The sequence below is a fragment of the Notamacropus eugenii genome, chromosome 4 (genome assembly GCF_028372415.1).
Source record: "Notamacropus eugenii isolate mMacEug1 chromosome 4, mMacEug1.pri_v2, whole genome shotgun sequence".
NCBI lineage: Eukaryota > Metazoa > Chordata > Mammalia > Diprotodontia > Macropodidae > Notamacropus > Notamacropus eugenii.
The window spans coordinates 304,352,597-304,640,954 of NC_092875.1; the positions used below are offsets into that span (position 1 = coordinate 304,352,597).

Genomic DNA, 288,358 nt, shown 5'->3' on the forward strand with positions numbered 1-288,358 from the left:
AAAATGAGCAGCTTCCTGAAGAGCATTGAACATTGGGATGGCAAACACATTAGCCATAGTTCCCCATCATCCAAACAGGTCTATGCTGGAGTAAAAATCCTGAACATTAGGGGAGAAAATCCTTGGAGTGAGTTGTTCAGTTTGAAGGTGAGAAGAAAAACAGCCACACATTTAAAATTTTTCAGCAGGTAGCAAAAACAGCGAACAACTGGCTCTTCTGAAAGGCAGTATTTTAGGCAAGTGATGTACATCATAGTGAAGATGGTTCATTTAAAAATATTGGACATCCTTGGAAACCACCAACATTTTTATCTTCACTGTGAGAGGAAATGAATCACTTTAGGAAGGGGGATGAAATGTTTGTCTATTTTTATTATATATGTGTGAGTGCATATCTGTGTGTACCTTATTGCTTGGGAAGGTTGGAAAATGGTCACTGCCCCTCCATTGTTTTCAGTTCTCTAAAGCAACGCACAATTTGTAATTTATTATGATCTTTTGTTTTTCTTCAAATAGAGAAACATTTCCAAACTGCTGATAGTAATGTTTTAAAAAATATTGTCTCAGCATTAAAGTCTGGTGATATCTTTGCTGTGTTGCAAATCCCCAATACTCTCATAGTCATTTTCTTTTGGAAAAGTGATGTGGTTACCATTGGCCATTGACACGATCTTTTCTTCGTCTTTGATCAATGACTGGATGGCTTCATAATCAGGCTCCGGCTCTGCGTTTGAATTGACTCCTGGAGGAGGCATGATGATGTTTGGGTTTTTCTCAAAGTCCCGTACTGTAGCATAGAGATCATTACCGGAAGATGGTGACCTCTTTGGAGCTACATCTTGAATACAGGAGTAAGTGGATTCTGGCACTTTAAGAGACTGTCCTGGCTTACTTACAGATGAGTACATTGCAGAAATCTAGAAAAGAAATCATTAGTTGAATCATTAACTGTTTCTTTACGTCTCTTCCTCCAGCCTCCCCACAACCTTGTGGTCCCTTTTAGTGAAATGTGAGATACCTGACATGTACAGTGAATAGAACTCTGGGCCTGGAGTCAGGATAGACTTGAGTTCAAATCTGGCCTCAGAAACTTACTGACTGTGTGATCATGTGCAAGTCACTTAACTTCTGTTTGCCTCAGTTTCCTTAACTGTAAAATGGGGATAATGACGGCATCTATCTCACAGGGAGGTTGTGAGAATCGAATGAGATGATAACTGTAAAGTGCTGGGCACATTGCGAGTGCTATATAAATGTTAGGTTTGATTAGCATTATTATTCACATAATTTGAAGATGCTTCTTCTAGAGGGTCTATTTTTTTTTTCATTTTGGTTTGTCCTTAATTTTGCTAACAAAGGAAATTCCTGAGGAGAGAGAGAATAAGCAATTATTAAACACTTACTATGAGGCAGGCCCTGTGCTAAGTGCTTTACAAATATCTCATTTGATCTTCACAGCAAACCATTGATAACAGGATAAAATTAAAACTCTTAGCCTGGCATTTAAGTAACCTATCTTTCAATGACCTTCTAGTATTATTTCCAATTCTTCTTCTTCTCAGACTTTCTGTTCCAGTAAAACTAGCCTGCTAACTGTTCCCACAGAAAACACTCCATTTCCTATCTTTGTGCCTTTTCAAAGATGGTCTTGACAAGTCTAGAATTCTCTCCCACTCACTCCAATCTTGTAGAATCTTTAAATGCCTTCAAGTCTCAATTCAGGTGCCACCTTTCCTGATCCCAGATGCTACTGTTTGATTCCTGTTATACTGACTTTGTAATACCTTGTGTTAATAAGCTATATTCATCCATTCTTTCCAGTAAGAATGTAAGCCCCTTGGATTTTTGTATTGGTGTCCTCAGCTCCTAGCACATAATAGAAAGCCATAGATAGAATATTTCTGACTGTATTGTTACCTTCAGTGCACTCCTATTGAACTATTCAACTATTTTAAAGGCCTTAGGGGAGTGTTTCCGGGGTTGGGGCTTCACAGAAAATTAGAGAATCAGACCAATATCTGACACCCTACTGTAAAATGAATGTCAGAATGACTGTGAATGTATAGGTATGCATACATCCATGATGTAGAAAAAGAGAACACTGAACTGATATCAAGAAAGCTGGATTATATCCCCAGCTCTGCCACTAACTAGCTAAGTGACCTTAAGTTCTCCTGGCCACAGTTTTCAAATCCGTGAAGTGAGTGGGCTACTCTAGTGTATAACTGAAGGTTCCTATGATCCTACTACACATTCACATGTACCTTTGATATTTCTATGACTATCTGTCTATGAAACAGCAGTTAATCTTTCGATGAGTTGTAATGCCATTTTCAAAACATTTACCAAATTAACTTGAAGATTGGTCCATCTCAACTGAGAATCTAAAATACAGAAGTTGACATAGTGATGATAGCTGTCCTTAATAAAGCACTTTAATGCTTGCAACTCTTTTAGAGAATATTAAGTCATTTTATATTTCAGACTTGTGAAGTGTTTCAATAGGTGAAACAATGGGTGTTTCTATCTTCATTTTTCAAATGCAGAAACTGAAACTCAGAGTGATTTGCCTGTGGTCATATGGCTAGTAAGTGAATAGAAAACATTTGAACCCAGGGCTTTTTAACTCCAAGTCCAGTGCTCTAACCAGTATTCTGTTGCCTTTCATGTATCATATATTTGGTATAATGTGATATATAATTGTTTCTACTATAAGCAATGATAGAAAAGCATTTTCTTGGAAAGATAATTGTTGGAATAAATGGAAAATATATTTTGGGCAATTAAAGCCGGACAACCCTACCTCTGAAAGAGGGTATGTCCCAAAACTTCATTTTTAAGTCAGCTGTTTGAAATTCAGAATGCATTTTCTCATAGAATGAATGTCATAAATGGCGAATATTGGCTTCCTGGCTCAACCCACAAGACTCTATTTAACCCATAATGAATGGAAAATACCCGAAAAAGCACTGTATCAAATGTTAAGTGTTTTGACTTTATTATGAATAGAATTTGGTGGGCTAATCTGGGGATCTAATATGTTTTTTTAAATTAAATTTATTTATTTAACTTTTAACATTCATTTTCACAAAATTTTGGGTTACAAATTTTCTCCCCTTTTATCCCCTCCCCCCCCCCCAAACACCAAGCATTCTAATTGCCTCTATGACCAATCTGCTCTCTCTTCTATCATCCCTCTCTGCCCTTGTCTCCGTCTTCTCTTTTGTCCTGTAGGGCCAGATAACTTTCGATACCCCTTTACCTGTGTTTCTTATTTCCTAGTGGCAAGAACATTACTCGACAGTTGATCCTAACACTTTGAGTTTCAACTTCTTTACCTCCCTCCCTCTCCACCCCTTCCCTTTGGAAGGCAAGCAATTCAATATAGGCCAAATCTGTGTAGTTTTGCAAATGACTTCCATAATAGTTGTGTTGTATAGGACTAACTATATTTCCCTCCATCCTATCCTGTCCCCCATTACTTCTATTCTCTTTTGATCCTATCCCTCCCCATGAGTGTCGACCTCGAATTGCACTCTCCTCCCCATGCCCTCCCTTCTATCATCCCCCCCACCCTGCTTGTGTCCTTATCCCCCACTTTCCTGTATTGTGAGATAGGTTTTCCTACCAAAATGAGTGTGCATTTTATTCTTTCCTTTAGTGGAATGTGATGAGAGTAGACTTCATGTTTTTCTCTCACCGCCCCTCTTTATCCCTCCACTAATGAGTCTTTTGCTTGCCTCTTTTATGAGAGATAATTTGCCCCATTCAATTTCTCCCTTTCTCCTCCCAATATATTTCTCTCTCACTGCTTGATTTCATTCATTTTTTTTTAAGATATGATCCCATCCTCTTCAATTCACTCTGTGCACTCTGTCTCTATGTATGTGTGCATGTGTGCATGTGTGTGTGTGTAATCCCACCCAGTACCCAGATACTGAAATGTTTCAAGAGTTCCAAATATTGTCTTTCCATGTAGGAATGTAAACAGTTCAGCTTTAGTAAGTCCCTTATGACTTCTCTTTGCTGTTCACCTTTTCATGGTTCTCTTCATTCTTGTGTTTGAAAGTCAAATTTTCTTTTCAGCTCTGGTCTTTTCATCAAGAATACTTGAAAATCCTCTATTTCATTGAAAGACCAATTTTCCCCCTGAAGTGTTATACTCAGTTTTGCTGGGTAGGTGATTCTTGGTTTTAGTCCTAGTTCCTTTGACTTCTGGAATATCCTATTCCATGCCCTTCGATTCCTTAATGTAGAGGCTGCTAGATCTTGTGTTATCCTGATTGTATTTCCACAATACTTGAATTGTTTCTTTCTAGCTGCTTGCAATATTTTCTCCTTGACCTGGGAACTCTAGAATTTGGCCACAATGTTCCTAGGAGTTTCTCTTTTTGGATCTCTTTCAGGTAGTGTTCTGTGGATTGCTTGAATATTTATTTTGCCCTCTGGTTCTAGAATCTCAGGGCAGTTTTCCTTGATAATTTCATGAAAGATGATGTCTAGGCTCTTCTTTTGATCATGGCTTTCAGGTAGTCTCATAATTTTTAAATTGTCTCTCCTGGATCTATTTTCCAGGTCTGTTGTTTTTCCAATGAGATATTTCACATTATCTTCCATTTTTCCATTCTTCTCTCTTTGTTCTGTGATTTCTTGGTTTTGCATAAAGTTATTAGCCTCCATCTGTGCCATTCTAATTTTGAAAGAACTATTTTCTTCAGTGAGCTTTTGAATCTCCTTTTCCATTTGGCTAATTTTGCTTTTGAAAGCATTCTTCTCCTCATTGGCTTTTTGAACCTCTTTTGCCAATTTGAGTTAGGCTAGTTTTCAAGGTGTTAATTTCTTCAACATTTTTTTGGGTCTCCTTTAGCAGGGAGCTGATCTGCTTTTCATGCTTTTCTTTCATCTCTCTCATTTCTCTTCCCAGTTTTTCCTCCACTTCTCTAACTTGATTTTCAAAATTCTTTTTGAGCTCTTCCATGGCCTGAGCCCATTGGGTGGGCTGGGACACAGAAGCCTTGATTTCTGTGTCTTTGCCTGATGGTAAGCATTGTTCTTCCTCATCAGAAAGGAAGGGAGGAAATGCATGTTCACCAAGAAAGTAACCTTCTATAGTCTTATTTCTTTTCCCTTTTCTGGGCATTTTCCCAGCCAGTGACTTGACCTCTGAATATTCTCCTCACACCCACCTCGCCTCCTGATCCTCCCAGGCAGCGTTTGGGGTCTGAGATTCAAGTGCTGCTTCCAGCCTTAGGGCTTTTGGCGGGGGCAGGGCTGCTATTCAGTGTGAGATTAAGTTCAGGTGCTGAGGTTGGGGCAGGACCACCTCTCAGGCTCAGTTCCCTCAGGGGGTTTATGCACAGACCTTCCACAATGGATCCAGGCTCCCGCCCGCTTGGGGAGCCCCAGTCTGCAGCCGCCTCTCAGCTTCTACCTCCCGGGGTGGGGGCCTGAGTTATGGGGGCACCCCACTCCCCTCTCAACCCTCCAAAGAGACTCTCTCACCGACCCCCGTCACCTGTGGGTGGAGGGACTTGTGCGGCCGCTGGAGATCCTGTCCCTGAAGCCTGCTCGGATCTGTATCTCTCGGTGCCACGGCCGCGGCAGGTCTGGGCTGGGCTCCGCGTCTGCAGCGCGAACGGACCTTTTGTGAGAGGTTTGCAGGTCCCTTTGTGGGTGGAGGGACCCACGTGGCCGCTGGAGATCCCATCCCTGAAGCCCGCTTGGATCTTTTCCTCTTGGTGCCATGGCCGCGGCAGAGCTGCACTCAGCTGCCAGTCCCGGCGCCCAGTCCGCAGCGCGAAGGACCCCCTGCGAGAGGTTTGCAGGTCTCTCCGGAACAGAAATCTCCCTCGCTCCAATGTTCCATGGCCTCTGGGTGCAGAATTCACCATGAGTTACTTCCCTGTAGCCGTTCTATGGGTTGTGGGTTCGGAGCTATGTGTATGTGCGTCTTTCTACTCCGCCATCTTGGCTCCGCCCCTTGATCTAATATGTTTTTATGACTTTGTTAAGAAAAGAATGTAAAATTGACAAGAATACTTTTCCTGTCCCCACCATTATGGGTGTAGCAAGAAGGGAAGGAAGAGGCACTGGAAATATGACTCGTCTCCCATTCACATTCCCCCCATTGCTGCTCATCTGTCTAAGCCAGGTGTGGGGAAACTGCGGCCTCGAGGCCACATGTGGCCTTCTAGGTGCTTAGATGTGGCCTTTTGACTGAGTCCAAGTTTTACAGAACAAATCCTTTTATTAAGGGGATTTGTTTGTTTTGTGAAGTTTGGAATCGATGACAGGGCCGCATTTGAGGACGTAGAGGGTCACATGGGGCCTCGAGGCTGCAGGTTCTCCAATCCTGTCCAGGACATGGCAATAAGGGCACAGAATGGTTCGTACAATACCTCTTGTCCTCTGTGGCTTTTGACGAAAACTAAGTTTGTGAGATTTTTTTAAATTTTCTTTTGGGGGGGTAGTGGTGGTGATGTTAGGACCTGTAATTATATTGATGTGGTACACATGGGGCACATGCATGCATGTGCGTATGGGAAGTTAGTAAGTCAAGTGTTTACAGAATGATAAACTGCAGAATGTTAGAGCTGGAGGGGCTGTTAGAAGTCATTCAGTCCAATCCCAGGCCCACTAGTTCACACTAGTTCACACAACAAAAACATACCAGAGCTGAGCCTGAAATCCAGATTTCTTGTTCATTTTCTCATGTCTATTTTACTATAGTGAGAATGCCTATAACTAGAATAATCTCTTGTTTAGACATCTTTCCATTAAAAAAGAGTACGGTTCTCACATGTGGGTAGATAGCTATTTTCACAAGAGAAAAATATCTAAAAATTTATGGACACTATAGTTTGCCAGTTACTCCTAACAAGAAAACTATTAACTAAGTTGCAGGTTTCCTCAGGTTAAACAGGGGGATTTAAATCATGGGGATACTGTAACATTAGGTAACTGATCATACATTTGGGATTGGAAGGGATCTTAGAAGTTATCTAGTTCAGTCTCCTAATCTTGCAGATGAGCAAACTGAGGCCCAAATTGATTAAGCGAATTAGGATCAGATAGGCAAAAAATAGCAGAGTTGGGATTTAAACCCAATTTCTTTTTTTTTGTATTTAAATTTATTTATTTAAGTTTTCAACATTCATTTCCACAAAATTTTGAGTTTCAAATTTTCTCCCCATTTCTCCCCTCCTCCCACCCCAAAACCCGAGCATTCTAATTACCCCTATCACCAATCTGCCCTTCCTTCTAACATCCCTCCCTTCCCTTATCCCCATCTTCTCTTTTGTCCTGTAGGGGAAGATAACTTTCTATACCCCATTATCTGTATTTCTTATTTCCTAGTTGTATGCAAGAACAATACTTGACAGCTGTTCCTAAAATTTTGAGTTCCAACTTCTCTTCCTCCCTCCCTCCCCACCCATCCCCTTTGGGAAGGCAAGCAATTCAATTTGGCCATATCTGTGTAGTTTTGCAAATGACTTCCATAATAGTCATGTTCTGTAAGACTAACTATTTCCCTCCATCCTGTCCTGCCCCCCATTGCTTCTATTCTCTTTTGATCCTGTCCCTCCCCAAGAGTGTTGACTTCTAATTGCTCCCTCCTCCCACTGCCCTCCCTTCCAACATCCCCCCCACCCTGTTTATCCCCTTCTCCCCCACTTTCCTGTATGGTAAGATAGGTTTTCATACCAAAATGAGTTGAACCCAATTTCTTTGTCTTCAAATCAATCGCCCTTTCCACTGCAATAAACTTTCTCCCACAACTGTTTGTAAGAGGTATAAAAATCATAATAATATCTGCTTACCAACGTATAGTGATTTATGATTACTAAATGTTTTAAATCTTATTACAGCCTCATGATACTGTGAGGCAGGCACTGAGTTAATGCTGCTTTATATAGAAGATGAAATTAAGGCTTAAGGAGATTAAATGACATCGAAGGCCACAGAGTGGGTAAATGGCAGAACCCAGTGTTCTTTACGCTCCTTTATTCTTTATGATAATAGACTTCCAATGTCCGGAATGATAAAATGCTTCTAAAACCAATTACTTCAGGTCGGGACCTAACTAAAAAAAGTCCATCTTTAAACAAGGAAACTTATTTAACAAATACAATTTCTTCTTTTGGTACATTTAAAAAAGATAACATGGTATGGAAACTTTCTACTTATCTATATGGAGATACATGCATGTTACATATACATCTATGTACATACGCATAGGTGTACGTGTGTGTGTGTGTGTGTGTGTGTGTGTGTGTGTGTGTGTGTGTGTGTAGGTTGTGGCTATTCAATCATTCTTTTATATCTTTTATATCTGACTCTTTGTAACCCTGTGGACCATACTGTCCATGGCACTTTCTTAGCATAGATACTAAAGTGGTTTTCCATTTGCTTCTCTAGGGAACTAAGGCAAACAGAGGTTAAGTGACTTACCCAGGTGACAAAGCTAGTAAGTTGCCTGAGACTACATTTGAACTCAGGTCTTCCTCACTCCAGGACCAATGCTCTATCCACTGAATCACCTTTTTGCCTCCATCTATATATGTATATATATATACAAAAGTTGTATATCATATATATGCATATATCATATTATACATAATGTGATAGATTATTTTATATCTGTAGATATGTGTATATAGAATATATATGTACAATACATATATGTGTATGTATATGGTGTATGTGTGTAAATATCTGTATCTGTATATGTATTCTCTGACTGACTTGGAGAGATGCAGAAATCTATGCTCCTGAGTACACTAAGGGAACTTCTCTGAGATCCATTTATATGTAAATGAATCTTGATTATTTCACTATATATGGCTCTATGCCTTCAGAAACCTGACCATATCTGATTGCCCCTATCTCTTTTCCTGTCTTGTGTTTGATGTAGAGGATCTGTGATAAAGAGTAAATAAGAAAGCATTAGAAAAACCAAGAGATATCCATCACCAATAATAAAATGCTTATTTGACAACTGCCCAAGAAATCATAATCTTTATAGAGAATCATTATAGGTAAATTATATGTATCCTCTAACTATACTTGGATTTTAATGGTAGTTATGATGCTATATGATTGGGCAAGACATTTCACTTCTCTGCACTCAGTTTGCTGATTTGTAAATTATGGCATTGTTCTAAACGACCCCTATGACAGCTAGGTGGTGCAGTGAATAGAGGGTCAGGTCTAGAGTCTGGAAGACCCAAGTTCAAATTTGACTTTAGACACTTACTAGTTGTATGACCTTGACAAACTACTTAACCCTGTTTGCCTCCATTTCCACATCTGTAAAATGGCCTGGGGAAGGAAATGGCAAACTACTCCAGCACCTTTGCTAAGAAAATCCCCAATGGGATCAGACACAATCAATATGAGTGAACAACCTTTAAATCACCTCTACAGTCTCAATTCTAAGATCCTATGATTCTAAGAAAATCTAACATGACAGCATTATTGAGTTATAGACAAGAAAGAGCAAACAATATCCACTATTGTGTATCTTACGCCATTTTGGAAGGCAACTAGGTGGTGCAGTAGATAGAGTTCTGGGTCAGGAAGACTTGAGTTCAAATTCAGTCTCAGACACTTACTCAGCTTTGTGATTATAGGCAAGTCACTTAACCTCTAGTTGTCCCAACTGTGAAATGGGTTGTTTGGAGAATCAAATGTGATTATGATTGTAAAACAATTATCATCATGCCTGGCGCATCATAAGCACTATATAAATGAGAGCTGCTATTATTTTGTGTTGGTTTCAAAAGTCTTATGCTATGCAGTTTAAAGAATTATCTGTCTGTCTCTGGCACTCTTAGAAAGATATACGTATCCAGGAAATTCCCTATGGTAATAGCAGGCTGCCATCCAAAAAAATATACTCAATCACATCCTTAGCATTGTCTACCATGAATATCAACAGTAACTTAATTCCCTTTGGTAACAAGGGAATGGATGCTCTGTACTGATTAAGAATTGCTTCAGGTATTATGAGTCACGGTTGGACAGAAGTCAAAATATCCTTGATTACCTGGCATTCTTTTTTGACATAGTAATTCATCCATTTCAAAAAATCTAGGAAAGAAATGAGCATGTTTTTCTGACAGATGCTCAGCTTCCCAATTGCCAAGGGATATTTTCTCCCCCTGCACATATCTTACACACTTGTGGGTAAAATTTCCAGCTGGTCTAAGAGTTTTCTTAATGTGGTCTTGCTATTTGTTTATTAGTGATTGGCATAAGCACAGTTCATTTTCAAAGAGAGTGCTGCCTTTATACTCCTGGTCAACCCAGTATACAAGTGACATAGAAATCTGGGAATGCATCTATAAAATCCATAACTATACGTGTGATCTGGCAATTCTTTTTACCTCTCTAGGATCTGCTGCTTCATCTGTAAAATGCAGGGACTAGATTAGATGAACTCCAATGTCCCTTATATTCCCCAAATCTTATGACATGACTTTCTCAACCTCTCATCACCACTCCCCCCCAAAAATTAACATGGCAAATCTGTAGAATATTTTGCTCTCAGAATAACAACTGATATTTATATATCACTTAAAATTGGCAAATGCTTTATATTTACTATGTTTTTCTGAAGAGTAAGAATTATAATGTAATGATATCTTTGGGAATCTTGGAAGAAAGTGCTACTACTTACAAGGCACTTTCCTTATAACAACCCTGTGATTTGGGTAGTGCAAGTAGTATCATTCTCATTTAACAGGTGAGAATAGAGAGTTCACGTGGATTGCTACATAGCAGTTCATCTGAAAAATGCATGGAGGTTTTATTGGTCTTCAAGTTCTGTATGACTCAGGATTGTGACAGGTTGGCAAAAAGAAGAAAAAAGAGGCAACATATACAGGAATGTGGAGGCAAAAAAGGAATGTGTCCAGTTCTGGGTACCACATGTAAGAAGGGTGTTGTTAATGAGGAAGCAGCTAGAAGAGAAGGAAGACGATTCAACACCTATGAAGATCAACTGAAGAAACGTCAATTTCACTTGGAGAGAGAAAACTGGGATGGGGCATGAGAACTGTCCTTATGTATCTGAGTAACTGTTATATGTTCTGTTTGGCCCCAAAGGACAAAATGAGCAAGAATGGGAAAGAAGTTACAAAGAAACAAAATTAGGCTTAATGTAAAGAAAAAATCTTTTAACATTTAGAATGATTAAAACATGCAACAGGCAACCTTGAGAGGGAGTAGATTTCTCCTCACTGGAGATTTTGGTGTAAAGTTTGGAGGACCACTTTTGGGGAATACTGTCAGGTACAGGTTAAACTGGGTATATGAGATTCTGTAATAATGTTATACATAAAAAAAATTTTTTAGATGAATTCATGGGTTAGATCCATCATGGGTTATTGAGGGAAATTGAGGAAGCCATTGGAATATTCTAAACAAGGGAGAAATATGGTTAGAACTTTGCTTTAGGAAAATCATTTTGACAGCTAGATCATTGGATCTCTATGGATTCTCCTTTAGAGCATTTGTTGGTCCTTCCACCTTTCTTGGAGAAAAGGATCTAGATCAGGTAAGTGTTTGATTTTCTAGTGTGTCAAACTTCCACTGGCATAGGCTTAGCCAAGCCAGAAGGAAAGCATTTTGCTTGCCTGTTAGAATACATGCTATAGGGAGAAATCTCCAATATATTTTCTTCTTCTCCCCTACCCCTTCTCTTTCATTTGTTGTCTCAGTTCATTTTGATCACATCTCCAATAATTATACTCCTTGTTATATTATGAGTTACTACTTAGCTTTATAACTTTATTTTTTCTCTAAAGTCAACTTTCCTAATGCTTTGTCATAATGACAATTTTGATGTCTAAATGAGATTGTTCCTGTTTTAATCTAAATTCATTTTTTCTTGTTTTCTTGTTTTCTTTGTTTCCCATTTTCCAAGAGAAAAATGCTTCTCTGTTCTCATTAGAAAACAAAATATACAGAAAGATCATTACATTGTTAACTTCTGACCTCTCCTTTTTTCGTATGTAATTTTGAAATTTCAGTGACAATAACTGGACATAATCCAATAAGCATCCCAAAATGCTATAATTATTTCTTGGCTTAACATCTGCCTCCTAATAACACCTAAGGACATACAGTGTGGCAATGGAAAACAGGAGAAAACTGTGCTCATATTTACAATGGGGGGAATTATTTTGGATTTTTGTAAAAATGATATTTTATTTTTTTTAGTGTTTTAAGGTTTGTATAGCACTTTATATTTTACAAATCTAATTTGATCTTCATAACAACAATCCCCCAAGAAAACTGAGGTTTTGAGATATTAAGCGATTTTGTTATGGTTCTTTAAGCCAGGGTCAAATCTAGGTCTTCCTGACTCTAAGTCCAAGACTCTTTCTCGTTACACCTTCACCTAAAAGGCTTCTGACCTACCTTGCTTGGTCAGAGTTATGGCAACATTCTGGGGAATTGATTATTGGTGGATGAGGAGAAAGAAGTCTTGGAAAAAATAACAAAAGCAATGATAAAATGTTAATAGTGACTGCTGAGTGACAGAAGGTGATAAAAGCAGCAGCAGCAGCAAAATCGAAGAGGCTCTGGAGAGTGAGGGAGCCAGCTCCTTTACTTTTTTGGTTCTTTCCAGTGGAGACCTCTCTCCCTGACCTCAATGACTGCTACCCTATACCTTTTCCAGTGTAGACAATTCCATCACCAGTTCTCTTCTCCTCTAGGTTCAGCTGGTGCTGTGCCACTGAGCACCAAGTGGGGAGAGGGAAGCAGCAGCTCCTACTGTCCTACCACCTCCCCTCCAAACTCTACACTGCTAAGTCTGTTCTCTTTCTCCAGGAGCTATGCCAATGACTAATTTGCAAGTGGAACTCAATGAATGGGAGAAGGTCAAGGGCATATGTGAATAAAGGTTGTCAAATATGTGTATAAAGTCAAGAGGAAAGATGGGTTACAGTTTAAGGCAAGACCTTACTGTGATGAAGGCTCCTTTCTAGCCCTCTTGTTCTGTAATTCTATCAATGGAGGGGACATTCATTTATTCCTTTTCTTTACTCTGTCTGCATTCTCTCATGCTGACTTCATCCAGTCCCATGATTCAATTATCACTTACACATGCTGTCATTTACAAGAGGATTATACTTGTTTTTTGGACCCAAAGGGGGCAGAATGAACAATAATCAGAAGTTGCAAGGAAAGAAATTTAGCTTTGTTATAAAGAAAAATTTCCTAACAATTAGAGCTACCTCTGGAGGTCATGAAGACACTTTCCTTGGACATCTGCAAGGAAAAATTTGGTGACTACTTTTTGGACATGTTATAGAAGGAATGCTTGTTCTGGATTATCTCTGTGGTCCCTTCCAACTCTGAGATTCAATGATCCTGAGTCTGAGGACCAGAGTTTAAACCCTGGCTCTGCTAGTACTTAACATGCAATTAATGTTTTGAGGTCTAAGTTTCATTGTCATAAAAATGAGAAGGTTAAATCTTGCTGGCCACCTAGTCTTCCCTGAAACAAGAATGCTCCATATAACATTACAATATGTGGTCATGCAATCAATGATGACCTCTAGTTTTCTCCAGCCCATGCTTTAGAGCAGCAGTCTCAAACTCAGACAGAAACAGTCACTAAACTGTACATAAGAATCCTTGCAGGGCACATATTGACCGAGAAAACAACATATTAACATAATCTATATTCTATTGCATTTTATTTATTTTATTAAATATTTCCCAATTATATTGACACCTTGGCTACATTTGATTCTACTGATCCTGTCCAATGTCTGCCTTCAAGGCTGATTCTTTGACATCACTAAGCCTTTTCCTGCCAGGAATCTGATCCCTATTTCTTTGATTCTTTCTTGTCTTATAACTTGTCAGTCACTCCTGGTCATGATAAAATGTTCAACACCAAAGTTATATTCCTATTAACATCCTTAAGATGACAGTTTGCCTGTAGTAGATGAAAAAAAATTACAAGGCATATACTTGGAGAGAGTAGGTACTTGTCTATCACAGGAATCTATAATTAGTGAGTTTATATTATGCTAATCTCCTGTGAGGGTGTACGGGAATGTCTAGAGTTTTTTGTTGTTTAAAGCTTCAGACAGTGCCTGGCTCCTATTAGGCATCTAACACGTTTGTGGAATGAATGGTTGTAGAAACCTACCTCTTCATCAGTAAGAGTTGGGTCTTCCTCTCGAGACTTGTAAGACAGCGAACTAAGTCTCTGTTAGAGAGAACAAATACATATCAAGATGAAATACTGTGAAACCTACAGTTCAGTCTTCCCTTTGCATAAGCAGTAGGATACTTTGCTCATAAAAATTCTTTTCACATTATTACAACAGCTTTTCAGATAAGCTACCATAAGGCTTTGGGATTTGGTTTGATAACTTGATCCTGAACAATAACTTCCAATATAAAGGGATGTAAAGAAATCGAACACTTCAGTAACTATCTGGCCTATTAATTAATCTGCTCAGGTGACAGCTAGTAAAATCTTGTTCATGCTTTTATATGATAATGAGCTAAAATAAACCAATAAATTAAAGAGGATATTATTTCAATTACATTGTAGTAAGTGTAGCTTAAGGGGATAATCTTTTAAAAATATAGTATTTCTTTAATAATCTTACAGAATGTGTATATGAGCTTCTTCAATTCAGGAAACTTGCCATTTGGAATCTTTTCCTAAGCCTAGGAATACATAAATCATCTTATTTGTGTTTGAAATATGACCATACTTAAGGAGCCACATGTTGACATATTAGGAGTCCTTGGCTCATGAGTAGCGTTGGACTGTTCCAGAAGACAACCAGATATCACATGTCTCACTGGGGTGGATTGGGTAGAAATTTCATTCTTTTATAGTGAGGACCAGGATGCAGATGAAACCTGGAGCAGTTAGGTAGCACAGTGGATAGAGTGCCAGGCTTGGAGTCAGGAAGATTCATATTCCTGAGTTCAAATCTGGCCTCAGACACTTATTATCTGTGTGACCCTGGGCAAGTCATTTAACCCTGTCCGCCTCAGTTTCTCATCTGTAAAATGACCTGTAGAAAAAAATGGCAAACCATCTCAGTATATTTGCCAAGAAGACCCCAAATGGCATCACAAGGAGTTGGATATGACTGAAAAGACTGAACAACAACGAGGTAAGAGGAATTGGCCAGTTGTTAAACAGAAGCTTGGAGTACAACAGACATTAAAGGGGTAATAGCACCAAAAATGTAGCAGTTGTAACTAAAAGGAGAACAATTTTCTGTTTACAGGGTAGAAAACACTATTGGATTTTCCAGACTAATGTGTATCAGACTGTTTTTGTCTGATCCTTATCCATGTGTCTTACTGTGGAAGAGAAGACCTCTACGTGACAGTTTTATTTTAATAATAGTTGACATTTATATTGCGCATCTCAGTTTACAAAGTACTCTATAAACATTGTATCAATTCATTCTCACAACAATCCCATTTTATGTAGTGCAACTATTACGATCCTCATTTGACTGATAAGGATATCAAGGCAGAGAGAGTCAAAGACCATGAATATCAGATTAGTCATATGGGGGAAGATGAGACGTGAGAGGATTAAGGGTTAAAGGGTAAGGTCATAGGACAATGTCATTTTGGACAAAGCTCTTGAAACTGAGTCTCAATTTCCTCATCTATAAATGGGATTAATAGTTTTCAACACTACCTACCTCAGTAGGTTGTCTTGTGGCTAAATGAGAATATATTAAAAGACATTGTTTGGTGCAATATTATGCAGCATATGTCTGCATCTGGATATACCATGTTAATGTGAGTGAGGATGAAAGCAAAGCAAATATGGAATTTTTGTCAAACAAAGGACACCATCTAATGAATTTCATGAGGTGGGGTGAAAATATCAAGGTGAACAGATGAAAGAAAACGATTTTTATGTTATTTCAAGAAGTGACTAAAAAGCCACATACTTTTAACAAAATTAGGGCCTGTCACAACAGAGGACTTTTTGATTTGAACAGTTAAAAATCAAAGTTACTTAATGAACTGCAGTTTGTATTGTCTGGAAAAAGAAAATTTATCAGATAATGGCTGACAATGTATAGTCTAAAAAGCAATTACCATTTTTGGCTACAATGCAGGTACAGGGCTTCAGAACAGGTCAAGCCTGTGTTTCAATGCATTATGCATGTACTTAGAGGTGAACATTGGGAAGATAGGATAAAGCTGTAGCTTAGAAAGACTTTGATTCTGAAGACATTTTAATTAGATGAACACCTTTTTGTGGCACTTGGGGGACTGCATCTGTCATCATCTGATTAATTCTTCAGAGTCTTAACTGTTTCAGTTAATTCACAGTCCCTGAAGACAGAGTTTCATATAATGTGTGACTATTAGATGGATATGTGGAGAGTTAAACACAAAGGAATACATTTCTTGGTACTGATGATTAGGAAGGATTTTTTTTAAGCTTTCTTATAACAAGCAAGAAGGCAGTGAACCTGAGTTTGTGTTGACACTTATGAATATACTCACTCTCCCTTCTTCCCTCTCTCCTGGAAAAGGCCAATTATGATTACATGATTTTTTTTCACTTCCTTGGCTTTGGGCTGTTCAACATTTTTATCAATGACTTGAACAAAGAGATAGTGTACTTGTAATATCTTCAAATGACATCAAATAGAGAAGGACAGGTAATGCACTGGATGCCTAGGTCAGAAGCCAAAAAGATCTTAACAGGAAGAATGATGAGGCGAAATTAATACAATGAAATTTAAAAGGGGAAAATATAAAGTTATACATGGGTTCAAAAAAATCTACTTTCACAAGTACTACATGAGGAATAGCGATTCATCGGGAAAATAGAACAGGAGGCTTTAGCACCTGGCCCAGAAAAGGTGCTTAACAAATACTGATTTCTATTTGATTTTAGGCGATTGCAAAGCTTAATATGAATCAAAGTAGGAGTATGAAAGTCAAAAAAGGGAATGCTATCCTATGCAAAACAAAAAGAAGAACAATGAATCTCTTTTCTTGTCAGATTGAATCTGGAATCCTGTGTCCATTTCTCAGCACCATGTTTAAGACAGACATAGACCAGCTAAGGCATGTTCAGAAGACAGCAATAAAGATAGGATAATGAGAGAGCTGGAGATTGTGCAAGAAATGGCTTTGAAGGAACTTGGGGAGGGTTAGAGTTATGGGAGAGAAGAGAGCTGTCTTTAAGTAAGTAAAGAGTTGTCATATTGAAGGGGGATTAGCCTTAATTTGTTTGTCCCTATTTTGCTGATCCAAGAGCAATGAGTACAAATTGCAAAGAAGCCTAGAAGTGAGTTCTCTCTCACTGGAGGTTTTTTTGAGAGACTGAATTGTTACTTGGTTGGTATGTTGCAGAAAGGATTCTTGTTCGGGTACATCTTTCTTTTGAGTTCTTTTCAAACTCTTAAGATTCTGTGTATCATGGGAAAAGTTCTTTATTTTAATAACATTTTTTCCCAATTTCATGTAAAAACAATTTTAAAAAAATTATTGAGTTTCAAATTCTCTCTCCCCACTCCCTGAGATGGTAAGCAATCTGATATAGATTATACATGTGCAATCGTGCAAAGCACATTTGCCCACTAGGCAGGTTGTGAAAAGGAAACACAGACCACCCCGCCCCCAAATGAAAAAGAATAAAGTAAAAAATAGTCTGCTTCTATCTGTATTCTGTCTCCATCAGTTCTTTCTCTGGATGTCAAGAGCATTTTTCATTATGAGTCTTTTGGAGCTGTCTTGGATCATTGTATTGGTGAGAAGAGCTAAGTCATTCATAGCTGATCATCATACAATATTGCTGTTACTGTGTGCACTGTTCTGGTTGTGCTCACTTCACTTTGCATAAGTTTATGTCTTTCCAAGTTTTCATGAAAAAAGTTCTCAATCCATATTTTGGGAAAATGTCTAAGGCCCCAAAATTTGTATGTCAATACATATGAATATTAAAATTTAAAATCCCAGTCCTATTTTGTTGCCTTATCTCAGCTTGGTCACCATCACTCTGGGTTCTCAATAACCATGCCCTCTGACTGTAGCTGTTCCTTAGGGTTCTTTCCTGGGCCTTTTCTTATCCCTCTATACTACTTCACTTGGTGATCTCATCAGCTCCCATGGATGGATCATCTCCATGCTGATGATACTCACATCTACCATGCTTGAGCCAATATCTTTGCTGACCACCAATCTCACATCTCCAGCGGCCTTTCAGACATCTTGAACTAGACGTCCAGTAGACATCTTAAACTCAACATGTCCAAAACAGAACTTGTTATCTTTTCCCCAAAATCCTCCTCCCTCTTCCTGCCTTCTCACCCTGCCACCACCTTCCTTATTACTGTAGAGGGTAACATCCTCTTCCCATGCTCTCAAGTTCACAATCTAGGAGTCCTCCTGGATTCCTAACTATCTCTCAAACCCACCCCCACCTGCCATATCCAATTTATGGCCAAGACCTGTCAATTTCACCTTTGCAATATCTCTCCAACATAAGCTGTTTCTCCTCTGACACTGCCATGACTCTAGGGCAGGTCCTCATCACTTCATTTCTGGACTACTGCAATGGCCTGCTAGTGAATTCCACCTGCCTTGTATTTCCGCACTTTAATCTGTTCTCCATTCAGCCACCAAAGTGATTTCACTAAAATGTAAGTCCAATTATATCACCTGTCCCCCACTCAATAAACTCTAGCTTCTTCCTAGAGCCTCCAGAAGCAAATACAAAATGTTCTATTTGGCATTCAAAGACTTTCATAACCTTGACCCCTCCTTTTCATCTTACTCCCCAACCTGTATTCTTCATTCCAATGACAGCAGCCTCTTTGTTGTTCCATGAACAAGACACTCCATCTCTTGGCTCTGGGCATTATCTTTGGCTGTTTCCCATGCCTGGAATGATCATCTGATCTGACTACTGACTTTCCTGGCTTTCTTTATATTCCAACTAAAATCCCACCTTCTGCAGGAAGATTTCCCTTAACACTCTTAATTCTAGTGCTTTCCCTCTTTCCTATTTATTCTGTATATATTTATTTCCATGTTGTCTTCCTAATTAGAGTATAAGCTTCATGAGGGCAGGGATGGCCTTTTGCTTCTTTTTGTATCCCCAGTGCTTAGCATGGTGCCTGACATATAGCAGGCACCTAATAGATGTGCTTTGATTATTGATGAAGTCAGTGGAGCATAAGCCTTGTCAAGTTCTATCACAGTAGAAAGGCTTTGAGTATGACTTCAGCAATAGACCAAGTCTTTTTTCTGGGACCAGCCTCCCTAAGTAGGGAGAGGAGCTGCAATAGTAGGCAGGCTGCTGGGTAGTGATTTTTGTGGTCATAGCAATCCCTGAAACAAAGAAAAAGAATGTCTTGGTCTTGTGTGTTCTGTGACGACTTCTGCAGTTAACACAGGCAAAGTTATAGGAAAGAGTGTAGCAGGTGCTAAGAATCACACATTGATAGAATTTAATTTGACGGTTGGTACTCTAAATGTGAGATCCTTGTCCAATGACCAAGAAGTGGACATATTGCTAAAGCAGCTGTCATATCAATCTTGACACTCTTGCCGTAAACAAAGCCAGAAGAAAGGATGAAGTTGTAGGTAAATGGAAGTCTGGCTCACAGGTACTCCTTGGAGAAGCAAAGAAATGAATTGGCTAAATGGGATTTACTGTATGCCAACAGGCAACAAAAAACATTATTTCATGGGATATTTAGCCATCAGGCATTGCCAGAGTGGAAAAATTCCACTGCGCCTACCCCTTCCCCACAAAAAACAAGGCAACTGAGAAAACAAGAATAATTACTCAGCTATCTGTCTACTCTCCAATAAATACCGAATCTTTCTGAAACACAAATCAAGAGCATCCTTGAGAACGTATTAGTAAGGAACAAAGTCTTTTGCAGATGATATTCAATAATGAACCATATTGTTACCATTTCAAAATTAACCAGAAAATGTAGAGGATTTAAGAGTACTTAAATTCTAAGCACCCAAGAATTCTAGGACTCTTACTGCTTTGAAAAAGATACTTCATTTGGTAGAAAAAAACAATGTCTTACAGTCAGCTTTACAACAAAATGTCTTCCACCTATACATCAAAATTATAATAAGATTCTCTGGAAGTTATAACAACAGAAATAACCCTGTTCAAAGATACTTTTATATTAAACATCAGGCAAGGCATGGAATATGAAGATGCTTGCTAAAGTTATTCATCACCGTGATGAAGGAGATCTGGCACAGAGTTCAGGTTGAGGAAGTATTTCCAGTGGGTGATTCCAAACAAATAAACAAAACAGTTTTCCAGAGGGTCAAGCAAAGTGAAAGATAAAGAGCTTTGCTGGAATCTCATGTCCCCCTTTGAATGCAGCCTGACTTCACCTGCCACCAATTCTTACCCAGTTAACTGCTGATGACTGTGTCTTACATTAAAATAGGAAAGATGGTGATGCTTTCATGTTTTCATCCTGTTTTCTGCCTAAATGCAAAGTACTACACTTGGTTTTTAAAAAAAAATCCGTTACAGAAGTAAAAGATGAGGATAAGTGGCTAGGAAGCAACTGATTTGGAAAAGACTTGGAATAGGAGTTGATACACGCTTATGACTGAGTCTTTAGTGAACTACAAGCTTTATACAGGTAAAAGCCACGGCAAGACATTTAAATTATATAGGTTGAAGGAAGTGAGACAATTTATCTTGGGGAAGAAGAGTCTCTGAGGGACCAGTATGTGAATAGCTGTAAATCAGTCAATCAACTAGCATTTACTAAATGCCTCAAAAACATACTAGTTGTAACTTTGGCCAAGTCACTTAACCTTGTTTGCCTCAGTTTACTCATCTGTAAAATGAACTGGACAAGGAAATGGTAAATCACTCCAGTGTCTTTGCCAAGAAAACCCTGAACAGGATCATGAAGAATTGGACATGACTGAGAAACAACTAAAATGTACTAGGCAATGTGCTACGTTCTTGGGATACAAAGAAAGATAAAGGTAAGAAAGGTAAAAAAATAATCCTTGCTGTCGAGGATCTCATAGTCTAAAGGAGGAGAAAACATGCAAAAACTATGTGCAAACTATATAGAGAGAAATATATCCATAGCTATACATACACACATATATCTGTGTACACACATGTATCTATACACACACATGATGAATTGGGGTTAGTCTCAGAGGGAAGTCAGTAAGATTAAGGATGACTGTGGAAATCTTCTAGAAGATGAGACTAGCTGAGATGTGAAGGAAGCCAGGGATGCTAGGAGGTGGTAATGAAGAGAGATAATGGGGGACAAGCTGTGAAACGGCTCTGAATTGGAAGGTGGGTGTGTCATGCGCAAGGAACAGCAAGGAGGGCAGAGGACACGGAGGGGAATAAGGCGTCACATGGTAGAGGAAAAAGAACTGGTTTCCTTGGCTTTTAGAATAAAGGATGGAAGCTGCAGAGGAGTAAATTTTGACTGATTATAAGGGAAAACTCCCTCAGTATTAGAGGTGCACAAAAGCGGAGTGGGCGGCCTTATAAGATAGTGAGTTCCCCATCACTGGAGATCTTCAAGGGAAGGCTGAATGGCTACTTCTCATGGACAGCAAGGTCATCAGGGATCCCAAGTGCTACATCTGGTGGCTCTTCTCAGGGTCATTATCACTGACCCCTCTAAGCTTCTGATACAATTTACCATGCTTCCTTCTTCCTGGATGCTCTAGCCTTTCTTGGCTTCTGTGACACAGTTCTCCTTTGGTTCTGTTCCTAACTGTGTCACCTCTTTATTCTTCTACGATGGAACACTGTCAACCTCCTACTACTGGGGGTCTCCTTAGGACATTGTCCTTTGTGGCCCACCTCTACACCCCACTTTTTCAATCTTTCTCAACACTCACTGTCTTGGACATCTCATCAGCTACCAGGTTAGGTCATCTCTCTAGAGATGACACCAAGACCTATACTTTGTTATTGTCCAGTTGTATACAACTCTTCATGACCCTACTTGGGGTTTTCTTGGAGAAGACACTGGAGTGGTATGCCATTTACTTCTCCAGCACATTTTATAGATGAGGCAAACAGGGTTAAGTGACTTGCCCAGCTAAGTGTCCGAGGCCAGATTTGAATTCAGGAAGAAAAGTTTTCCTGACTTTAGACTTGGCACTCTATATATTATGGCACCACTCAGTTGCTTCCTGCTCACTGAGGGTGTTCCCCGGGCTTTGTCCTTGGTTTTCCCTTTATTAATTTCTCTCAACAGTCAATTTCTTGGGCATCTCAGCATCTCCTAGAACAGGTTATCTCTTTACAGATGACATTCAGATCTCCATATCTAACCTTTTATCTTTAAACTTGAGTCAATTATCCTCCTAAATAAATCACATTAGGAATTTTAAACTCATGATATGCAAACGACAACTCATGAATTTTCCCCTTAAATTTGCTACTAGTTCCAACTTACCTGTTTCTGTTAAGGGCAGTTGTCCTGGTTTGTAACCTTAAGAATCATCCTTGACCCATCTTTCTCTCATACTTAATATCTAATCAGTTACCAAGTCTTATCAATTCCAGCTCCATAGCATCTCTCAAGTCTGTCTCTTTCTCATCCAGCCAACATTTTGGTTCAGGCTTTCATCCACCTAGACTAGCCTCTAAATTGGTCTCCTTTCACATACTGGGAGGAGAAAGGGAGAAATGGCAAATTATCTCTCATAAAAGAGGCAAGAAAAAGCTTTTTCAATGGAGGGGAAAGGGGAAAGGTGAGAGGGAAAAAGTGAAGCTTACTCTCACCACATTTAGCTTAAGGAGGGAATAACATGCTCACTCAATTTGGTATGAAAATCTATCTTACACTACAGGAAAGTTGGAGAGAAGGGGATTAGTGGGGTATGGGAGGATGATAGAAGGGAGGACAAATGAGAGGAGGGAGTGATCAGAAGTAAAACTTTTGGGGAGAGACAAGGTCAAAAGAAAGAACAGAATAAATGGGGGGCAGGATAGGATGGAGGGAAATATAGTTAGTCTTACACAACATGACTATTATGGAAGTGTTTTGCATAACTACACATATATAGCCTATATTGAATTGCTTGCCTTCTCAGTGGGGATGAGTAGGGAAGGAGAAAAGGAGAGAAGTTGAAACTCAAAGTTTTAGGAACAAATGTTGAGAATTGTTTTTGCACACAATTGAGAAATAAGAAATACAGGTAATGAGATATAGAAATCTATCTTGCCCTACAAGAAAAGAGAGAAGATGGGGATAAGGGAAGGGAGAGGTGTGAGAGAAGGGAGAGCAGATTGGGGCAGATTGGGGGAAGGGACAATCAGAACGCATAGTGTCTTGGGGTGGGGGAAGGGGAGAGATGGGGAAAATTTGGAACTCAAAATTTTGTGAAAGTGAATGTTGAAAACTAAAAATAAATTAATTTAAAAAAATAAATAAAATAAACTGTTCTCCTTTCTTTCAGTCTGTCTCCAATCTGCCTAAATCATAGGTCTGAACATGTCACCTCCCGTGCTAACTGACTTCCTTAGCCTGTGATTTAAATACTTCCATAATATTGCTCCTGTCCTACCTCTCTGGCCTTATCTCATACTATACCCCTTCACGAACTCTGGGTTCAAGTCAAATTGGACTAGTAGATGCTGCCTGAACCTTATATTCCATTTCTAACCTTCATGCATTTATACAAGCCATTCCCCATGCCAGAATCCATCCTCTTTTCATCTTTTCTTTTCAGCATCCTTATCTTCTTTCAAAGTTTCAAGTCATGTACCACCTTACTGGTGTCCTCCATGAAGCCTTACTTAATTTTCCCAGTTGTTAGGGCTCTCCCTCTTCAGTTTTCCTTGTACTACATTTAATTGTGTATGCTGCGTCTCCTTTATGAAATATAGGTTCTGGGAGCACATGGACTGTTTTATTTCAGTCAGTCATTTAGGCCTCTATATTCCATAGTACCTAGCCTAATGCCTTATGTATTACAAATGATGAATAAATGAATGCAAATTTGATATCATAGTGAGCCAGACTATTTTTATTCAGGTATGTATTATATTGGATAACTTCTGAAATCCTTCTTACCTCCATAATTTTATGACTAATCCTTCCATAAATCTGAATTTTTAACAGGGAAACTAAAATGATTTCTCTTAAATTCTGGTCCTTCTGTTAACAAACCTTTATTGTTCATGAAGCAGAGAATCAAGTTTATTTTTTATTTGTAGTAAAAGAATAATTGCCATACCCACAAATAACATTTTACAAAGTAGTTTTATTTATTTTTTACTTATGACAACCCTGTGAGATAGGTAGTGTAATTATGATGATCACTCTCTTTACAAATGAGGAAATAGGGTCTCAGAGACATAAAATGATTTGATTTGGCTAAGGTCACTCAGCCAGTAAGTGCTAGAGCTGAGGATTTTTCATCCCAAGTCCAGTACTCTCTTCATTAAATCACAATGTTACCAATCCAGACTAAGACTTTTATGTCCTGGTGATAGTCTCTACTAGAATTTGTTTTATTTGGTTACTTGAAATAGGAATATATGTGTTGACAAAAATTTCTGAGCTCTTCTGTGGCACCATGCCTTCTCAGGGGAGTTTGATTATGTCTATATTTTGGGACTGACATTTTTGGATTTTTCTATTTTTATTTCTTGTGATGCTAGTTATAACTGACTTAATATCTCATCCAGCAGAGCTAGATAACTACTTGTTGAAGGGAATGTACAAGCGATTCTTGCTTTAGGCTTGAATTGAACTTTTGAGCTTCCCTCCTGCTATGTCACTTTATGATTCTGTGCTTTGTAAAGTTGCATGTTTTATAATAATTTAAACTGTTATTATTGTTAACATATTTTCATAGGCATATATAGTTTTTACATATATAAATAATTTGCCTCATGAGGTTGTCTTACTTGCATATATCAGACTGCTAAGTTTGAGGTATAAAGTGTGATACGCATACAGCTCAGGGGTGAATGAGTGATGTTCTGTGGTCTTTTAACCTTGGACAAATAAACTAACTTCTTTATTTCTGTTTCTTCATTTCTATAATGGGAAAAATCATGTTTGCCCGTAACCAGACATGTTGTGAAAATTGTTCAAGAATAAAAAAAAAAGTTGAGAGAGATTATAAATTGTCACTCTGGTAAGGAGAGAAGAAAAAAATCCCAACTCTAACATTCAGTAAAAAGTCTTCATCATTCAAGTAGCATGAACATTTATGGAACAATTTCCTAGAGGAACATGCAGGTTGGAAGCCCCCATGGGTGTTACGTAGTACGTACTTGGTGTAAAATTTTTAAAAGGCTCACACCAAAGTTGGGGGTCAACTTTGCACACAAATAATTTTTGTGCATTTTAAAAAGCTATAGGAATATGAGGAAAGAGTCAGCTTACCTTGTTGATTGGACTAGTACCCTCTGTGGCCCCTTTATTTGCTGCCTCTCCATCTGCTTTATCCTGCACATTTTCATTCTCATCAAGGAGTTTTACAGGGACAGGTGGCGGGGCTTCTTCCTCCACATCCAAGGAATTTCCAAGTATACTCTCAACATTAACACTGTGTCGACTTTTTTTATTTCGGTTCACAGAGGCATATTCTGCAGACTCAACTTTGTTCCCGGGGTGAGGGCCCTGAATCTCTTTAAAGGCAGTTACAGAATTTGGTCTTCCATTTTGGCTTTTTTCTAGGTTGACTGCTGTCCCCACTTCCTTTATTTCCTTTACAGTTTCATACAGACAATCTTCTACCATGTTTTCCTGCGAGGAGCTATCTTTGAGAACTTCATATGGTCCTTCCATCCCAAGAGCCTGGTCACTGTCCACATTTCTTGTGGTAAGAATAGTATCCAAGGAATCATTAGGAGGAATGCTAGGTAATTCCCGGCTTTGATGACATTTTGCTGACTTTCCTGTACTGTCCTGGGAATCCAGCAGGTCAGAAATAGAAGTCTGTACTTCTTCATAATGTTGCATGCACGTCATAGTACTGTCTTCTGAAAGAACTACAATAGCAGCCGGAGAAGAAAGGAAGAATTAAGGAGATTCAGTTACCCCTAAAGCATTACGCTGTGCGATTTACTGTATAGTCAAATGAGGAAAAATCATAATGCTTCATCTTCTTTGACTTTTAAGAAGAAAATTATAGAGACATGACTATGGACTAAGGATTCTTATTATTTTACTCATAATTTGGAAGGAAATGAACTAGCACATCTCTCAAATTTAAAATGTAGCACTTTAATAAATCTACTTAGTTACAATAACTTCACCCATGATGACTTTAGCTTTTAAATTAATTTCTTCAACAAAACTTAATTTTTATCTCCAATGCTACTCCACTGAATAAGGGACATAATTTGCCTCAGAAGAATATTCCTTTATTTTATTACAAATAGCCTTACATGCCTTTCATTCTAAATGGTACCTGTTGCCATACTTCATTCAATGTACATATAACACTCTTTTACCAGAGACCTTCCAAGAATTATCTTTTTGCATGCGGGAAAAATAAGGATACTTATTCTAACTCCTAGTGAACAATGACCTTTTTCCACATTCACTGATTCTATTAGTCCCTTCAGGTTATGTGGGATAGGACAACCAAGGACAGTTTTTAGATGAGAGGTCCTTTGGAGGGTAAATAAAGGTCACTTCCTCCATGTTACCTAGGCAGAATACTAGATTTTTTGGTCCAGAAATTATGGCACTATTTGTGATAATCTCTACATGTCTGGAGGCACATTTGTGATCAACTAGTCAACACAGCCAGCAATAAGCAAAGAGGCTGGGCATATTTTTCTCTTTTATTTTAGGTTCTTCCCCACCCCTGTATGTCAATCCTGATAAGAAAATCTGGAGTCTGAATTCTAAATTTCAGTTTGTCAATGAATTGTTAATGTTGCAAGGCCTTAATCCAATATTCTTCATTTTATTGGGAATGTCTTTACAAAGTATGATGCTATGGACCAGTAACTCTAGTTTAAAATATATATGTATGTATATATATAATACCACCTGAATTCTAAGAGCTTACACATTTAGATATTTCATATGTTTATCTTCTAACTCTGATGGAACTTCAGTGAGGATCATTTTACACCTAATTCAGTTCAACACACATTGCTTAAGGACCTTCCATATGATAAACACTGTGTGAGCTGCCAAGAGCTGTAAGATACAACTAATTCAGATTACATTGTCAGAGAAAGTCAATTATAACTTGGAGCCATAGAACCAGGAAATATCAGAGCCAGTAGAAGACTTAATAGCTTCAACTCATTGAGACTGATTTTGTAAAAACTGGTTCTAAAAGTGAGTAAACTGATAGAAGTTAAGTCTAAACAATATTACTTAAAGTTTCTGGATATCCATTAAGTTCAGAATATGATATAATTTTTACATATTGGAAAGCTCAACAGAACTTACTGTCTCCATTGGTAAGGCCCCCATTTTGTTCACTGCTGGCAGGAAGTTCAGTTCCCAGACTAGTAACTGAATGGCTAAACATCTCCTTATCTGAAGGCTGTAAAAAAAATGAACACAAAACATAGCTAAGAAATGTATTGTGTATTGTAACAAAGGAGTTAAAACAAAGTGACTTAAAAAAACCACCTCAACAATTTATATGAAATATGTAGCAATAGAAAAATTACATCCTGGACATAGCAAAGTACAGGCTGGGATCCAACTGAACTCTCCCAACACTACCCTCCAGACAACTTAAAAATAATGCCTCAAATATGTATAACCTATTATCAGATTGCTTGCTATCAACAGGAAGGGGAAAAGGGGAGGGACAGAAGGAGAAAATTTGGAACTCAAAATTTTATAAAAAATGAATGTTGAAAACTATCTGTACATGTAATTGCAAAAAATAAAATACTACTTTAAAAAAGGCCTCAAATCAAATTTTGGAGTATCAGGACCAACAAAAGGTCAGAGGGAAATATTTTTCTAGCCAAAGACTAGGAGGTCCAGAAGAAAGGTCTGTGACACTGAGGTGGACACAAACTTGGGGTGGGCCAGTAGCACCAGTGGTAGGTTTTGGAGGCAGCTGTGACAGCAGCTTTGAGAACTCTCAGCCCACAGACGGTAAAGGGGTCACAGTTGGTGAGAAAGAGATTACAGGGCACTCTTTGCTGGCACGGGGTGCAGCTGGTTCTGACGGGCAACTCTAGAAGCAGTTCTGGGTTACAGCACTAGGATGGAGAAGAGTACTTGTGATCAGTCACAAGGGAGTAGGGGGCCTGGTCACAATTGCAGAGCCAAGAGGAACACTAGTACTTGCAACTGCAGGGGAGCAGGGCCCTTACTGGGTAAAAACTATAGAACAGACCAAGACAGCAGTGACCACACCTCTCCTAAGATAATACAACCTTCAAAACACTGAAAAATTGCAGACCCCCAGAACTAGCTCTGAAAACAGTCACAGAAAAAAGCTTAAACCTTGGCACAGTGCCTCCTACATCCAACTGAGTAGAGTTCAATTTTAACATAAAGCTCAAAGTGAAGAAATAGGGTGAGAAAATAGGCAAACAACAACAACAAAAAGAGCTTGACCATAAAAAGCTACCACAGTAGCAGTGAAGACATAAACAACCAAGTGAAAACAATTACAAAAAAGTCCCTAAAGAAAAATAATCGTTGGACCCAAGGCTAGCAGGAATTCTTGGTAGAGTTAAAAACAAATGAGTAGCAGAGGAAAAATTGGGAAAGAAATGAAAGTGTTGCGAAAGAGAATTAACAGCTTGGTAAAACAGGCACAAAAAGTACTTTAGAAAATAATGCCCTAAAAATCAGAATTGGCCTAATGGAAAAAAAGGGGCACAAAAGCTCATTAAAGAAAACTAAAAAATTCACTAAGGAAAAGAGTGCCTTAAAAAGAAGAGTTGGTCAAATGGAAAAAGAGGTACAAATACTCACTGAAGAAAACAATTACTTAAACATTAGAATAGGGAAGCAAATGACTCCATGGGACATCAAGAAACAATAGAACAAGGTAAAAGTAATGAAAATGTAGAAGGAAATATGAAATATCCCATTACAATAACAACTGACCTGGAAAAGAGATCAAGGAGAGAAAACTTAATAATTATTGGATTACTTGAAAGCTATTATAAAAATAAAAGAGCTTAGACATCATATATCAAGAAGTTAACACAGTCATTTGGGAATGTAAATCTATCTTACTCAACAGAAAAAAAAAGGAGGGGAAGGGAATAATAGTTTAGGGGTGAGAGGGAGATGATAAAAGGAAGGGCAGATTAAGGGAGTCAATGGTCAGGAGTAAAACAGAATTTTGAGAAGGAACAGGACAAAAAGAGAGAGGATACCCAGAAGAAAATAAGATGGAGGAAAATACAAAGTTAGTTATCATAACTGTGAATGTGAATGGGATGAGCTCACCCATAAAACAGAAGCAGATAGCAGAATGGATTAGAAACCAGAATCCAACAAGAAGTTGTGTACACGAGACACACTTGAAACAGAAAGACAAACACAGAGTAAAATAAAGGACTGAAGAAGAATCTTTAGCTGCTATAAATTAGCTGATATAAAACAAAAGGCAGGGGTAGAAATCATGATCTCAGACACGGTAAAAGCAAAAATAGACTTAATTTAAAATAAAAAATAGGCAAATTTTGCTAAAAGGTACTATAGGCAATGAATATAAAATATAAAAAATATAATAAATATATTTTTATAAATATAATAAATATATTATACATAAATATATCAAATATATTTACACAAATATAATAAATATGTTATATAAATGTGATAAATAAAAATAAATATAATAAATGCAAAATATAAATATATACAATATAAAAAAGTTTTGTGAAAAGTGTAAAGGCCTCATTTCTCAAATATATGGGGAAACAAATCAAATTTATAGAAGAGCCATTCCCTAACTGATAAATACTCAAAGAATATGAACAGGCAGTTTTCAGAAGAAGGAATCACAACTACTAAAGTTGTACGGAAAATGCTCTAAATTACTTTTGATTAGAGAAAGGCAAATTAAAACACCTCTGAGGTCCCAGCTCACTTCTGTCAGAAATGACAAATGCTGGAGGGGATGAGGGAAAATAGGTATATTAATGAATTGCTAAGGGAGTAGTAAACTGGTCCAACCATTCTGGAGAACAATCTGGAACTTTGCCCAAATGGCTATAAAACTGTGCATACCCTTTGATTCAGCAATAACACTACTAGATTTACACCCCAAAAAGATCATAGAAAAAGGAAAAGAACTTATATGTCCAAAAATATTTATAACAGTTCTTTTTGTGGTGGCAAAGAATTGGAAATCAAGGAGATGCTCCTCAACTGGGGAATGACTGAATAAATTGTGGTGCGTGTGTGTGTTCATCCTTCGTTGCCGAAGAAGACCATGCTATCAGAGAAATAATGGCATGACTTGCACTTGACTTTGTTTTGAGTGAGGGAGGGCTGTGCAGGTCACCAGTCTCACTTCTCCAGAGCCAGTGACGAGATGTTCATCAGGATGACTGGAGATGACCCAGGATGAGACAATTGGGGTCAAGTGACTTGCCCAAGGTCACACAGCTAGTGAGTGTTGTGTCTGAGGTGAGATTTGAACTCAGGTCCTCCTGACTCCTGCACTGGTGCTCTATCCACTGCACCACCTAGCTGCCCAAATTGTGGTATATGATTGTGATGGTTTACTACTATGCTATAAGAAATGATGTGATTGCAGAAACACATGGCAAGACCAATATGAACTGATGCAAAGTGAAGTGAGAGGAACCAAGAGATCATTGTGCATAGTCACAGCAGTGTTGTAATGATGATTCACTGTGAAAGACTTGAGCAATCTGATCAATTCAATGATCCAAGACAATTCCAAAGGTTTCATGATGAAAAAATGCCATCTACCTCCAGGGAGAGAACTGATGAACTCTGAGTGCAAAGTGAAATATAATTCTCTTTCTCTCTCTCTCTCTCTCTGTCTCTCTCTCTCTCTCTCTCTCTCTCTGTCTCTCTCTGTCTCTGTCTCTGTCTCTGTCTCTCTCTCTCTCTCTCTCTCTCTCTGTCTCTCTCTCTCCCTCCCCTCCCCTCTCCCCATATGGCTAATATCTAATATGAAAATATCTTTTGCATGACTTTACATGTATAATTCAAATTATATTAGTTGCTTTCTCTATGAGGGGGAGGAGTGGGATGGAAGGAAAAAATCTGGAACTCAAAATTTAAAAAGAAAAGAATGTTAAAAGTAAATAAAAATTGTCGAGGGCAGTGGCAAAAAGGAAGGAAGGAAGGAAGGAAGAAAGGAAGGAAGGAAGGAAGGGAGGGAGGGAGGAAGGAAGGAAGGAAGGGAGGGAGGGAGGTAGGAAGGAAGGAAGGGAGGGAGGGAGGGAGGAAAGGAGGAAGAAACTTATGTCCTATACAAATTGTTCAATATTAACTGGGTCAACTATAGGATATCTTTCAAAGTATCTGATTAATTTCTCTTTGCCTCTTGATGGGAATATCCATACACTAGATCTATTATAGTCTAAAAGATTCTTATAGAAGAGTTCATGAACTCACCTAAACTAGTATTAAAATAAGCATAACAATATGTTAAATTTAGCTCACTGAATTGGTCAACAAGCATTTACTTATCACTTGGCTTTCATCCCTTTCCCAGAAGACTGCCCAGAACCTGTCTGAGCCTTCGAGAGGAAACAAGACCTAGAGGTTGAGTGACAGGGGTGTTGGGCTAAGAAGTTGGGAGAAGTGTGAGAGACGGATGAGAGGTGGACCATTTCCCCCTTTGCCCCCTCCCCTACTCCTGGGGTCTGGAACCCACTTAGGCTGCTCAGCTGTTTATACTCCTTATACAAGGTAGGAGTCATTTACTGTGTTCCATCCTAAGAGATGGAAGACCACTACGCTTTACCATTCATCCACTTTCTACAATTGTCTAACCTATCATGCAACTTAAGGATCCCTGAGCCTTGCCATCTGCTCACAATCACTATACCTTAGGACTTACAGGATTTTCTGTCTATTCTGCAACTGTATATTCTTTGATGTGTTGTCTTCCCCAATTAAGGTGTCAGTTTCTTGAGAGGAGGGTGTGTCTCAAATTTTCTCTTCAAATTCTTAGCCCCTACCACAGGGTTTGGCACATAGTAAGTGCTTAAAGAATGTTCATTTCTTTCATCCACTCATGTGCCAGACATTGTGATAAGCGCTTGGGACACAAATAAAAAGCAAAACCCTGATGTCAAAGAACTTGCATTCTAAATCTTACTTATTCTCAAGAACATATATAAATAAGGGTAAATGGGACATCTGGAAGTAAGAATGACCTTTCAGGATCACTTGGCTGTTTTACTCATGTTAGTTAGCTTCCTCATACAATAGAATATGTGGCAAATTTAAGTATAATATTATAATATGTGGCTACTGTGAGCAGATTTTGTTGAAAATTGTGGTCAAGAAAGAATCTAGCTATAATATATGATTATAATCAGGAAGGTAACTAATTGGCAGGAGTATATCTCTGTTTAAATTACCTCCATAGTAAAGTTAAGCAATTTACAAGTCAAAACAAAGCTGTCAACACTGAAAGCATTTCCTTAAAAAATCATGCTGTTTCCCTTCTGTTCCACATTCCAAATATCAGGATAAAACGATCAGAACTGAAAATCCCATATTCTAATTTGCCCACACGATAATTTATGTCACTACTGTGAATGACGTGAATTATTCAATCCTCCTCTTTCCCCATTCCCATTTTATAGTATATGATATATAAGATAAAAAAAAATCCTGGCATAATGCACTCTTTCCCAAATGGTCTACTGTAAAAGGCATGGAATTGCGGATGTATTTGGGTGTATGACTATCTCCACATGATAATCCCCATGGTCTAATGGGGAAGTCAGCATGCAAACAACTCTGTGCAAAGAAGATATGTACAAGATAAGTTGGAGATCATCAACAGAAGGAAGGCAAAATTCCAGTCATCCTGCTTTAATTATGGTTCTGGCCTAAGGAAGAGTGTGTGTGTGTGTGTGTGTGTGTGTGTATGTTGGGGGTGGGGGACATGACAACTGTCTTCTAGTTTTTAAAAGACTGTAATGTGGAACAAAGTTTGGAACAGTCTGCTTGACCTGAGAGGGCAGTCAGAGCTAATGACAATGGGGAGTAGTTTTTAGAAGGATGGCTTTATGTTGGATACAATGGGGAAAATGAGACAAAACAAAACAAAAACCAACCCTGAACTTCTTGATACTTAGAGTTATCCAAGAGTGGAATGGGTGGTGAAAAAATAGTAAATTTTTCCTTAGAAGGTGAGGTCTTTCAAGGAAATGTTGAATGATCACTTTGTCAGAGATGCTATTGAATAGCATTTGTATTAAAACTGAAATGGATCTCTGCTGGTCACATATTGGCTTAATCACAAATTAACATTATCTATGTTGTATTGTATTTTTATTTATTTTATTCAACCTTTGCCAATTACACTTAGTCTGATTTTGGCTCAGGCTGACATTTCCACTGCGGAAGTGACTCCTATTTAGCTACTGGTTAGACTAGATGTACTCTCTGGTTCTTCCAACACTAATAATCTATGTTTCTGTAAGTTGGGGACTGTCTCTATTTGGGAAAATGCATTCTACTATATGATCTTTTAGGTAAATTCTGAATGATTTAGGCATTCAGCTTGTCCTGTATAGATCTTGTTTGTATGCTGTCTCCCCCATTAGACTGTGAACTCCCTAAGGGTGCGTTCTGTTTTTGTTTTTCTTTATGTCTCCAGTACTTAGGAAAGTGCCAGGCACACAGCAGGCACCTACTAAATGCTTGCTGACTTGACTTCACAAAAACTTTTGCTAATAAACACAATATTTTTATTTACTTTTGTTTCCCAAATCCCCTTAGTCTCCTTCTCCACATGAGGTACCTACTTCTACCAGGGAGAATACTCTCAAAAGCAGTATCTTTAATCTTCTGACCTTTCATACAAGCCCTGTTCTGGGACAACTCTGGAGAAAGTGGATCCAATGCAGGAAGATGATGGGAGGTTATTTTCCGGCATAACAGTGTGAAAAGAAAATTATCCTTTACTACCACTAATGTGAGAGTTTAATTCGCTGGAGTCTTCCTTTGGTATATTTCCCTTAAGGGAAATTTCTGGAGGCAGGGATAACTTACAGCAAGATGTCAGACTTCCTGGAGCTACTACTAGACAAATGACATATGCCAGTCTCTTGAGGCCAATCAGAACAATGGGCCTCTAGGACTGAGGGTTTGGAAGGGCAGTCAAAGTTCATGCAAAAGAGCATAGTTCTACCAACTTTGTTAGAAGGCAAGTCCTTTGTGCTATTTGCTTTTCTAGTGATGAGAGTAGGCTTAGCAGAATCTCTAAAGCAGTTCTGCAGAACCTGGGGTCCCCCAAAGGACTTCTACATACAAAGGATGTTTTCCTCTACATTTTTCTCTGGCCACCAAAATCCTTGGGCGTGCTGCAAGTGGCCCAAGGACTGTAAACTGCCCGTAGGATGCAGGTTGTACAGGCCTGCCCTCAAGAATACAGCACTGCCATAAATTCAGGAATATTTAAAAGCTCCCTCGACTGGCCACTGACAATTAAATTCATGTGGTCATGGGAAATTCTACTACTGATTTCCACATTACTAGGCAAACAACAGACATTTAATTGTAGTTAACAGGTACTGAGATTTTTCAAAAACACAAACTCCCATAAAACCTTTCAGGACAAAGAACAGCTGAGGCAGAGCTGATTTTAGGCATCCTGCCTGGCTTCCTTCTGGCCCCAGGCATGTGGAGACATACTAAAATGTGCAACTGCTTTAAAAAACGAAAGAATCAGAACCTTACCACGTTCATTAGATTCTCATGGTCACCATTCTGTGGTTTTGGCTTCTTTTCTCTGAAATTTAAAATACGAACTTTTAGTGACATTCCATATTTATATAGACATAGATATATAGTACTTCCTACACTCGGTTCCCTAGGAGTTAGAAAATCTCACTTTAATTCTTGATTAAAAAAATGACTGCTTCATGAGGAAGAAGGGATAGCCAGATAATTATGCCATAAATCTTATCACCTCAGTTGTTGGAGGGAAGTTCAATGAGACAATAAGGGAGCATCATAAGCCCTGCAAAAAGTTTTTGCTAGCTTTTACGGAGGAAGTGAACAGTGGTTGTGGTGCCAACAGAAAACCTTAGTTCATGCCTCAAGAAGTTGCAGCCCGAAATACATAGGTAATTTAAGCCAAAGTGTAGGGGCATGAATGAATATACATTTATTTGCGTGTGTGTCTGTGTATATGCATATATACATGTGTGCATATAGAAATGTACACATATGCATATGTATATATGCACACATACACATGTACACATATACGCATGCACATACATATATGTATGTATGGAGATATGTATATGGCAATATATAGGCATGTAAGTATAGGTCATGTAGGTATAGGTCATATAGGGATAGGGTAAGGCATTAAGCCAATTAATTCTCTGTAACATATAAATAAATAATTCTCTGTAACATATCTTACATATACAGATATTTGGTCTGAAGTAAGCAGATGAATTCCTTTCCCCTCCAATTTGCCTTAACAGAGAAAGCCTTTGCTGGAAAAGTCAAGCACTATATGGGAATTTGGATAAGTAAACATAAACCAAATCTAAATCTCTGGGCTACTGGGGAATGCTTTATGCACTCAGGATGCTAGAGAGTTCTTTCAGTCTTTGGTGGCCACAGGTAAGGGACAATGGAATTCCCTTGCATTGGTTTGAATCAGGAGGTAGTCAGTCTTTGAGAAACAGGATTCCCACAGGCAATCTGTAAGAGAAGAGTGCCACCTAATGGGAGGTAATCTTATTACAAAAACCTGCTCTTCCAGGGCAAATACGCCCTCAAGGTTCTTCTGCTCCAGACTCATGCAGAAGACTGGTCTCAGCCTCTGCTCCTAAAGGGCTGGATACAGACGGGGAAGAAACTGGAATTCTTCTCTAGTCCAGATAAGTTCAGCTTTGCAGTTCTTATCAGCTATGTTCAGAGATAGAATGGTAGCTTTTGGATGCCATTTGTCAGACTCTGCCCAAGACTGAATGAGAAGATTTTTCCCCCCTCATTTTGAGTCAGTGAATCTTTCTAGAGGAGATGATGTATGCAGAATGGCTTTAATTTCCATATCAGTGACATTAAATTTCTCAGTAAAGTCATTGTGATGTCTACAGGGATGGCTTTCTTTTCATTAAACCTATTCTTTTCATTAACCTATTCACTAACTGAGGTTCTGGTGTTCCAAAATCTTATTGTCTTTGAGGTGATTATTCTACTAATATTAATGCTTTGTAAGAAGTAAAAGTTCAAAAGTAAAATAAAAAGTTATTAAACACAAAATTGTGCAAGGAACTATAGCATTATAGGTTGTCACCTTTATTCATATAATATCCAGATTTCAAAATATCCAAACCTACTTGAAGATAACAAGATATCTTCACAAGTGTTGGGTTAAATGAATAGCAAATAATTATATTCAGAAAGGCCTTAACTGCACAGGTGTGTGAACTGTTATCAGAAGAGTGTTAAAATAATGCTCAATCTTCATCGAAATGGAAAATGGGCTCATCATCATTATAGATGAGAATAAATGGGATTAATTTTAATACAGAGGAGCCTCTGCTGGCTGAGTCATGTAGCACTAGCTAAAACAAACAATGATATATTTAGATTTCAGTAAAAGTTTGCTCATCTTAAGTCTTACCTTTCACAACTGGAACACAGAAAGATGAGGAAGGTAATGAGTAGGAAAGTTGCAACAGCCGCCAAACTCCCCCAGATGATGATGTGCACCTGTCCACTATGCAGAAGGCTACCTTCAGGTCCCATGATGGTCTCAGGATCTGGTACCAGCAGAGTTGAGCAGTTAGTCCTCCAAGCATTCAGACATCAGCAGCAGAAATGATAGGTCCCTCTGGAATGAGAAGTTTTGGGGGAAACATGACATCAAATACAGCTCCAGAATCTAACAATTACAGTTCGTGCCTTGTTAAGACACCCTTGAGAATAATCTACTTTGGGGAATGGAAAGGTAGCAACTTCTGCGTTCACTACAGAATAAGATTTCGTTTGAAGGTGAATGTCATACTGCAAACTAATTCCTGAAGTCTACTATAAAAATTAATATTGGAAAATCAATAGTTTTACTCATAGTAAAATTTCAAATTTCCCTGGATTCAGAGAAGAAAACATTCAATATAGCTTTTCTAATATGTACAATTTACTGTCCCACAGTTTTTCCCTCAATGATCTTGACTTTCCTGCTCTACCAACCTCAAGAAGACTTATAGGGAGTAAAATAAATAAATTTCTTTTTTAATTTTCATTCACTTTCAAAAATCTTTTGTCTATATGAAGACAGTATATATCGTATCTATCAGAATAGAATGATTTGATAGTAGAAGGAATACTGGATAATAATTCCTATGTAAACTTTAAAAAAATAAAGAAAAAAGGACTCCCTGTTGATTATCAGATTCTCCAAAAGGTCCTACCCAGTCTTTTTGATATGTCATATTAAGTGCATTAAGCTCAGAAGAGTAGAAACCTTCCTCAATGAAATTCACAGCAACAAGGAGGTTTGTATTAACCTTTCACACTAACAAAACAGAATGGATAAAAAACAGGTGATGTTCAGCCTGCCGATTTAATCTACCAGTATTTACATCTTGAGCATGCACTGTAGACAATGCTGAATTAAGTAGCATGAGAAAAATGGATGAGATTAGATTTGAGGAATGGCATAGTGCTTATCATGACCCCATGGAAAACACTACTCCATGCTCACTGCTGCAAAGTTCCATCTCTCTAGCATCAGCATTCTCCTGCTGATATTACAAAGGTGTGAATCATAGAACACCATGATCTCAGAGGAATCAAACTGACAAATAATCCAAGGACAATGGAAAGGTGTGGTGGGCATAAGCTGGCTGCAGCAAGTTACCAATCACCAAAGAATGATGCCCGAGACCAAAATGGCATAAAAGAAAGCACTGAGGAGTAAACTGTGTGATAGGAACTGTAGCTGGGCAGATCTTGAAGGAGGGGCAATGTATCAGGAGTTGATGGCACATTGGAGTCCCGTTATATTAAAAGAACAAGAGCTTTACATGTGGATCATTGGTGAAGGGTTTAGAGAAAAAAAGACAAGAAGCAATGAGGATTAGAAAGATATGGAGGGGCTTTATGACCTCTATCAGTGGACTACACTGATGGAATCACTGTTACCTCCAAAATAAATCAAAGACAATCAGGACCTGAAATAGGTGATGCGATATGTTAGAAATAGCACTGGATTTGGAGTCTGAGGACCTGAATTCAAACAGTACTGGCTGTACTATTTAGCATCTGTGTGACTTTAGGCAATTCATGTAATACTGGTTGAAGACTAGGGATGTTTGGCTCAGAGGACAGAAGAATGAGGGCAATGAGAACATAAAAGCTGTCTTCAAGTATCTGAAGGGTGTTCATGGGTAAGAGGCATTATTTAATTTGTTTAGTTTGGTTTCACACAGCAGAACCAGGAGCAATGGGAGGAAACTATAACGGTAACTTCACTAGACATCAGGAAAAATTTTCTAAGATTAGAGCTATTCCAATGGAAGGATCTAAAACATTTTCAAAGGACTCGATGCAAAATGCCATGCACATCCAGAGGAAGAACTATAGAATCGGAATGCAGAATGAAGCAGACTATTTTCTCTTTTGTCATGTTTTGTTTTGTTTTTTTCTCATGGTTTCTCCCATTCATTTTAATTCTTCTATGCCACAGGAGTAATGTGAAAATGTGTTTAATAAGAATGTACGTATAGAACTCATATAAGATTGCATGTCCTCCTGGGAGGGAGGGTGGAGGGGGAAATTTAAAGCATATGGAAGTGATTGCTGAAAACTGAAAACAAATAAATTAATAAAAATTTATTAGAGTTATTAAAAATGGAATGGATTGTGTTTTGAGAGGTCATGGGTTCCCCCATTTTACGTATCTTCAAACAGGCTGGATGACCCCTTGTTAGGGATGTTGTAGTGAGGTTTCCTTTCATATGTCATTTGTACTTTATGGGTGTTGAAGTCCCACCTCCAACTCAGTGAAGTCACTTTACCTTTTTTGGCTTAATTTCCTCACCTGTAAAATATAGAGGTCAGACTAGATGCACAAAGAAGTTCTGTCCAACTCTAAACCCATGGTCTTAGGATTCTACACAGTATTTTATGCAAATAATAATTCTCGTAAAGAAATAGTTTTATTAAAGATAAAATTTCCTTTGTGTCAGAGAAGAAAAAGAATATAAGGCATTTTATGTACAGTAACTCATTTAATCCTCATAAAAATCTTATCTTAGGACAGAAATTATTTTCCCTACTTTACAGATGAAGAAACTGAGGCCAAAAAAAGCATACAGTCTAAACCAGGGGTGTAGAACCTGCATCCTCAAGTGCAGCCTTTTGACTGAATCCAAACAGGATCTTATATTTAATCTTGGAGGTAATAGGGAGTCACTAGAGTTTACTGCAAAGGAAGGTGACAAGGTAAGATCTGCCCTTTAGGATGATCACTTTGACAGCAAAGAGAAGGATGGAGTGGCTTGGGGAGAGGTACGAAGTGATGAGGGCCTTCACTAGATGAAGGCAGGGTCAGAAGACAGAAGGGGGTATGTATGAGAGAAGTCAGAAAGATAAAATTGACAGGACTTGGCAACAGATTGCATATGGGTTGGTGAGAGTGAGATGTAGAGGATATCACTTAGGTTGTGAGGTTGGGGGGCTGGGATGATGGTGGTATCCTCAACAATAACAGGGATGTTAAGAAGAGGATGGAGTTTGGGGAAAAATGAGTTCAATTTTGGACACGTTGAGTTTAAGATGTCTCTGGGACATCCAGTTTGAGATGTTAGAATGTCAGCTGGGGATATGAGACTGAGTCAGGAGGGAGGTTAGGGCTGAATAAATATATTTGAGAATCATCAATATAGAGATGATTAACTGAATCCATGTGAACTGATAAAGTCACCATGTGAAATAGAATTGAAGGACAGGGGAAGATGGGCAGAGATAGACTCCTGTAGGATACCTACACTTAATGAGTATGACTTGGATGAAGATCCAACAAGGAAGACTGAGAATGAAAAAACCAGGAAAATAGAAGGAGAACCAGAAGAGAGTAACGTCATGAAAACCTACAGAGAAGGGTGTATCAAGGAGTAAAAGGATGACCAACCAGTTCTGGAAAGTTTGACCAGGGAGACTGTGTCATCAGGAGGACATCCAGATTCAAAGCCAGAAGATGAAAGAAGTGGGAAAAGAAGAGATTAAGATGAAAGCAAGTTTGCTGTCCATGGAGCAAGCATTCCAGAGAGTCCAGCAGAAGAGGCAGGAAGCTTTGGAGTGGGACATTGGGAGTGAGAGGTTGTACTGAGGGGGACAGTAATGAGGGAGGGGAGACAGAGAATGGCATTTGATTAAGGATAGCCATGAATTCAGAATCACTAGAATTGGGAGGGCATGGCTGGGTGGGAGTTTGTTTATCATTGGGTCTCAGGGAGAATCTTGCCACAGTGTCGGGCATCTCAGAAGAGAGAACTGGTGGGTGGAGCTGATGCAATGGTCTTCTCTTTACCCACAGGCAGGCCAGCCCAGGAAACAGGGGGTGGAAGTAGGAGAGAAAAAAGTCTCTCTATCCACTTTAGCAAGGGTTGGGGGGGTCCTCTGCAAGTAGGAAGACGCCAGCCTAGGAGACAGGAATCAAAGGGAATGACATCTTTCTGATCCCCCGTGCTCATGAAGAGGGTTAGCCTAAGAGACTAGCACATGATGCAATGGCATCTTCTTAAAATATAAATATATAAGATATAATTTGATATAGTCACAAATTAAAGTGCAGTTTTAACTAACCAAAAGAAATAATTAAAAAGCAATATCTCTGCCATAAAGCGAAAAATTTTCATGTCTAAATATCTTAATTTGTTGTTCAGTTGCTTTTTTAGTAGTAACCAACTTTTTGTGATCCCATTTGTGTTTTTTTTTTTTTGAGCAAAGATACTGGAGTGATTCGTTATTTTCTTTTCCAACTCATTTTACAGATGAGGCAACTGAGGCAAAGAGGGTTCACTTGCCCAGGGTCACATGGCTAGTAAGTGTCTGAGGCCAGATTTGAACTAAGGAAGAGGAGTCCTCCCGACTTCAGGTAGGTGCTCTATTCACTGCGCCACCAATCTTCCCCAAGTATCTTAAATAGTTATGGATATTTTTAAAAGGCAAACTAAGCTGCCAACAATTAAAAAAAGTTGAAAATTTTTTGGTTATAATATTGTGTGAGGACTTGATTTAGAAAATATGGGTTGCTCATTTTATGACACAGTTTTTAGATTTTTAGGTTTTTAGACAGTATTAGAATTTAAGTATAACTGCTGAATAAAACAAAGAAGAGTGTATATATATATGTATATATATATATTTATATATGTATTCCTAGTTTTAAGATAAGGATCAAAAACCTCACTACTAAAATTTTGCTTCATAAAGGCAGCTATAGTTTGCAGGAATCACCTGGATGGTTGATAGAAAGTAAGTCCCACCTCCACCTAGTCATTCCTAACTGCTAACATTATATGGTCACCTGAAGTACATATAGCAGAACATTAAAATGGAAGAAGAAAAAGCATTTTTCTCCCAAGAGATTTTAACTTGGCCCAATTTTTCTAGGTGAAATATTATCACTTGTATTTGGATAGTTGGGGCTAAAGACTCAAAGAACAAAAAACAAAACAAAACAAAAAAACCACCCAAAGCTTGAGCTATTCGCTTTTTATTTGTAAAGAGTATTAGAGAGAGTAACAATAGATGAGGCCATTCAGTTTTTCCACACAGATCTTTGAGTCAACATGATTAGTTTCTTTTAAGGGCCTTTACATTATGTAATTGAACAACCTTCTATGCGAAACTGAGTTCAGTTCCCTATAATTATGTCTTGTGGTTGTTAACACTTGCCCTCTTGTTTCCTAGCAATGAAGGACAGGATCCTTCTCTTACTGGTTACACTGTACCAGTGTGTGTGTGTGTGTGTGTGTGTGTGTGTGTGTGTGTGTGTGTGTGTGTGTGTGTGTGTGTGAAAATACATATGTATATATGCATATAATTCTATAGATATATGCATACACATAACTTTAATTGTTTTGCTGGAGAGAGTAATTTCCTTTGACTTTGGAAACAGAATAAATAAGAATTCACAACAGTTCAGTGGAGTGAACAAGCTTGCTACTATGTGACTGGGGCAAGTTGCTGGTACATTCAAGTCTAGGTTTTCTTATCTGTAAAACTGATATAACACTTGAGCTAATTCCCTGACAGGGTTGTTGTGAGACAAGAGCTTTGTAAACCACAAAAAGTATGCAAATATGATTTAATGTTATGTGAGCTCTAATCAATAAAGATTAAGTGCTTATGGATATCTCCATCACCCACAGTAAAGTGTAGGAAGTCAAGTAAAAAATATAGCTCTCATGAGCTGTTGGAAGAACTAGAAAACAACATCCAGAGAGAAGGGACTACAAAATACCTAGGAAAGAACCCCTCAACTATTTGGCTTTACTGGAATAATCCCAGAGGAAAACTTTGAGCTTCTAACTGTTCTAGGATAAAGGTACTTGCTGACTGTTAGAATAAATGCTTGATCTGCATCACTACCAGTCATTAGGGGCTATTAGTATTTATCAAATTACCTAGCAACACAATAGTTTTGGAATCAAATTAAGCACCTCTTTAGAATCTAATATTGGAGTATTTCAGTAGAGTGCGGTGTGCCCAAGACAGGTTCTAAAGGTTAAAGCTCTACTTGAGAAGTTTCTCTTGTCAAGGTGATCCAAATTCAACTGATCCATCAACAAACATTTATTAAAGGTCTTCCACACACACACACACACACACACACACACACACACACACACACACACACAAGTTCTATGCTAACTTCTGGAGATGTAAACACAAAAAAACCCCATGCAATCCCTACTTTCAAGCAGATTCTTCTATTCTCATTAGCTTCTGGTGGTAATGTAACAAGTGGAAAGAAATGTATTTGGGAGAATGTAAGCTCCTTGGAGACAGGAACTGTTTTGTTTTTTTGATTTTGGCACGTAATGAGTGTTTAATTTAAAAAATTGGTTGGATTGAATTGAAAGGGACAAGAAAGGATAATTAATGAAAATTGAGACCATGTGCCTTCTGGGAGTATCGAGACACACTTATTACAGAACAGGTTTAATAGTATCTAAGGAGTCCAGTTTCCACTGAAACTGGTGAACTGGGCATTTTAACACATCTGCTTCTTTCAGATTATTCAAAATGCTTTTTTGAGCATCCTAGTCAGTCAAAAAGCATTTATTAAGTGACCACTGTGTGCCAGTTACTGTAGCATAGCCTACAAGAAGAAGTTTTAGGGATTTTAAAATCTGTATCTTCCAACTTAAGGTCTTGCCTTTAAAAAAAATGATGGATTCTAACAGAAAGAGGTATAGAATTTAAGTATTAACATACATCAATGTGAATTTAACATTTTTTTCTTGACACACCAGGATTAGAGACATTCCAGCAGTTGTTATTCTTGGCTCAAATAGGCAGCGGGACTCCCACTAATGAGAAGAAAAGTTGTAGAGTCTTACTATGTTTCTAATCTTTCAAGGTCACCTCTGATAAGGAGACTTCTACGCTTCACACTCCCAACCCTGGCAGAAATTGGTTTCTTCCTCCTCAAATTGTCCTAGAACACTTTGTCTTGATCTCCTTTGTCCTTGACCTCCAATACCTCCATTCTATCTGGAATCTTACCTGTTTGTGTACTTGCACTGCTCAATTAACAATGGCTATCATTTCTATAAGTTTAAGTCTGGTTTCATATACTTACTAGTGTGTGACCCTGAGCTGTCTGTCTACCTCATTTCCCTCAGTTGTAAAATGAGAATGATAACGACCCCTCTCTTCTAGGGTTGCTGTAAGGATCAAATGAGATATATTTGTAGAGTTTAGCATGATGACTGGCACACTGTAGGTGCTTTATTAATGATCATTCACTTTCCCCTCCTTAAGGTTTGCAAAGTACTTGACACATGTTATTCACAACTAATTTGTGAGATTGGTGGCATAATTATACCTATTTTACAGATGAGAAAACCGAGGCTGAGAGTTTAATGATTTACCCATGGCCACATAATGAGCATGATTTGATCTCAGATCTTCCTGCAAGTTGGCTACTCTACCCCCTGAGCCAACTAGATGCAATTAGATTTCAAATTCTTTAAGGCAGGAGATCTATTTTTAAATATTTGTATATCTAGCAATTCGTATGGTGACTGTAGAGGAGAAGGCAATTAATACATGTTTGCTGAATTGGAACCAGTCTATGATGATTGTGAAAGCAATGTAATATATCTGAAATATACTGCACTTGGAGAAAGGATGTGGATTTAATCCTGTCTGTTATTTCATTTCTCTGGGCCTCAGAATTTCTTCTTCTCTGCAATAAGGGGGTTGGACTAAATGACCCTAAGTTTCCCTCACGTTGTCAACTCTAAATCTAGATCCTGTGATGTAGTTTTATGATGTTCAACACAGCACTTTGAACCTCTCTTCTCGCACCTTCCTCTAAAGCGGAAGGTTTTAACCTTTGGGGTGGATTTTAGGAGGTCCATCAACTTGGATGGGGAAAAATGCTTCTTCCTGAAGTTGTCAGTGCCCATAAACCATTACTCTGAGAAGTGACCCCTGGGCTTCACCAGACTGTGGTGAAGGCATACATGACAAAAGGGCATCAGAACCCTTATGTCTAAATATGACTTGGCACCATAAGAGTGAGTAAGATGGGTTGTAAAGATGGCTAGTTTTTACAAACACATACAGAGAAATTCAGGAGAGTCATTAGCTTTGCCTAGTACTTACTTTGGTTCTTGAGTGTTCAATAAACACTATTTGATAAAAACAATATCACTTTAAAGTCCTAGTTTCCTCTTTTTTACTGTCATTTTTAAAAAACATAACCTTTGATTTTACTGGTATTGGAAGTTCTTGGAGAGGTACTTCTTCTAGCAATGCTGATCAACACCTTCTCTGTAAATTACACTCTGAGAGAGTGGCCAGGTGCACTGATGGTAAGTGATTTGCCTAGGACCACACAGCCCAGAATATGTCAGCGGCAGGATGTGAATCAGGTTTTCCTGACTCCCTGGATAGTTCTCTATCCATAACCCACCTTGGTTCCCTGCAGATTAAACTTATTTATGTACATGATTTGGAATTTATTTTTTAAAAATAATATTCTCACTTTCATAAATGTATATATGAACTGTGTGGCAATTATGAATACAAATAAAAGTTTGGTCTCTCTTGGTGGTAATGTCCATGAAAGAAAGAAAGAAAATATATATCTTTCTCATTCTTTATAAATGGATTAAAGAGCACTTATTAAATGCTTACTATTTGCAAAGATCTCTGCTGAACCACATTTCTATGTTTAAAGGTTTTTTACTGCATGTCAGATGGAAAGGTCCCATGCTTAGAGGGTAGAAGCAAAGCAGATAGCTATGCACCTTCTTTCATATTATTTCCCATAATAAAATCCTATTCATTTTTTACATTTGAACCATTTGACAGTGCTAAAAACTTCCTTTTTCAGGGTCTTCAGTGGCTTTGGCTGCTGAGGAGTTGGAGATAATACCTTGCAAAGACAGTGGGCAGGTCACATAGCCACAAGGGTGGCTTCCCTGAAACATGGCAAGTGAGGGGGAGCTGGGCTGGAAGCAAGGGCCAATGATCTGAAGAAGGAGGCATTGTTATTGCCAGAACCTGGGGGCTCAAGGTCCCTGGGTTGTCTCCATTGGGATTTGAGGGACATTTGGAAAAGACCATTTGATACGGAATCAGAGAACTTGAAGACTTCAAATCTCAGCTGTGATAACAATGGTCTCAGTTTTCTTATTTGTAAAATAATAGGCTTGGGTGAATTGGTTTCTAAGGCCTTTTAAAAAAATATACAGATCTGAATGCCTGTGGTCATAGCAATAGAATCTATATTAAATATTGAGATAGCACCTATTTGCCTGAAATGTACTCGCCTCCCTTTCTCACCTTTCTCTCACTTCCCTTAAGACTCAGATCAAGTAGCACCATATTGTTTAACAATTTAATTGCATTTTTTTCAATGAACAAAAATAATTTTTTCCCACTTCCCATTCCCCCATTAAAAAAAAAAAGAAAGAAAACAAAATCCTTGCACCAATAGTCAAGTGAAACAAATTCCTGCATTGCTATGTTCAAAACAGATATTTCACTCTATACCCTAAGTTCACCCTGATACCATGTTTAATCATCAGACCTCTGCAATCAGTACCAATCAGTTCTCAAATCTTTCAAAATTCAAGCTCTATCTTCCTTACAAAGCTGTTAGATCTCTGTTCTGCTTGACTCTTTCATTTAATTACCTTATATTTACTTCTTATTTATTCTGTACATATAGTGTATATTTTGCACGTGCATGTTGGCTCCCCTTATAGAATGTGAGCTCCCTGAAGGATTTTTGTTTTGTCTTTATATTCACAGATCTTAGCAGTGTAGGCCTTTAACAAATGTTCATTGATTGATTACTTCCCTAGAGAATTTTTCTGGCTAGAGTCAATATATATTTGAAATAATTTAGACAGAAAATTGGTTGGATGAAGATAGGGGACTGGGATACTAGATAGCCAGGAGGTTCCTTCCATCTATTTCATGATCCCACCCAATAAAGAATTCAAACGAGATTAAATGTGGGTATTCTAATCTAAAATGAGAATGTATATACTTTGACCACATGGTGTCAGCATAAGCCAACTTTCTGTGACTCCAAGTCAGCCAGCCAGGTAATAAGAGATGATCTATTCTCCTTATCCCTTACAGCTGGCATTTTAATTTCCTTCATTACTTTAAACTATCAGAAACCACACCACAAGAGAAGGGGGAAAAGAGAAAACAAGGGGAAAAAAAGAACAAAAAAACAGGTCAGTGGTTTCATTTTCCAGGGATGTACATTACAGATGTTATTGGGGTCACTTTTGCAAAGCACATAGTTAGAGGCATCAGAGATAGACACCAGCACTTTAACCATTCCGAATCAGTGTTAGGGTTGAGAATGACCATTCCTTCCTCACGACAGTTGTCTGATGCCTCTTCTAATTGAACAGGGCAGAAACCAAAACTATCCCAGGGTGACCTAGTTAGGCGAAGTCTAGCAGGTACAGTCACTGGCTTTGTGGACATAAAGGCTAACAGTAGATTTCTCCAAACACCCCAACATCATTTGCAAGGGGTGAGGAATTCTCATTAAAATCTCAACCCATTTACTACACAAAATTAGTGTAACAGCCCTGGAAGTACACCAACTTCTGACCAGTTCCCTAGTGCACTAGTCATTTTGCAGAGGGGGCTGCCTTTGGGGAGTTTCAGGATTCTGGAACAGCTGAAATGAAATGATCTCCACCTACTGAAGACCTTTAATTGATGTCTAGAACTTTAATTGATTTGCTGGTGGTTTTAGCACTAGAGAAAAAATCCTCACTCTTTTCATACTGAAGGCATTAGAGACAATTTTTGGTTTTGATTTTCCCTGCTGAATAATAACAGAAATGTATATAATCTTGCAAGGTTTATAAAGTACTTCACATACACTATCTCATTTGGTCCTCAGAAACTGATGGGACTACATGTATAGCATCTGGGGATCACACAGATTTTAGAGATGAGGAAACTGAGGCTCAGTGAAATTAAATGATTTACTCATAAGAGACAGAGGTAGGATTTAAACCCCAGTCCTGTCTGCTCCCTAATTTATGCCATGCTGCCACTCCTTATATTAAAAAGCATCATACAATTAATACTATTCAACTAACTTTTTGTGACTGCATAAAAGATAACCCATCACATTACCAAAACAGATAAGTCAGTGTTTATTGTTATAAAGTAGACATTGCCTCCTTAGAAATAATAGGTTATTACCAAGATGAACCCCAACTCTGAAACAGAAAGGGGTCCAAAAAAGTAATGGATAGACACTAAGATGAAATTCTCTTTTTAATAGCTATTGAAACAATGTATGCTATCACTCTAGGGAGTGTGCATGGTGAAGAGAGAGCAAACCTTAAAGTCAGGACAAGTCACTTATCCCTCATGTGCTAAGCACAAGACTGTAACTTGCATAGAAGGTGTCAAAATGCTTTGGAGGAGGGAGTTTCCTCACCTTGGAGTTCCCTATATTAATAAAATCACTGGTCCAGTCCTCCTTATCCCATATCACTGAAGACATATTTTGACACTATCTTTTGGAATAGTTTTACTCTAATGAATATAAGAAAAGGGATGTGGAAAGCACCAGGACTTTGAAGATAAAATGAGAGGGAATTCAGAAGGATGATTTGCTGTTAGGGGAGAAGGAAGGGGCCATGGAGTGAGGAGCAAGTCATAAATCCTAAGCTCAGTCTGTCAGTGTAACCTGATTACATTTTGTATACACCATCTCAAGCCTATTGATCTACTATAGGAAAATGGGAAAGTAGATTCTTTTTGTTGTCCTCTTAAAAAATATTTCTGAACCACATCAGAAAAAGGGATAAAATTATCTTTTTTTTATTGCTTATAAATAAGTTCATTACAAATACATTGTATCTATTTGCCATTTTGTTTTTTGTCTGTTTTTAAAAATTAAAAGCAAGCAGCCTAGATGTCTAAGGTTGCCTTATTTTAGTATTCTAATTTTCCTTTCATCCTTGAATTGACAGTGGCAAATACCTTTGGCAAGTATACAACAGCCTGGTTTATACCTGGCTTGATATTTATGATTGTGGGGTCACTGAAAAGGTTTTCTCCTTTTTTAAATCATTTAAGAGATCTTAAATAATTTTGTTGCATAGATGAGAGACACCTTATTAGAATAGTGCTTTTAAAGGCAGTGTTTTGCTATTCCAAATAAAATACTCTTAGAAAATAATCAACAAGCAAGCATAATGAGAGCCTCTCTCTCTCTGTATTGTAATGCTAAAGATGTGGTCTACTATAGCACCCTACTTGCGAAAATCTGCCTTACTAATATCTTTACTGAAAATGTGCCTGAAGCATATCAATTTTACATTGGTGGTCAGGCTGGATGTTCTCTTGGTCATCTTTTCTCACCATTGGTAAGGTCTGAGTCTTCTTTTTCTTTTTTTTTATGCTTTCCATGTCTTCCTTTCCTCAATAAGTCTAATGAATTGATCATTAGTGCCTTCAAAATTTTGTCACCTCCAGCATGATTCTCATTTCTGTATATGGCATGTATTTTCTAAAGGTGTCTGCCGTTGTCATGGAGATCCATATGAGAATCGAAGTTGAAGAAGGATTCCCCATACGTAGCCAATTGTTCCAGATGCTCCTGTGTTCCAGTGATTTTGTGGAGGTTGTATCAAGCCTTGGAACCCTACAGATCCTCATGAATGCACTCTGTAGCCATTCAAAAGAATGTGGATTAACCACACAGTGACAACCACATGGACAAAGAATGTTTACTGTCTTGATTATGGCATTCAGTTAGAGGGACAACCTGTAGAGCTCATGTATGTGTGTTTATGTGTGCATATGAGTATCTTTGACCAACTGTACAAAAGTCATAGACCCAGAATTAAAAAGAAGGAAGATAATGGACTAAATCACTATTGAGAAATTGCAAACTTCTTTAAATGGCCCCAGACTGCTCTGAAACAAAAGTCTTTCTTATCACCAACTTATCACTTCTAATAGTATTGTTTTATGAATTTAAATTGTGGCATATTACAGTATCCAAAGAACTGAAAATGAATATTACCCAGAGCTTAACACAGTGCCTGGGACACAATAGGTGTTTAATAACCATTTACTGACTGACTTACCCAGACAGCAATGAAGAGGTACATAATAAGTATAAGTTGGCAACAAGACATAATAATTAAGGACTTTCAAGGAAAAACCAGAGTAAAGAATGTCATTAATGAAATTTATGATTTAAAAAGAAGAATATGATCTGGCCAAATACAAAATGAAGGAATAGCAGGAATTTTAGGTGCTCCATTGATATCCTCAAGAAGACAGGAGAAGATGAGGAAGGTCCCTAGCACATAGGGTGGAACATCTTTGGCAAATCTGTGGGAGAACACAGACCAGAGTGATATAAAATGAGTGGATATGGATGGATTTGTGATCAGCATCACTAGAGGGAGCAGCCACATTAATGAGATACAGATTCCTTTGTGTATCTTTAACTTGAAAGGAAAAGACTCAATTCTTTTCTCCATCCTTCCTCCTCCAACCCCTAGCACTTTGTTTTGGATTCACATCACCAAAGGCATAGTAAGTTTTCATTGGAATTATACTATTAATGTTTTGGGGTTTGTTTGTTTTGGATGTGGGGATTTCAAGTGAGGAAATTCCCTCCATAAATACAATGGTTTGGCAAGTAAAGAGTCTTAGAGACAGTAACTGAGATGCTACAGAAGTTATCTCACGTCAAAAAGCCAGCATGTGTCAAAGATGGTCTTCCCAGGGTTGTTGTGAGGACTAAATCAGTTAACATGTGAAAAGTTCTTTGCAGACCTAAAGTGCTATAAAAATGGTAACTTTTATTTTTATTACTCAGACTATACTTATTATTTTTTGTAAAACAGGGATCTTAACATGTGTAGTACCTGCCTTAAGGGCAGTTAATGAGGCTTTGTAAAAGTGAAAATGCTCTAGAACATTGAGAATGTTTAAGGGTATAACATTTAAAAAAATGTTTCATTAGAAAAAGAACTGAAGGTCAAAGCTGATATCTCCACTTGCTTAGTAACTTTTTACATTTAAATTATTTCAATTCACAAAGGATCCATGTATTCATTTAGTTCCAGGGCAACTAGGTGGCATAGTGGTGGGCTTGAAGTCAGGAAGACCTGAGTTAAAATCTAGCCTCAAACACTAGCTGTGTGACCCTGGGCAAGTCACTTCACCTTCACTGCCTCAATTTCTCTGTCTGTAAAGTGAGCTGGAAAAGGATATGGCAAAACCACCCCAGTGTCTTTGCCAAGAAAACCCCAAATGGAATCATGAAGAGTAGTACATGACTAAAATGACCAAACAATATTACAACATTCACTCAATTCAGGTTGTCCTCAATTTATGAAAGCACGTCACCTGAAGCTTAATGATTTGCCCAAGTTCATACAAGTAATAAGTAGCAGGTGTGGGGTCCAAATCCAGGGCTTCTGACTTCAAATCCAATACAGTCTAATTTGCACATTTGGCATGCTGCCCTATATGGCACGCTACCAAATATGGCACAGTGGTAAAAGTGGCCAAACCCACAGTACTCATGGATATCATGGTGATGTTTAGTCTGGGTCAAAAGCAGAAAGGTGAGATCATATAATAGACACAGCTATCTTTTGGGGATTTTCAGCATCCATAATGCCATTATCCTAATATTAACTATCTGCCTTAGCATACAGATGACTTAAGACATCTTAGTGTCTTCTGGAATCAGAAAAGAACTTTGAAAGAAGAATGTTTAGTATCCCCTGGCTATCCACCCATAAATAACACTGCTATACATTTATAATAACAAATTAATAATGTATTACTACCACATGCTTTCCTTCAAACGAATTAAGAATGTTTTGCAGGCCTCATCACAGCCTCCATAGTTTTCCTGTGAAATAGGTGGGTGGTTAAGTTTAGGATATTTTATTTAAACCAAATTCCTTTTAAACTGTACTACATATAAAGCACTACCTTAAACTGCTTTGCTCTTGCAGGAAGAGAAACTGAGCCACAGGGGTTAAGCAGGTGTTGTTTTTTAAAATTGTCAATAAAACAATTAAATGCAGAGTGTAGGTTTTGTTTTCCTGACAGCTCCAGAGATTTACTATTGTATATTAGTACCTCCCAACTCCCATTCATTGCCTAGAGACAAATAAAAATCTTATTTTATTGCTTTATTGAACTATAGATGAACTACAAGCACTCTATTGCTTGTTGCATATCAGTTAGGCTTTGAAGAACACTTAAAATAACCTTAAAGAATCTTACTTTGCCAGTTTGGTTTTGGGGGAGAAAAAAGACACTTAAAATGAAGAGAAACAATATTTTAAAGAAAAGGTGATGACATGATGTAAATAATGGGGAAATATCAGCCAGAGATTTCCTAATATGTAGTAAGAGTCTTATGACAAGTATGCTCAGGGAGGGAGAGGCAGAAAGAGACATTAAATGGCATAAAAAGCTGTTTTGGTGGGGTAGGGCTACTAGAGTCCTTTTAAGCATATCTCTGTTCAGTGCCTTAAAAGAATGAAAAAATGCAATTTTGGAGGTATAATTTGGCATGGATGAATGACAGCTGGTTTTGGAGTCAGAAGACCTGGGTTCAAGTCTTGTCTCTGATATGTACTTAATTGAGCCTAGTCTCCCACTTTGGGGCTATCCCTCTAAGGAAATTTCAGTCTCATCTTCCCACCTGGAGCATAATAAAATGGCTTTCAGGTAGACTCATATAATTACAAAAGGAAATAACTCACAGCTTTCTACACAACAGATACTGATCAGGCAGAAGCCTTAAATTCATTGTGTGAGCAACAGATTTGTATTCCAAGAAAAGGATTTTCTTAATTCAATGGAAAATATGATGAGGGCACACCAGTGAGATGTCTGTCAAGAAGAACAGTGACTGACCCTTTAACATCAGAGTGCAGTAACAGTAATCAATTCTGATAACTAAAAAAAAAAATCAATTGCATTCCTGGCAGTTGCATATTGACTAGAAAGAAATTAAAGTTAGCCTTTTTATTTCTGTATTAAATTGTAGAATATAAAAAGTGGAAGGGAAATTATAGATCATCTAGTCCAATGAATGCCTGATCAAAAACAATATCCAAACCCTGCCTGAAGCCTTCTCATCACTTAGAATTCACCATCTCCCAAGGCAATCCATTCCATTTTCAGACAACTCTTATTGGCAGAGAATATTTTCTTGTACTGAACTGAAATCGGCCTCCTACTAACTTCCACCCACTGATTGTACCAGGCAGAACAAATTTAACCTTTCCCCACCAGACCCTGTGATGCCATGGAGAGAAAAGACGCAAGTGGATTCTGGGAGAAGATTTTCTTCAGTATCTCTTAAAAATGTACAGTGGTGTTATTTATGGGTGGGGAGCCGGATGATACTCAACATTCTTCTTTCAACCTTCTTTTCTGGTGCCAAAAGACACTAAGAGGTCTGACTTCTCTGTCTGCCAAGGCAGATAGTTAATATTTGGATAAAGGCATGATTGCTGCTTGAAAATTCCCCAAAGATAGTTGTACCTAGAATATGATCTCACTTTTCTGCTACTGACCCAGACGGACTAAATTAAATTGCATATACTCATGACAGAGGTCATGAGTATTGAGGGTCTGGCCACTTACACCACTGTACCATCCATGTAAAGCAGCGTGCCTAGTGTGTCAATTAAACTGTTGTGCATGGTGAAGAGCATTGGACTTGAAGTCAGAGGTCCTAGTGTTGAAGCCCAGACCTCTCTGAACTTGGCCAAATCACTTAACCTCAGGTTACAATACTTTCATAAGATGAGGACAACCTGAACTTAAATTCTTTATGCATTGAAGTCAACTTAAATGTAGGCAGTTACTAAACAAGTGTAGATGTTTATTTTGACACAATGGTTTTTCTAACGAAGCTTTTTTTTAAGTATTACAACTTTAAGCATTCTCAACTTTCTAAAGCACTTTCATTTTTACAAAGCAGTTTCCTCATTAACTATTTTCGGAGGAAGGCACTACAGGTCAGAAGAATGAGCAAACAAACAAAAAAAATCCCACCATAAAAAGCTATCCTGGTGATTGGGGAAGTTTAATGTACAAATCCAGAACAAAATACCCCTAAAGTACCTACAAGCAAAGTCTCAAGAGAAAACAGAGTATGAGTTCAACGAGGGATGAAGAAAGAGTTTTTTCTTTTAAAAATAGTAAAAATGTTCTTTATAAATTAAATGAAAGGAAAAATTGGAAAAGAAATGAAAGCTATAAAGAAAAGAATTGGAATGGGAATTAACAGCTTGGAACAAGAGGTACAAAACCTTGGTCGAACAACAAACTCTCTGAAAATTAGAATGTACTAAGTAGACTTTTTGAGACAATAAGAAATGTTAAATTAAAGTCAAAAGACTGGAAAATAGAACTTAACATACCTCCCAATACAAACAGATTAAGGAGAGATAATTTATAAATCACTAGATTACTGAAAGTCATGCCAAAATTAAAAAAAACCGGTTTAAACATCATATTTCACGAAATCACAAAAGAAAATTGCTGATATCTTTCAGAACCAGAAAGCAAAGTAGAAATAAAGAATCCACCTGAGAGAAATCTCCTGAAATAAATCCCCAAATGAAAATACCCAGAAACATCAGGCAAAGTCCAGAGTTTTGATATCAGAGAAAAATACTGAAAACATTCAGAAAGAAAGAACTCAAGTAATGAGGAGTCACAGTCAAGATCATGCATAATTTAGCAGTCACTGGTAATCAACAAGGCAAAGGCTTTCAGCTAAGAATAACTTACCCAGCAAAACTAGTATAAAGATAGTATAATCCTACAGGGGGAAAAATGAACCTTTAATAAAACAGAAGATTTCCAAGCATTCTTGATGAAAAGAGCAGAGTGACATGAAAACTTTGAAATGCAAACAAAAGGAGGCAAGGGAAACATAAAAAGGCAAATATGAATAATCAAAAGGGACTAAAAATATTAACTTTACATTCTAAGATGATACAAGAGTCCTCTCTGAATGCTATTATCATTAGGGGTCAGAGAGGGAGTCTAATTAATGAGAGGACCTGAGGGTAGCTCTGCTATGTCTTGATGAATAGAAGAAGTCAAGAGGAATATATTTTGGAGGGAAAGGGCGAAGAGAAAAGCAAGGTGGGGGAAATTATCCCACATAACTGATTATGTACAAGTAGAAGTTGTATGCAAACAAGAAGGAAGGGGTAGGGGTTATGAGTGATACCTCACTCTCATCTGAACTGTCCAAGTAGAAAAGAATATACATATATGCAATTGGGTACAGAAATACATTTCATTGAACATGGAAAGGGAAAGGGGAGAAGGTAGTAAGGGGAATAAGAGAGAGGAGAGACTAAGAAAGGGACTAGTCCTAAACAACACAAAAGCTAAGACTGTAGAAAAATATCCATAGATTTTTTTTATGGTGGTAAGTAATTAGATACTGGAGGCTTTGGGGATGGCAGTTATCAATAGGAGAATAGTTGACCAAATTTGTTATATAAATGTGATGGAATACTATTGTACTTTAAGAAAGGATGGAGGATATTTGTTTCAGAAAAGCCTGGAAAGAGTTGTATAAACTGATGCAGAGATAAATGACCAGAACCAAGAGAATGACTTTTACAACTTTCTCATTTAGTTCACTTGTCTTCCATTTTATAGATGAGAAAACTGAGACTCACAGAGGTTAAATGAGTTGCCCAAAAGTCACTAATGACAGATAACAGGGAGTCTGGTCAGTTTGATATTGTTTGCTAGGCAATTCCAGGTGAGACATTCCCTGTCTATTCATCCTCAAGTGTGAGAAAGATGAAGAAGGGGGACAGGGGGAGTCGCACGCAGAAGGATAAGGAACCTTATTTGGTGCTTTTATAGCATTCAGGCATATCTTTCCCATTTATATAAACTAACCCTTCCTTGTGGTGTTCTTAAACAAAAAATTGTTTTCACAGAACAAATGAATGCCTTGAGGCCAGTATGCCTCATTACATATTTATGTGCAAAGCTTATAATAATCATTTAATTATATTGCCATAATAATGTAGACTCAATATATGTAAATATCATGGACCATTCTTTTCTCTTGAGGAATTTCTGGAAATTTTAAATAAAACATAATTGAAAACTAGAAAAAAGATGATCTCATGCTGAATAAACAATAGATGGGATTTATGTTTTGGGTGAGGTTTAGATTATAAGGTCTTTAGGTCCCTTCGAGTTTACAAATTTATGAAACTAATTCTAGAAGACAATCATAAAGAAGAGTAATTACATTTTAAAACTCAAAACCTTCCAAACATATGAAACATGATTGATACTCTTTGATGATTTCATAATTTAAGGGAAGTTTGGTTAGAATCTCAATCTTTTATATTTGATTCTATACCACTCTCATCACCTATTTATATTAAGTCTCTTCTATTGCTTATCCAGCATGAGATCATATTTTTCCTAGTTTTCCATTATATTTAAATTTTTGGATTGTACTATTAAAATTAAACAAGTTTATAAATGACATGTAGAATGAGTTTCCCCATCCACATATTCTTTGAGCCACAAAAACACCATTTCTATTTGAATCCCAAATATCTAAAAATCAAAGTAAATTTTCACCTTTTGTTGGATACTACATTGCATAAAAAACAGTCATCGTTCAAAATATATTTCATAGGACTTAGACATGATGTATGGCTGGATGCCTAAGTTAAATAGGGTTGATGTAAGAGCAATATCCTTGGAGTGATACTGTTTCAAGCTGAGTACTGCCCTCAATATGTCTAATGAATTCAAAGAATCTTTTTCCATGTGCACGGTAGAAACCACTGTTGTTGCTTTTCTTTTCAGCCACATTCACACAGCCTTGGGGTCACTGTAGGGGCTCATCCACTGACATGATGTCAGGAATATCAGGATGGCCACTTCCTACCCCCAAATATATTTTCTACCTCATCGATGCCAAGAAATTCATAGAGATAATGAAAATCCCTCTCTTTTTGTGTGTGAGGACAGTAAGACAGAATTTAAGTGATTTGTCCAAGTAATTAATCCTTCAACAAGCATTAATTAATCACCTTAGCTCATAGGATCTAGAACTAGAAACGACTTTAGAAGCCCCTCATTTAGAAGTCAAACCCCTTTATTTTATAGATAAGGAAACTGAGGCCCAGGATGTTACTTGTCTATATGCACAAGGCACTATGGTAGGTGCTGGAGATCCAAAAAAGAAAACTGAAATAATCCTTATTCTCATAGAACTTACATTCTGTCATCCTGGGATCTGAACTCATTTCTTCTCTCTAAGTCCAGTGCTCTCTCCTCTAAAGAGCTGCCTCTCCTTGTGTCTGACATGTTTATCTTGCTTAAGAACTAATAATTGTTCTAAACTTAGAATTATAGACTCAGATTTTTGTAGCTGGAAGTCGCCTAGTCTGGCCTATTTATTTAGTCCCAGAGATAGATAGGTTGCTATTGATTGTTTTTTTTAAAGATTAACTGAATATTTACAAATTTTCCTATGGAAAAAAGAAAATCAGGCATATAACACATAACTGTCCCTTCCCCCTTCCAACTATTCCCTTTTTCTGAATCTGGCCCTTAAAATGCCACACAGCAGTACTAAAGAAAAAAAAAACACCCACACCATTGATAATAATTTGATTTTTAATCAATCAATAAGCATTTGTTAAGCACCTACAATGTGTCAGGTACTGTACTAGGCCCTAGGGAAATGATACAAAGATAAAAAACTAGGTGGGCTCTGCCCACAAGGAGCTCATAGTATGGGGTGGGGGTAGATTTAACAAGAATAAGTTAATGTACAGTCCATACAAAGTAATAGAGAGTAACACTGGAGGGGAGGGAGTACTAACAACTAGGAATGGGTAGGGAAGCAGGAAAGGTCTCCTATAAGAGATATCATTTAACTGTGTGCCTTGAAGGAAGTTAGGAATTCCATCAGCCAGTGGGGGAAAGATGTTTGGGAGTATTTATGCAAAGACAGGTGTTGGAATGTCATGCATTAGGGACTTTTTGGGCCAGTTAGAATGGAATAGAGATTTCATGAGGAGGATTAAGGTGAAAGGACTAGAAAAGTTGGAGATTTATATTTTGCCATAAAGGTAATAGGAAGTTATTAAAAACTTTTGAGGAGGAACTGTGTTTAAGTAATATCAACTTTTCAGAAACGTGGAGGATGGGAGTCTAGGCCAAGATGGCGGAGTGAGAGCAACCACTCACCTAAGCTCTTAAACACCTTCAGATACCTCTAAGGAGAGAATCTGATCAAACTTTGGAGGTGCAGGATCCAACAGGAGAGAGACTGGAGCAGATTAGACAGACCAGAAGGTCGACGGGAAGGATCTGTTCTGCAGGGGTGAGCCCACAGTACAGAGTGCAATGCGTTCAGCTCAGTAGAGAGGAAGGGCCCCAGAGAGACCTGAGACAGAAGCAGGTGGAACAGCAGAGTGGCAGCCCAAGGTGAGAGACCAACAGAGCTGAGTGTAGTCACTGAGCCCAAGATATCAGCCACAGCAGCTCCTGAGACTTTCAGACTGCAGATTAAATGTCTGTAAGTCACCTACTTCAACTTCTGGGAGCCAGGATGGCAGAGTGATCAGTAAATGCTCTCTCCTCCCCTCTTGATGACCTTGAAAGAACAATAAAATATTTGCCCAGAAAAATCCTGGATCAGGAACAGCAGAGGGGGCAAAGAGTCTCATAACACCTGAGGCTAGGAAAATAGCTAAAGGGGATTCCTCCTACTGTGGCAGATGAACCAGAAGGAGAGGGGCCCCAGGGCGGTGGACACTAGCACTAGGACCCAGGTGTGCCTCAGCTCTAAGACAGGAGCTCCAGGGGAGGTGGAAACTTGCACTAGGACCCAGGCGAGCCTCAGTGCTAGGAGAGGAGCCCCAGGAGGGGAAGAAACTCACATTAGGATTCAGGTGTGCCTCAGAACTCCAGGGCAAATGGGAAGACAATAGGGCAGCTGGCATCACCACCCCTGAGCTTGCCTTTGCCTCACCTCAGCTGAGGAGATCTCCCTTGACCAGATCACCCCTCCCCCATGCTTAATAAGCTAGTCCCAGGTCTGATTGGGGAAACACAAAACCAAAAGATAAAAAGACACTTGCCCTTAGTTTTTTCACACCAGTCAGCTCAACACCAAGTTCTGCAGCTTCTAACTGAAAGAACCAGAAGCCACCACACACAATCACCATCATGAGCAGGAAAAAGCAAAATAAGGGCGAAAAAACCATAGAATCTTTCTATGGGGACAAAGACCAAAACACAAACACCAAAGAGGTCAGTAGTGAGACTGTACTTCCATCTGAAACTTCAGAAGGGACTATGAACTGCTCGCATGCACAAAAAGCTCTCCTGGAACAGCTGAAGAAGGAAATAGAAGAGAAATTGGCCAATGATTTTAAAAGTATGAGAAAAGAAATCCAGGTTTAAAGAGAACATCTCTTTAAAAAGGAAAATTGAACAAATGGAAAAGAAAGTTCAAAAACTAACTGGAGAAAATAATTCCTTAAAAGGAAAAATTGGACAGATGGAAAAGGAGATGCAAAAGTCAACTGAAGAAAACAATTTGATGAAAATTAGAATTGGGCAAGGAGAAACTAATGACTCTATGAGACAGCAATAATCAGTCAAACAAAATCTAAAGAATGAAAAGATAGAAGAAAATGTAAAATATCTAATTGGAAAAACAACTGACCTGGAAAATAGATCCAGGAGAGAAAATTTAAGAATTATTGGCCTGCCAGAAAACCACAATGAATAAAAGAATCTGGACAATATCTTCCAGGAAATTATCAAGGAAAACTGCCCAGAAGGGCTAGATACAGAGGACAAAATGGAAAGAATCCACCATTCACCTCCCAAAAGGGATCCCAAACTCAAAACCCTAAGAAATATCATTGCCAAATTCCAGAACTACCAAGTGAAGGGGAAAATACTACAAGCAGCCAGAAAGAAACGATTGAAATATCGAGGAGCTACAGTCAGGATCACCCAGCACCTTGCAGCTTTTACATTAAAAGATCGAAGGAATTGAAATCCAATATTCCATAAGGCAAAGAAGCTGGGTCTACAACCAAGGATCAACCCAGCAAAGTTCAGCATAACATTTCAAGCAAGGAGATGGTCATTCAATGAAGTAAGGGATTTCCAGACCCTCCTGACAAAAATGCCAGAACTTAATAGAAAATTTGATCTTCAATTGCAGGTCTCAAGAGAGGCATAAAAATAAATAAAAATAAAACAGGGGGAAAAACAAAAACAAAAACTTGTTACTTAATTTGGGCAAACTATTTACCTCCCTATAAGGGAAGATGATACCTGTTAATCTTGAGAATTATACATCTATTATGAAATATAAAAGGGATATATGTAGAGGGAATGGGTATAAAGTAAATGACATGATGATAAAAATATGATTTAAGCATGCAAAGGGATTGTAACAGGAGGTGTGAAAAGGAGGAGGCAGAAAATGGTAAATTACATCACAAGAAGAAGTACAAAAGTATAGTAGAGGGAAAGAGGGGAGGGAGATGAGCATTGTTTGAGAGGTACTCTCATCTGATTTGGTTCAAGGAGGGAACGATAAGCTTAATTAAGTATATAATTCTAACTAGTTCTATAGGCAGTAGGAGGGGAAGGGGAAAGAAAGGAGAGGGGAAGCTAAAAGGGAGGGAAGAAGCAGTAAGGGTAAAGGGGAATACAAGGGAGGGGGGCTAAAAGAAAGGAGAGAAGGCTGCGGGAGGTAGAGGGGAAAAGTGAAAACTATTGAGAAGGGGAAGGGAGATGGGAGAACTAAAAGCACAAATAGTAGGAAAGAGGATGGAGGGAAATACACAGATTGTAATCATAACTGTGATGAATGGAATGAACTCTCCCATAAAATGAAGACAGATAGTAGAATGGATTAAAAGCCATAATCCAACAATATGTTGTTTACAAGAAATACATTTGAAACAGGGGGATACACAGAGGGTGAAGGTAAAAGGCTGGAACAGAATATATTGCACTTCAGCTGATGTAAGGAAAGCAGAGGTAGCAATCCTAATCACAGATAAAGCAAAAGCAGAAATAGATCTAATCAAAAGAGATAAGGAAGGAAACTATATCCTGCTAAAAGACACCATAGACAATGAAGCAATATCATTACTAAAGATGTATGCTCCAAGTGGTATAGCATCCAAATTTTTAGAGGAGAGGTTGGGAGAGGTGAAGGAAGAAACAGACAGCAAAACTATACTAGTGGGGGACTTCAAACTCCCCCTCTCAGAACTTGATAAATCTAACCTCAAAATAAACAAGAAAGAGGTTAAGGAGATAAATAAAACTCTGCATAAGGTAGATATGATAGATCTCTGGAGAAAACTGAATGGGAATAGAAAGGAATGCACCTTTTTCTCAGCAATACATGGCACATATACAAAAACTGACCACGTACTAGGACATAAAAACCTCACAATCCAGTGCAGAAAGGCAGAGATAGTCAATGCATCCTTCTCAGATCATAATGCAATAAAAATTATATGTAAGAAAAGGCCATGGAAAGATAAACCAAAAATCAACTGGAAACTAAATAATCTAATCCTAAAGAAAGAGTGAGTTAAACAACAAATCATAGAAACAATCAACAACTTCATTCAAGAGAATGACAATAATGAGACAACCTACCAAATCTTACGGGATGCTGCAAAAGCAGTTCTTAGGGGAAGTTTTATATCTTTGAATGCCTACCTATATAAAATAGAGAAAGAGGAGATCAATGACTTGGGCATGCATCTGAAAAAGCTAGAAAAAGAACAAACTGAAAATCCCCAAGTAAATACCAAATTAGAAATACTGAAAACCAAAGGAGAGGTTAAAAAAACTGAAATTAAGAAAGCTATTACATTAACAAATAAAACCAATAATTGGTTTTATGAAAAAAACTAATAAAACTGATAAACCTTTGGTCAATTTGATTAAAAAAAAGAAAGAAGAAAACCATATTACTAATATAAAAAATGAAAGGCATGAACTCACCTCCAATGAGGAGGAAATTAAAATAATAATTAGAAATTACTTTGCCCAACTTAATGCTTGTAAATTTGACAGTCTAAATGAGATGAATCAGTATTTTAAAAAATAAAAATTTCCCAGATTAACAGAAGAGGAAGTTGGATACTTAAACAACCCCATATCAGAAAAAGAAATTGAACAAGCCATCAATGAACTCCCTAGGAAAAAATCTCCAGGGCCAGATGGATTTACAAGTGAATTCTATCAAACATTTAAGGAACAGTTAATTCCAATACTATATAGACTATTTTTGAAAACTGGGGAAGAAGGAGTCCTATATGGTTTTGATACCTAAATCAGGAAGAGACAAAACATAGAAAGAAAATTATAGACCAATTTCTCTAATGAATATAGATGCAAAAATTTTAAATAAGATTTTAGCAAAACAAATACAGCATCTTATCATGAGAATAATGCATTATGATCAGGTAGGATTCATACCATGAATACAGGCCTGGTTCAACATTAGGAAAACTATTAGCATTATCGATCACATCAACAACAAAATTAACAGAAACCACATAGTTTTCTCAATAGATGCAGAAAAAGCTTTTGACAAAATACAACACCCATTCCTATTAAAAATGCTGGAGAACATATGAATAAAGGGATCTTTCCATAAAATAATAAGCAGTATCTACCTAAAACCTTCAGTTAGAATTATATGCAATGGAGATAAGCTGGATGCATTTCCAGTAAGATCAAGGGTGAAACAAGGATGTCCATTATCACCACTCTTATTCAATATGGTACTAGAAATATTAGCTGTAGCAATTAGACAAGATAAGGAAATTGAAGGAATAAGAACAGGCAAAGAAGAAACTAAGTTGTCACTCTTTGCAGATGATATGATGACATACTTAGAGAATCCCAGAGATTCATGTAAAAAACTACTTGAAATAATGAACAACTTTACCAAAGTTGCAGGTTACAAAATAAACCCACATAAATCTTCTGCATTCCTATATATTAGTAGCAAAAGTCCAACAGCAAGAGATAGAAAGGGAAATCCCATTTAAAACTAGGGTAGACACTATAAAATATCTGGGAGTCTACCTGCCAAAACAAACTCAGATATTATATGAAAACAATGACAAAACACTTTTCACACAAATAAAGTCAGATCTAAGTAAGTGGAAAAACATCAGTTGCTCATGGGTAGGCTGAGCCAATATAATAAAAATGACAATTCTACCTAAATTAATTTACTTATTTAGTGCCATACCAATTAAACTATCAGATAATTATTTTCTAGAGCTGGATAAAATAATATCAAAATTCATATGGAAGAACAAAAGGTCCAGAATATCAAAGAAACTAATGAAAAAAAATTCTAGGGAAGGTGGCCTAGCACTACCAGACCTCAAATTGTATTATAAAGCAGCAATTATCAAAACCACTTGGTACTGGCTAAGAAACAGAAGGGTAGACAGGTGGAATAGTTAGACACTCAAGACATAGAAGGCAATGAATATGCTAATCTCCTGTTTGATAAACCCGAGAACCCCAGCTTCTGGGATAAGAACTCACTGTTTGACAAAAATTTCTAGGAAAACTGGACAACAGTGTGGTGGAAAGCAGGCATAGACCAATGCCTGACACCATACACAAGAATAAAGTCAAATGGGTACACGATGTAGGTATAAAGACTGATACCATGGACAAACTGGAGGAGCAAGGAATAGTGTATATATCAAATTTATGGAAAAGGGAAGAATTTTTGACTAAAAAAGGGATAGAAAGCATTATGAAATGCAAGATGGATTATCTTGATTACATTAAACTGAAAAGTTTTTGCACAACCAAACCCAATGCACCCAAAATTTGGAGAGATGTTGTATATTGGGAAAAAATTTTATAGCTAATCTTGGGGATAAAGGCCTCATTTCTAGAACATATGGAGAACTGAGTCAAATGTACAACAATACAAGTCATTCCCCAACTGATAAATGGTCAAAGGACATGAACAGGTGATTTTCAGAGGAAGAAATTAAAGATATCTATAATCATATGAAAAATGCTCTAAATCACTTTTGATTAGAGAGATGAAAATTAACACCACTCTTAAGTACCACATTACACCTATCAGACTGACAAACATGACAGTACATGAAAATGACAAATGTTGGAGAGGATGTGGGAGAGTTGGAACACTAATTCATTGTTGGTGGAGCTGTGAGCTCATCCAACCATTCTGGAGAGCAGTTTGGAACTATGCCCAAAGGGCTACAAAAATGTGCATACCCTTTGACCCAATAATATCACTTCTAGGACTGTATCCCTCAGAGATCATAAAAATGGGATAGGGTCCCACGTGTACAAAAATATTTATAGCAGCACTCTTTGTGGTGGCCCATAACTGGAAATCAAGGGGATTCCCATCAATTTGGGAATGGCTGAATAAATTATAGTATATGAATGTAATGGAATACTATTGCGCTATAAAAAATGATGAACAAGAAGACTTCAGAGAGGACTGGAAAGACTTATATGATGCTGAGCATAAGGAGCAGAACCAGGAGAACTTTGTGCATACAAGACCACAATGTGCGAGAAATTTTTCTGGTAGATTTGGATCTTCATAGCAATGCAAGGACTTAAAAAAAAATTCCCAATGATCTTCTAAGGCAAAATGCCTTCCACATTCAGGGAAAGAACTATGGAATTCAATCTCAGAATGTAGCAGATCATTTTTTGTGTGTGTGTGTATATTTAATGTTTTGATTTGTTATATGATTTCTCCCATTTATTTTAGTTCTTCTACACAGCACGACTATAGTGAAAATGTATTCAATAGCAATGTATGCGTAGATCCTATATAGAATTGTATGCTGTCTTGAGGAGGGAAAGGGGTGGTGGTGCGTAGGTAGGGGGAAGAAAAAAATCTAAGTTTTATGGTAGTGATGGTAGAGCACTAAAAATACATAAAATTAATATAGAAAAAGAAATGTGAGGATGAAATGGAGAGGAAAGAGAATGAGGACAAATTAGGAGAACATTACAGTAGTCAGAGGCTCTGGGAGTAAAGAAAAGGGCATGGGTGGATGTGGGATATTGTGGAGGTAGGATCAATAAGGCTTGGCAACTGATAGATGTGAGGGTTGAAGGAAAAGGAAAAAATCAATGATGACTCACTATAAAGTCGTGAACCTGAATGACCAGAGCAATGGTGGCACTGTCAAAAAACAGAGAGTGTAGAGGAATGATGGGTATTGGAGAAAATGAGTTGAGTTTGAGACATCTAATGGATAGGCTGGTGTAGATGTCCAAAAGGCAACTAGTAACATCCGACTTGGGTTCAGGAGAGAAATTAAGATTGACATATAACTTTTGGGGTTGTCTACAAAGAGATGATAGGGTAGTTAGGTGGCATACTGGATGGGCCTAGAATCAGGAGGACCTGAATTCAAATCTGACGTCAGATATTTATTAGCTATGTGACTCTGGGCAAATTGTTTAACCCTGTTTTCTTCAGTTCCTCATCCATAAAATGAGCTGGAGAAGGAAATGGCAAACCACTGTAGTATCTTTGCCAAGAAAACCCCAAATGGGGTCACAGAGAGTCAGAAATGACTGAAATGCCTCAACAGCACCAACACCAATGTAGAGATGCTAAGCAAATCCAAATCCAAAGAAATGAGCATACAAAAAAGAGGGTTCAAGACAGAGACAGAATAGAATGCCTATGCTCATAGGAGTGCTGGAAGTAAGGAGACTGAAAAGTTATAGAAGGAAGTTAGGAACAAAAAAGCCAAGAGAAAGAAATGTCACCAATCAAGAAAGGGGAGGGGGTAATGGAAGTGTTAAAAACTGCAGAGCAGAGAAGTAGAATGAGGAATGAAAAAGGCCACTGGATTTAGCATTCAAGAGATCACAGAATAGTAGATTTAGAATGAGAAAGGATCTTAAAGATCCTCTACTCCAATTTCATTTTACATATCTACATTTTACATCTTACATTTACATACAGATAATCTGGCCTAGAGGGGCTAAATGACTTGTCCGAGGTCACACAGACTAGAAAGTGGCAGAGACAGAGTTTGAACCCAGATCCATTCTCTCCAAATCCCGTCTCCTTTGCACTGTACCTATTACTGTTTTTTGTTGGTAATCTTGGAGATGGTAGCTTTTCAGTAAAATCTTTCAGATTACATAGGACTGAGAAGTAAATGAGAGGTGAGGAAATAAAAGGTTATGGTAGAAATAAGTGTTTTAAGAAATTTTGCTGTGAAAGGAAGAAGAAATATTTATTTAGTGTCTGTGTTCTCTCTCTCTCTCTCTCTCTCTCTCTCTCTCTCTCTCTCTCTCTCTCTCTCCATAGACAGATAGATAGCTTGAGGAAATGACAGTGATGATATCCATATCAAATTTTTAAGGATGGGAGAGGCCCTGAGCCTCAAACAAGTCTTTAACACTTTAACACTTTTTTTAAAACCAGGTTGCAGAGTAAACATCTTCTAAGTTAATGGAAGGTAGTTTCCATACTTGAACAGCAATGAAATCAGATTGTTTTCAGAGTCAAACATCATCATTGTGATATAGTGGGAAAAAAGATGAGCTTGGCATTAGGAGAGTCCTAGGTGCAAATTCTGCTACTGATAATTACTGTGTGATGCTGAACACATGATAATGTCTGTGAGCCTCAGTTTTCTCATCTATAAAATGAGGATATATATATAGGACTAATCTCAGAGTATTGTTGGGAGGATCATGTAGTACTTTGTACACCTTAAAGAAATACTTGTCAGCTAATATTGATACACATTTAATTTAGAAAATGATTGGTTTTCTTTATAGAGTACATGATCGTTTACCACCTACATCCTTTTAGTGAAAACTTAATGGTCCTTTTGTGCATTACCATTGTGGTTTTTCCAATTTTTGGTAAATTTCACCTTTGTGTATATGTCTGAACTAGTTCATAACTTTCAAATTTCATCTACTTCATCACTCATATTCTGTGTTCTTCCATATTTCCACAGGAAAAATACAGTAATATTCCATCTATATGCAGAATTTAAGAGGTAATGTAGCAGAGTGAATAGTGATGGCCTTTGAAGGAGACCTGGGTTCAAGTCCTATCTTTGACACATATTGACTACATGATGCTGGGCAAGTTGTTAACCTCTCAGAGTCCAATACAAATCTTTTAAGACTCTAAGTTGAGGAAAAGCTGCTAATTTCCACTGGTAGAGGGAGTTTCCTCACCCTGGAGTTCCTTAGAATAGGGAACTTACTGGACTAACTCCTAACTCTATGTAAAACCTAGTTCACTGGAATACAAGCTCAAAGACTTTATATCCATTTATGTTCTTTCAACAGATAATTCAGGACAAACAGCAAACGAAATTCAACTTCAGCTTTTTCAACTTATAAAATTTCCTAAAGTCTTAGTAGCTACATTTCATTACCTTGATTCTATCCTGCAACAAAGAAATATAATTCTGTATTCTATTTCTGTGGCTAAGGGCAGTGAAAGTCAATCTATGGTCCTCAGGAAGGGATCTTCAAGAATTGTTATTTTTCTTAGGATGGCTAGGCAGTAAATCTGATAAGATGTTATAACCTGAATGCTAATGCGAAATTTGCAAATTTTCACAGTTTATGAAAATCAGGTGTTCTCCCTCAAGATTCCTGAGGCTAAAAAATGTTTCTGTTTTTTGTTTTTCCCATTTGTGAACTCTGAAAAAGAGAGGTTGGTTGTAGAGGAGGTGATGGTTCAAAATGACTGCCCTTTATGCCATTTCTTCTCAAAGGTAAGCTTTTCTGGTTCCTTCAATTAACCTTTGGACAAGTTTTCCCATTAGTTTAGTCAACTCTTTTGGACAGTCTCCAGTTTGTCACTGGCTCTACCTCAAAAGAAAAGAATTTCTAATAACTAATACTGAAGAGAAATAAAGCCTAATGCTTGATAAGTAATGAGCTCACTTCTCTGATGAGGTCCAAATAGAGACTACAGCTAGTGATTTGGATGGGATGTTGTAGAGAGAGAGGACACATGTTTCAGGTAGGGATTACAGTAGGTTTGTTCTCTAAGATCCCTTTTGACTCTTAAGAATTCAACATTCTAATATCAATATACAACTCATACAAATTCTGCATGGCACTGGGCAGAATGCTTTGGGTCATGGTGGTATAGTATTTCTTCTAACTGAAAGAAGTTTTAATGTCTTTCAGTAGGGGTCTTTGAGGAAAGACTTTGAAGATTACCGCTGTAGAGTTTCTTTTTAGAGTTTGGACTAGGTAGCCTATGTTTAGGTTTTTATTTTTAATTTTTTTTAATTTTTTATTTATTTTAATTTTCAAATTCTGTGATTCTTTACAAATACCCTTTACAAAAGGTATCAGCAACCAGAATTTACTGAGTATTATAGGCACCAGTACTTAATGCTTTAAAACTTTGTTACACAAGAAAAAAAATTAAAGGATACAGCAATCCAATGTTTAAAAAGCTCAACACTTTAGATCAAAATTATTATGCCCATTAGTGCATAAAATCTCTCCTTTCATGCTACTGTAATTGTGTTGAATAGTGCATGAGATGGCTGTTTTTGGAGAAAGGTAACATTTCTACCAGTTTCCAAAGAGGAAGACAACATATTCTAAATACTCCTAACAAAAACGAACATTTCTCACTTCATTTAGGAAACTAGACATTAATTTGCCTAAAATGTTATTAATACACTGTCTAGACATCCATTAAAACATCCCTAATGAATAATGTGGAAAATATAACAGCAGAGTTGAATCCTGTGAGGTTAACCATTTAATTATTTCTCATGTAACTATTAAGAGAGACCTCAAGGAAAAAAAAAATTGATGTGACACAACTACTTCTGCTAATTATTTGGGAGGAGATTTTTGCAGAAGAAAAGAAAATTATATTTTGAATATCAAGTCAGTCAGTGACAACCAGTAAATCCAGCTCTCTAATCTAATTGCCTCTGGGAAGAGAAAGATTAGTCTTTGTTCTCTGCTCGCTGGTTTAAATAATACATAGCAAATGGCTTCATTCCAGTTCTTTCTGTAAGCAATTATTTATGGTGGTTATGTAATTATTTCTTCTCAATGATAAAATTCTTAAACTTGGTAATAAAATATTTTTCAACTTTTTTTTACATGACTTTGAAAAAGATCTTTCTAAATAATCAGGTATATACTTCCAAGTTTTAAAAATTTTATAAATATGAAATCAGGTCATTAGCTTTGGCCTAAAGGTTAGGCAAAAAATGCTTAGAATAAAAGGGTTTTGAAGAAAGACTTCCTGAAAGATTATTTAAAACCCAAGATACGTTTGGTCACAGTAGTCAATATAATGGACAACAATTCAAAGTATAAAAGTATATTAATGCACTTGTTACTGTGTGGTCCCTTCTCACTCCTGAAACATTTTATGATATCTCCAAAGACTATGTCTTGTGATCTCAATACAAAGAAAAAGATGATGATAAAGAAAGATGATGAAAATTATATTTAAAAATATGGTTATTGATCAAAAAATAAAAGCAAAGGGACTGTGTATGATTCAGAAGTTCTGTGTCTGTACATCATGATTACTTGAAAAAGAAAGTCAAAATGGCATTGGATATAGTGAGAACCAAATGATTCCATTAAAAAACTGCATTGACTTAACAGAGAAGATCAAATGCAACTATATTTTCAGAGTAGGTTGTATGTGATCCAATGATCCTCAGGTCAGGGGAAAGGTCAGAGAAAATACTGTATACCAAATCAGAAGAAAGGATAAAGATGGTGGTGGTGGTGGGGAGACATTACGTTTGATTATTGCCCTGTTTAAATATGTTGTTTATTCTGAAAAATAGGAACTGGACACAAGGCTATCATAATTTCTTAGGGAAATTAAATTGATGTAAAACAGTTACCACAACAAGGAGGCAGAAAGAAAGAGTGGACAAAAATCAGCTAAATCAGTAAACAATCTCCTTGACTAGTGAAAGGACATGGTAGCCAATGTCAACACTGAGTACAAGCTTCTCTGTCAAAAATTAGAGGAAGACGACTTATGATTATGAGAATAATACTGACACCTCAAATACCAAATAACAGTTGACAAGAGAACAAGCTTAACCTGTGACCAAGATCAAGGGCATTTTAGGTGGAAATAGCTAAGGAGGAAAATAAAACATCTTCAGGTGTTTTTATAGTGACCCATTCTCATTGGTAGTGATAATATAACCACCACTTTAGCACATGATGCGCATATAAGGAAGGAGCAATGACACTGGAGAAAAATGAAGGCACTAACATAGGTGAATATGACCAAATAAGCAAACAAGAAATATCTGTGAGGAGTGACACAGTTTTAAAGGCACCTTGGTATCACTTTTCAAGGTCTCTCAAAGAAGGAGTAGATTCCAAAAGAATGGAAAACTTTACAAAAGGTATTTTTTTTAACCAAACAAAAAAAGTGACTGAGAAGTATAGCCCCCTCTGAAATATCCCTGACAAGTTGTTAAATATTTTTTTTGCTAGAAGGTTTCTAGTGAAAGCAAACCCACTACCTACTGAAGAAAACCATCCCATTTTACACAGCTCCAAGTGTTAGGAAGTTTTTCTTTACATCAAACTTGAATTTTCTTTTCTGAAACTTGATCCCAATGGTTGAAGTATTTGCCCTCTGACACCAATGGAATGTGTCTCCTTCACATGAGATTTCTTCAGATATTTGAAGACAATCATACTGTTCCTGTCTTCGCTTTAAGTTTTCTCTCCGTCAGGTTTACCTATTTCCAGTTCTTTCCTTTCAGGCTATTTTCATATAGCATGATCTGGAGGCCCTTTGCCATCCTAGCTGCCCTCCACGTTAAAGACATTTTTCCTAAAATGTGGCACCTTAAACTGAACATGTTGTTCTAGATATGGGCTGATGGGAGCAGAGGGCAGTGGGGTTATTACCTCTCTCATTTTGGAGAGTCCTAAGAACGCGTAAGGGCAACTAGATAGCACAGTGGATACAGTGTAGTCCCTGGAGTCAGGAAGACCTCAGGTCATACCTGGCCTCAGACACTTATCTTGGGTAAGTCACTTAACCCTGTCTGCCTTGGTTTCCTCATCTGTAAAAATGAGATAGAGAGGGAAATGGCAAACCACTCCTGTATCTTTGTCAAGAAAACCCCAAAAGTGGTTATGAAGAGTCAGATAAAATTGAAAACAAAAACAAACATAAACATTTTTCAGCTTCCATATTGCACTGATAATGTATTTTAAACTTAGAGCCTACTAAAATATTCCATTTTTTCCAGAAAAACTAATATCTAACTAAGCTTTCCATATCTTATACTTGTCAAGTTGATTTTTCTTGTGGGGGATGTAATAGTGGGAGTGTGTAAGAATAGATGGGGGTGAAGGAGAAGGGAATGAGCATTTGTATAACACTGACTATGTGCTAGGTACAGTGTTCTCATTTGATCCTCATGACCCTGAGAAGTAAGTGCTGCTATCCTCCCCATTTTGCAATTGAGAAAATCGAGGCAAACAGATGTTAAGTAACTTGCCCAGATTCACGCAACTACTGAGTGTCTGAGGCTGGACTTGAACTCAGGTCTTCCTGACTATCTACTGTGCCACCTAACTGTTTCTAAAGTTTAAAGGAGAGAAAAGGAAAAGATTTGTAAAAGGATGTGATATTTAGAAACATCCTGTGATTCTCTTTATCCAAACATTTCACATGTAGGAGTCACCCTACATTTACCTCTACCACATGCCAATGACTATTTGTACTATTCACTTTCTTGGTCACACACTTCCAGAACACTTTTCTCCTCTCTTCCTTTCAGAAACAGACATTTTACTTCATGGTATATACAGTTTCTTGCAAATATCAGTAATCTATTTTACTTTGTGCCAGTGGCCATGTTTTTGCTAGTATTCCTTCTCAAATATGATTTCTTTTCTGTCCTGACCTTCTCTTGAATTTTCCAGGTATGAGAAGGCATATAAAAAGGTGCTCTTTAGTAAAAATACTTTTCAAACATCAAAGAAATGTGTGAAGAGAAAATGTGGGCTGGTCATGCACCAAGAATTAGAAGTGACAGATGGCCAGACCAAGTGGTATATTTGAGTTATTAAAAGAATCAAAGGAAACACCCCACATGTTGGGTGGATCCTCTCTGGAAGATTTACAGAAGACATGAAGGAAAAGAAAGCAGGATAAGAAAATATCTACGTCAATGGAAAAAATACCCACACGGATGAAGTCAGAAATATGTCTAAATTCGTCTTAATTTCTGAATACCTCATAGAATTGTCTATAAAGATGACAACATCATTGCTAAGATGTCTTACTATAGAATATTTCAAGATGCCTTCAAATATAAATTGCTAAACAATTAATATATATTTTTATGACTAATCAAAACATACACATAGCTGTATAAAACAGTAAAATAATATGACACTTCATCGGTTACAGCCTCATAATTCCAATGTTTTTAGGGTGTATGTCAGTGTTAAAAGAAGGCATATTTTTCAACTACCAACTTGCCAAGTGCTCCAGAATTCTCAAGAGTAAAAAGACATAATAGAAATCAATACAACATTGTTATGGCAATAATAATTTACCTTTACCCTTCAAGCTCTTTTGTATTTCCTTTTTTTTTTTTTTTTTGGGGATATTTGGTACTTACAACAGAAATATTTGCCTTACTAAGAAAAATGTAACATGCAAAACAGTATATGTTGTTTCTTGTGGATGAGACCAAAGCTACTAAAGGTAAATTAATGTCTGTGGACAATAATTGTGGCAAAAATACTTGATGTTAACAGTTCTCTCTGCATTGTTAACATGTTGAAGTTTTTGGCCTGATTTACAATTGTGGCTGCCTCTCAGACTTGTAATTGGGCCCAGGGTCATTGCTTAGAAAGAACTCTTCTTTGTGTTTAAATTTATCTTGGGATGTTTCTTCTGCCTTCTTTATTTTCGGCAGCTTCTGGCTAGCTTGCCATATCACACAAAACTCTTTGGCCATTGTGTTGTTATCCATTTTGGACACATATTCAGCATCATGCTGCATGTGCAATGAATATCCATGTGTTTCAGGGGAACCATTTACATTCAAGGACCTAGGTGCTGCTAATCTTTACTTTCAACTGTAAGATTATTAGACTAGACCCAAAAGCAAATACGATAACCATTGTTGCCTATGACAGACACATTTAGGAAAATGTTCTGATATCTAATGGCATCAATGATGAGTTTACTCCATCACTTGTGAAACATTCATTCCCCTAAACATCTAAATCAGTTCCTTTACAAATATTTAATCTTTCCATGACAATTCTTTCATCTTTCAATAATAATGACAAATAATGGGTCTATAATTATGTACTTACAAGGTATTCACTGGACCAAATTACATAACCCAATACAATAATGAATTGGAAGTCAAGCAGTAGTTTTTTTGGAGTTTTGGTGTCACATGTGCCCATTTAATAAACATGCCATTAAATATAGGAGGCAATAAAGTTATATATTTATATGTCAATTAAACACATACATAAAGGTTTCAATGCTGTTAGATATATTCTGTCATAAACATACACATTTATGACCTGACATCTGTATCAGCCTTTTTTCTTCAACTAAATGACTAATTAGAGTTTTATTAAATTTAAGTGATAAATAGTGATCAGTACCAAGATTATAAAATCTCATTTGCTGAGAAAGGACAACTTTCACTGAAGCACAAATCTCTAAGGGCTGGAGGGTAGAAATGTATCTTGTTATAAACAAATTCAACATAGGAAATTATGTTTCTATAAAACAATTTAAGTGGGAGATGGTTATTACTAACTAGTTATTATTAACTAAAGCATTCATCATAAGGATCCTTTAATAAATGAATTTTTAAAAATTAAACTATTTTATTTGTTTTCAGTGTTTCGCAATCACTTCCATATATCTTAGACTTTTTTTCCCCTCCCACTCCTTTTTCCTCTCCTCCCTCTCCACTCCCTCTCTGAGATGGCATACACTCTTATGCAATCCTATTAAATATATGTTGCATAGAAGAATTAAAAAGAATGGAAGAAACCATAAAACAAAACAAAACATAATACAAAAGAAAATGGTCTGTTTCTATCTGTGATCAAATTCCATAGCTCTTTCTCTGGATGTGGAAGTTGTTTTGCCTCAAGCCCAGTGGAAATTTTTTAAGTCCGTGTATTTCAATGAAGTAGTAAGTCTACTAGAAAAATTCCTTACACACTGTGGTTGTTGCTGTGTACAAAGTTCTCCTGGTTCTGCTTCTTTCACTCAGCATCAGTTCATATAAGTCTTTCCAGGCCTCTCTGAAGTCTTCTTGTTCATTGTTTCTCATAGCACAATAGTATTCCACTACATTCATATACGATAACTTGTTCAGCCATTCCCCAATTGATGGACATCCTCTTGATTTCCAGTTTTTGGCCACCACAAAGAGTGCTGCTATAAATATTTTTGTACATGTGAGATTCTTTCCCATTTCTGTGATCTCTTTGGGATATAGTCCTAGAAGCATTGTTGGGTCAAATGGTATGCACATTTTTGTAGCCCTTTGGGCATAGTTCCAAATTGCTCTCCAGAATGGTTGGATCAGCTCATAGTTCCACCAATAATGAATCAGTGTTCCAACTTTCTCACATCTTCTCCAAAATTTATCATCTTCCTATTTTGTCATGTTAGCCAATCTGATGGGTGTGATGTGGTACCTCAGAGTTGTTTTGATTTGCACATCTCTAATCAATAGTGATTTAGAGCATTTTTTCATAAGATTATAAATAGCTTTAATTTCATCCTCTGAAAACTCCCAGTTCATATTCTTTGACCATTTACCAATTGGGGAATGACTTGTATTCAATAACTCAGTTCTCTATATATTTAGAAATGAGACCTTTATCATAGACACTAGCCTCAAAAATTCTTTCCCAGTTTTCTGTTTTCCTCCTAATCTTTGTAGCATTGGGTTTGTTTGGGTAAAAACTTTTCAATTTAATGTAATCAAAATTATCTATTTTGCACTTCATAATGTTCTCTATCTCTTTTGTGGTGATAAATTTCTCCATTCTCCATAATTCTGACAGATACACTATTCCTTGTTCCCCTAATTTGTTTATAGTATCAATCTTTATACCTAGATCATATATCCATTTGGACTTTATTCTTGTGTATGGTATCAGGCATTGGTCTATGCCCAGTTTCCACCACACTATTATCCAGTTTCCCAGCAATTTTTGTCAAACAGTAAGTTCTCATCCCAGAGGCTAGGATCCTTGGGTTTATCAAACAGTAGATTGCTATATTCATTGACTACTGTGTCTTGAGTACCTAAGCTATTACACTGGTCTCCTCCTCTGTTTCTTAGCCAGTACCAAGTGGTTTTGATGACTGCTGCTTTATAATACAATTTGGGATCTGGGAGGGCTAGGCTACCTTCCCTAGTATTTCTTCTCATTAGTTCCCTTGATATTCTGGACCTTTTGTTCTTCCAGATGAATTTGGATATTTCTTTTCTAGCTCTAGAAAATAATTATCTGGTAATTTGATTGGTATGGCACTGAATAAGTAAATTAATTTAGGTAGAATTGTCATTTTTATTATATTACCTTGGCCTACCCACCAGCAATTGATGTTTTCCCACTTACTTAGGTCTGACTTTATTTGTGTGAAAAGTGTTTTGTCATTGTGTTCATATAGTACCTGAGTTCATTTTGGCAGGTAGACGCCCAGATATTTTATGGCGTCCACCGTAGCTTTAAATGGGATTTCTCTTTCTTTCTCTTGCTGTTGGGCTTTGTTAATAATAAGTAGAAATGCAGATGATTTATGTGGGTTTATTTTGTAACCTGCAAAGTTATTTATCATTTCAAGTAGTTTTTCACTTGATTCTCTGGGATTCTCTAAGTATATCATCATATCATCTGCAAAGAGTGATAACTTAGTTTCTTCTTTGCTTATTCTAATTCCTTCAATTACTTTTTCTTCCCTTATTGCTATAGCTAGCATGTCTAATACCATATTGAATAGAAGTGGTGACAATGGACATTCTTGTTTCACTCCTGATCTTATTGGAAATTCCATATAAGATCAGATTTAATTTCAAAAATTAGATTTACTTAAAATTTTTTCAGGAACAAAAACATTTTTATATAGTATGGTATATGGGTAAAGCTCATAACACCTTTAAACCAGGAAATTTCGTAGTTGAAATGGAGGCAGAAAAAGAAATCTAGTCTTACAGCCTCACTTTATAGATAAGGAAGTAGAGACTCAAAAGGTCAAGTGACATCCTAGTTAGTGGTAAAGCCTACCTATTGTAACTCTGAGACCAATTCATCATGCTATTACTTAAACCTTCCCAAGAAAAAGAAGCTAATGATGCTAATACAGGGTGATATTTATGTCTTCTTAACATTTAAGTGGCACTGGATGCTAAGCATGGAATTTTGCCTATTTACGTAAGATGGAACAGATCCAGAATGAGAGTCTCTAAGACTCAGACAATAGGCAAGAACATAAATAAAGTGGAACACACACACACACACACACACACACACACACACAACTGATGATCCCATTATTAGAATATTTGGAAGTGAATAAAAATGGATAAAGCCTAGATAATGAAGCATGGGGGATCCTGAACCCCACTGTTTACATTGGCATATTTGATATCTGGTTCTTTGTGTCAAATATTTCTAATGGTATTTGGATACTTTTGACACTGCTGGTTACCAGGTTTGCCTGATAAAAGAATAAATGGTCTGGTTTTTAACAATTTTTGTCCTTTTTTTTAAAATTGTCCCTCTTTTCATGTTTCAAACATTGGAGCATTCTCTAAGAAGGTACCATTATATATAAACCTGTATTTTAAATCCCTGTTCTCCTGTTCTGTTGTGGAATACCTTTCTGTGATGCTGGGGGAAAGACCTACAACCCAGACTCTTAAAAAGATTTTTTCTGAGAATCCTGTTCAGGCACTAGAAAACCAAGGAAGGAGACAGTCTAAGATGAGGCAGCAGACAGGAAGGCAGATAAGACTGTTTGTTTGACCTTCACAGGGTGGAGCTGCAGGAAGATAGAGGTTACAAAGGACTCTTCAGATGGGAGAAGGTCAAAGACGGATTAAATGCTTGTCGAAGAGCCAGATCAGGTATTTGGAAGAATGAATACTTCACAGGTGAGGAAGTAACCCTATCATTAATTCCATCCCATCTGAGATCATTTTCCTAATGATGACATAGGTTGTCCAAAAAAAAATCATCCCCACTAGACTTTTAGTACTTACATTCATTGTGTGCCTATTTTTAAAAGTTAGTTTAAACAAGGGTAGAATAACTCTTGAAACAAAACAATTGTAGGACAATAATACATGTCTTTGCTAGTAGACTGGCATAATTTTCACTCCTTATATAAAAATGGAAAAAATATAGAAAAAATAACTTTGAAATCAAGACAAATATTTGATCAGTTCAGGCAATAATAATAAATTTTAAAAGTATTTGTTAAATGCATACTATATGCTAGGATGTATGCTAAGTGCTAGAGGTAAAAAAGAGAGGGAAAAATGCTCCTACCTTCAAGAAACTTATATTCCAACGGGGGAGACAAGACTTTACATATATATATATATATATATATATATATATATATATATATATATATATATATATATATATATATATATGTATATATATATATATGCATATCTATCTATCTATCTAGGAACATATAAGATACAGTCTGGAAGGGAACTTTAGTGGGGAAGCAAGGGATGGAAAGCTGTGGGTAGAAGATGGGAGAGACACTAGGAAAGGTCTCCATTAGTAGATTGATTGAGTTGAGGCTTGAAGGAAACCACAGAGTCTAAGGGGTCAGGAAGGAAAGCGTTCCCAGCATGGGGGGGGCAGCCAGTACAAGTGTGTAAGAAATATGATGAAGGAAAGACCATTTTAAATTGTAGGGGTAGGAAAGGCTTCATGGAGGAGGTAGCATCTGAGCTGAGCTGTGAAGTGTAGAGAGAAATAGACAAAAAAAGGGAGGCATCTATTCCAAGCTTGGGGGTGGGTGGTATGTATGAGCAAAAACTCAGAAAAGGGAGAGGGCTGAATGAGACTGATCCAGATTGACTGTAAGAGGGTGTGTGAAGGGAAATTATATGAGATAACACTAGAAAAGAGAGCCAGTTAAGGGTTTGAAGGCATATGTTACACGTTCAAAGCAGTATATTGTTAGAAAGATGACAATGCAGCACCATAGTATAGTGGATTAGAAAGGAGCAGATAAGCAACTGAAGTAATTATTAGAAGATATTATAATAATTACAGGCAGCTTTGAGTTAGGAACACTTGAGTTTGAATTCTGCCTCTGACATCAGTAGATTGACTTTGGGGAAGTCAGTTAACCTCTCCAGGCCTCAGTTTCCTCATCTGTAAAATGGGGAAAATACTGTCATCTACTTCTCAGGATTTTTGTGAAGATCAAATGAGATAACATATGCAAAGTACTTTGCAAAGCTTTTAAGTATTATATAAAAGCCAGCTATTATTATTGCCTATTTATTAGCATTAACTTATTATTAATCTATTAATATTCATTGTTATGAAATAAAGAACTTACCTATGGTGAAAATATGGTAGAAATAAAGAGGAGGGGCGGATGTAAGACAACATTTAAATATCGTCAATAAACCACAGTTGTTTTTCTCAGCGGTTATTAATGTTCCATTTGTTAATTTAGGGAATTACAAATCTTAGTCATACGTTTGAAAAGGCACAAAATGAAGCAATCACCAATATAAATTTGCATAAACTTTATAAATCATAAGATCCCATATAAATATAATTTATGGTTGCTACTATTACTAGAAAACAATTTAATTTCTCTTGATAACAGTGACATAAGCATGATCACAAAAAATCATAATAGTAACACATTTATAACACTTCATAATTTGTAAAACATTTTCCTCCCAACAATCCTGTTAAAAAGGGAGTATGAGTCTCATTGTCCCCATTTTACAGATTAACAAACTGAGTGTCCAAGAGATTAAATGACTCCTTGTTACCCAACTAATAGAGTATATGATAGAGCAAGGAGTTGAATTCAGGCATCTCTGATTTCAAGACCAGCCCTCTTTCCACTAAATCTTGCTGTCCCTCTAAATGATAGATGCCATTTATTTGCACTGATAAAACTTTTATTCCAAACAATGCCATAGTCTTTCAATTCAGTCATTTTTCAGTAATGTCCAACTTTTTGTTATCCCATTTGGAGTTTTCTTGGCAAAGATACTGGAGTGGTTTGCCATGTCTTTCCTCATCTCATTTTACAGAAATGAGGGAAACAGGGTTAAGTGACTGACCCAAGGTCACACAGCTAGTAAGTGTCTGAGGACAAATTTGAACTCAGGAAGACAAATCCAGGCATCATAGTCTGTTCACTGAGCTGCCTAGTTGCCCTACAACACTTTTTACGTATTTTAAAAACTAAAGGCTGGCAATTTTTTCCTCCAAAGGGCCAAATAGTAAATATTTTAGTCTTTGTGAGCAGAGGCACAAATGAAAATATTATGTATTTACATGACAAGAGGAACAAATTTCCACAATTTTAATTGAATCAATTAATAACATTATTAATAGTATCAAGTTTCTTCTGCTGCTTCAATCAAACATGACTGAATTAACTCATCATTGATAAGCAGCTTCCTTGCTTGGCTAACAAATGATCCACTTTGAAACTTTTAATTGGAGCCTCATTTTCTCTTTCTTTCTCTTTCTCTCTCTCTGTCTTTGTCTCTGTCTCTGTCTCTCTTTTTGTCAAATTCTTCTATGATGAGAGAATTCCATTTTAAATTTCCTAACTTTCTGATTGAAGCTTTCCTGTGAGTTAGGAATATTGTGATGAGTGCTTAGTCTGGCAATATTGATTTATATTGTATTCCTACACCACAGTTAAGGTGCTATTGCATAATAAACACAATACTTTGCTATCTAGCTGACAAAATAATCCATACTTCACTGGGCTTAAAGGTGAGATGTTCAAAGTATTATTACCAGTATTTGGTTATAATATTCCTGGGAGTTTTCCATTTGGAACAGTGACTTCTTTCAATTTCTATTGTACCCTTTGGATCTGAGATGATTGGGGCAGTTTTCTTTGATAATTTCTTTTTTTTTTTTGATCATGACTTTCAGGTAGTCCAAAAATCTTTGAAATTATCTCTTTGATCTATTTTTCAGGTCAGTTGTTTTTCTGATGAGTTATTTCATATTTTCTACTATATTTTCAGACTTTTGATGTCTCAGAATCATTAGTTTATATTTGCCCAGTTCTTTTCTTTTTTTGTACCTGTTTTTCCATATGGCAAATTCTGCTTCTTAGGGTGTATTTTTCTTCAGTGAATTTTTGTGCCTCTTTTACTATTAGGTCAATTCTATTTTTTAAGGTGTCATTTTCATCAGCATGTTTTTTGTTCCTCTTTTATCAAGCTGTTAATTATCCTTTCATAATTTTCTCTTATCACTTTCCTTTCTTTTCCCAGTTTTTACTCTATCAATAGTATCTCTTTCTTTAATGCTTCCAGGAATTCTTATTGAGCTTGAGTCCAAGTAGCATTTTTGTTTGAGGCTTTATTTGTATCTGTTTTCATGTAGTTGTGTTATTCCAAGCTTATGTCCTGGTCTTCCCTGACACCTGAGCAGCTTTTTATGTTCAAGTTCTTTTCTGTTATTGTTGTTTGCTCATTTTCCTGCCCTACTTCTCCACTTTGAACTTTCTGTTCAAGTTGGGCTCTGCTCCCCTAGGGGGAGAGGCACTATACTAAGGTTTAGACTTTTTTGTGCTACTCTTTTAAGAGCTAGTTCTTGGGTTCTGCAAGTTTTTGATGCTTCCAGGGTGATGTGATCTAAGCAGAGGTATGGTCAATGCTCTTTCCATCTGTTCTCTGGTTTTTACCCAGGAAGGATCCCTGATCTCTTAGAGCTTTAAGTGCTAACAGTCCTCAGGGTCATGGAACAGTGATCATGGTTCCTGATCCCTTATGACTGATCACAAGTCTTCCTCTAATACAGGGAACCGCATCTCAGGACTTCTTATGGACTGTGGAGTCACCAAATAGTACCAGCTATTCCCAGTTCCTAAAAAGAATCCCCTATAATCTCTTTCTGAACCAGCTGTCCAACCCCTTACTGTCCCTGAGCTGAGGGTTTTGTAGCTATTGCTGCTACCCTCCAAGCCCACAACCATGCTCCTGGCCCACTCCAGGCCCACTCCTACGCTAGTGTCACAGACCTCTCCAGCTGACCTCCTAAGGTACCCTAGGCTGGGAAAATATTTCACCCTGACCCTTCATTGGTTCTGCTAATCCAAAATTTGATTTAAGGAGTTATTCTAAAGTTGTTTGGAGGGGAATTCTGGGAAATCTCAGCTGGACTGTTGCCTGTTTTTCACCATTTCTGCTCTGCCTTGAGCAATGCCTATGTTCACTCTTTTAACTCATTTTTTCTTCATTTAGTAAAGTATTGGACTATATTCACACACATATGTCTCATGAATATCAAAGACTATTATGCATCTTTAAATAATTTTATGTAATCATTATACTATTTTATGAGTTGTGAGGGTACACTGTGTAAATCCTCTGGGTCTCAGTTTTATATAAAACAAAGAGTTAAAACTAAGGGACTTCTAAGTTCTCCTTGAACCTTAAATCCAGTGATATGCTTTGATACCTAGCAAAGGACCATGACAAGTATTTGAACAATATAAGCTTTCATGCAAGCTTTGAGATCATGGTGAGGGTGTGAAGTGGGATAAAATAAGATATACTCTAATATGGAAAACAGTTAGATGAGATGTTTCTGTGGTCCCTTATAGGCCTAAAATCTCATGATTGCAACAAGCATAATGCCACCCTAATTGGATTCTAAAGGAATTCTCTACTTATTTCAATCTTGTAAGTCTCTCTTTAAAATATCATTTAATGTTTTATAAACTCAAAGCAGTTTTTGCAAATTCCTTTGTAAAGAAATACTGATGAAATTTATTTACATGGTTCTAGATATTTTTCTTCCAGTTTCTTCCAGTTGACATTACTACTCAGATATATCTAGGTAGCCACACTTCCCAAAGAAAATGGTCTTTTTTTATGCAATCAAGGTTACCCTCAGAAATTTATATGACAATTTGTTACTCTATACAGTTAGTACTCAGTACAGTTTGGTTAATTCTCAGAGAATAGTGATGGCAGGGCATTGGATGAACTCAATAAGAATTAAAAAATATTTTCATTCCTCATATGGGTGTAAAAAACTTTAAAAGTAATTCTTGTTCACTAAAAGAACCCTTGACATTTAAATTGAAATTCATATACAGATATAGACACATTTTGGTTTTCTCTGTAGCAAAGAAAGTCATCATGGTAATGGCTGCCAAATTTAGTCAGCTCTAACAAATTACATACTTTGATCCTTTGCCAAAAAAAATGTCATGAAATGTAAGCTTCTCTATACTTTTTCCATCCTTACCTCTCTATTCAATAGCAGAAGAACATAAAACTATGAGAATAGATTTTGAACAGTAACACTACTTTTCAGAGAATTTGTAACTGAGAATTCTGGAGAAAATATCTTGTTTCCTACTTTGGATAATAAAATTAAGTAATTATTTTATGAGTTGTTGTGATGGTGGCAAATCTATGTGGAAATTTTTTTTAAGATGTGATATTTCTGTTTTTTCCCCTAATACTTGGTGTGCCCATTCCTATCAACGTTTAATGTTAGGCCAATTAAAATCTCCCACAAGAAGCTATTGTTACTAATGTAACCTCTAGAAACTTTGCAGTGTATTTATTTTAAATTACACTGTGGGATAAAACACTTTAATTATTTTTAAAATGTAAGTGGGTTTATCATTGTGGTTACTTCCAATACTGAGGAAGATCCCAATAGTAAAAGGTCCTCATGAAAAAGTATGGTCAAGTACCACATCACACATATCAAATTGGCTAACATGATAAAACAGGAAGATGATAAATGTTAGAGAAGATGTGGGAGAGTTAGAACACTGATTCATTGTTGGTGGAGCTGTGAGCTGATTCAACTATTTTGGAGAGCAATTTGGAACTATGCCCAAAGGGCTACAAAAATGTGCATACTCTTTGACCCAGCAATATCGCTTCTGGGACTATATCCCAAAGAAATCACAGAAATGGGAAAGGGTCCCACATGTACAAAAACATTTATAGCAGCACTTTTCTGTGGTGGCCAAAACCTGGAAATCAAGGGAATGCCCATCAATTGGGGAATGGCTGAACAAGTTATGGTATGTGAATGTCATAGAATACTATTGTGCTATAAGAAATGATGAACAGGAAGACTTCAGAGAGACCTGGAAGGACTTATATGAACTGATGCTGAGTGAAAGGAGCAAAACCAGAAGAATTTTGTACACAGCAACAACCACAGTGTGTGAGGAATTTTTCTGGTCGACTTAGTCCTTCACAGCAATATAAGGACCTAAAAAATTCCCAATGAACTCTTGAGGCAAAACGCCTTCCACATCCAGAGAAAGAACCATGGAATTGCATTGCAGAATGAAGTAGACCATTTTCTCTTCTGTTTTGTTTTGTTTTATGGTTTCTCCCATTCATTTTAATTCTTCTATACAATATGACTATGGTGAAAATGCATTTCATAGGAATGTATGTGTAGAACTTATATAAGATTGCACACCATCTCAGGGAGGGAGTGGGGACGGTGGAGGGGAAGAAGAGAGTGAGAGGGGAAAAATCTCAGATATGTGGAAGTGATTGTAGAAAACTGAAAACAAATAAAATAATTTAAAATTAAAAAAAAAAGTGTGGTCAAAGAAATCCGTCACTTGGTGGCTAAACATATTGTGATGGTTGTCTTCAAACTTGGCTGGGCTGGTCTTTGAATGACAGAAATATCATCTGTCACGAGACTCAGACCTGAAGTCATGACATCTTGAGAGATCTTGCCAGAGATCATGTTCTACTGTAAAGTAAGCGAGCATTTATTAAGTAGCTACTATGTGCCAGGCACTATTCTAAGTGCATAGGATACAATGAAAGGCTTTTGCACAAACAAAACCAATGCTGTCAAGATTAGAAGGAAAGCAGAAAGCAGGGAAACAATCTGTACAGCAAGTGTCTCTGATAAAGGTCTCATTCCTCAAATATATAGAGGACCGATTACAAGAATATAAGTTATTCCCCAGTTGATAAATGGTCAAAGGATATGAATAGGCAGTTTTCAGATGAAGAAATCAAAGCTATCTATAGACACATGAAGAAATGTTCTAAATTGCTTTTGATTAGAGAAATGCAAATTAAAACAACTCAGACATGCCACCTCACATGTATGAGATTGGCTAATGTGACAAAAACAAAAATGATAAATGTTGAAGAGTATGTGGGAAAATTGTAACATTAATGCACTATTGGTGGAGTTGTGAACTGATTCAACCATTCTGAAAGCAATTTGGAACTATGCCCAAAGGGTTACAAAACTGTGTATACCATTTGATCCAGTAATACCTCTACTGGGTCTGTATTTCAAAGAAATTATAAAAAAGGGAAAAGGACCTACACGTGCAAAAATATTTATAGCAGCACTTTTTGTGGTGGCAAAATATTGGAAACTGAGGGGACACCCATCAATTAGGGAATGGCTGAACAAATCGTGGTATATGAATGTAATGGAATACTATCGTGCAATAAGAAATAATGGACAGGAAAATTTCAGAAAGACCTGAAAAGACTTGTACAAACTGATACAAAATGAAATGAGCAGAACCAAGAACAGCAAAACTGTGTAATGGCCAACTATGAATGACTCAGCTTTTCTCAGCACACAATGATCCAAGACAAGTACAAGGGACTCATGAAGGAAAATGCTCTCGACATCCAGATAAAGAACTGATGGACTCTGAATGCAGAATGAAGCATCCTTTTTTTCATTTACTTTATTCTTTTTCATGTTTTTTTTCCCTTTTGATCTGTTTCTTCTTTCACAACTGTGACTAATATAGAAATGTATAACATGATAGTGCATGTATAACCTAAATAAAATTATTTTTAAGATATCATTTTAAGAAGAGAGGAAGGGAAGAGGGAGGGAGAAAAATTTGGAACTAACAATTTTTCAAAAATACTGATGCCATAAAGATATTAAAAGGACTACAGAAATGGCCTTCAAAATATTCAGTAGATTTTTTCAAAGGATTTACAGAAATATATGCATAAGAACTGCACAGGATTAGAAGCCTGGGAGGGATTGCCACCTGCATGGTGAAGGGAATACCAACACCACTGAACTCATGAATCCATCAAAGGATTTAAGTAGGTGTGAAACATTGCTTGTACCAAATTAAGGCAGAGCATTACTACACGGAGGATGATTTTTTCCTGAACTGCTTTTGGACTAACTACCTAATTCTAACTCAGCATTTGTGAGATGGAGATTTAGGGCAAAGAAAAACTTCTTTCTTCATATTCTTGACTTCATCATGTCTACAATCATTTTCCTTCTCATTGGACTTAGCTTCCTAATTACTAAGAATTTGACAGAAGTGGCTATAAATAGCTTATATTCTACAGAGGTGGGGAACCTGTCACCTAGAGACCACATGCGGCTCCCTAGGACCTCAAGTGCGGCCCTTTGACTGAATCCAAACTTCATAGAACAAATCTCCTTAATAAAAGGATTTGTTCTGTAAAACTTGAACTCAGTCAAAAGGATGCATCCAAGGACCTAGAAGGCCACATGTGGACTTGACATAAGCTCCCCACTCCTACCCTAAAACATCCCCATCCTCATCTCCCATCAACACACATCACTCTCCAGTTATTCTGCTTCAAAGCTCTCACTGTCAAGCTTATTTACATTATCCATACTTTCTTTTTTTGCTCTGCCTATAATCAAAACTCAGGGATGAAATAATCTATGTGGATTGTCTCTCCTACTGGAGAATGACAGGCTTAAAATCAATTGAGAAAATACAGTCAGTTGAATGATTCCTTACTTATATACGAACACAAAGTCAACATTCGGCTCCCCTAAATAGTATTTGGTGAGGCCTAATGATCATGTGGTATAATTAGGCATATAAACTTTTATTAGGGACAAAATTAAAATATCACTTAAAGTACTATGGATTTTATTCATTATTAATAAATGTACTACATTTTTTAGTACTATGTATCATATGATATAAAAAGCTTGTTAGCATGAAATACTGATTTTTAGAATCTAATTTACTAGAAATATTATTTTGTTAGATAGGTACACACAAATCAAGAAGCCTTACTCAGGCTTCTTTTGCCTTGTTCTTTCCCTCTGAAGTTATCTTCAGTTTATTCCATATATATTTTGTAATAATTGTTTGCATGTCATCTCGTTTATTGGACTATGAGCTCTCTGACAGAAAAGACTGTTCTGTTGCGGTGGGTGAAGGGGGTTGTGTTCCCAGAACTTAGAACAGCGCCTGGCATATAGCAGGTAGTTAATAAATGTTGGTTGACTTGACTTACCATACATACTAGAACATTATGATCATAGTTATCACAGATGACAGTGTAACAATTGCTATCAATTTATTGATATATATGTGACTCTTACCAATCAGCAGTGTTGTTTTGGGAAGCTGAATTCATGTAATCTTTCCTTTGATAGAATCCAATCATTCAAATGTGCTGAAAAAAATTGAATATTTTTTTAATGTTAAAAACTGCATCATACATACCATTAACTACAGCACCAAAACATTTCTATATATTCTCTTTCACTTCCTTTACAAACGATAGCATTTCATTGATCTGAAACCAGACTTTTTTCCTCCTTAAAGTACAAATTCTGACCAATAAGAAACTTGTTCCTAATTTATCTAGGATGTCTTTCTGGAAATGCTACTTTTCTGAAAAATAGATAAAATGGTTTTTAATAACTCCAACTAAGGAAAAGCTAGTTTGACACATTTCAGGTTAACAATTCCAACCAATTCTAGGACAGCTTGGGACGAATGGTGTCAGAAAATCTATATTTCTACCCCAGTTGCTATGAAGAATATTCCAGACCTTGGGATGCGTTCAACTGAAATATGACTTAATGGTACCTTTAATATGTCATAAATTCTGTGAGCATGTTGTTGAACAAGGAAGACAGGATAATATCTGAAAATTTAGAGTGAAAAAAAATGCTGGCCAATTAGCAAACTATACCAACCCAAATTTTCAGTTGATAATGGAAAGGTTTGGGGAATTTGTTTATTCATGTCTCTTACATCTTTTTTTTTTTTTTTAGTTATGCCAAGGAATGAATGCCTTTAACAATTTTTAAAAGATAATAATGTACTAGTCTTAATATGGTATGTTAATTATCTCTCTGATAATCATCTCCTATTTGGAAAGTCTGATCTTAGCTTAAAGATGATAGTCTTGACCATGTTGACTAAGTTACAAAGTGAAGGAGAAAAGCATAAAACAGTTTCTGCTTGTGTTGTTAATGGAAAATATATCCAGACAGAAGAATTCTTTCCATCTAGCTAACTGTATATAATAAGTTGCAAAATTTCCAAGTGAATTATTCCTGGCTTTCATATTAAATTTTGGAGAAAAACCCCAATCTTTTGTACTACAATGTGATCTACATAAGTGATAAAGAAATCAGTTACAGTCACAGTGGTGGTGTTGTATCATGGCACTTGGTAGCTGTCACCTATAGTAACTGCAGGTGTTAAGATGTATTAAACAATTCTACAAAGTCTTATATGCTTTATGTGTTCCTAAGAAGTTTCAGGAAGTGACAGGCAGGTTTACAGGCTCCAGGTGGTTTTGTTCTTAGTCAGACAAATGATGACATTTCTGAAAAGACTTTATAATGTAGCATTATTTTAACATCAATTTAGAGGAATAACCATCAATCCTTTAATGCTCTTACAGAATAGGAGTCAATTGTGTACATTTATTGCATCAAAAAAAGTACTGATTATGTTTACCACATAACTTTAGTGTTTGTGTTTTGTTCATCACTCTGCAAAGTGAAAAGTAAGACTGCTTAGGTACTAGTGGAGAGATTCCTTCCTCTAGTATTTAGACAGTGTAAGGAAAAAGCCTATAAATTCTTAAACAGTATAATTCTATGACTTCAATCATTAGTCAATAACCTAATGTAGAAATGCTGTTGATCAGTGAAATGTATGTCAGAAAGAGAATGCCAATGGAAGAAAAAGCAATCCATCAGCTATCTAATTTCAGGATGGACCAATAAGACGGAAGCAAGGAAGCTCAGCAGTGTGTGGGAAAGTGGAAGACAGAATCCAGAAGCCAGTTGCCTAGAGAAACTCAATAATGTTGAAAATTGTTTTATTATTTATTTTTACAAGTGCAAATATTGGCTTCCTGCCAATATTTGTATAAAATACATTTGTAATAAGGCTGACTCATTTTTACTCTGAATGAATGTTAGGTTAGAAAAGGGAATGTTAAGCAGTTGTATTTCTTCAAGAGGCACCAAATACTTTATCTTGCTTCATGCTCTATGATAAATAACAAAATCCAAACACTAGCAATGTTGTACAAGTTGTCAAACAGTTCTTTGGTATTGATATTCTAGTACAAAAGGTTTTTTTTCCCCTCAAATTTTAATGTCAAAGCCAGAAATAATTCACTTGGAAATTTCTTAGCTTTTTTTATACAAATCACTAGATGGAAAGAATTCTTCATCTATCTGGATATACATTCCCTTATAGCCGCAAGCAGAAATTACTTTACACTTTTCTTTTTCCCTGTGTAACTTAATCAGCATTGATGACTGATAGGCTTAAGGTAGTGAAAGGTGAAGAAAAGAAAAGTAGTATCACTAGGAAATGCCATGCTGATTTAAATAACCAAAAACAGATTAGGATTGTTAGGATTAAGTAAAATCAATGTGAGAAAAATTGAAATAAATGTTTGTTTGCTTCTAGGAATGGCAAAGAGTAAAGTCAGCAGTCATAACTTCACACACATATCAGTGAAGATGACAGGATTAATGCCCCAGTGTCTATGCATACAATGAATGGAAAGTTCAAGAAAATTGAATAGCATAAGAAAAATGGGTTGTCTTACATACAAGTCTTATTATCATTATAAAATAGCGCAATGCTTAGTCTATAAATGCTACTAGTTTATGTATAGGACCTTAAGAAAAAATTTTCTAATCATATCCTACATGACAGAAAGAGAATATAAGTAGCACCGAAATTCTTATGACAAACTGCAAGGTAGGCATGTTTGAGGAGAATCTGACACATCATCGTTTTTCACAGATTGCTCTCTAAGGACAGGAAACTATGTACAGTGGATGTTAGGATGATGTTGACTCAGAAAAGAAGAAGGGTGGTTTGCTGTTTTTTAATCTGTTCAAATGGTATATTATTGGTACTCAATATTATCTATTTTACAATATGCTAGGCCCTGCGTCATCTCTTTCCACTGCAGACCAAATAAATGGCTGCTTGTGACTGACTTCCTGGATTCTGTTTCTTACTCTGAACCAATGCTGAGTAGGGTAGCTTGTGAGTCTTTCATCTCTCCTGTAGCTAATCTGGTCCTCATCCTAGGGGTAACATTCTCAGTCCTTGTCCCTTCTAATAAACTTAGATAACATTAGGATTTCTATGTCTAACAGAGCTTCTAGTTCTCAGGGAGTCAAGAGATTATTTAGTCCAGGGTTGGGGAACCTATGGCCTTAAGGACACATGTGGCCCTCTAGGTCCTCAAGTGTAGCCCTTTGATTGAATCCAAACTTGTTGTGTGAAGTCTGGATTCAATCAAATGGCCACACTGAAGAATTAGAGGGTCACACGTGGCTTTGAGGCCACGGGTTTCCCAACCCTGACTGTAGTCCAACTCCTTCATTCCATATGAGGCCATTTAGCCATGATTTTTATTAGATTGTTGTTGATTCCAAATGTGACTACATTGGGAAGGGAATTTTCTCTAGCAATGCAGAACATCTAACTCTTCTGCAACTTGGGCCTCAAAGTACTGACTAACTGAGGGTTATATGACTTGCCTAGGGTCACATGTTGGTATATATGTATGGATCAGAAGTGGAACTTGATTTCAGTTTTCCTGACTCCAAGACCAGCTTTTTATTCACTGTATACACTGCCTCTCATTGCTTACCTATTACTTACAAAGTATGGAACAACCATATATCTATGGTTCTAAAACTAGTTTAATTACATTTGGAGAGGTCTATGTTGTCTGGTTGTGTTTTTTTGTTTGTGTATTTTGTTGTTTTTTGGGACAGTGACTTTTGAAGACCATCTATTAAGCTGTGCAAAAATGGTTGGGTCATTTCAGTTTTGTCCAAATCTTTAGAACCCCCTTTTTAGAGTTTTCTTGGCAAAGATTTTAGAGTGGTTTGCCATTTCCTTTTTCAACTCAGATAGGAAATAGAAATAGCAAATGGAGACAAACAGGGTTAAGTGTCTTGCCTAGGCTCACACAGTTATTAAGTGTTTGAGGCCAGATTTGAACTCAGGAAGATGAGTCTTCCTGATTCCAACCCCAGTGCTCGACCCTTCATACCATGTAGCTGCCTTCTACCACGTCACAGCATGGTTGTAACCTGCATCAGTAGAAGGATGTCTATGGCAATTCACTCTCAGGATGAAAACAATTCCATATTAGATGAACCCTTTATAAACAATGTTATATAAGGATTGAAGGCAAGGGAAAACAACTTTGTTCCTGTCATGCTCTCCATAATAACAAGGAACTCTAGAGAGATTTCATGGTCCTTTATGTTTCATTTATATTGATACTATAGGAAACAGAGATATTTTTGCAGATACTATCTGTAGATTGTAGAGAAAATGGGACAACCCAGTTTGCTGAAGTTCTGCCATCATCTGACTTGGCGCAATTGACATAATGCTATTGCAGCCATAATTAGCACAGACTTCTGTAGTTTCAGAAGTGCACACGTTCTTCCTGTCAATACTGAAATCATATATTCCTAAAATACTGAAGTATGTGCAAAACATTTGGCAAGGCAATGGATGAAGCTCCAGTGATAATGAAGCATTCTCTCTGCGGTCATGAAATTTACAATCTGATTGCAGTTTAGGTCACAAGAAGTACGTAAACATACAATGGCTATACAGTAGCTATAATAACTATAATAATGAAAAGAATTTTAATTTAACTTACCAAATAAAATGAGCATTTCAACATACAAAATAGAAGAGAAAAAAGATTGTATGTGAAAATACAAATCTCTATTATATACAACTAGCTTTTCTTTTAAAGTATGTAATAAATGATGAATAGAATGAATAGACTATTCAGAGAGAGTACAAAGATGTGAGATATATAGTGAGATGAAAGGTCTGAGGAAGAAAAAAACAATCATTCTTTACTGGGTAGAAAAGGATGGATTTCATGGAGATGGGGATATTAAGGTGGACTTGAAGGATGGGAAGAATTTTAAAGGGCCGAGACAAGTGGAAAGGGCAGTACAAGGGATGGAATGAACAAAGATACAAAAGCAAGACATCAGAACGATGACATTCCTGGTTTTGTTTGGTTATAGGGCACATGGAAGGGAGTCGCATCAAGCAGTTGTGGTCTAGGTCAATAATTGTGATCCAGCTCTTGTTAGTCTTGGAAATGGCTAAGAAAATAGCCGTTGAGGGTAGACATGGGACAATTGGAGATTGGGAAGGTTGCTGGAACCATGTAAAAAAGTTCCTCAAGTCATTTGGATCTTTTACTTACTCTGCTTTTGAACCGAGCACCGAATCCTTTCAGGTTTTGATGGATATATGTAAAGTGCTAGTCTTCCAGGCTGAGTCTGGACCTTTTTCAGTAAGAAACAGAAGACCACTGAAAGGTTTTGAGTACAAGAACAACATGATCAGATCCATACGTAAGGAAGGTTATTCTGCCAGTGGTGTGAAAGGCAGACAGGAACAGGGAGAGACTGGAGACAAAGAGGCTAGTTAGGAGGCTAATGCATCAATAATAAGGATCTGTACTAAGATGGTAGCAGTAAGAATAGAAATAAGGGGGTGGATCTGAAAGATAGTTGAAAGGACTTAATTGACAAGATGTGGGAGATCTGGGAGAGGGAAAAGTTAAAGGTTAACAGAGGTTGTTGAACTTGGGTATCTGAATGTATAGGTGTTCCATTGACAGAAATAATGAAGTCATCAAGAGCAGTTGACTTGGGGAGAAAGAGACAAAGTCACATAGTTAATTTATGGCAAAGACAGAGCTAGAATCTCTCCCATCCTCACCTTCCAAAAAAGAGGTCCATCCTGCTTTCTCAATATAAATTATGCACCCACATTTCTGTAACAAAAGGTGCAGGAAATCTAACTTTTAGTATGCCTCTGAAACATGGATGAATTTTATTCTCTGCATATTTAGAAATTCATCATCATTTGTGTATTTCTTTTTCTTTCCCTACAGGGTCTAAATGGGAAGGAAAAAAAAGGTGCAATTCTTCTCCTATAGGCTAAAGGGGAGAAACTCTAGTAAGAAGCAAAGAGCAAGGAGAAAAGAAAGTGGCCAAGGGGGAAGTTGGCCTATACTAAGGAGTGTCCCTGGGGTGGTTATGATGGCAGCAGGTATCGGCCCCTAGAGTTCTTCATATCAATCTCACCCCAGTTTTCTCTTTCCTCTTTCCAGGCCACATTCTTCCAGATGCCATGCCTGGAATCACAAATCAACAATGACTTGGAGTGAGGGGTTGACACTCCCTTGAGGAGGAAAGTGGAATGGAGAGAGGAGTTCCTAATGTTGTTTTCAGGATTGCATCAGGGTCAGATGTGTCCCTGGTACTCTGAGTTGGAGCTCTGAATGCATTTCTTCACTTTAAACATGTTACTGAAATAGTATTGGCATACAAAGCATGTCAAGGAGTTCTTGACCATTGTGTATCATTGATCCCTGTAGCACTGGAGTGGAGTTTAAGGATCCTATTTTTAAATGCATAAAATAAAACACATAGAATTACAAGGAAAACCAATAATAATGAAATTGAGATGTAATTCCCCCCCCCAATCTAAATTAACAGATTCCCAGAAATCTAACTGTAGATATAGATTAAGAATTTTTGTATCACAGTGGCATACTACCCCCTAAGTCAGGGGTTCTCTACTCTTTTGCTGAACCTTCTGAAACCAGTTCAGTTCTGCCCAAGGTATATCCACAAGATCTCTGAGACTGAGAACAGTAGCTGATCTGCCTTTTTGATAGAGAAGCTGGAGCTCAAGGTCACAAGACTACATTATTATGCTTCCAGTCTACTGTAAACATCATTATGCTTACAGTCCACTGGCATAGTCCCTGGGTGCCTTGGGTCACCTTTGCAGATGGAACATCAGAGAGTGAAGGAGCATGATTCTGTGGATAAAACACTGGATTTGGAGTCAAAATACTGGGTTTCAAATTTCAGCTCTGACACTTACTATGTTAGTGACTAGACAAGTCACTTAAACTCTCTTGGTCTCAGTTTTACTGGTAAAATGTGTGGGCTGGACTGAATGATCCCAAAGGTCCCTCTCTGATCCATGAGCCTACAAAATGCTAATCCCCCAATAAAATATACAGAAGTTCACATTACCCTATCCTGCCAGTAACAGCTCCATTCACGCACAAAAAACGAGGCATTAAGATACCTCCTCCCACTCAACAGCTTCTAAGCCCAAAGGAAAGGATAAGAAAAGAAAAATGAATACTATACTTGGTACATTTTGAGTGAGAGTCCCAGACTCTTGGCTCCTAGTTCTTTGGGTTTATATCAATTTCTATAAATTCAGCTTCTGACCTTTTGTTTATAGTAGCCCCTCCGGCATCTTGAAGAAGGAGGTAGATTGATTTAGAATAGATGTTATTGATATACGATCTATCACCCCTCTCTTTAGAAATTGTTCACTGGGGCACAGCACTCTCACATTCCTCTAGGTCTTTTGGAGCAGGGGTATCAAAAATTCAGCCTGTGGTTAGCACACAGCCCACAGTACTCCTGAGTGAGGCCTGAACCAGATTAAAATACAATTAGAAAATATTTAACAAAATAAATAAATTTTAAAAGGAACATATAAACATGTACGAGTTTCTAAGTTGATATGCAGCCTGTAGGGATCCTTAGTATGGTGCAGTGGCCCCACCATTCTTTTGAGGTTGACATTGTTGCTCTGAAGCAATAGGTTAGTTACACATTGCCCAGCTATAACCAATATATTTTCTTCTTGGAGAAACAATATCCAAATTCATGAGTTTTCATCTCTACCTCACTCTCAAGTTCTCTCTGAAGAACTATGGAATCGATTGCATGTCATGGGAGACACTGGCAAAGGACTGCTCAGCATGGCGTGCCCACATCAAAGAAGGAGGCACTGTGCTCTATGAGCAAAGCAGAATTGAAGTAGTTCAAAAGAAATGTAAGATGCACAAATGTAGAGACATCTCCGTTCCCAATGTCCCAATGTACCTGACTTTTGGCAGAGCCTTCCAAGCTTGTATTGGTCTGATCAGCCACAGTCAGATACAGCGTACCTAGACTCTAACACAATGATATCATTTTAGTGCTCTTCAAGAACAAAGGACAACAGCCAACTGACCAATGTCTAAAACTAGAGGTTATGAGATTCCTGATAAGGAATCTTCCCACTGCTCTTCTAAGATGCTTGTGAATTTTTTACATCTACCATTCATTTTTTAGAAGTGCTTCTCTTGGCCCCAGGGGAGGTCCCATCACATCTGCTTCTCTTCCCTGAGATGGCCAACTCTTGGTGGATCCCCTATATGCTCAATGGTGCCTTTTCTCCCTATCTTCTTCTTCTGGCCCTGACAACCAGAGGAAAAAAAATCCAATTTTTCAGTACTCAATCACCACAAAATTGTAGGGTCCCTTCTATTGGATAAAACAAACTACTCAAGTTTATATGTCACTCAATAAACTTGAAAGGATTTTGCTCATAATAACCCTGTATGATAGGTAGTACAAGTATTATGCATCTTAAATCTCCATACCTTAGATCTGTTACTGTGTCTAAGTAGACCAATTTCCTCTCATTATAGTTTTGGGTCTTTGTAAAGATTCATTTTCATTTCCTACAGTCCAGTTTTATAAGCTACACAGGAATATAGCTCCCAATTATAATTAATATCATGCTGCAGTTTCTCCTGAAATTGAGTTTTCATGGAGTCAATTAATGTGTAGCATGTGCAGTATGCCCCTATATACTTCTTCTCGCCAAGAAAAATCTCTCTACTTGGACAATGTTCTTGCTCCACCTTGTCTTCTCCAGTAGACTGCTCCCTTGTACTAATCTTCAATTGTTCCCTCTCTGCCTGTTTCCCTACTGCCTAAGACACATCCATATCTCTCTCCCATCCTCAAAAACCCTCACTTGGCATGTCCATCCCCAATACCTATTGTCCTGTATCTTTACTTCCTTCCCTTTGAGAAGGCTGTCTAAAAGTGGTACTGCTATTTTCCTTTTCTTCAATTCTTAACTCTGCAATCTGGCTTCTGACCTCACCATTCAACTGAAACTGCTCTCTCCAAAGTTGCTAATGATCTCTTAGTTATCAAATCTAATGGCTTTTTCTCAGTTCCCATCTTTGATTTCTCTACAGCCTGTGGCACTGTTGATGACTCTCTTCTCTTGGATGCTCTCTTTCCTCAAGGTTTTTGTTTTTGGCACTATTTTCTCCTGATTCCCCTCCTACTTATCTGACTGCTTCTTCTTGGTCTTTTTATGGGCTCTTCATTTGCTGAAGGTTAAGTGTCTGTAAAAGTCAGTGTTCTCAGCCATCTTCTCTTCTTCTTTTAGACTATTTTTGCTTGGTGATCACAACAGCTTCCATTTATCATTTCTATATAAATAATTTTCAGATTTATTTGTCCAGCTCTAACCTCTTTCCTGACTGCCAGTCTCACATCTCCAACTGCCTACTGGACATCTTGAACTGGGGTGTCCCATAGACAGGTTAAACTCAACATGTCCAAAACCAAACTCACAATCTTCCCCCAAACCCTTCCCTCTTCCTATCTTCCTTATTACTACCATGAGTATCATCATCCTTCCAACCAGCCAGCTCACAACCTAGGTGCTAGCTTTGACTCCTTATTCTCTCTCACATACCCCACACACACTCCATCTGTTGCCAAGGTCTATAATTTCTACCTCTGTAACATCTCTCATGTACACCTTCTCTCCTTTGACACTGCCACCACCTCAGTGCAGGTCTTTACCATATCAGGCCAGAACTCTGCTGGTTAGCCTCCTTGCCTCAAGTCTCTCCTTATTCCAGTCCATCCTCCACCCTTAGTAGCCAAATTGATCTCCTTCAAGTTCAAGCCTGACCATGTCATCTCTCTACTCAGTCAACTCCAGTGTTTCCTTACTGCCTCCAGGATCAAATATGAAACCCTCTGTTTGGGTTTTAAAAGCCCTTCAAAACCTAGCTCCTTTCTCCTTATCTAGAATTTTTATATCTTACATCTTAATATGTGGAGATAACCCCACATACTCTGTGATTCAACAACATTGGTTTCCTTGCTGTTCCTTGTACAAGAGACTCTATCACCAGGCTATAAGTATTTTCATTAGCTGTTCCCCATGCATGAAATTCTCTCACTATTCATCCCTGTTTTCTGGCTTCTTCAAGTTCTATCTAAAATCCTTACCTCTATAAGAAGCCTTTCTTAATTCCCCTTAATGTTAGTGCCTTTTCTCTGTTTATTATCTCAAATTTATCCTATACACATACATACATACACATACACACATATATACATATACATATCTATATCTGTCTATCTATCTATCTATCTATCTATCTATCTATCTATCTATCTATCTATCTATCTATCTAATCTAGATACTGGACCCTCACAACAACTCTATGAAATACATACCATTATATGGATAAGGAAACTACAGCCTAGATTAAGTAACTAGTCCAGGGACAAAGAGCTAGTAACTGTCTGAGATAGAAAATATGGGATGAGAGACTCACATGTCAAATTAAATAGACTAATTTTAGCAGCACCAGTATTATCAAGTCTTCATTACAAACTCTGAAACTTTGAATTTCTAGCGGCCATTTTTAGATAACTATATCACCATTGTAGCCATATTTTTTCATGTAAGACATACATAATGCAGTGTAGGGAAAAATATTACTTAAAAGGAAAAATGTTTCACCACCTAATTATGACTTCTCTCTACAGAAATAAGAAGCCATTAAAAACATATTTGAGAAATCTCAGCTTATTCACTGCTTAGAATCTGGAGATTCTTCTCTAGTCTAACAGTTTCTGATTCTGTATGCACAGCACAGATTCCTGCCAAGTCCATTACAGTGAGCAAACAATGTCTTCTCTGTCAGAATGGAGAATGAATAGGATCACAAAATGCTCCTCTAATGTACAGCCCTCCCCAAACAACCCCCCCGCCCAACAGTCTAACTAGAATGAAGAGTGATTGAAAAAGCACCACTTTGCTTTTGCTCAATTGAAACACCATTCTGGAAATCTAAAGAATAAGTAACAACAAATATACATTGAGTTCTAAACATAAAAAGTTGACAAGTATATTTTCTTTTAAATTGGCTCATAAATTTTTGTGTTCCAGTATGTGCGTGAGTATGTGAACAAACATCTACCACACAGAAGAAAGGAGGAGTTTCATCAGTTGCTATTTCAAGGCTTAAAAAAAACCAGCTTCCAGCAACAAACTGAACAGCAACCAACAGGGAAACTTCTGAGAAATGACACAGCAACCTGTTTTCAAATATTGGCAGCAAATTCATTATTTTTTGAGGTTGACTATAAATTCAGCTGCTTTTCCTAAGCTTCCTTTTACGCTGAAGCTTGTGATTCATGTACAGAAAATGCCTGAAGACACACATCTGAAATTCAGCAAACAAGACTGACAGCTTTGCCTGTGGTTTAACTTCTTTCCAGAATATATGTCCATGTTTACATATCCATATAATAAACACATATACGTAGATGCATACTACATCATGTATAAATTATTTTTCCTAGCAGGAAATCATGGTCATGATCTTTCAGGATAAATATTTCATGGAACATTTTCCAAAAGACAATGGAAGGCTTTCTTAACTGATCTTTTCATGGAAAAAGAAAACTGAATTTTTTTAAATGTCTCACATATTCATGAATCTTTTTGTGGTGTTGGATATCATTAACCAAGGCTCTTCTGTCCTTGATGACCAGGATACATTATGTACTTTTTCTTTATTTTAGCCACTAAACTTAGAAGGTTCTACTTCATTTTTAATAGAAACAATGTCTATGCTGACAATCTAATCATGGAAGAATGTGCATGACTTGTCCACATTTTTACAACAGTGTCTTTCTCAGAGTTCTGCCTTCTCAGGTTTCCCAAGTGTAACACTGTCCTCTCTCAGGCTAATGAGGACAATTCAAATGTTCTCAATCAAGCATGTAGGATTGTTTCTGAATTTCTGAAGGCTCTGCCCTGGGGAAGTCATTTCTTTTTCTTCCCAGATCCACAAGGAAGAGACATTGCCATTACGTATCAATTGACTCTTCATAGAAGAATGAAGACATAAATTACACTTATTATATAAATATGCCAAAAAAGATGTAAGGAAGTCTTAGTTTGGCTAATGAATAAATTGGAAAGGTTGCTAAGTGTAATTAAATTCATTATTGGACAGGATAAATTACAAAGAATGACTTTTTAAAGAGCAATAATCTTTCTCCAATAGAAAGTTCAGCTTGAAGTCAAGAAGCCCTGCGTCCTGCTTCTGACACATACTAGTCGTTTGACTATGGGTTTGTTATTTAAATCTTTCAGAGCTCCACACAACTAGCTCCATGAGTTAGAGGAATTGTTGATCTAAATTAGCAGGTGGAATTTCCATACCAGGAATTCTCTATGCCAATAAAAATCACACTTCTATACCACCCCCAATGCCCCTCAAATCCATTTTTTATTATTCTAGTGGTCATCACCAAGGTACTAGCATTATAAAATGTGGCCAACACACAGCAAACACAATAAATATAGACTGATTGATTATGAAAGGCTATAGTGGGGAGAGGGATGCCCTTTGAGTTTGAAAGTCTGAGTTTCAAGTCCCTCTTCTAACTTCAGAGTCAGAGCTCTCCTCCCCTATTCCATGATGCCTTCAGGGAGGTGTCATAGAGCAGAGAGGAAAGTGAATTTGGAATAAGAGGACACGAATTTAAATCTTATTTCTGCTACCTGTAACCTGTGTTTCTGGGCAAGATACTTAAACACTCTGGTCCTCAGTTTCTTCATCTATAAAATACAGTGTTGGCCTAGATTAGTAGCACTGAGTTCAAATAGAAATGAGATCCCAGCAGCTGCATATTGATTTAGAAAACCACATATTAACATGATCTATATTCTATTATATTTTCTATTATTTTGTTAAATATTTTCCAATTACATTTTAATCTGGTTCTGGCTGTATTCTGGTGTTGACCCCATGTTTGACACTTCTGGCCTAGATGACTTCTAAGTTCCCCTCTAACTTTAATCTTTCCTCTCTTCATCTGTAATCCTATGATAAACAGACTTACCTGCCCTAATTAGGTGGTCCAGAAACAACTTTCAAAACTAAAGAGTATTACTCTGCATTGCAATTCCACTTCTCAGACCTAATGTGATAAAGTTGTCAGAGCCACGTTTTAAGAGAGACATTGGGTAACAATTTGTATAGTGTTATGTAGCTACATAGTTAAATTCTGCAATGCACCTTACATACATTTTCTCATTTGAACCTCACACCAGACTGTGAGGTAAGTTCTAGGGGTATACTCATCTCTATCTACAGATGAGAAAACTGAGGCTTGGAAAAATAGGAGTGACTTACGTGTAGTCATAGAACTAGTGTCAGAGATGGAATCTGAACCTACATCCTTCCTGACTACAAATCTATTTTTGCCATTTTTACATTGCCAATCTACCTGGCACATTGTAGAGAGGAGGAGAACAGGGACAACGTCACACAGGGAAAAGTGGAATAAAGCAGCTACATTTTTCCTGGAGAAGACTCCAGATTAACAAAAAGGCATTCAACATGATTGAACTTTATTCCTGAAAAAATTATTATAGAAATCACTGTAGCATTAAACTGTGGGAACTCAAAAGGACAGAATTTTAAGGAACTGAAAGTAAACATTTCCATTATATCACAATTCCCCTGGTACATGTGAGAATATCTGACATTTGTACAGCCCCTTAAGGTTTACAAAACCCTTTTAAAAAGCACACATTATCTCATAACACGGAGCATGATTACAGCTGTCAAATATATGATGGGCTGTGGAAAAGGGAGAAGATTAATCTATGTGTCTTCAAAGGGCAGAATTAGATTTACTGGGTGAAAATTATAGGGAAACAGATTTCAGCTCAGTATAAGGAAGACCACCTCTAGAGCTACCTAAAATTAGAATAGGTTTGTAATTCCCTACCTGGAAGTGTTCAGAGGCCTACTGACCTCTTGTCAAGGATGTTGTAAAAGAACTGGGGATGGGGGAGGGCATGGTTGAAAAACTGGATGAGATAATCTTCGAAGCCCCTTCCAACTCCATGAAAGAATGGGAGCAAAATAAATGTTCAATTTGTATCTCATCTAAAAATGAATTATCAGAAAAATGGGAATTTCGGAAGGAAATTTAACAATTTTATTGATTATCATGTACATGTGACTTTCCATGCTCAGAAATGAAATAAGATGGTTTATTCCAACATGAGTGAAGAAAAAGAGGGAAGTAGGATGAATGCCATTTTTATGATTATACCAAACACTGACCTCCATTCAAAGAGCATCTCTAGAAGCCATGCAGTTGTAAGCAAGGAATCCTAACCAATTTCCCACTGTTCTCACTAATGCCCAGCTGGCTCCCAGGCACTCTCTGTGCTTCTCCTGGCAGCACTGCATGGAGAGGTTACAGCAACTGGTAAAGGCTCCAGTTTGGCATTATGCTAGCTTACATCAACAACACAATTATCACTTGCATTCCAGAGCCTCTGTTTTTAGCTTCCAATCATATCTATGATTGTAAAAAAAAAGTGGAGGAGAAGAGTGAGTATCTCTCCCTCCATCCATCTCATGTTGACCTGGCTAGACATAAAAATAATTGGGAATGGGAAACCTGGGCTCCTAATTCTTGTACTCTGGTTGATCAGCATGTTCTAATACAACATCAGCTCCTTCAATGGCAAAATGAAAATCATGTTTATCTTAAAGGAATATGATGAGAGCATTTAACACACTGGAAAACCAGTCTAAGATCCTCAAATGAAGACCTATAAAAATGTTACTGGAAGACAGATTCTCTTCCTTTTGAGATTACAAGAAAGCAAGGAACTTTAGAGGGACAAGTGAGGTCAGAGGAAGGAAGAAAAACTAGGGTAGGGTGCTTTTTCTCCCAAGGTAAGAAAAATTGCAATGTAGCACAGCAATCCAAAACTAAATGCATACTTGCAAATCCATATTTTCAGAAATCTGAACTAACCTAATACTTAAATGGGCAACTAAGTGGTACAATGGATAGAGTACTGGATCTGGATCAGGAAGACTTACCTTCCTGAGTTCGAATCAGGCTTCAAACATTTACTAGCCGTGTGACCCTGGACAAGTCACTTAACCCACTTTACCTCAGTTTCCTTATCTGTAAAATGACCTGAAGAAGGAAAAGGCAAACCACTCCAGTATCTCTGCCAAGAAAATTGCTTAATAGGGTCATGGAGAGTCAGAGATGATGGAACAACAACAAAAGTTTTAATTGCATTTCATTTAGATTTGATATTTACATCTGTGTGTCAAATATATGACATATGAGAGAGATAGCCCTAAAATAATTCTACAAATATGTGAAATTGGGTTCTGAGGTAGGTTTCTTTGTTGTTGTTTTCATGTTGTTTTGGAATTATTTAGAAATACAAGTTTGAAAATAGCATATAAGGCACTTAGTATAGGTAGCGATAGTCCTGTTTTACATATTCCTTTAAATATAAAAAAAAATAAGAACTGATAACAAAGAAAGTAGAACCAGAAAGATAGTATATCATGACTACAATAATGTGTAAAACAAAAGATGATAAAACTTAGATAAAAGGCAATGATCAATACTGGTTTCAGATGGCTCTCAGGAGAAGCCTGATAGTTGTAGAGTGTGGGTGCAGAAGGTGAATAAATCACAATCTCAGTCAATTTTTAAAAAATAAAAGACATTACGAAGGCCATTTTTAGGAAGTAGCTTCAGTGTGAAACAAAACAAAATGCATTAATAAAACATTAAACAACATATCCCTAACTAAAGAGAATACAGGCCCTCTCAGCTCTGTCTTCAGGAATAATGACATCATTTCCTAAGTTACTTCCCAATTGCCACTCAAGTCTGAAAAGTAGAGGAAGGCAGAAAAAGAAATTAGTTTCTCCTTTTACTTTCCATTTCAGCACAGCCATCAGTTGCTATACTAACTCTCCCCTCCTCCCCGTGGGAGAGGATTTCATACTGCATGTTGCCATTATCACCCTTGCTTGACATTTTTACCGCATTTATTGAGTGGATGATGTGTGTGTTGGCCTGGCTGTCATGGAGAAAATACAAAGATGTATGAGAAACTGTCCATGCTCTGAGGGATCTTACGTCCTAATTTGAAAATCTTGTGTATAAATTTGTTGTTCAGTCATTTCAGATGTGTCTGATTCTTCATGATTCCGTTTGAAGTTTTCTTGGAAAAGATTTTGGAGTGGTTTTCCATTTCCTTGTCTATCTCATTTTACAGATGAGGAAACTGAGGTAAATAGGGTTAAGTGATTTGCCCAGTGTCACACAGTTAGTAAGTATGTGAGGCAGATTTGAACTTGGAAAGATGAGTCTTGTTGACTCCAGGTCTTGTACTGTATCCACTGTGCCTGTGTATGAATACACTGCTCTGTGTATGAATGAATGTATATAGACATACATACACATAAATATATGCATGTACATATATGTAATGAAATTAATTTGTCATTCTAAAAACTATCATAGCTGGAGACAGTATGAGGTACAGAGACAAAAGGCTAAGGGAATTTCTTTCCCATGAAAGAGTTGAGGAGTTAACTCTTATCTTTGAGAAACATTGCTGTTTCATAAATGTAATTTAAAAGTTGCTTATGACAAGATAGAATTACAAAGCACATTTATTGATACTCACTTTTGTAAGTTTTAAATATGTAGATTGGGGGTGGGTGTTTGTGAACTTTTAAGATAGTTTGTTAATTGTATTTTAATACACTTGGTTCCCTCTGTAATCTTGTATATTTTATTTTATGCACTAAAGAACAAGATTCTGAAAAAAATTGAAGACCCCTAGACCTTAGAACTAGAGGAACCAGAAGAAATCTCCAGCATATTGAAAAGATAGTATAAAGAGAATATATAGAAGATGTAAAGAATTGTGTATATAAGCTGTGAATGGGCTGTAATCTGTACTAGGGTAGGGAAGACCCATATTTATGAAATTACGTATCCATTAAAGAAAAACTATTGAATATGGAGATACTTATTAAGCATCAATATGATCATTTATGAGTCTTTGTATATTTCACACAGTGGGGTGAACATATTACTCACATTATCTGAAGGCTCATCTACTATAGCTCCGACACTCCTCAAGTGGGAGTTGCTACCTTTGGTTTGCCACTGCATTTGGCTACGTTATTTTCATTTTTTAATAAATCAGAAAAATGATCTGAACAAGACATGTAATCACGGGCTATCCTCCACTCTCCACTCTCTTGATCCTTTAGCTGTCAGTTGTAGCAAACTGAGCAGAGTTTCATTTTCACTGGGTGAAGGGCTTGGCACACAACAGCCTTTTTCAAGCTATTTCCTGCCCTTTCATTAGATTTCAGGTCAAACCTTTTTTCTGGACCTTTGATATTCAAATGCATTTAGGTAAGAATTGTAGCCCCCACTACGATGCCATTTTCCCCATACCGTCATGACCAACTATGAGAAGCTCTTGTTAATTAGTTAGAGATATGAACAAGATTTGATTACCTAAATCAAATTGCTATAATAAAAAAGGATGAGGTAATTGAAAGTATACATATGTCTTTTGAAATGTCAGCGGTATTAAATGGTATTAAAAACAACTTTTTGTTGTGAATAGAGAGTGCATACTGTGCATACTGTCCATCTAGTGGTGATCCTGGTAAGAAAACCAAACACAAAACTTAGTAATTAGTTTCATGACATCAAAGAAGTATCCAGTCCAATTATTTCAAATTCCAGGAAAAACAGTTTTGTAAGTTTCTGAAATTTTGCAAATACCAGCAATGAAAACTGGAACATACATTTTAATGTACTTTTTAGAATAGGAGGGAATTTACTCCATAAATACATGTTTACTTTAGGCATCATGAGTCACTCAATAAAAACATTTATCAAATGCCTAATACCATGTACCAGGCACTGAATTGAGCACTGGGGATAGAAAGGCAAAAGATGAAAAAGTCCCTGTTCTCTGGGGGCTTACATTCTATTGGAGGAAACAACATATGCATATATAGGTATACTACTACTACCAGACTACTACAATTATTACAAATGCTACTACTGTTATTGTTCAGTTACTTGGCTGCATCCAATTCCTTGTGAGGTTTTCTAAGCAAAGATATAGGAGTGATTTGCCAGTTCCTTCTCCAGCTCATTTTACAGATGAAGAGCAGAGGCAAATAGGGTTGTGACTTGTTCAGGGTGACATGGCTAGCTAGTAAGTCTCTGAGGCTAAATTTGAACTCACAAAGATGCCTACTCTTACTCCTACTATTACTAATACTCCTACTAGCTAACATTTATATAGAGCCTACTATGTGCCAGGCATTGTGCTAAATGCTTTACAGATATCCCATTTGATCATCACAATAACCCTGGAAGATAGGTATTATTGTTATCCTGATTTTACAGATGAGGAAACTGATGCAAATGGAGATTAAGTGACTTGCTCAGGATCACACAAAGTGTCTGAGGTAGGATTTGAACTCAGGCCAGGCACTCTAACCACTGTGCCAGTTGGTTGCCCCCTAGTCAGTGGTTAGAGAAAACAATAGAAGTTGAAAAGATCAAAAAAGTCTTTCCTACAGAAGATGATGCTTGAGCTGAATGCTCAACCATCATTTGAGTGCTCACATTATAAATGGGACTACCTATCCCCTTAATACTTTTTGGAACGGTTCAACTATAGTCGTATTGAGAGTTAGGGGAATAACAAATAGCTCCTGTAGCCATAGTGTTTTCCTGCTTTTAGACTCTTACATCACTACCCAAGGAACGTAGGAATTGGGGGCAGGAGGATGGGGGTAAGGAGTCTGAATCTGGTGCAGAAAACCAGGTGAAACCTGGTGAAAAAACTTCTGCTATCAGGACAGATCAGAAATTGTTCTGCAACTTAAGAGTCTTATAGAGTGACCCAAGGCACTTGAGGTTAAATGACTTCCCCACATTCAAATAACACTGCCTATAAGTGTCAGAAGTGAAATGAGAGCAGTTCTTCTAAGCAGTTCTCTATTCACTGTCATGCTTCTACAAGCAGCTACGAAAAGTACTACCATGCCCATTCTACACATAAGGAAGCGTCAGTTCATCTAAGTTGTGTCTTGTTTCAATTCATACAGATTAATGATAGAGGCAGGGTTAAAACCTAGGTCCCTGACTTCATGTCCGATCCTGTTTAGACCTCATCGTGTTATACTGAATGGCCTAAGTCCCCCTTTCAGATCCGTGATTCTCTGTTGCTATGCCAGTCTAACAAATTGTTATCATAGTGGCTTATCAGCCAATTCTATTAGGCAGTGGTTGTAATATTTTCTCTGAAGCCTCTATTTCAGGGTCTTTCCTGAACATCAGCGACACCAAGCACTGGACATTTGCTCAAATACAAGACGTTTCTTATTCATTCATCACATAAGCACACTGTTAAATCCCCCCTGTTTTCTACAACCCACTACATTATCTTCAAAATCAATATTAATAAGGTCTTCATATTAATGGTGAGCTTCATAAAAATTCTCCAATAAGTGAATTCTGTGAATAATGGGAGATTTGTCCCCAGGGTGCACATTTACCAAAAGTTGGTAGCATTAGCTGAAACCATTTTTTTAATTCTGGAGAACAGAATGCTGAAATGGTTGAGTGTTTTTCTTTTTTTTTTTTTTTCTTTTGCTGCTGAATGCCAGTCAGTAGGCTCTAAAGTACAGATTTTATATTTAAATGATACTTTCCTATTTGGGAAGGAGTGTGGCATAGTGTATAAAGAATTGACCTTCAAGCCAGGAACAGTTGGGTTCAGATCCTGCCTCTGACACATTGGCTCTGTTCTAGCAATTCTCTAGTTTAATGATAATTGAAGAGAAGATGACAACCCGTGGGAGCAGATGAAGTTTTCTCATCAAGAGTGCCCTTTACTAATGAAATCATAGGTCCAGTCCCTGTTCTCTTTAAGGTTTATAAAGCATTTGCTTCATAACAAACTGATGAGACAGGAGAAGCAAAAATTATGTTAACCTCATCTTATATAACAAGAAACTGAGGTTTAAAAAATGCAGTAAGGTTAAGTGTAAAAGCCAGTATTCAAATTCAGGGATCCTGACTCCAAGCACAAACCCTTTCTGCTCTACAATCCCACCTCTGAAATCTCCCAGTCCTTGTTGGTGCAGTAGGTGGAGTGCTGTTGTTAGTACTTCATTGCTGAAGAGGACTGTGACACTCAAGCAATTAGATTTAAGTGAGGGAAGGCTGTGCAAAGTCACCAGCCTCATTTTCTCCTCTGGAGCCATCTGGAGTGTTAATCTATTTCTAGGTGGAGTGTAGGGACTGGTCAGGAATACCTGAATTCAAATCTGGCCTCAGACACTTACTAGCTGTGACATTGTCAATTTAACTTCTGCTGGCCTCAGCTTCCTTAACTGTAGAATGGGGATAAAAATAGCACCTCCTTGCATGGTGTTTGGGAGGATCAAATGAGATGACATTTGTAAAAAGTGCTTTTGTACAGTACCTGGCACACAGCAGGTTCTGAGGAAATGTTTCTTCCCTTTCCTTCCTCCCTTTCCTCAGAGGCTGCTGAGGATCACAGACTTGGAGAGCTGGAAGTCACCCAGGACACTGAGTCCAAATGCCTGGTTGTATACATGAAGGCTCCAGAGAGGCAGGGCAATTTGCCCAAGAAAAATCTTTTGTAAGGTATTACATAGATGCAATATTTTATTAGATTACTGAAATAGAATAATACATGATATTAAACTGATATTTTGTGATGAAAATGTGGTGAATACTTTATCATTGGAAATTACATATTTTAATTTCCCCCCATTCTTTAAACATATTAATAAGCTACCATACATGACAATAAACATTTAGGTAGCTTTTAAAACCTTATAAGATGCTTTACATACATCATGTCATTTGTTCCTCACATAAATCCTGAGTCAGGTACTAGACAGATGAGGACGCTGAAGTTTAAATGACTTGCCCACATGAGATGACACTCGAAGCTGGCTATCGTCTTACTCCAAGTCCAGTGCTCTTTCCACAATTCTGAGTCGGAACATGGACACACTGAAGCAGAGCTGGTAGGGTCCTTGGATGCCATCTGGTCCAGTGACCTCAGCTTGCAGATGAGGAAACCAAGGCCCAGAGAGGTTAAGTAACTCACCCACATGGAGTGGTGGGATTTGAATCTAGGTTTTTTGACTCCCTTTGAGCTCTAGAGCTATACTCATATTTTCCATTCTGTATTTAATTTTTAAAAATTTCATGTGGTAGAAATTAACCTCAAAATGTCAAAATTTTCCATGTAAAAAAGCTCCTTTACCACAGTCATGCAGGAAAACCATAATAAAATATTAATTGATGAATAATATTAATAATACAATTAATTATATTATTATAATCGTAATGTAATAATACAATATTTAATTACTCACACATTACTTTTGAGAAGTCAAACGAACACATGAGCATTCATTTAGAGTTTCCTGTGTACCAGGCACTGTGCTAAGTGGCTAAGAATACAAATTCAAGCAAAAAGGAAGATAGCATCTGCTTTCAAGAAGGTTACATTTAAATTGGAGAAGATTACACAAGAAAAGGAGCTGAAAAGGTTCAGGGGGAGATTTCCACAATGGGTCAGGGAAGAAAAATCTGGACAGTCATGAGCAGAGCCAGGAGAGGAGTGGAAACAGTTGCTTGGGCACTTCTTTAAAATAGAGGTTCTGGAAGAAACTGATTGATCAGAAGGGAATTGTCTCTCTGCTGGGGCAGATGGATCTTCCAGAGGGAGAAGGCTGCAGGGAAAGCAACATTTTCCAGGTGAAGAAGTGGATAAAAGATATCAGAGATCTATGGAAGAAAGAAGGTGAGGGAACTAGTGAGATGATAAGAGGGAAGGATAAATGATGAATTGTCTGTGTGATCCACTGGCCATGTCTATCCAGGCAATGTCAAAAGATCTACAGGGAGGCCCCCGACACACTGCATGAACTTCCTGTGATATTTACAGAACCAGATAATCACAGAATGAGAACCGGAAAGGACCTCTGTGGTTATCTAGTCCAAACCTGAAAAAGATGTCCACTAGGACATATCTGATACATGGTCCCCCTGACTTTGCCAGAAAAGATCATGGACAGGTTACTCTAAATATGCAAATATGCACAGGTTGCCATCTGTACTTATAGAAGACAGTGCCTATTGACACACATCCAGCAACGTGTAGCTGATATTCACATTCATGTTCGTTCATCTTCCAGTAACTATGTGACTTTGGGAGACTTGATATTATTATCTCTAGGCTATAGGTGTGGTTTAGTGAATTGCTCAGGGTCACAAGGCTACTGGGGAGGGGGGCACATGTGGCCTTCTAGGTTCTCAAGTACTTAATCCCTATAATGGTAGAGCTGAGACTAGAAGCTGGGTATCTGCCTTCCAGTCTAATGCGCTTTCTACTATACCATATTCTCTCCACAATTAAAGGAATTTTGTATAATCTATAGAGAAAAATTTTTAAATATACTCCCCCCCTCCCCATACAGTCTTGTTTTTCTATGGCTGTAGTTCTCTCCTTGATAAGTCCCTTCTGGGACCATCTCTCATTTTCTGTCTACCTTTAGTCTCATGTCTACATTTCTTCCAGCTGTGCCTCATCTTTTCTAACCCCAGCTGCCTTGACTCTCCCTCTCAGCCTTCCTGGGATTTTCAGTATTAACAGTACTAGTCTTCACACCATCTGATGTCTTCTGCTTCATTTTTCACTGAATCTAACAGCTGAAATCCCAGATGCCTGCCAAAGCAACAGTCCATTAAGAGAATGGCATTTTCTGGATTTTCATTTTCCCCACTAAGGACAAAGACAGAAAATGGGGGAGGGAGCAGACAAGAAAAGAGAGATTAGCTTACCATGGTGCCAGAGTGAAGCAGTGGAAGAGAAAGCTAAAGACAAGTAAATAAAGATGAAATTGGATTTTTTTTTTAAGTATCAAGGCAAGGACATCATTTCTATGGTACTAGGAAAATAATTTCTTTTGAAATTCCTCTTCCAAATGATCAAGTCTGATGAAAAGAATAATCTTTTATATAAGGAGAATTTTTTTCTTCAGACTCTAAGGAGTTGATAAAAAACAAAAAACAAGAAACCCCACACCATTATGAACATATATTAGAGATTTGTCTAAGGGAAGGAGAATGGGTTACTGACACTTTCTCTGATACATAACACATTTAAGTATCTTTCCCCTAGCTTCAACACTATTTGCTTTTTCTCAACTGTTCTTAAAGGAGCACAGTCAAGGATATTATAGTCTTGAGGGAAAGTGGAATAGAAGCAGAGTAGCCCCTGGAGACCATAAGCAGAGGGTTCAAGTAGCCTTCAAATCCTAATTCTAGCAGATAAACGCTCACCCACATGTATCAAACCTCTCACAGTGAAACATCAAAATCATCTTTGTCAGCGGGGAGCAACACGATACTTCATAGTATGATGCAGGCTTTATTTTGCTAAAACAAATGACTGTACCGGTCTTCTTAGATAGGTCTGGACAAATTGAAAGCAGGGACCTATAGACAGCAATCTTAGAAAGGCTACATCTCTTTAGGAGAGAAAGCAGGAAGCATTTAAATTGGCTAGCATAATTAACTGGAAATGAATTGGCAGTAAAGCAGAAAATGAGAAAACTTCTCTCCTTTAGGCAAGGCAGACAAATGAGCCACATGTAATAACTAGGGCATTCCCTTCTTCAAGTACTTAGCTATGTATTCAGAGGACACTGCTGATGAGGTCCCCTCCATGTGCATGGATGAAAAGAGCAAAGGGTCACCAGCAATACAGTCTCTTCCACCCCTGGCTTATGATAACTGCCCTGTGTCTATAGATATGAATGTATGAATGAATGAATAGGCATTTATTATTTACTATGTGAGCACTGTGCTAAGTGTTAAAGATACAAACAGAAGACATAAATGAGACAAGAAGCTCATAACAAACATAAAAGTGTTCAGCTGAAGGGCAGACAGCTAAGACCCAAAGGTCTTTAGGATGTCGGAGCAGTTGAGACAGCAGCGCCCAGGGGTCTGAAGGAGGACTCTAGGACACAGTGGTAGGACAGATGGGAAGGCTTGGTAGATTTCCATCTCACTGGAATACCTGGTGATTCCTAGTTCATCAAATGGAAAGAACAGCATGACTACCCAGATTCCAGGGTTGCTGGAGGTTTGTTGGGGGTGAGGGTGGGAAGGAGGACCACTCCAATGAAAATCACTTTATTTAACATTTGTAAAATGCCTTGTAAACTTTCAAGCCCCATATAAATGATGGCTCTTCTTCTTCCCACCCTGGCTGCTGAATGGTGTTTTTGCCTTTACAGATTCCTGGGGAAAAGAATGAGATAACTTGGAGGGAAGGCAAGGAGATTATAATACCAGAAAGCCAGTTCCCAATACTATGGGTAATCTACAAGGCATAATAATAGGTAAGGATATAGAGAGACCTGTGGCACAGAGGATAGAGCACCAGGCCTCAAGTCAGGAAGACTCATGTTCCTGAGTTCAAATTTGGCCTCAGACACTTAATAGTTGTGTGACCCTGGACAAGTCACTTAACCTTCCTTGCCTTAGTTTCCTCATCTGTAAAATGACCTGGAGAAGGAAATGGCAAACCACTCCAGTATCTTTGCCAAGAAAAATCCCCAAAAGTTCACAAAGAGTTGGATATGATGAAACAAGAGGAAGAACAGGGGAGGTGCCAAGTTAACGAGAATACTGGTATGAAGGTATTTGCTGATGATATTCCCTAGATAGGTCCATACAGTAGGGGATGTGAGGGTAGATAATAATAGCTGCCAAGTAAATCAAAAGCATCCTTCTTTCTCATCTCCACTACTATAAACCTCAATATTTCCCCCCATCTTAATACCTATTGGCTCTCTTACCACTTCCTATTTATTTGCTCAGGTCTTTGCTATCCTTAAAAAACAAACTAATCCTTAATTTAACTATGCCTCCTCACTACTGAGGTAAAGTAAAACAGACACTGATTTAGAGTCAAAGCTCCAGGATCTGAAACCTGACTCTGTCTATTACTCCTGTGATTTCTGCCAAACCCCACACTCTCGGGACCTTATTTCCTTCAATTGGAAAATAAAGGAATTGAACTAGATAACCTCTGAGCCTCCTTCTAGCTCTGACTCTATGATACAACTACGGTAATAAACTTCTACTTCTTCTCACTACTAAACTCCTAGAAAGAAATGCTGCTAATTGCTGCCTTCATTTCTTCCCCATTCAGCCACTGCTTAACCTCTTGCGATCAGGCTTTCAAAGAGGCCTCTCCACTGAAATTGCTTCCAAAGATCTGTTGCTGCTCTTGTCTATCTTTTTTTATTGATACTTTTGTTTTAACATCACTTTAATTTCTGAACATATCTCTTCCTGTTCCACAGCCCAATTAGTCATTCTTTGTAACAAAGAACATTAAAAAACCCCAGCAAAACCATCATAACATATCAACCATTTCTGACAAGGATGCGTTAATATTTCATAGCCACAATTTCCTTGCTTCTGGAAAGAAAGGAAAAGAAGGTACATTTTTCTCAATTCTTTCCCTAGCTTGGCCACTATAATTGTTCAGTGTTTACATTTTATTTTTGTTGTTCTTTACACTGTTGCAGTTATTATCTCTGGTTTTTTCCAGGTTCTGTTTACCTCAGTCTTTGTCAGTTCGTGTACTACGTGGTACAGTGGGCAGATCCTTCAGCTTGGAATTAGGCAGACATCTTCATGAGTTCAAATCCAGCCTCAGACATGTACTGGCTTATGTGACTCTGGGAAAATCACTTAATCCTCTTTGCCTCAGTTCTCCATCTGTCAGACGAGTTGGAGAAGGAAAGGGCAAATCACTCCAGAATTCTTGTCAAGAAAACCTCCCCAAATGGGGCCATTAAGAGTGGGACCTGACTAAAATGACTAAACAGCAGTAGTATCAATTCATGTACATCTCCCCGTGTTATTCTCTTCATGTGTTTTTTTTTAGTGAGGCATTAATATTTCTTTGTAGTTGTGATTATTTTTTGAGCCTTTCACCTCAATCAGTGGGGCTAATTGCTTTTCTCAGTTTTCTTCTATTTTAACCTTTCTGCAGCCTTGCATGGGTAATCCTAGTCATTCCCCAGAAAGTTGTTTCTGCCTTGGTTTCCATGACATCGTTTTCTTCTTGTTCCATTTGTTCTTATACTACCATTCTTTTTCAAGGAATTATCATTCACTTCCCACCACCTAAACATTCTCAAGAATCAATTTTGGGCTAATTACTTTTCTCATTTTTCATGTCTTTTTCCTTGGTGGTCTCATCAAATTCCATGTATACAATTATCATTATACAGATGACTTCTTTGGGCATCAAGGACCAATTCAAGTGCTATCTCCTCTGTGTAGTCTTTATCCTCCAAGATGCAAGTGTTTTTCTCCTTAAAGGTTCCCAGAAATCTTTTTCTGATCTCTCCTTTGCTCCCTTTACCCCCACCTTGGGTTGTGCTTATATCTGCTTATGTTGTATTCCCTTTAGAATATAAGCTTTTCAAGATCATAGACTACCTCATTCTTGTATCTTTAGAGCCTGGCACAGTACCTGTATCACCAGTCACAGCAGCACACCAGAGGACTGCTGCTGTGAATGATTTTAGGGGTCAATTTGCATAGTAAAATGATTTTTCTATTTATTCGGCAATAAGTTAGCATTGTTCAATAAAGTAAAGCACAACATTCATAGCAACATCCTTAAGTAAAAATGCATCATTATATACATATGTGTGTGTGTGTGTGTCTCATAACACTCAGTATGTCACATGGCACATATCATTGCATTCAGTAGCATTCCCCCAAATACTTATTTATACAATCAAGGAGTCCCAGGCTAACACAACATATCCTTAAGGTATGGTAGAAAATACCACACCATCCACCCCTAGGTCACAGTAAGAACATCACACTATACAGCATATATCATCACATCTCCCAAATCAGGGGGACCTGCACTAGGGTCTTCCCTAGCATGATGTATCCTTAAGGAGTAGCAGAAAATGTCACACCATCCGTTCCTAGGTCACAGGAAGAACAATCTTCCCAATCAATACCACGTATCCAAGCAAAGTCCTCTTTCATCTTCACTCAAGGTTGACTTCCAAGTCCCATGACTCTATGTCTGTGGGCTGACCACTCCTGACTCTCGCCTGGATTCACATGTAGGCAGCTCCCTGCTGCTGCTCCATATCTCAGCTTACGGGGAGTGCTCCATTACAAGCTCTCCTGGCTCCTGCCTATAGCTTCTGACTCTGGAAAAACAAAACTCAATGGGGCAACAGCAATACTGACACATACCACCAGCCCCATCATCTCAATTCACCTCCAAAGTACGAAGGCTCTGTGATAACAGCTCAGTTCACTTTAACAGCTCTCAAAAGGGGCTTAAATTAAGACTCCTTCCCATCAGCAGGTTTCTGCCCTACAGCTCTATTTGCTTTCAAAGTTCCTAGGCTCTTTCAGCAAGTCTCTGTCATTAGGGGTCTCCTCTCTGTACTCAGAGGTCATCTCTCTCCTCTCAGAGTTCTCCTCAGCTCAATTGTCCTCAAGAATGGCTCACCCCTTCACTGCTGGCTCTCTTCAATGCCTGCTTTCTCAACACTGGCTCTCTTTATATACAGTCTACTCAGCATCTGATTGGCTAGAACCCACATGTACGTATCTGATTGGTTAGAGCCCACATACATGTCTGATTGGCTAAACCTCAATCCAGAAAAACAGGAAAGATCCTACTTTGCTTGCTGTTACAGTATCTTGAATATACTATGAATTCAATACATCTTCGCTCAATTAAAAGCATAAGAAAAGCCCATAGTCTATAGTCATCACTGAATTAGATGATAAACAGAGGAATTTATAAAGGACAATATCATGTAATTAAGTAAAAAATTCTTTCTGGAATCTCAGAGAGTCCAGAATTCTAGAGAATTTTAATACTAATATCAAGAAAAGAATATCAAATTAACAGGCAGCAGAATACAAGAGATGTAGGACTTTAAACAGTTTAGTGCAGGGGGTAATAACAGATTTGTTTGAAAGTTTTTGAAAGATATGGATTTATCATATCCTTAGGACATTTAAAAAACTTAAAATTAAGAAACTCTAAGAACAGAATGCCTGAAACCTTTTGAAACTTTAGTAATCTCAAAATTTTTTAAAAGACAAATATTAGCATTTGCGGTAGCCTCACCATAATAACTAATCAGGGAGAGAGCTCAGTCCTTTGGAATGTATGCCCTGCTACAATCAGTGTGTTGTCTTTTGGAATGAAGTGGATAATAATGATCCTTTATCAACAGGATATATGGTCTGAGTTCATTTTGAAGTGAAAGAGACATATTTATGCTGATCAGTTTATACTTTCCTTCAGATTCACTCTTTTCACTAATAAGCCAATAAGCTAGTAGTTCTCGTCATGTCTACAAAGAAAGGGTCAGGCTCAGAGAAAAGTAACGTGCTCAGTGTCACAAGTAGTAACTCACAGAACTCTAATCCTCTGAGCTTAGGTCCTATTTTGTAGTGTCAGTGATAAGGCATGTAGGGTTGGGAAATCTAAATTTTGCAGCTGGTAAAACCTTAAGTATTTCTTATGTGGTCTGCTATCTACCTCCATTTTCCCATCTGTAAAAGAGGGATCAATCAAATTCCCAGGGATAGTGAAAGAGGGAAAACTCAGACTTGGTGGGGGTGGAGGAAGGGAGAAGGGAGAAAAAGAAAGGATGAAATGAAATATGGAGAGATGGAGGCATGGAAAGAAGAAAGCGAAAAGACTTTGGACTCCATAGACAAAAGACAATTTTTGTTAAAACTGTTATAAATGAGCACTCCAGAAAGAGGTAAATTGATGACGCTGAGTGACTACAAGCTTGCAACCTCATTAAGCAGTGACCACATGAGTCCATGTGAACAGGGGAAATGGATTTCAGAATTGATAATTTCACAACTAGAAAGAAAAAGCATTGAAGGATCCCCTGAATCCTCACTGGACTATTATATACTAGGAACAACAGGGCTAGCATCCGTTTCTATGACATTTTCTTTTTCCTGAAGTCAACAGGTGTTGCTATGGTAACTAATACTGGGGTTAAGAAGCAGTCAAGGTAAGAAAATCTGCATATAACTCTCAGGGGAGTGGTAAAAAGTACGACAGGCAATGCTGCAGCAAAATTCCTCTTACCCCACAAATAATGTATGAATTGAGTAGCCCTAATTTAACTGAGCTGAAGTGATCAACAGATAATTAAGTTTAAGATATATTAATACTGATTCTGAAAAGGCATGTGGGGAGGTATAATACACTGTAGTGTATTCACATGTGGACTTGGAATGCAAGACGGGATGACTGATGAGGATACTTGGAGGGATAAAGTTAAGCACAATTTGGAGACTTTTAAAAACCTGTAAGGTTTAGAAAACATAGGAAGCTTTAGAATGGAAGCAAAAATGGCAAAGATGCTGTCTGAGTAGGGAAGTGGGAACCTGATTTGGAGAAATTCTTTCCAAAAACTCCACGGGAGTCCCTAAATTGGGTGGAGCAGTTTCAGCTAGAAACTAAAGCACAGATCTGTGACCCAATCAGCAAGGATTTTCTCAGGGGCCAGAAAAATGGCAAGAGCAAGTTCTGATTTGACCTAGGAAGTAAGACAGGAAACAATTGGCAAAATCATTTATGAACCTGGGCTAGATTTTATACATGTAATCAACTGAGTGCACATCACTTGGAATGCATTGAGTCCCTTGTCTTGTAATAAAATTGTGTATGTATTTTGACACCTAACTTTGTCACAAGGCATAACTTGGCAGTAAGGTTCAATTCTAAAGATATAATCTTTGGAACAGAAAACCCTATTTGGACTGGTAATGAGAGAGGAAAATTAGTGAGATAGCCTGGGAACTGTTGTGCTAGGCATATCACTGCATATGCTCATGTTAATCTGACTTCATATGTCCATTTTTAATAACTGATTTTTTCTTAGGAGAATTTGCATATTTAGTACTCTGGGCATCTGAGCACTTGAATTACTCCTGCATACTTTATAGCATTAACACCTCTCACAGGTAACAATTATGGTGACAGTTTCTCTGCCATTTCCCTTAAGACAGTTAAAAGTTTTCTATGTACCAAAAAATAAAAAAAAAGGAAATAGAGACTGAGCCTATGGTTTGGTTGGTAGAGGGAACTCCCCAATGAGAAAAGTCCCTTTGCCAGTATAGACAGGCAGCTTTTCTGCAAGTTGTAGTCTTGCAGCATTATCTAGAGCATGGAGAGGTTAAGTGATTTGTCCCAGGTACAAAGCCAACACAGTTGTCCCTTCCACACTGCTGGATTAAAGTTATGGCTTCCCTCTCCCTTTCTCCCCCCACCATCAAATATGGAAAATCCTCTTAAAGTTTTTTGGCCCTCCCTCCATACCAGAGGAGAAGTCTGATTTTTTTGTTTGTTTTTATGGGATGTTTATAGTACCTTATTGTAAAATGTGGGTTAACTATTTGGTCATAGGCTCTGGGTTGTCCCCTTGCCTTCTCTTGTTCTCCACAGCTTCTGCAAAACTCCCCCCACATTCCCATTTAATTTTTTATGCTGACCCCCAATATATTGAAAATTGTGATAGGGAAAGCCATGATGTGGAAGGGATAACTATATGTCAGAAGCAAGACACGCTTTCTCTCCTCAAAAAGATGATTATATTTGTGGGTTAAAATCTCATTATGTAATAGACACAACTTTCCTATGAATGGACAGTGAGGCTGTTACCTGTAAATAATTTTTCTGACGTTAGTTAGCATTGATTTGAACAATCAATTGGTCAGTCCACAAACATTTAAGTGCCAACTATGTGCTAGGCACTGCACTAGGTACTAGGACTACAAATAAAAAAGAACAATTTCTATTTTCAAGGAGCTTGCATTCTAATGGAGGAGAAAAATCACATGTAAGAGAATAAACACAAAACAAGCATGTAGTTTGGAGGGAGGGCACTAGCAGTTAGGGATGGTGTGGATTAGGAAAGACTTTACATAGAAGGTGATGTTTCAACAAAAATTGAAGGTCCTCATCTAATCCACGGGGATCTGTTTGGCCCTAACCAATGAAAATCTTTGAAGGTATGCACTGTCACACACACGCCGTTCCACCTCACATATATAACTTCATGAATCATGGCACAGATATTTCTGAAATCCACATAGCAGATTATTCATCAGCTTCTGAGTGGGTATAATCTAATTGATATTTTGATTTTGTTGAGTTTAAAATGGACCAAAATGATTTCAAGAAATTCCTACTTCAATAGTAAAGACACTAAATAGATAATTTTTTAAACAAATAAAGTTTAGTCCACAGGTCTTTGTCTGTATTTTTAAAAAAAATGAACAGGGGGAGAAAGGAGTAAAAAGAAAAAGAGAGAAAAAGAATAAAGAGGAAGCACTGGTTCTACTCTTAGGAAATGAACCATATAGGGAGCAAGCAACTTTCCATTAGATGCTTCCAGGTATAACCTATAATTTAATCTTAGACTTTTATCACATAGTAATTAATAGTGTTACAGTTTAGTCTGGGTTCCCTTGAATTCCTAGCTCCAGAAGGTGTGTCTTCTCCAACCCACGATTTGGAATTACAGGCATAAATGCTGTTCAAACTTCTTTTAATGCCTTTAATAATCCATCTTGCTTACTGGTAAACTTCTTACCAAGCAAGATAGACATCTCTTGGCAATGACAAAGGAAGGAGATTATTTGTTTTTTCAAGTCACAGCACACTGCACTTATCCAGTCCAAGGTGAAAAGCTATTTTCCATACACACACATACTATGGTTCAAATGTAGAAGTATGACGTAGCATTGCAGGACAACTGAGTTATCAGACACTTTCTGAACGACAGTTCTGATCATAGTTTACATTTATATATAGTAGGTTAGAATTACAAAGTGCTTTATGTTACATCCTCTAATTTAATCCTCTGAGAACCATAAACTCAGAACTGGAAGGAATCTTAGAAATCTACTACTTTTATGGGATTTGCATCATCCCCTAAAAGTGACCACATAGGTTCTGCTTGCAGCTCTTCAATGCAGGGAAGCTCACTGCTCAGAACAGAGAACCTCAGAATTAGTTTAATTTGCATTTTACTATTTGCAAATCACTATTACTGATATGAAGTATTTTTAATGGCTTTTGATAGCTTGAATTTCTATTCATATTCGTTGACCATTTATTGAAAAATAGCCATTATTATTATAAAATTGAATCAGTTATATTATACATACATGGATTTATAGATAAATAGGGGCACCTCGATTGCTTAGTGGATAGACCCGAGGAAGCCCTGACTTCAAATCTGACCTCAGATGCTAACTAGCTATGTGACCCTGGGCAAGTCACTTAGCCGCCAATTGCCTTAATCCACTGGAGAAGGAAATGCCAAGAAAACCCCATGGACAGTATTGGCATTCTATGGTCCACAGGGTCACAAACAGCTGAATATGACTGAGCAACAACATATACATATATATGTAAAATATTAGAACTTTCTTGGAGGTCATTTCACTTTTGAACACCTCTAATTATCTGGATATTTTTCCTTGTGTTGAGATACAAAGGTTATAGGTTCAGAACTGGAAAAGACCTCTACTAGGGGTTCTTAGTCTGGGCTCCATAACTTAGCTGTCGCTGCTTTTAAATTTGAGAATCTCTGTTCTAGTTCAACTTCTTCAGGTTACAGATGAAGAAACTATCCTAGAGATGTTAAATGACTTGCCCAAGGTCATACAGTGATAGAAGCAGAACTGGAATGCACGTCTTACACTGTCCCTCTGTTCCACTTTCCTGTAATTCCCACCTACTGGTCCTAGTTATTTCTCCAGGAGCTACGCAAAATATGTTTAATCCCATTTCTATAATTCTTCAAATACTTGAATCATGCCTCCCTATCATGCCTCCCTCCTCCCCCCAACTAATATTTATTGCTTTTCTTTTTTCCAGGCTAAACATTCAAATCCTTCAACTGATCCTGACAGGGCACAATTTCCAGGTGCCTTATCATTTTATTTCTGTTCCTCTGGACATACTAAATAAAAGTTTCACAGGGTCAAAGAGGACATATGTACAGCATAACGTACAACTAGGGATAATTTTTGAAAATAACTCACATTTATCAAGTGTTTCATAATTCACAGAAATGTTCTCCTGAAAACATTTGAGTGTTTTTGTGTGATTTAGGTATTCTAAGAACTATTATGCGTATCTTACAGAAAAGGAAACTGAAGTTCAGAGAGGCAAGTAGAAGAGACAGTGAAACAAAGCACTTAGAAGTAGTAAACAACCACGACAATCAATGATGAAAGATTTGGCTGCTCTGATCAAGACAAAGATCCAAGACAATTCCAAAGCACCTATGATGAAAAATGCTATCCAGAGAGAAATCTAATGAACTGTGAATTTATACTGAAAGCAAGCTTTTTGCACTTTTTCACCTTGTATCTGTGTGTGTATGTGTGTGTGTGTATGAGAGAGAGAGAGAGAGAGAAAGAGAGAGAGAGAGAGAGAGAGAGAGAGAGAGAGAGAGAGAGAGAGAGAGAGAGAGTTTTCTTTTGTGAGACAGCTAATATGGAAATGTTTTGCAAGACATCATATGCATAATTGATATATTTCTTGCCTTCTCAAGAGGGTAGAGGGGGCAGAACAGAGAGAGATAAAATGGAATTCAAAATTTTAAAAAAAGAATGTTAAACCTTTAAAAATATAATTGAGACATATTTAAAAAAATACATTTAAAAAACTTTAAATAGATTTAAAAAAGAAGCAGTAAGCAACTCATAAAGTCACTGAACTGTGTATACTCTTTGACCCAAGACCCATATGTACAAAAATATTGATAGCAGTTCTATTCACAGTAGGAAAAAATAGAAACTAAGGGAATAGCTAAACAAATTATGGTAATTAAATGAAATGGAATATTATTTTGTCACAAGAAATGATGAAATGGACAGTTTGGAAGGAAACTGGAAAGACTTCTATGAACTGATGCAGAATGTAGTGAGTAAAATAGGTGGGCAATTTATGCAATGACAATTCATGATTCCAGAGAACTAAAGAGGAAAGCATGGGACAGCTACATGGCACTGGGTCTGGAGCAAAGAAGACCTGCATTCAAATGTGACCTCAGACACTTATTAGCTGTGTGACCCTGGGCAAGTCACTTACCCCCTGCCTGTATAAAACTGGAGAAGGAACTGGCAAATTACTCCAGTATCTTTGCCAAGAAAACCCCATAGACAGTTGGTCCATGGAGTCATGAAGAGTTGAACAGAACTGAATGACAAGAAAAAAGAGGAAAGCCCACCCCCTAACTCCTGTCACAGAGGTGATGGATGTGAGATGTAGAAGGAGGTATACATTTTTTGTACATGGCCTGTGTAGGAATTCATTTTTACTATGTATGCTATTTACTATGTATACTTGCTATGAAGGTTTTCTTTTCTTTTCTCTTATTTTTTAATTGTTGTTGGTAGGGGAGCGGGGAGGAAGTAGAAAAGGGCAAATGAGAAAATAATGCTTGTTAATTAGGAAAAATACAATTAAATTTAAAAAAAGAAATTGGCCACTTAAAACTTTATACTGTTAATTTGTTAGATGTAATGGAATTAGATGAAAATAGTCCCTGGTGGAAAGTTTCTCTAGCAGCAAATGGGGTAGTTTTCTTTACTTGGATTTTAACAAACCCCAAATCCACTTTTTTTTCCCCAGAGCTCACAGGGCTCACTGCTGATGCTGTCAGGTATGTGGCTGAGAAGAACAGTGCTGGGCCAACTCTTCGCATACTCTATAAAGGCTGTTTTCTAGAGAAAGTCTTACTTTTTCTTTGTCAAAACAAACTTTGATCTTCTCCACAGGCACTGGGAGACACCAAGGTATGGCAGACCAAAGGCCCTACATACTGGACTTTGGCTCCTGGTGCTTACTGATCCCTACCTTCAACAGAGATAAATTCACTACATCTTTCAAAGTACTTCTAACCTAATGAACCCTTAATGAAAGTTCATTAAAAGCCTTAATGGAGGTTCATTAAGAATAAATCATGCAAGTCTAACTTCATTTCCTTTTTTGACAGGGTTACTAAACTGGTAATACAGAAGGAATTTTGTAGACACAGGAGACCTGGATTTCTGTACAAGCTAAATGAGTCATACAGAACAGCCAGGTGCCACAATGGATCCAGTGCTGGGCTTGAAGTCACAAAGACTCATCTCCCTGAGTTCAAATCCAGCCTCAGACTCTTATTAGCTGGCTGACCATGGACAAGTCACTAAAACCCTCTTTGCCTCAGTTCCTCATCTGTAAAATGGGCAGAAGGAAATGGCAAACCACTTTAGTATCTCTGCCAAGAAAACCCCAAACGGGGTCACAAAGAATCCAACACAACTGAAAACTACTTAACAACAAGAAGCTACTTAACATTCCTTGTAAGATTACCTTCCTTCTAAACTGTATGTATTTCTATGCCATATTGTTTCCTCTCATAAGAATATAAGTTCCCTGAAGACAAGGGCTTTTTGTCTTTTAATCTCTACTGTTTAGCACAGTGCCTGACACATGCTAAGTACACATTTATTGACTGATTGTGCTCAGCATAGTGGCTACAAATACAAAAGTAAAGAGAGCACAAGTCCCCAGAGAGATTATGTTGTAATAGATAGAGCAATACATATTAGGGAAAACTGGGTATTTGGGGATGAAGGGGTAGAATGGGGAAGGAGAGATAAGTTCTAAACCACAAAGTTAAACTAGTCGGTTTATCACGCAGATGGTCAAGGAACAGAGAATGAAGTAAATGTGACTGGAGACTACCTGAAATGGCATATGAGGCAGACCCACCAATCAGAACAGTGCCCTGGCAGTGGGGGAGTTTGAAGAGGAAAAGGTTAAAACTTGCAGTAGGGGCAGCCAAGTTGTGCAGAACATGACCAAGAAGTAGAGAAAAACAGTATGGACCCATAAAGCTAGATACAAAATAGATTCAAAACAGGTACAAGACACTTTGGAGGAAGTTGTGGAGAAAAGACCCTGGGAGTTGGGGGAATCAGTAAAGTGTCTGTATAGAAATGTGAACTGATAAGGAAAACATGAAATTCTAGAGAAAAGTATTTAAAATTAATAAACAGAAACAGTGGGGTTCAGCAAAAGTTTATGAGAAGCCTACTGTGTGCTAGATGCTGTGGAAGTTACAGTAATTGGGGAGAATAAAATTTCTATCCTTATGGAATTTACAAACTAGTAGGGAGCTAAAACAGAAACACAATAGACTAAGATATATTATATAATTATGTGACAAGTGTTTTCAAGCAGTAATAGGTCCTAGGCTAAGCCCCACTTGGTCATTGTTTGGGCCCAAGTTGGCTCATAATGAATGTAAATAAGAATTATTTCTGTTTTGACCAGAAACCCTGAAGGTCTTCTCCCAGATTGCTTGTTTTGACTAGGTAACAGAGATATTTTCTGCCTCATTTCTTAAGTAACCTTAATCACTGAAATGGATGTCAGAATGAGACCAGTTAAAGACCTTAGTTTAAACAGGCTGAGATCTCCCACTGCATCCTGGGCCATTTCCCCATTGTCTTGATCTAAGTCTAGCCGCTGGGTCCAGATGGCGCTGGAGGAGAAAGTGAGGCTGGTGACTTTGCATAGCCCTCCTTCACTTAAATCTAATTGACTTGCATGTCATGACATCACATCCCTGATATCATGGTCCCTTGGAGAATGAAGGACAAACAAAATCAGTGCTGTGATGAACATGAGACCAGGAAGGAAGGGGCATGAAATCAAGAAAGGTTTGATGAAGGCAACAAGCATTTAAATTGGACTTTAAAGATTCGATTTATTATTAGGAAAGTTGAAAGGTAACAAGGAATACTGGGAGGAATGAATCCTCAGGGCAAATTCAGGGGATAGTGGGTGGATCCATTTGCCTGGAGTATAGCTACTGTAGAATAGAAGCACCAATAATGGCCTTATAATTTACAAACCACTTTTTTTTTTTTTCAGGAAATAAGGCTGGAGAGAGACGGTAAGAGTAAATTCTGGAGGACCTTAAATGCCAGCCTTAAGGAGCTTTGACTTTATCTTGTAAGCAATAGGAAGCCAGTTTAAGGGTGTTACAATTTGTATGTGTGTGTTTATATGAGAAATAGGCTGTTTTCTAATTGTACCTTGGTACACTGACTTCAGAGATTTTTGATATGTTTTCAGGGTTCTCACTGTAATTTGTCTTGGCTAATTACACTTAACTATCAGTTTTACAGAAGTATAGTCTATATTGAACTCCACATGTAGCGATAATCAGATTTCAATAAGCAGAGAACCTATAATTTTTAAAATGTATGACACATAAAAGTACACTGCAGAAAGATAATACTACCTCCCTTCCCAGGACAAAATTTTATTTATGCCTACGTTAACAGCTACTTTAAAAAAGCAATTTCATTCTGGGGAAAAGAGGCCACTTTTCACAAGCAATTTATATGACATCAGTAGAAGTAGACACAATGGAATCCTACTCTATCGAGTCATATATTGGTTAATAAGTAAAGTGCCTATTGACCATTCAAACATCTTTCCCTCTAATTTGAACAAAACTGTGCCATTTCCTCCCTGAAAAACAAAACTGAAATCCTTAGAAATTCAGATTCAAGGTACAACAAAAACCCATTATTGGATAGATTTGGATATGTCAAATAATATAATGTACATTAAGCACTTCAGTGTTAAAAAGATGTTTACGGGATGTGTGTGTCAGGGAGTTGTTTGGCATTGTTGAAAGTGCTGCAATAAGTTCCTCGATGCAACTACTGCCCACTGTCTTTCTCTTATTAAATTCTGGAACCAGCTTGTTGCCCATTGGTAGTTCCTAATCAAGATATATGAACCAATGGACTAATTCGACGGACCTCTCATCCAATCACATCTCATAATTCTGACAACAGACATTCATTATTCATTTGTATTTATCTCTGTGGACTTTTTCCTTTGTTCTTGAGTGATCATGGATCTTGCTGAGGAGACCTAGTAGTTTTGTGGCATCTGATGGTGTGGTTATAAAGATGTTTGTGGTAGAAAATCACCCTGTTCTCCCTTCTTATTTTTGTCAAGGATACCTGCGATGGATGGATAGTAGAGATCATTTTCACCAATATTTTATAAAGATAAGAAAATAAGCTTATGGGTTGACAGTTGCTAAATTTTCTCAATTGCTTTCCCCAGCCCCAGTAATATCATCCATGATTTTTTCCAGTAATTTATCTCTCCTGGGAAGTTTTGAAAACAAATTCCTCAACATTTTCAATTCTGTGCCTCTTCTAGGATAGTTTTCTTTGCGTTTGGTGCATCTCTCACACATTGAGTTTTGAAGTCTTTAACCAATTGGCTGCTAAAATGGAAGTCATTTATGAATTAGCTGTCTATAGGCAACCATCAGCTAATTAAAGGACAGAATCAGTGCCAAATGAAAAGAAAAGATAAATTAATGACAGTACTTGTAAGTACAAAAGCAGAATACAGATAGCTAAGTGGCATAGTACGTGGACTCTTGGACTTGGAGTCAAAAAGACCTTAATTCAAATTTTATCCACTGGACTTTCACCTTGCTTCCCTGCTTTCACAGGTGCTTCCAAGCTAGTTTCAATGAATACTGAACTGGCCTAGGAAATTTAATACCAAATCTAAATACAATTCTACTTAACCTATAGTGAGGAGGGTTTTTTGAAATATTACTGCCATACCATAGGTTTTTAAAAGACTCTAAGAAGTCTTAGGGGTGGGGAAAGGAGAAGAAAAATGAAAAAAAGAACTTTACATGATAACTTTATATTTCAAAAGGAATAGCACGTGGTACATAATAGATATGTGGTCATGTGCAATCATCATTTTTGTCATACTGTGTTATGGAAATGCTTGTTTTATTCCATGAATTAAAAATAAAATAAAGAAATAATAATAATAAAAAGACTCTAAGAAACTCTTATTCATCAGATAGGATAACTGTAAACTGCTGTCAGACAGCAGTATTTTTTTTTTTTTCACCTTGCCTTATATAAACCAGGGTAGTCATGATGTTGGATGTAAAGATTGGTTTTGAGGTAATCTCTACTAGCAAAAGCAGTGCTGACCTTAAGGAAGTAGCCATAAATGATTCTGGGGTCAAATACCAGAATACAAGAAGACACAAATTGTAAGGGATAGCAGACTTAGGCTAGAAGGTACAAGAGGTATGACAGGCTAGTCCCATGCTGAGGCCAAGTGAAAGGAAGCATGGCAAGGGGAATAACATTGTTATTATAGTAGGGCACCCTTGTCATTCACCTGACTGTCAGAACCTGTGTAAGGAATTCAAGGAATAGGAGACAGTCATTCAAGTCGGTTCTTAAACTATGATGTCTCCTCTCTCATCCATCTAATACACTCACTACATTGTAGTAAGTCAGAGGGGAGACCCCTACAGATGGGAATAAAGGAAAACTTTACTTACCACAGCCATGACCAATGTGATTTTATAATATCACCATTATACTCTACCCAAGCCCTCTTACTATAAGACCAGAATCTCAGAATGGGAAAGGAAAAATACCCAAAGTGTAAGTCATCTGACATTCATAGGATTCCAGCTCTAGAACCCTAAGGGACCTCAGAAGTCATCTAGTCCAACCCTCTCAGTTTATAGATGAGAAGACAGAAGCCTAAGGAGGTTAATGACTCACCCAAAGTCACACAGGTAGTTAAGTATCAGAAGGAGTATCTGAACCCAGCTCATTTAAATCAGGAGCCAGGGCTTTTTCCATTACACCACACTGCCTCCATCTTAAAGAGTCTCTATTGGTGCCAGTTGACAGAGCTCCATGATTCCTGAGGTGACTCATTCAGTTTTTGAACTGCTCTAATTGTTAGACCATTTTTTGCTTTCTGTTTTATAAGGAATTCAAATCTATTTCACTAAAGTTGCCTTTCACCTCATCATTCGTCCAGTCAATCAAGATACAGATCAGATGGGAGAAAGGGAGAACGGAGAGCATTCCAAGCTAGGATTTGATGGTGGGATAGGAGAAATGTAAGAAAAGCATGAGAATGATTCTGTAATTTCATTGACATAGGGACTGGTGGATGAGATGCTTTCTCCCCCAAAGCGGATCAACATCATCTCTGCAATTTGTCATCCTGGAGAGGTGCCTGGGGCCTGAGAAATTCAATGATTCATCCAGGGTGACACAGTCACTATCTATGGGACTTGAACCTAGGACTTCCTGCCTCTCAGGGCAGCTCTATGCACTATAGCACCCAGAAAGTCAGGTAGTACAATGGACAAAATGCATTAGTCCAAAAGACTTGAGTTCAAATTCTGTCTCAAACCCTTATTAACTGTGTTACCCTGGACAAATGACTACATTTCTCTCAACCTCAGCTTACTCATCTATAAAATGAGGATATGAATTGTACCACCACACAATATGACTGTGAAACTCAAATGAGATGATTATATTTGTGAAGCATTTTGAAAACCTTACAGCATTATATAAATGTTAGTTATTAGTTGAACAAGCTATTGATACTACAAAATTGGACACTGATAAAGTTTAGGATGTTGGCTAAAATCATCACCATTTCCTAAAGAAGTTACCACAGAGCTAGGTGAGGGTGGCGTCCTAGAAACCTCCTTAACCAGCTAACCCTTGCCAAACAGCTAAGACCAGAAATGCTTTACAAAATAAACTCATTTGTGAAACATTATAGAAACAGATGGGAGATAACAAGGGCTATTGCCTCAAAAAAGAAGGTATGTTGGTAGAGGGGAAAACAAATATGCAGAATTGGTGTTGTTCTGAATCACATTTCCCTCTGAAACAGTCATGTTATATGGCTATGAGTCATGGAGTACTACAGGTTCCAAAGAATTGAAGTTGGGGCTCCCTCAGAGGATGATGGAGAACGGCAGTGTGGGCATAAACAAGCTGTAATTCATTACAAATGAGGAATTATGCAAGAGAAGTGGCCTAAATGTATCACTGGGAAAAATGATAGTCTACACGCTACACAGATATCTGCACAAAACGAAGAGAACATGACAATGGTGGGTGAACCCTCTATGGTGAAGGATAAGGATACGGACAAGAGTCACTCAGTGTAAATAGACTGTGACCTGCACCATCTGAGAGAAAACCTACATCAACGAGACAATAAATCCATTGGTGTACTAGAGTATTATGTTTCTCACATCCAAGGAAGTATATACAAAGACCCTGGCACACATACAGTTTCTGATTTAGGTACATGTTCTCCAGACCCACTTCCAAATCCATTCAACAAGTGTTGATTAAATACTTACTGTGTGGCCAACATTATGCCCATGCACTGTGAGAGGTGCTATATAGAGTAAGACTTAAATTATACATTCCTGGAGGGAATCTCCTTGATGAGGTGTCAACATAAGGGAAAGGTAATAAATGATACTATGGGATGTTATATATGCAAACTATTCTGCATGTGGGCCACCATCTCTCCTATACTATAATTAACCCATCTCCCAAAGTATTTTGCAGTCTCAAGGCAGGGGATGTAATTTTTAAAAAAAATCTTCTTTGGCCTTCTTTAGTGCCTACCAAAGCACTTTGCCATTGGTAATTGGGAAATGTACGATTAATTACTGGATTCATGAGCTGGAGGTCCAATTTATTAAGTGTTTACCATGTGTCAGAGTCTGAGAATATAAACACTAAATGAAACAATCTCTACTTTCAATGAACCTACATTCTAACGGAAGAGACAACAAGCACACATACACGTTTATACAAAATCCACACAAAGCAGTGGAGGGAGGGGAAGAGGCATTAGCAAAGGTCTCCAGTAGAAACTGGATGTTTGAGCTAAGGAAAATAGGGATTTCCTAGACGTACAGAGTTTGAGGAAGAGCATTTGATGCATAGATGATAGCTGGAGGTAGAGCTTTCTGTGTGTTGTTGTTGCTGTGGTGTGGTCATGTTTGACTCTTTATGACCCCATGGACCATGCTGATCGTGGGATCTTCTTGGCAAGGATATTGGAGTGACTTGCCATGTTCTTCTACGGAGAATTAAAGCTAGGAAGTATCTGAGGCTGGATTTGAACTCAGGTCCGAGTTCACTGAGCCACCCAGCTGCCCCACTCCTGTATAAGAAACAGCAAATAGGCCGGTATATTACACCTGAATTGTGTGATGTGTGGAAGGGAATAATACATAATAAAGTAGTAAAGGGAGGATGAGACAATGTTGTGAAGAGCTGTAATGTCAAACAAAGGAGTTTACAATTAATTCTTGAGCTAAAGGGAGAACTATTAGGGCACAGGAGGTACGACTGGGTGATTTGTTCTACTGCTTAAAAACCTTCATTAGTTCCTTATTGCCCATAAGGTAAATCATAAAGTCCTTAGCCTAGAAAGTTTAAGATCATCTACAATCTAGTTCCAACCCACTTCTTCAGTTTCATTTCACTCTCATTCCTTTTACTCTATCACTCTATGTCCCTGTCAAATGATCACATTTCATTCTGCCGTCTCCACTTCTATGCTTTCACAAAGGCCATTCCCTCCTTGCCTACACCACACTGACCCTCCATGGATAACTCTATATACCTCCTCGGTAAAGTTCTCTTAAATACAGGGATCAACTCAGGCTGCTACATACCTTACCTTATTCAGCTAAAAGAAACCTCTCCTTTTTAAAATTATATGAAAAACCTGTTTTAGAGCCCTTTCCCAATCATACCATACATGGCTTCTCCTGAAATTACTTTCTATTTTCTTTATATATGTTGCATTTAATTTCATGAGAACATACTGTAAAACTACCCCCAGTAGCATGCAAGCTTTGAATTGGTCTAGTCTAGGGGTAGGGAACCTGCGACCTTGAGGCCATATGTGGCCCTCTGGGTCCTCAAGTGCAGCCCTTTGACTTTGGATTCGGTCAAAGTACCACACTTTTAGACTTCAAGGGTCATATGTGGCCTCGTGGGTTCTCTACTCCTGACTTCTTTCTTGAAGTATTTGATTTTCCTCCATATGGAATAAAGCAGTGAGTCAGTCAGTGAGCATTTATTTAATGTTTACTTTATGCCAGGTTCTAGACAAAACTCATAAACCTAGTCTGAAGGTCACATTAGTCTTCAAGGTATACAAGATAACAGATTTCCTTTGTTAGGTCAAAATTTAGATTTAAAGAATCTGTGAGAAGCAAAGATTTCAATACTGGTAGTGGGAACAGTAGGAACTAGGGGCAGCTAAGTGGTTTAGTGGATAGAGAACTGGACTTGGAGTCAGGAAGACTCATCTTCCTGAGTTCAAATCTGGCCTCAGACAATTCTTTGACCCTGGGCAAGTCATTTAACCCTGTTTCTCTCAGTTTCCTCATCTATAAAATGAACTAGAAAAGGAAATAGCAAACCACTCCAGTATCTTTGCCAAGTAAATCCCATATGGAGTCACGAAGAGTCAGACACTGTAAAACAACTGAAGAGCAAAGCGGGGACAATTAGTTACAAAACACTTGGTTACTTGGATATGTAACATCATTGATGTGGGAGGCAGCCCTTCCAACAGTGCAGAGCACAACTCACCTATATCTCTCACCTCACGTTACTCTTACATATGTCACCCTCATTAGTTCCCAAAGTGGGCAATACTGCCCCCTGAAAGGCACTGGAATGATCCGAGGGGTAGTAGTAGTCTTGGGTACAATTGGGGGCAATTAATACAAATAAGGGGGAAAGGAAGCATGAAAGAAAGCATAAGGAAAGAAGAGAAGAAAATTTTGAAAAAATGTTTCATCTGTTGTGTAAGAGTTAAAGTTGTGGCAATTACATTATTTTCCAAAGAAACATACAAAATGCAAGTTATAACCAATCAATGGTCAAGTCTGCTAACAGAGCTTAACAAACAAGTGTTGGTAGATGAGTGCATCACGCATTGTTGGGATGTCTAGCATGCATTGACAGGAATGTGTGTGTAATGCTTTGTTAGCAACATGATACTATATAGTTACATGATGCTATGTTTCATCATCAAAATTTTAATGCAGGAAAAAACGCACAAATTTAAAATAAACTATTAAATTTAAGATGTTTCTTTTTTAAAAAAAAATATCTTTTTGAAATGATGCAAATTTCAAAAAAAATTGTAAATTGAAAGATTTCCAAGGGTTGCTGAGTACTGATTTTTTTTTTTTTTAAAAGGGGGCCGTAGGTCAAATAAGTTTGGGAACCTCTGCTCTAAATCCTCCCTAATGAGTCCTCCATTATGCCTGAGGCATAATCTCGACATAATATGGTGGGCACCAATGAAGCACATAGGTTGTCCGTCTTGGACTCTGGCTCCTTTTCATGATGACTCCACCTCCTTTTCTGGTCATCTTTTCTGATGCTATCTTGTGCACAGTGCTTCACTAGTAATATGCTGCAGTCATACTTGACATGTTTATCTCCTTTGCCCTTGAGTGATCTGCATTTTGATACTTGCAGATTGTCACGTCTTGTGAGTCATAGTATCATCAGAGGAACACTGGTTTGTTTTATGGCGATTAGCTGCTTGCCTACATTCCCATCTACCAAATCTTTAAGAATAATCTACACATGTAATTAGAGGCATCTTTAAGGAAGGTATGAGAAGGGAACAGGAAGACTTCTGAAAATATAATTTTGCTGCGAAACATATACATACAGTCAAATGACTGAAAGGTTTGGAGAGCACAAGCTCCCACTCTAGTTTTTATTTGTTGACTATTAAAAAAACCCAACAATTACACTTCAGCAGAGAAAAATGCTTAAATGCTTGCTTCCCACAAGGTATTCCCTATTCATGTTAAATCATACAAGATTACCTGAAAGAAAACAAACTTTGTTTGATAATCCTCTGATTATTAACATCAGGCCTCCAGGCATAAAATAGACATATACTCTTGGAAGTCTTTTCCCTGTCATAAAGGATGTGTTATAAAGAATCAAAATTGAAAAGGGATTTCCAATATGTGTTAAGATAGTCGAAAGAATCCTGTTCGTGAAGGACAATCTTATATTTAACCCCAGATTATTATGGGCAGCTAGGTGGTGCAGAGGATAGAACATTGGGCCCAAGGTTGAGAGAATCTGAGTTCAAATCTGGCCTCAGACACTTACTCAGATCCTGGGCAAATCACTTAACCCCGTTTGCCTCAGTTTCCTCATCTGCAAACTCAGTTGGAGAAGGAAAAAGCAAATCATTCCAGTATCTCTGCCAAAAACAAAAACTAGGGTCATGAAGAGTCAGACAGAAACAAATGAACAACAACCAGATTAATGCAGAGTTTCCTAAATGAGGTCATAATCATTTGCTGAAGCTTAACATAACTATCCATATGGGAAAAACCATATGGATGAAGAATGCCCACTTTGTAAAGTAGGATATGCAGTTTCTGAACAGCTCATAGAGCTACTCATATCAGCATATATACACTGGATAGACACTAAGAGTGGTCATGAATCTAAGCTGGAAAAGGAATAGGAGGAAGACAGTAGATTATATAACATTTAGAAAACATAAAGTGCTTTAATGCTCTAAACAAATAGGTATTTTGGTTTGAGACCAAAGGTTAGATGATTTCTAAAATTCTGAGGCTTTACGCCTATGGTTTATTTCCTCAGCTAGTTTATGAGCTCCTCAGAGGGAGGGTTGCTTTCTTCTCTTAATCACATATCACAATGCATCACACAACATAAAAGAATTCTGCTGTTCATTGGTGATGTCTTCTTAAAAGCAATCCTATGTATACACATGATCACATATATGGAATGGAGATAATATAAACTCTTAAACAATTTAGCATTACAACTGAAGACTGTGACTTAATAAACTATTCTTAGTGGCACTATCTCAAGCAGGGTTAGGGTGAGGTTAATGCCCACCATAGACTGTGACCTTTTGGACTAAATTTAATTGCATACTGAGTTTGGATAGAAAAAAAGAGACAGCACGTCCAGATTGATTTTCTTGCTCACAAACCACAAGAACTCATTTCAGCAGGGTCCTGTCATTAAATTCACAGCATATCTGAGCATGTGTTTTATGTGATATATACTCTAATCTAATTTCCAAAGCAGTTAATATCAAAAGCTTCAGTCATAAATCAAATTTCCATTTACCCATTTACAGCAAATGTTTGTACTATTACATGGTGTGATAGGACTAATATTTCCCAGCATTTCCCCACAAAATTAGGCAGATGTGTCCCTTCTCTTTTCTTCTTACCACATGGTTTAGTTTTCTTGAAAAGGAAACAGGGTCCTATAACCCCAATTGGCCTTTGTTTCTCTGGCATAGCTTTTGGTAACCTAAGGGTATAAAAAATCCTAGACCATGCAGTTAAGGATCCTTCTGGATGGATTTCTAAGGATCACTCAAATCAGCATGACCTTCACTTAAACTAATAACCAGATATATTTTCAAATGAAGATGAAGAGGTGTATGTGTGTGTCCCAAAAAGCTAAGTGCTACTGTGTCCTTATTACCTATTCTTGCTATGTTAGAGCAGAGTAAACCTCCTTTTGTTAACTCTTCAATGACCTGTGAGCACCTCATTTCTTCCTAACATCAAACCTGAACTAAGAGAGTGCTGGCATTAGAGTTGCCTCTAACATATGGCAATTATCTTTTATTATCATTCTTACTGAAAAGGATATATCTATGCATAATTGATGAAGTATATTATTTCTAGGAAACAAAGAAGCACTTTAATATTATTTTTCTTAAGTTTTCTCAGTTGAAAAGAATAAATTAAATGTACTGTACAAAGGGAGCAATACTGTGGAAAATTAGATGCACCATTGAGAGAGAGAGAGAGAGAGCCAGAGAGAGAGAGATCTGGACTAAATTTGTCACTGCTTTTTTATTTGGTGTCCAAAGTATATATAATTTCTGTTTTCTATCTGGTTTTTAAAGCGTTCATTTATGAACACTTTTCTTCTTTGTGCCATTAAAGCAAAATCAGGGCTGCAAGTCTCCACACATCACACTTCACAATTCTCAAAGCACTTCACTTTTGAAAATTATAAAGCATCATGTGAATGTAAGTTCATAGAGATCTATGGAATATCTGGGATTATCTAATCCAGCCCCTATCCAAACTATGAGATCCATCTGCAATACATCCAAGAAGTGGGTGTCCAGTTACAGCCCCTTCTTATGTCCTGTCCAGCGACTAGGAGATGACCGTTCCTTTGAGCAGCTTATTCCATTTTTATACAGATCTAATTGCTAGAAAGTTTTCCCTCAGGTTGAGCTAAAAATCAACCACGTTCTATGTCTATTATGTGAAATTGTGCCTGTGTGACCTAGTGCAATGAGCCTTTGAGCTCAAAGCTTGCGTTTCAACTCTACTATCCATGTGAATTTGGTTATATTTGGCTTTTCTAAATCTGGGTTCCACCACATCCAAAAAAGGAATGTGTTCAACTTAGTGATTTCTAACATCTCTTCCAGGTTTAACAATCTGATTTTTGTGCCTTCTAAATCTAATCCATCCAAGACAAGCAGAGTGATTCTAATCCTTCCACATGAGTGGAAATATTCTACATGAGTAGAATCTACATAAGTAGAAATATTTCGATTTGATCCTTACAATAGTCTGCTAGGGAACAGTACCCTTACATTGTGATATCTGGCCACTGGAGCCAGATGCCTCTGGAGGAGATAGTGAGGCTGGTGACCTTGCACAGCTCTCCCTCACTCAAATCAAAGTCAACTGCAAGTCATATTATCTTGATGTCATGGTCCTCTTCCAGAACAAAGGACAAACACAACCTATGAGTGAGTAGCTGCTCTTCTCCTCTCCATACTTGCCTGGGGTGCTCTACCCAGTGGAAGTGCCTTTATTCCTTTGGGTTTAAGGGTTAGATTTCTTGTTCAAAGACCAAGCCTCAAGCCCAATTCACTCTGGAGCTCACAGACTGGACAAGTTGGTCCCTGCCCCCCCCCCCCCCCACCACAGAGTGAATGTAAACACTAAATAGTAACTGTTTCTCTTTTATTCAGGAATCCTGAGGGTCTTCTCCTCCCAGTTTGATTTTTTTTATAAAAGGGGCAATCTCTTCAGTAACTACTTATAGAAGCCTGGGGCGTAGGGTGTGTTCAGGGAGGACCAGTACCTTGGTGTGATGGCTGCCGAGCGCTTTTTGGGGCTCTTTCCACCTTTGGTGTTCACCTTTTCCACCCAACTCTCATCTGTGGCTCCAAGAAGCTGCAGCATGGGCAGTGGCCACACCCTGGTAAACTGTTTTGGCAGACTGGCCAAATCAGGCTGAGGGTAGCGAAGGGGTCTCAAACCCATTGGTGATTTAAGGGGGTGGCTACCCCAAGCACATGAAGACTTCCTCTGGTGGAATGGGTGAATGAGAACAAGTTGTTCTAATAGCCATGAAGGCAGCTGAAGCAGGAGATGTGGAGTGCTTAGAGCCTGGTTAGACACCAAAGATGCCAAGGTCATCCACCGCAGCCTGAGCCATCGCTAGTCATCTTGACTCTCTCCTGCCACTGGACTATGATGACTCTGGAGGAGAGAATGAGGCTGATGACTTTGTGCAGCTCTGTTTCACTTAAATCCAATTTATGCACAAATCTAAAGACATCACCCATACCATTTTATTATTATATTTCAAAGTCCTGTGGTGACAGCAAGTGATGAAGCATAAGGTATGGATACACTGGGATCTGTAGTTACAACCCTGCACACAGGCAGCCTAGACAATAGGGTAATTTCTCACTGGAAGCAGCAGTGGGACTCAGAAGCCCCCTGGGTGTCGGAGCATCCTTTTAAGGACTGCACTGCTCACCTTCTGGTGTGAGGAGGGGGCTAGAAAAAGTGCCCTAAACATTGTCTGCTTACCCGATGCTGGCCTGATTACCGCAGCAGGCTAGGAATCCCACTATGTGGTCAAACACAAAAAAATGTACAAAATGTACAAAAACATCTGCAAAGATAATTCTACTCACCATCAGCATATGAAACATGCATGTACTTAGAGACAACACAAAATCCAGTAGACCTGAAAGTTGTCTTGTTGCAAGACAACTCAACAGGTATCTCATCCAAATAGCAGCCCTGAGTGAAACAAGGTTGGCAAATGAAGGTCAGCTTACTGAAGGTGGAGCTGGATACACATTTTTCTTAGAGTGGGCATAGTGAAGGGGACTGCCATGAAGCTGGCATGGATTTTGTTATCAAAACTAATCTAGTCAGCAAGCTGGTATGCCTGCCAAAAGAAGAGAATGACAGGCTCATGACAATGTGATTGCCACTCTCAGGAAAATGCCATGCTACCATCATTAGTGTGTATGTTCCCACCATGACGAACCCTGATGAGGTCAAAGAAAAACTTTATGAAGAACTAGAGATTCTTATCATCAATGTACCAAAAGAAGACAAGCTTATAATTCTGGGTGACTTTAATGCTAGAGTAGGCTCAGTCTACCCAACTTGGTAGGGAGTCCTAGTGAGGAATGGAGTTGGAAACAGCAACAGTAATGGTCATTTGCTGCTGAAGACTTGTGTATCACATGACCCTCTTATCACCAACACTGTCTTCTGTTTACCTAAATGCAACAAAACTTCATGGATGCACCCTCACAGCAAACATTGGCATCTAATAGACTATGTTATTGTAAGGAGAAGAGACAGACAAGATGTGAGAGTGACAAAGGCAATGTGTGCTGCAGAGTGCTGGACTGGTCATAGACTTATCCTTTCCAAGCTAAATATTCACATTCATCAACAGTGCTGCCCCCAAGGCAAAAGGACTACCAGAAGAATTAATGTCAACAAATTAGATCACTTCTCTAAGCATGAACAGTTGGTTGCTAACTTGGAGTGAAAGTTGAGCCAACACATAGTTGGCAACAGTGGAACAGAAAAGAAATATGCAGCTTTCAAAGATTTGGTGTACAGCACTGCATTTGCTCATCTGGGTCAGAACACTCATGAACAACAAGACTGCTTTGATGAAAATGATGGGGAAATTCAAAAGCTGCTAAATGAAAAATGAGAACTCTATAAGATATATCAGCAAGATAGTTCATTCACCTCTTAGAAGGCAACATTTAATTCCATCAAAAACATAGTACAAGTAGAACTTAGAGAGCTACAGGATTCCTGGCTCAGTAAGAAGGGAGATAAAATTCAGTTTTACGCTGATAGTAATAATCCAAAGCGCTTTTATGATTCCCTGAAAGCTATTTATAGACCAAAATCCTATGGTGCATCACAACTACTCAGGGCTGATGGAGGCACATTGATTAGTGATAAGGACATGATCCTAGAGAGATGGACTCAACACTTCCATAGTATTCTCAACAGACCATCATCAATCAATGCTGAGGCCACTGACCATTTACCTCAGGTTGAAGGCATTCTCTCCTTAGTTGAACTTCCAACTGAAGAAGAGGTTTTGAGGGCCATTAGAATCCTTTCATGTGGCAAAGCACCTGGTGCTGATTCTATTCCAGCTGAGATTTACAAGGTAGGAAGACCATTATTCATACAAAAACTGACAGAAAATTTCCAGGTTATATGGCAAGAGGAAGTTATCCCCTAGGAGTTCAAGGATGCCTTCATTGTCCATCTCTATAAAGGTAAAGGGAAGAGATTGTCCTGTGATGATCACAGTGGCGGGGGGGAAAGGTTGGTCTCTCTCTTAGACATTACTGGCAAAATTCTTGCTAGAGTCCTCCTTAATAGGCTTATCTTTCACCTGGAAGATGGTCATACGCCTGAGAGCCAGTGTGACTTCAGAAAGGGCCAGGGAATAGTCAATATGGTGTTTGTTGCCCGACAACTCCAGGAGAAATGCCAGGAACAGAACAGAGGTCTGTACGTAACATTTGTAGATCTGACCAAGGCCTCTGACACTGTTAGTCATGAGGGCTTATGAAAAATTATGTCAAATTTGGCTGCTTGGAGAAGTTTATCAGTATTGTATGTCAATTTCAGGATAGCATGTTTGCCTGGTTTGGATAGTGGACAATGCTCTCGTGTCTTCCCAGTTACTAATGGAGTGAAACAGGGCTGCATCCTTGCTCCTATGCTTTTTAGCATGATGTTTTCAGCCATGTTGTAAAATGCTTTCAATGAGGATGAACACGGCATCAAGGTCAACTATCATATTGATGGTAAGTTCTTCAATCTGAAAAGGCTACAGGCCAAGACCAAAGTAGAGGGAGTGTAGGTGCATGATGTTCTGTTTGCTGATGATTGTGCACTCAATGCAGCCTCTGAAGCTGAGATGCAACAAAGTATGGATCAATTCTCTGCTGTCTGTGCTAATTTTGGCCTAATAATTAACACCAAGAAAACACAGGTGCTCCATCAGCCACTATCACACCATCCATATATGGAACCATTGATTACAACAAATGGAGAAGTTTTGAATGCTCTGGATAAGTTCACTTACTTTGGTAGTGTACTTTCCAGGAGGAACACATTGACAATGAGGTTGATGGACGCATTGCCAGAGCTAGCTCAGTGGGAGGATCAGAACAAAAGTCTGGGAGAGAAGAGCTATTAGACTGACTACCAAACTGAAGGTCTACAGAGCCATTGCACTGACCTCATTGTTTTATGCTTGTGAAACATGGACAGTCTACCAGTGCCATGCCAGGAAACTGAATCACTTCCATTTGAACTGTCTTAGGAATATTCTTAGGATCACCTGGCAGGGTAAGGTACCAGACACTGAAGTCTTTGCTTGAGGTGAACTGCCGAGTATTCAAACTATGCTTCAGAGAGTGCAACTCCGATAGGTTGGCCACATTGTTCGAATGCAAAATGTACACTTGCCAAAAAGACTATTTTATGGAGAACTCACATGGGGCAGGTGATCACATGGTGGCCAGAAGAAATGACACAAGGACACTCTCAAGAACTTTGGATTTGACTGTGCAACATGGGAGACACTGGCATAGGACCATGCAGCATGACGTGCCCATATCAGGGTGCTGTGGGCTATGAGCAAAGCAGAATTGAGACAGCACAAAGTAAATGTAGAATGTGCAAATTTTACCCCAAAACTTCATGTGGACAACCTGTGCCCAACCTGTGGTAGAGCATTTTGAGTTCATATTGGTCTGATCAGTCACAGTTGAACACACTGAAACTTCACTTTACCATTGTGATGTCATTTTGGTCCTCTTCAAAAGCAAAGGACATCAACCAACCAACTTAAGGAAGCCTATTCATGGAATGGGTGTACCTCACTCAAAGTGAGAATCTTTTAAGACCTTAGCTTAAAATGGCCAGGGTCTCACATTGCATCCTGGACCATCTCCAGTATCTTGATGAATATTAGGTCACTGGACCCAGATGGCTCTGGAGGAGACAGTGAGGTGGTGGTGACCTTGCGCAGCCCTCCCTCACTCAAATCAAAGTCAACTGCAAGTCATGTCATCATCTTGATGTCATGGTCCTCTTTGAAGGACAAACACAACAACCTTTACGTTGCTGACTAAGGGAACTAAGGGTCAGCAAACTAACTGATTCACCCAAAGTCAGAGTTAGTGGCAGAGGGAGGACTAGAACCCAGGTCTCCTGAATATTAGGCCAACGCTCTTTGCAGACCAACATAATACCTTTTAATCATCTAGTATCTTAGAAACTAAGCAAATGGGTGAGTGTGAACATCCACTACCAAAAGTAAACATATGATTTTAGTTGAAACCAAGTTTAAAAGTATTAGTATTTTAAAATGATAATTTAAGTGATATCTAATGATATTTAAATGATATTTGACATCAACTGAATGAAAAAATAATTACACAAATAAAATATCTGCTTATTCATAACAGATAACAGCAAAAATATTCATCTAAAAGAGAAAGTAAATTATAATTTTTATAGAAACAGTAATAAAACTTTAATGATGGTCTTATTTCAACTTTAACTTTTTATTCTTGTCTATTAAAAAACAAACCTGTCTTAAGCCAAGAGTACCATGCTGTGAATTTTAAGCCACTCTTTAAACTCTGGGGGAGCTCCTTCATATGAACTAATATCATAAACATTGATGAAAGCTTGATGTTTATTGTATACAACATTGAAAACATTTTTCTCATCTTCAAAGAAATAAGCAGTATAGCTAAAATCATGAGCAACAGCAAACAGAAGCATCAAGAGATATTCACTTTAGAGAAAACCAGGATGTTTGGGGGAAAGGAGGGGAATCCTGGGATGAGCCCGATTTGGTCCATCCTCATTATGACTATGAGAAGCAAATATAAATCAAAGACAATTTGTTTCCCAATCAGAAAGAGTATAAAACTATAATGAAAGATAAATGAAGAGAGGGAAGATGAGGTTGAGTGAAGAGAGCAAGGGCTGAAGTTGCTGAATTTCATTATTGAATGGCCTAAGAGCCTATTGAAAAACTTTGCTTTTTTTTTTTTTTCTAAACTGAGAAACACTGGCTGTGAGCAGCAGAACATGAACTGATTACTAATGGAACACCAAGCCAATAAACCCACACTGCCCAGATATGGTTTTTGTTGAAAAAAAAAAAGAGTATACAAAGTAATAAATTAAATCTGTAGAGGGTTTTTTTGTTTTCTTCCATTTTATGAGGATTCAAACATGGCTCAAGTTATGGATTTAGGTACTCCAAGTCACCTCCTTCTGACTGGAAAACAAAGCAAAACAAAACATGACACCTTGAGTAGGTCCCATTCTTATTTAACATTACACATTTCTAAAATAGTCAACTATGTGCCTACTATGTGCCAGGCACTGTGCTTAAGACAGTCCCTCCTCTGAAGGAGCTCACAGTCTAGTAGGGGAGACATGCAAAGGACCATGTATAAACAAATTACATATAGGATAAATTGGAGGGGGAAAAAAGCCAGAGAGAAGGCCCTAGAAGTAAGTGGTATCAAGAAAGGCCTCTGGTAGAAAAAGGCTGGGATCTGAAGATAGTATCAGATGTTATGATGAATGGATATGGCCATGGGCTTCTCAACCTTATCACATGTTCACGTTAAGAATGATTCACAATTTCTATTAATAGTGACTTTCTAGGCTAAAGAGAAGCACAGTATAAATTAGAGTTCTTACTTGACTTCAGATAAGACACTTACTAGAAAATGGCAATGGTCTCCTTCCCAACAGATACTCTTCAGCATATAGCTTCAAAAAGATTTCTTTAAGAAAGCATCTTTGTTGTGTGTCCTTCATTCTCAAAGAGTACCAAAGACATCAGGAGGGTTACAGTGTCTTGACTTGCAAGTAAATTGGATTTAAATGAGGAAGGGTTGTCTTTCCTCCATAATCACTGGAATCCAGTAGCAAGACATAGGTTAAGACAACTTGTGATGGCTCCTCGGAATGCAATGGGACACCCTGGTCTTTTTAAGCTAAAGTCCTTTCCAGGTTTCACTTTATCTGAGGCAACACCCATTCAGTGATTAAAAGTTAAGTAAGAATTCAGGCTTAGTTTGACTCCACAAAAGAATCAATCTAGGAGGGAAGACCCCAAGAGTTTTTGACCAGAACAGAAACAATGGGTATTTGCACTCACTCTGAGCCATCAAATCCCAAGCAATGAGCAAATGAGGCTTGGACTGGGACCTATTATTGGCCAATCGTTATTGAGCTATATTTCAAGAAATCACAAATGAAAAACTACATGAGACCAAAGAGATATAATGACAGAAGATAGATTAAATAGGAAAGAAAAAATCTAGCCCCCAAGCCCCAAGATATCTTGAAAATCAAACAATCACACCTTATATTCCTTTGGACAGAACACACACATGTAAAGGCAGGACTCCCCATATGGACAGAAAGAGAAGAGGAGGATGAAGAGGAGAAAGAGTACATAAAACTGAAGAGATGCCAAAGTTAAGGAGTTGCCTTGGATCATGTAGTTAGAATCAATTTAAAAACAGTATCATTTCCTTCCTTCCCACTTCCCCCTGCTCAGATCATAAATGTAATTTCTGTGAGTGGAAGAATAAAAAGAAAAGAATAAAAAGAAACTTCACAAGTACTTGGGAAATGGATTAGAGGTACTTGCATATGTTAATGTTCTTCCTAGCTTACCTCTCCTATTAGCCATTTTATATCTCTTAACCCAAGACTTTGATTAACGGTCAATCCCTTATCCCAGCCTCAGACTGATAATTAATAAAACTGTTTAGTGCAGAGAGATGACATAATCTGTGAAAGGGGTGGGGGTGGGGGTTATTTCCTACTCTATTCACATAGTAAAAGTACATTTTCTTGGGCTGCCTAGAGGTGGGATGTAAGAAAGGACTTGAGTCAAAGAAGGGTTAGAACTTAAGAAACAATACGCTGAGATAGGACAGTCTACTGTTCGTATTTTCCCTGATGTTACAATAACTTCTTTATAGAAAATATTCCCAAATTAAAAACTTCATTTGGAAAAAACAGTCTGTGCTATGTCTTCTCTTGAATCCCTTCTCTCTAAACCCAACTTGTGATAGTTTGAACTTGTTTAGTCTAAAGACAGAACATTTACCTTGCTTTCTACTTAGTGAAATATTTTCCATGAAACCATGAATTCAGTCTTCTAAAAAGTCTCCTTCATTGAAGCAAGGCAGAAATAAATTAAATCTCAGAAATCCAACTATTCTAACAGAAGGAAGAACCACCTGTACAGTTTAATTCCCATTTTACAGATCCAGCAGCAGATCATCATGAATAAAAACTGGTGCTGTTACCATCCAGGACATTATTTGTTACAAGATTTTAAGCGAAAGAGCAAAAACATCCCCTAAAACCAGATTCTCTTGTGGTTTATGCTGTGTGCTCCCTAATATAAATGAAAGACATAGCTTTTCCTGCAGTCCAATATTTAATAAATCAAGGTGATAATCTATTGTATTAGTAGCGACCTGAAAGAGTTAGTGAGGAATCTAGCTTGTTGGTTTCAATAATCCTAAAACTTACTTGAATAATTTAAAAAACCCGTGATTCTAACAATATGGAAACCCTCCTGATTGACCATCCACCCCTCCGCTTATGCCTCAACAGACAGACTTCAGGAGTTGCTGTGATCAAGTTTCTGGTGAGAAATCTCTCTGAACTTGGTGAAGATAGTCATTGGACAATAGAAGTAGTCTATCAGTGGCCTCTTCCAGCTTGGGAAGACCGGCTAAAACTTGACTTCACTGGCACAGCCTTCCCAGACCCTGAGTTACTTCCAGTGATAGATATACTGGTAAATGTTTAACAACTGACTTAAAAAAAAATCTTTGCAAGACACACTTTGAAGTATTAAATGTACAATATTAAATGCTAGGACAGTATAATTTCCCAGCACATTTTTAGGTATCACTTAACAAGTGTTTATTAAATGCTTATTATGTGCTAAGCGCTGGGGATAAAGAGTAGCCTTGGTGTTTGTCTCTCCTTCTCAAAGAGGACCATGACATCAGGGAGGTGATGCCATGACAAGCAACTATATGGGATTTAAATGAGGGAGGGCTATGCAAAGTCACCAGACTCACTTTCTCTTCCTGAGTCATCTGGGTCCAGTAGCAAAAGATAGATTAGGACATCTGGAGATGGTCATGGGTGCAGTGGGAGGCAGCCTTTTTAAGCTAAAGTCTTAAACAGGTTTGAGTTTGACTGAGGCAATGCCCATTCAGTAATTAAGGCTAGGTAAGAAATGGACAGAGAATGGCTTCTGTTACCTACTCAAAAAGAAAAAAAATCGATGTGGGAGGGTGTCTGGACAAAACAGAAACAATTGCTATTTATATTCACTATGAGCCAGTCAAGATTCAAACAATGGCCAAGTCAGTTCTCCAATCTATTGTTGAAGAAACAAAGAAAGAAAAAAAGAAAGAAGAAAGGGAGGAGAAAAGAAGGAGAGAAGGAGGGAGGGAGGGAAGGGAGAGAAGGAGGGAAGAAAGACAGAGAAAGGAAGGCAGGCAGGAAGGAAGAGACAGATTTTAATCTAATATTAAAGAGAATACAATAAAGTTCAGAAATGTATGTAAAACTACTCATATTTTTTGCCTTATTTAGTCAAATCAAAAGCATTTTTATAATAGACTGAAAAGGCATGAAGGAATAGTAGATACCTAAGAATTTAGAATTCCAATCCCACCTCTGAGACGGACTGTGTAATGTGGAGCAGTTGCCTATTCTCCTCGGCCTCAGTTCCCTCATCTGTAACATGGGGTAATTAGCTGTTGTTATTGTTCAGCTGTGTCCCCATTTGAGGTTTTCTTGGCAAAGATTCTGGAGTGGTTTGCCATTTCCTTCTTTGGCTCATTTTAAAGATGAGGAAACTCAGGCAAACAGGGTTAAGTGGCTTGCCCAGGGTCACACAGCTACTAAGGGTCTGAGGTTGCATTTGAACTCAGGTTTTCCTGACTCCAGGTCGGGAGCTCTGTGCACTGCACCACTTAGCTGCCCCACGAGGTAATAAAAGTATCAATCTAATAGGGTATTTGTAAAGACCAAATAAGATATTGTATGCAAAGTGCTTCACAAACCTTAGGTAATATACACTTATATAAGTATCAGTTCTAATAATAATAATTACTATTATCGCTCACCTTTGTGCCCTTGTAGAATGTTATTCCAGGGAGTATGGTTTTAGAAGCAGAAGGGGCTCATAAAGATTATATAGCTAGTCCAACCTCTTAATCTGCAGCTGAGGAAGTAAGTTAACTTGCCGACTGGCATAACTAGAATCTGAGCTCAGATCCTTTGACTTCTTCATGCTACACTATGCTTAACTCCAGTGGATTGGTCCCTTTCACTTTCCTCCAAAAAAAAAAAAAAGTCCTTTTACTGCACACACATCAGCGTGGCAGACATATCATTATCTCTCTCCATCAGATAGGTCAAGAATTAAGTGTTTCATCTCCTACCTGGAGGTAGCTGGAGGGTTGGATACTTTCATGACATGAATCTGCTTGTAGGAGAGATACCTGATTTACAATGTTAATTTGTAGCTACTTATCATTAACATTTGAAAATTCAATCCTCTTCACTCGGGGCCTCATTTGGGGATCAAACTAGAATACAAAATTACTATCCTTTCTGTTTTATCCAAAGATCACATATATGACAAATGCATTCTCATCCTTACTCAGAATAAAATCTTAGAGCTGGATGGAAAGTTAAGAGATTGTTTAACAGAAAGCCCTTGTTTTACAGATGAGGAAACTGAGACCCATAGACGCTATGTGGCTTACTCAAAATGACATAGCTAGAAAGTGGTAGGGGTGGTCTCCTGAGTTCTTGGGCTCAAAATCCAGGTGTTTCTCTTATTTTAATTTTGATGCTCAGAACAGCAACCCAATGTTCTTCTTTCTTCATTAATTTTGAATTCTGCAGAAGACTGAAGTACTGATAAATTAGCTTTGATATGTAAAAGGATTAGTAAAGATAACATTTACTCAGTGACTAAGTGTCTTTGATCTTGGCATTTATTTTACTATAGCACAAATGTTGTTTTTTTAAATGGAATTTTAATTTTCAAGTAATCTATTTGGAAAATGATACTACTAACTGCTTTTATGTTCCTCAAGAGTAACCAAGATGTTTATAGCTTTGAGTCAAAACCAGAGGTCACAATTTAATTCTAATCCTTTGCGTTGTCATTAGCCTCTCTGCAATGCATAATGATTTCTGCCTGTTCACACATGATGATCCCAAGAATAGCATTTCTCCTTGCTTTTATAATGATCTTGAAAATGGATATCCTTCTTTGGTTAATAATTATGTCTGGAAATACATTAACAAGCTTGAAATAAACTCCTTGGATTTTTTGCATTGTCAACAGACTTTCAGAGCTATGTTTTGATCAGGCAAGCAAAGGAGCTGCTCATCCCAATTACTGTCAAACTAAAAAATGATTTTACAGTCTGCTTTACAGAATATGTCACCCAATACTCTGAAATATAAAAACAGTTGAAGTACTCAATTTGAAAAATAAAATGCAAATAGTAGGGAAGTTCCTGCTGAATAACTATCATAATGTCCTGTTCATCAGGCTATTATCTTTATCTCTCTCTCTCTCATCTATCTATACCTATATCTATATACATACACACATATATAAATATATTTTTTGTCTATTGTGCTATTTTTTCTCTATTGTATTATTACGATTTCCCACATAAGGCTCAAAAGTCCAGAGGATGAGACACACTTGCCCTAAATAAGAATCAGCACAAGTTCTAAGAGGATGCAATGAGGATGGGAAAAGGAACCCTCGGGAACTGCTAGTCTCAAGGGACTGCAGGCATATTAATCAAGCCCTGCAATGGGCCTCAATTCATTCAATAAATATTTATCAAGCACCCACTGTGTGCAAGCTATGTTGTTGATCACTGAGTAAACAAGGAGAAAAACCAGATAAAGACTCTGCCCGAAGGAACTCATGGTCTTAATGAAAAAGGGCAAGGAAAAGATACAATGTGTACTCCAAAGGGTGGTACTACTGCAGTGGTCACACTGCGCCTTGTCACTGAGTATCAGCTTTGAGTAGCCCACTGTCATCAGTTTTTGGATATACCCAAATCAAGAGTTAAGCTGAATATTGGAACATTATTGCATTGTTGGTGCAGTTGTGAAATGATCTAATCATTCTGGGGGGCATTTCGGAAATATGGAAAAAGGGCTAAAAAATGTACATACCCTTTAATCCAGCAATACCATTACTAGTTCTGCATCCCAAAGAGATCATAAAAAAGGGGAAAAGGTCTCACATGTACAAAAATGTTTATAGCAGCTCTTTTTGTGGTGGCAAATTGAAGGGATGCCCATCAATTAGGGAAAAGCTGAACAAGTTGTGGTATATGAATACAGTGGAACACTATTATAGTTCCATAAGAAATGATGAGCAGGTAGATTTCAGAAAAACCTGGAAAGATTTACATGAACTGATGCCGAGTCAAGTGAGCAGAACCAGGAGAACACTGTATGCTGTAACAGCAACACCAACTTTGATAGACTCAGGTCTTTTATTCAATGATCTAAGACAATTCCAAAAGACTCCTGGCAAATGCTATCCATATTCAGAGAAAGAACGATGGAGTCTGAATGTAGATCTAAGCATACTATTTTTCCTTTTTCCCTTTTGCTTTTTTCCCTTTTGTTCTGATTCTTTTTTCACAGAATGACGAATGTCATAATATTTAATCTGATTGTACATATACAACCTATGTCATGCCCTCTTGAGGAGTGGGGAGAGAAGAGAGGAGCGGAAAATTTAGAACTCAAAATCTTATAAAAGTGAATGTTGAAAACTAAAAATAAATTAATTAAAATTTTTTTATAAAAAAAGAAAACATAAGATAGAAAAAAAAAGAGTTGAACTGAAGACTGCAATGTCACCTCTGGTGAACAGGCTTCCATTCAGGATGCTGGGAATGTGTTTTCTATTGCATAAGAATTGTTTTGGCATAATTTAGGTAATCACTTGTGTCCAAAGGTGGGGGTGGAATAATGAAAAGTTAAAGAAAGAACAGAATACAAGTGCACTTGGACTGTGTTAGTGTGTGTGTCTATTTGTATTTGAAACACAGAAACTTAATTCCTCACTCCTTTAACCTTTGGTATTACATTCCTATTCCTAGTCTATGGAACACTGCAGCGGACAAAGTCACAGAAAACTGTGAACAAAGTGTGCTGAATGACTCTACTACAGACTGATACCATAGGTGTGGGAGGGTGGGGCAGGCCCCTAATGTTTCATCATCCTATTATTGAATTCTTATTGGCTTCCATATGTGATTGTTCCAATCTTTGGGCATTTGGAGCTGATGACTTTGCTTCTTTACTGAAATCAAGGTCTTTGGCTCCCACTTTCTCCTTACTAAACTACTCAGTATCTTGCCACATTTCTCCATCCTTTACTATCAGAGGAAAATATGACCTCTTCTTCACCAAGGCCATCCACCATTATAATCTGGTGTAACTGGGAAAAGGTGTGCTGAACTTGGGAGCGAAGAGAGATAGGGGGTGAAATAATTTATTAGCTGTGTAACCCTGGGTAAGTTAAGTAACTCCTCTGAGCCTCAGTTTTCTCACCTGTAAAATGAGGATAATACTTATGCTGTGTCCAGTTATTTCTCAGTCATATCTGACTCTTCATTGGCCCCTTTTGGGTTTTCTTGGCAAAGATACTGGAGTGATTTTCTATTTCCTTCTCCAGTTTGTTTTACAGATGAGGAAACTGAGGCAAACAGGGTTAAGTGACTTGCTCAAGGTGACACACCTGAATGTCTGAGGCCACATTTGAACTCAGGAAGATGAATCTTCCTGACTCCAGGTCTGGCACTCTACTGCACCTCCTAACTGCCCCAATAATATTTACATAGCACCCCCAAATGGATTTGTTTTGAGGATAATATGTCTATCTTAAAGGTATATAAATGCCGCTATTAATTACTGTTATTTCTTATAAGTGTCCATTCCTAGAAGTCATCCTGTTTTCTTATAATTGTAGCCTTTCCCTCTCTCTCCTTCCCTTATCACCTACAAACATGCTTTAAAAAAAGAACCCAGTCACTTTCCCCCAGCTCCATTACTTCCTCAAGCTGACATTCTGTCTCACTTTTTCTTCCAAAGGAGCAAAGATTTAAAACAGGGAGGATCTATGTAATGGTAGTCCAATTACTTCATTTTACAGATGAGGAGCCTGAGGTTGAGGTAAGTTAAGCACCTTGCTTAAAGGCACACAGTGAGCAGCCGAGGACAGATTTGAGCCCAGATTCTCTTGACTACAGGCTTGGTGTTCTTTTCTATGGTACGTAACATGCTAGTTCTTTCCACGCCAAAATTTTTTTTGTTTTAATTTTTTACCTTTCCAAAAATTTATTATTTGTTTTTAACATTTGAGTTCCAAATTTTATCCTTCTCTTACCCACTGAGAAAGCAAGTGATAGGATATCAATTACACATATGAAATCATATAAAACATATTTCCACATTAGCCATATCATGTCAAATTTTTAATGAGTAGTCTAAACATATACACAATGACTAAAATTATGTAAATGAAAATAGTATTTATTAAAAGATGGTTGAAATCAGATCAATAGCAATGAGCAAGTTTAGTTCTGGAGGGTGTGGTGTACAGGTTATGGTGCTGGACATGAAGTTAAAGACATGGCAAAGATATTGCCTCACATACTCACCATCAATGTGATCCATTTAAAATCTCTGTGCCTTAGTTTTCGGTGTAAAATTAGGGAGTTGAACTTAATGCTCTTGAGGTTTCTTTCTACTTTGAATTTATGATCCTTTGAAAAAGATTCCTTTCCCTATTAGAGATGGTATGGGTGCAGAATGTAGTATATGCTCCTCAATGTGAATACTCTAGGATTTCTTTGGTATGGGGTATGTGGAGAAGATCTTATTGAGGATTATGGGAAATGACTATGGTATAAAAAAGGCAACATTAAAAACAATTCTGCCCTTGCTACTTCCACTTTTCTAGTACTCCTATACACAGTGACTCCTTGCAATCAATCTAGCTTCCATTTCAGTACCCTATTAAAACCACCCTTTCCAAGGTCAGCTAATACTTCTCTGAAGCACTTGATACCACTGACCATTAATTAACCAAGCCCTTATTTAATCTTTACTATATGCTAGCACTATGCCAAGTCCTAGGGACACAAGAAATATAAGAAGACTAGAAAGGGAGAAAGGAGCTACCATTCCTCCTCTCCATACTGTCTTCCCTTGGCTTTCTCCTGGCTCTTTTTCTTCTTCTGATTTGCCCTCTGATTTCTTCATTCAACTTCCTCTTTTCATTTGCCAACTAACTAATCCTATTCCTTAAGGCCATGGTATTGGTGTTTTATACTGCCCTCTAAATTCACAATAGGAAACCTCATACAATTTCAGGTATTATCTCTGTGTCCAGAATCTGTATTCTTAGACCCGAACTTCTTTCCCAAGCTTTCAACCCGGATTCCCAACTTGCTGCTGGACATCTCCACTTGGATGTCCTGACAGCCCATTAGATTGTACATGTCTAAAATTGAACTCATCACCACCCCTTGCAAACCTACTCATTTCTCCTAATTTTCTTTTGACAGCTACTGGCCCCAACACTCTCTTTTCAGTTTCTAAATTTGAATATCTTTTTCAACTCCATCTTCCTACTCTCCTCCACATATCCAAAAAATTAGTAACCAAAATCTATTGTTCTAGCTCTGAAATATCTCTGGGGAAATCCTTGAGGTGGAGAAGGAAATGGCAAACCACTCCAATATCTTTGTCAAGAAAACCCCAAATAGTCACAAAGCATTGGACACAAGTGAATAAGCAGCAAGAAAAACAAATGTGCCAAGTACTGTGCAAAACACTTTACAAACATGATCTTATTTGATTTTCAGAAGAACCCTGGTAAGTAGGTACTCTTTTATCCCCATTTTCCAGTTGAGAAAGACAGAGGTAAAGTCATGTGCCCAGCATCACACAGTTAGTCTGAAGCCAGATTTGATCTCCGGTCTTCCTGATTCCAGGCTCAGTGCTCTATCTAATGTGCCACCTGGCTGCCTTAAGGAAAGAATTTATGCATAGGATTATTAGCTGGGCTAGATGAACTTTGAGGTCTGTTCCAACTCTGAGAGTCTTTACAAATAGCCTATGATCTCCCATCAGTCATGTAGTGACAGCTTTCAACTTTACATTCAGCTATACACATTATCAAATGACATACTAATCAGCAAAGACACAGAAAACAGATAAGAGGCCTACTATATCCTCTGGGAGACAAGTTGACAGAGTGGTTATCAACGTGGGATCTGAGCTAATGGTCCGTACAGTGGCGATTATAGCCAACTTGCTGCTTTACTGACAATCTTGTTTTATTAGCTTCCCGCTTAAACAATGCTTGCAAACCATCTGAAAAGGAGAATGGGAACTACTCCACCCCACAAAAAAAACAAAAAAAACCAAAAAACAACTGAATGTTTAATATATTGGCAAATTCTCCTTTTTAATACTGAGACATGGCAAATGCTTTTGTTTAGGATTAAGACGTTGCTCTCTAGCTTCAGACCATCGATTTCTGGGATTCTTACATAAGGTCTTATTGTATCTAGACCACAGATTTATACCGCTGTAACTCCCTGTCAGGCATCACCTCTGATTTATGAATAAGTAATACTATACTTGAGGGAAACATTGATCTAAAAGAAAAGAAATCAATATACATCCAGCATGCATTATACTTTGACTTCTTATGTGTGACTTTTCTCCTAAGCACTAAGCAATATTAAGTACTAAACTAAGTTATTTGTTTTCCCAATAAATCTAACTTAAGGTATTTGAGAGTGGTCAACATTCTATTACTCTGCCACTCTGGATCTTCAGTGGGTGGACATCATTCTGTGAAATATAAAGATCTGAACTGAGTGTACAGCATTTGGTTGGTGACTGCTTAAGAAATTTCTAAATAATATTTGCAACACAGAAGACATGCTATAAGCTATTTTTCACTTGCTATTCTTAGACTTCTTTCAGGCCACATCTGGGCTGTAAAGCTGGTGGCTATTACAATTGACTGACTTGTAAAATAAAACCACTGTCTTATTCTGAAACTAACTCTCTTTGCTTTGAGAGCTAGGGAGCAAAGTGAGAAAAAAACAGCAGAGTAAATGAATGACTTCAGCAGGCCTTGCCATCACCTTAGACTTAGGCGCAATCTAAACCTATTTTCACAATCAACACAGTTGCTAAGTTTTGACATGCCCTGCAGTAACATTCTGATTGCAAAACCATTCCAGAAGGTCTGAACTCTTGAAGTTTTTTCTAGAGCTGGTTAAAATTAAGAATGAATTTTATTCTATTTTCTTCCAGTTATTCAGATAATTCAGTCAAACTATTTTCATTAACATTATCTTTGCAAGAGATACATTTATTTGTTGAATTTGATTTAGCCATCTGGAATGTACATGCTATCTCGTATAACAGGTCATATTTGCTTTTCCTTGGAAGAAGTAGAGAGATCTGAGAAGTTTTAAGTGTCCTCTTCATTTTAGTCACCTTCCCCTGTCACATTTCCCACCCCTAACCCCCCTTTTTGGAGCAGATCTTTGATTTCATCAGCAGAGGGAACTTCCAGTGAGAGTTTCTCCATTGGAGAATGGAGAATTTCTCAGTGGAGACTGCCATTTTCTCTTCAGTTCAAAATCTTGGAGCTGGGTTAATATGGACGATATCAAAGATGTTGTCAAACAAAAATAGTAGGGTGTAACTAGAATTATTTTCAAATAAAACCTGGCAAACCAAATACAATCTCTGTTGGTACAAAGCATAGTTTAAAATAGTATCAGCAAATGACAAGGAGAAGTAAGGGGTCATATACTTTTGGGCATGCCTGGGCTTTCCTACAATCCATATGGTTGTGTGTACGTGTGTACACATAAACAAAATTGTCATGAAATATTAATATTTTAGTAACTGAAATTTATATAATACTTTAGGATGTGAAATCTGCTTTATACACATCCTAATTGTAGCCTCACAATAATCTTATAGAGTAGGTGTTGCAAGTGCTATATACTCATTTTGCAGGTGGAAAAACTGAAATTGAGGTGTCATGACTTGCCCACTGTAACACAGCTAGTAAGTACCAGAGACAGGATTTGAACCAGAACCTTCCTTACTCCAAATCTAGTCACTATGGCTTTCTATAGATACCATTCAAGGAAACAGCCATAATTAAGTAGGAAAAAGTTTTATATTCTGAATTACTTTAAAGTAATTGAAATTAAATTCTCTGAGTTCGTTTTTTAATTGGAATGGCTCTGGGTTAAATAATCAAAGAACATGCCACAGAAACTCAGAAAAACCATTGTGTGCTGTTAGGCTCTATGAGAGAGGGACTATTTCATTTTATACTTTGTATACCTAACTCAAAGCTCAATGTTCTGCAAATGGTAGGTGCTTAATAAATGCTAATTGAACCAAATTTTTAGGAAGTTAAGACAAAAGCAAAAGCAATCCCTAAAACCACAGGAGCTGTCTAAGTTAAAAGTTTGTTATCTTTGATTGCTAGAAATATACATTTCTTCCCCATGAACAAAAACAATGCTAATGGAGAAGGGAACACAGAACAACAGAAAGTAGACTTTTCTAGATTTACATAGAGTTGGTCGTTTTACCTAAAGTGACAAACAAAAGGCAGGCTGTTTAAAGGCAGGATAAGGGAGGATAAGCAGCTAAATTCAGTAGAACTGTGACCTCAAAGGGCAACCAGGAATGAGCTTGAAATAGTACACTGAGATCCCAAGAGGAAAGAGCTACTCCTGCAGGGGAAAAAAGAAATTCTTAACTACTTAAAGGGCAGATTTAATTAAAGGACAGTGCCCTATTTTACAAGATTCTCTTTGTAAAAAGAATGTGAAAATTCATGCCAGATGTACTCCTTCCTTTCAAATCTGGAAAAGCAATTATATGATGAAGTTTAATAGGTGTGGGTCACTTAGGTCTTGAACATCTGAGGTTTGTAAATCTTTTAAATGGGTGCACATGCTCATGCACTGGATTCATCATAGAACAAATATTCTTGTAATAAATCTAGTGTGGAGAACTAACTGGAGAGAGGTGAGTTAGCTTGTCTTTTATTTCTGGGAACCAAGTTTATGTAGAAGGAAGTTCCTGGATTTAGCTGTCATAGATGCAGATGACTGAAAGTCATTTAGGGTTTGGAAGTATAATTGACATTATAGTCTAACTGCAGAAGTTTCTGAAGTCATAGCTTTATTACCTCTTTTTGATAAGTAATATCAACAAAAAGGCATTACACAATAAGAGCATAAGACAATAGAAAACCCACTGATGTCCTCCTAACTAGTCCTTCTATATCTATGTTCTTCCCCTTTCCCTCTTTTTTGACAGATGAGATCATATCATGAAATCATTCATGGCATCTAGATGGTACCATAATGCACAGAATACCCAGCCCAGAGTCAGGAGCACTCATCTTCCTGAGTTCAAATCTGGCCTCAGATATTTACTAGCTGTGTGACCCTGGGCAAGTCACTTAACTGTTTGCCTCAGTTTTCTCATCTGTAAAATGACCTGGAGAAGGAAATGGCAAACCACTTCAATATTTCTGCTAAGAAAACCCCAAATGGGGTGACAATGAGTTGGACACCACTGAAACTGAATGACCACATTCTTTTGCAATTTTGTAGGAGAAAGAGGCTTAGATTTAGAAGTAGAGGAGCTAGGTTTTCTATCCCTTCCACTTACTCCTTGCAAAATGTTGGCCAAGTAATTTAACTGCTTTGGGCCAGTTTCCTCACCTGCAAAATGAGCAGCAAAAAGTAGGCTTTTTAATTGATTTTCCAGCTCTAAATCTATGACACTGACACCCTATTTTCACAAATTAAAAAAAAAAGAGTAGAGAGAAAGTGCTAAAGATGGAAAGACTATTAGTGAAACGTACAGAATCTCAGAATCATATTTGAATAAAGTCCAAATTCCTTAACCTGCCACTCAAAGGCTTCCATAATTTGACACCATCTTATCTTTAAAGTCTCTCTCACATGATTTCTCAATATTCTCCATGTTTCAGCCAAATTGATCTACTTGCTACCATCCTTTGTACATGCCCCCTACTTTTCTAGCCCTGTGTCTAGAATGATACCCCACTGGCACAACTGTTGAAATTCTTGCCATACTTAAAGGACTGGTTCAAATTCCACTTCCTCCATGAAGCATTGTCTGACCCCCACCTTTTCCTTTCCAAGTTTCATATCATATTTTGCCTGCATCTCTGTAATGCTCATTGAAAGGATATTGTCAAGCACTTAGCACTGGCACATTAAGCACTGGGTGCTTAATAAATGCTTATTCCCTTTCCCTTCTTTCTCTTCCCTTTTAATTATATCTATGTGCATATATATCTACCTCTATTAGATTAAGTTCAGTGAGGGTAAGGACCATGTATCTCTTAAACTTTTGTTTTCCAATGCCAAGAACAGTGTTCTGAAATTAAATGTGGTTTTTAGTTTTTTGTTAAATATTTGTGGAATTGAACAGGAAGATCTGGCCCTATCGTAAATATAAACCATGAAAAGAGCAGAGTTTAATCCTATTCTGAGTAGGCAAAGACCCAGAATTGAGAACCAGAATCAGGAGAGTGCATGTAATACTGCTGAAAAGCTTTCAGTGAAACATATGTGGCAGCATGTGGTGAAATCATTATTATCTGCTTAAGAAAGTCTAAATAATCTAAATTTATTTTTTAATGTTATATTCCGCTAATCTTGTGTTTTTATCTGGACATAGACAGATGATAAATTTAAGAGTTATTTTGTAAAAGCTACAAGGGGTTTCTCAGATCTGTACTAAACATTTTAAATAAATACCTGATAGCAAGGAGAGTTTTAAGCATATTTGTTTGTTGAGAAACTTTTTCCTGATTGGTGAAAAATAAAGTTGCAGGATTTCATACTGATATCACTAATACACTGATATCTTGTTCTGAGGATAAAGGAGTTAGGAAGAAGTAAAAGAGAAATTCTCCAAGAAAAGTGAATATGAATCTCTGGAGAAAACACTAGAAGGAGTAGCGTATGATGGAGAGTAATAAATGGAATAAATGCCTTAAGTCTAGCATCAATTAGGGCAAGGTACCAAATAAGAGACTACTGTGTGTTCTTCCCTCCCTGATTAAATTAGCTGATAACGAAACAAGTTGAGATATAAAGCAGCTGAAACTGAAGACAATATTGGAACTTGCTTGAGTCTTGGAACCAGACCCAAAATTCATGAACTGCACAATTTTTTTTAATTTCAAGGAGAGGCTAAAAACAAAGAGAAGTGAAGCATGGTGCAATGAATACTTGGAACTTGGTACACAAATTAATGCCACTGTTAAGTCAACCTAAGGATGTACAAGACCATCAGAAATGGAGCTTAGCCAGTGTAAGGTAGGATAGTTAATATTCCCTCATGTTCAATCAGAATCCAAGATGGAGTTGGCACACTGTCAAGGGGAATAATTGAAAAGCTTCTAGATAGGACCTCAGTGTTGTTACCAAATGGTTGTTATTTATTCAATCAGTTGTGTCTGACTCTTCATGACTCCATGGACCGTAGCACATCAGGTCCTTCTATCCTTCACTGTCTTCTGAAGTCTATCCAAGTTCATGATCATTGCTTTCATGACACTATCTATCCAGCTCATCCTCTGCTGTCCCCTTTTCCTTTGGCCTGCAATGTCTCCCAAAACCAGCATCTTTTCCAGTGAGTCTTGTCTTCTCATTATATGGCCAAAGTACTTACACTTGGGCTTCAATATCAGTCACCACTTGGTGACTACTCATAAGACAAGTTCACATTTGTATCATCCTTCAAGATTTACATAACATTTTTCTTATAACAACTAAGAGGTAAGCAGCAACGGCATTTTATGATCATTTTTAAAATGAAGAAACTGCGGATCTGAGAGACAGAATGATTTATCCAGTAAACTTTCCCAGCCCTTGTGCCTTTAAGTCCAGCAACTGTTCACTATTCTGTCCTACTTCTTGCAGACCTCTTTACAAGTTATTTTGAAGTTAAAGAATAAAACCACATTGTCCTTCTCCCAAGATAAACCCATAGATATCATCAGCATTTCTATATATCACCAACAAACCCCTGCAAGAAGAGATAGTAAGAGTTATTTTGGGCAGCTAGGTGGCACAGTTCATAGAGTACCTGACCTCAAGTCAGGAAGACTCATCTTCCTCAGTTCAAATGTAGCCTTAGCCTTACTTAGTTATTAGCTGTGAGACCCTGGGCAAATCACTTAACCCTGCTTGCCTCAGTTTCCTCATCTTTAAAATGAGCTGGAGAAGGAATTGGCAAACCACTCCAGTACCTTTGGCAAAGAAGCCCCAAATGGGGTCATGGAGTCAGACACAACTGAAAATCAACTGCATAACAATAATGATGACAACAACAAAAGAGCTATTTCATTTAAAATAATCATAAACAATATAAAATACCTGGGAGCATTCTTGCCAAGACAAACCCAGGAACTACATGAACATAATTATAAAACATTTTTTATACAAATAAAGTCAGATTTAAATAATTGGAGAAATACTAATTATTCATGGATGGGCAGAGCCAATATAATAAAAATGACAATTCTACTTAAACTAATCTACTTATTCAGCACCATTCCAATTAAATTACCAAAAAAAAATATTTTACTGAGCTAGAAAAAATAACAATAAAAATCATTTGGAAGAACAAAAGGTAAAGAATATAAAAGGAATTAGTGAAAAAATTGTAAAGGAAGGAGGTCTAGCAGTACCAGATCTTAAACTATATTATACAGTGGTAATTACTGAAATTATCTGGTACTGGCTAAGAAACAGAATGACAGATCAGTGGAATAGAGTAAATATATGATACACAGTAGTAAATGATTATAGTAACCTTGTGTTTGATAAATATAAAAATTTGTGCTTTGGGGATAAGAATTCCCTATTTGGTAAAAATTGTTAGGAAAACTGGAAAGCAGTCTGGCAGAAATAAGGTATAGACCAATATCTTATACACCATTTACCAAGATAAAGTCAAAATGGATACATGACCTAGATATAAAGGGAGATACACAAGCAAATTAGTATAACATTGAACATATTACCTCTCAGATTTATGGGTAGAAGAATTTATATTAATAAATAAGAGATAGAGAGCATTATGAGAGAGATAAATTGGATAGTTTTGATTACATTAAATTAAAATGCTTTTGTATAAAAGCAAGGTTAGAAGGAAAGCTGAGAATGGGGGAAATTTTTATAGACAGTTTCTCAGATAATGACCTCATGTCTCAAATAAATAGGAACTTTGTCAAATTCATAAGAATATGAGTCACTCCTGATTTGACAAAAGGTCAAAGGAAATAAACAGGCAATTTTTGGAAGAAGAAATCAAAGCTATATATAGTCATATGAATAAATACTCCAAATTCATTATTGATTAGAGAAATGCAAATAAAACAACTTTGAGATACCACCTCACACCTATCAGATTGGCTAAAACGATAGAGAGGAAAATGACAATTGTTGGAGGGAATGTGGAAAAATTAGAGAGGAATCTGGAATTATACTCAAAGACATAAAACCACTTATATCCTTTAACCCAACAATATCACTATTTTGCAAGGTGAACAGGGAAAAAGGAAAATAAGCTATATGTTCTAAAATATTTATAAACATTCTCTTTGTGGTGTGGCAAAGAACAGGAAATTGAGGCAATGCCCACCTATCAAATGGGGAATGGCTGAATTCTACTGTGCTGTAAGGTATGGTGAGCAGGTTGATTTTTAAAAAAAACATGGAAAGACTTGCAGGAAATAGTCAAGAGTGAAACATGCAGAACCAAGAGAACATTGTATACAGTAATAGCAATATTGTTCAAAAAATAACTATTAATGACTAAGCTATTCTGAATAATACAAATATTCAGATTAACTACAAAGGATCCATGAAGGAAGATGTTATCTACCTCCAGAGAAAAGAACTATTATATAGAAGTGTGTACTATATGGTTTCACATCTATATCTGTGCCGAATGCTGGACTTCTCTAGTGTAGAGGGAGGGGCAGGGGAAGACAGCTTGGAATTCAAAAAATAACAAAAATAAAAAATGTAAAAAAAATTTTGTAAAGGTCAGACCAAATAGTATTGTATATAGTTTGATGCTATTTTTTTTAGTATAGCCATGATTATAATTAACTTTCTCCAAAAATAGAAAGAATGCCCCACATTAATAGCTACAGGTCCTAAAACTCTTCAGAGAGATATCAATTAGCCTCTTTGAGAATGTGTCAATACATACTATCACAGAGAGTTAAAAGGAACTTCAGAGGTCAAGTTCAATCTCCCGCTCAATACAGGAAGGGATCCTTATAGAGGCCTTTGTTGTGAGGCTGGAATATGAACATCTATCATGTTGAAGGAATCAACCCCTTCTTAGCCTCTTGCTTGTCCAATGTTTTTAACTCATTTTATTAGACCTCTCCTGCTCTCATCCAAGGACAACTCACCCCCTCCCCCTACTACAAACACTGTTATTTTTCAGGCTACTGCAGGGAAGGAAATGATATTATGTGTTAGTCCAAATCAGATTTGGTACATACCAGAATTAAATCAGGCTAGTCAAATGTGATAACTGTATAACCTATATAAGCATACATGTATACATGTATTTTTGAACTATATTTTTTCAATGATCCTGGTTAGCTAGCAATATTATTTGAATATGAGTATATATGTATATATATCTATTCATATACATATATATATATATATATATATATGTATATATATCTATTCATATACATACATATATATATATATATATATATATATATATATATGTATGTATGTATTTCATTCCCAACTTGGGTATCTAATCCACAATGAAGATTCAGTCATTTAACATAGGCTTTAAAAACAAGTATAAGCCAAGTTACAAGAAGTGAATTCATTTCTTTCTTCAGCTAACCTATTAGAGTAAGCAGTTTCTGTTTTACTGCTCAATCTTCCCTGTCTAAAATTTTATACTCGTTTAACTTAGTTGAGGGAATTGTCACATTACCAAAACCACATATTACATTACACTGTGACCTTCAAGATCCTTCTCAAAACAGTGGTTTCGTAATTTCGTTTAGAAGGCAAAGTGCATTTGGTTGAATAAAAACATTCCCACAATTTAACCAGTCCTCACAAGCTTCAGAGTCACCATGTTGGCTAGAGTTTGTTTTGTATGTTATTAGACTGCTCTCAAGAGAGAAAGGAAAATGCAGAGGGGCTGTGAGGGAAAGGCAGAGGAACTCTCTTTGAAAGTATTAGGTAAAATGACAGTGCTGACACACACCTTCCCGGGTCTTGTCTGCCACCCTTCAAAGAAACTGGCAACCTGCTACCCTCCCCCAAGCACCCCCACAGTGTTTTATCTTGTGCATATTAACCAAGTCAAGGCATAGCTGTTTGAGAAAGTCTTATCTGATCTCACAAGTTCTAGTTAAGCCTGTGGAGTACTTGAGAGAGAAACTCCCTGGAATACTAATCCATTTCTCAGGGCTTTCAAAGTGAGAAGCAGTGATACAGTTGGAGACAGGCCAATTTTAAGTGGACATTTTTGTTTTCCAGTTGAAATAGAAGTTTTGAGTAACAAAACTGAAAGTCTTACTGAGAAGATATTGACAAAACTAAGGACAGTAATTGACAAATTGCTAGGACAGCACAGGTCTTAACAGTAGAAGAGATTATATAACCTTCATTTTCCAAAGGATTCTGGAAAATACATATCATCTTTGTTTGCCCCCTGCGGAATGAGGACTGGAGGTAATTTGTCACTAAGCCAAGCTCCTCCCTGGCTAACAGAAAATCTGCATTTCATTGCATGAGGAAAAAGAAAGCTGAATCTTACAGAAATGTCTTCTATCAACTGATCTAAGGAAAGATTAGAGTTATCTCTTCCACATCATGTGAATTAGAGGTGCAGTGACCCCCTCCTGTCCCTACCATGGTCTAGAAAATCTGCATTAAATTTTTTGGCCCTCCATTCATACCAGAAAAGTCTGAACTTCTCATTTCATGGGGCACAGATGTTACATAACATCACACACATATTTTATGTATTTCTGAGTTCCTAAACTTTGTCAGTCATCTGCTAGTCTTCCTGTGTCCTCTGTGGCTTCTACAAAACTCCCACCAAATTCCCCTTTAATTTCTTATGCCAGCCCACAATATATTGAAACCATGATGGAGAAAGTCATGATATGGAAGGGATAACTGCACTTACATCATTTTCAGTAACTCCAAGTTTTCCCAAGAAGCAAAATTAAGAGGACAGGGACTGTGATTTTGATTTTCTTTATGTCTCCAGCGTTTAATCTTGATGTTAGTACATGGTAAGGGCTTAATAAATAATATAATGATGATGAAAATACCAACAACAGCTAGCATTTATATAGTGTTTGCTATATGCCAGGCATTGTGATAGCTATTTTTACCAACATATCTCAATTGATACATCAACACTGAGAGATAAGTGCTGTTATTACCCCCATTTTACAGTTGAGAAAACTGAGGCCCCCCCCCCAAAAATTAAATGACTTGCCCGAGGGCACAAAGCCAGTAAGTGTCTGAGGTCAGAACTGAACTCAGGTTTTCTTGACTCTGGGCCCAACACTCTGTTGCCTGTATGGTCACTGCTATCACTCACTATCCCTACTAGTGACACAGGGACCACCATGAAAAACATCATGGAGCATGGATTGTAGAACTATAGATTATAGACTTGGAGAAGCTGAGCCCCAAAGCAGGCATAAAAGATCTTTACTTTTGGAAGAAGCAGTTACCCAATTACTAGTTTATAAAAGATGATCATCTTCAAATGTACTTTTTTTTCCCTACTGCAAAGTATAATGTAGATGTCTCAAGGCACGTACCATTTTTCTTGACACACTTATGATTTAGTTGAGAATTAACTGTTAAGTAAGGAGTACTACCTTCCCAAAGAAGGTATTCCTAAAGTCTTAGTGTAATTTTAATCTATTAAAGCTTTATTAAAGTTTAAAACTGTAACAAAGACTTTTGGAACTGCCTGTAATCATAAAAAATGCAACCTAGCCCAGGTCAATATCTCAGCATCAATTATTGATGCCAGCATATAAAATTAGGTTATAATCCAGCCAGCCTTAACAAAAATGCTGCATAATTACCTGGAAATCTCTTTGCTAAAACTCACATTATATTCATTTGTAATAGAAGGAAGGCATCACCTGGACTGAAAACACAAGAAAAAATCTGCCACCATCCTGAATGTATGGAACTGATAAATATTACATGAGAAAAAGTGATTAAAGCTCTGACACAATTAACAGCAACATTAAAGAAAACTGCCTTTACTTTTGGAATTTAAGTGGGTACATTAAAGGACAAAAATGGAAACATTTTCTTGTATTCATAGAACTATATGTACATATAATAGCATTGAATTACTCAAAGAAATTAACAGTGAAGTTTCAAAAATCTAAGTGCTATATCAATAATTAATATTTTAGAAGCAACATTGAACAATTGAGAGTGGGGGCACTTGAGAGTCAGAAGTTCTGGGTTTGATTCCTGACCTCTGATACTTACTGTGTGTCCATGGGCAAGTCATTTCCCCTTCTTAGACTTAGTTTCTCCTTCTGTGAAATGGGGATAATATTTGTACCACCTGTCTATCCAACAAAGACCAAGTAAATGAAGAATGTTTATTGCCCAGGTTTCAACATGTTTTGGATAGGCTCTCTATAGAGTTTGTCCAGCAGTATGCACATTCAGGGCAACATAGATGGGCTAGGCAGATCTAGAATGGAACAGTGAAGCAAGGGTGAGATTGCTTTTTTTTTTGAGGGAGGTGGGGAGGCAGGCAATCGTGGTTAACTGATTTGCCCAGGGTCACACAGGTAGTAAATGTCTGAGGCTGAATTTGAACTCAGATCCTCCTGACTCCAGAACCAGTGCTCTGTCCACTGTGCCACTTAGTTGTTCTTGGAATTGCTTTTGAGAAACTGAAGAGTATATTTTACTGATGTCGAGCTTTCTGTAAAAAGCAATGGCTCATCTTTCCAACACTAAGATTTTATCAGTGTTACTATATGGAAGTGACTTGTGGGATATTACTTCCTCCAAAGAACTTAAGATGTGTCTCAAGCAGAGTGCAATGGAGAGGTATGTGGTAAATGTGACCCAACTATGACAGATGATCAATGAGGAACTCTGAAGAATAACAGTAAATAAATCATTAAGGAATTGAATGACCAGAAAATAAGATGGCCTGCTCAGTGAACGATAAATGACAGACAGCCACAGTCATCCACTGATATTATTCATCCTTCACTGTCAAAGAGGTCCAATGGCATCACAGGGTGATGTCTTGACTTGAGAATAAACTGAATTTAACTGAGACAGAGTTGCACAAAGTCATCAGGTTCACTCTCTCTTCCAGAGTCATTGAAGTCCAGTGGCAGGACAAAAGTCCTGGGGTGCAGTGGGTGACCTTCATAACGTTAATGACTGACCAAGCTCTAAGTGCTCCTCAGTGTCTTCTTTAGCAACTTTCATGGCCATTGAAACAAACTGTTCTCATTTGCCCATTCTGCCAGGGAAAGTTTTCAGATACTTGGGGAGATAGATATCTCCCTTACTTACTAACGGGTTTGAGGCCTGTCTGTTACCTTCAACCTGGTTTAAGCCCACCTGCCAAAGATGGCTTTACTGGAGTGTGGCCATTGCATATGCTACAGCTTCTTGGAGCCACAAGTGAGAGTAGAGAGACAGGTAGACACCAAAGTTGGATAAGCAGACATGAAAAGGGTGCTACATCTCCTTGGATGCTCCATACACCGATACCTTTGTGATATTGAAAGAAATCATGGGAGGATTTTAAATATGTTGGTTGTATTCCTTGGTGGCAAACTTTTGGGAATACATGGACAGAGAGGGATAGATGGGCTACAATCTGTCTTGTTGGAAGAAGCCCTCCAAATGAGACTGCGGATCCATTGGAGTATCTCAGCACCCTTTGTCAGGATTATCTTGGGGAAAGTATGATGGAAATATGAGCTATGGTTATTAAATGTGATTGTGGTAGCTCAAAAAACCTCTCTGTCTTTTTTAGGTCAAGTCTCAATTGAGGCAGACTGCCTCAGACTTTAATGTGCTTTTTTCCTTGACCTTTCCTGAAAACTGATAGAACATTTCATATTTCGTGCTTTTTGGGACAGGGAGGGTTAATGCCTGGCATATCCCTTCCTGTGATATCAGAGATGGGAAATCAATCAGTCTTTCCTGAGCAAGACTCCAACCCAGAGATATACTGGAGCCAAGTGGTAGATTGTTCAGTTTTCATTATGGGCATTTACACCACTGAAACTTGCAGCAAACACTATAAATCAGGGCTTAGTTTATTGTCATGTTGACGGTCTAGACTTAACAAAGTATTGGAGAAAATGCTACTATTATAGATTAAACTTAAAAGTGCATCATTCACTTTACTTTCTTATTGGGAGGAGCTGGGTTTTAAACACTTACCAGTACACCTCTGTTCCTGTTCCTGTTCTTCCCTCTAAAATCCAAAATCTTTCCCTGGTTGCCAAATAACTCTATTGCTTCCTTTCTCTTGTTCTGATGTAGGAGTGTCAGGTGCCCTGCTACATAATGCTATTAACAATATAATAAAGAGGTGTACACATTGCTGCCCCATCCTTACATTCTCTCCCTGAATGTCTTATCAAACTTTACATTTTCCCTTGTGAGAGCTAAAACTTATCATTAGATAGTTATATAGGTCATTATATATCATTATATAGCTAAAACATATCATTATCTATAAGGACTGGCTGCTCTGATTCCTTTGTGAAACATCCTTTAAGTCCCCAAACTGTTACAATGAATTTGAAAGTCCATTCCTAAATTACATTCATAGCTTCTACGTCTGTTTATACATTTATCACTCTCACTTGTTATTTAATTCCTCTGTCTTGGGAAACATTAGATTTCTTTTGAATGTGTTTCCTACTTTAAAAAAAAAGTTACATTGTCCACGATGGTTTAATTTTCCAACAGCAACTCTACTTCATTATTTTGGAAAGATGATCCCCAAACAACAACTCCATTGTAGTGATTCTGCTAATTCTTGTATTGTATAAAATAAAAGACATGCCACATTCTTCCATCTTCTCCCCCACACCCACACACAAAGTGCTAAGTGGGTCAAAAACACATAATAACTAGTATGGATTTTCTTAAGAAAAAGTATAGTACTATAAATCAACAGTTCTCACTGCTGTTTCAAAATGTCAATATTTTAAAAGCACAGAGAGAAAAGAGGCTTTTCTTAAAAAGACATATAAGAGAAAGTACTATTATTGGAAAGAAAGAAAAAGATAAGGAAAAGTGGATGTACCCAACTAAGAAGCTTCCTAACACAGACATTTGCTCACTTACAAATATCCACACAGGCAATCTTTAACATCAATTTGGGATGTGCTCCAGAAGCCTGTTTCCGAGTTGATTGTTCAGAACTTCATAGAATATAAGCTCCTTGAGGGCAGAGACTTTTTCTTTTTTGTGTCTTTGGATCAACAAACCTAGCATGGTGCCAGGCACAAGACAGGCCATTAATTAATGCTTATTGCCAACTCTAAATGGGAACCCTAGTCCCTCTTCTCCCCAGAAACTGTTCCTCTAGAACCTCTGCCCTAGGCCCTGTTTACCACCAGTGATTCAAAAATCCTTTAGAGAGTTGGAGAAATGTGAATTGTTGGAACAAGAGGTATCCCTATTCCCATTAATGAGGAGGTGGAATAGGTGGAGTAGTTCCCTGATGGGGCTCCAGTGAACAGAGATGGAGCTTTTGGCATCCCAAACGTAAATTTGATAGCTTTTGTCATAGAAACTACTGTACGTAGTGTAGATTCTATAGTATTATGTGTGTGGTATTACACTGTAGTCTATGAACCCTATATTCCTGGACAGATTTCAGAGAATGCATGAACTCAAATAGGAAATATGCATATACATATACATATATATGTATGTGTGTGTGTGTGTGTGTGTGTGTGTGTGTATATATATATATATATATATATATATATTCACACACATATCAGTGAAATTGATTTTCTTTTAAAATCCCATACATTTTATTTTATGCATTTTAAAACATTATTCTGAGAAGGGGTGCATAGGATTTGCAAAACTGCCAAAGGTGTCCACAAAACAAAAAAGTTTGAGAACCTCTACTCTAGAGGATATCAGCACAATTGGGAAAAGTACAGGCATTGTGTCTCCCTGCCTAGGAAAAATGCCAGTGTCATTTTCCTGATACTCCTCTTTTATTTTGAGTAACTCAAGGGCTAAACTGTCAGCATCCCCTGACTTCTTTTGTTTTTACAAATTTATTTATTTATTTGTTTTCAGTTTTCAACAATCATTTCCATAAGTTTTACATTTTCTCCCCCTCCCTCTTCCCTCCCTCCCCAAGATGGCATGCAATCTTATATGAACTCTACTCATGACATTCTTACTAAACACATTTTCACATTAGTCAAATTGCATACAAGAAATAAAAAGAATGGGAGAAAGCATGAGTAAAACTAAACAAACACACCAAACATAAAAGAGAAAATAGATTGCTTCACTTTGCATTCCAACTGCATAGTTCTTTGTCTGGATGTGGATGGCATTTTGCATCATGAGTCCTTTGGGAATGTTTTAGGTCCTTGCATTGCTGTGGAGGACTAAATCTATCAAAAATAGTCCTCGCATACTGTGACTGTTACTGTGTATGATGTTCTCCTGGTTCTGCTCTCTTCACTCAGCATCAGTTCATATGAGTCTATCTAGGTATTTCTGAAGTCTGCCTATTTGTCATTTCTTATAACACTTGCTCAGTCATTTCCCAATTGATAGGCATTCCCTCGATTTTCATACCTTGGCCACCATAAATATTATTGTACATGTGGATCCTTTTCCCATTTTTCAAAATTTTATTTATTTATTTTTAGTTTTCAACATTCACTTCCACAAGATTTTGAGTTCCAAATTTTCTCCTCATGTCTCCCTTCTGTTCACCCTAAGACCTTGTGCATCCTGATTACCCCTTCCCACAATCTGCCCTCCCTTCTATCATACCCCTCCCTTCTCTTATCCTCATCCCCATTGTCTTTATGTTTTATTTCCCAGTTGCATGTACAAATAATTTTTAATATTTTTAAAACTCTGAGTTGCAACTTCTCTTCCTTCCTCCCTCCCCACCCATCTAAGAACGCAAGCAATTCAATATAGGTTATACATGTATAGTCATGCAACACTTCCATAATAGTCATGTTGTGAAAGACTATTTCCCTCCAACCTATCCTGGCCCCCATTTGTTCTATTCTGTCTTTTGACCCTGTCCCTCCTCAAAAGTATTTACTTCTAATTACCCCCTCCTCCCATTTGTCCTCCCTTCTATCATTCCCCTGCCACCCACTTAACCCCTTCCCCTCTACTTTCCTATAGTATAAGACAGATTTTCATACTAAATTAAGTGTGCTTGTTATTCCCTCCTTAAGCCAAATCCGATGAGAGTAAGGTTCACTCTTTCTCACCTCCCCCTTCTTCCCTTCCATTGAAAAAGCTTTTTCTTGCCTCTTTTATGTGAGAGATAATTTATCCCATTCTATTTCTCCCTTTATCCTTCCAATACATTCCTCTCTCATCCCTTAATTTTATTTTTTTAGATACCATCCCTTCATATTCAACTCACCATGTGCCCTCTGTATATAAACCCTCCAACTAACCTAATACTGAGAAAAATCTCAAGAGTTACAAATCTTTCCGTGTAGGAATGTAAGCAGTTCAACTTAGTAAGTTCCTTATGTTTTCTCTTTCCTGTTTATCTTTTCATCCTTCTCTTGATTGTTTGAAAGTCAAATTTTCTATTCAGCTCTGGTCTTTTCATCAAGAATGCTTGAAAGTCCTCTATTTCAATGAACGACAATTTTCCCCCTTTAGTATTATACTCAATTTTGCTGGATAGGTGATTATTGGTTTTAATCCTAGCTTCTTTGACCTCCGGAATATCATATTCCAAGCCCTGTAATCCCTTAATGTAGAGGCTGCTAGATCTTGTGTTATCCTGACTGTGTTTCCACAATACTTGAATTGTTTCTTTCTGGCTTCTTATAATATTTTCTCCTTGACCTGGGAACTCTGGAATTTGGCTACAATATTTCTAGGAGTTTTCCTTTAGGGATCTCTTTCAGGAGGCAATTGGTGGATTCTTTCAATATCTATTTTACCCTCTGGTTCTAGAATATCAGGGCAGTTTTCCTTGTTAGTTTCTTGAAAGATGATATCTAGGTTCTTTTTTTTTTTTTTTGATCATGGCTTTCAGGTAGTCTCATAATTTTTAAACTGTCTCTCCTGGATCTATTTTCCAGGTGAAATCTGTGGCCTAGAGCTCCAGAAACAGCTGCTGCTGCTGCCCCTGTTGCTGCTGCTGCAGGCTCCTCTGACCCCTCTGCTGCCCTGGGTCTAGGGCTATACCACTCTACTCTCTCAGCACAGGTCCAATAGATTTTTTCTACTGACCTTCCAACCTGTCCTCGATGTTTTGGGGTTGTGAAATCTGGAAACCAGCACAGGTTCCGGAGATTCAGTACCCCAAGGCCTGCTCAGGTTGTATCTGTGCCAGTGCAGCCCACACTGGGCTGCACTCTGCTCCCAGACCAGTTGGATGGATGCTTCCTGTTGATCTTCCATGCTGTTTTGGGCTGGAGATTTACTTCACTCTGTCATTATGTGGGTTCTGCAGCTCCAGAATTTCTTTAGAGTCATTTTTTTACAGGTATTTGGCTGTGTTTAGGGGGAGAGCTCTAGCAAGTCCCTGCTTTTACTCCACCATCTTCCACACTGTCCTCGCATTTGTGGATTGAGAACTCTGGAAAGTGCCACAGCTGCCAATGACTGAGTCCTCTGAGGCCTGATCCAACCCTTGTTCCTATTCTGGACTGTGCTCTGCTCCCAGTCCAGTCAGTATAATCTTTCTGTCGATCTTCTAGGTTGTCTTGGGCTGGAGATTTGTTTCACTCTGTCATTTTGTGGGTTTTATAGCTCTAGAATTTGTTTAGAGCCATTTTTTACAGATATTTCGAGGACTTTGGGGGAATAGCTTAAGTAGGACCCTGCTTTTACTTGCTATCTTGGCTCTGCTCCCAAGGTACACCACCACCTGTTACTTCTGACACAGGTTTCTTCCCCCACTCCCTTACCTGTTATGGAACAGAATGTATTCTGACAGCTTCTTTCCCCTCTATCCTAGAAGCAAGCACCCTTTAAGGATTTCTGAGGAGTTTTTACTTCTAGTACCAACGACAAACAGGTGACTGAAAGTCTTCATTTCAATGCATCCATCCCTCCTACATTTTATCTTAAAAAAAGCATCATAGATGAAAATGATGGGTCTTTTACAAAAAGGACTAAAGTAACATTCACCTACATTTGAAAGGAACACTCAGTATCCTGTACATTTCACTAAATAGCAATTAAACTTCTAGAATATTGATGGAAAGGGCGAACTAGGGATAGATTTGAAGAGATGGGGCCAGGGATATTGAATAGGAGAGGAGTCTTGGAGCTATGAAAGGAACTATAGAGAAGTAACAATGGCAGGAGTGGAGATGGAGATGGGGAGGAAACTGTAGCCATAAATATTTACTTCTCTGTTCTGCCTTTCCTGCAATAGAATTTCAAAATAATTCAGATTTACTTTTAGGACCCTTCCACCTCCCTTTCCATTTACTGCTATTATACATTATATTGAGATTAAGAATCTGAAAGGACCTTAAAGATCACACAGTCCCAACATCTCATATTTTGGATGAGGAAAATGAAGCACAGCAATTAAATGTGTTGCTCAGGATAACAATTGTCAGAAGCAAGATTCCAGGAACCTAATGTCCTTAGGCTGTCATCAAAACCATCCTGACACTGGCAACCCAAAATCAAAATTTGTCCTCCCTTCTACTCAGCTAATCTGCTATGTATTAGGGGGGGAAGCAATCTAACTAAACTAATCCACACTATGATAGGAATGACTCAATGTTTACATTTCTAAAAAGAGAATGCTTGGTTTAAGAAAATTCTCTAATTTGTGGGATTTTAGGCAGTGTATAAGACTTATTTTTAGTCTTAATAGTTGTATGTGATGAAATAGTTTAGGGTAAAAGTCTATTTCCCAGTTATTTCTGCTTTTTTATGCTTCCTTCCCTTTCCCTAGTTCTAAACCCAGTTTGTCTAAAAGCCCCAAGCATTTTCACAACCACGGCTTCTCTCTGTCTCCAAGTTGGGGGTGGGGGTAGAGCGTAAAAGGAGTTCAGAAGTCAAATCTCCATTTTCTAGGTAGGAGTTCAGACTCACCACTGAAGCTTCCCCAATCTCTGTGCACTTGTTTCATAGTCAGTATGCTTAAACTTATCTCTTCAAACTTTTCTCCTTAAAAGTTCAGAGGTGTGGTAACTCTGATGTTACCTTACTTTCCAAACAAACCCCAGTGTCAATCACAACAGGCTTCATTTGTTCATTCATTCATTCATTCATTCATTCATTCACTTTTCTGGGACTGAGCAGATTTGGAAAACCAAATAATTTAGGTTACTTTTGTTTTGGCAAAAGCAAAGAAAAAAGGTGCCATGTGCTCATATAGTTTTAAAAATCAAGCATCCCTGAAGCAGGATGATTTAGGGGATGATAATGTGCAAAATCTGTTTCATTTATAGCGGCCATATTATCTATGGTGGTCTGAAAGAGATTGGCAGGCTTGGTAACACTGTAAATAAGCTAGGTACACAATGAGGACCCAAGGAACAACAGGAATCTTCTTTGGCCCCATCTGTTCAAAAAGGCACTGAATACAACTCCAGATATTTCACAAAGGGTATCCAACATGACTTTCTAAAAATACATTCTAACCTTCCCTGAAACAACCACATGGATGGAATACAAAGTAGGTTAGAATTCTTTTAATTCTTCTATCCCTTCACCCAGTGCAGTGACAAGTTAAATCTTTTACATAATTCAGTGCCCAAATTTCAGTAAGCAGATTTCTATTTACAGATAAATTTCTGTTAAAGTATATAGATGCAAAAAGTTTTGTGCATATTTAAGTTTTTTTAAGTCACACATTTAAGTTTAACTTAACTATTACAGGTAAGGAGAAGCAAAAATAAACAAAAAATCCACAGTGGTGTCACACATTTAAAGTTTAGCTGCTACCCAAATTATCTACAAATTACTCCATGGAGGATGAGCTTATACATATCCTTGTGTCTTTGCTTCCGTAACACAGTCAACTTAATAAAACTAAGAAAACACTGGCAGCTCTGTGTGACCCTACATGGTGAAGAAAGGGAGATGAGCTTAATGAATTTAGGCTTTGCCTCCAGAATGCGCTTCATTTTAAATAAATCAAGCTTACTTTTTTGTTAATGTAGATATAGCCATAGAATAGGAGTTATGGCCCTTTGATTTCTTAGTATAAAAAATTCCTATCAGTGTGCATGTTAGCACTAGTTTGGTTGCTGACAGTTTTAGGGTAGATGAGAGGTTAAGTGACTTGCTCAGGGTCACATAGCAAGATAGAGTCAGAGGCAATACTTGAATTAAGGTTTTCCTGACTTGGAAGTCCAATCTCTATCACCTATGGCAGAGTGCCTTATCAACATTGTTGTTCAATCATCTTCCAGTTGAGTCTGACTCTTTGTGACCCCATTTGGGGTTTTCTTGGCAAAGATACTGGCGTGGTTTGCCATTTATTTCTCTAGCTTATTTGACAGATGAGGAAACTGACATAAACAGAGTTAAGTGACTTGCCTAGGGTCACACACTTAGTGTCTGAGACCAGATTTGAATTCAGGAAGATGAGTCTTCCTGACCCTAGGCCTGGTGCTTTATCCACTGCCCCTCCTAACACAGTCTTTCACAAACACTCACATGTGAAACAGTATAGGAATATCAACACATTTAGATTTTTTTTCTTCTATTTTTCCCTTCCCTTCCCTTACACTTTATAAGAATATCAGGCATACCAAATCATTTTTGTTCAAATACATAAAGAAAATATTACCATATATCATATATGCATTCTATTCATGGAGAAGTGAATAGAATATATTTGTTGCAATTTAAATTGTTTCTAAGACAACACCTTTGTAAACATTATCCTTACAAATATTAACAGATTGCAGAAAGTCATTTGATTTTTAAACATTGGTTTCAGTAGCTTGAAATGAATACATACATAATTCTGACTGCCACTCCTATTTTGAACTTGAATGAGTAATCACATTTAGACCACAAGGAAAAAATATTCCACCTACAATTTTGCTAAATTGTTAATTGGAGAGACGATTGTGAAAAAACAGCCTGCCAAGTCATTATGAGTACGCATAATAGATGAGGGGTGGCTTGGCTTAATGAAAGCTAGTAACTAAAATTCACTGACCCCATGTTTGCTTCAGACAGTAAAACAACAGCAGACAACAAATGGGACATTCTCTTATCATATGACTTAGGAAGCCAGCTTAAAACATTTTTAAAAAAATTTTTCAACAAGAATTTAATAATAACTTAAAAAAAATTAATCTGTCCCTCCCACTACCTACTCTCTCCATAGACAATAATTATACAGTGCTTAGCATAGTGCCTGCACATAGTAATCACTACATAAATATTGCCTGTTTTTATTATTAAACAATTTTTAAAAAAAATCTCAAAATGCATCCATATATTCTGGCAAAAACTAATTCCCATATTAATCATATGAAAAAAATGTATCTCTTTCGGTATTTCAAATTCATTATCTCTCAGTCAGTAAGTGAGTGGCATGTTTCATAATTCTAAAGTCTTTCAAAGGTGCTTTTTTTTCTCTATAATGTTATCATTGTATAAATTATTGTCCTAGCTTTGCATCAGTTCATAAAGGTCTTCCCAGTTTCCTCTCAAATTGTCCAATTTCATCATTTCTCATGGAATAGTAACATCCTGTTTCAATTTTTGGCTCCTATGAAAAGAGCTGCTAAAAATATTATTGTACATATAAATCCTTTTCCTCTTTTGTTGATTTCTCTGGGGTAGAAGCCTAGTAGTGGTATAGCTAGATCAAAGGGTGTGTTCTGGGCATGGTTCCAATTGCTTTCCCAAATGGTTGGGTCAGTGTATGACTCTACCAGCGTATCTGTTTTCCCATAACCCCGCTAACATTTGTCATTCTCCTCTTTTGTAGTCTTTGCCTGGCGTAAGTATAAGGTAGAACTTCAAAGTTTATTTGTATTTCTCTAATTATTAGTGATTTAGAACTTTTTACATGATTTTAAAAATTGATAGTTTGGATCTCTTCCTTTGAAAACTACTTATATCCTTTGACCATTTGTTTATAGAAGAATGGCTCTTGGTCTTAAAATTTTGAATCAGTTCTTTATATATCGTAGAAATGAGATCTTCATCAAATAAACTTGTTGTGAATATTTTTTTCTCAGTTTTCCTTCTAATTTTTACTATATTAGATTTCAATGTGGAAAACTTTATTAATCAAATGCAATCAAAATTGTGCATTTTAGTATGCATAATTCTCCCTATCACTTGTTTAGTCATGAATCCACCCTTATCCATATCTGAAAGGTAATTTCTTCCTTTCACCTCTAGTTTCTTTATGATATATAACTTTTCATATATATAAGTGACATATCTATTTGGAGGTTATCTAAAGTATGTGAGGTGAGATGTTAATCTAAACCTAATTTCTGCCAGACTGTTGTACAATTTTCATAGTAGATTTTGTCAAGCAGTAAGTCTTTCCTCTAGCAACTAGAGTCTTTGTGTTTATCAAACATTATATTACGATCTTCGTTTGCTTCTACATGTTCTAAATGTAATCTATTCCACTGATCAACCATTTTTATTTTCAAACAGGAACAAATCATTTTAATGATAATTGTTTTGTAGTAAAATTTAACATGTGGTACTGACAGTTCTTCTATTCCTTATCATTTCCCCCATCCCCATTAATACCTTTGAGACTTGGTTTTTTTTGTTTCTTGATACGAATTTTTTCCTCTAGTTTTGTAAATCTGATTGGTACAACTTTAAATAAGTAAATTAATTTTCATAGTACGATAATTTTTATTATATTGGATCAACCCATAACTAATACATTTTTCTCTACTTATTTAGGTCTATTTTTCTCTTGGAAGATACACTCCTAAATATCATATAGTTTCTATAATTATTTTGAATGGAATTTATGTTTCTAGCACTTCTGACTGGGTTTTATTGGTTATATGCAGGAATGCCATGGATTTATGTGGATTTATATCTGACAATTTTGCTGAAGTTAATATTTTAATTAGTTCAAGTTGACTCTATAAAGTTTCTAAACTGTAGCATTGTAGCATCTACAAAAAAATGATTATTTTGCTTTCTTTTTGCCTATTGTTATTCCCTCAGTTTTTTCTTGTCTTTTTACTATATCTAGCATTTCTGGTACTAAGCTAAACAGTTTTCGATGATAAGTGCCATGCCTACTTTACTTCTGATCTTACTGGAAAGTCTTCTTACTTTTCTCCACTACAATTAATGTTTGCTCTTGCATTTATATAAATATTATTTAATATATCAAAGAAAGCTGAGTCAGTCAATAAGCATTTATTAAGTGCCTACAAAGTGCCAGACACAGTGTTAAGTGCTATGGATAAAGAAAGGTAAAAGACCCTGCCCTAGAGGAGCTCACAATCTAACGGGGGAGACAACATGCATACAACTATGTCCAAACAAAATATATACATGATAAATAGGAAGCAATCAACAGAGGAGAGGCAATGAAATTAAAAAGGATTGTGAAAGGCTTCCCATAGAAGGTGATATTTTAGCTGGGACTTGAAGGAACCCAAGAAAGCCAAGAGGTAGAGAAGTAAAAGGAGAGTATTCTAGGCAGGAGGAAGCCTCAAGTTGAGAGACAAAGTGTCTAGTTTAAAAAAAAGCAAGGAGGCAACTGTCACTGTACGAAAGAATACTTAGTCAAGTACCTGGTTATGAAGAACTCTGAATCCCAAACAGAAAGGAAAATTCATTTATTCCTATGATTAAATTTAAACTTTCTATTTAAAACTTTTGCAACCATATTTTTAGTGATATTGGGCTATGGTTCTCTTCTTCTGCTTTGTCTCTCATTGGTTTATGTATTAAGACCATATTTATATCAGAGAGATTGGAAGGATGCTTTCTTTTCTTATTCCAAATAGTTTACGTAGTATTGGATTAATTCCTTCTTTGAGTGCTGATAGAATTCATTTGTGAATCCATCCAGTTTTGGCATTTCTTTTTTTTGGCAGTTCATTTATGGTTCATTCAGTCTCATTATCTGGTACTGGTTACTTAGCCTATTCTATTAATCAAGAGTCTGGAAGAAATTAGGTTTAGACAAACACCTCACATCACATACCTGGATATTGTAAGCATTCATCTATTTCCTCTATGTTGTAGGTTTTGTTAGCATACAATTGTGAAAAAGAGTTTCTAATAATTTCCTTTATTTACAGCTAGTTTAGAATTTAACCAGCTAAAATTTGGGAAAAACTATTTATCCCTGTGAAATATATTTCACAGGAATATTGCAAGAGGGCTTTGTGGGTAGATAAATTACAGGACTTGGGAGTCAAGATACTGAATTTCCCTTCAGGGTTTCAATTCTGCCTCAGAAAACTTGTTAGCTGTGTGCCTACAAATAAGTGACTTTCCCTCCCCCTAGATCCTCAGTTTCCTTATCTGTAAAGTGGAGAAAATAATACTTGCCCTATCAATCTCACAGGGTTACGGAGAGAGAACTACTTTACAAATCTTCAAATACTATAAAAATGTCAATTGTTGCTATTACAATCATTAATAACAACAATAATCAGGCAAATGTGACAAACCCTTAGAGCATCTTAGAACAAAGTGCTACGGAGGAGAATCAGTGAATCCTGCTTGGACTATGTGTACAGTGCAGATGGTTTAGCAATACAACTTTATGGCAAGCAAGAAATGAGAAAGGGAGTGCCGTAAAACATTAAAATTCTTTGCCTATGACTCAGACAGGTGTATTATATTATGATAAGGTCACATTTTTTTCTTAATGGATGAATGAGAGTAAAACCAAAACAAAGTGAAGAAACATCAACAAAAACTTCAAACACTAATCTCACCTGTTTTTTTGTCTAGTTTTGTTTTTAAATATAAATTATAAAATTATAAAATAAATATAAATTAAAGGAAAATGTGAAGCAACTCTTTCAAGCTGACCTAAGTATGGTGAAAAAAATATAATTCCCTATACATGTATATACACACAAACACACATTCTCCAAACCAAAGTGTTCTGTACCATATATTTTTATTTTGATTTCTAATTGAACAAAATGCTCTGGATTTATATGAAGAATATTCATCCAATGATTTACCATCTCATCTGCCTGTAATTTTGAAGATTTACTGTGGCTAGTTCAAAGTCCTATGAAGCTGGAACCAAGGTTATTGAAATTCTAACCCACACAAAACTAAATTCTTTATGTATGGTGATTACAATCGAAAAGGCAGCTATGACAGCATGGAAATGGAACAGGAGTGAGTCCTGGATTTCTTCTTCACTAGCTGTGTGACCTTAGACAAGTCACTTAATTTCTTTGAATCCTAGTTTCCATATCTATACAACCTAGCTCAGAGTTATAAAGCAGATGAAAGGAAATACCATACTCAAGATGCAGTATAAGTGAAATATAGATAGATAGATAGATAGATAGATAGATAGATAGATAGATAGACAGATAGACAGACAGACAGATAGATATAGATATAGATACACACACATACATATAATTATTGGCCATTATTATTTTTGTGGTGTGCAGAAAGAACACTGGAATTAACTCAGAAGACCTGAGTTCGAGTTTCAGCCCTGACACTTATTTACTGTGGGACTTTGGACAAGTCACTAAATTTTACTTATTTGTACTAAAGGATGAAAAAAATGAAACCCAGATCTCCTTTTTAGCTCTAAAATTCTGTGACTTCATGATTTTATATATGTGTGTGTATACATACAAAAGAATGTTTAGCCTCTGTACCTTGAGAAATAAATGTTACTCTTGATAATATAAGAGTTCTGAAAAATTCACACATGCTTTGCAGATGGAAGTATTAATAAATATTTAGTTGTAGAATGAAAACCAGATGTCCAGTGAATGGAAGCCAGGCTGAATTTTACTTTATTCCCTGACATCATTAATGGTACATAAAAGGTATTAAGCTTCCAAGTGCAGATGGCATTATGCTGCAAGCAATTACAAGTCAAATTAAAAAGATATAATTCATATTCTTCAGGATTCTGGGTTAAAAAAATTAGATCCACATATCTCTTGAAATAAAGAATTTTTAATGACACATTTGAATCTTTTTAAAAAAATTCTTTGTTTTGCATGCACACACATTAGTTGTATTCCAGTGTGACAGTCACTCGTTAATTTACCTCCCATATTGGTATCAGTAATGGTGCAGAACATCTTTTTATCTTTTTCAAAGTTAACATCATAGGAAATAACAGCAATTTCATTTTGAGCTTCAACTCATCATGTCCATAACCTTTAAAAATGATTCTCCCTTGTCCCTTTTCCACAACGACTGAATGTACATATAGAATGTCTGTCCATTTTGATAGTAGAGAGCAATGTATGACAACTTCGAAGTATCCCTTAATAGATTTAGAATATACATAGTCTAGGAAATTTTGATGTCAAGTGTAATTGTCTAGGTCAGAAGCATTTTCCACAATAGTTTGCAATCAGTTAAAGGGTCATAATCCACTGTTGCAGTGCTGGTGGCAGGTAAAGGACTACTGTTCACTAAGAGTCTTCTCTTCAACGTACTAGACCAGTGGTCACCCAACCTTTGCTCCAAGACTTCCAGGCTCTCCAAACAGCAGCATCGAACAATAACTGGAGGCTACTTCTAATTCTTAAGGCAGCAGCCTACATTGTTTGATTTGTGTGATGTCCTCCCAAACAAAAGATTTAAGATAAACAGCAGAGAGAACAAACAGCCTCTCTAAAACTCCCACCATTAGAGACACTCCTTGAGGTCTCTGTTTGGATTCTATGAAAATTCCTAAAAGAAATAGTTTTAAATCTTCTCATGCTTTAATATCCTTAAAAACCCCCTCACTCAAAAAACAAAAGTCAAGGGCAAGTCATGTTATTATTTAGGGGCAGCTAGATGGTACAGTGGGTAGAGCACCAGTGCAGGAGTCAGGAGGACCCGAGTTCAAATCTCACCTTAGACACTTGACGCTCACTAGCTGTGTGACCTTGGGCAAGTCACTTAACCCCAATTGCCTCATCCTGGGTCATCTCCAGTCATCCTGAAGAATATCTGGTCACTGGATTCAGATGGCTCTGGAGGAGAAGTGAGGCTGGTGACCTGCACAGCCCTCCCTCACTCAAAACAAAGTCAAGTGCAAGTCATTATTTCTGATAAAATGGTCTTCTTTGGCAGCGAAGGACGAACACACACAGCCTTAAAACCAATGTCTACATTAGCTTCCCAAGTTCAGGAGTTTCTAGAACCATTTTACCTTTCTGATTCTCACATTATATTACCTGTTTTGGGTTAGTGATTCCCAGAACTTATCTTCCCAGTCCTGTAAATAAAAGTAAGCTGTGTAAGTACCCAAGGGCAGTAAACATAGTGCTTGGAATGGTATATCATTCTCTGGAAACATTAGATACATAGGATAATAAATAATGATAACAGTTGCAAAATAGTTTACCTATGTCTTTTCATTTGTTCCTTTTAACTCTGGGAGGTAGCTGCTATTGGTCAAAAAGTATTTTTTTATCAATTATTTGGTATATAATTGGGGAGAACTGGATGTATGGGCTGTTCAGGAGGACCATTTATCTAAAAAAATTTTTTGTTAACCTCCTTTTCCTGTGTCGATACTACTTTATAATACAAACTAGGGGCTACTATGGCTTTTTGCATATTATTCTCAGTCCCTAGAATTTCATCCCCTTGCTCTGTTGAATTGCTGCTACCCATCCTTTAAAGCCTAACTCCAATGCCACATCCCTACTATTGATAGCTACCTTCCTTCCTCAGACCTTGCAAAACATTCTTTATATCAATTCTCATGTACTTATCATGATCTATTGAGCATTAGATATCTGTTTATGTCTTATCTCTAATTAAATTTTAAGCTCCACAAAGACAGAGACTATTTTTTATAGTTCCTCCAGTGCCTATGACATGCTATACACACAATAGGCACTTAATAAGATTGCAACTTTCCTATGGTCATATAGTAAGTAGCAAAGTAAGATGTAAACTAAGTTCTTTTGATTCAAAATCCAATATTCTTTCCACTACAAGAGGACATTATCAAGAGAAGATCTAGGTAACCTGATCATACCATGAAGGGTATTAAGACTAGATTGGCGATAGAAATGAGAAGCAGGTAATAATGGACTGGTTAAAGGATGATGCTAAGGTTTTGAGGAACTAGAGTAGGCAGATTTACTTATATGAATGTCTTCCTAGATATGAGACATACTGGTTTTGTTAATAGTTGAAGATATGTGGAGAAAGAATTCAGCAGATTCGCTGTCTTCTTAATTTCACTAATAGAATCATATCATAATAGAGTTGGAAGGTACTTCAGAGACCACCTCTCTGACCCCACACCTGACTAAGAATTCCTTTGACAGTACCCCAAACACAATGAATGTCTTGAAGATTTCAAGTAAGGGAGTAAACACTATCTTCCCTGGGCATTTTGTGCTACTTTGGGATAAATTTTCTTTACATCAAGAAATTAAATTAAGTAGCTTAAAATACTTATTTTACAAATGTCGTGCCCTTAAAACTGGATTTGAATACAATTGTAGTTAGGTGCACTAAATTTGCTCCTCTGCCATTTTCTACAGTCACTTCTAATTCTGCCCTCTGAAGCCAAGCATAATAAGACAAATTCTTCTTCCAAGTGACAAACCTTTAGATACTTGAAGATAGCTATGTCTCCCTATATCTATAAAAGCATGCTAAACAGCTCCAGATTCTTTAAGTTATCCTCATATGTCATCATTTTCAGCCCTTTTACCATTATAGTCATTTTGACTGCATTAAAGTTTGTCAGTTTGGCACAGAGAACTGAACACAAAACTTCAGATGTGGTCTATCCAGGACAGTGGAATTAAATGGGACTATCACCACCATCATTCTGGACACTGATTTTCCATTCAGCCTAATCCATAGTGGTTGAAGTCCACTAAAGTCTGGACAACTTTTTCTGATGAAATACTGTATAACTATGCCTCCTCTATGTTATACTTGAGAAGTGCAAAGTTTAAAAAAACCAATCTGTTAGGACTTTACATATTTACCTACATTAATTTTCATCTTATTAAATTTAGTCCATTGTTCTAGCCTATTGAGATCTCTTTCGGGTCTGTCATTCAAAGTGTTAGCTATTCCTCACAGCTTTGTGCCATCCATGAATTTGACAAGCACATCAACTATGCCTTTGTCCAAGTCATTGATAAATGGCAGAAGTAAAGAATACAGGTGGTCACCAACTTAAGTGGCAATGTATGGCCCTTATATACCAAGAGACAACTAGGAGTAATGATAAGAACTCACTTTGCCCTACTCAGTGGAGATTTTACTCCCCTTTCCTTGACTTTCTCTTCACTTTTCAATATAGACCTCAGCTCTGATCCCATCCATGCCTTGAACCCCCTCCCATCCTCTTTTGACCATTTCACTTTTGGCTTTTTCCAATTTCAGTCCATTTTGGGGTGGGAAGAAAATCTTCTTCAACCACCACTTGTCAGCAACAGCAAAGCCCTAGATCTGTCTTTTCATTGACCTTATTTCCATACTCCACCCCCCCCCCCCCATACACCATTCCTATTGGTTATCTCAGACCTTCCAACCAGGTTCCACCCAGCAGAGCCTTTGCTCCAGGACAAAGCAGCCATTAAAGTAGCCTATACTCCAACCACCTTTCAGGTTTTAATATTTTCTGCCTAAATATCCATTTCCCTGTGATGGAAGCATTGCTACAAATGATAGTTTGCTATTATAGTACTACACAGACTAAAAAAAAAATCACAATTTATATTGCTTTTGTGGGAAAAATGCATTGAGTTTCAATCACTGACTCAGAAACAAATCTTTAGACGATAATCCCAAATTGAGCCTGCATATATACTTAATGAACGATGACACATGAAAGTGGCTAATGTACATCTACAGTCAGTTGGGGGGATCTTTGGAACACCAGCATTCCCTGGTTCAGAACACTGGCTTGTAAATGATTTTTTTCACAAATTTCACTTCACTTCACATTGAGGCCAAAAAGCTCTAATTTCAAGTCTACTCAAAAAAAAAAAAAATTAAACTTGTGTACACAACAGCAATTTTCTTCAAATTCAGTATTAAGGATGCCCCCATTTGTAAAATAAGTATTTTGAACTTATTTTAAGCCATTCAATTTCACCGAGCCTTGTAAGAGGCAAGAAGAAAACTATTTATTTTCTCTGCTCTGGGGGAAAAAAACAGTTGCCAAGACACCTTTTTGTTCAAAGCTGTGCTTTCCCTTCCCTCTCAAATGGAAAGAAACAAAACTGAACCTGAAGTAAATAGACCATTTGAGAGTCACATACACATTTTAACAGAAAATGGGCTTTCTAAGGTAAATATCTAAGAAGTCTACTTTCTTGATATTTATTTATGAAGTCCCAGATGCACAAATGTCTGTGGCTACCTTTTTTAAAGCCTTAAATCAAAGTATCTACATTACATTCCAAGGCTCTGGATGCCTTTGGAGGTACCTTCCTCAACATGACAGAATGTCCTTATGTTATGACACAGATACCTAGGCAGTTTGATGGTTCAGTGGACAGTGTAGCAGACCTGAAGTCAGGTTTAATCCTGCCTCAGACAATTAATAGCTGTGCTACCCTGGAAAAATTACTTAACATCTCTCACGTTCAGTTTCCTCATCTGTAAAATGGGGATAATAGCAGTACCTAGCCCACAGGGTGGTTTTGAGGACATATGAAGCAACACGTGCAAGGTGCTTTGTAATCTTAGAGCATTATATAATAAATATATACAATATAATATATAACATAAAGTGTTATAAATGCTGGCTATTGCACCAAGGAAAATTGATGAGAAAGAGGAAAGATGTAACTCCCTAAAAGAGGAGTTGGCTGTTATATGTAGCTTTGTCTTTTCAGGACTACTTCTACCTCCTACCTTCCTTTCCTTTCCATGTCCCTTGCTCATGGCCAAGGCAAAGGCCTCACTGCCCAGTCCTTTTGCCGTGGTACCAACTCCCAATTCTGGTGAGCGCTTGGCAAGTGTTCAGTCACCTGGTACCCAGTTCTACAGAACTCAGCAGTCACATTTTAATAAAAAGGGAGGCAACTCCCCCACCCCACCCCACCCGCAGCTGTCTATCAAAAGGAAGCCATAGACAAACGATTTCTGTTATTGGATAAAGTGTCTTCCTGAAGATCATCCAAATTTCTTTCCTTGCATTAGAACTCCTAACACTAAGCTATACTGTGCTGACTCTTTTTTTATACTGACTTTTCCAAAGTGGAAGTGCTTAGATTCAGTTGTAGATATGGAGCCCAAAGCTAAACTACTTTCTTTGGACATCTAGGTAGTGCTGTGGATAGAACACCAGGCCTGAAGTTTGGAATACCTGAATTCAAATCCAATCTAGGACTAGTAACCCTTTTTACCTCAGTTTACTCACTTGTAAAATGAACTGGAGAAGGAAATGGTACACCACTTTAGTGTCTTTACCAAGAAAACCCCACAGGGTTAGAGAAGAGTCAGACCTGACTAAAACGGTTACTTTCTTTCTAGCTGGCTAATCCTAGGCAAATCTCAATTTCCTTATTTAGAAAATAGACACAAAAATACCCACATTCTCAAATGATGATGATAATCATGATAGCTGACAATTATTAAGCATTTTAAAAGTTTAAAAGCACTTTACAAATATAATCTCATTTTATCCTCAAAACAACCTTGGGAGGTAAGTACTACTATTAACAGCAACCTTCAAATTAGGAAATTGAGGCAGACAAAGGTTAAAGGACTTGCCTAGGGTCATGCAGCTAGTATCTGAGGCCACATTTGAACTCAGGTCTTTTCAACTCCAGGTCCAGTGCTCTATCTACAGTACTACCTAGTTGCAAAAAAAAAATAAACACTTTTTAGAACAAAACTTTAAAAGTGAAAAATATCCAAAGAATATTTCCTAACACTTCTACTGCACTTAAAAGTTTTTAAATCACTTTACCTATATTACCTCATTTGATTCTTCCAACAATTCTGTGAGGTAGATATTATTAATATCCTTGTTTTGCACATGAGAAAACAGAGTCTTGAAGATGTCAAATAACTAGAATAATGCACAAGGCTATTATGAGGATCAAATGAGATAAGACATTAAGATAATGTGTCACAGAATGACATTACGATATATAAGTGCATTTCACTTATTTTACTAGTGCTAGGAAAATTAGCTATCAAACACCATTAGTTTTGTTCCTATCACAGAACCCATTCAAATAGAGGAGAACTAATCATTGTTCAGCTAAGATCATGCCACTGTGACAAACTCCATTCTGTATCTTTCTGAATTTTCATGCTGTAATGGCACTGAATGTCCTACAGTTCGACTCTGAAACCATGTTATCAGGCTACTTAGCTAAACCCGAAGATAAAAACCCATATGCATGCCACTTTTCTCTTCTTTTTTATACATGGTGTCAGAACTAAGAATGAAAACTGCATTTTGTTTTTTTTTCCCCATGGACATCACCAAGGTATCATTAAAAATTCTTCACTAAATAAATTTCAAATCCTTGAGAATAAACCTAAGAATAGCTTTGTGACATTTAGTCCACATGGAAATCACCATCTTGCAAGCAACCAGGTTTATCTGTTTGCCAAAAATAACCATCTAACAATATTAGTTAGCTTCTTGGTTCCAGACAGTTTAAGGAAGGAAGAATGAATGGGGGTTTTAAATTTTTGTTTCTGCAGGATGTTTTGCTACCATTTTCTGGGGCTTGAGACCCAGATTTAAGTTTATAGCTTTTTCACCTCTTATCCTAAAGGCATCTGCCCTCTTTCTAGGTAGGGTTTTAGATTTTAAAAAAGAGCAAGGCACACTCCTCTGCTAGGATCTTGATAATGAATTGTCCCTGTGTGTGTGTGTGTGTGTGTGTGTGTGTGTTGTGTTCATGCACATCTATAAAAGTGTTATCCACTAAATTACCCCCTCTGGAGGGTTAAGAGGAATGGATACCCATTTCAGAAACTCCAGCAGGTAGACATGATGCCATCCTTACATAATCAACTTTCAATCAGTTCTTTTGTATTCGAGGAAAGGGAAAATTGGGGTCTAAACTAGGAATAATTGAAATAAAGCAAAGTAAATGAAAGGATATCCTGACTCACTTGAAAAAGTCAGCTGCTTTTAATAAAATGTCTTTGATCCGAATGCATGTGGATCATAAAGTTACAATAACATACTCAAACGAGAGTGATTTCAATTAAAGAAAAAAGGAAATTCCAGCTGAATCTTCTACTGGGTAGTAGAAACCATTAAGTATGTAAATTGGAATAGCTTTATAAAGAGGAAGACATGTTTCAACACATAAGGAACATTAACATAGTTAAGATTTTGTTAAAAAAAAAAAGAAAAACAGCTTATATTTACCACCAATTTGAAATTGCATATACAGAATCAAAAATTCCTATAGCTGGAAGGGACCTAAGTGATTATCTGGTCAGTTCCCCAAAATGATAATCAATGGGCAGTTATAGATGGAACAACGGATAGAGTGCTGGACTTGGAATCAGAAGACTTCTACTCAAATTCTGCCTCAGACACTTACCAGTTGTATGACCCTCATCATTTATCCTCTGTCAGACTGTTTCTTTATCTGTAAAATAGGGATGACAATAATAACACCTACATCATTGTGCTGAGAATCAAGTGAGAATAAGGAGCTTTGCATACTTGAAGGCACTTCATGAATGCTAGCTATCATCTATTAATATTATCATTGTTATTTACTCTCTACAGCTTGCATGCATTCACCCAACTTCTCACGGTCTGCCCTAACTAACAAGACATAACCTGTCACTTCTAAATCTATGATCACATATGCATTTTACTATTCACATTCACTATTCTATTTCCTAAGAAATCAAAATGTCCAGCTTTCAAATAAACTTCCTAATAAGAAGCAAGCTCCACACTACAGATTTAATTTGGTTTATGTACACACATTCTTGTTCTCTGGAGTACAAGAAAGAAACTGAATGGTACAGTACTCAGTGAAATGTAAAACAGGGCTCCACACACCATTCTGGAGATTTAGCAGAATTCAGTTTAATAAAACAGCTTGGATCACAGTCAATTCAGCAGGAAAAAAAAAAATTCTGGAAAGAAAACTACCAGCCCAGTGACAAGCAAGCATGGAAAATGAAATATCAACTTAGAAAGGTATTACAAAAATGAAAAGATACATTATACTATGGGATCAACTAAACCCATTACTAGAATAACAAGAGAGTTCATTTTGTATTCCTAAACACAAATCAAAAATGACCCCTTAACTTATTGAAAAATCACCTTTAATTCTGGTGTAAAAACAGGAAACTCAGTGATAGATCTTGACACTAGAGAATCAGCAAACAAAAGCAGACTGTACAAGATGACATGAGGACATCAATATTTTCCCTTTATTTGAAAAAAAGATTGATCAAACAGCCCTATTTCTGCCTCATGGCACCGGCATCGTTCTGCTGCCTCAAAAGGCAGTCTCCATAGAGTCTAGACTTCGGTTTTGTTGGGTAGCAGTAAGACTTCTCTGTGATTTGTGTCTCATTATGCCATTTTGTACTGATTGTGTTAATATAGTAATAAAGTGGAATTGCTAACAGTATGATGAGTTGAGTATATTGTCAATATTTGGAATCTCTGAATCTTGCAAAAAACAACAAACTTTAGTATTGGACTGGGTTGATTTAGTTAACTGTTGCAGGACCTTTTCTAGTCCTATCTATGATACACTGCATTTATTAGAAAAAACAAACCAGTCACTGCTGCATTTTAATGCCACAGATTCTTATGAGCCATCTAGCCAAAGAAATAGGGCAAGCATTCTACTTAACTCATAGGCAGGAAGGGAAATGTAAAGGTCATTTAGTCCATCCTCCTGTTCTTAGGCTCAACCATATTAAAAACAATCTGACAAGGCAGGAATTAGCTTTAATGCTCCTTGTCAGGAATTTCTTCCTTATATCTAAACCAGATCACTTTTCCTATAAAATTTAAGCCTTCTGGTTTATGATTTATAACAGATGATTACTACCCATTCCAAATATTTGATAACTATTAATAAACTGACCCTCAGATCTCTTTTTTCTCCAGTTCTAATAATCTTCAAAAGACCTTAAAATGAGAAGGTAGGTCTAGACAGACTTTAAGATTGTAAACATTTCACTGACAAAAAACTTCACAAAGTAATAAAACTTTGCAATGGTATGAAAGCATGCCATTTAAATTGTACTCATATTTAAATCCTGTCTTTGATACAATCTTTAACACTGTCAAAATGGATTAATTATTCCATAATTTCTTTTGAAGAAAATCCATCTCCTTCTATAGCCATACTTAAATCTTCTTTCTAGTTACACAAAATTGCCATACTGCCTGCTATTGTACAATTCAACTCAATTGTTTTCATGATCATCCAAACAGGCAGATAACTTCATTTTATGGAATAGGAAACTGAACATGAACTGTCATGAGACCTTGGGATGAAAAATTTAGCTCTTTCAAACTTCAACTCACATTTCAGCTTCCAAAAATATGAGTTTTCTCTCTTTCTGGAAACTCAGTCTAAATCTATTAAATGATCAAATAAGACTAGAACTGGTTGCCATTTTACTTAGCTTGATCTGTAATCTCACTGTGCGTACTCACCCCTGCACTGAATTCACTCAGGAATTCTCCGCTTAAGGGATCCTTATCTACCAACTCTTCCTGCAAACTATCCATAAAAGATTTATCCCACATCCTGGAGGCCTTCTGCTTGATTGCTAACTATCATGAGGATACCCAAGCAGCACTCAGGCTGTTGTTTTATTCTCACATGGATTAGCCCCATCTATTTATTTTTCAGATTACACGTGACCTTAAGTTACTATCTTGATCTGAGCTCACTGCAGAAATTGACTGGTACCTTTGAGTAGAGAAATAATTATGGATATTTGGTGAGTGCTATCTTGCTATAAGGAAATCTAGGGGGAATCATAGTCAGCATGTGCTGCTACTAGTGAATTCACTAGAATTCACTGAGTGAATGACACTGCGTCCCCAAATATGCTTTCATCAGTGTCTGTATCTTCTGATTCAACCCAGACACACTAGTCCTAGGAGAGCCAATAATTCCTTGCTTCCAACTGCCCTTTTCCTCCATCTCTCAACAATCTCTTCTTCTCTGAAGCACATTCAATCAAAAACTTCCATTCAATTCAAATCACAAAGGCTGTTATATACCCCTACCCAGTCCTTCTCCCTCCTTTCTCAAAGAGTTCTGCACCATTTTCTCCTCAACTCTCAGTCTTACACTAGGGAACTTCATGTTGATTTCTCCTTAATGCCCCAATTCTTTTTAATAACTCTTTAAACCCCTAATTCCTCAAACTCAAATCTCATTACTTATTCAGTCTACTTCAACTACATAGAGGTATGGTCACATGCTAGATCTCATCATTACCCACAGTGCTCCATTTTCTTAACTGGAAACTCTAAGATTCTCTGACTATAACTTCCTATCATTACATTTCTCTCTATACCCCATCCTTGCTCAACTTTGCCCTTATGAGACCTATACTTTCTTTTTTCTTGAGTATGTTACTGAGGTATATTAGTCCTGCTCTGATCTGACTTTCCAATCTTGATACTCTTGTTAGCCATTTCAACTCTACATATTCTATGATGTTGAATCCCTTGCCCCCTTGTCCCTTTCCATTCATTTCTTGCCAGACTTGAATCCTGGATTATTCTCATCTGTCCTTCAGCTTCTATTTGTATTCTGCTGAATGAGCCTCACAAGTGTGCCGACTGCATACATTATAAATTCATGTAATCTAATTTCAATTGAGCCTTCATTAGAGTAAGGCATTCCTTTTATTTCTCCCTAACTGATTCCCTGTTTCATTTCCCAAAGAACCTTCTCTTTCCTCCTCAAGCATCCTAGAGATCTCCCTCCTTTCTGTCTTTCAGCTGAGGATCTTGCCTTTTACTTTACTGAGAAAATTTAAGTTATCTGATTTGTGTGCTTTCTTTTCTCCCTTTCCCTTCATCCTTTGACTTTATTCCCCATTCTGTTGTAGTCTTTTCCCCCAATCTCTTACACATGCCAACCTCTACATAGGTACATGACATTATCTCCTTCTATCTTCTCCAGAAGGTTGCAATCTCAATTATCCTTCCATCCCTCTAGAATCTTAAAGCCCCTCCTATTTACGGGTTCCTTCCCTATTGCCTTCACATATACTGAAATCTCATCCCATTATTTTTTTAAATACCTCTTTATTTTTTCCTCAATTACATGTAAAAATGTTTAACATTCGTTGGTTTTAAAAAAAACCTAACAAATATTTAAAATTGTTAAGTTTTGAGTTCCACATTCTATCCCTTCCTCCCTGAGATGGTAATGAGAGATAGGTTAGACATGTACAATCATGTAAAACATTTCTACATTAGTCATTTTGTGGAAGAAAATTTGAACAAAAAAAATAAAAGAAAAAAATGAAAAATAGTCCAGTCTATATTCAGATGCCATCAGTTCATTTTCTAGAAATGGACAAGCATTTTACATCATGAGACCTTTGGGATTGTCTTGGATCAGCCTTCACTACAACCTACCACTCCCCTCAAGATATCATCCTCTACATCCTCTCCCTTTCTAAACCGTTTATATTTGCTGCCTCTATTGCTCTCCTCACTCTTTGCTCAGCTCTTTATAATTTGGCTTCAAATCTTATCACTCAACTAAAGCTACTTTCTCTTTGTTGCCAAATATGATAGTCTTTTCTCAGTCCTCATCCTTCTTGATTTCTTTACTGAACTTAACACTACTGACCACCTGTACCTTCCGGGTACTCTCTTCTCTCTAGGTTTTCATGATGCTACTCTCCCCTCATTCTCCTCTTCTTATCTATGACTGCTCCTTCTCCACCTCTTTTGCTAGCTCATCATCCACATAATGTCCCTTAAACATGGATGTTTTCCAAGGTAGGCTCTCTTCTCTCTAAAAACTATCTCTCTTGCTAACATCTCTAGAGTTCATCATCTCTAGAGATGATAAATGTGTGTGTGTGATTATGTTCTGAGTTCCTGTTTCTCCCTTATGTTTTAATCCGACAACAAGATAAATGCCTATTAAATATTTTGACCTGTATATCCTGAAAACATCTCAAAATTAATATATTTGAAACAGAATTCATCATGTTTTCCCTAAAATCTACTCCTCCTCCAAATTTCCATAGCTTTGTCAATGTGACCATCATCCTTTCAATCACAAAGTTTGTAACTTTGGTGTTATCCTAAATTTCTCATTTCCCCTTCCCTAATATATCCAGCCAATTGACAAATGTTCCCATTTCTATAAATCTAAGCCTTCTTTTACTATGATTGAAAACAGATGATCACTACCCACTTCAAATACTTGAAAACAATTATTATATTATTCTTCAATTTTTTTTCAGATCTGAGAATCCCTCAAACATATTAAAATGAGAAGGTAAAACTAAATGAACTCCTAAGTTTCCACAATTCATTTCATTCATCTGTATCCTCAGTTGTTGGAGCTACAGTTCTTAGATGTAGTCAGTATTGCTCAGTCAAACGCTTAAGGGATTGCAATGTTGCCTCTGTCTGGTATAAACATAATTCTTGAGAGGTAAGTTCCCTTAAAGTAAGAGTCCAGCAAACCTGGTCACTGAATGGGAATGCACATGAGCAAGAGTACGCAGCTGGAGTACATAGCAAAAATGGTTCAGCCACTTAGCATTTACTCTGTCACCCCCTCACCAAAAAAATTGAGCTCAGAAGTCTTCTCAAGTTTTCTGAGATACTGTGGACATGTGTCTCTTGAATGATATAAGAGTCAAGAATAGAAAGTTTGAGTGAGGGTTTTAGGGTGGCCACTCAGCTCTTAACTCAGATAGTCTTAATGGGTTGAAATACCATTTTTTAGAATTTGCATTGCTATTACTGGTTGGATTTGAGACACCAAACGTTGGCTGTGAAAATACCTAGTGGTGGCCTATAGAAATCACTCCTCCATGATTTTGCAAGGGGTCACCAAGGCAGCTATTTATTAAATGCTCACTAAGTGCCAAGTACTGTGCTAGGCACTGGAGATAGACAGAAAGCAAAAACCTGATCCCTGTTTTTAAAGATCCCACATTCTAATGGGGAGAAAATAAGCAAATAACAATATACCTACAAGACATACGTAGTGTAAGTTTTGTATGTGAATTTACATATATTCATATTTATTTTAAAATATTTATATATTTAAAATATTTATAGCAAGTCTTTTTGCGGTGGTGAAGGACTGGAAATTGAGGGGATGCCCATTCATTAGGGAATGGCTGAACAAGTTATGGTATATGATTGTGATGGAATATTATTATACCATAAGAAATGACAAGTAGGATGATTTCAAAAAAACCTGGACAAACTTACATGAATTGATGCAAAGTGAAGCGAGTAGAACTGTAAGAATGTTGTATGCAATACAATAGTGATATTGTACAGTGAAGAACTGTGAATGACTTAGCTATTCTCAGCAATAAAATCAGGAGAGAGCAATGTCATGAAAACATTAGAAAGGAGAGAGTATGAAGGAGAGAGTAATTCATAATGTCACAGGCTGTAGAGAAGTCAAAAAGTCATTAGAGTCAATAGAAGGAATGAGGGGCAGCTGGGTGACACAGTGGGTAGAGTGCCAGCCCTGGAGTCAGGAAAACCTCCATTCAAATCCAGTCTCAGATACTTACTAGCTGTGTGACCCTGGGCAAGTCCTTTAACCCTGTTTGCTTCATTTCCTCATCTGTAAAATGAGCTGGAGAAGGAAATGGCAAACCACTCCAGGATCTTTGCCAAGAAAACCACAGAATAGGGTTCACAAAGACTTGGATGTGACTGAAATGACTCCACAACAATAACAACAGAAGGAATTAGTATCATTCCTTGACGCCTTAAAATCACAAATGTGATATATTCTAAGTCAGTGAAAGAAATACTGGTTTCTGGTCAATGACTGAAAACAGGGTTCCCTATTGTATCCCTAATGTGAACAAATACTTAGCAACATATGTACTGCTTTGAAGTATGTGCTTCTTGGAAGATACTTCAGGATTATGTTATATTCATTTTATGGAACACCTCCACAAATCCCAAGTTCCAGGGGTGTGCTGGTAAATGTTTAACAACTAGACTTCTGGAAAAAAAGATACATGACACATTTTTACATTTAATCTGCATTTTTAACATTTTCTCCATAACTTTCTTAAATCTAGACAATCAGCAAAATAAATGAAGAACTAACTTGCAGCATTTGTCAATTTCTGAGATGTAAATGTTTATAATGAAAATTTAATAAACATTCTTGCAAACTGGAATGAAGTAGCTAGAGAACATCCTGGCAAATCCCCACTGGATAGCCTCAGATTCTGGTGTGATGTTTTCATTTACTTTAAAAACTCATCACAACAAACACTACATAGGTTAAAGTGGTCTTTTTCAGAAGCAATTCACAAAAATTATTCAAGAATAATGATAGTTAGGTCATACAATGGATAGAATGCTGATGATTTGGAATCAGCAAGACCTAAGTTCGAATTTGATCTCAGATCCTTACTAATTGTATGACCTGGAGCAAGTCACTTACCCTTTGCTTCAATGTCCTCATCGGTAAAATAGTGATAACAATAGCACCCACTTCCCAAGGTTGTAAGGAGGATAAAATGTGAGAATACTTGTAAAATAGTTTTACAAACCTTAAAGCATTATAAAAATGCTAGTTGTTATGATAATGTGATGACAATGAACTGTTTTATGACTTCTGATTCCCAAAGGCCAGCCACTAATTAGACACTAACATAAAAGTGGATTTTTTATTAACAAAATCAACTTATTTATTAGATCCACATCATGGGATCATAGATTTAGAGTTGAAAAGAATATCTAGTTTAATTTACTTTTGTGATGAGGAAACCCAGGGCCAAAAAGACAAAGTGATCTGTTTAAAGTCAATGCAGGCAGCAGATAGCAAAGTCAGGATTCAACCTCATGTTCTACCCAGATTCCACTCCTGGCTCTCTGGTCACAGCAGCCTCCTCACCCTGGAAGTTCACTCTGAACCATCCTTCTCACAATGAAGTAATTCGGGCCACTCTGATGCCTTTTCCTCTAATTGGTTGGTTCTTCCCAGAAACTCCATCTTGAGAAAAGTTCCCAGGTCAAGTAAGAATTCATTTCTCCCCAGATTGCCCTCTTCCCTTTAAGCTTCCTTTTATGTCTTGTCTTCCCCCTTAGAATATATGCTCCTTGAGGACAGGCACTGTCTCTTTTTATTTTTATTCCTAGAGTTTAGCACAGTACTTGGCATATAGTAAGTACCTAAATGCTTATTGACTGACTCCAAATCTTGTCCTTTTCCCACTATGCCTTTTAAGTGTTTAAATTAAATGTGTTCTATAGGTTAGTGACAATGGCTATGACTTCTAATTGGATTTCTCAGGTGGAATGATTGCAAAGGCTTGGGGAAAATCATTGAGACTAGACCTTGGAAAAGAGCCCAAGTCAAACCATCTGGCTTGAAGCAATAAAAAGTCACAGAAGCAAAAGTAGTTTGGCATTCAAATTAAGAGAATACAAAAGTAGTTCAATTTAACCGATGTCAGCCTTTTTTAGTGTCATGGACTCCTTTGGCAGTCTGGTAAAACTTATGAATTCCTTCTCAGAATGTTTTTAAATATATAAAATAAAATACAGAAGGTTACAAAGGAAACCAACAAAACTGAAACACAGTTATAAAAATTTTTTTTCTAAGTTTTTCAGCAGCAGGTTAAGAATCTCTCAATTAAACTCTATTCCAACATGGCCCTAGATAAAGCTATATCGAAGAGCAAACAATTTGACAGATAATTTGATTTTAAATACAAAACTTCAGTTAATCATACAATTTTTCTCTCTGTTGCTCATTGGACCAATCAACGATATTTCTCTACATATATAGCTGATGGATATCTATCTATACAGTCATGAATGATTTAGTCAACATTTGTATATCAAACGCACCATGTATCTTGTAATTCATTTTCTAAAACAGAGTGGACAGTTTAAGAGAATATATTAGCTTTCAAATGCTTTCAATAAGTGTTTTCAGTTTAGCACATGGCTAAATATCACTTGATTGTTTATTAATAATCAAAATAAGTATTGGCAAAATTCACATTTAATTGATATTAAGCATGTATCAAATTTATTGCTTTATTTGAAAAGTAATTATCTGAAGTCTATATATAAGTTCAATAAAAATTCAAATAGATAGATGGATATCCATTTGGGAATTTCACCAGGGAATGCACAGAGATAATGCTTAGTAATTACAAAATGGATTTGCTTAAAATTACATAAAATCTCTGCAAATCAGATGTTTAACAGATAAGTCATCTCTGAGAGAAGCTGTATTTTCATTTTCTTTATTGAAAATGTTCCCATGCCTTATTTTCCTTAGAGACTTAAAAGGAAAAGCTCTCTTAAAATAAGAATGTAAGTAAAAACTTCCACAAAAATGAATCATAAAACTGAAAATGTAAATCTTGGAGTCATCTGCTTAAAAGTGTTAACTGGATGGAGTTGAATATAGCACCATCCATCAATCAATAAACATTTATTAAGCTCCTACGAGGAGTCAGGCACTGTGCTAAGAGACAGAACCAAATGAGAAAGTATAGAGAGAAAAGACAAATCTGAGGACAAAATTTTGATAAAAGAGGAAGAGAAGCTGATGAAGGAGCAGAGAAAGATCATTAAAGTGGTAGGAGGAACAGAAAAGTACAATCAATTTTGTAAAAAAAAGAATATTAAAAAAATTCTGAACATCACAAACACCAAATAAAACAAGCATTTCCATGTATATAGAACAGAAAAGAGGGTTACACATGAAATTGTATAGTTTACTTTTCGAATGTATAATATTAAAATTATAATAAACATATATTGTTACAAATAATAAATTCAACATATATGTTGCTTAAAAAAAAGTCATAAAGATTAATTTTATGTGCAATTTAGTCCTAACTTAAAATAGAAAGAAACAATTATTGAGTTAGATTGAAACCAACTCAAAGAAAACTGTACCTCAATTGTAGCGTGCCATTCTCAAGAGCTGCATCTCAAGATCATCTGTAAGTAAAAAATAAATGATGTTAGTATTCTTCTTTAGCTAAGATGGGAGGGGGGGGAGGTAAATCACAGTGAGAGAAACAGTGAATATAAGACTGACAATTTAGGGCAAATCATAGCATTCTATTACACTAGATGCAATCTGGGAAGGAAATGTCCATGATCCAAGTCATAAATAATTCACAACAAGCACACTGTGAAATAGCTAGAAAATTTGTCTTCAAATGCCTATTCTCAATTCAAAGTAAAAGGAAAACTAAGGAAGTGATAAAGCCAAAAACCATGCTTGACTATCCAAAATAGAAGTGTAGCACATGCTCTGAGGCAACTATTCCAACTTCCATTTGCACTGGCAGGTTGGGTCCCTGGAGGCTGGCTAAAAGGTTCCCTCATCATCTTCAAGTTAACCTTAAAGGATGGGAGTGGTCCTTTCTATTATTACATAGACCATGAGCCCCCACTGGTATGCTTACCAACACAATTATAAGTTGATGTCAATAAGTAAGCCAGGCTTAAATAGTTACTGGGACAAGGTATTTACGATAGTGATATAATTGGTTTACTTGGTACAAACGTTTCCCACAAAAGTTTTTGACATATTTTTCTAGCAGTATATACAGGAAAAATAGAATACATGTGACAGAGGGATAACTCAGTTCCTGGAAGTTCTTTTGCCGAAATCTTTTTAGTTGCATAAGGTAATTGTCTAGGTTGACCCTCACCCATAAGAAGTCTTTTGATATAAATGTGACTTTTAAAATGTCTGCACCCTGTAAAATGGGTTTAAAAATACCACTAGTTGAATGTTGAGGGCTGGAAATGGAGAAATTCTTTAAAATATACCACTAGTTAACAAGATAAATGTCTAACTGGTCACAAGGAAAGGACATCTATACATCTATTTATACACACACACACACACACACACATACACACACATAATTTAAAGAATTCTACTTCTAGCTTCCTACAGAGAAGATTGTATGAAAGAAAGAACAGGATGGGAAGGCTTGAACTAAAATTAGGAGAATGAGGAAAATAACTGGCAAGATGATTTGGAGGACTTTGGAATTTTAAAGAAAGATCTGAGATTGCTTCATGCAAAAATGGATATGATAAAAGACAAACGTGCTAGGAACTTAACAGAAGTAGAAGAGATGAAGAATTGGTGGTAGGAATATAAAATAGAACTAACCAAGAGAGATCTTAACATCACTGATAAATACAATGGTGTGGTTACTGATCTAGACCCAGATATTCTAGAAAATGAAGTCATGTGGGCTTTAATAAGAATTGCTAGCAATAAGACTAGTGAAGGTAACAGAATTCCAGCTGAGCTATTTAAAATCCTAAAGGAGGAGAAGGTTGAAGTGCTACACTCAAAATGCCAGCAAATTTGGAAAATTCACCAGGGGCCACTGGATTGGAAAAGATCGTTTTATGTCTGAATCCTAAAGAAGGGCAATGCCCAAAACTGCCCAAATTATCAAGCAACTGCTCTCATTTCACACAGTAGCAAGATTATGCTTAAGATTCTGTAAGCTAGCCTTCCACAGTCTGTGAATCAAGAACTATCAGAAGTGTAGGCTGGTTTTCAAAGAAACAGAGGAACTAGAGACCGAATTTCCAACATTTGCTGGATCAAGGAAAAAGTGAGGGAGTTCCCAGAAAAAAACATCGACTTCTTCATTGACAACACTAAAACCTTTGACTGTATGGATCACAAGAAAATGTAGCAAGTCCTCAAAAAGAACAGGGTACCAGATCATCTTACTTGTCTCTTGAAGAAACTGTTTGTGGGACAACTGATTAGTTTAAGATTGGGAAAAGAGTATGATGAAGCTTTCAATTGTCATCTTATTTATTTAAGTTATAGACAGAGCACATCATGGGAAATGCCAGGCTGGATGACTCAAAAACCCAGAATTAAGGTTGCTGGGAGAAATATCAACAACCTCAGATATGCAGACAATACCACTCTGAGGGCAGAAAGTGAGGAATAATTAAGAAGCCTGAGTGATGAGAGTGAAAGAGAAGAGTAAAAGTTGGCTTGACGTTTAATATTAAAAAAAACAAACAAACAACTAAGATCTTGGCAACTGGTCCCATCACTTCCTGACAAAGAAGGAAAGAAGAAACAGGAGCAGTGTCAGATTATATATTCTTGGGCTCAAAGATCACTGCACACAGTGACTGCAACCCTGAAATTAAAAGATGTTTGCTTCTTGAAAGGAGAGCTATGGTAAATCTGGACAGCATACTGAAAAGCAGAGATATCACCTTGCCCACAAAGGTCCATATAGTCAAAGCTATGTTTTTGTTTTTTTTTTTTTCAGTAACAATGTATGTCTCTGAGAGTCAGACTGTAAGAAAAATTGAGCACTGCAGAATGGATGCTTTTGAATTGTGGTGCTAGAGGAGAATTTTTGAGAGTTCCTTGGGCAGCAAGAAGATAAAATCAGTCAATGAGAAAACTAAGTCAAAGAATTTGTTAGAGGCCAAGAAGAATATTGATCTGAGTTATGAGGTTGAAATCATTCAATAAGCATTTATTACACACCTACCAAAACTCTGTGCCTTGGAATACAATATAGTTTCTGGGGATAGAATTGCAGAAGTGAGACAGTTCAATGTCAACATAATAGCTGGTCTCCAGTAGAAAACCTTTAGGAATCTGTATTTTGTCCTGTGTTTTGTTCATCACATATGTTGGTGACACAAATCTGAGACAGATAGTTAACAGTCTGGATGACAGAATCAGGATCCAAAAGAATCTTTTAAAAAGGCCAGAGAACTGGGCTGAATCTAATAAGAATACATTCAAAGGAGAAAAATACAAAGTGTGATACTTATATACAAAATATCAACTTCACAACAAATGATAAAGATATGAAAAAATTATAATTCTTAATTGAGCAGTAAGTTTACTTTAAGGACACAAGTAACTGGGAAATCCTAATGTTATTTTAAGCCTATGAAGTCTCCTCTTTCTTTTTTTCAATTGAATGTGCTTGGTCTAGAAGGCCCAAAATAATTTGAAGTGAACCAGCTGCATCTTCTTTGATGTTCCTCTCCTTTGACTATACTCTGCATCTGTCTTTACCCTACAAGCTGTTGTGTTATGTTAACTGATAAAGGCTTTGTGCTCTTTCGAATGTATAAAAACTTCTCTGTGAAATTTACTCTTTGAGAAAACAAACACAGCTTAACTTCCAGCCTCAATCTTTCACTCCAGAAATTGAAGAATGGAGTCTTACTCATTCCTGTGGTAATTCACTTCATTAGGAGAACAATTGTTTTTTCTTTAATACAAAATAAGGACCCACATAAATCATTTGCATTTCTACATACTACCAACAAAATGAACAGAAAGAGACAGAAATTTTGTTTAAATAGCTGTAGACATTGTCAATACTTGGAAGTTTATCTGCCAAGACAAACCCAGGAATTATATAAACACTTTTCATACAAATAAAGATACATCTAAACAATTAGAAAAATATTTATTGTACATGAGTAGGCCAAGCCAATATAAGAAAAATGACAATTCTACCTAAATTAATTAATTTATTCAGTGCCATACCAATTAAACTACCAAAGAATTATTTTGTAGAGCTAGAAAAAAAGTAGCAAAATTTATCTGGAAGAATAAAACGTCAAGAATACCAAGGGAAGGGGGGGCAGAGCCAAGATGGCGAAGTAGAAAGACGCACATACACATAGCTCCGAACCCACAAACCACAGAACGGCTAGAGGGGACCAAGCCTGGGTGAATTCTGCACCCAGAGACCATGGAATATTGGAGCGAGGGAGATTTCTGCTCTGGAGAGACCTGCAAACCTCTCGCGGGGGGTCCTTCGCGCCGTGGACTGGGCGCCGGGACGGGGAGCAGAGTGCAGCCCTGCCGCGGCCACGACACTGAGAGGAAAAGATCCGAGAGGGCTATGGGGACGGGATCTCCAGCGGCCACACGGGTCCCCCCACCCACAGAGGGACCTGCAAACCTCTCACAAAAGGTCCGTCGCACTGCAGACGCGGAGCCCAGCCCAGACCTGCAGCGGCTGCGGCTCCGAGAGGTACAGATCCAAGCAGGCTTCAGGGACGGGATCTCCAGCAGCGGCACAAGCCCCTCCACCCACAGGTGACGAGGGTCGGTGAGAGAGTCTCTTTGGCGGGTCGAGAGGGGAGTGGGGTGCCCCCATGGCTCGGGCCCCCCCGGGACATAGAAGCTGAGAGGTGGCTGCAGACAGGGGCTCCCCAAGTGGGCGGGAGCCTGGATCCATTGTGGAAGGTCTGTGCATAAACCCCCTGAGGGAAATGAGCCAGAGAGGTGGCCCTGCCCCTGACCTCAGCACCTGAACTTAATTTAACACTGAATAGCAGCCCTGCCCCCGCCAAAAACCCTAAGGCGGGAAGCAGCATTTGAATCTCAGTCCCCAAACGCTGGCTGGGAGGACCAGGAGGCGAGGTGGGTGTGAGGAGAACATTCAGAGGTCAGGCCACTGGTTGGAGAAAATGCCAAGAAAAGGGAAAAGAAATAAAACTATTGAAGGGTACTTTATCGGAGAAAAGACACTTCCTCCCTTCCTATCTGATGGGGAGGAACAATGCTTGCCATCAGGCAAAGACACAGAAATCGAGGATTCTGTGTCCCAGCCCACCCAATGGGCTCGGGCCATGGAAGAGCTCAAGAGGAATTTTGAAAATCAAGTTAGAGAGGTGGAGGAAAGACTGGGAAGGGAAATGAGAGGGATGAGGGAGAAGCATGAAAAGCAGATCAGCTCCCTGCTAAAGGAGAACCAAAAAAATCTTGAAGAAATTGGCACCTTGAGAACGAGCCTAACTCAGCTGGCAAGGGAGGTGCAAGGGGCCAATGAGGAGAAGAATGCTTTCAAAAGCAGAATTAACCAAATGGAAAAGGAGATTCAAAAGCTCACTGAAGAAAATAGATCTTTCAAAACTGGAATGGTACGGATGGACGCTAAGGACTTTATGAGAAAGACAGATATCTCAGAACATACCGCGCAGATTCGAAAAATGGAAGATAATGTGAAATATCTTATTGGAAAAACAACTGACCTGGAAAATAGAATCAGGAGAGACAATGTAAAAATTCTGGGACTACCTGAAAACCATGATCAAAAGAAGAGCCTAGACATCATCTTCCATGAAATTATCAAGGAAAACTGCCCTGAGATTCTAGAACCAGAAGGCAAAATAAATATTCAAGGAATCTGCAGAACACCGCATGAAAGAGATCCAAAAAGAGAAACTCCTAGGAGCATTGTGGCCAAATTCCAGAATTCCCAGGTGAAAGAGAAAATATTGCAAGCAGCTAGAAAGAAACAATTCAAGTATTGTGGAAATACAATCAGGATAGCACAAGATCTGGCACCCTCTACATTGAGGGATAGAAGGGAATGGAATAGGATATTCCAGAAGTCAAAGGAACTAGGACTGAAGCCAAGAATCACCTACTCAGAAAAACTGAGTATAATACTTCAGGAGAAAAAATGGTCTTTCAATGAAATAGAGGACTTTCAAATTTTCCTGATGAAAAGACCAGAGCTGGAAAGAAAATTTGACTTTCTAACACAAGAATGAAGAGAACCATGAAAAGGTGAACAGCAAAGAGAAGTCATAAGGGACTTACTAAAGTTGAACTGTTTACATTCCTACATGGAAAGACAATATTTATAACTCTTGAAACATTTCAGTATCTGGGTACTGGGTGGGAGTACACACACACACACATGCACACATGCACACATACATAGAGACAGAGTGCACAGAGTGAATTGAAGAGAATGGGATCATATCTTAAAAAAAAAAATGAAATCAAGCAGTGAGAGAGAAATATTGGGAGGAGAAAAGGAGAAGTTATATGGGGCAAATTATCTCTCATAAAAGAGGCAAGCAAAAGACTTATTAGTGGTGGGATAAAGAGCGGAGGCAAGAGAAAAACATGAGGTCTACTCTCATCACATTCCACTAAAGGAAAGAATATAATGCATACTCATTTTGATAGGAAAACCTATTTCATAATACAGGAGAGTGGGGGACAGGGGCACAAGCAGGGTGGGGGGGAGGATGGAGGGGAGGGCATGGGGAGGAGAATGCAATACGAGGTCGACACTCATGGGGAGGGAAAGGACCATAAGAAAACAGAAGTAAAGGGGGACAGGATAGGATGGAGGGAAATATAGTTAGTCCTATACAACACAACTAGTATGGAAAGCATTTGCAAAACTACACAGATTTGGCCTATATTGAATTGCCTGTCTTCCAAGGGGAAGGGGTGGAGAGGGAAGGAGCTAAAGAAGTTGGAACTCAAAGTGTTAGGACCAAATGTAATGTTCTTACCACTGGGTAACAAGAAATACAGGTTAAGGGGTCAAGAAAGCTATCTGGCCCTACAGGACAAAAGAGAAGACGGAGACAAGGGCAGGGAGGGAGGATAGAGGAGAGAGCAGATAGGTCACAGGGGCAATTAGAAAGCTCAGGTTTGGGGCGGGGAGGAGGGGATAAAAGGGGAGAAAATTTGTAACCCAAAATTGTGTGAAAATAAATGTTAAAAGTTGAATAAAAAAAAAAAATAAAGTTGTTACAGGCAAAAAAAAAAAAAAAGAATATCAAGGGAATTGATGAAAAAAAATATAAAGAAAGTCAGCCCTAGCAGTTCCAGATTTCAAACTATATTACAAAATGGTAATCATCAAAGCAACCTGGTACTAGCTAAGAAATAGAGTGGTGGATCAGAGGAAGATTAGGTACATAATACACAATAGTAAATGACCATAGTAATCTGGTGTATGATAAATCCAAAGATCCAGGCTTTGGGGAGAAGAACTCAACATCTGAAAAAAAATTGTTGGGAAAACTAAAAAGCATTTTGGCAGAAATTAGGCTTGGACTAACATTTCACACCATATACCAAGATCAGGTCAAAATGGATAATTGATTTACATATAAAGGGTGATATCATAAGTAAATTAGGAGAGCATGGGAAAATGTACCTGTTAGATCGATGGATAAGGAAAGAGTTTATGACCAAAAAAAAAGAGAGGATTATGGGAAATAAGATAGGTAAGTCTGAGTACATGAAATTAAAAAAATTGGAGATTGAGGGGATGCCCATAAATTGGGGAATGGTTGATATATGATATCAACTGTGATATATGATTGTGATAGAATACAGCAGGCACTTAATATTTATTGATCATTGAGTATTAATGTATTGACTAATATAGGATTTAACAAGAATAATTTTTAAAAAAAGAATAAATGCAACATCTCACACAGGTTTCAAAGAAATCCAGTTCACAAGTCCACAATACAGTAAGTATGTAGGTAGACACCAATTTGTATGAAAGCAGTTATGGGATTTTAGAGGAGTGAAAGATCAATAGAAATGATACAGCAATTTGAAAAGCTAATGTTATCTACTAGATCAGTATTCCAAAGAGATTTAAAAAAAGATAAAAAGACCTATGTGTACAAAAATATTTATAGTAGTTCTTTTTGTGGTTGCAAAGAATTGTAAATTGAGGCGATGTCCATCAATTGGGGAATGACTGAACAAATTATGGCATATGACTGTGATGGAATAATATTGTGCTATAAGAAATGAGGTACAGAATGGATTCAGAAAACCTGGGAAGACTTATATGAACTGATGCAAAGTTAAGTGAGCACAACCAGGAGAACATTGTAACAGTAACAACATATATATTATAAGGATGATCAACTATGAAAGACTTAGTTACTCTTAGGAAGACAATGATCTAAGACAATTCCAAAGGTCCCACAAGGAAAAAGGTTCTCATTTCCAGGAAGTCAATTTTCTGCTGTCTAGAAAGGAAGGAAATGGTAGGAGTTTGTAACTCTGCTCTCCAGTCCTCCAATCAGAGGGGAAAGGAAGCTGAGGGAGGTGGTGTTAGTCAAGGCTTGAGTTAGGCAGCATGGTGATGATATCAGAGGTAATCAGCTTAATGTGGGAGAGGCATTTTCTCAGGAGTTGAAACCAGGGAGAGAAGTAGTTGTCTAAGAGCTGCCATTTGTGTCACCTTGGGCAAATCAAATAAACTTTGGCTCTGAATTTTCTGATCTACACAATGAGGAGTTGTCTTAGAAGACCTATCCCTTCCACCTCTACATGTAGGATCCTATGAGAATAATCACTTCTTCTTAGGACTCTCTAGGGCAAGGAGGAGGACTGCTTCATAACATTTCTAATGAGACTGGGATTAAACATCTGACACTAAATAAATGTTTCACTAGGAAGGGATGACATAAAATAGTCTTTTTGGGCAAGCAGATTGTCATAGCAATCACTAGAATCTACATCTGCTAATGCTAACAATTTCAGAATTAATTCTCACTCATCTCCTGTGACACTATGAAAACTTTGTTTCAGTCTAGCCAATGATAGTAGAGCAGCTAGGTGGCTCAGTTCAGCTGGACCTGGAGTCAGGAAGACCCGACACTTACTAGCTGTGGGACATGTTACTTAACTCTTGTTTGCCTTAGTTTCCTTACCTGTAAAAATGAACTGGCAAAGGAAATGACAAACCACTCTAGTATCTGCCAAGAAAACCCCAAATAGGGTCATGAAAGAATCCAGTCTGACTGAACAACCAAATCTAGTAATGATCAAAGTATGTAATATAAACATCAGGTTTGCTTTATCCCTGCCTGCATGGCAATGTGTCCAGAAGAATGATGGGGAAGAGAAAACATTCTTTTCATTGATTCTCTACTTCACTCAAACTTCTGGACAAGCAGAGAATCCTTCCATTAGTGATTAACTGTCAGAGTAGATGTCTAGCCAAAGCAACAGAAATTTAGCCCTGAAAGGGAACTGAAAGATTGCCAACACTTTTATCTTACCGATGAAAAACTGATGCCCATGGTGAGTAAGTAAAACAGATAGTGTTAGAACCAGAGCTAGAAGCCAGGTCTCCTGGATTTGATTTAAAGTCAGCTGTTTTCCAGTCATGCCTGACTCTTCATGACTCCATTTGGGGTTTTCTTGGCAGAGATGCTGTAACTGAGGCAAACAGGATTTATAAGTAACTTGCCCAGGGTCACACAGCTAGGAAGTGTCTGGAACCAGATTTGAACTCAGGTGCTCCATCCACTGAGCCATCCAGCTACCTCTTGATTTATATGTGTAGCCACAATGAGAAGCAATGCACACTGTTTGAATGGGTGTAAAATGTTCTGCCTTTTTTTCCCCTTCCCTTCCTGTCCCGTACAATTTTAATAAAGCCTTGCTTCTCTTTCTAATATTATGGTAATCTAATTATTGGCTAGATAATGGGAACACAATCTAAAATGTAGATTCCAAGAACAGTGTCAAAGATCATGTCAATAACTACAAAAAAAAAGAAAAAGAAAGGATATACCCCTGGCAGAAACTACATTCAAATTTAAGGAAAGTAGGTATTTTAAAACAATGTGTTTCTAAGCCAAGATTTAAATAAAATCTTCTGATTATTGGGATACTTTTCAACTCAGTTCCTCTTCTTCCCGACTTTAACATCCTTTTAGCCACCAACAATTTAAGAACCACTTAAGAAATAAATGATTCATGGCACTTGAAAGCATTCCAATTTTCTGCATGAAATAAAACTTTAGTTTCTAGGTCTACTGATGATCTTAAACTTAAATTGGGGAAAAGGTAAGATGAGAACCAGAAAGATCTTTTTCTTTTTAAGAATTTTCTAGGGATATAAAGGAAAATTAAAACACAATTCAACTGTTAAAGAAAAAGCCTGAAAACCATAAGGCAGAATGCAGTGAATTAGACATTAGAAGAGGATCTCCTTCACTGCTTTCCCTCTTTTCCTTCTTTCCTTCTTTCTTTCCTTCCTTCCTTCCTTCCTCCTTTTCTTTCTTTCAATTTTTAAAATTTTTTATTAATTAATTAATTTTTAGTTTTCAACATTCACTTCCATAAGATTTTGAGTTCAAAAGTTTCTCCCCCTCTTCCTTCCTCCCCTGCAAGGCAGGATACAATCTGATAAAAGCTCTACATATACATTCATATTAAACCTATTTTCACATCAGTCACATTGTTTAGAAGAATTAGAACCAATAGGAGGAATCACAAGAAAGAAGAAACAAAAAAAAAAGAGAGCGCGCAAATAGTGCGCCTTGATCTGCATGCAGACTCCATAGTTCTTTTTCTGGAAGTAATAGCCTTTTCCATCACCACATCCACTTTCAATGATTCTGTTGTTTTCCTTTATGTTCTTGTAGTCATGCATGTTATTTTCCTGGTTCTGCTTACTTTCCTTTGTACCAATTTATATAAGTCTTCTCACACTTCTGTGTTTATCAGATTCATCATTTTTTACTTTACAGTAACATTCCATTACATTTATGTACCACGATTTGTTTAGTTATTTGCCCAAATATTTCCAGTTCTTTTGCCACTTACAAAAAACTGCTGCTTATCAATATTTTGATACTTATGGATCCCCTCTTTTTGACACTGGCCTTCGTGTATTGAGAAAGCTTAAGTGATTCGCAAAAAGTCATATAGAGAGTAAATTTCTGAGGCAAGATTTGAATCTAGGTCTTCTAGTCTTCCACTTTAACATTCTAACCACTATGCCAATTAAAAAAATATAGGGACAGGGACAAGGACTGGGGTTGGATTTCACTGATATGGATAACCCCAAAATAAGGAAACTTCCTTTACCAATGCAAGCCAGCATCATCTGGCTTAACCTGTTTGCCTCAGTTTCCTTAAGTGTAAAATGGGGATGATAACAGTATCTACCTCCTAGGTTGGTTATGACAATCACATGAGATAATATTTTATAGCACTTAGCATGATGCCTGGCAGATAGGAGGCACTACATACATGCTAGCTATTAATATACTTATTATTATCATCTCTACAACTTACAAATAGGGAGGTATCTCAAGCACTGGAAAATTAAATGAATCCTAGGTCACAAACCATTATTAAATTAACTATGTGTCAAAGGTGGTACTTGAATCCAGGTCTTCCTGACTCCAAACCCCGCTACACCATGCTGACCATATACTATCCAACAATAATTAATAGATTGACAAACATTTATTAAGAACCTAACTATGTGCTGGGGGAAAGTACAAATGAATGAAACAATACCTATGAGCGAACTTGCATTCTAATGAATAAAACGAAATGTACATATAAATTCATCTAAAATAATAATAGAGTAAATAAATACAAATATGTACAAAGTAGTTAAATACAAGGAAGTGTGGGGAGGTGCTAACAGTTGAGGGGAACCAGAAAGTCTTCTCAAGAAGATAGTTTCTGAGTTGCATCTCAAAAGAGGGACTCCATAAGGAGGAGATAAGGAGGGAATCATTGTGGGAATGTGAGACAGCCAGGGACACTGGTATGGAGATGAGAGTGATGGATCATCCTGTGTGAGGAGCAAGGCCAGTATGGCTAAATCACAGAATATTGAAGAAGCAGTAATGCCCAGTGAGGTTGGAAAGAGAGGCCAAGGATAGACTGTGAAGGGTTTGGGGCAGGTAAGTGGCACAGCAGATAGAGCACCAGACCTGAAATCAAGAGGACCTGAGTTCAAATTTGACCTCATACACTTAACACTTACTGTGTGACCCTGGGCAAGTCACTTAACACTGACTTGCCAAAACAAACAAACAAAAAAAAGTAGAGGGGTTTATATTTTATCACAGGGGCAACAGGAAGCCACTGGAGTTGATTGCATAGGGGAGCTACATGGACAGATTTGTGCTTAAAGAAAGTTGCTTTGGCAGCAATGTTTAGGTTGTACTAGAATGGTGAGTCATGAGCCTGGAAGATGGATTACGAGGCTGTTGCGACAATCTAGGTGAGAGGCAATGAAGGCCCAGGGCTGCCTCTCATTTAAAGGACATGTTCCTGAACATTTATTCATTTCAGGGATGAAATAGAGTGATAAATATAGGTAGATCCAAACTTTCAACATCAAAAATCTAAGGACTGAGAAACTCAGCATATTTAGATGAAAGACAGGAGCATGTTTCAAGACTCCAAAAAAAAAAAAAGCTCACTGAGACTACTAAAAATGGAAAGGAGAAGACAGAGGAAGTGATTTTATAACTTTAAGGCACAAAGGACTTTTTACACAAAATATAGTGATCAGCCCTTCCTTATTTTCTAAAGACAGACCAAGAAGAAATGAGTTTAAAATACAAACCGAAGGAATTAAATTGACTATAAGGAAAAGTTTCCTGGTGATCAAAATGAGATTCTCTATCACAGGAGGCTCAGAGACATCAGAAGCCACCTCTAGGTCAACTTACACTTCACCAAGAATTTCATTTATAATCTTTTTTTTTTAAAAAAAACTTCTATATGAAAAGTTACAGAAAGGAAAAATCATTATTTTTCAAAACAGGTTTGCTTTGGGGCAACTCTATAGAATGTTCAAGCTCACAAAATGATACAGCTGGAAGGAATCTTCGAGATACAATCACATTTGCCTCTTTTTATAATGAGGAAACTGATGTTCATAGAGATAGGATGATCTACTCAAGGTCCCACAGCTAGTACTGGGCAGAACCAGGGCTTGAATCCAAGCCTTTGTGACTCCCAAACAACTGTTCTTTCCACTGCAACACCGGAATAGGTATTAGTAAAAGATATCATGGTATCTCACTATTGTCCTTTAAAAAGTTGTATGGTTAGAGTGAAAGATGCTCAGAAAAGATGTGCCGGTCACAGAAGTTTCAATCCTTTTCCCTAATCATCTCCTCATCATTTTGCCTACCTCTGGGCCATCATCTGCATTCTCCAACCCTTGTGCCTCACCTCACCCTTCTCCTCTTTACAACATCCCTGCACCCCCTCCCCCCCCCCAGTCCCAGACTCTGACTCTGGGTCATCTGGCTCTGGTAGGTGAGCTTTCACAGTATCCTGCTTGGGACCAGGTCTCTACCTGTCCTTCAAAAGTCCTCCCTTCCTCCCCATTAAAAAGGAAGTTTCTTAAAGGCAAAGGCGTCTTGCTTGCTTCTATTTTTATCCTTAGGGATTAGCAGAGTACCTAGCACTTAATGAATGATTTGCCTGTTTGTCGATTCTAATACCAGTATGTTCATCGCTGCTTTTTAAAAGGTTACTGAATATAGGATAGTAAGAACTAAAAATGCATATTAATGTATTTAAAACACTTTATAGCACATAGTAAATGCTTAATAAATGCTTTGCACAGAGTAAGGGCTAAATTAATGTTCTATTGCAGTTGGGTATGGTCTCAGTTTGACACTTTTTAATGAGGTAAGATTATGAAAAGTTTCATTTTTAAAGAATTTTCTACAAAAGCCAAAATATTCCCCCTTCTGTTTTACATTTTGATTCAACAAGGGGCTTACAGAAAGAAATCTGTGTTTTTATTCTTCCTATGCTATCCCCAGGTATTAGCACAGTGTCTTGCTCATAGAAGAGCTTAATAAATATTTGTAGAATTGAATTTAAAATCTAATCTCATCTGCAGTGTAGAGGTGACTGAGATCTTGAAGGCTATATATGTCTGGAAGTACGTACCAAGCTGAATACAATTTGAAAATAGGACTGACAACGTACTAGGGATCAGCATTGCTCAGTTTGGAGAGGGCTGGCCAACAGGTTAGCACTGTTTGTCTATAGCTACACCAACTATCCACTAAGTAAAGTATGGAGGAGCTGTCAACTCCATGGGTAGAGGAAATACCCACGCTGCTGAAGTCACAGGTCCTTGTTACTGAAGTCTGTAAGGCACTGTGATAGGCACTTGAACTAATAATGAACGTGGCCATGTACCAAAACTGCCCACATCCAGGGAATCACCTCTTGTGATTCAAAATCAGCTGAAGTATAAGACATCTTCTATAAGAAGGCTCTTTTTAGCAATGCAAATTTATATAGTACCTATGTCTTATGAAAGTGGAACAACAACAACAAAAAAATCAAATGTTTCACAACACATTTGTGAAACATTTAGAGTTCTGAGGCTTTTATTTTGATAATCAGAAAGGCAGCAGAACTAGTCCCCACTGAGGTAGAGTCTTGTTATTTTTTTTTTTGTTGTTCAAGGACTTTGAAAGGACCTGAATGGTTTCCAGGATTTAGGTAGGGCCAACATGACCATTTACACATGAAACAGCCAGGTACTGGGAGTACCAAAAAAAAAAATCAGTGTTTTTTTTATCTCAAGTATCTTAAGCGGGAAGACTATATGTGTATGTATGTGTGTGCATATATATATGTATATATACACACATATGTATATATACATATGTGTATGTATGTATATATATGTATATATATATACATACATACACAAACCCACATACGTGTGTATATACAAGGTATTAGGGAGGGAAGGGGCACCACTATTATGGAAGGATCAGATCTTTTGACTTGAAATTTTTCCACTACATGACATTGGTTTAAAGAGCTGAAGGTAGCTTACTTGTTCATGCCATGGCTGCACAGCAATTTATGCTAAGAATAGAAAAATAAGTAAACAAAAAGGGGCAACTTTTCATAATCAGCTAGCAAATTTGTGTGAATAACAAACTGCTTAGTTTCCTTTTCCTACATTCCTCTAATCTCCAAAATCAGGACCACTTAAACTACACTTAGCAGTCTAGCTTTGCCAAGGACCAATCCACCTAGCTAGGCACAAGGAATAAGACACCCTTCTGCCCACCTCCCCACCCAGGCTCATCAGGCTAATAAGTGCATTACTGATTCAGTATCAATTCAACATTAATAGTCTTCTCATTTACCTTTAAAATAGTACCAGTAACTATGATTTGACCTCCTATGTAGGAGTCTGATTATGTACCCAACTCACGTTCACTTCAACATGCATTCATTCACACCATTCACGCACATTCAAGGCACTGTGACAAGCACTGGGGATATGAACACCTGAAACAAATAAACAAAAAACAGCCCCTGCCCTCAAGAAGCTTATTCTAGGAGGAGAATCATGAACACAGAGTCTCAACAGGAATACAACCACTACTTACATTTATCTAATGCACCATGGGCCTAGAATATGATTTTTGCACATTGTCATTTTACGATCACAGTAAGTAAATGACTGCCCAGGTGGTCAAACCTAGGTGTGCAGCTGTTTACATATATAAACCATCAGAAAAAAAGAGCCAAAATTGGATGACTTCAGCTAAGCAACTCCTTATTTTGAAAACATAGTAAACAGCCAATCCAGCTTTTCTCAAAACTTACAGCAACTGGTTTGTATTTAGAGATACAGCCTGAGATATATTCTTTTCCAGAAAAATGAAGACTCTCGAAAGTCCAGCCATTTAAAGGCTGCTTGGTGTACATCCCTTAAATCAGTATCTTCATGAGGAAGGTTAGTTCATAGGTTTAATGATTTGGGTTATTATGCCAACCAACCAGTATCCATTGCAAATCCTACTCCCAAATTTCAGTTCTTCTGACTGGGTCCCCTTTTACCTTCTTCTCAAATTTTTTGACACCAACTTCACTCCTTGTCTGAACCTCTGCCTACTGCTGGACTACCTCATGGTCATCTAATCTGCTGGGACCTCCATTGGCCTAAGGTCAAATCTCTCCATTGCTGGGGACTTGACTGTTTGCTTGGATCTACCCAATGAATGGTCTGGTCCCTGCCAGACTAACTTATCTGTCTTTGGGTCTCTATCTGACCCATCAGGATGACAACCTGGATCTGACAGTATGTTGCCTGTGCAAGCTTGGCAAGTTGCAAGGTTAATTTCTGCCAAAGTTGCGCTCCTGGAGACCTGGCACTTAAACAGAATTTTTGGAAAGTGAATTATATTTTAAATGTAGGGAGGGAAATTTGCTATTAAAAGCACGCCTGTGGTGAATCTTTTTGAAAAATCAAGAGTGGTCCCCTAAAATCTTTTGTGTAATGAATGACTCATATTTACACAGCATTTTATAGCTATAAAGAACTTTTTTATGTACTGAGATTTTCACCTATTAGATTTCCTTAGAGAAAGGAACGCCCATGTGCACAGTAAGGTACACCTTGTACTTTGCACACCCTAAGTGCTTGGTGACTGACTACTTATCATTAATACCCAACGCAGTTCACATAAGGAATTTTTTTTAAATAAAAAAATCTATAATGTATGTTTCCTAACAACCAATAAAAATAAAACAATTGTCTTTAAGAACAAAATCTGTCTGGGCACTAAAGCAATAGACTCTCTAGACTTGAGAAACCTTATTTTTCAAATGACTCTTGTCATTATTCCTCTTTTCAGTTCCTTCAGAAGCTGTCTAACGATGGATCCAATCCAACAGGCCTGCAGGCACAACTCTCATTGAAGTGATGGAGAGTTTGACTGCATAAAGACTATGGGAAAGAACCTTGTTAAGAGGCCGGCCAAATGAATCTTTGCCCAGCTCCTGAATTCTTTAATGTTCAGGATAAGAATTCAGAGACATGTAAGATGTATTCTGAATAAAAGAAAACCCCACATCTGTTAAGAGTTCAGTTTGAGTCCCTAATCACTCCTCCCCACTCCTGCTGTAAAATCTGTCCTATATAGCAAATTGTACAAGGACGACTATTCCACCTGTCCTGGGGACAGAGGATATTTCATTTTATTGAAAACTTCCCCTTTGAAACCTTAAATGTATTTTTAGGATGGCTGATGAAAGGATGCTAATGAGTAGAATGAAGGAAAAAAAGGCTTTTTTTTGAAAATGTGCTCCAAAAATTGGGCAGTGGGGGTGGAGATGGAAATGCTGGGCTGCAGAAAACATATCAAATTTGAATTGTGAGGAAAACCTGTAACCTTTTAGCTAGTCCTCTGAGCATGTTTCCATTATAAAGTTTTCTGACATGGTCTGGGTGTACAGAAGAGAGGGACTTAATGGGAATGAATAGGAAACTATAAAGGCATATCAACTGAGTAGCTAAAACAAAGTAAACAGAAAGAAGCAAGGAATTTTTTAAGTTCCTGTGCTTAAAACAGGGCATGGTACACAGTAGGTGCTTAATGAGTGCTAGTGGACACTGTCCTCTTTTTCACATTTCTGTAACTGTCCTTTCTATGACCATTCACATCCCACTTGTATGTTCCTTCAGACAGACTTACGAGTTATTTCTTCTACACACTATTCTCCGTCCTGCTTTGATGCCTTTGCATGGGTGGTTTCCCTCTTACTTCCTCCCCACACCCCATGTCTGGGATGCATTACTCAGCCACTAAGAATCCTTGGCTTCCATGAAAGCACAGTTCACCTCCCACAGGAAACCCTTCCAAATGTTAGTGCTCTCTACCTCTTGAAATGTCTTGGTTTTATTCTGTGTATACTTTTATTCACTTATCTGTGTGTTGTTGTTGTTCAGTCTTTTCAGCGATGACCAACTCTTTGTTACCCCGTTTGATGTTTTCTTGGCAAAAACACGAGACTGGTTTGCCATTTTCTTCTCCAGCTCATTTTGTTGTTATAGTTTGCCCTTTGTTTTCAAAGAAGACCAATGACATCATGGAGTGATGTCTAGATTCAGGCATGAATTGGATTTAAGTGAGGCAGAGCTACACAAAGTCCTTAGTCTCATGTTCTCTTCCAGAGCCACTGGTGGCAAGAGAAAAGTCAAGATGACTGGCAATGGCCCGGGATGCACTGGATGACCTTGGTGTCTTCACTGTCTGACCAAGTTCTAAGTGCTTCATGGTGCCTGCTTCAGCTGCCTTCATGAAACAAATTGTTCTCATCCACCTATTCTTCTGGGAGAAGTCTTCACATGCTTGGGCTAGATATCCCCCTAACTTACCAGCCCTCAACCTGGTTTGTCCTGCCTACTGAGACAGTTTTACCAGGATGTGGCCTCTGAGCATATTACAGCTTCTTGGAGTCACAGGTGAAAGTGGCTCCTTTTATAGATGAGAAAACTGAAGCAGTGTTAAGTGACTTGCCCAGGGTCACACAACTAGTAAGTGTCTGAGATCAGATTTGAACTCAGGAAAATGACTCATCTTTGATCCCAGGCCCAGCACACTATCCACTGCCCCACCCGGCTGCTCATTTATGTTCTTGTGTTCCTGTTATATTCTCCCTCAACACCACTACACACACGCGCGCGCACACACACACACACACACACACACACTCCTTATAGACAGGGCTGGTTTCATTTTTTCTCTCTCTCTCCAGTAGATACACAACACCCAGGACAATTTGTGCTTTAAGGTTTACTAAATTTAATATTTAATTTTAAAAATATTCAGTAATTAGAGAAACATGTGTTGATTCATCCTACAGAGAAGGGCTGGGTACAGGAGAGGAATATTTGGTTAAGGTGGCTATGTACTAAGAGACAAAAAACAACTTCAAAAACAATGAAAAGTTAAAAGGAGATGATCAAGAATGACTGACTGAGAATACCTAAGATGTCAGCTTTTTAAGAAGTAGAGAAACTTCTAAAGACAGAGGTTTTGCAAACTTGAGAAAATATATTCTAAAAGAAGATAAGTAGAGAAAAGCAGTGTGGCACAGTGGAAAGAATTATGAATTTGGAGTTGGAGGACCTGAGTTCAGATACTGCTCTGGCTCCTGTGTGACTAGGGTCAAGTCATTTAACACCTGTAAGCCTCGGTTTCCTCACTCGTAAAATTAAAGTATTGAACTAGATGATCCTTAAAAAGAAACTTTGCAGTTCTAAATTTATTATCCTGAATGTATCTAGCAAGAAATTTAGTCCTCCTAATCTAAGTTGCAGGGACTCTGGAAGTAAACCAAAGAACAGTTAGAAAACCTGGTAAAGAAGAAGATATGTATCAAAAAGGATTGGGGTTTCCAGAGCACAGATGGGTGTGTGTGTGTGTGTGTGTGTGTGTGTGTGTGTGTGTGTGTGTGTGTGTGTGTGTTCGTCCTTTGTTGTCAAAGAAGACCATGTCATCAGAGAAATGATGACATGACTTGCACTTGACTTGGTTTTGAGTGAGGGAGGGCTCTGCAGGTCACCAGTCTCACTTCTCCTCCAGAGCCATCTGAATCCACTGACCAGATAGACATTCATCAGGATGACTGGTGATGACCCATGATGAGACAATTGGGTTAAGTGACTTGCCCAAGGTCATGCAGCTAGTGAGTGTCAAGTGTTTGAGGTGAGATTTGAACTCAGGTCCTCCTGACTCCTGCACTGGTGCTCTATCCACGGCACCACCTAGCTGCCCCACACAGATGGGTAGATGAATGGACAAAGAAGCCAAGATGAGAGGTACCTTACAAAAAATGCATTTGGGGGAGATGGGGGTGCTTTTCCTGTGATTTTTCCAGGTAGCTCTGAGAAGTTATGGGTTAATGCTAGCTATAAGTTTAGAGTAAGAGAATAAAGGAGTTTGCAAAATTAACACTAGGAAAGCTTTCCGAAATCATAATGCAGAACTGTTAGCACTAACTCATACACTTCTTGGGCTTTATGAATAGAGAGCTTATCCATCCACTAATTCTTAAATACTATCTCCTCAGTTATTAACCCAACTCTTTTACACAGTAGCCCTGTCCAACCAACCAATGAACAAGCATTTATTCATTACCTACCATATGCCAAGCATTGTAATAAGTGCTAGGAATGCAAAGATAAATGGAATCAGTCCCTGCTTTAAAAAGCTAATGGTCTAACAAAGAAGATGTGTGCATACATAGTCACGTAGAGTCAACAAACTTATTAATTGCTTACATACAAAATTGTTTGGGGGCACCAGCAGCTAGGGGAGATCAGGGAGGGCTACAGGTAGAAGGTGGCACCTGAGCTGAGTTTTGAAGGAAATCAGGGGTTCCAAGAAGCATAGGTGAGAAAGGAGTGTGTTCCAAAGCATGGAGAATGCAGATGTAATGTCTTGTGTGACCCTCGTGTGAGAAGACCAGCAAGGAGGCTTCTCCAGTGATGAGTGACTAGGAAGATGAGAGAGGCCTGAGGACCATGCCTTAGGAGGACTTATTAAAGGATGTTTAAGCTGAAGAAGTCTCATGGGGGAGACAAAAACTAGTATTTGAAGTGATGTAACATGAATGTGGAGGAGACTTAGGCTTGGCCTCTTTGGGCAGAACAAGGTGCAATAGGTGCAAGTTAAAGAGAAAGGCAGATTTTAACTCAATATAAAGGGAACGTTTTCTAATGGAGTTGTCAAAAACATGATAGAAGGCCTCCATTATTAGAGATTTTCAAGTAGAAACTACATAACAGCCACAATAGCTATTTCATATAGCCCTTTGACCATTGCAGAACACTTTATCTATGCTATTTCTCTCATCTGATCCTCACAAAAGCCAGGCAAGGTAAACACCATTACTAATTCCATTTTAAAGATGAGGAAACTGAGGCTTTTGTTGCTGTTGAGTCGTTTCAGTCAGGTCCAACTCTTCGGGACCTCATTTTGGGGTACCCTTGGCTAAGATAGTGGCGTAGTTAGTCATTTCCTTCTCCAACTCATTTTATACATGAAAAAACTGAGGCAAACAGGGTTAAGTGACTTGCCCAGGCTCACATAGCTAGTAAGTGTTGGAGGTAAGATTTGAAGTCTGGTCTTGGTGATTCCAGGCCAGCATTCTAGTGGGTCACCTTACTTGCCAAATAGAGATTAAATGATTCACCTAGAGTCACATAGCTATTAAGTGTCTGAGGCAGGATGTAAACTTAGTTCTTTCTGACTCCAAATCCAACACTCTTATTCTCTTTGCCACTCAGTTGCCTTGTAGGAGATGGAGTAGAGGACTCTTGTTCTGCTAGGGATTAGACTAGATGAACTCTGTGGTCTTTTCCAAGTAAGAGTCGCTATTTTGGAGGACACATAGGAGGATTGTGGAGGCCAACAACTTGACAGGCAGTGCCTGTAGCAAGACACAGAAATCCTAGAAGGATAACTGTCTGATGTTTCTGTGATTGTGTAATGCGGTGAGCTGCCTCAGTGGATAGAGGTTCACCCTCACTAGAGATCTTAAGACAGAGATTGGATGACCCTTGTCCAATATATTTATCAAAGTGATTCCTGTTTAGATTTTGGTTGGTGTAGTAGCATTAAGAGCCCTGGACTTGGCAGTAGATGAAAAATAAAAATTTTGAGTTTTGAATTAACAGCCAAACAGACAAGGAGAGATTTGGAAGAGATAAATTACTCTCTGGCCAGAGGTAAAAATTAAGCTATTTATGGGTAAAATTAACCTTGTCCGTTGAGATCAAGAGATGAGTAGCCATTTATCATTCTCCATTTCTGCTGGAATTTGATCTAAACTTCTCTGGATGCTCTTGAGCATCCCACACTGCTTCTGAAACTTAATGTTTCAATAACCCTTGACAGTCGCTTGATTTCTGAGCCTCAACTGTCTTAATCTATAAAATGGGAATAATACCTGGAGTACCTACCTCTGAAGGTTATTAGGAGGTTTTAAAGTACTTTGCAAACTATAAAGGAATATATAAATGGCAGCTATTATTCTATGACATAAAATATATGTATGGCAGGCAGAGCTGGATGGCATATTGGGACTGGAGTCAGGAAAATGTGAGTTCAAATCCAGTCTCAGACACTTACTACCTGTGTAACCCTGGGCAAGTGCTTTAATCTGTTAGCCAATTAAATTAACAATTCAATGGCTAATCAATTGTAAAATGGGAATAATAACAACATTTATATCCCAGGATGGTTGTGAGGATCAAATGAGATATCTTTAAAGTGCTCAGCACAGTGCCTGGCACATAATAGGCACTATTATAAACATTTATTTCATTTCATTTCACTTCCTTTCCTTTTCTCCACAAATATGAACATCAGAAAATAAGTGAGAAACTCCAAAAGCACTTGCTAGCTAATAACTGTCACAAGTAGGATATGCACCTAGTTCTTGCTAAATCCAGATCTACCCTCTTTTATACCGTCTCTCAATCTGGTAAAGTGAATCACAGGCTATAATAGCTCAAAGTATAGTCCTATCATAAACATAATACTGTAATATTCACAAGGAACCTTGTCTTAGCTAAACTTACTTTTTTTTTTAATTTCCAGAATATATTACAAAAGAAGTATTTAGTCAATATCTCTCCCCACCCCAAACTACTTTTTCACACTTTTTTAACCTTAGGTAATATAGAGGTTTAGAAAGGCATGGATAACCAAGGATATATTGTGTGTATGGAAGAGTTATGACAAAAAATTGAATGGCATTTCGTATCTCTCTCTATATATATACAGTTATGTATGTGTACATATACATGTATAAATTATATATAATATACCCATGTATATTATATATTTTGATATAATAACAAACAGTATAATATCTTATATACTCAATGAGTATACAGAGAATGACTCAAAGAGTTGATTACATTTCAACTCATTAAACAGTTGACTTCTTAATTTCACAAGTTTTGGCATTCTTTACAAACCACCAAAGCTTCTTCTCTGAGATTATAACTAATTTCTAAATGAAATGGATGAAGATAAATATCTACTCATCCCTTTTGTTCTCAAGGGACTGGGTTAATTTTACCCATAAGCTCGGTTTTACATCTGGCCAGAGAGCAATTATCCTTCCCAAATCCATCCCTGTGTCAGAGTTTGTCTGTTAAATCAGAACTAAAGCCATGTTTATTTTATCATCACCAAAACCTCTTATCAAGAATTCATCTGTCTCTCCCACTATACTATATGTTGGGTAAGGCACAAGCCAAGTGAAACAGACATCATTCTTGTCATATGATTATTTGAAATCTAAGACAGGCAACAGTGATATGGGCACATTTCCTACATTACTATTGAAGTTATTACTCCCTGGAGCTAACACAACCATCTATAAAAGGAAAGGTCTATGACTAGTTGCCTAGGACATCAGCTTGGAGACCCTGACTGTTAGCAACTGCATTAGAGTAGAGGGAGAAAGGGAAAAATGAAGCAGAAAGGGAAAAAAATTCTCTCAATACTTCATGTGGAAGAAGAGGGTTTATTCTAATCCAGGGCTGACTGTTTTCAGGATATGTGATGCTGTGAAAATACATAAGAAGAATATCCAAATGCCAAATGGCCTGTGGCTACAAAGCAGTGTGAGAGAAGAACGCTCCATGTCAGCTCAGAGCTGTTTGTTACAAACGCTATGGAGAACAACAATTCTGGAAATGCTATTATTTATTAAAAGGAAAGTTCTGTAATAAATCCAGGGGCTGCCATGCTACTATTAACAAATAAGCCAGCCAGTCTGAAAGGTTAAGAACTATGGTAGACAAAAACCATTCAACTAAATGGGAGTTTTATGCCCTGGTGCTTTGCTTTACTCTCAGTCACTCTGGCATCATTACTGTCCTTTTCTAAACTACCCAGCCTAATTCCTTGAAGGTAATTTTCAACTCAACTATTCAGAGTGAACACTTTTTAAGCCAGGCACCAAAATTCCTTATTTCAATTGCACATTAGCCAGAGAATCATTCAGGCTATAATGTAAAAACAAGCCATGCAAGAGTAAAATCATAAATGTTGACTCTGGGCAAAGTTATTCTAAAATCTAGCAGGGGGAGAAAAAAGGAGGGAGGAACATATAAGAAAACCATTCTTCAAGAGACTGTGGAATTAAAATTAATGCCATATTGCTTGTCATCTTAACGTTGGGGGAGGGGCAGGAGAGAGGGAGAAAATCTGGAACTCAAAAAAAATGTTAAATGAATACTTAGAAAATTTTGACATGTAATTGGGAAATATTTAACAAAATAAATAAAAATATAATTTTAAAAAGAGAGACAATGGCAGCAGAATAGTGCACAGAAAGGAATAGGTACTATCTGAGTCAGAGGACATGGGTTGGAACCTACACTTGCGTGACATTAGACAAAACTCATAGGTTCTGTGACCTCAGTTTCCTCAAATATAAAATGATGGAGTTGGACCAAATGACGTCTCAGGTCCCCTCCAGTTCTAATTCCATGATTCTGTGATCATCTGAATTTTTTTTTATTTTAGATCTTTCCTTAGAAAAATAAATCTGGGAAGCTTCTGCTAATACTGCTCTAACATCAAATCTATAAAAAATTAATACATAAAAGCAATATCAATTTAATTTTTCTTAACATTTTAAATCTGGTATCTTAAAGAAAAAAAGCTGCAATTTATATTTGTGTCACAATCTTTACTGACAGATGAAAATAAAGCAGTGAATGAATTAGCATGGATGATAACATGTGTGTAGCCATGAGTCTGCCGTGTACATATCAACCAGAAAAAAACAAAGCCACAGACTTCAATTTTGACAGGCTCAGGACTAAATATGAAGCAGGAAATATAAAATTCACTGAAAGGAGAAGAAAAAGAATATGCGCAGTAGGCTTTAATAACACTTTCAATCACCTCTTAAATACAGGAACATAAATCTAACATTCAAAAAATTATTGATTGTGATTATCCAGTTGTGTCATGTTTTCCACAGAAATTAAAAATATCTGAAAAATATGAACTGTAAAGAAGAAAAGATGAACAAACTGGGGGGGGGGGGGGAGATTGCTTTAAAAAAAAAAAAAGAATGAAGACATATAGTATCCAATAATGAAATCTCTTCTCTTGCAAAGATTAGTGTGAAATGGAGTTTAATTATCCACCTTGGTAGAAAGCAGTACAGTAATGTCAAATCAAGTCAACAGAATGCTAACAACATGTCATGGATTAGCATATTTGCATTTGGCTGAAACAAAGATACATGGGGCTTCTGGCAGCCCAATAAATCTTCACTTCATTGGATGAGTTTCTCCAATATATAAATACATACATAAAAATCTGTGAAACAGACAATGGATTTATATGTCATATATTGTCTTGTTTCTTATGTTATTTAATTTTCTTATTCACACAACTGGCACTGAATGATTAATCTGTTTTTACTTTACCACTACATATACAATGTAATGGCAAGGAAGAGACATAAAAAAAAAAAAGAAAAGAAAAGAATTGAGACTTTTGGGCTGAGGTCAGATTGGAAGACTTTAAATGACATAAAATAGCACATAATTTGTTCCATTAACAATAGGAAGTTATTACTTGTTCTTTAGTAGTTTCAGTCTACTGACTCTATGACCCTATTTGGGTTTTTCTTGGCAAAGATTCTGGAATAATTTGTCATTTCCTTCTCCAGCTTATTTTACAGAAGAGGAAACTGAGGCAAACGGAGTTAAGTGTCTTGTCCAGGGTCACACAGCTAGTAAGCGTCTGAGGCCAAATTTGAACTCAGAAAAATGAGTCTTTCTAAATTGAATAGTCACCTTGCTGCCACAGTGAGATATTGGAGATTTTTTAAAATGAGAGCTATTTTTCAAAGAATTCAGCCTCATTATTTTATAAGCACATATATAAGAAAGAGAAACAGCTACCTTAGAGTCTGGAAGACCCAAGTTCAAGTTTAGCCTCCAACATATAAGCTCAGTTCTAATCTTGTCAGCTCCCCTACTCTATAAACTCCAGTGGTTCCCTATTATCATCCAGGATGAAATACAAGTATTTTTATTTGTCAATTAAAGCTTTTTTTTCTTACAAACTAGTCTATTTCTAATTTTCCAGCCTTATTACATATTATTGTCCTGCACATCTATTATGGTCTAGCCAAATTAGCCTTCTTGGTATTCCTCTCAGATGGCATCCATCTCTCCTTAGCTCTGCCTTTTGGATTCCATTGTTTCCTTTAAGGCTCAGTTAAGATCCCACCTTCTGTATGAAATATTTCCTAATCTTACAAATTATCTCATTTACTTTTTATATGTCTATATATGTAATGCTGTCTTTATTAGACTTGTAACAGTGGAAAAAGAATCTGACCATTAATAATAATAATGATGATAAATGAAAATAAGCATTTATATAGAGCTTTGAGGTTTTGCAAATTGCTTTACAAATTTGATCTCATTTGATCCTCAGAAGAACCCTGGGAAGTTGATGTTATTGTTATCTCCATTTCACAGATGAAAAAACTGAGGAAGACAGAGGATAAGTGACTTGATTAGCTATTATCTGGGGGCGTATTTAGATTCAGGTCTTTCTGATTCCAGGGCTTTATCCCCTGTGCCATCTAGCTGCACAGGCCAATGGTTTAAATCTTTCCTGGGTTTTAGTTTCCTCATCTGTAAAAAAGATGGAGTTGGAGCAAATGGCCTCTGAGGTCCCTTCTACCTAAAGATCTATGGTCCTATAGATTATAAATCTGATGACAGGAATTATTTTACTTTTATCTATGTGTCCCCAATGTCTAGAAAGTGCCTGGCACATAAAAGGCATTAATTAACGCTAGTTAATTGATCCAGTGTTTGGCTGTGTAATCCTGGGCAAGTCATTTAATTTCTAAATGCCCCAAGGCAATTGTGTAGATTATGTGTTGCAGAACAGTTGATTTTCATGGATAAAGGGAATTTCTTTACCCAGAATTATCTTAACCAATGAAATCCTACATCCAGTTCTGCCCATCTTTTCTGACCCTCCTTCTAACAGGAAGAAATACAGAAACAGGAAAATTATATTATTTATATCATATTATATTATTTATTCAACAAATACTCATTGAATATCTACTCACATGTACAGTAGCATCCTAGAAGCTGTGAGAGCTTCTTGCTGTAAGAATTTTCATTAATAATGGTACTTCAAGATTTCATAAAGCTCTTTCCTCACAGCAAAGTTGTGAGGAAAGCAGAGCATGTATTATTAATGACATTTTACAGGTTGAGGAAATAGAGGTCTAAAGAGATCATGACTTACTCCATCACAGGCTAGTTAGTATTAGAGTTGGGGTTCAAATCAAAGTCTTTTGACTCCAAATTTCATGCATCTTCCACTACACCACATTGAATAAGGCTGACCACATCTCTTGTTGTCGTTGAATCATTTCAGTCATATCTGACTCTCTATGACCCCACTTGGAGTCTTCTTGGCAAAGATACTGGAGTTGTTTGCTATTTTCTCTTCCTGCCCATTTTACCGTTGAGGAACTAAGGTAAATGGGGGTAAGCGGCTTGCCCAGAGTCACACAGGTAACAAGTTTCTGAAGCAGATTTGAACTCATGAAGTTGTCTCCTTGACTCCAGACCTGGTGCTCTATCCACTCTGCCACCCTCGCTATCCCTGCCCATGTCTAGGAAGAGCTTGCGGTCAAGTTAAAAAGATGGGCTTGAGATCATATATTAATGATGATACGACGATGATGTTGACAATTAACAGCTAGCATCTTCATAGTGCTTTAAAGTATGTAAAGAGTTTTATAAGTGCTATCTCATTTGATCCTTACAACCACTCTATGAGGCAGGCGTTCTTATTATTCCCATTTTACAGAGAAGGAAACTGAGGTAGACAGAGACTGAGGGACTAACCCAAAGTCACTCAGCAAGTAAGTGTCTAAGGCTAGATCTGAACTTGTGTCATCCTTAAAAGTCAAGTTGTAGAAAACAGTATGTGAGGAAATGCCTGGTGACATCAAACAATAAGTGCTATAGACTAAAAGGAAAAATATGGGTGAAATGATATAGCAGGGGACAGTGCTGAATTGTGTGTTTGGAAAATAGAAACTCTAATCCCAGTTCTGCTGTAACGAGATTATAACATTTAGAGAAAGACAGGCTCTCAGGCTCAGAAAGCGAAAGCGACTTCTAAGTACTTAAATTGAACCCTGGTCTTCGGACATCTTATCCTGTGCTCTTTCTACATTGGCTATATGACTTTGGGTAAGTCATCTAACCTCCTCAGTGTCTTGACTTCCTAACGCCTAAGTGTCTTGAGCAATAAAATAGAAAGATTGGCCTAAGGGGATTTGTTCTGTGAAGTTGGGATTCAGTCAAAGGGCCACACTTGAGAACCTGAAGGGCCACATGTAGCCTTGATGATGCAGGTTCCCCAGCCCATACGAACTCTAAGGCGTCATCCAAGCTCAAGTTTTCTACTGGAAGTCTTTAGGGAAAGGGTAGAATTCCAGTTGGGAAGACTGCGAATATGCATGTGAGTGGTAAGGATCTTCCAAAAGGGAGGATCAGTATAATAAAAAGTCCAGAAGTAGGAATAAATATAGTAGTCAGTCATTTAACATTTATTAAGCCCCTACTATATTTCAGGCACTGTGCTAAGTTCTCAGAATACAAAGAAAATACAAAGAAAAACAAAAGACAGTACCTGCTCTCAAGGAGCTCACAGTCTAATGGGAGACAATAAGCAAAAAATAAGTATAAGCAAGCTATATTCAAGATAAATTGGAAATAATTAGCAAAAAGAAGACACTAGAATTAAGGAGAATTGGGAAAGGTTTCCTGTAGAAGGTAGGATTTGGGGTAGGATTTGGAGGAGGCCAAGAAGCCAGTATGTAGAGATGAGGAGAGAGGATAAGCAGTGAAAATGTCTAGAGTCACCAGATGGATGGTCCTCTTTGAGGGAATCCATTGTCACTGGAAGACAGAGTATATGGAGAAGTATAAGGAGTAAGACAACAGGAAGGGAGGAGAGGGGAAAGTCATGGAGGGCTTTGAACACCAAACAGGGTTTTATATTGGGAGGTGACAGTTCAATACATCTTGGGGTGAGGAGTAACCACATCATCTTGGCTGGAGAAAGTCACAACAGGTCATGGAGAGCCTTGAATATGACCCTAAAGAAGCTGTAGGCAACAAGATGGAACTGAAGATTTTTGCTTAGTAGAATGATTTCATGTGAGAGACATCTAAGGAAGATTGATCTGGAATACGGTGGCATGTACTGAACAGACTAAGGAAAAGGGGACTGACTACACAGTGGTTATAGGACTTTCTTGTCAGGCTATTGGAATAATCGAGTCTGGTGATAGATTCCCTTCATTTGTTCTGTAAATTTATTTTTATCTGAACAAAAGCAACAATCAGGACAAAAGATCAAGCCAGGCAGAGATAAACTATGTCCAAAGACACCAAATTCAATATTCTTACTGAAGGTAAAATGCAAAATTGGCCTGGTGAAACCTGAAATTGAGATTGAGGGATAATCACTAGCACATGCAACTTCTTAGAAATTGCTTTGATCTGGAAATATTCATTTGACAAGCTTCTTAGACACCTTCTGGAGAGATAAAATATACTATTAGAGACCATATTTTTAAAGAGTATCTGTAAGCATAGCCATAATTTCATAACTTATTAATATTGTTCACATATAGATATATGATATATGATATAATGGAGGTACTGCAGGCTACTTCAGGGGTATTAAAATTTAGAAGATAAAAAATTTAGTTTAATTAAGACACTTCTCTGACTTATACAGAACTAATTTTATATTGATTTTATATCCTTTTGTATAGATACCATATATACACATATGAATATTATGAAATTTGGCTTCTGTAGTGAGATTTGAAACTCACTTATTTCATGCTACCTTATAAAACATAATTCCTTAGCTTCCCACTGTATTTTGTAGGTTTAGAGGTAACCTAATGGATAGACAGATAAAGATACATAGATGATTACATAATAGGAAAGAAGGAAAGAGAGTGACACCATTAATCTTACAGAGAAGAATAATTTAAGAGAGACAACATGATAGATTCTTCATTTGACCACCCATTTCAGCAATTCAAAAACCATCATATTATGAAGTCCCACAGATCACAAAAGTCATGATGATAATGCTTCCATGGTATGTAAAATATTGAAGATTTGTGTTTTGGAAAGAAAACTAAAATGAGAAAAAAGATAAATCAGTCATATGCTAAGAGTGAGGAATGACAGACAAATTTATGGTTGTTTAGTCCTTTTAGTCGTGTCCATCCATCATGACCCTTTTTGGGGTTTTCTTGGTAAAGATACTGGAGTGATTTGTTATTTCCTTTTCCAGTTCATTTTACAGATGAAGAAACCAGGGCAAACAATGTTAAGTGACTTGAGCAGGGTCACACAGCTAGTATGTCAGAGGCTAGATTTGAACTCAGCAAGCTGGGTGTATTCTTGACTCCAGGCCTGGCATTCTATCCACTTAGACATTTCACTGTCCCAACAAGTAAGCAGCCCCCACATAGTCCACTGAGTAAATGAATGAATGAATAAAGCATTTATTAATACCTTACTATACGTAAAGCACTATGCCAAGCCTAAAGATATAAAAATAAAGTAGAACAGTCCCTGCACTCAGAAAACTCCTGTTCTAAATGAGAGAGAGAATATATGGAAAATCTCAGTGATGAGTCAGATGGAAACTACAAGTTATTATCCCTATAGCTCATTGGCAAACCAGTTGTCAAGGTCTCTTCTTAAATGTCACTTCCACTGATAGAATCATCCAAGTTTCACTGGATAATAAACGTTTGACAAGAACTTTCTTTTCTTGGTCTTCAACAGATGTGGCTGTAGTACTTGCAGGAGCATTTGTCAGGCTGCATCTCCCAATGGGTTGCTTCACAGGATGATAGCTGCAGACAATGAGATGGAAGAACGACTATTCCAAAGGCTCTTGAGTACATCATCCTGGTCTGTCTCCATCAGAGTCCAAGGAGAGATGGTGGTCAAGGTGGTGGTGGTGGAAATGGTGGTTTGTCTTGCCTCGCACATGCTCCCTCCTGTCTCTCCCATTCAGTGCCTTGCTTTTGTTAGGATATCTTGCCTGACTTGTGAGTATGCACTGGTATCCCTACAATGTCAAAAGAACTAGAGAAAGACCTAAGGCACATTGGTTGGATCCCTCCTGGCAGATTTATGACAGAGAATGGATAAGAGCTACACAGAATAAGGCAACATGGATGCGTAAGAATCAGCATCATTGAAGGGAGTACCCACACTGATGAGAAACCCTGCCATTTCCAGACCCATCCTCCTCAGCATTCTCCAACTTTACCACCAGGCTTCTGTCCGCAGGTCCCTGGAGTCTGAAAGGTTTCACTCTGTCTTACCTAGAACCAGGCCTCCACATCACCTCCCAATCATTTCCAAAACACACCACTTCCAGAGTCAGTGGTATCATGTACCATTCCTTCCATTTTACTCCTTCCGGACTCATTAATCTAGATAATGTAACTAAAGGAACATGAAGAGGTTATTCCATCACATTTTTTCCCATGATTATTGTATTCACTTGGCTTATAAATAAAAGGGATTTCTTTTTTTAAACTATGAAAATAAGTAAAAGGGATGTTTTAGAAATCCTAAGACTTTTCTGACTACAATAAATTTATCAACAACTACTTGTACACGTGTGTGAATGACTGCTATAGAAATGTGATCACTGACATTTGTATAAATAACTTGTTGCATAATACTGATATTTGGATCCCTGCCAACACTTAATTTCTAGAGTGTGGTACTTTAAACTTGACCAGTAAACACACACACACACACACACACACACACACACTCACAATAAATCTCCCTTCACCCTCTCTTTGTATAGGTATGTAGTCCACAAAAGTAATCTTAATTTCATTTTATTAAAAGAAACTTAGTGTATTTATAAAGCAATGACTGGTTACGTACACCAGAACAAATAAACAAACAACAACAAAAAAACACCCCAGTCTTATTTCTACTTTATGGTTATTTGTATGTATAGCCCAGGTAGCAAAGTCAAAGCTTATTAATTTAATAATTGTGATAAAAATCACATTTTAATCAATCATTCATGAAGTCCATTTTAGAGATGGCACACAAATGTTACAACATTAAAGATTTTATTCAATATATTCAAAAGCCATGGGCCATCTGTTGCCTAGCGAGGCTCCAGGTGGTCTTCTTGTTTTCCCTGTAGCTCTAGTAATTTCCACTACCATCAAGAAGGAAACAAAAACCCATTCCCCAACAAATTATAATTTCATGCATAATGATAAATAACTTGTTTTTAAATTCCTGGATAAACAGGACTATATAATCTATGTGGATATCAGAAACATGAATTCTAAAATTTCTCTTTTACTGTCTTTCAAGCTCTTCAAATTCATCTCTCTCCAACTGCTCCCATTTACTTCATAATCATATTCTGCTTTCACTGGCTTTCAAGGACTTTTACAGTAAGTTTATTTTCATTTGAAGCTATTATTTCCTGATCTCTCTCATCTACCTCAAATCACAGCTACTAATTGTATTAACTATTAGCTGTCTCCTACGTCAGTCATCCAGTTACCTTAATGACCCGTTTTAGTTTAGTTGTAATTGTTTTTTCCTTTTGCTTTTAGCTAAGACCTCAGTGGCAGTCAGTCAGTCAATAAACCCTAAGGAACTGTACTAAATGCTAGGGACACAAAGAAAGATAAAAGACAGTCAGTTCCTGTTCTCAAAGAGCTCACAGTCTAATGGAAGACCAGAACCTCAGAACTGGAAAGGCCTTCAGATCCACCCCTACTTGCTACATAACTATCTACCATTCACCTAGCTGCCACTTCAACACAACTACTCCTACCCAGATAAGCCATTCTATTTTTGAAGGGCTCTAATTGCTAGAAAGCATTTCTATATATTAAGCATGTATTGGTTGAAAGAGTAATAGATTTAGAGTAAGAAAATATGGATATGAATTCTGTGTCTGACTCTGAGCATCACCCAACTTAGATATGGAAGGGCTAAAAGATGACCAAATTCAGGGCAATGGTTGAACAAGTTTGTGGTATATGAATATAATGGAATACTGTTGTGCTGTAAGAAATGATGAACAGGCAGACTTCAGAAAAATCTGGAAAGATTTACATGAACTGATACTGAGTGAAGTGAGCAGAACCAGAACACTGTACATAATAACAACCACAGTCTGCGATGACTGATTTTGATAGACTTAGCCCTTCTCAGCGATGCAAGAATCTCAAACAATTGAAAAGTTCTCATCATGGAAAATGCCATCCACATCCAGAGAAAGAACTATGGAATCTGAATGCAGAGAGATGCAGACTATTTTCTTTTTTTATTTTGTTTTGTTTTTTCTTCTCATGGTTTCTCCGATGTGTCATAATTCTTCTATACAACATGACTAATGTGAAAATATGTTTAATAGGAGTGTGTATATATATATATATCTCCTATATTAGATTGCAGGCCACCTTGGGAAAGGAGGGAAAAAAATTGAAAACTTATGGAAGTAAATGTTGAAAACTAAAAATAAATAAATTAACTTAAAAAAAGATTATCAAATTCAACTCCCCCATTTTGTCAATAAAGTCACTTCAGACCCAACTCAAAGAGTTAAGTTGACTTCAGGTTACATAATGAAGAAAGAATATGACCACTTTGATAATACTGTGTGTAACCCTGGACAGCTCACATGGCTTTTTCAGGTCTCAGTTTCCTTCTTTGTAAAATGTGAAGTTCAAGATCAGGTCTAAGGTTTCTTCCAGCTCTTATGTTCTTATGAAGAATTGGGTAAAAATTCCTACCTATGACATATGCTTTTTGGTCTTCTTTAAATGATAAATTGATCATTTAACAGAAATTTTACATTGGGGCATTCAAAAAAAAAAGGCATGTTTGTTAGTTTGTGCTACATACAATACAAATCAATGCAGTTTGTTTCAAGCAAAACTGGTCTTCCTCAGAATTAAAATATTACAAATGTCAATGGTGATTCACTTTTTAGTATTTTAAGCAAGCTAAAAGAAAGGTGCCCATCAAACGCAAAAGAACACTGGGTGTGACATGTAGAGAAGATGAGGTCATGAAAGAAAGTGAAAGGCCAGAGGGTAAAAGAAAATAAAATGTTGATAATTTGACATTCAGAACTTTTTTTTGTTGTTGAAGAATTGGTCCCTTTACATCACTGAAAGGGTTCAGAAGGGACATATTTTGAGTCTAGCCCAACAGAAAACATGTGCCTTAAATACTGCACCTAAAGTTTTCCCAATTCTCTGAGCTTACTCCATGTACATCAGTGGGTTACTTAGAATAAATATAGCAAAGAGTTCCAATAAAACACACAGAAAAATGAAGGTGCCATTAAGACAAGTCCAAATACAACATAACTAAAATCAACATATTTTGCCTTTGATCAGGTGAAAAAAAATAGAATATACATTTTGGAAAGGTTCCCAAAAAGGCTTTAAATCACTGTCAAGATGGGAATTGGAAATGGGGAGTGGGAAGAGAAGGGGGTTTTAATGAAATATTTCTACTCCAGAACAACACAATTCAAAGCAGATCATCACCATTGATCATTCTTTTAGATTTATGGATTAAATCTTCTTTAAAAAGAAAGCTATTCTTCTTGGAAATGACAGATGACATTGTTGTTAATAATGTGCTATTTCCTGAGGGAAGGCAAACACAGGGTGAGGGGAAGAGTAATTTTCCCAATATTTATTGTTGACTTTCCTTTTAAGTTTCTCAAATAAAATTCATTTTTTAATCATCTAAGAAAACTGAGATTTCTGTGCTTGTCATTTCCTTGATAAACATATTACTATGATGTAAACCTTTACCCTTACAGAGATAAACACTCTGTGGCTCCACTATCATTTGAAGGATTGATATTTCCTGTTTCACAAAACTAGCATGTGGTTTCCTTTTTTAAGTTGGTTGGGCCTCTTAATCTTAGTATCTTCTTTCCCCAAAAGGTGTAGATATGAAGTTTCTGTACAGTGGGTACCAACTGCTGTTTGTGAACAGGAAACTTGTCATACAACCATCTGGAGTTGGATCTAGTGGTACACAAAGTAGGCAATAGTTTAGGACATTCTATGCTCTGCGTACAAAGAAAGTTAAAAGGTGGAGAGAGGGCAAAACAAAACTGATGAGTAAAAGAAAATGGAATAGCAATAAATGCCACTGTTCATTGCACTTAGGTATCTGTTGTAAATCAGATCAAATGTGGTACAATGAGGGCTGAAAACTCATTTTAAAAACTGTACACATTCAAATACAGCAGAAATGGAGGGAGGGAGTGTTTAGAAGGAGAGTGATTTTCAGACCTTGCCCAAGACATAGAGATGCATGGTGCAGAGTCTACAATCACTAGACTTCTCTACCTAACTTGTCTTTCACTGGCCAACGTAACAGCACCAAAAATCAATCCTCAGCGCCTTCCTGTTTATCTAGTCACTAGACTGTAATGAATGGAACACTAGACTAATAAGAACAACAGAACTAATATAATTAACATATATATAGCACTCTACATTTTGCAGGGTACTTTAAATTAAATTATATAATTATAAATGCACAAAAATCCTGTGAAGTAGCTGCTATTATTATCTCCATTTACAGATGAGTCTGAGAAAAGTAAATGATCTGCCCAGGTTTGTACAACTGGTATGTATCTGAGGCAGGATTTTCACTCAGGCCTCAGCCTCAAGGCCACATAGGTTCCCCACCCCTGAGTATGCCCTGGTTTTTAATGTGTAAAATAAAGACAAAACCACCTATTCTAAGTTGCTTATTATTCAGGAGAGATAATAAAGTAAAAATGTCTTGAAATGTATAAAATGCTATGCATAAAAGGTCTACCTTGGCAGCAAAGTCCCCAAAAGTAACATTTCTAGAGAATTTAGGTGTCTCAAGACTTTAGAGGCTGGTTGACTTTAGACTTCCTTTATACCCAAGTCACCCTAAGAAAACTCTCCATAGCTTTTTTTTTTTTTTGCTAATTTGTCTGGGACTTGGATGCTGGGTGGCAGGGCTTTGCCCCTTGGTTCCAGGTGCATATTTGTACCTGGTCTAAATAATTTGTAACCAGGAAAAACAAACTTTCTTTAATGCTACTTATCCATCTATATCTATCAATCACTCTTCTTCCCTTCACTAACCAAATTTCTTAAAAGAGGGGGTCTACTCCTTAAACCCTCGGATTCTGGATTCTTTTGTTCCACTACTTCACTGAAACTGATACCTTCAAGTTGGTCTAATTCCAATAGCTTTTTCTAGGTCATCATCCTTCTTACCCTCTCAGTGACACTATGATGAATCAATCATTCCCTCTTTGGAACTCTTTCCTTCAGGCTTCCTTGGCACTGCATTACTTTGATTTTTTTTCTTTTTTTCCTTTTCTTTTTTTGGAGGCAATAGAGATTAAGTGCATTGCCCAAGGTCACACAGCTAGTAAATGTATGAGGGTGAATTTGAATTCAGATCCTCCTGACTCCCGGGTCAGCCCTCTATCCACTGTGCCACCTTGTTGTCCCTACATCACTTTGCTTTTTATCAAATCGCTCTATTTTCTTTCACTGGCTCCTCTTCCTAATTCTACAGCATAGATGTAGCCAATTCCAAAGCCTGTTCTTAGCCATCTTTTCTAGAACTTTCTCCCATCTCAGGTGGAGCTTCAAAGCTCAGCTTTAAGCCCACTTGAGTCTTTTCTTAATTTCCTCAGTTGTTAAATGCTCTTCTTTTTTCCAAAACTTTGCATGAATGTACAATATATGTACACATGCATACATGCACACATGTATGTACGTATATGTACATTTGCGTGTACATATATGTAGGTTTGTGTGTACATATATATGTAGCTGTCTAGTCATTCAGTTGTGTGACTGTTCACTCTACACTTTTCCATGGACCTGTCCATGGGGTCTTCTTGGCAAACATAGATACCAGTGGTTTGCCATTTCCTTCTCCACTCAGTCTCCATTTTACAGATGAGGAACTGAGACAGAGAGAGGTTAAGTGACTTGCCCAGGGTCACACAGCTAGTAAATATCTGAAGCCCAATTTGAACTCAGATCTTCCTGACTCCAGGCCCTGTGCACTATCTAACCACTGCACTACCCAGCTACCCCATATATCATCTGTGTACTTATTTATGGACATTCTGTCATGCTGCTTCCCCACAGGGCGCCTTTGTGGATACCACCAGTAGCGAGTGCTTCTTATCCCTTCCCACCACAAAACTACTTTTTACATTTTATATTAATCTGTTTGTGCATATATTACCATGCTCCCAATAGAATATAAGCTCCATGAGGGAAAGGATGATTTTGTCTATGTTTCCAAATCTCCAACAGTTACTCCAGTGCTTGGCACATAGTAGACACTAAAATGCATATTGAATTGAATATAATGTCATCTCTCGCCTTATTCTTAATTCTCGTGACTTTAATTATCATTCCTGTGTGAATAATCTTTAAATCTTTGTTGTCTCACATCTCTCCAGTCGTCACGTACAATTGCCTGTTGCTCATCATCTGGATAGCTCAACATCTCAAAGTAAACATGTCCAAAACTAAATTTGTTATCTTGTCCCATCAAAGAGGCTTCTCCACCTCACTTCCTTGTTTCTGGTAACACCATCATTCTCATAGTCACTCAGACTCAAAATTGTCCACTTTTACTTCTCTACCCAATCCAGTTAGTCACAAAGTTCTGGGAATTGTCTGGCAAATCTGACTCCAGGCCCAGCAGTACTTTATCCACTGTGACAGACACATAGCTGCCCAAGTAAACTGTAAGCTCTTTGAAGGCAGGATTCATGTTTCTCCAGGAGTACAGAGATAGACATAGACCCAGGATGCCTTGATTATCTTTGATAGAATATCTTAGTTAATGAAAAGGCAGAGTTTATACGAACTCAATTGCTTGTGTCCCTCATATGTCAATGGAAGGAACAAGCATTTATTAAGCTATGTACTAAGTGCTTTATAGACATTATCTTATTTGATCCTTACAACCTTATGAGGTAGGTGTCATTATTATTCCCATTTTATAGTTGGGGAAACTGAGGGAGAGAGAGGTTAATTGACTTGCTCAGGGACACACAGCTAATAAGCGTCTAAGGTTGAATCTGAACTCAGGTTTTCTTGAGTCTCATGAGGTCAGTGAATAGAGGACTGGCTCTGGAATCAGGAGGACCTGAGTTCAAATCCAACCTCAAACACTTACCAGCAATGAGATCCTGGTCAAGTCACTTAACCCTGTTTACCTCAGTTTCCTCAGTTGTTTGCCTCCGTGCTTTATTTGTATAAATGAGCTGGAGAAGGAAATGGCAAATCAATTCAGTTTCTTTGCCAAGAAAACCTAAAATGGGGTCATGGAAGAATCAGACACAACTGAAACAACTTAACAATTTCTTGAGTCCATGCCCAGTGCCCAATCCACTGCTCCACCCAACTGCAAATCAGGGTCCTGGAGACAGTAAAAAGATACACATTACAAGCAGTGTATACACAATCAATTTTCGATCTCTACAAAACTGATTAATGAAATTTACTAGAGTATAGAATCTTTTAGCATATAAAATGTAACAAGAAAATTATACATTCTTGAATAGACATTGGAAAGCAAATAAACTGGGACAGATGGTTATTTTATATGAAGGAGAAATATTTCTTATTTAATTTACACAATGATGCAACATACAAAAAATAGGATGATATATTAAATATAATTTTTTTTAAGTTAGATGGGTAAATTTGATGGATATTTGTGCCTTAGGATCTGTAGCAAGTCATTTCAGCTGTATTTACAAAGGTAGGAAAAAAGATTGATAGTGTTATGCCAATACAGGAAAAATAACAATTTGCTCAACAATTCTTGTTACCTCTACCAGTCATGAAAGACCCATAACATATCCCATTTAGAAACATTTTCTAGAACAATGATACATATAAATTTTTTTACTTGGAAAAGGATACCATCATAGATTGTAAGTCTTAGCTATCCATTAATATTAAATAGCCTAAGAAACTAAAATATGTAGATACTTAAAAGAGGAAGACCAGGATATTTTCATATAAGTTGCCAGGGACTAACATAGCACTTTAAAAAAACCCCAACTATATTTAATGTTTACAAAAAAAATTAAAAATTGATAGTTTGCCTTATGGTATAAAGAAAATAAAACCTACTCCATTAGACAACATATGTATACATAGACCCCAGAATAAAAGTTCTGTATAATGAAATACCTAAAATAAAATATACTTTTCTCTCAGTTAAATGTCTGACAGTCATATGCCTGGGTTTATAATGGAATTAATTTCTTTTATCTTAGGTCCAAATTAAGAAAAATATTTTGACATTGGAATGAGATCAGTTCTGCAGCAGTGTTTTCAATGGCTTCTAAATCACATACATCCTAAATTGGTTTCTTAATTTTTTTCTACAGTCACTGTCCAATAGCCTCACAGTAATGCTGAATTTCAAAATCTACTACTCTTATAAATTTAATCAACTCAAGAATTAAACACCAATGATGATATATTGCTATGTTTAAAAGGACTCCTCTGGGGGACAGATGAGAAAGAAAGGTTAAAGAGTTCTATCCTTCAAAGTAGTACAGTTCAGCTACCTATAAATCATTCTCTGTGTTTATTAAGTTAATTAGGCCCATCAGTACACTTAACTTTCAGGCTCAACAACTGTCTGGCAAGCATGTTTTCTACTTTTTGTAAAAAGCATAAGGAAAGTCTTCAAAGGCTGGTACATACTGTATCTGATTTTCAAAAATGATTTATGCATCCAATTCCTTGTGCTGCTTTGAAAACAGACTCAACTCTTCCTTCTGTACTATACTATTAAGAGAAGGCTTTTCAATTTGAAAAGTGCAGTATGATTCAAACTGCAGGCTCCTATAGCATGTCAGCATTTGCATTAAATCCTGATGAAGTTGGATGTTAACCAAATAGAACGGAGCCCCAAAGCTGCAGACACTGCAGTGAGAGATGGAGTTCTAACACGCGCTCAGAGAGACTTCACTGTTCTCCTTACATTAAAAATGACAGCTAAGGGAAAGTCATGGAGTCCTCTCAGTTTGAATCCTTGCCCTTTGTCAATTGCCCCTGCATTCCTAAAGTTACATGATATTTCTTCCTACGCCACCTCCAACTTAAAGTGTTGAATTTGTATGTAAATTCGTTTTCCCCCTAAAGAGATCTGTCCCCAACGCTAACAACTTCTGTCCCTGTACTGAGAACTGAGGTAGTTAGGCAGACCAGTGACCTGGAAAAAACAGCTTTTCCTCTTGCCTCCCTTCACGCAAAAGACGCGGGTCCATTGCAGTCCTAGCCAGACGGAAACCCGCAGAATCAACTCCAGTGCAGACTTGACATAAGGCACATCAGCCTCTCTCTCTCTCTCTCTCTCTCTCTCTCTCTCTCTCTCTCTCTCTCTCTCTCTCTCTCTCTCTCTCTCTCTCTCTCTCTCTCTCTCTTTCTCTCTCTCTCTCTCTCAAGATGTTTGGAATGTGCGCTTAGCACTAGGCAAAATACCATCAGAGCACCTGTCCTCCCGAAGCACGCTTCCAACTGGTGCCTCCGTCAGAGGTTCAAGGGTTGTCACCCAGTAAGTAGCCCATCCACCCCAACCAGTCACCAGACACCCTTCTCCCTTTCTATGGGCAGCGTGAAGGGTAGGGGCTCTCTTTCCACCCCCTCAGCCCCAAGCTGCAGCTAAGCCAGAAACTGCTGGAGAGGAGAGAGGGGGGCCATAAGCCAATTCCTCCAAGCACCCAACACAATTCTCTCCTCCCTCCACCCCCACCCCATAAAAACAAACACATGCAAACCCAGCACTGCCTCTTAGTTTCTCCTCCCCCTGTCCCCCGCCCCCTTATTCAACTTCAGGAAAACTGCATTCAACTTACTGGGATCCAGACGCCCTTGGCTACAGCAGCGGCCCCAGCCCAGGCTCTAGGGTGGCAGCCGGGACTGCGGAGCCTGGCTTCAGACCAGCCTGGTTGTGTCGGAGCAGAGCTGGAGCAGAGGCGCAGGAGGAGGCAGTGGTTGCAGTGCAGCTGGTGGAAGAAGGCGTCTGGCGCTGTCCGTACTGAGCCTCGGATCAGGCAAGAGCTCCGGAGCCACAGCAGACAGGGAGGCGGCAAGCAGAGGCTAGGGCTGCGGGCTTCCTCCGAGCAGCTCCCGGCGACTCCTCCTGGTGCCGCCGCCGTGGGAGCCTCTGGAGTGTGTCCCCAGTCTGATGGAACTTGCTGGGTTTTCTTTTCTTTCTTTTCTAAAGGGAAAAGAGGGAATGCAGAGGCAGAGAAGACGCACGGCCAAGCCGCCAAGCTTCCCGGGCGCGGGCCAGTCACAGTCCCGAGGGGGCCCCTGCAGCCCAAGCGGTCCGCTCGCTGACCCGCACAGCGGAGACTGACAGCCGCGGCGAGCTCGGGCTAGCTGAGACACAAGTGGCGGCAGTGCGCATGTTCCCCCAGAGCCTGTGTGGTAGAGGCCATTGCGGCACGTCACTGAGTGAAGGAGGGAGGGAGGGAAAGGAGGCTGGAGGGCGGGGTGCGCTGGAGGAGCGGAACCCTCTCCGCAGCTGGGTGCAAGAAACCTCCAGCCCAAGGCTGGGTCCCAAAGTTCCCAGGAAAATACGTTTAAAGGAGTGGCTGGGTTCTCAGGCTGGACTAAAAAAGTCCATTATCTAGCAGAACTCATATAGAAACGATTGATAAAGAATAGATTCACTCACCGTTATAGAGTATTTTGAGGTTTACAAAATATTTTCTTTTTCAAAACGTCCAAGATCTCTGTTTAACCTGCCAGTAAAAAACCCCTCCATGAATTCTTCCCTTGTAGTCCCAACTGAAGATGTTTTTTAGCATCCCCAAAGGCTCCCTTTACCTATTCACACTAGAACTTAAGTGTATACATTGTATCTCCTCTCTTAGTAGAGACCACACTCCTGGAAGGTAGGATGATTACTGGATTATAGATTTAGAGTTAGAAGAGAATTTAGAAGCCATCTGGTCCAACCCTCTCGTTTTATAGGTGTGGAAACTGAGGTCAAATGACTTGCCCAAGGACATACCAAGAGAAAAGTAAATGGAAAAACTGGGATTTAAACTTAAAGCCTCTTGATACCGAATATATCTCTTTCCTCTGCACCACATAGTTTTTCTTCTTATGGTTCCCAGTACCTAATATAGTGCCATTAAAATAATCGCGTTTAACAAATGTTGGTTGAATTAAATTGAATATTAAAATTCAGGAGTACCAGGCTCAAATTATGCAGAACATAATTATGGTAGCCCAATGTAATTGTATTTTAAGCCAATATTATGGACACTAACTTCACAAAATACATTATAGCATTTTTTGAAATTTGATCACCTCCAGAAAAAGGGATGATTAAAAATTGCTGCTTAGGTTACAGTAGTCTCTATCTTGGCTACCTCTCTTCTGCTCCAGGTAAGCCATCTTTGAGTCACCTTTGAGTCTCAGTTTCTTCATTTGCAAAATGAGACTTTTCTTTTTGTAGTTATCTTGTCAGACTCTTCATGACCCCCTTGGTGAAGACACTGGAGTGCTTTGCCATTTCCTTTTCCAGTTCATTTTACAGGTGAGGAAACTGAGACAAACAGAGTTAAGTGATTTGTGCAGGGTCACACTGCTAGCAAGTGTCTGAGACCAGATTTGAATTCTCAAAGATGAGTCTTCCTGACTCCAGGCCCCGCTTACTATCCACTGCACCAAGAAGTTGCCTCAAAGGAGGCATTTGGTAGTCACTAAAGTCTTATCTAGTTCTACATCTAGAACTCTTGACTGCTTCCTGGCAATTTATGTGACTCCCAAGTGAATTCCATCATAAGAAGCAGCATTGTGAATTAGAACATCCTCTGAATTTGGTGCCTGAGAACCTGGGTTCAAATCCTAGATCTCCTGCTTATGTGACCTTGGGCAAATAATTTAATCTCTGTGAGACTCACTTTCCTCATCTGTAAAGGGAAGTAGTTGAACTCAGTGACCTCAAAGGGCCTTTCCAGCTCTGAATCTTTGAATGACCCCATGACCTCTCTGATCTTCAGTTTTGTCATCTGCAAAAACACTTGCACTTTCTGTCTTACAGTGCTGTTATATCAAATGTATGTGGAAGTGCTTTGAAATGAAAGCTGTTATTACTCATATATTATTATTATCATAAGCTTACCCTACAGAGAAGTAGGGATAATATCCACAGTTTTTCCCAAGGCCTATATTATTCCTTACAGGTCAACAAAGCACACTTATTTCCTGTGTTAAGATTCTACTCCTAATCAGTTTCTTTAAAGGCCTTGTTTGTGATATCTTTGATTATCTATGTGCTGAGGTCTCCATTTAAACTATCCCCTGCATACTCAAAAAAACCCAAAAAAACAAATAAAAGATGGATTTATGTTAAACTTTTTTTATTTCAGCAGAAGGGACAGCTAGGTGGTGCAGAGGACAGAGCACCAGTACAGGAGTCAGGGGAACCTGAGTTCAAATCTCACCTCATGCACTTCACACTCACTAGCTGTATGACCTTGGGCAAGTCATTTAACCCCAATTGCCTCATCCTGGGTCATCTCCAGTCATCCTGATGAATATCTGGTCACTGAATTCAGATGGCTCTGGAGGAGAAGTGAGGCTGGTGACCTGCACAACCCTCCCTCACTCAAAACAAAGTCAAGTGCAAGTCATGTCATCATTTCTCTGGTGGCATAGTCTTCGGCAATGAAGGATGAACACACATTTCAACAGAAAACGGTAAAAATTATCACTAAATTTGACCCAGTGTTTCTTTCTTTGGTATTGTTAGTTATAATTTGTGCAGAATTTTCGCTTAGAAAGCATCTTTCATCTGAAAATCTGTGAGTTCTATGTTTATTTTCTACTGTGGGTAAGCAGCTAATACATGCAAAGACCCAAAAGAAGAGCTGGGAGGAGAAGCTTTGGACAGTAAATTCACAAATAAAAATTTTTTAAATTATAGTTTCAAATTGTTTCTTGGAAAAGATTTATTCTAGTTCTCTTTTCATGTGAGCACAGAGTAAAAGCTAAACAAATTTGATCTTCAATCTCTAGGAGAGAATTCTTTGAAATAGGCAGAAAAGGCAATTCTTCTTATAATAATACAGAGAGTCCACAATTTATGAATGGATTGTGTTCTAGTAAAGTGGTTGATTGGAATGTAGTTTCCTATAGAAATAGGATTATAAATGATGGTGAGGCTCCCAGAATAACCCATAAAAACTTTTTACCTGATCTCTCAATCTCAAACCTTTTTTATTCCTCAGCTTTGAGTCCCCTGAACCCCTCTAAATATTGGCTTTGGCTCCTCAGGTAGTGTTGGAAGAGGCTTCTAGTGGCAGGGAAGTGAATAAATTAATTTGAGTCATGGGAAGAGCTCTGGTGGCAGTACATTTGGTGAGAGCAGCCCTGGTAGGTAGCAAGGGTAGGGCAGCAAAACTCCAAGAGTAGCAGGGCAAGAGTTTTGACAGGATCCTTTCTTGAATTATTCCTAGGCTGACTATTTTTAAGTTAGAAACTGTCAGTTTATTTGTTGTTTAGTTGTTTCAGTCCTGTCTGACTTTTTGTGACCCCACTCAGGGTTTTCTTAGCAAAAATACTGTAATGGTTTGCCATTTTCTTCTCCAACTCTTTTTTACAGATGAGAAAAGTGAGACAAACAAGGTTAAGTGACTTGCCCAGGGTCACACAGCTAGTAAGTATCTAATCTAAGGCTACATTTGAACTCAGGTTTTCCTGACTCAAGGCCTTGAACTCTACCCACTGTACCACATACCCTATGTGTATATTGAGAATTAAATCTATCAGTACCAAATAACAAGGCATCAGAAGGAAATAAATTTATACGGATTTTTAAAAGCTAGAGCATTCTAAGTGTTTCACCTACTCAAGGCAGTGTACTCTAATGTGTGTCTGATCCTGGGCAAGTCATTTTAACTCTCAGTGACTCTAAGATTGTAAGTTGAGAGAAGGTGCTGACCTACATTGGTAGAGGGAATTTCTTCTCTTTGGAGCTCCCCATACTAATGAAATCACACTGCCCATCCTTATCCCTAACCCCATAGGCTTCTAACTTTTGTTTCATATCCCTTCCGTGATTTCCTAGTTGGTATTTGGCAATAGGGATATATCAAGATGCTATTTAAAGTTAAAATTTATAACTTGAAGTCTGCTATTGTTTTTAGCATAAAGTGTGCTTGGCTCTAGTTTTTAAAAGGGTAGGAAGGAATACTTTCCTCTTCTGTCAAGACTCAGTCGTTAGTAGCCCCTTGAGAGGACGTCCTGTAGAGAAGGCATTTCAGAGAGATCAAGGTAAAGCTTCCTAATGTCCTGTGACCACACAGTGCACTGAAATGAAAAATCAGGGCTTAAGAACCTGACAGTTCAGGAGCTTCCAACTGAGAGAAAAAAATTATGGGAACTGGGGTAGAGTGGCTATAAAAGTGGAAAGAGGTGATATCTTCGCACTGCAGATTCAAGTATGAAAATTGCCCTTGTCCCTTGGCCTATTTACCCGTCACATCTTGACATCTCTCAGGATAGAATGCTCAGAATAAGATCTCTCCCGCAGCCATTTTAGAAGAACTTTTTCATGAAAACTCTACATCAGTATTTCATCTTGGCATGAAGGTGACCATAAGTTCTTAAAGATAGCAGTAGACTCCAAATTTTGGAAGGTTTTGAGAATAGGTCCAACAACAAATGCACGTCTGCATGGAAGACTAAAATAGTATTGAGAGCTCACAGTGTGCTGAGCATTGTGTTAAGTACTGGGTATATTATTATTAATATTAAATATTAATAATTAATATTAAAGCAAAAAAGTCCTTTGCTTCAATGACTGTGTATTCTAATGGGGAAAACACTAGAATGAGTGGCTTGGCTTGAAAAATTGCCAGCATGGTAAATGAAACCATAGATGTGGCAATATGGACTTGATTATAGTTTGAAAACTGGAAAGCAATGATGGAAGGAAATGAGTATATACTGGAAGGCAATGATATCTCTAGGTTGCAAGTGAATTATGATTGGGGTTGGCTAGAATTGAAACACTCACAAATCAAGACAGCATGGTCACCAAGGTGGGAGCTCCAGAGTTGAAAGGGTTACATGCTACAGGGCATGGTATCTGGTATATCTCTTGTAGATCAGAGATATCAAAGAAGTTGTCTCTCTGAGGGTTCGAGCAAGATTAAAATGTTACTGGGAAATGTTTAGCAAAATAAATAAAAATACAGTAGAACATAATGTTAAATTGTGATTTTCTAAGTCAATATGTAGCTGGCATCGATGTGTTTCTAGCTGAGTTTGACATGGCTGTGTAGAGCATTTTTAATCTGATTCCAGCTACACTCTGGAGTTTTCTCTGAGCACACTGGAATTGTATGATCCCCAAATTTGATCTTTCTGTCATTCTAGCTTAGGGATGAGAGGCTTATCCATAACTTGGTTGGCAGCGGATTAATATTTGTGGCCCTAACAACTCATAAAGAGCAGCTACTAAAGCAGTGAAGGGTGGCAATTTACATCAGTGGAGTTAATGGTCAGTCAGTAAAATCATGGATTCTTGAAATTTGAAGTTAAATAAAAAACTGGTGCTGTGGAAAGAGGGAAATATTTCCGCTAGAGCTGTTGAGAGAGTTCTTAAATTCAATTTTAATTCTTCTAGCTTTGCCATTTCACACAATAACACCATTAATATAAGCTTGTCCTTTAAATGGTAATCAGAGAAAATGCTATGCTCTGTTAATCTAACACCATTTGTAGTCCTAAGCAGCAGATGGGAAAAGATCAGGGAGTGAGAAAAGTGCTGAGATTGAGGTAAAGAAGCTGATGAAGAAAGGAGATTTGAGTGAGAGCGCTAGTGAGTACTAGCATCTCTGGATCACCAACATGGAGAGAATCACAGAATCTGAGGTAGAAGGGACCTCCTAGGAGATCATAACAAGTGGTCATTCAGCTTTTGTCTGAAGATCTTCTGTGAAGGAGGAATCCTCTACTCCCAAGGCAGCTCATTTCATTTTTGGAGAGCTATTAACTGTTAGGGAGTTTTTCTTGCAAAATTCCACCCACTGTTTCTGCCCTCTGGGGCCAAACAAAACAAATTGATTGTTCTGCACATCACAGCCTTTCAAATACTTGATGTCAGACTTTCTTTCCTCAAAGTTAAACATTCCCTTTATGGTCAACTAATCCTGAGAATAGCATGAGGGAAGGTAGAGTGGTAAAGTAGATTCACTAGATTGGGGGCAGTCACACTCTGGTTCTGCTTCTTACTATGTGTGTGCCCTTGGGCATAGTATCTTGCTATTTTGGAACCCAGTTGCCTAATCTGTAAAATGAAGGAACTGAACTAGATGACAACTAAGGTGCCTTTTAATTCCAAATCTCTGAACCAAGGTTCTTTTCATGACCCCCAGATGCCCTTCTTTGGACATTCCTTAGATATCAAAACCTTCTTCAAATGTGGTACTATGAACTGGATATGACATTCTAAATGGAGACATCAAGATATAGAGATGTTGCAGATGCAAGACCAGGACAAACCACAGAAGTACTACACCATCCTTATTCCTGGAAGCTTTGTGACTCGTATTGTAGTTGCCGTTAGTTTTTTTTCCTTTTCTTCCTTCCTTCCTTCCTTCCTTCCTTCCTTCCTTCCTTCCTTCCTTCCTTCCTTCCTTCCCCTTTCTGATATTTTATTTCTTTCCCAATTACAAGTAAAAACAATTTTAACATTCATTTAAAAAAAAATTTCAAGTTCCAAATTCACTCCCTTCTCTTCCCCTTCTCTAAGACCAACAAACAATTTGATATAGGTTATAGATATGCAATCATGAAAAATATATTTCCTTGTTAGTCATGCTGTGGAAGAAAACACAGACCAAGAAAAGACAAGTGCATACATGTGCATGCACATACACATGCACATAAACGAACACCATAAAGAAAGTGAAAAATCGTGTGCTTTAATCTCTATTCAGACTCCATCAGTTCTTTCTCTGGAGGTGGATAGCATTTTTCTTCATGAGTCCTTTAGAATTGTCTTGGATCATTGTGTTGCTGAGAACAGCTAAGTCATTCACAGTTGATCATGGCACAATATTACTCTGACTGTGTACAGTGTTCTCCTGGTTCTGCCCACTTCATTTTGCATCAGTTCATGTAAGTTTTCCAAGTTTTTCTGAAAACATCCTACTATATGCCACAGCTTGTTCAGCCATATCTCAATTGATAGACATCCCCTCAATTTCCAATTCTTTGCCACCATGGAAAGACTACTATAAATATTTTTGTACAAATAAGTCCTTCCCCCCCCCCTTTGTTTTGATTCTTTTTGGGATACAGACCTAGTACATACCATTAGCTTTTCAAATTGCCATATCATGCTATTCACTTCTATTGAGCTTTCAGTCCTCTAAAACCCCACAATTGGTTTCATACAACATGCTACCCACACAGCTACTCCATCTTGAACTTGCGAAGTGAATTTTTTTAAGCCCATGTGAAACTTTGCATTAATCCTTATTAAATCCCATATTAGTCAATAAATAAGTCAAAGGTGACTAAACATTTATTAACTACTATGTTCCAGGCACCATGCTGAGTACTGGGATGCAAAGAAAAACAACAAATAAAAAAGAAGCTGAAAAGAGTGGGAAGGGTACTTGGTGCAGGGACATACTGACAAATTTTAGAGTGGGGAGAAATAACAATGTGACTGCCCTGGAGTCCCTCCTTAAAGAGAAGGTCTGGGAGGTCTTCTCTGATGTCTACCCTCTTCCCTCTCCATTCAGAGAAAGGGAAGGGCCCCAGGACTGAGATCTTCTGAAATTCTTGCCAACCATTGGGAATCTCTTAAGACAATTATGGTTCTGCACTACATACTAATTCCTAAAGACTGTCCTAAAAAAAAAAAAAAAAAAAGCAAAACTATCCTAGAACCTTGGGTAAGATAATTCTGGGAACACTGAAGATCTTTATCAAGAGTTAGAGTCCATATTTTTTTCAATGCTGACTATGTCATGCAGTGTTTTGGCTATTCTTTCCAGCTCCGTGTCATCTTAAAATCTGACAAGCATGCCATATGTACATTTATCCAAGTCACTGATAAAAATATTATCTTGGCATATGGCCAAGCACACATTCCTGGAGTACTCCATATGAGATTATTTCCAAGGCTATATCACACTATTAATGACTACTTCTTGTGTCTAGCCATCCAATCAGTGCCTTAATTTATTTGGCTATACTATAACCTAATCAAGATCTCCACACTTTATTCACAAAAATAGCAAAAGAGACATAATCACATACTTAACTGAAATCAAAGTCTATGTCAGTTAACTGAGTTATAAGATATATCAGTCTTATAACCTACTTTTTGAAAGTTTGGCATGCTTTTTTTAATGAATTTTTTTCAATCATCAAAAGTTTACCTTCCCTCTCTAATTAAGTAAGAAAGAAAAACAAAATGCTTATTCCAAACATATATAATCAAGGAAAACAAACTCCCACATTCATCCTGCCCAGAAACAAAAATATGGCTCTATTTGCACTGTAAGTTCTATTAGGAGGTGGGTACCATGATTCATCATGAGTCATCTGGAATTACACTGATTAAAATTCCAAAGTATTTCAAAGATGCTTGTCTTTATTGTCATTGTATAAATTTCTGCTTCTGCTCACTTCACTGTGCATCGGTTCATACAAGTCATCCCAGATTTCTCTGAAATTGTCTCCAACATTTTCATAGCATAATTATATTTATCATATTTATATAGCACAACTTGTTTAGTCATTTCCCAAATAACAGGAACCCTCTCCATTTTTAATTTTTTGCCACCACAAAAAGAGCTGCTCTAAATATTTTTTTATGTATTCTTAGGTAATTTGTTTTACCTATGACTAATCCCTCTGTGAATCTATCCTACCACGTATTCCACCCTTCATTTGTCCCTTTCCCTCCTTTTTTCTTGTTTAGTCATCTGATGTACATTGGTCACTAGATCCAGATGTCTCAGGAGCAGAAAGTGAGGCTAGTGACTTTGCACAGTCCTCCCCTCACTCAAAACAAAATCAAGTGCAAGTTATGTCATCATTTCTCTGATGTCATGGTCCTCTTTGAAAATGAAGGACAAACACAACACAACAATAACAACAAAAACCTTGTTTAGTGAAATATATTTATGGACCTAATTCTATGTGTATGTTCTTCCTTCCTTTAATCAGAACAGATGAAAATAAAGTTCAAGGGTCATCATCTTGACTCACCCCTTCCTTGTTTGTATAACTTCTACTTCAGCACTCTCACTATTTGAAAAAAAAATTTCTCCATCCTTCCTCTCTCCTTTCCACTCTCCTCTACCCCTTCTGTTCTATTCTTAAGATCATCAAGGCATAACAGAACCACTTCCAAGCTTTCTGTCTAATTAGACTCTTATGACCCCTGATGATGACAATAATGATTAGAGGGGACACATTAATCATCTCCTTCATATTTGCAAATAAACAGTACACCTTTGTTTAGTCCCTAATGATTGTCCATATTTTCCTTTTTTATTTCTCTTGACTCTTGTTTTTGAATTTCAGAACTTCTATGGAGCTCTGGTCTTTTCATCAAGAAGGGTTAAAAGTCTTCAATCTCATTAAAAGTCAGTTTTCCCTCCTCTATGATTATACTCAGTTTTTCCGGGTAAGTTGTTCTTTTTGAGTAAGCCTATATCCTTTGCCTTCTGAATTCTCACTTTTTTTTACAATAGTCACTGCTGAATATTAAATCATTCTGACTATGGCTCCTTGGTACTTGAATTCTTTGTTTTGGGATGTTTGAAGTATTTTTTTCTTTGTCCTGGAAACCATGAAATTTGGCTATAACCCTCTTGTGAGTTTTCTTTTTAGAGTGTCTTTCAAGAGATAACTGGTGGATTCTTTCTATTTCCACTTTGTCCTCTGATTATAAAAGATTTGGGCAGTTCTTTTTTAGGACATGTAGGCTCTTTTATTTGCTTATACCTTCCAGGCAGTACAGTGATTCCTGACTGACTCTTCTAAATCTATTTTCCAGGTTTGTTGATTTGCTATGAAATACTTTACATTTTCTTCTATTTTTAAGTCTTTTGACTTTGTTTTAATATTTCTTGTCATTCTCTTCTCTTTAGTCCATTCCATTTTTCAGGGAGTTTATTGCTTGGGCAAGGTTCTGAACCTTTTGGGTCAAATTGTTTATTCCCTTTCCAATTCTTTCTTCCATAACTCTCAGTTCTTTCAGTTTCCCCCTTCTACCACTCTTATTTCATTCACAGACACACACACACACACACACACACACATACACACACACACACACACACACACACACACACACACACATTCAACTAAAAAAAAACCAACCCAGCTTCTTGCTCTATCTGTTGCAGGAATTCTAGTTGAATTTGTACCCAAACCATGTTTTGGATTTTTTTTGAGGCTTTGCTTATGACTATTTCCAGAATTGTTCTGTTCTTCTGGGTTTATCTTGAATGTTCCTATCATCATAATAGCTTTCTATGGTATTCTTTTTTTGGTTTACTCATTCTTCCAGGTTACTTGCTGCTTTCAAGCTTGAGGTTAGGGTTGAACTCTGCGCACTTCTGCAGGGAATGTCTTGGTTCAACTTCTGACTGCTTTCTCGGGATAGTGAGTATTATTTTATTCCAGGATCTCAGGGACTGCTCCAGCAGAGAACCTACAAGTTTTCAATGACTTATTTTTAATGAAGCCACATTTCTCTTTGTGGTTAATGCTTCCTTTTCTAGACATTCACAAACCAGCTCATTAATAATTCATTCTGGAATTTTGCTAGGAGTCAAAGAAGCACACTAACCTGTATTTTGGAAACCATTCTTTCATTTGTGTAGAATATCTGCCTTCCTTTAGTTCTGCAGGACTTCTTTCATTCCATATGCTTTTTCAAAGATAATTGAAAATGTCTCAGCCAGCATATCTTCAAGGTCTTTCAGTATCCTTGGATGGAGTTCATCTGAACCAGTAACTTGAGCTCATAAAGGACAGCTGGCACTATGTTTCTCCTTATTTATTTTGGATATTAACATTGCTATTAATCATTTTGTTCTATACTTTCCATTCCAAACATAATTTTATGTGACAGAAAAAACAACTGCAAATAAGTGGAGCCACTCTAGGTTTTATCTATTTATTTATCCATGGAACATCACTCAGCATAAGGTGATGACCTGAAATCTCACCATGCTGACGGACTTGATTTTTGATATTCATCAGCTTCGTAACTCCTCAATGGCTTCTCCTTTCTGATTGTTATGTTTATTATGTTCATATACAGATTGAATTGGATGACGTCCTAGGAGGTCCCTTCTACCTCAGATTCTGTGATTCTCTCTCTGTTGGTGATTCAGAGATACTAGTACTCACTAGCACTCTCACTCAAATCTCCTTTCTTCATCAACTTCTTTACCTCAATCTCAGCACTCAGTGGGAGTAGAACACTAAGCTCCTTGCAAAACCTTTCTTAACACAGGGCTGGGATCTCAACTTTCTAGGTAACTTTCCACTCTATCTGCTGGATTTTGACCTCATATAACATCATACCCTCTTTCCCCTTTTCAGCTTTCCTTTGTATGTTGGGTTCTCCCAGCAGAGGGTAAGGTCCCTGAGGACAGGAACTGTCTTTTTCTTACCCCATCACTTAACCCAGGGTCTGGAACATGTTGTTGTTGCTATTGTTGAGTCATGTCCATGTGATCTCATGAACTTTTTTCCATGGGGTTTTCTTGGCAAAGATACTATAGTGATTTGCCATTTCCTATTCCAGCGTGTCCCCATTTTACAGATGAGAAACTGAATCAAATGGGGCTTATTGATATGACCAAGGTCATATAGCTAGTGTTTGAGGCCAAATTTGGACACAGATCTTCCTGGCTCCAAGTCCAGTGCTCTGTCCAATGTACCACCTAGCTGCCCATAGCTGACACATAGTTGGTGAATAATAAATGTTTATTGAGTTGAATTATCTATTATCAATTATCATCATTCCATCCAAAGGCCGTATCTATTCTTTGAATCTCCTCTTTTCCCAAGATAGCTAAAAACTTCTTTTTGTTGTTCATAGTTTTCCTTACCACCTTAGTTCATTCTAAGCACGGGCGTGGTTGACACTATTTTTCCAGTACCATACCACACTTTTGTAGCAATGATCTTTAAAAATAAAGGCAGTGGTGGCTTTTCTACATTCTTCACTCAGTTCTTTCTTCCACCTCTACTCCTCTATGGTTCCCCAAAGTACAGGCATACCTCGGAGATATTGAGGGTTTGGTTCCAGAACACCAAAATAAAGTGAATATTGCAATATAGCCAGTCAAATGAATTTTTTGGTTTCCCAGTCTATATAAAAGTTATGTTTTATAATATACTGCAGACTATTAAGTGTGCAATAGTTTTACATCTAAAAAATGTATATACTTTAATCTAAAAAATACTTCATTGCTAAAACATGCTAACCATCATTTGAGCCTTCAGCAAGTCATAATCTTTTTGCTGGAGGGTCTTGCCTCAGTGTTGGTGGTTGCTGACTGATCAGGGTGATGGTTGCTAAAGGCTGGGATGACTGTGGCAATTTCTTAAAATAAGCCAACAATGAAGTTTACCATATCATTTGACTGTCCTTTTCACTTGAACACTTAGACGTCATTGTAGGATTATGTATGGGCCTAATTTCAATATTGTTTTGTTTCAGGGAATAGGGAGGTCTCAGGAGAGGCAGAGAGATGGGGAATAACTGGTCTGTGGAGCAGTCAGAACACCCATACCATTTAGCAATTAAGTTTAATATTTTATATATGTATCTCCCCCAAAATTTGATATCAAAAATTGCTGATCACACATAACTATAACATGTGATAACTACGAAAAAATTACTAAAATGTGAGAGAGATACGATGTGAGCACATGCTGCTGGAAAAATGGTGCCAGCTACATGCAGGATTGCCACAAACCTTCAATTTGTAAAACAAAAACAGAAACAAAAAATCCCTCAGTATCTGAGAAGTGCAATAAAGCGAAGCACAATAAAATGAGGTGTGCTTGTAAATAGAGATTTTCCGGGTCATGATCGCCTAGAGCCTCAGAAAAAGTTTTCTGATATTAGAGAGAGAGAGAGAGAGAGAGAGAGAGGGCCAAGGACAAGAGAATTTGATAAGGTTTAAAGCCTCTTCCAGTTCTAAATCCTATTACTCTATGAAGAAAATACTGCTTTCTTTGTAAAAAGTAGGGTATTTCTTCATGTAACCTCCTCCATTAGAGTGTTAGCTCCCTGAGAGTAAGAAATTGTTTTATTCTTTGTGCTTGTATTTCTAACACCTAACACAGTGCCTGGCACATGCCTGATAAATGCTCATTGATGGATTGAATAATGGGAGACAGGATTTCTATGGCTGTATTCAGCAATGAGCATTGTGTTCTCATTATATTGGTGGTAATGATGGTTGTAATAACATCAGCAATTGACATATTCACTTTGGAATGCTTTATATAAGCTATTTCATTTGGTAACTAGAATATTAGTAACCACATGGGTGGAAATAGTATCTGTAATATCCATTACTACTGTGTACTTCTAAGAAGGAAGAGTTTTCTATATGTTAATGGTAGCTAGTTTTTTTTTTGTTTTTGTTTTTGTTTTTGGAAATAACCTTCCAAAGATCAGACAGAAGATTGAATCATAGATTTTAGAGGTAGAAGAGACCTTAAAGGTAAAATCCAAAGACCTTTTCTTCATCTCCTTAACCTCTCTGCAAACTTTGACCATCCTTTTCCCCTTAATACTCTCATGTCATTTGGTTTTTAGGACACCCCTTTGTCCTGGTTCTTCTTCTACCTATCTGGCCATTGCTTCTCAGTTGTCTTTGTTGGATCTCATCTGTATCATGCCCTCTAACTGGTTTCTGTCTGAGAGTCCTCTTCTCTTCTCCCTCTATACCACTTCACTTGTTTATCTCATCAACTCCCATAGATTTACCATCCTTATGCAGATGATTCTCAAATCTTATCTTTCCTTATGACCTCCAATCTTGCATCTCCAACTACCTTTCAGACACCTAGAACTGGAAGGCTAGTAGACGTGCTAAACTTAATATGTCCAAAATGAAATCCATTATCTTTCCCCCTAAACTCAACTTTCCTCTCAAACAACAATACCACCTTCCCAGTCTCCATGCTTGCAACTTGGGAGTCATCCTGGATTCCTCAATAATATCTTTCACCACCACCCCCCATATCCAATCTGTTCCCAATATTTGTGAATTTTACCTTTGCGATAGCCCTCAAATAAATCCCCTTCTTTCCTCTGACACTGCTACCACTAAGGTGCAGACTCTCATCATGCCATGCCTGGAGTATTCCAAGAGCCTGCTGGGTAGGTCTGCTTGCTTCAAGTCTCTCCCCACTCCAATTCATCCTCCATTTAGCCCCTAAAGAGATTTCCTAAAGCACAGATCTGATCATGCCACCGCCTACCCGCTTCTACACAATAAACTACGATGACTCCCTATTGTCTCCAGGAACAAATACAACATGTTCCATTTGGCACTCAATTCCCTTAATAACCTAGCCTTCATCTACTTTTCCAGTCTTCTTGCACCTTATTCCTCACCACGTACTCTCGATACAGTAACACTTATCTCCAGGCTGTTTCAAGAATAAGGCACTTCCTCTCTCAGCTCCAGGCATTTTCCTTTAGCTGTCCGCCAAGTGGAATGCTTTCCCTCTTCATCTCTGCCTAGTGGCTTCTCTTCAAGTCCCACCTTCTACAGAAAGCCTTCCCCAACCACTCTTAATTCTAGTGTCTTCCTTCTGTGAATTCTTTCCTATTTATCCTACATACAGCTTGCTTTGAGTATATGTGTTTGTTTCTTGTCTCCCCTATTAAATTATGAGCTTCTTGAGAGCAAGGACTATCTTTTGCCTCTTTTTGTATCCTCAATGCTTATCCCTCTGCTAGTACATAGTAGTCATTTAATAAATGTTTCTTAATTCATTGATTTAGCTAATCCAACCCCCTTATTTTATTGATGAGAAAACTGAGACCCGGGGAAGTTTAAGTGAGTAGCAAGCAGTCAGGATTGGAATCTAACTCTATGACCCTGGATCCCATACTCTTTTCACTACATCATACTATCTGTCCCATAATAATTACTTTTTGGACATTTGCCTTCACATAGAAAGATGGACAATTCTAATCAACAAATATTTCTGTTGCAAGAGCCATTCTTAACAGGTGGAGCATAACTATTAGGGAAAGAAGATGTAATGATATGATGTGAGGAAAGGGCTGGTTATGCCTCCCATATACTTGAGAATACCTCCTGCCCCAGGTGAACAGTAGCCAGAAGCCATTGGCATTTGGGTGTGAGAGATAATTTTTACTCAGTAGGATGCCTTATATACATTAGGTACTCAAGAAATAGGACTGGATGAAAGAAAAGCCGAGCAGTCTAATAGCAGGATGTGAAGGCAGGGGGTTTTCAGTTCAGTTCAGATGGAGAGAAGAATTTACAGGCAAAAGAGCACACAAAATAAGTCATCACTTCAAGATGTCTTATAAAAACAACAGTTGCTTTTAGAAATGTTTAATCCTAAATTCCACCAAAGCACAAATGGTATTTCCTGTTACTGAAGAAATAGAGGAAATTGAAGCACTTCATTTGACAGGAAAGCAAGCAGTGCCAGATGTTGATATTGGTAATGATCTGCAGAGCCTAATATATAAGTGACAGAAGTCAGAAAAAAGGCATAACAACTGTCTGAAGTCATGGGAACATAATTTCTCTTGGCTATAAAGAACAAAGAAGCATGATTCTTTTGGTTTACATATATAAAGGGTAGTAGTGCCAGAAAATTAGCATTTTGGTAGATGAAATCAATAATAGTATTTTAGAATTATAATCTTCCCTGGTACATATTTCAAATCACTATCTCAAAATGTGATCCCAATGATAATCATAGATGACATCTACATGGGTAGCTAGGGGGTCCAGTGGATAGAGCATAGGGCCTGGAGTCAGGAGGACCTGAGTTCAAAGGTAACCTTCAACACTTACTAGATGCGTGACCCTCAACAAGTCACTTAACCTTGTTTGCCTCAGTTTCCTCATCTACAAAATGTGTTGGAAAAAGGAATGACAAACCACTCCAGTGTTTTTGCCAGGAAAACCTCAAATAGAGTCACAAAGAGTTGGACACAACTGAACAACAATGATGCTTATATGGCAAAGATTTATCCTGTATGCAGTAAGATGTCAAGTGCTATGAAACATTTCTAGTATAAGGCCCCCTTCTCTCCTATGACACTGCTACCATCTTGGCACAAGACTTTATTACCTCACACCTGAACAATTGTAATAGTATGCTGGTTTATCCCCCTATCTCAAATCTCTTCCCACTTTAGTCCATCCTTCATTCAGCAGTTGATCTGATCTTCATGAAATGCATATCTGACCATATAATCCTCTTATTCAACAAAATTCTGTGTCTCCCTATCACCTCTGGGATCAAAGATTAAATCCTCCATTTGGTTTTTATAGTCCTTCATAACTTGGCCTTTTGCCACCTTTCTAGTCATCTTATATCTTTCCCCTCTCTACAAACTCTGTGATCCAGGTACCCTGGGCTTCATGCTATGTACTTCACATATGACATTCCACTTCCCAGTTCTTGGCATTTTCACTGACTGTTCCCCATCCCTGGAATTTTCTTCCTCCTCATCTGTTCTTCCTATCCTCTGTGGCTTCCTATAAGTCTCAACTAAAGTCCTACCTTCTATAAGGACTCTTGCCCAGTTCTCTTTAATCTTAGCGCTTTACTACCCCCAATTTATTCTGCCTACATCTTATCTGTAAATAGTTTGCATGTTGTCTCTTCCATCAGACTGTGAGGTCATTGACAGCAGGGACTTTAACATTATTAATTACATATCTAAATAGATACAATGCTTGCTTTACTGATTATAGAGCAGATAGGATTACTATAACCTTTTGTAGATCTGTGTAGACTCTGGGGATTCTTATTCCAATTCCTGCTTGTACTGTGAAATCATATCTCTAGAGGGCTGGCTACATCTTCTCCCTCAGTGTTCTAAGATTAAATCTGAAGTCTTGGAATATCTTTATATAATGCCATTGGCTCAAACCCCCCATTACAGTACATTTTCCCTACTATCAGTTATAGTTATCTTCCTTATATCATTGATTCACTCAGTGATTAGTCCCCCAATATCATTTAACCAATTAAAATTTGTTAGCTTTTACAAAGAGATAATTACTGAGAAGATAAAGGAAGAATATAGATTCAATACAGGGGCACATTCTCCTCTATATCATCTCTGCCCCAGGGAAGAGTAGGTTTAAAGTTGAAGTAGTTGGCATAAAGCTTCTGTCCCCAAAGTTCACTTTCAAATGCTACTACATGTCACTTCCTTATTACAGGGCACACTGTCTTGGATGCCTTCTATCTGCTAGTAAGTTGGGTCAAGCAGGTCTTTGACATTTCACTGGGTTTGGCTGCTAGTGTATTCTGGTGTAGACTTCTTTTCCTGAAGGTCTGATGGCTTGCTCTTGAAGCAGATCACTGGTGTCTCATTAGACTTGGTTGTGAGTAAATGCTAGTAATGACTTCTGACCTTTTGAAGATTATATGGTCACAAATACCTCATCTTCAATACTCTTGTACCTAAGATCAGGAAAGGGTAGACTACATAGACAGAAGCAAAAGCTAGTAAAATAAAGGCCCAAAACTCCGTCCTTACTCAAAGGCTTATAGCATGTCTTCCCTTCAATCACAATGAAAAGCTCAAATTGCATGGTTAATGTGGTTTTTTTGTTAGTTTTTTGGTTTTTTTGTTTTGGTATGTACATCCAGTTTTACTTCAGCAGTCAGTTAAAAAAGATCCTCTTTATAACATGGTGAGTAGATAGGAAACAGCCAGAATACTTATACATGCTCCAAATTCTGCAAAGGGAGTTATATCAGACATTAACTGTTGTACATGCTCATAAGAACAAGGCTCTCATGAGCCCTTCTCTTACACTTTATTTTAGGGAATACTTATTACCATAACTTATACTGGGACACAAGAATAATTTTAAAGAGGTTTAAATCTTCCTCTTTTGTGTTGGTTGGAAGCATGAAAGCTTATTTAGCCCTGTAGTAGGCATATAATAGACTCAATAAATAACTGCAGATTGATTACTTCATTCCCCTCCGTAGTGAATTCTCCAAGGAATTGATTGATTGATTCAGGTTCCCAGTAGTTTAAGTAACTTGGCAAACACTAACATGAAAGGTTGTTACTTGATTCAGAGAGACCACAAGAGATAAGCCTCCAGCCTTGGCTTATGTGGTCTCATCATTCCCTTTGTAATTTCTGGTCTTATCCTTGTCAATGGAAGATCTCTGCCCCTATCCCTTAACACTGTATGCATCCAGTGACTCCTTGGATAAATAGGACTCTGTCCCTGGCTCATAGAGACCATATCAGTTCCAAAGAATCCTCTGGTTTTGCAGGTCTGCATTCATGTACCTCTAGGTTGTTCGACTTTGTCAGCTATTGGGCCTTAGTGATCCAGTGGGTTCTTGGGTTAATTCTAATTAGCTTCCAGAGGTAGTGGTAGCTTCTAGGGTTGCCAAGAGTTCAGGTCAAATCTGTTTTGTCTAACAGTGGATCTCAGGGGTTTGGACTTTTGTCAACCATTTTTGAACCATCTTAACTTTTGAAGGTGGCCCTAGAACTTACATTATTTTATGGGGGGTAGGCTGGGGAGGGGCTGGGGAGCAGGGTTCTTCCAGATTAGGGATGAACAGTGTCATAGTGGGCCACACCACCTAAGTACTCTGTGTAGGAAAAAGTAGCCAGAACTAGAGGATTCTGTGTCCATTGCAAATTCCTTCTTTAATTTTCATCCTCTCCCACCTCCACCTCATTTTCCTAAATACAAGCCAAAGCATTTTTCTGTTCCATTCTTACTCATGAGAGATGAATAGAGGGATGAGACCCAGATCCCAGGGATTTGTCTCCTGCATCTTTCCTCAGCCCTAAAGCTGTTATTACTTCTACTGCCATCCTAGGCATCATAATAAGAGCAATTGACATCTCCTCATGCTGAATTAGTTCCACTCATTTAACCAAGTCAGACACTGACATTATGATTTCATAATAATTAATAATATTTATAATAATAAATTGAAATTACAGACAGCTGAGGAAAAGCAAAATATAATGTTCATAGATGAAAATGTGACTCCTTTTATCCTAGCCCTCTGGGCCACTCTGGCGTTCTCATTTATAGGTGAGAAAAAGAAATGGAAGAAAACCAAATGCCTCCAAAGGTTATTTAAATTGCTCATTACTGGCAAATGGAGACTCATGACTGATGATTTGTCAGCCTTTTGCTTAAACCCCTCATTCCCCTGGGTCCTTCCACTAGCAAATATCCTGAAGTTTTAATACTTCTCATCCTAGAATTCCCACTTTGAAAAGTCCCATGTCCCATTGCAGTCTCCTCACTTCTGTTAGGAACACATGAATCTACACTTGCATCTACATTGCTACATGTAGACCCCATGGATGCACAGTGTGCAGGTACAAACACAGACATCCAAAAGCTGCCTTTCCCCTCCAGAGCAGACACCTTGGGAAGCTTTCCCCTCATGCCAAGGATTCTTCAAACCATTTTGGATCTTTTCTTCTGGAGCTGTTGTCAGAGACTGTAAGAAGTATATTCTTTTGAGGAGGCCACACACATTGATTTTGGGTAAACAAAAGCAGGTCTGTAAAAGAGATTCCATTTGTCAACCATCTTGGAGACATTCTGAGTTACTGCTACAGAGGGTCTATCTGTGAGATTACAGGGAATATAGCTGAAGGCAGCTGGGCAGCTGTTAATGATTAAGAAGGGAGCCCACACATTACTTTCTGGCCAACTCTCGTAAAAAGTAGAGGGGAAAATAATTCAACAGTGTGCCTGTTGTCTAGGAGTTTACATTCTAAAATTCCACAGGTTTAGAAGCATGGGTAGAATGATAAAGGACAGAGCTATTTGTTTGGGCATGTGCATGATTAGAAAGCAATAAGACAGGCCACAAACCATACTCACTTTCATATTACAGACAGCACTTCTATTGCTTTCAGGGGCTTTGGAAGTCCAGTTCAATCCACCATGTTACAAATGAGGAAACTGAAACCCAGAAATATGAAGTGATTTGGTCACAGCTACAACCCCAAATTTGAACCCAGGCTTTCTGACACAAATCCTGTGCTCTTTTATGTTGCTAAGCAATCGGAGAGTTGGAAGTGATCTTGCATTCACCTAGTCCAATCTCCCATCCCATGTAGAAGTTCCTTCTTCAGGATGTTGACAAGTGGCCTGTATTTAAGGACTTTCAATGAAGGGGAGGGAGGTCCTTAGTTCTTGAGGCAGTCCATTCATATTTTGAGTTAATTTTATTCTCGTCAGTTGACTGTTATGTCTGTTGTCCCAATTCATTCAGCCATCCCATAAGAATTGCCTACTATGTGCAAAGGGATACAGAGATAAAACAAAAAACAGTCCTAACCCTCAAAGCACTTAACATTTTGGGGAAGGGGAAGTATAGTTGAGTAATTTAACTTATCAAGGAGGCAGCTAGTGTCAATTACTTTGATTCTTCAAGAAGCCACATCAAATCCACTTAGTAAGAATGGAGAGGAGTGGAGCCATTGAAATAGCCCCAATTACCACTGCCAAGGCAAAACATCCCTGTCCTTAATGCTGCTGTCCTTATTCTATCCTCTAAACTGGACCACTAAGAAATCATGCCTGGAAGGAAGGAAGTCACTTGTTTCTGGACTAAGCTTCACTTGGCTCCCTGAGCCCCCAGAATTTAGACTTCTTCCCACCCCTTTAGAATTCAGAAAGATAATCAAATCACCACCACCTTGCCTCTGGAAAGAGTGTGTTAATTTGGTGAACTTTCTAATTGTTCCACTCATCATTTCTGAGATTTCCCAAACCATATTTGAACTGTCTTTCCCATCAGAATGTAAATATCTTGAGGTCAGTGACTATCTCATTTTTATCTTTTATCCCCAAAGTTTAGCAAAGTACTTGGCACATTAATGGGTAATTGCTATTGTTGTGTTTGTCTTTTGTTCTCAAAGAGAATCATGACTGCAAGATGATGATGTGACTTGCAGCTGACTTTGATTTAAGTGAGGCAGGGCTGTGCAAGGTCACCAGCTTCACTTTCTTCTCCTGAGCCATCTGGATCCAGTGGCCAGATATTCATCAGGATGACTAGCGATGGTCCAGAATGCAATGGGAGATCCTAGTCATTTTAGTCTAAGGTCTTATCAGATTCTCGCTTGAATGAGATACAACCATTTAATGAATAGACCTCTTTAAGTAGTTACTCAAGGGATGTCCCCTTTAATAAAAAAAAAATCAAACTTGGAAGTGAAGTCCCCCAGGGTTTCTGGGTAAAAGAGAAACAGTTACTATTTAGTATTTGCACGTAAATAAATGGGTAATAAATGCTTGTTGGATAACTGTGTATATGTCATATTGAAGAAACTAGGTGGTACAGTGGATATACTGGAGTTAAGAAGGCTTGAGTTCAAAACCAGTCTCAGATACATGCTGGCAATGTGACTTTGGGCAAATCAGTTAACATCCGTCTCCCTCAGTTTCCTCATCTATGTAATGGGGGCTCAAAAAATAGGCCCTACCTCCCAGGGTTGTGGTGAGGATCTAATGAGATAATATTATAAAGTGCTTTGCAAACCTTAAAGCATTATGCAAATGCTAACCATTATTATTATAAATCTCTGGCTTCCTCTCTCCCCCATTGCATCTTAAGCTTCTAAAGAACATGGAGTGTCATTTAAAAACTCATTTAATCCCAATGTTTAGAACAGTATGTTCAACCCATTTCTGTAGAGAGTTTAGAGTCCAAACTCCTTGGAAGTTACTGAAAAACTCTTTAAAAAAGTATTTCATTTATTTTCATCTTTCTCTTCCCTTTTTCAGTGAGAGAAAGGAGAAAGTGAAAGGGAGAATGAAATATAAAGAAGTTGGAGAAAAATGAGCAAATATAACCAGGAATGAAAGATATATGCTTTGAATCAAGATACCTTATTGAGACACTGAACTAAAAATGGGCTTGAAAATACATTTTAGAAAGGGTTCAAGTTTTTGAAACCTATAAAACAGTACCAAGTATCCTTCTCAAGAAGTAATGTGTTATCACTTACATGGATTTGTTTTAACCTAATTTGTGATTTCATTCTTCCATCTTGTTTATCTCATTTAATAACTACAACAACTCTGGAAGGTAGGCATTTTATTTTCCCCATTTTTACAGTTGAGAAAACTGAGGCAGGCAGAGGTTAAGTGACTTGTCCAGGGTCACACAATAAGTGTCTGAAGTTGGATTTGAACTCAAGTCTTTCTGAGTCCAGGACCAGAGTTCTATCCACTTTACCACCCAGCTGCCTCTATCATCACATTAAATGAGATAATATTTATAAAATGCTTAATATATTACCTAGCTGCTGGGGTGGGGAACCTGTGTCCTTGAGGTTGAGGTCACATATGGCCCTCTTGGTCCTCAAGTGCAGCCCTTTGAGTTCCCCACCTCTGGAGCCTTAGCACATAGTAGGAACTATCTAAATGCTTATTCCCTCCCCCACCTCTAGGGGAACTCTACCAATGCAAATTGGCGACTACCTGAAGCCCACCTGAGAATTGCCAAGGGAGCCCTGAGAGACTGCACGATTTGTCCAAGATTCCATAGCTAGTAGGTGTCAAAAGCAGGGCTTGAATCCAAGACAGCTTTCCATCCTCTAGGCCTTTATTCTTCAAATACTGCCAGAGGCTGATGTGATTAACAAAATACAAAACTTTACAGAAGTGATAGTAACCTTTATCCTTATATATATTTTTAAGTGGATATCAAAACTGCAACTACTATACTGTGAGAGCCTGGGAAATTTTTTGACATTTAAAAGGGTATCCTAATACTGAAAAAACAAAGAATCAGACAGTGATTTAAAGAAATAATAAATGAATGATGGTTGATTGCCAACTTTTAATTAAAGAAATAGAAGACATGGGAGCTATGTTTCTTAATCAAGATTTATAGAGGTGATGTATAATGCTACTAGGACAGAATTTAATTACTGGAATTAAACTTTTATTTAGAAGGTAAACAATGTAGTAGAGTAGATAGAGGGGCATGGTATCAGGGAGACCTGGATTCAGATTTCATCTCTATTTCTCACTGGATATCTGACCCTTAGAAAAGTCATTTAACTACTTAGAGCTTTAGACCCCCCATGAATTACCTACTAGGTTATAGATAGGTTACAATCTGTTTTTGCAAAGCGAGTTTCTACAATCACAGGTCCCTCTAGTAATAGAGGTTTGTTGTACATTTCTTTGTGTATTCTTTGCTTTATCAAAACAATTTGGTCCTCTCATCTTCGGGTAAATTACTTCAGAGCAATTGAAATACCTCATAATTTTCATTTCTGTAATCTGCCAAGGAAATGCATTTCCTTATTTACTTTTCAATATTAAAAGGCAAGATTAGTGGTTTTCTTTTCTCCTTGCCTAATGCTTTAATCTGCAGGGTTTTCATTTACTTCAAAGGGAAACTCAAAAATAGCAATATACAGGATGTGGAAAGCAATACAAGTTAGCTATGAAACCAGTTTACATGCTACAAACCAGGAAGGAACATGAGACACACAAAAACCATATTTATTGTGAAAAATAAAATCCTTATTTACAGAATCTAATTCTAATCTAACAGCTCTAATCATGCTCAGCCAGAAGGGCTTTAGAGTTGTAGTGGTTATGGCTATGTTTTACTTGAACAGTACAATATTAATGAACTCCAGGCAACTAAATTTTGGCAAAATTTTCCATATGCCCTCATGAACAAGACCTTGGTCAGATCTACAGACATTGTGTACAGACCTCTGTTCTGCTCCTGGCATTTCTTCTGGAGTTGTTGGGCAGTATCGACTGTTCCTCGGCCCTTTCTGAAGCCACAATGGCTCTCAGGTATATGAGCATCTTCCAGGTGAAGGATTAGCCTATTAAGGAGGACTCTAGCAAGAATTTTGCCAGCAATGACCAAGAGAGAGATCCCCCTGTGATTGTCACAGTGCAATCTATTCCCTTTACCCTTATAGAGATGGACAATGAAGGCATCCTTGAACTCCTGGGGATAACCTCCTCTAACCATATAACCTGGAAAATTTCAGTCAGCTTTTGTATGAGCAATAGTCCTCCTACCTTGTAAATCTCAGCTGGAATAGAATCAGCACCAGGTGCTTTGCCACATGAAAGGAACCTAATGGCCCTCCAAACCTCTTCTTCAGTTGAACTTCAGCTAAGGAGGGATTGACTTCAACCAGAGGTAAATGGTCAGTGGTCTCAGCATTGATTGATGATGGTCTGTTGAACACTATGGAAGTGTTCAGCCCATCTCTTTAGAATCATGTCCTTATGACTAATCATTGTGGCTCCATCAGCACTGAGTACTTGTGATGCACCATAGGTTTTTGGTCCATAAATAGCTTTCAGAGAATCATAAAAGCACTTTGGATTGTTACTATCAGCATAAAACTGAATTTCATCTGCCTTCTTACTGAGTCAGAAATCCTGCATCTCTCTAAGCTTTGCTTGTACTTTGCTTTTGATGGAATTAAATGCTGCCTTCTTAGAGGTGCATAAACTATCCTGCTAGTAAATCCTGTGGAGTTCTTATTTTTCATGTAGCAGCTTCTGAATTTCCCCATCATTTTCATTAAAGCAGTCTTGGTGTTTGCGAGTGTTCTGAAGCAGATGAGCAAATGCAGTGCTGTACACCAAATCTCTGAAAGCTGCTGACTCCTTTTCTGTTCCACTGTTGCTAACTGTGCGTTGACTCAACTGTTCCTCCAAGTCAGCAGCAAACTGTTCATGCTTAGAAAAGTGCTCTAATTTGTTGACATTAATTCTTCTGGTAGTCATTTTGCCTTGGGAACTGTTGATGAATGTGAATGTTTAGCTTGGAAAAGATGTCTATGATCAGTCTAGCACTCTACACCACACATCTTGTCTGTCTCTTCTCCTTGCAATCACATAGTCTATTAGCTGCCAATGTTTGCTGCAAGGGTGCATCCATTAAGTTTTATTGTGTTTAGGTGAATGGAAAACAGGGTTGATGATGATAAGAAGGTCATGTGATGCACAAGTCTTCATCAGTGAACAACCATTGCTATTGCTGTTTCCAACTCCATCCCTCCCTAGGACACTCTGCCAAGTCTGGGAGCCTACTCTAGTATTAAAGTCACCCAGAATTATAAGCTTGTCCTCTTTTGTCACATTGATGATAAGGGTCTCTAGGCCTTCATAAAAGTTTTCTTTGACTTCATCAGGGTTTGTCCTGGTGGGAGCATACGCACTGATGATGGTGGCATGGTTTTTTCCTGCAAGTGGCAATCACATTGTCATGAGCCTGTCATTCACTCCTTTTGGCAGGCATACCAGCTTGCTGATTAGATTAGTTCTGATTGCAAAACCCACACCAGCTTCATGGTGCTCCCCTTCACTGCGCCCAGTCCAGAAAAAGATGTATCCAGCTCCAACTTCAGTAAGCTGGCCTTCATTTTCCAGCCTTGTTTCACTCAGGGTTGCTATTTGGATGAGATACCTGTTGAGTTCTCTTGCAACAAGAGCAGTATGTCTTTCAGGTCTACTGGATTTTGTGTTGTCTCTAAGTGCGTGCATATTTCATATGCTGATGGTGAGTGGAATTATCTTTGCAGATGTTTTTGTACATTTTGTACATTTTTTTGTGGGAAATGCATAGTGGGATTCCTTGCCTGCCACAGTAATCAGGCTAGGTTTTGGAGACAAGAGGTATTAGATTGACTACCAAACTGAAGGTCTACAGAACTATTGTGCTGACCTCATTGTATACTTGTGAAACATGGACAGTGTACCAGCACCATGCCAGGAAACTGAATCACTTCCATTTAAACTGTCTTAGGAAGATTCTGAGGATCACCTGCCAGAATAAGGTAGCAGGCACTGAGTTCCTTGCTCGAGCTGAACTGCCAGGTATTCAAACTATGCTTCAGAGAGGGCATCTCCGATAGGCTGGCCACATTGTTCAAATACAGAATGCACACTTGCCAAAAAGATTATTTTATGGAGAACTTGCATGGGCCAGGCCATCACAGGGTGGCCAGAAGAAATGATACAAGAACACTCTGAAGGTCTCTCTCAAGAACTTTGGATTTGACTGTGCAACATGGGAGACACTGGCGCAGGACCGCTTAGCATGTTGTACTTACATAAGAAAAGGTGCTGTGCTCTTTGAGCAAAGCAGAATTGAGACAGCACAAAGTAAGCATAGGATGGGCAAATTTGGGATATCCACCCCAAATATTCACATGGACTCTCTGTGCCCAACCTGTGGTAGAACATTCCAAGCTTGTATTGGTCTGATCAGCCACAGTCGGACACACTGAAATTTCACTTTACATTGGTGATGTCATTTTGGTCCTCTTCGAAGACTTAAACCACCTAACAAACAGTAAATAACTTTAAAAAAATCAAATCATTATAAATACACAAAAGATTTCATAACTTCATATCTTTCCTGCCAACCTCCTCCAGCTCTTCCATTCTTCTCATTGTTGTTGGTCCTTCGTTTCTGAAGAAGGCTAATGATACCACAAGGTCATGTCTTGACTTGTGCATCAACTGCACAGTCATAGACCTCATTCTTTCTTCCACAGTCATTGAAGTTCAGTGGCAAGATAAAAGTTAAGACAACCAGGGATGGCTCAGGATGCAATGGATGACCTTAGTGTCTTTGATGTCTGACCAAACCAGTTTCAGCTGCCTTCATGGCCATTGGAACAAATTGTTCACATATGCCCATTCTGCCAGGAGAAATCTTCACATGCTTGGGGTAGACAACTGTCTAATTCACTGAGAGGTTTGAGGCCTGTCAGTTACTCTCAACCTGACTTAACCTGTCTGTAGAGGTGGTTTTCCAGGGTGTGACCTCTGATCATGTTACAGCTTCTTCACATCACAGGTGAGAGTCCAGTGTCAAGCAAATCTCAAAGGTGAATGAGTCCTGAAAGCCCTCGCACTAGAGGTGCCAGTACTCCTTGAACATCCCCCACACACCCATTCTGATTTGTCAACACAGCAACAGGTAGAAAATCAGTCTGGGAATGTTCTTTTCAATGAGCCAGTTTTTAACTTTTCTTTTTCTTCAATGAATTTGTCATCTTCTCAATGTGGGTTCCCTTGACAAAAGTGCAAATGATGTCCCATCAAGGTTTTCCATGCTCCAGTAATTTTGAGCAAGTCATCCCATAAATTATCCACAGAGAATCTACCCAACAAGTTAGAGGTCTTCCTCAAGATATGTTCAATTTTAATGGGCAGATCTTGGGCTGTTCATCTACCACCTCTCAATTTTTGCCTCATGGCTAGCCCATCTCACCTTCTGGTCATATGTTTCTGGTCTAGCACTACACCATAGCTGGCTAGGCCCCACTGGGCTACTGATCTGTAGTCATCATGTACTCCTTATGTCCTAGAAGTTTGCCTTGAGTTCTTTATACTGGGTTTAGCTGTCTTCTCAATAGGGGAATTAGATTCCCCATTCCATAGAGAATGTGTACCCACACACCCACACACACACACCCTGAATTCCTTGAATCAATATACCTTTGGCACTAGCTAGGGTTTACTCAAAGGAGGAAGTAAAGGTAGTATCCAATATATAACATCAATCAGATATAGAACAGGTGGCTTTATTCCTACATGGAAAAAGGAATACTAAGTAATAAAGAATCATAGAATGAGTAGGGCAAAATTCACTGACTTATTAGGCCTTTCACAATCATTTGCAATGATAAGATTCAATCCTCCTTGGGATGTTTGCAAACATTTTCCTTTCTAGGGCAGCTAATCAGCCAGTTTACCTTTTACTTCCATTGATCATCATCTAATCAGCACCAAGTGACCTCTTTATTTTTGGTGGACTCTTTGTCTGGTTGCCTGTCTTTGTCTCTGTCTTTTACTGTCTTTGTCTATCTCTTTCCTTCCCTCCACCCCCCCCCCCCCCCCATTTTTGTTGTGTCTGCTTCTGTTTCTCTACTTGCCACAAGTGTTCTGGATGCTGCAGTCCTGCTTCTTGGGTGCCCAGAAAGGGGAAGATGCCAGCAGTCTTTTGAGATCTCACAAGGCCTTGTACTATTAAAGTAAAGCAGATTAAAACGGGAAATGATCCTATTCCTGGCTGGATTTGCAGTTGAGCAGGGGGAAGTGCACTGCCCCTTCCACCCCCACCACTCCCTCCCTACCCCAAGCTGATCCTCAGAACAACTCATAAGTTATTCTTATACTTTGACACCAGAAGGAAAAGGATACCTAAGAGGGTAGGGATCAGCCCTTTAGTGTATCCATGGAATTCTGACTCTATAGCTAATCAGTAGGGTAGGGAAGGGAATTAACCTTTATACAGTGCCTAGTATGTGCCAGGCATTGTACTAAGTGCTTTTATAATATCTTCTCATTTGATCCTCTCAACAATCTTGTGAGGTAGATTTGGTTATTATCTCTATTTTATATTTGAGGAAACTGAAGAAAATATTTTTTTGTGATTTACCCAGGGTTGCAGGGCAGTTAAGGTGGCACAGAAGATAGAGTACTGGGCCTGAAGGCAGGAAGACTTTTGTTCTATTTCAGCCTCAGACACTTACTAGCTGTGTGATCCTGGGCAAGTCACTTACCTCTGTTTGCTTCAGTTTCCTCATCTATAAAAAGGGAATAATAATAATAGCACCCGTCTCACAGGATGATTGCAAAGATCAAATGGGATAATATACATAAATCAGTTTGTAAATCCTAGAGTCACATAAATAAGAGCTATTGTCCAACTAGAAGTCATGGTTTCAACAATAAGTATTCTTCATTCATTTTCTTTTCCCCCACTCTATTTCCCTAAGTTGATTTGCTATGAGTGACTATGGATCTTGCTGACGAGGCCTTTCTAGTGCTTAAAGAGTCAGCACAAATCTTTTAAAATCTATAGAATTCTTCCCCATCCTCCCCTCCTATCCCAATAGGAAATTCTTCTTTACTTGGATCCTGAACAAAACATCTTCCAGACTAGGCCTGTTATATTTTACTATCTCAATGTTCTCAGGAACCAGGAATTTGGTGGGAGGACAGGGATTCTTTGTCCTCTGTCTTTGGCTCAAATCCCCACAGGCTGTATTCTCCCACTGAGGGGTCCACTGACTTGTATTCCATTTCCATCCAGACATTTTACATCAGATTAACTTTATATATTTTTTTTAAATCACAAGACAGTTTTTAACATTCATTTTTAAAAGTTTGAGTTCCCAATTTTCTCTTTCCCTACCTCAACTCCCCCTCCCTGAGATAATAAGCAATTTGATGTGTTATACATGTTCAATCTTGCAAACATATTACCATATTAGTCATGACTGTAAGAAGATACTAACCCAAAGGAAAAAACCCCCCACAAAAAAATACAGAAAGAAAAAGACACTATGCTTCAACTTGCATTCAGACTCCAGCAATTCTTTCTCTGGAGGTGGATAGTATTTTTCATCATGAGTCCTTTGGAATTATATTGGATCATTGTATTGCTGAAATTCACAGTTGATCACCATATAATATTGCTGTTACTGTGTGGTATAATGTCCTTCTGGTTCTGCTCACTTCACTTTGTTTCAGTTCATGTAAGTCTTTCTAAGTTTTTCTGAAATCATCCTGCTAATCATTCCTTTTGTTTTTGTATTAATCAATGAATCTGTATTTTTTTTACTTAATTTTTTTAAAATTTTATTTGTTTTCAGTGTTCTATAATCACTTCCATATAACTTAGAGCCTTTTCCCCCCTCTCTCCTCTTCTTTCCCTCCTCCCTCCCCAAGACAGCATACAGTTTTATATGGATTCTACACATACATTCATATTAAATATATTTTCACCTTAGTCATGTTGCATAGAAGAATTAAAATGAATGGGAGAAATCATAAAACAAACCAAAATGTAATACAAAAGAAAATGGTCTGTTTCTGTCTGTGATCAAATTCCATAGCTCTTTCTCTGGTTATGGAAGTGGTTTTGCCTTGAGTCCACTGGAAATTTTTTAAGTCTGTGTATGTCAATGAAGAGTTAAGTCTACCTGAAAAATTCCTCACATGCTGTGGTTGTTGCTATGTACAAAGTTCTCCTGGTTCTGCTCCTTTCACTCAGCATCAATTCATATAAGTCTTTCCAGGCTTCTCTGAAGTCTTCCTGTTCATCGTTTCTCATAGCACAGTAGTATTCCACTACATTCATGTACCATAATTTATTCAGCCATTCCCCAATTGATGGGCATCCCCTTGCTTTCCAGTTTTTGGCCACCAGAAAGAGTGCTGCTATAAATATTTCTGTACATGTGGGACCCTTTCCCATTTTTGTGATCTCTTGGGGATACAGTCCTAGAAACGATACTGCTGGGTCAAAGGGTATGCATATTTTTGTAGCCCTTTAGGCATAGTTCCAAATTGCTCTCCAGAATGGTTGGATCAGCTCACACATCCACCAACAATGAATTAGTGTTCTAACTCTCCCATATCTTCTCCAACATTTATCATCTTCCTGTTTTATCATGTTAGCCAATCTGATAGGTGTGATGTGGTACCTCAGAGTTGTTTTGATTTGCATCTCACTTACCAATAGTGATTTAGCTGCTCATCATTTCTTATAGCACAGCAATATTCCATTACAATCATATATCACAACTTGTTCAGCCATTTGCCAATTGATGGGCATCTCCTCAATCTCTAATTATTTTTCACCACAAAAACAGTTGCTATGAATATTTTTGTACAAATAAGTTCTGTCCCCCTCCCCCTTTTTAAAAAATCTCTTTGGGATGTAGACTTAGTAGTGGTATTGATAGATCAAAGGGTATGTACAGTTTTAAAGCCCTTTGGGCATGACTCCGAATTGTTCTCCAGAATGGTTGGGTCAGTTCACAACTCTATAAATAGTGCATTAGTGTCATACAGATTAGCTTTTTCATAAGCATAATTTACTTCAAATATATAGGATTGTTATGAGGAAAAAAATGAGATGACATTTGTAAAGCATTTAGCAAACCTTTACGTACTATATACATATTGTTATTAGCATTACTACTACTATTATTTTTATTATTCCTCCAATTCCTCAGGTCCATGATTCTTTCTATACCAGCTGAGGCTCTGGAGAATAAAGGAAGATTAAGCTGACAGTTTAGGTCAGTTCCAAATAACACTAGTCCCACAAAATTTAACTGTGAGACTGGCAGTGTTGGCTTCTGTTGAACTGATATCTCCAACCTATGATCCTCAGGGGATCATGGTTGGATTGGCTACAATATTCAGTCTGATTTCCTGGATTCCTGGATCCCCATGGCTCCTGCTCTTGGGTCATATCAGAGACTCTTCTTCCTATACCTTGAAGATAAAAGATGGGACAAAAAGGTCAAAAACTCAGGTTTGTTTCTCAGGGTAATATAACTTGAGGTGGCTATGTGGACAGCCTTCAGGGCCTTTCCTCCTTTACATAGTGTCACTGACTGCGAGACTACCCTTGGCCTTTAATGTATCAAAACTTTGGGCAAGTGTTGAATCAAAGTCATTTGGCAATTCTGGCTATGGAGTCAATGGAAAAAGCATGCTACCAGTCAAGGGGCTGACTAACACAAAACAGCCATTCATGGTCCATCTCTCTAGTTTCCAGGAAGCAGATCCCCAGCATCTTCACCCAAAGCTCACAATGAGTGAATACTTTTGGTGACCATAAAAAAACCTTGTTTCACATTGATTGCCTTGATGCTGAATCTAACTCATCATTTTAAATATGTATTAAACATCCTGTTAAACAACATATTCACAACTCAAAAAATTAGTTAATATAATGGAATACAGATGTGGTTGGAAGTATACATTTTCATATTTAGTTAGTGTATTGATTTGTTTTACTTTACTCATATATTTCAAGGGAATGGTTGATCAGAGTTCAGGTTGGAGGAATCATTGGGTAGTGACAGTGATGTATTTAATGAGCATCAATAAAAGATTAAAAAGAAAAACACAACATGCCAAACAAGCACACCCCACAATCCTACAATACATTCAACTACTAGTCATCCAGCCTTTGCTTGAAGACCTCCAGAGAGAAGAAACCCACTACGTCTGAAAGCAGCCTACGACACATTTGGCTATTCTGATTGTTAGGAAGCTTTCCTTTCTGAAACTTCCATTCACTTATTTTAGTTCTTCTCTCCTTAATCAAGTAGGACATGTCTAATCCCTTATTAACAAAACAGATTTTCCAATGCTTGGGACAGCTATCATGACATCACAATGTCTTCTACTTTCCAAGCAAAATTGTTCTAATTTTTTTTAAAGACCTGGTGGAACAGGGGAAGTTGGGGTAGTACTGTCCTAAGTGAACTATCACATAAGGTTTTTTTACACAAAATGTTCTTATGACAATTGTAATTTAGAAATATTTTTATTTTTGTTCCAATAAGCATTCTAATGCTTTTTGCTTCATCACAATTATTTCCTGATATACTCCAGCTCTCACCTAAGCAGGACAGTTGGCACACAGACTGAATATAATAATTCCTCACACACAGTCCCTTGCCTCTCTGTTGCAAAGTTTCCTAATGTCTTCTCCAGGGCCAAAATCAGTCATTGCAATGACTAAGTGTTTGGCTTTGTTTTTTACTTAGAAATAGAAAGAAATGACAAGATCAATAGCCTAACTCAACTCAGAATATGTACTATTCAAAATCATGCCCCAGAGCATATGGATGAATGTATTTAGAATGGTAATCAGAAATTACTGATTGAGTGGGCTGAAAATATTGATTATGCCACTTAAAAACCGTAAGTCCCACTCTCCTGAACAAATTCTCATTGTGTCTTTTCTTTTTTCCCCTGCCTTTTCTTTGCTCCCTCCTCTATTTTTCCTAATATTAATGTTACACATCAGTTTGTCCTTAAATAATGTGTTATTCCGGATCTTTATTTCTCAAAGGGGCGCATCCCAGATTGAGGACAAGAAGAATTAAGGATGCAGGAAAAGGAGAGGGGGAGAGAAGAAAAACAGTAGAGTAATCTACCAGACTATTATTTTTCTTTTATAGGTTTCTTTGTATGTCCCTAGGAGAGATAGACTTAACTATATGTTAGCTAGGAGAGATAATCAACTCTTCATCTTATTCTTTTAGTGATTTGTTTGAACCAGGATTGTCCATTAAGATTGGACATCCAACAGTATGGGAAGAATAAGTTAGGGGGCAGCTAGGTGCTGCAGTGAATACAGTCAGGAAGACGAGTTCAAGCATGGCCTCACATACTAGGTGTGTGAACTGGACAAGTCAATTAGCCCCTAGTTTTCCTCAGTTTCCTTGGTTGGAAAGTGAGGAAAATAATGGCACCTACCTCCCAGAGCTGTTATAAGGTTTAAATGAGATAATAATTGTAAAGTGCTTAGCACAGTACCTGACATATAGTAAGAGCTAAACACGGTAGATTTTTATTATTATTAGACCGTAAGGTGGACAGTGGTCAAGGAAAATGTAAAAATGAACATAAACGGAAATGGCAAATAGTAGGCAAATCATTGCAGAAAGAGGAGGAGAAAAAGATGAGATGATGAGAAGTAGAGGGTAAAGGCAAGTGGAGGTAGAGAATGAGTAAGATAATAAAGAAAAAAACAAGTTTTGCCATTATTCACAGATTAATAGATTTTTATAGCTGGGAGAGACTTTACAGGCCATCTGGGTTATAATCTTTATTTTTCAAAATAATGAAATGAAAGCCTAGAACTTGCCCAAAGTTACACAGCAATTAGTGGTGGTTTCTTGTTAAGGCTTCTTTCCTTTGCATTATGCTACTTTTTATAAATCCTCACCTTTATTTGACTATTTTTAGTTTTTTTCTGGAAAAAAAGGTAAAACATTTCGGAGCACTTTTCTACTGTGGCGTCTTCATCCTCCAGTTGGTGAATTCATCCTTGAACCTTCAAAGCATGCAGGCTAAACATGCTCACTTCTAACCCAGCTCAGCTCCTGACTCCCTGGAGCTGAAAAAGATGATTTTCGTAGTCCCTTTGATTTTAAAAGAATCCACATTCAAATAGTGGAAATCATGATATAGATAGTAAGTGCTTCAGTAAGTTTTCTAAAAAAAGATCACTCTGGGAATGGAGTAACTTGGGAAGGTTTTATGGATCTGCTATGAATTAAAGAAGACCCTAAAGGATCAATGGGATTTAGAAAGGTATAGGGAGAGGCAGAGTCCATTCCATGTTTGGAGAATTGTATAGGGAAAGACTCTGACCTGAGAATGAATGAATAAGACCCGCTAGGACAAAGTGAAGAGACTGATTTGGCTGCTATACGCAGTTCCACAGTAACATGAAATAAGCTTGGAAAACTAGTATGTGGGACTGATTATGGGAGAGTATTAGAGTATTCAATCTTATAGGCAATGGGAAGCTGTACAAAAGTAAATAGTAAATATAAATATGTATTGGTATATTTACATATGCACATTTACTCTGATAGCCAGTTTACAGAGCTTTAAATTTTATCAGATGCCTAAGGTCAATTCATGATCTTCCCCACTCCATATTCCTGCCAAATAAAGTGTTATCTATCTCCATTTTTCTTCCTGTATTTTATTTTTCTTGTCTTTTCTTGACATCTTTCATTCCTAAAATGAACACTGTCCTCTCCCCAGCTCCACCTCTACTGGGAAGTTTCTGTCTTTAAGGTCTTAATGATAAATTAATTTATTAATTTTAATGATTACTCATTAAACATCCTTGAATTTACTCAGCTGAAAGTGATATAGACAATCCTTGCTACAAGAAATCAAAGAATGAGAGGCTTCCTGGAGGAGAGAATTGTGCTGAGTCTTGGAGGACTGGTTGCATATGGAAAGTAGAGAGAAGAAAAGTCATTCCTCAAATTTCTCCTCTGACTTTGTGTTTATTATATTCTCTCTTATAAGAAAGCTATTTATGCATAACTGAAGATTAGATTATACCCTCCTTGACAGCAACACAATGCCTTTCACATAGTAGACCTATGATAAATGTTTGTTGAATAACTGCTGTTCCTGGGTCATGAATATAATGAAATCTTTATAACATGCCATCTATTTCATATTTCCATGTCTGAAGGTTCTATGGTGAGATGGTGCTCTCCCCACCTCACCCCCATATGTTTTTAATGAAAGAAACAGTATAAGGTAATATAAATATAAAGCTGGCCTCTGTGTCAAGACCTGGCTTCAAGTTTTGCCTCTGAAACATATTAACTATGGCTGACTCTCAGCAAATCCCCTTCCAGGGGTGGGGAACCTGTGACCTTCTAGATCCTCGGGTACAACCTTTTGACTGAGTCCAAGTTTATGGAACAAATCCTTTTATTAAAGGGATTTGTTCCGTGAAGTTTCGATTTAGTTAAAGGACTGCACTTGAGGACCTAGAAGGCCATAGGTTTCACCCCTGCTAACCTCTCAAAATAGCTCAAAAGACTTTAAATCACAGAATAGTTGACGATCTAAATTGGTATTAAGAATTTCCTAACTGGAGAATTCTCTACACTGATGAAATTACAGGTCTCAACAAAATGATGCCAAAAATCCTTAATGATGTTGTTTATAAATGTCAGCAATTAGAGGCAATTGGTTTTGGAGAAGATCCATAAGATCGTTTCCCTCTCATGAATCTTCATTATCTTCTTCTTCTTTATATGTTCAAAGTTCATGAATTTTATAAAAAGAAAAAAAAGTCTTTCTTTTACCCTCCAATTCTACTCCCTCTTCCCATTCACAGTTTGGGTATGCAAGTCAGTCAGTGGTTAAGCCACGTGACTCACCATGTGACTCAGCTGACCTGGGGGAGTTGTTCAGTAACTGTGTTCTTCTTGGGGCAAGCAGTCCCTGAAAGACAGGTCCAACTCTTTGTCTCCTGGGCTGTTTGTTCTTCAATGGGCAGCAGCAGTCTTTTCCAGCCAGTGACTAGCCGATCTGGCAGGGCTTAGGAGGGCTGGTACTTCACTCTTGTAAACTAAGAGCTCTTTCAGCTAACTGAGCTTTAGGAAGTCAAGAGATTCTTTCCAATTTTCACCTTCAGCTCTGAAGTTATTTGTCACAGTTAGGCAAGAAAAGAGAGACTTGCCTCTCCTTTCAACAAATTGTCTTTCTCTCAAAACGCCTTTCTCTCTTCAGCCACTCCATTTTTGCCTTAGGGTTATTCCTTTTAATTTAGTCATTTTCACTTCCTTTGGGAATCTTATGTAGATGAGTGGTTTAGGGAGTAAGGTGTGAATGCAGTCTATGGCCTGGAGGCGCACTCCCGCCAAGCTGAATTCATTTGCAATTAAGGTATTCTCAGTCCCACCCTTCTAGGGTGGAGAAGGTATATTTTCCCTCTGAAGACTTTGTCCTTTTCTTTTTCTTATCTATGTCTTTAGTCTCAGTAGCTCTACTTTCATTGAAGTCTAACCAGGCACCTCTTAGACTTACATTAAAAAAATTAATAAATCTGTGTTGTCTCTAAGATAAAATACAAAATCTTTAACCTGATATTCAAGGCTCTGCACAATCTGGACCCATGTAGCTTTCCAGTCTTGTTTTCTAGCACTGTCTTCATGAATTCTCAGTTTCAGTTAATCTGGCTTCCTCTCTGTACCTCATACTTTACATTTCATCATTTATCTTGGTGACTTTGCACCAGTGGTTTCCTAAGTCTTGAATGCTTTTGGTTCGTGTTCGACTTTTCGTGACCTGCATGTCAAGTCCTTCTATTCTCACTCAAAATCTGTCCAAGTTTATGTTCCTTGTTTCAATTAGACGATCCATTTATCTCATCCTCTGTCATATCCTTCTCTTTTTGCTTTCAATCTTTCCCAACATCAGGATCTTTTCCAATTCCAATGAGCCACCTACCTGCCCAGTAGAATCCCTAGATTCCTTCAAAGAGCCTTCCTTCTTTATTTCCCAAAATGTTGAGATTTAGGAGTGCTCAGGACCCCAAAATATTGATACGCTGAGTCCCACTGAATGAATTTGACTCAAGTCTTCTTTCAGCTAAAGAAAAACAAAGTTTATTAAAGTTTCACCACATTGGATAAACTCTTAAGGAGCCTAAGCATTTGTGACACTTGTATTAACAAGTGGGTCAGAATGATTGAGCAGTTTCATGGAGGCAAGATGGATCTTATATACAGAAAGATTGTGGGAGGGATCTAGGGGTGGTGGATCTTGAGGAGGAGTCTAAGGATGATCTTGATGGGACTGGGGTGGCTAGAGGTCAGAAGCCAGGAACCTTGAGAACAGTTTTCAGGGTGGAAAGTAATCAAAGGCAATTGAGACAATGGGGGGGGGGGGGGGTTAGGCTCAGTTAAGGGTAACAGAGATTGGGGCATAGTGATAATGGAATGTTTATGGCCTCAGGCCAATGCCAGATCAAGTAGGAAGAGTCCAGGAGAGTCCAAGGGGGCTCCCAGAGCCTGTACCCCATCAATAAGACTGCATTCCTCTGGATTTCATCGTGCCCTGGGAACCTCTGCACTCTGCCTAACGATAACAATCCTGGAACTCATAAGTCCTTAGTACTCCCTGCCTCTGAGGCCCTTCCGTCCCCCTGATTACAGGGGTGGAGAGGTTTCCAGGACCTCCATTGAAAGGCACCCAGTTCAGCCATCTATTTATTTCCAACCTGGTCACAGTCCTCTGTATTTAGGACTTCATCTTACCCCCAGGCTGGGTGATCTCTCCCTATCTCTTTTCAATACCTTTTATGTGTTATTTTCCTTCTTTAGATTATGAGTCCCTTGAGGGCTGGCATTGTCTTTTGCTTTCCTTGTGTCCCCTGGGATTCAATATGCTGTCCCTTGATTTTGTAGTCACTTAATAGATATTTATTATTGACTGTACTTCTTATATTTCTCTAGTAGAATATGAGCTCCTTGAGGGTAAGGGTTTAGTTTTTGTCTTTATATTTCCTGGTGCCTACTAAGCAAGGTCAAAATCAAGGCCTTCTTCATCTATCACCAGGCTACCCGAATCAATCAACAATTAACAAGCTTTTATTAATCTCTACTATGTGCCAAGAACTGTATTAGTTGGCAAGGATACAAAGACAAAAGTGTAAAGGTTTCTACCCTCAGGCAAATTACTTTCTATTGGAAGAGACAAAGTAGACATGTGTAGATTTATTTTAAAAATGCAAAATAAATATAAAATAATTTTAAGGGGGAAGGCTCTAGCAGCTAAAGGAGAATCAGGAAAGAATTCATGCAGAAGTGATGCTTGGGATGAGCCCTGAAAGAAAAATGTGGAGGTGAGGAGTCAGTGCAATTCTGAGTATGGGGGACTGTTAGTGAAAAAAGCAGAGAGGGCAGATGGAATGGAATGGTGGACACTCTCACTTGCCATTTTTCTTGACTAGCTTTCTTATTTGGAAAAGAAACTATGCCCTGGTGGACTTAACCCTTTGAGCACTGGAACTCTTGTTCTGCAGCCTGTGCTGTCATGATCAGTGAGTGTCTCTGATGGAATACTTTATCTAGGGCAGCTATAGCTTTTCTCCTTGGTCATCTTCTTGTCATCTGATTTGCCAATGTGTGCTTACTCTCTGCTCTCCTCTCCACATGCATTTGTTTTCCAGTTCTGGAACTGGACTCAAATCAATACTCTACTTACTACTAGAAAGAGTATTTCATTGTATTCCCTTACTGCTGTACTCACTATCCCAGTAATTTTCCAAATGAAAATACCCTTCTGTGGCCTCCATTCCCAATATGAGCTGTCTCTTCCTGTTGAAATGTAAGCTACTTAAGGGCAAGGACCATCTTCACATTTTCATTTGTTTCCCTAGTGCTTAGGACAGTTTCTGTTATATAGTAAGCACTTAGATACTTTTTCATTCATTCATTCATTCATTCATTCATTCATTCATTCATTCTTTCATTCATCTGAAAAAACAGTAAGAAGGCTAGTTTTACTGGGTTGTATAGTATGTTAAGAATAATGTATAATAAAGCTGGAAAGGTAGGTGGGGGGGGTCAGGTGGTGAAGAGCTTTAAAGTTAAAGAAAGGAGTTTATCTTTGATCTTAGAAATACTTAGGGGTCACTGGAAGTACGGGAGTAACTGTCTGACCTGCCCTTTTGGAAAATCTTTTTGGTAGCCACATGGAGGATAGATTGGACTGGAAGAAGAGAGAAAGCGTGGTGACTAATTTGAAACCTATTTCAACAGATGAGGTGAAAGGTGATGAGGGACTGCACTAGGGTGGCTCCAGCCTATTTGAGTGGAGGAGGAGACAGAACAGAATAGAAATAGCAAGATTTAGCAGCTGATCCTCTATATGGGCTGAGGAAGGGTGACGAGTTGAGGATGATGCTGAGGTTGTGACATCTGGTGACTGGTGACTGGAGAAATGGAAGTGTTATCTATAGAAATAGGGAAGTCTGTAAGAGGGGTAGGTTAGACAAATAGCAAGTTCTGCTTTTGAGAACACTATTCACACAGCCTGGTTGAGTTTGAGAAGTCTACTGGACATCCAGTACAAAACATCTAATGGTACGTTGGTGATGACAGACTAGGGCTCAGGAGAGAAGGTTGGAGCAGATATACAACTCTGGAAGTCATGTTCTTATTACTCATATTACTCTTATTTATGTGCTCTGTGCTCCAAACAATTTGGGGTTATTGACTGGAAAGTATGCTTTCCTAGTACCTAGCGTAGTACTCTGTATGCAATAAGGATTCAATAAATGTTTGTCAAATGTCCTACAAATATAAGCAGTACTTTCCTATTTGGGTGCTTTTGATCACACTATTTCTAACGCCTAAAATGCCTTATGTCATCTCTTATTCTCTCTCTTTACCTGATGAATTTTTGCCCATCTTTTAGACCTGGGATTCTCAAACTCTTTGTATGTCATGAATTCTTTTGGTAGTCTGGTAAAGCCTGAGACACCTCAGACTAATGTTTTTAAATGTAAAAAAACCCCAAACACACAGAATAATAAACAAAAATAATTATATTGAAATATAGTTATCAAAATATTTTTTTAAAAGTTCACCAACCCTAAGTTAAGAAAACCTACATTAAAGTTCAGTATTTAATTCAAATACCTCTCCTCCATGAAGCTTTCCAAGATTCTCCCAGTCAGTAATGATCCCCTTGCCTCAGACCTTACATAGAACTTATCTCAAATTTTAACTTCATTTATCATATATTATTCAGTATTATCATTCTCTGTGTGTATATATGTACACACACATATGTATACACATGCATATATGCATACACACATATGTATACACATGCATATATGTATACACATGCATATGTATACACACGCATATATCGTGTTCCCCATAACAGAATATAAGTTCCGCAATTTACTAGAGATAGCATGTTGGACAAGAGTACAGTATTGGACTTGGAGTCAGGAAGACCTGGGCTCAAATCCCTCCTCCAGCACTTACTAGCTGCGTATCCATGGATTAATCTTCAGTCTCCAGTTTCCACATCTGTAAAACAAAGCTAATAATATCTATCTCATAGGGTAGTGTGAGGTTCAGAAGAAATAATATAGATAAAGATCTATGTAGATCTTAAAGAACTTTATAACCGTCAAATATTTTGCAAATTCGAAATTTCCTAGTTTCCTGAACACAGTAGACACTTAATGTTTATTTAATTGTCTGGAAAGTCATGAAAATTATAAAAAAAAAAGCATTTCCTTATATTTCTTGTTTATTAAATAGATAAGAAGAGCATTGATAAACTGAAACTTACCCAGAGGAGAATGACTAAAATGGTAAAGGAACTAGTGACCATGTCAGTCAATAAACATTTATTAAGTGCTTACTATGTGCCAGACTAAATTCTGAGCTAAGCTCTGAACATACAAAAAAAAGGCAAAATACAGTGCCTGGAAATTTCTTCCTTTTGTCTATGCTCTCGCACTCTTCTAGGTACCAGTTGCCCCTAGGGCTTCCAACACTCTCCCTACCCCAGGACAAGAAGACTTTTCAAGCACCAAATCCCCCGTGTCACACCCAATTTAAGGTCCCCATCTCCATTTATAGATCATATTTTCTAACCCATGGGAGCATTCATCAGTGGAAGTAAGGTTTCTTTCCTTTCTCCTCACTTTTCAATACTTCCTCCCTCCTCTTCACCCACTTACCTACAGGCTCTTCTCTTTCTGAGACCATAGAAGTCACACTCCCCTCATTGTTGCCCTTGACTTGACCTTGATATATCTCATACTTTTCTGTATCCCCTGCTCTCATTTCCCCATTTCATGTACCTTCTTCAAAATCCTTTTTGAGCTCTTCCATGGCCTGAGCCCACTGAGTGGGCTGGGATACAGAAGCCTTGACTTCTGTGTCTTTCCCTGATGGTAAGCATTGTTCTTCCTCATCAGAAAGGAAGGGAGGAAATGCCTGTTCACCAAGAAAGTAACCTTCTATAGTCTTATTTTTTTCCCCTTTTCTGGGCATTTTCCCAGCCAGTGACTTGACTTCTGAATATTCTCTTCACACCCACTTTGCCTCTGGATCCTCCCAGCCAGCGCTTGGGGTCTGAGATTCAAATGCTGCTTCCCAGCCTCAGGGCTTTGGGCCAGGGTGGGGCTGCTATTCAGTGTGAGATCAAGTTCAGGTGCTTGGGTGGGGGCAGGGCCGCCATATAGGGCTCAGTTCCCTCAGGGGGTTTATGCAGAGACCTTCAACAATGGATCCGGGGTCCTGCCTGCTTGGGGAGCCCCGGTCTGCCGCTGCCTCTGGTGCTGCCTCCAGAGGGGATCTGAGTTATGGGGGCACCCCACTCCTCTCTCACCAACCTTTGGGGCCCGTGGGTGGAGGGACCCACACGGTGGCTGGAGCTTCTGTCCCCAAAGCCTGCTAGGATCCGCTCCTCTCGGTGCTGTGCAGCCACGGCAGGGCTGGGCTTGGCTCTGGGTCCAGGGCGCAATGGACCTTTTGTGAGAGGTTTTCAGGTCCCTCTGGAACAGAAATCTCATCTGCTCCATTTTTCTGTGGCTTCTGGTGCTCCAGAATTTGTTGGGACTGCTTTTTTACAGATATTTTATGGGCTGTGGGTTCGGAGCTAGCGTATGTGTGTCTTTCTACTCCGCCATCTTGGCTCCGCCCCCCATGTAACTTCTTATAGTGTAATGTATTACAAAAGAAAAAGTAAGCTATTATTTACTAGGGTGTTTTCAGGTTCTATTCATAATGCCCTCTGTCCATCTCTTCACCTTTACAGCCACTAGATTTCTGCCATCACCCTTATCTCCTTATGTACATTTGGAAGGAAGTCTCTTCCTGGTCTCTCTGCTGTTCCTCTATCCTCACCTGCTGCCTTTATTCACTCCTATATTTCTGTTTTTTGAGTGATCAAGAAGCAAATAATCTCTTCAGTTCTGATTTTCTTTCTAAAATTGTTTCAAACTTCTCTTTATTATAGAATATCCAGCTTTTTTCATGTATGTTTATGTTGAGATTACACTGGGCTGCACCTTGAGCTCCCTTGCCTTTTTGGAACACATTATTCCATTACCTTTTATGTTTTCTGATGGGTATAGAATAGTCTTGCATTATCTGATTTCCTTTCTTTTATGTTTGAAGGTCTTTCTCCTGATGGTTTATAGAGCTTCTTAATTTCAAAATAACTTCCCCAGCTATCAATAATATCAAGCAGGGACTTATTCTCACAGATTTTTAAAATTAAGCTTTTAGGGAAAGAGAAAAGGGAAAAATTTTGCTTCTATGTGTTTGTCTTGTCATGTTATCTGTGTTTTATCTTGGTAGATCAAACTAACTTCTTCCTGTGCCCTGATCAAAGGAAAAAAAGTGCAAAAAGTGGAAACTTTTTCTGAAGAACTTTTAAAGTCTTCAGAAAAATATTCTCTCTCTATATTTCTAACTCTAGTTAAGTTGGGGAGGCAGAGAAGACACAGATAAAAAGGAAAGAAATCTTTCTTCCCTGTCTGCAGCAAACTATAGATATTGTAAACTAATTAGAGCTTAAATTAGTGACTGAAATTATTCTACTGTGAATTTCCAAATTATGGTTTGAATGTTTCTATAAATACTGAAATGTTTTAATGAGTTTTGAGGTGCTCCTCTGTAGAGTTTGTTTTAAGGAAAAATAAGAATCAAACTCTGAAAGTTATATGGAAACGGCACTTACACCTTTTATTACTCTTATCCTGGAAAGTGGCAGATTTACTGTTTTAGTGCAAAGAAGGAAGGTGATTTCACTAATTAGAGAAAAGAAAAAAATAGGTTCGCATTTTAAATTTAAGAGCTGCCTATTATTAACTCTTTCTTGACCATGAAAAGAGAGAAGCATGTTTATGTCAGGGAACAACTTAAAAGTAAATAAAATTTAATTTGGAAGATTGTTTTGTGTTACCACTGTATTTCTTCTATGAATGATATAACAGAACTTAGTTGTTTAGGTAAACTACAAGCAAAGTTAACAAAAGGTATTAGAATAGACCATGAATTTGTAAGTTTATTGCAAGTGTCTTGCAATTAATTGGTTTTTGTGTAATAAAAACTTGTGCCAGACTGTAAAGGAAACTTCAGTGGAATAAAGATAAGTTTTATATACAGTCTGGGATATAATTGAGAGATAAAGACTAGAGGAATAAAGCAAGGTGGGGTTAGATTAATGCAAAAGGAATGGATTTGGGTCATTGGGCGATTTTAAAGTAAAAGAAAAGTTATGGAGAGGTGGGAGTACCACTATGAATTGGTTTTTTTTCCTCTAAAGATGAGCTAACTGAAATTTGAAATGCTGGCAACTGATGGCTCTTGGGAAAACTGAGATTTAAATGTTCCCATTAGTAATTATAAATCCAGATCTGATTTGGTTGAAATTTTTGTTCTGAATTGAAATTATAGTGTCTCATTTAAAGTGAGATGTTTTCCTATTATGGTAATAAAAATAATAATTGTGGTAAATCAGAACCTAATGCAAAATCTGTATGCCCAAAACAACTTTGCCTCTGTTCACCTCAGTTTACTAATCTGTAAAGGGTTTAGCAATAATAGGACTCACTTCCCAGGGTTGTTGTGAGGATCAAAGTGCTTAGGACCGTATCTGACACATGGAAAGCATTTTATAAATGTTAGTAAATGTAAATACTCTTGAATACAATCAATATAGAATGCCAAAAGTGATATAATGAATGGTTTTTAATGTAAAATAATTTGGAAATGCATTCCACTGAATTGAAGTACAGGTAATAAGTTTTGTTCCATGTTTTAAATACATGATAATGTACATATTATTGTGTTTGCAAAATTTGTTTCTTATAATGTGAAATTTGGGAACTCATTATATCAGAAATGCAATTGTTAGAAAAGTAACTTCTCTTTTAATCTGGATGCTGTTAATTATGAATTGCGTTGTTAAAAGAACATAAAATGTTTGAGAACTATTAAATATTTAATAGGAATATGTTTACTTTAAAATGGATAATAACAATAACTTAATTTTGGGAGAAAATTACAAAGTGATTTTCAAGTTATCCTTATCTGTTAAATTCCTAGGGACTTACCTATTTGGTTGAGGTCATAAGATCTTAACAGTCAAGTTATCTTGACAGTATGTGATAAAATTTTATAGTAGTAAAATTTGAAAAGCTAGGACCAACTCCCAGTCAAAGTGGGAAAATTTATGAGTCTGCTTAGAGAAAAAAGTGAGTTTTATCTGGTAGATTATTCAGTTATCACTTAAGAAAATTATAAAATCATACCTGTTAGTTAATAGTCTGAATTGAAGTTATGTCTTTGAGCCAACTTAGTAACAATAAACTTTAGATTCAAAGATTTCAATCTTGCTTAAGATAAATAGGCAGTATAGATTGGAGGCTTATAGTCAATATTTTTCTAGGGTTTGGAGTCAACTATCATGCATTCATGAAACTCCAGAATATAATTATTTGTAAATTATTGATGAAGGACAAATAAGATAGTCTTATATGTATTCATTGTTAACTACATATATTGCAACATGAGAAGAAGAATAACCTCACCCTAAGCCATTATTAGTGAAATTTTGCTATTTGAGGTGAAATGAAGTAATTTGATATTGTTCTAATTTTTTATGTCAGTCATGGCTGTCTGAAGTGTCACTAAGCCAATAGTCCACCACTCGAGGGAGTGCAGTCTGAGAACTGTTATAGATGGCTATCTGTGTCTAGGAGAGTTGAGGGAACAATCTTGGACAGGCAAAATGTAGAAGCCTCTTGACTCAGTTTCCCCATTGTGCTACTTTCCTTTCTGAATAGGAAATTTTCCTCCCTTATTAATTCTGAGCCTGCTATGATACCCTGTGAATTATGTAGAACTTTGCGGTGTGTTTGACTATTAATTGACTATTAACTTTGACTCTTGCCTGGAATTAAAAGGAACTAAATGAATTTACTGTACATTAACTATGTAGAAATCAAGGCCCTGTGGCTACCAAGAACCTTGCTCCTGGTTTGTTTCTACAACCATACATTGCTAAATAAATTATTGTCTTGATGTAACTACTTGGTTTTTGTATTCGACTGTAAGAGTTAGGAAGCTTTTCTTGACATCAAACCTAAATTTACTTCTTAGCAGGTTTCACTTAATTTCTCCTGTATCTGACCTTTGGGACTGAGCAGAACAAATCTAATCCTACTTTCATATGATAACCTTCAAATAGTTGAAAATTGTTAACATTTTCCACCCAAGTCTTCTTTTTTCTTTGCTAAACTTTTCTAGTTCCTTAAATCACTCTTCATATGACATAGACTCAATACCATTCAAAATTCTGATGGCCCCACTCTAGTTAATCTTTGTCTAGCTTATCAATATCATTCCTAAACTGTGGTGTCCACAATTAAACACAATATTCCAGATGTGGTCTGATTAGGGCGCAAAGGACTACCACTCATTTCTGGAAGCTATGCGTTTTTTATACATTTCGAGAGACAACATTCTATAAGATGACCTTTTAGAGTGGAAGACCTAGTTGAGTTCAAGTCCCAATTCTGCTAAAAATTGTCTATGTAACTCTTGGCAAGACATTTAACCTCTCAGTGCTTTAAGCAACTCTTTGAAGCTGTCATTTTCAGAGAAGGTGCCAGTCTGCATTGGTAGAAGTTTCCTTGTCTAGAAGTTTGCTATATTAAGGAAATTGCAGATCCAGTCCCTATCCCTATACTTCTATTAATTTATCTCAAGATCTCATTTGATTTCTGACTGTGATATCACCTTGATGATTCATATTAGCTCACATTCTAATAAAACTCACATGTCTTTTTTCAGACAAATTGAAATTTAATCATGACTTATCCTCATCTTTTCTTATGAAACTGCTTTTTTGAATCCAAGTGTAATACTTTATATTTAACCATTGAATTTCATTCATCCAAGTGCTCTAGCCTGTCAAAAATCTTTTGGATCTTAATTCTTGTATACAGTTTGTTTAGCCATCGTCACCAGCTTCAAGTCAACTACAAAGAGCATGATCCGAGCCAAGTTAGCTCCAAGTCTTGTTTTAACTCACTATACAGAGCTTTTCCACCTTTGACTGCAAAGTATATAATTAGTATGATTTCTATATTGACCATTTGGTGATGTCTGTGTGTAGAGTTGCCTTTTCCAGTGAATTATCTTGATAAAACTCTGTTAATCTCTGCCCAGCTTCGTTTTATACTCTAAGATCAAACTTGCTTGTTGTTCCAATTATCTTTTGACCTCCTCCTTTAGCATTCCAATTCCCTATCATGAATACGATATCTTGTTGTAGGTCTTCACAGAATTGAGCAACTTTGGCCTCTTCAGCATCAGTGGTTGGAGCATAGGCTTTTATTACTATGATATTGAATGGTTTGCCGTGGATTCAAACAGATAGCATTCTTTCAATACTTAGATTACAAACCAATACTACTTTTCTTACCCTTTTATTTACTGTGAGGGCTACTCCATTTCTTCTAAGGGATTCTGACCCGCAGTAGTATATTAACAATCACCTACATTAAACCCATTTGTGTCCATTTAAGTTCACTGACACCCAAGATGTCAACGTTTAAACTTTCCATCTCCTACTTGACCACATTCAGTGTACTTTGATTCATAGAGATTACATTCCAGGTTCCATTTTAATGCTATTCATGGAGTTTTCTTGTCAATGATACTGGAGTGCTTTGCCATGTCCTTCTCCAGTTAAGATCTGAACTTAGGAAGATGAGTCTTCTTGATTCCAAGTCCAGTACTCTAGCAAAATTCAGTGGAAGCTGGGGGTTCCAAGAGTGTTAACAAGAGTTAACCCTTGTACCTGGGCATGGAGGCACCTTAGTGTGTCATGCCTGAGGAAGAGTGATTAGATTAATTTAGTAGAGATGGAGAATGCTTGAGAAAAAGCAATGTAAAATCAGTCTGGAATGACAGGTTGGAAACAGCTTAGGCTGTAAACCATTCGTATTTTAATCTACTGGCAATAGGGAGTCACTAAAACTTCTTGATTTGGGGAGTTACATGGTCAGACTTTTATTTTGAGAAAAAGAGTTTGGCATTCATGATGGGTGGGGGACTAGAAGCTAGAAAGCTTAACTAGAAGGCTATTTCAGTAGTCCAGGTGAAACATGAGACGTGATGGACTCCTGAACTAGAGTAATGGCCATGTGAGTGGACCCTGACCCCCTCACAAATTCACAGTTACATCATTCATGGATAGCTCTGAATCTGGAGTCAGAGGACCTGGGTTTAAATTCTTTTTCTGATGCTTACTACCTGAGCAAGCTAGGTAGATAGTATTTGACATCATTTTAACTCTAGCTTTATGCTCCTAAGTATGTCAGTATATTAGGAACAAACGACATTCAGGGGATTTTTGTTTCTTATTATTTGTCTTTTAATAATAATAAATAACACCTCTACTAGGAGTTTACTTGCTCATGTATTATTCTATCTGCATTTCACTCATTTTGCTTTTTTTGTTGTCACAGGAATTCTTTTTTATAGGATTTCAGAAGATTTTAAACAGAACTATGCTTAAGGGTTTTTCAGGGTATAGGCTGGGGAAGGACTGGTAGGGCGTTGTTTTCTAAAGAAATACAGATAATTGAGAATTTTGCTTTCTTCTCGTTCAAGAAAAATCTAAAATCTCTTTTCCTTCAGACATAGCACAGGGCCCATTTGTTAAAGCAGGATCAGCCTGATAGGACTATATGTAGGGACATCTAACAATTTTGCCTATTTGAATTCTGAGCCTCATAGGAAGAATGGGAATTATAAATTAAAAATGAAATTTGGCTGCATTAAAACCATTATCCATTAGGGATGATCCCCAAATCTTTCTCTAATCAAATGCAATTTTATTAACCAGTCTACATTTTTAATGGGTAGCTCGCTATCCTCATTGTAATTCAAGGCTGTGCTGCTGCTGTTTCAGTCATTCATAAATCACTTGATATGCTCACATGTTTTATATTAGCAGCCTAACCTTTGGCTAAATACTTTTGTCAAAACATCCCATTCCACTCTGATTCTGCTTTTATTTTGCATGTGTACAGGCCTATCTAACCTGAAGAATCACTAGAATAATTGACTGCAGAAGAAAAGCTTATTTTGAACACTTGTAGTAATTAAATTAAAATTAAATTAAAGCCATAGAGTATGGAGAAAATTCCCCAACAATAGTGTTCATCATTAAACATTTTCTTTCAGAGCTATTGCAAACATGATGATGACTAGGTAAGATAGCTAGTTAGATAGGGGTAAACAATGGAACCATTCTCTTCCAACAGCAACCAGCCACATTGGTGGTAGCTATACTGGTATTGGACTGGCATGAGGGACCAGATTGCTGAGTAACTGTGAAATGATTTTTATTCTTTCTTAGTCAGTCACCCATTAAACATTTATTATGCACCTAAACAGGACACCATGCCAGACACTATGAGTGATAAGACATAGTTCCACTCTTGGTGAAGTCTACAGCCTCATACGAGGATAAAAGGTAAACACATTACTTAATGACACAATGTTAAATGATGTGTCTTAGAGGGCCGCATAAGCAAAGAAATATGTAAAGTCTAAGGAAGAGGGTTATTATTGTCCAATGAGGAAAAGGAATAAGCATTTATTTAACATCCATCATGTGTCAGGCATTGTGCTAAGCTTTTTCACGATTATTATCTCTTTTGATCCTCACAATAACTTTGAAAGGTGGATGCTATTATTATTCCCATTTTATAGTTGATCAGACTTAGGTTAACTGACTTGTCTGCTAAGCACCTGAAGCTAGATTTGAATTTAGGTGTTCCTGATGCTAGGCCCAGAGCTCTGTACAGTACACCATCAGTTGCTTCTGTATTGCTAAGAAGTTGAAAGGTTCCATTGAGGAAGTAGCATTTGAGATGTCCTTTAAAGGCTGGTTAGACATATGTTGGGCAAAAACTTCTCCCACTGAGTTTGCTTTGTGGCTATATAAATGCATTTGTTTTTATTTTATTAATCAAGCAAGCAAGAACTTATTATCTGCTTCTCACAAACTTGGTATGCCAGACATTGAGGATATAAAAAGAAAAATAAATCTATCCCTGTCTCCATGGAGCTTAGATTATAAAAGGGGAGTTAACATGTATCACATGTACAACATATCTATAATATACACAAAATACATGTAAAATAAATACAAGGTAATTTAGGGTAGAAGGGTTGGTAGCTGGTATTTCTCCATTATGACATAACTTTTCCATACAGTTGGATCATACTTACCCAAATAGTGCTGACTTTTGAGAGCTATTTGTCATTGGACATCAGCAATGGCAAAAAATAAACAAACCAAAGTGTTATGAAATCTAAGAAAATAAAGAAAAAATGGTTGATATGATTCATGTTCAAAGAAATGCAAGGTTAGAATAGGAAGGGAACGTGAAATTTATCTAGTCTGATTTTAGATGTTAGCAAACTGTGACCAGAAAAATTAAGTAATTTGTTCAGCATCATACAGAGAGTGGAAGGCAGGACTAAGTTTCAAATCTAGGTTTTTTGACTCCTGATCCAGTTAACTTTTCACTGTGTTTAGCTATAACCTCTTCCTGGTTGAGAGACTTAGAAGAACAATTGCTGATGATCGTAGAATGGTGAATTTGTTGCCTTACCCACTTTTGTCCTTTTGAGATCAGAGGTGACTCAGGGATCTAATCTCTACGGTCTCCCTTTTTCTCTGAAGATTGGAATTCTAGAATAAGGGATGATACAAAGGGGTACTGATCAGGTTATGCCATAAAAATAACCAAAAGTGTAGTGTAGTTGGCGTATAATTGGAGTGAATCTGATCCTGAAACAGAGACAAGGAATGTCATCATCAACTATTGTGAATCTCATTTATTTTGTGAGTCTGAGAAGTTGATTTTCCTTTTTGTCCATGAGTTTGACAAGCAGTGGATACCCTCACCATCTAGCTCTCTTTCCTTTATTTTTATTCCATGAACTGGCAACAATAATACAGCAGAAAGGAAATTGGGATCTGGAGTCAGAGTCAGAGTTCAAATCTCACCTTTGATATCTCCTACCAGAGTAACTTAGGACAAGTTATTTAACCTAATTGGGCTCAGTGTCTTCACCTGGAAAATGAGGAGGTCTGACTAAATAACCTGTGAGGTTTGATCCTAATCAAATACTTCTTCTATTCCTCTTCCATAACTCAAATGTATATGGCCAGCAATACCCAAAGGACTAGGGGCAGGAGAGAGGGCACAGTGTTAGAAGATGGTTGGAAGTGAATATGTCCATAATAGTGTGGTTTGTTTTCCATTTTTTACTTTATTCTATATATAACAAATTATGTGATCATAGTATATTAAATGTATGACTAAAAATGCAATGGGCAGTGAACTGAGAGTAGACCCTGATGGGCAGGGGGCTCTGAGCTAAGTAGAGAGATTTCATATTTTAATATGTTGAGCAAGATTCTATTAGATCTCCTAGAAAAACAAGTACTCAGCCAGAGAAAGGTTAATCAAAACTGTTTTTGTGTCCTCATCACATTTTAAGTTTACAGTGGGGGGAGTAGCCTAGGCATTTTTTAGGCTCATTGACCTCTGGTGGCTAACTGAGCCAATGCAGCCTTTCAAGAAAGGGTAATTTGGAGCAGGCACTGGATAACTGGTACAATAATACACTGTCTCTCTGTAGACTTAGGGAAAGAGCTCTCAAGCTTCACAACAAAGGGTCCCTCAGGTGACCAGTGTTACATCAAGAACCCTAAATTAATAGTCTAAACTGAGTTGGTGGAGAAAACAGTATTCAAGATTCTAGCAGGGAGCCACATTTTGCTTTGGCATAGGTCTGGAGTAGAAAGACCACAGACATTTCTTCATCTTTACCTAACAATAGCTATTTGATATAGCATGTCCTTTTCAATGAACAATGGACACTCTTTTTTTCTTGCCTTGGGGCGATCAAGAGATGCACTTAATAAAGAAATGGACCATAGTGAAAGCAATTCTATCCCTCTATCTGTACTGAGGCTCCCTCCCTCCAGACTATTTTTCTTAATCTCCTTCCTGTAGATGCACTCATTCATCTAACCCTACTCTATTATTTTCCTTATCTACAGCTCCCTTAGACATAGTGTTTATGCAATGCCAGAGCCAGTGGAAAAAGAGCTTGAGTTCTCTTTTATTGCTTCTAATATTCAACTACACAATAGGCACTGAATGAGAAAAAAAAAAAATCTTAGCTCATCCCTAACTGGGAAATCTGCAGAGAGTTGCGCAGTATCATTTTGCAGACATGAAACAAAATATATCATAGTAAAAGGCAAACTGGCCATGATGTGTGTGGCAAGGTGCCCAAGACCCAGATTAGAATTACAAAATCTACATTTGTACTCTAGGATTGTTCTTTCTGTAACAAAAGAACCTGAATTAGTATATCTTATGTATTCTGCTGTTGTATTACGTGCACAAATGCACATTATGTTATTCTAATTGGGCAAATTAACAAAGTCCCCTCAGACTGGGGTCTAAAGGAAATTAGGCCAAACTCTAAATTAGACCATGGGCAAAAAATGAAAAGAAAAAAGGCAAAAAATACTCCCCCCCCCCCCAAAGCCAGGATTGACACTGTAGTTTAGCTTTGCAGATTGTTGATAATTGCTGTTATATAACACAAAGTTCAGTGTCTCTCAGTGAAGGACTGACCCATCATGCATTTTTTCCCCTTGTGAATACATTCTTTATATTGTTGCACAGGACTGGACACCAGGAGAAATAATGGACTGATCTCAGCTTGAAAACAAGTCTTAAGTGGAGCTGTCCAAGTGTCTGTCCTTGTGTCTGTATTATTTAGCAGTTCTTTTTTTAAACAATGATTTGAGATCCTGTATGGATGAAGGTCAGGATAAAAAAAATCTTCAAAGGCTAGTATAGTGTCTCCTTTGTGGAGAAAGGAAGTGTGCAGAATATGGGGACAGAGGTCTTGTGTTGTGCTATTTGCCAGTAGAATGACCTTGAGCAAGTCACTTCATTTTTGGGGGGATAGTTTCCTCAAAAAGCAATCCATCAACATTGATTAGGTAATTATCAAATATCAGGAACTTTCAATGAATCATTCCACATTTATTAAGCACCTACTATGTACCAGGCACTGTGATAAGTACTGGGGATACAAAAAGAGGCAAAAGACCATTCCTGAACTGAAAGAACTTGCGATAGAATAGGGGAGAGGGGGGAAGCATACAAACAGATATACATACAACAAGCAAAGGATAAATAGGAAGTAAAGAACAGAGAGGAGGCACTAGAATTAAGAGGGAATGGGGAAGACTTTCTGTAGAAGAGCAGATTTTTAGTTGAGATACAGATAAAGAAAGCTGGGAGAAGCAGTGATTGGAATAAAAGTGAGAGAGCATCCCAGAATGGGTACAGCCAGAGAAAATGCCTGGAGCCTAGAGATAGAATGCCTTGTTCATGGAATAGCCAGGTCTGTGTCAATGGGTTGTGGAGGCTGGTATCAATGGACTGAAGAAGATATACTGGGGAGTAATACATAAGAAGACTGGGAACAAAATAACCAAAATAGTGATAATCCCTGCACTCAAAGAGCTTACATTTTAATGGAGGAGGCAACGTATGCATACGCAAGCCATGAGTATGCCCAAAGTGTTGGGGAGGAAATATTTGTACTTCTGTTTTTTTCTGTATATTCAAAGTAAATATCTCTTTGTTAAAGCTTGGAAGTAAAGGCACTAGTAGCTGGGTGAATCTGGAAAGGTTGTAGGTAGAAGAGGGTACTTAAACTGAGCCCTGAAGGAAGCAAAAGGTGGGAAGTAGGACATTCCAGGCATGGAGGACAGCAGGAAGGCACGAGATGGAGTATCTGTGAGGAAAAGGAAGTAGACTACTATGTCTGAACTCTAGAGAGTATGAGAAAGAATAATGTATAAGTAGAGTGAAAAGGTAGGAAGCGGGCTAATGATTAAGAGTTTTGAATGCTAAACTCAGGATCTATTTATCTTAGAACCACTGGAGTTTAGTGAGTATCTATATGTGGGAGGGAGTGTGTGTATAAAATGAACAGATCTGCAGTTTAGGAAAATCACTGGTGTTTGTGTGTTGAAATGGAGAGCAATGAAACAGAGACCAATTAGCAGACTATTATAATAGTCCAGGTGAGAGAT

The 288,358-nt window shown here is 37.7% G+C and overlaps 1 protein-coding gene across 3 annotated transcripts; it reads right to left on the reverse strand.

Annotated features, from left to right (window-relative positions):
* Window positions 1-407: 407 nt before the first annotated feature.
* PAG1 (phosphoprotein membrane anchor with glycosphingolipid microdomains 1) lies at window positions 408-234,472 on the reverse strand. Of its 3 annotated transcripts, XM_072604963.1 has the most exons (12): window positions 234,371-234,472; window positions 193,841-193,885; window positions 184,281-184,328; window positions 182,476-182,560; window positions 177,951-177,991; window positions 86,649-86,722; window positions 36,793-37,002; window positions 34,881-34,932; window positions 27,444-27,540; window positions 25,413-26,020; window positions 14,174-14,233; window positions 408-917 (listed from the first exon to the last, which is right to left on the reverse strand). In XM_072604963.1, the coding sequence occupies exons 7-12, from the start codon at window positions 36,915-36,917 to the stop codon at window positions 570-572; spliced, it is 1,290 nt and encodes a 429-aa protein (XP_072461064.1). In that variant the 5' UTR covers window positions 36,918-37,002; window positions 86,649-86,722; window positions 177,951-177,991; window positions 182,476-182,560; window positions 184,281-184,328; window positions 193,841-193,885; window positions 234,371-234,472; the 3' UTR covers window positions 408-569. The 3 variants fall into 3 exon arrangements, with proteins under 3 accessions (XP_072461064.1, XP_072461063.1, XP_072461065.1); XM_072604962.1 differs by lacking the exons at window positions 177,951-177,991; window positions 182,476-182,560; window positions 184,281-184,328; XM_072604964.1 differs by lacking the exons at window positions 177,951-177,991; window positions 182,476-182,560; window positions 184,281-184,328; window positions 193,841-193,885; window positions 234,371-234,472 and adding an exon at window positions 112,314-112,397.
* Window positions 234,473-288,358: the final 53,886 nt, after the last annotated feature.

What these genes read in the sequence shown, in the direction of transcription:
- PAG1 (XM_072604962.1), bottom strand. Translation starts at nt 36,917, where the DNA reads ATGGGACCTGAAGGTAGCCTTCTGCATAGTGGACAGGTGCACATCATC. An exon ending in CTGTGTTCCAGTTGTGAAAG is followed by an intron (nt 34,933 to 36,792) that starts GTAAGACTTAAG and finishes TTTAAATTTCAG; the next exon opens with AGAAAAGAAGCCAAAACCAC. An exon ending in ATGAGAATCTAATGAACGTG is followed by an intron (nt 27,541 to 34,880) that starts GTAAGGTTCTGA and finishes TTTTTTTTACAG; the next exon opens with CCTTCAGATAAGGAGATGTT.